General features: G+C 48.1%; 5 protein-coding genes and 2 pseudogenes across 24 annotated transcripts; 4 read left to right on the forward strand and 3 right to left on the reverse strand.

Moving 5' to 3' along the window:
• Nucleotides 1-5,783: 5,783 nt before the first annotated feature.
• LOC308251733 (adrenodoxin-like) lies at nt 5,784-11,833 on the reverse strand (annotated as a pseudogene). The gene is made up of 2 exons: nt 11,793-11,833; nt 5,784-6,413 (listed from the first exon to the last, which is right to left on the reverse strand). The product of its transcript is annotated as an adrenodoxin-like (transcript).
• A 2,536-nt stretch (nt 11,834-14,369) lies between these two features.
• ILF3 (interleukin enhancer binding factor 3) lies at nt 14,370-53,342 on the forward strand. Of its 4 annotated transcripts, XR_013960925.1 has the most exons (21): nt 14,370-14,587; nt 34,297-34,393; nt 35,240-35,469; nt 35,626-35,803; nt 38,621-38,768; nt 40,125-40,216; nt 40,606-40,701; nt 41,327-41,438; nt 41,861-41,958; nt 42,531-42,642; nt 42,745-42,855; nt 43,187-43,386; nt 43,753-43,920; nt 44,373-44,498; nt 44,605-44,781; nt 44,878-45,031; nt 45,175-45,228; nt 45,656-45,716; nt 48,561-48,920; nt 49,576-49,704; nt 50,123-50,773. XR_013960925.1 is itself a non-coding variant. In XM_080674834.1 (20 exons), the coding sequence occupies exons 2-20, from the start codon at nt 34,391-34,393 to the stop codon at nt 50,257-50,259; spliced, it is 2,685 nt and encodes an 894-aa protein (XP_080530960.1). In that variant the 5' UTR covers nt 14,370-14,587; nt 34,297-34,390; the 3' UTR covers nt 50,260-53,342. The 4 variants fall into 4 exon arrangements, 3 of the variants coding, with proteins under 3 accessions (XP_080530960.1, XP_080530961.1, XP_080530962.1); XM_080674834.1 differs by lacking the exon at nt 45,656-45,716 and having other exon boundaries at nt 50,123-53,342; XM_080674835.1 differs by lacking the exon at nt 45,656-45,716 and having other exon boundaries at nt 48,561-48,656.
• A 25,235-nt stretch (nt 53,343-78,577) lies between these two features.
• Nucleotides 78,578-89,989, forward strand: QTRT1 (queuine tRNA-ribosyltransferase catalytic subunit 1). Its single transcript, XM_080674101.1, has 10 exons — nt 78,578-78,858; nt 79,107-79,175; nt 79,272-79,410; nt 86,512-86,590; nt 86,695-86,810; nt 87,963-88,101; nt 88,363-88,438; nt 88,558-88,667; nt 88,754-88,841; nt 88,929-89,989. Exons 1-10 carry the CDS (start codon nt 78,616-78,618, stop codon nt 89,079-89,081), a joined length of 1,212 nt encoding a protein of 403 aa, XP_080530227.1. The 5' UTR covers nt 78,578-78,615; the 3' UTR covers nt 89,082-89,989.
• Nucleotides 84,649-85,195, reverse strand: LOC308250592 (large ribosomal subunit protein bL17m-like; annotated as a pseudogene). The gene has a single exon. The product of its transcript is annotated as a large ribosomal subunit protein bL17m-like (transcript).
• A 1,001-nt stretch (nt 89,990-90,990) lies between the features above and the next one.
• Nucleotides 90,991-178,078, forward strand: DNM2 (dynamin 2). 14 transcript variants are annotated; one of them, XM_080674102.1, is made up of 22 exons: nt 91,032-91,366; nt 121,576-121,649; nt 133,498-133,647; nt 134,831-135,034; nt 135,617-135,715; nt 140,812-140,972; nt 142,580-142,722; nt 145,593-145,728; nt 148,089-148,156; nt 150,144-150,282; nt 151,243-151,329; nt 153,726-153,796; nt 155,377-155,406; nt 157,116-157,167; nt 158,034-158,045; nt 162,738-162,851; nt 168,115-168,224; nt 169,957-170,068; nt 170,570-170,737; nt 174,222-174,454; nt 175,515-175,766; nt 176,312-177,224. In XM_080674102.1, the coding sequence occupies exons 1-22, from the start codon at nt 91,206-91,208 to the stop codon at nt 176,379-176,381; spliced, it is 2,646 nt and encodes an 881-aa protein (XP_080530228.1). In that variant the 5' UTR covers nt 91,032-91,205; the 3' UTR covers nt 176,382-177,224. The 14 variants fall into 14 exon arrangements, with proteins under 14 accessions (XP_080530230.1, XP_080530235.1, XP_080530237.1 ...); XM_080674104.1 differs by lacking the exons at nt 150,144-150,282; nt 155,377-155,406; nt 176,312-177,224 and adding exons at nt 148,785-148,923; nt 177,701-178,078 and having other exon boundaries at nt 90,991-91,366; XM_080674109.1 differs by lacking the exons at nt 150,144-150,282; nt 155,377-155,406 and adding an exon at nt 148,785-148,923 and having other exon boundaries at nt 90,991-91,366.
• Nucleotides 177,841-180,924, reverse strand: TMED1 (transmembrane p24 trafficking protein 1). Of its 2 annotated transcripts, none has more exons than XM_080674116.1 (4): nt 180,604-180,924; nt 179,818-179,915; nt 179,492-179,675; nt 177,841-178,835 (listed from the first exon to the last, which is right to left on the reverse strand). In XM_080674116.1, the coding sequence occupies exons 1-4, from the start codon at nt 180,793-180,795 to the stop codon at nt 178,617-178,619; spliced, it is 693 nt and encodes a 230-aa protein (XP_080530242.1). In that variant the 5' UTR covers nt 180,796-180,924; the 3' UTR covers nt 177,841-178,616. The 2 variants fall into 2 exon arrangements, with proteins under 2 accessions (XP_080530242.1, XP_080530243.1); XM_080674117.1 differs by having other exon boundaries at nt 179,818-179,965; nt 180,604-180,818.
• Nucleotides 180,925-190,846: 9,922 nt separating this feature from the next.
• On the forward strand, nt 190,847-205,273 carry LOC308250326 (protein HIDE1). The gene is made up of 7 exons (XM_080672794.1): nt 190,847-190,960; nt 192,495-192,800; nt 194,848-194,937; nt 197,209-197,236; nt 197,941-197,984; nt 199,143-199,180; nt 204,630-205,273. Exons 1-7 carry the CDS (start codon nt 190,930-190,932, stop codon nt 204,777-204,779), a joined length of 687 nt encoding a protein of 228 aa, XP_080528920.1. The 5' UTR covers nt 190,847-190,929; the 3' UTR covers nt 204,780-205,273.
• The last annotated feature ends 1,831 nt before the right edge of the window (nt 205,274-207,104 follow it).

A 207,104-nucleotide genomic window follows, 5' to 3' on the forward strand; every position in this document is an offset into this window, starting at 1 on the left:
AGTCTTGGTGAGGGTGATGAAAAGCATGCCAGTTTGGGATGTAATTTGAAGATGGAGCTGACCTGATTGATCATATGTGAAATGTGAAAGAAAAAGAGGTGTCAAAGAAACAAGAGTAAGCAGAGCTGTTGGGGAGCAAGCTCAGGCAGAATCCTGCAGAGGGCACCCGTTGCCTGATCCTGCAGGGAGCTCTGGAGGATGTTATACTTTCGAGTTGTCCTACATTGGTAAGTCCTTGACCGAAGGTCACCCAAGGGGAACATTTAAGCTCCCGGGCACTTCTGATTCTCTGAATGTGTAGCAAATGGTCCAGAGCCCAGGGTAGTGCTCCGAGAGTTGCAGGTGCAGGCCATCAGACAAAAGCACACAAAACCCTGGCAATGATGCAAAGAAACAATAAAACAGATCCAAGGGGATCTGGGCAGGACAGTGTTCTGTGTTCTGTACAGGGAGGTTGATTTTGGACCCGCTGAACGTAACATTTCCAAAGGAAGTTGTCACACAGATGGTTGGGTGTGTGTGCCTGACCTTCAGGGGAGAGTTCCAAGGCCGGAGGCATGCAACCAGGAATGCTCAGTGTTTTGATGGTCTTTCAAGTCATCTGGCTTCCTAGGGTCACCTGGGAAGTGAGTGTAGGCCAAGCATGTCAAATGCAAAGCTAACACGGGCCAAATAAACAAGGTTTAAGTTTATGTGGGCCACAAAAAAACAAAAGCTTCAATTTTCATAGAAATGTAGGTTTATTTCGGTAGAGACATGCTGAATACAAAGGGCTGAAGTGAATGAGTAATCGTTAAAATAATAGAACATTTTAATAAAAATTAATATTTTTTCTTGAACATGAACTTACCAGACACTGAATAACTGCACAAATTAATAAACATAACACAAATAAACCTATTTTTCTTGTTCTCCAAAAGCGAAATATTTCCTGTTGTGCAAACCAAACAAGTCAGTACAAGACTAATGACGTGGCAATTGGCTGCTAAAATATTCCCCGCTAGTATTAGTGGAGAGAAATAGTGCATCTGCATGTAAGGTGCATAAGGGAAATGAATGCAACATGATTATAGTAATCAGTCATTAGCAAATGTTGTAGTTCGTTTTTAATAACTGGTAGCCCTGCACACGAACCCCTGCGCCTTAGGTCACTGCTGCCCTCCTGTAGCTCCCCCGCCTCCTCCTCATAGCTTGCTGCCCTGCCCCGTCCGTCCTGTAGCTCTCCTCTGCTGCCCGCTTGTAGTTCGCTGCCCCACTCTCCTGCAGATCCGTGATCCAATCATTACATAGTCGATCATTACGCCTCACGGTGTAATGGATAATTAGCATATTCCTCTCTTATTATATAGGGTTATGTATAATAGGATACTGTAAAAATTAAGTTACGAAATTTTTATTAAAATGTTTCTCACATACTGTTATATTGGCTGGGCCGCAAAAATATTCGTTGTGGACCACATGCAGCCCGCGGGCCTCGAGTTTGACATGCTTGGTGTAGACAGAGGTGAAGTCTGCGCCCTGGGGAGAGAAGAAGAAGAAAAAGTGGATGCAGGGGAGAACCAGAGAGGGGCATCTGGGGCTAAGTGGAAGGTAGGGAATATGGGCACAAGTGCTCCTGGCTACGGTGGCAGAATAATATGGACACAGGGACTGTTTAGTTGGGAAATAGGAAGGAAGGCCATCAGCTGAGTGTGGAGTGTAGGGAGATGTTGGAAGATGTGAGAAGAAAGTATGAGAAATCATCCAGTTGCATGGGAAAGCACCACATAAACGAGGAATGTTAGGGAGGTTGTGTGTGTGTGTGTGGGAGGGGTTCTTTCTTTTCCCCCCCAACTTTCAAGGTGAGAGGTGCAGGCCAAGAGTTGGATTTAGCTGGGGTTGACAGAGATGTGCAGACACTTGCAGGTGTGTGCAAGGGAGGAATGCAGGACAGATCCTATCCTTTCACTGCCCCAAATCCTCCCACAGCTTTCAGTGCACTCAGAGTGAAAGCCACTGTCCGCATGTGGGTCCACAGGACTCTACAAGGACTATCTGAATGTCCTTTCCTCCCCTCCTCCCTCACTTGCCCCACTCCAGCCCCTTGATCCTTCTTGCTGCTGCTTCTATAAGCACAGTCAACCTCTGGGACTTTGCACTGCCTGTTTTCTCTGCCTGGAAGGCTCTTTTCCCAGTAATCTGCTTGCCCTCCATCCCTCAGCTCGCCATAAGGATTTTCCTGTGTGCTGTCTGACTTAAAATTGCACCTACCCCAGCCCAGCCCCTGCCCGGCCTTATTTTTGTCCATTGCTCTTGCCACCAGGGGACATATGATGTACTTATTGTGTATTGCCTGCCCTGCCCCCCAGGTCAGCTCCCTGAGGGCAAGGCCACGTGATGGTTTCTTCACTGTGTCACCCAACAGCTGCCCTCCTGGATGGTCTGTGAGTTACCAACAGACTTTACTCAAGATCTTTTCCGCTGGGATTGGCCAGCATTCATTTCTGTGGTTTGCAACTCTGAGAGGTACAGATCCAGAGTGATCCAGGATGAGGCCAGCAGGAGGGGAATCACTGCCCTTTTAGAAAGGAGGCATGCAGGCAGAGGTGTGCTAACCAGTTACAGGCTGGCCAAATACTCAAAGTGCCCAGAAAACTAACAGACAAAAAAGGCATGCTGTATGTTTCCAATTCTGTAACATTCTAGAACAGGTAAAGCTAATCCTGGTGATGTAAGAAAAGGGCTGGAGCCCGGCTGGCGTGGTTCAGTGGATAGAGCGTCAGCCTGCGGACTGAAGGATCCCAGGTTCGATTCCAGTCAAGGGCACATGCCTGGTTGCAGGCTCGGTCCCCAGTGTGGGGCGTGCAGGAGGCAGCCAATCAATGATTCTCATCATTGATGTTTCTCTCTCTCTCTCCCTTTCCCTTCCTCTCTGAAATCAATAAAAATATATTTTTTTTTTAAAAAAAAGAAAAGGGCTGGAGATTGGCTAGGAAGGAACTTCCTGGGTGGTGACAATGTTCCTTATTTTGATTGGGGTGGTGCTTAACAGATGTATACTATAAAAATATATGCCAAGTGCCGAAACCGGTTTGGCTCAGTGGATAGAGCGTCTGCCTGCGGACTGAAGGGTCCCAGGTTCGATTCCGGTCAAGGGCACATACCTTGGTTGCGGGCACGTACCTTGGTTGCGGGCACGTACCTTGGTTGCGGGCACGTACCTTGGTTGCGGGCACAACCCCAGTGGGGGGTGTGCAGGAGGCAGCTGATCGATGTTTCTCTCTCATCGATGTTTCTAACTCTCTCTCCCTCTCCCTTCCTCTCTGTAAAAAATCAATAAAATATATTAAAAATAAAAAAATATATGCCAAGCTGTACACTTATGATTGTGGATATTATACCTTAATTTTTAAAAAAATGGATTAAGGGCCCTAGCCGGTTTGGCTCAGTGGATAGAGCGCCGACCTGCGAAATGAAAGGTCCTAGGTTCAATTCTGGTCAAGGGCACGTGCCCAGGTTGTGGGCTCAATCCCCAGTGGGGGGCTTGCAGGAGGCAGCCGATCAATGATTCTCTCTCATCATTGATGTTTCTCTCTCCCTCTTCCTTCCTCTCTGAAATCAATAAAATATATTTTAAAAAACCACAAATGTATAATAAAAAAAAGTAGATTAAGGGATGTGGAGAGTTCCCTTTGGCTCATCTCACTGTGAGGCTGGACTGACTTGGGCATAGTGGGGCACAGGTGTCGGGGGAGACCCAGGCATTCCCTCACCTGTTGTTTCGAGCGCTCTAAGCCAGACACTTCACATAGTAGATATACATGAGTGAACAAGGACCTTGTTGCCTGGTCTCAGAGTTTAGCATCTAACAAGGGAGACAGTAACTAAATATGCAATAGGTGATGATAAACACTTTGAAGAAATATACAGCAGGGTAATTGGATAGTGCCCTTTAAGAAATGATGATCAGGACAGGAGAGTTGAGCGCTGAGAGAAGGAGGGAGCTCTGCATATGGAGGGAAGAGTGCTTCAGACTGAGGAAACAGCCAGGGCAAAGGCCCTGAGGTGAGAGGGTGCTTGAATGAACAATTGGAGTAAGGTGTTAAAGGACACATCAAGCTGTGTATCGTGGGCTTACATCCTCCCAGGCCAGTGGCACCAGCAGAAAGAACTTCCAAGTTGATTGGAGGCAAATTCTAGAGCTGCCTCTCCTTTGGCCTGTTTTAGCAAAATGTCATCTCCAAACCAGTCATTGGACCAGGGGAGCCATGGGCTTCTGATGGGCCAGACCCAGGGCGAAGGCAGGCAGGCAGGACAAAGTGGAGGAGAGGTTGCTCCCCAAAGGCAAGTCTCAGGTCTCAGAATGAGGAGGACCAGCAGGCAAAAGTCACACATAGCTGCTCTGTGGGATGAGAGAGCAAGAACTAGGGCAACAGTGAGAATCCTGGCAGGTGAAGATGATGACCATAAGGTGGTTTAGATCCCACACACAGGCCCAATGATAGCATAACTATGTCTGACTATATGTGTATTTTTTCCCACAACTCTCAACATCCTGTAGCTCAAATGATGTGGCCACAACTTAGTTTCACTTTCACTCCATTTTTTATTTTTATTTTTAAAATTGTTATAAAATACACATAAACACACCGTAACAATTTATTTCTTTCGTGTTTTTTTTCTTTTTCACCTTAACCATTTTTAAAAAAATGTTTTTATTGATTTTTTAGAGGGAGAAGGGAGAGATAGAAACATCAATGAGAATCATTGATGGGCTACCTCCTGCCCGCCCCCTACTGGGGATCAATCGGGAAAACAGGGCATGTGCCCTGACCAGGATTCGGACCATGACCTCCTGGTTCATGAGTGGAGACTCAACCACTGAGCCACACCTGCTGGGCTCACCTTAACCATTTTTTGAGTGTACAGTTCAGTGGCATTAAGTACATTCACATTGCTGTGCAATCATCACCACCATCCAGCTCCAGGACTCTTTTAATCTCCCCCAACTAAAACTATGTCCCATTAAACAACTCCTCATTCCCCATCCCCCTGGCACCCATCATTCTCCATCATTCTTTCTGTCTCTGTGAATTTGACTCCTCTAGGGACCTCCTATAAGTGTAATCATACAGTAGTTGTCCTTTTGTGACTGGCTTATTTCACTTAGCATAATGCCTTCAAGGTTCATCCATGTTGTAGCAAGTATCAGAATTTCCTTCCTTTTTAAAATTTTTAAATTTTTTTGAAATATTTATAAGGTTACAACTGTCTTTGAAATTAATCAGTGCACGAAGCAACAGTTTGTTTCATTCACATTCACACTAATTACTACTATAAATAAGGTATTCATAATTTCTCCAGTTTCGATCTAAACATTACATTTGTAGTGACAAGATGCGGGTTCTGGTACAGATTTTCTAATTCACCGTCTGGCCTTAGATAAGGGATCTTGGATCTCTGCCTTCACCCACATCTCACAGAGATAGTACCTTTTTAAATCTACTTTATAGGCAAATAGGCATAGAATTTATATGAAAACATTTTGCTAAAGTTGCTAAACAAACAAGGTAAAATATGTAGCATTTTATCACGTTTTCTAACATTTGATTTGCTTTTTATAGTTTAAACAAAATAAAGATTGCATCCTTTCAGACTACAAAATTCAGTAGTTATACAAGGTGAGTTAAAGTAGTAAAGCGGGTCATCATAGTAAACGCATTCATCCATGCTCTCGTTTAATTAAGAAATAATAATTATAAAAATAGGTAATATTTTGTGAAAATATTCCCATTTATTCTATCTTAGGAGTTCTCGCCCATATTGATGGATTGTCTGGCATTGGACGTGGCATCTGGTACTTGAAGTCATTTTGTCCATAGACTTTGTCAAGCAGATTTGGCAGCCCAGTCGGGATCTGTGTGTTGACCCACACCCGGACCAAGCGTGTCATTCCCATCGGTGATGGCTTCTAATTTCCCATGTATGTGCTTTTCAAAGCTGAGGCGGCAGGTAGAGCAAGCCAAGGCTCCCTCACATGCACCAAAACCATCAATAGCTACTAGTAGATTATTTTCAATCACAACATCTAGCAGAGAGTCACCGGTTTTTCCTTTGGTTGTTACTATTTCACCGTCACGGTTTAAAAAACGTGGACTGTTATTTTACTTCTGAGCTGCAACGCGCTGGGGCCCACAGGCTCAGCAGCCGCTTCCCCGCGCCGCCGCCCAGGCCCGGCTCCCCGGAGGCCGCCGGCTGCCACGCGGGCTTCGGCGACGAGCAGCCCCCGCCGGGCTGCGCCGCCCAGGGCCGCGAAGGAGGCGCGCAGAAGCCGGGCGCCCCCGCCGCGGCCATAGCCGGCGGGCCGGTAACTACCGGATGCGACGCGGGCGCCCGACAGCGAGTGCGAGGCGGGTCCCGAGTGCGGGCGGCAGCTGGGGGCGTCACGCCAGGCCGGGGCCCGGCGGGCTGGGGCCGGAGAGGCAGCTCGGGCGCCGGCTCGCGGCTTCCGGTGCCCTATAATAAACCCGTCCTATTTCCTTCCTTTTTAAAGCTAAATAATACCCTACTGTATTAATTCATCCACTGGTGGACACTTGGATTGCTTCCATTTTTGGCTATTGTGAATAATACTATGAACATGGGTGTGCAAATATCTCTTCCAGCCCCTGCTTTCAATTGCTAGACCACGTGGTAATTCTAGGTTTAATTTTTTGAGGAAACACTATACTGTTTTCTAGCTCCATCTTTTGGCTCAGCTTTCTTCTGGATTGGTTTCATTCTCTGCCAAGTTCTTTCAAGGTACACTCCCAACCCCTTAACCACACCTTATATTTCCTTGGCTTCAACATCAGAGAAATGAAGGCTTCTCTTGCTCCAAAGTCTCAAGACCTGGTGACCACTGGCTCCGGCTGGCCAATTTTGTCACTTACTACTAAACTAATTACTGTGGCTAGGTCATAGGCCTAGTTTTTTTATTTGTTTGTTTTGTTTTTTTAATGTGTTTTGGGGTGTTTTTTTTTTATTACTTTTTAGAGAGAGAGAGAGAAAGGGAGAGGGAGAGATAGAAATATTGATGAGAAACATCGATTGGCAGCCTCCTGCACACTCCCTACTGGGGATTGAGCCCATAACCCCCGGCATCAAACCAGTGACCTCTTGGTTCCTGGGTTGACGCTCAACCACTGAGCTACACCAGCTAGGCTCATGGGCCTAATTTTGAAGTCAGTCAATAGGAATCTGACAATGGAACTACAGATTGAGCTAGGCAGAGGGGTGGTTCCCCATAGCACTGTGGTTAACGCATGTCCACTCTGAGATAGTGGGAAGGCAGCTGGCATGGTTCAAAAGGCTTTCAAGAAGAGTTCTTGGGTATAATCAGGGGAGTTGGTAAGAGAAATCTATGAAGATTGTAAGAAATAAGGCGAGCCCTAGCTGGTTTGGCTCAGTGGATAGAGTGTCGGCCTGCGGCCTGAAAGGTTCCAGGTTCGATTCCAGCCAAAGGCACATGCCTGGGTTGCAGGCTTGATTCCCAGTGGGGGGGCATGCAGGAGGCAGCCAATCAATGATTCTCTCTCATCATTGATGTTTCTCTCTCTCTCCCCCTCTCCCTTCCTCACTGAAATCAATAAAAATAAATATTTTTTTAAAAAGGCGAGCCCCCAAATGCAGGGTCCTAGTAGAACACAAAACATACTTGGGAGCCAGGCAGCAAGGCAAATACTTTACTTCTACGGAGAAGGGTGCGCACGCACTTGGCCTGGAAGCATGCGCGCATCGAGCAGGCGGTCTGCTTGGCTTTATAATCCCTGTCGCCCGTGACCTGTCCCTCACTCTTTTTTTAAAAAAATGTATTTTATTGATTTTTTTTACAGAGAGGAAGGAAGAGGGATAGAGAGTTAGAAACATCGATGAGAGAGAAACATCGATCAACTGCCTCCTGTACACCCCCTACTGGGGATGTGCCCACAACCAAGGTACATGCCCTTGACCAGAATCAAACCTGGGTCCCTTCAGTCTGCAGACCAACGCTCTAGCCACTGAGCCCAACAGGTTAGGGCTGTCCCTCACTCTTGATTGGAACTCAGGTGCACAGTCTTTCCTGATTGGCTAATTCAAAGGGAGGGGCTGGCCTTTGCCGTTTCAAGATGGCAGTCCCCAGGGGTGCTGCAAGCCATGGGGCCAACATGGTGGCTGCCAAGTCACAAAGTCCAAAATGGTGGCTGTCTAAACTGTTCTTTGACAGAGAAGATGACTTGTTTATTCTCACAAGATGAGGAAGACAAATGGATGATGTTCATGAGGACATTAAAGTCCTGAAGATGGCCTGACCAATGTGGCTCAATGGTTGAGCTTTGACCTAGGAACCAGGAGGTCATGATTCAATTCCCAATCAGGGCACATGCCCTGGTTGTGGGCTTGATCCCTTGTAGGGGGCATGCAGGAGACAGCCAATCAATGATTCTCTTTCATCATTGATGTTTCTCTATCTCCCTCTCTGAAATCAATAAAAATATACACTGAGTGGCCAGATTATGATGATCTCTGAACGCATAATAAATAATCTGGCCACTCAGTGTACTTATGTATACGGGAAAGCTTGCAAATCTTGATATGTCAAGGGACCAGGAGATAGTGGCCCCCAGCCTCTGGCTAGTAAGTCCTCTGCTTCTTTCTAACTACCCACAATGCAGTTCTTATACATGGAAAAACCTTATTTTAAAATCCCAACTCTGTGGTGAGTCTACACTGAGTGGCCAGATTATTATGCGTTCAGAGATCATAATAATCTGGCCATTCAGTGTATTAAAAAAAAAAAAAAAAAAGCCCTGAGGATGGCAGACCCTGTTTTGAGGAAGTGCAAGAGGATGCACAAGGGGATGGAGACAGCCCTAACTGGTTTTGCTCAGTGGTTAAAGCATCGGCCTGTGGACTGAAGGGTCCCAAGTTCAGTTCCGGTCAGGGGCATGTGCCTTGGTTGCAGGCACAATCCCAGTAGGAGGGGTGTGCAGGAGGCGGCTGATTGATGTTTCTAACTCTCTATGCCTCTCCCTTCCTCTCTGTAAAAAATCAATAAAATATATATTAAAAAAAAAAAAGAGGATGGAGACAGACCTTAATCTTCAGCCAATGAGGGGAGGGTGTAATGGGGAGAACAGGGGTATAGCCAGATGACAGGGGGTGTCAGTTAAGGCAAGGAAGTAAGAGAATGGTTGTGCATACAGAAATTGTTAACTATGTTGTAATGGAAAGGCAAAGGTAGGAAGCTGGGTTAGGGTGGAAATACAGAAGTAAGAGAAGGAAGATGGCTTCTGGGGTCTCCATCTTGTATGGTAACCAAGTAGAGACCACAGACAAGGAGCATGACAGATGTTAACATGTCAGCGGTTGGGCTGAAAACCTCTCATGCAGCAGCTCCTGGTGGGTGGGGAAGGTGTGGGCCCAGATAAACTAAACTTTTTTTTTTTTTAATATATTTTATTGACTTTTTACAGAGAGGAAGGGAGAGAGAGCTAGAAACATCGATGAGAAACATTGATCAGCTGCCTCTTGCACACCTCCTACTAGGGATGTGCCTGCAACCAAGGTACATGCCCTTGACTGGAATCAAACCTGGGACCCCTGAGTCCGCAGGCCGATGCTCTATCCACTGAGCCAAACCGGTCAGGGCTAAACTAAACTTTTAAGGGCGTTTTAGTTTCCTCTACACCTTCACTGCAGCCCAGTGGATCTTCTCAATTAAAAACACCAAGTTAGCCCTAAGTGGTTTGGCTCAGTAGATGGAGCATCTGCCTGCGGACTGAAGGGTCCCAGGTTCGATTCTGGTCAGGGGCATGTACCTTGGTTGTGTTGCGGGCACATCCCCAGTGGGGGGTGTGCAGGAGGCAGCTGATCGATGTTTCTCTCTCATCGATGTTTCTAACTCTCTATCCCTCTCCTTCCTCTCTGTAAAAATCAATAAAATATTTAAAAAACAAACAAACAAACAAAACAAAAAACCCACCAGGTTGGCCTGGCTGCTGTGGCTCAGTGGTTGAGCATCAACCCAGGAACCGAGAGATCATGGTTCCATTCCCAGTCAGGGCACATCCCCAGGTTGTGGGATCCATCCCCAGGAGGAGGTATGCAGGAGGCAGCTAATCCATGATGTTTCTCTCTCACCAATGTTTCTGTCTCTCTATCCCTCTCCCTGAAAAGCAATAAAAACATTTAAAAATTAAAGGCTCTAGAACAAAACACGACACAACACCAGGTTGAATGGGCACAAATCTAGTAGGTAATAATCACAATCATTAACTGTTTCTTCAGCATCCACTCCAGACTGGCTGCTCCAGCAACCCTTTGAGGTTGAAAAACTCACCAAAGCTGTCCAGGAATCCTCCATAGAGGTGGCTGTTGGAAATCAGGATCCTACCTGCCCACCTTTTGCTTGGGGCCCCTTTGATAGGGGCTGCCTTAGAGGAATAAGAGCCTCAAAAGCAAGTTCTTTAAAAAATGTAACCTTGGGCCCCTCCCAAGAAAGGTCTACAGCAGCAATTTTCAACCTTTTTTATCTCATGGCACACATAAATTACCAAAATTCTGCAGCATACAAAAAAATACATTTTCTGCCCATCGAACAAAAAAATAGGTATAATTTTGATTCATTCACACTGGATGGCTATTGTCCTTTTATTTTTTTATGATTTGAGAGAGAAACATCGATTGGTTGCCTCCTGCATGAACCCCAACCAGGATTAAATTCAAAGCCTGGGTACATGCCCTGACCAGGAATTGAACCCTCCACCCTCCGGTGTATGGGAAGATTCTCCAACCAAGCCACACTACCCAGGGCTGTTGTCATTTTTTTTAATTTGTCAATCTAAGGGAAAAAAGGAAGGTGCCCCTGACTGAACAGTGAGGTATTGCATGTTTTAAAAATTCTTGTGGCATGCCCTAGCTCAGTGGTTGGCAAACTGCGGCTTGTGAGCCGCATGTGGTTCGCGAGCCGCAGTTTGCCGACCACTGCCCTAGCTGGTTTGGCTCAGTGGATGGAGTGTTAGCCTGCAGACTGAAGGGTCCCAGTTTTGGTTCTGGTTAAGGGCACATGCCCAAGTTGTGGGCTCGATCCCCAGTGGGGGGTGTGTGCAGGAGGCAACCGATCGAGGATTCTCTCTCATCATTGATGTTCCTATCTCTTTCCCTCTCCATTCTGCTCTGAAATTAATTTAAAAAATTCTTGTAGCACACCAGATGAAAAATCATTGGTCTGCAGACTTGGGAGTCAGAAAACTAGAAACCTTCCCTGTCCTACCACTTGGTAGCGCTGTTAGCTTAGCCAAATTGCCCTGCTTCAGAGCCAGTTTGTGTGAAGAGACATTGCTGATCTGATCTCTAACTTTAAAGTTAAAGCCAGTTAGTGTTAAAAGCCAGTTATCACCTTCATCATGACCTGGAAAATTCTAAACTTAATCATTTGAATACAGGTGCCATCAATTTTACCAAACTTTTCGTTAATCTCAAGCTCTATTTGTTTATGAAAGGTCTTCAGCCCTGGCTGGGTAGCTCAGTTGGTTAGCTCGCAGTTCAGAGCACATATAAGAATCTATATAAAGAGGTGATATGCTAATTGGTACTAACAGTGTCACAGTCACGACTGCTGAGGAGGCTGCCTGTGCGTGCGCAGCGGGGGCATTACTCCCGGAGATGGGGTGGAAGCCGGGAGACTCCTGGAGGAGGCCCATGCCCGGGAGGGCAGGGGTAAAAGCACATTAGCACCCCTTCACCAGTCCTTCGCCACCCACTGCTCTCACTCAGAGCGCCCTGCCACTCACCTGCCTGGGGAAGCACAGCGCAGCAGGTGGGAGCTTTCCATGCTCTCCTCTGGCACTATGATGAAGTGAAACCACCGCGTTGCTCCAGAGACAGGGCGGAAGTGGGGAGGCACCCAGAGAAGGCGGGACCAGCCTCATGCGACTCGAGGCACTGAGGGCAGGGCTTGAAGTGGCCAGAGAAGGCCAGAGGGGTCAGGGGGCTGTACCAGGTGCCTGGAGCTCTGCGTGGAGAGGTTAGGGTGTCAAGGCAGGGCGGTGGGTGAGTGGGTGGGCGGGCCGTGCGATTTCACACGCTGGGCTCCTAGTAAACCAATAAATTTATAAATAAGTAGAACAATAAATTGATGTTTCCCTCTATAAAATAAATTATCTTTTTTTTTTTTTTAAAGAAAGAAAGGTTTTCAAGTTGGGGGGAGGAAGATGCAGAATGTCTATTATTTATGTGAAAAACAGCAACAGAAATACAATTAAGCATCGTTGGGAGTAAAATATCTGTGTAAAGAGACACAAAAAACTTTACAACAGCTGCTAAGGAGGGTATCTGGGGGAGGAAGGTAGACTTTTTCCTCTCACATCCTCTTGCACATTTTGACATTTTAGATCATGTGAATAGATTCAGTTCAAAATTCTGTGTTAATAAAAAGCAGTAAGGCCCTGCCATTATGGCCCAGTGATTAAGCGTCAACCCATGAACCAAGAGGTTACCAGTTCGATTCCTGATCAGGGCACATGCCCAGGTTGCAGGGTTCAATTCCCAGTGGGGGGTGTGCAGGAGGTAGCAGATTGATGATTCTCATCATTGATGTTTTTATCCTTCTCCCTCTAAAATCAATAAAAAAAAACCTATTTTAAAAAAAGTAGGTACAGCATGCAACCATTTCTGCAATCATATCTTTACACCATTAAAAAAACACACACCTCAGCCAAGGATATGTTTTTTAATTTTTATTTTCTAAAATAATACTTGGGTTCTGGCTAGGAAAGAATTCAGAGCCAAGACCCAAACTATAAGGGAACATTTATTTGGTAAATCACATAGGTAGAATAAGTAATTCCTAGAAGAAATGGGCTTAGGAAACAAGTTATAGAGGTTAAAGGAAGGGCCCTTGGAGCTTGGGAGTGAGGAAGCTAATGGTAACATGCCTGGGGCAGGGAGGAGAGGGAAGGGAAAAGAAAAGGGAAAGCGCGCTCCCTCTGGGAATGTGTTGGGTTTTTTTTGCTTTCAAATAGAGGAAGTTGGGGGTGGGGTGGGGAGGAGAAGCATGGATATGAGAGAGAAACTTTGATGGGTTGCCTCCCAAAGGCACCTCAGTCATGAATTAAACTATAAACCTAGGTATGTGCCCTGATGGGAACCGAACCTGCTACCTTTTGGTGTATGGGAGGAAGTTTCAAGCAACTGAGTAACCCGGCCAGGGCCACCTGACCTTTTTAATAATAGCTATAATTTTGGGGCATTTGCCCTGCACTAAAATTCGCCCAAGTGCTTTTTTATTATTACTATTTTGTAGAAAAGGAAACGAGGGATCGATCAGTCCTTGGTTTTACCGGGGGCCTCAAACCTAGGGCAGGCACTGGACATTGCATCATTTACAAACTAGCTGTGCCGTCCCTACGTTTTTGCAAGGAAGACCCGCTACTAGGCTTTAAGTCTTTAATTTCTCATCTCTTCAGGAAGAAAACCTTTTCAACAACTCATTATTCTGGACCCAGCCTCACCTAACAACGATGCCTGTCGAGCGCCAGTGAGTAGAGCTTAGTTTAGATACAGATTGTACATCAGGGATCTTACACGGCGCTCGGGAGGATTCCTCGACAGGCTTGTAAAGAAAAGGTGCTCGGTCCCCAGGAACTTTATTTATGAGACCCAAACTGGTGGCCCAGCGTCTGAGTCGCGGCACCGGTTCTCCCGTGAACGGGCCGTGAATCCTCAAGTCAGGTCTTTTTTTTTTTTTTGCACTGCCTCAGTGTCTCCATCTGTGAAGGAGATGCGGAAAGATCCGACCAGCTCAGCTCGGCACTTCGGCGGCTCGGGACACTGCAGTCTCACACACGCACCTCGGGTCTTCTCCGCTTCTTGCAGAGATGCGGGGAGTGGATTGGAAGTTCCGCGGGCAGGCCTCCTTTCGAGGAAACACCTCCTCCACAGAGACCCAGCTATTATGAGAACGATAACGGGCCAGATTCCCAGAGGCGTTTCCGCCAACGTACACATGGCGACAGCTTTAAGATGGTGGCCGCGCATGAGCGTAAACTCGAAGCCTCACCTGCTTCTCGCCCTGAATTACGTGAAAAAGCGGCTCAAAACCTTCAATAAAAGAGCGCTGAACGTCGTCACATGATGTAGACCGACCAATACAACAAAGGGAAAGCGAAAAGTCCTCATCACGTGGCCAAGGAGGACTCCGATTTTTGCCACTGTCACATGACCAAGCAAAGGCGTGGAAAGGGGAGGGGAACGTTCCGATGCCACGTGACCAGCTCGCAACGTCTACGCCCTCGTCACGTGACCAGAACCCACCTCCTTCTCTTTTCGTCCCTCCCACTCTCTTAAGCTGGGCCTGCGTCGAACGCAACGCGGCGACGAGGGGGCGGGGCTCCGGGTGGTCACGTGGCTCCGCACCTCCCTGGCGCGCGCCCGCCCGCCCGCTCGCCCCCGGCTCCTCCTCCTCTTCTCGCCATTGCAGTTGGACTCAGCAGCCCGGTGCGCACCGCGTGGCTTTTGCGGGGGAGATCCCGGCGGGTTGTGGCAGGCGGTCGGCTGCGGTTGCGGTCGGGGAAGGGACGCTGACAAGGTAAGCTCCAATGTGGCGGCGGTCAGGCCCGCTCCCGCCTCTGCCCCTCCCCCCGCCCGTCCTCCCACTTAGCGCGGGCCCGGCTGGAGAGTCGCGGTGACAAGGCCAGAGGCGCCCCTTGCTTCCCGCCTCCGCTCGGTCCCCTGTCCCGGCGCCGAGCTCATTCTTCCTGTGCCAGCCGTGCTCCCGCGTTTGGCCGTTACTCTCCCCCATTGTGCCGAGGAAACAAAATGGCGACGTCGGCGGCGAGGGCCCCGTGCGCGCGCACCCGTCCTCCCCCCTCGCGGCCCCTCGTTTGGCGGCAGCGCCTCGCGTGGGGGGTGCGCGCGCACCGGGCTCCTGGCCTCAGCCTCCCCCGGCCCGGGCTTTTGTCTGTTGCGGCGCTCCGCGTGCGCGCACGTGCTGGAAACACACACCCCCCCTCTAGCTTAGAGCATCCGGGTCTGCGGGGCAGGAGCGCCTCTTCTCATCCCCATCCTCATCTCCTCCTCTCCTCCTCTTTGTCCCACTCCCGCCTCGGATTCCAGGAGGGTCCTAGGCTCCAGAGGCGGGAAACGTGGTCTTCTTTGTCCTTACATGGCGCGGAGAGGTGGACCCCCTCCCCGGAACCTCTTCCATGCGCGGATTACAGAGGTCGTCTTTGTGGGATCATGGGGTTCCCAAATCCCTGGTCAGCCAGGCTTCCCACAGATCAGCATCCAAACTTGGGGAAGGCTTTAAGATTTCCATTTCTTTAGTCCAGGTGTTTCATTGATGTTGAATTTTTTTTTTTCCAGATCGTTTAGGGCTTGCATCCTCCCCCAAAATAGTGATCTGGTGCGATGTTTGGGTGCACTGTAATCTGCAAGCTTGGGACCCAAACATGAGTGCTAAAAACTCTTTTCTATCTTATTTCCTCAAGTAGTAAAATGACTTGAGATTCTTAGGGTTGTTCTTGATGTTCTGCCCGGGTTAATGCTCTGCCTGGATGAATTATTTGGAGTGGATTGTGATCAGCATAGTTTTCACCAGCTCAATGCCTAACCTAAACTTGGGAAGAGTAAGCCATCTCTTCTAAGTAATTTCAAATTTGATTGAAAGTTTCTTGGGATTCTGCTTAGAGAACATGATGGGTCAGCAAGGAACCCAACAATTTCTGTGATAAGCCTCCCTTTTCTGGATTCAGATATTTCAGATTGTGAACCTGTGTTTCTGGTGCTTGGGATTCTTCCGTCTTTACAGTGAGTGGTCCACGGGGAAATACAAGGTGCCATCCGAAGGTAGAGCTCAAATTTAGGACTTTAGGCTCTTCCCCAGGTGTCTGTGATTGGGAGCCTCCACGGATTACTCACAGTGCTGCCAATCTGTATGTGATGCTTTGTGTGTGGTCGAGTGGGATGTAGTGACAGCAGCCGCTCATGCTGTGAATGAAGTGTGGGAACCAGAGGTTTATTCACAGCTGGAAAGGGGGGCGGGGAGCATGTAGGGCACTGACAGGTGCTGTTATGTAGTCCTGGGGTCTTTGCCCCTGAGCTGTAATTCTTGTCCTCGTGGTTTGCAAATGGAATCTGTTGCAAATGGAGGCTGGCAATTACTGCCAGGCTTGGCCTTGCCAGCACTGGACATTTGATTTATCAGAGTCTTCCCTACCCTCTAGGAGCTTGGGCAAGCCTTAGAATTGTCTTCTTTCTAAAGTGGAATGGTGCCTAATTGTTGGCAGTTTTGTTTGTTTTTCTTTATTTGAACTCGTTTAGTGCCTTTAGGCAAAAATTTAGTTACTTCTAGTATACTTGATAATTTTATTCCTTGGAGTGAGGAATCTCTAATTTCTAAAAAAAAAACCAAATGCTTGTTATAAAAAAATCCACATTGGCAAGAGCAGCTGCTAATATTCTGATGACACATGGATGGTGCTTGTTTTTGTGCTCCCCTGGTTAAGTTCTTCAGGTAGGCACAGGTGGAGTCCATGATGAGGAAAGAGTCTTCTTCTATGAGTCTATAAGCCACTTCTCTTTGGGTAAACAGTATCTTGTCTTCATTATTTTTTAAATTTTTAAATGTTTTTATTGATTTCAGAGTGAGGAATGAGAGGAAGAGAGATAGGAACATCAGTGATGAGAGAATCATTGATCGGCTACTTCCTGAACACCCCACACTAGGGATTGAGCCCACAACCCAGGCATGTGCCCTGACTAGGAATCGAATCCATGACCTCCTGGTACATAGGTCGATGCTCAACCACTGAGCCACACCTGCCGGCTCTTGTCTGTCTTTAGGCTTCAGCAAGATGTAGGGATTGGAAATGTTCTCACTTATGAAAAAGGCTTTAGATGTTTTCTTTAGGCTGGACATCTGCCTCTTAACCTCTCTCACCACCTTCCCTATTCTTTCTGGTTTCACCTTTTACAGGTCAGAGGTTAGAATGGAAGTGGCGGGGTAGGGGGGAAGGGGGGAGACAGAGAGAATAGTATCAATGTGAGAGAGACACATTGGTTGGTTGCCTCCTGCACATGCCCTAACCAGTCAAGATCAAGCCTGGAACTAGCGAGGTACCTGTCCTTGACCAGAATGGAATCTGCAACCTTTCAATCCTCAAGCTGATGCTCTAACGGTTAGAGCATTGATGTTTCTCTCTTTCTCTCTCAAAAACAATTTAAAAATCTTTTTTAAAAAACTGCACAGCCCTTGCTGGTTGCTCAGTGGTTGCAGTTTTTTAAAAAATATTTTTAAATTGTTTTTGAGAGAGAAAGAGAGAAACATCAATGTGTGAGTAAAACATCCATTGGCTGCCTCCTGCACAACCACAACTAGGAATTGAAGCTGAAACCTTTCGGTGAATGGTAGGGTGCCCAACCAACTGAGCCACTCCAGCCAGGGCAACCTGGTACAGTTTTGAAAGATGTGTAAAATGTCACCATCTGGTATTAGCATATATGGCCCAAAAAGTGGTGACATTTTACTTATTTATATTTTTTATTGATTTCAGAGAGAAAGAGAGAGGAACATAAATGTTGAGAGAGAATCATTGATTGGCTGCCTCCTGCATGCCCCACATTGGGGATTGAGCCCACAACCTGGGCCATGTGCCCTGACCAAGAATCAAACCTATGACTTCTTGGTTCATAGGTTGACACTCAACCACTGAGCAGTGCCGGCCAGGCAAGTGGACATTTTATCCAAATCACTAGAAGCCTGGTGCACAAAATTCCTGCGCGGGGGGGGGGGGGGGGGGGAGGGGGTCCCCTCAGCCTGGCCTGCGCCCTCTCGCAATCTGGGATCCCTTACTCACTGCTCCTTAGTGGAGGCGGGAGAGGCACTCACCAGCCAGCGGTGAGCCTGGCTTCTGGCTGAGCAGCTGCTCCCCCTGGTGGTCAGTGTGCATCATAGTGACCGGTGGTTCCGCTGTAACGGCAGCTTAGGCTTTTTTATATAGATAAATGCTTCAAACTTTCTCAGGAATGAAGATTTTTCTAGGCTTTCTGAATTGGGTGCTTTTTATTTTAGCAGAGTCCTGGGAAAGGAAGGTCTTACTTTTGTTTCCAGGGGAAGGGTTTGGAATTAGAGGCAGATGGTGGATTGACAGGAGTCTACACACAGGTTGTCAGTGAAGTGTGTCCGGGTCCTGAAGGGATGAAGTTGACTTCAGTTTTCTGCTGCAGCATTTGACAGTTTCACCTGAAACAACTAGCTTTCCAATCTGCTTTGTTAGGGTAAGTTGGTGCTGCCTCTTTGAAGTGCTAGCTGTGTGGGCAGGTATTTGTTAGGGAGCCTTGTCAGTGTACTGATTTTTATAACTTGCTTCTCACCATTTTTATGCTCTGTTATACACCTGTGAGGTTTTCCCAATACATCACTTTTTAGGTGATTGCAAATGGAAGTTCAGACACTTTTTATTGGTTGCTTCCCAAACTCACCCCATAGAACCTGAAACCTAGGTATGTGCCCAACCTTTTGATGTATAGGACCTCGCTCCAATCTACTGAGCCACCTGGCCACTGCCAGACATATTTTCAATGCCTGCTTTTTTTCAGGTATTTTAAGAAAGTAGTGTCCAGTTGAAATTTTTTTGTCTTCTCATTGAATGTCAATATAATGAAGAAATTGAAAATGTAGCCACCAGTTTTAACAGGAAAATGAGTTTATTACGGGCCTTTTTTTGTGGGAGCCATATACTATCACCAAGGATCGTTTAGTCAAAAGTGGAATGTATTCCCTGGCCAGTCTGGCTCAGTTGGTTGGAGCTTCTGGTGCCCTGAAGAGTCATCAGTTCAATTCCTGCTCAGTGCATATACCCAAGTTTCCAGTTCGATCACCAGTTGGGGTGCCTACTGGAGGCAACGGATCCAAGTTTCTCAGTTCACCTCTTTCCTTCACTCTCTCCCTCCAACCCCCGTCCTCTCCCTCTAAAATCAGTAAAAATATATTCTCACCCAGCCGGTGTGGCTCAGTGATTGAGTGTCAATCCATGATCCAGGAGGTCAGGGTTTGGTTTCAGGTTTTGGTTTGCACATGCCTGGGTTGCAGGCTCACACACTTCCCCAGTGGGAAGCTTGCAGGAGGCAGTTGAGTGATGATTCTCTCTCATCATTGATGTTTCTATCCCTCTCTCTCTTCCTTTCTGAAATCAATAAAAAAATATTTTTAAAAAACATAAATATGTCCACGTGTGAGAATTTAAAAAAAAAATTCATGCCAAAACCGGTTTGGCTCAGTGGATAGAGCGTCGGCTTGCGGACTGAAAGGTCCCAGGTTCGATTCCGGTCAAGGGCACGCACCTTGGTTGCGGGCACAACCCCAGTAAGGGGTGTGCAGGAGGCAGCTGATCGATGTTTCTCTCTCATCGATGTTTCTAACTCTCTATCCCTCTCCCTTCCTCTCTGTATAAAATCAATAAAATATATTTTAAAAAAAATTTAAAAAAATTTCACGTGCATCCTTTTATTAGACTACATAAATTGGCTCCATATTATTTTTATACTCTTACGTGATTAGTGAAAAATGCTATTGGCAGTTTGAGATCCATGATAGTTTGTTTTTTTTAATGTATTTTACTGATTTTTTAGAGAGGAAGGGAGAGGGATAGAGAGTTGGAAACAACGATGAGAGAGAAACATCGATCAGCTGCCTCCTGCACACCTCCTACTGGGGATGTGCCCGCAACCAAGGTACATGCCCTTGACCTGAATCGAACCTGGGACCCTTTAGTCCTCAGGCTGACGCTCTGTCCACTGAGCCAAACTGGTCAAGGCTCCATGGTAGTTTTTTTAATTTAACTATGTTTTTATTGACTTTAGAGAGAGGAAGAGAGAGTGAGAAACATTAATCTGTTGACTCCTCTATGCACCCCAACTGGGCATGGAGCCAGCGATCTTTTGGTGCACAGGATGACACTCAGCCAGCTTAGCCACACTGGCCAGGGTGGTCCATGATGATTTTTAAAAAATATATATTTTATTGATTTTTTACAGAGAGGAAGGGAGAGGGATAGAGAGTTAGAAACATCGATGAGAGAAAAGCATCGATCAGCTGCCTCCTGCACACCTCCTACTGGGGATGTGCCCACAACCAAGGTACATGCCCTTCACTGGAATCGAACCTGTGATCCTTCAGTCCATAGGCCGACGCTCTATCCACTGAGCCAAACCGGCCAGGGCTCCATGATGATTTTTATTGAACATTCCAAACAGCCTTCCTTTTATTTATTCATTTTATTTGAGAAAGAGAGACTGTTATTCCCCTTATTTATGCATTTATTGGCTGATTCCTGTATGTGCCCTGACCAGGTATTGAACCCGCAACCTAAGTGTTTTGGGATGACACTTGAACCAACAGAGCTATCCAGCCAGGACAGAGTTCCTCCTTTTTAAAATTGTTCCTTTTTAAAGATTTTTTTATTTTTAAATTCTATTTATTTATTGATAGTTAATTCTCACCCAAGGACATTTTTCTATTGATTTTCAGAGAGAGTGGAAGGGAGTGGGAGAGACAGAGCGAGAAACATAGATTTGAGAGAGAAACATCCATTGGTTGCCTCCCACATGCGTCCCAACCAGGGCCAGGGATCAAGCCTGCAACTGAGGTATGTGCCCTTGACTGGAATCAAACCTGGGACCCTTCAGTCCAGGGCAATGCTCTATCCACTAAGCCAAACCAGGGCTTTGTAAAAGACTTTTAAAATTGGTTTTTAGATGGGAGGGCGGGGGAGTAGAGATTGATGTGAGTGTGAAACATAGATCAGCTGTCTCCTGCACGCTCCTACCAGGGATCACGCCAGAATGAAACCGGTAACCTTTTGATGCATGGGATGACATTGAACCAACTGAGCCACACCATCAGGGCCAGTCTTATTTTCAGTAGGACTGTGGTTCAGACTCAAGGATGAGGTCTTATTGGGATAATCTTCCAGGCCACTTGTTTTCCTACTGCTTGCCTTTCAACTAACCTGAGAAGAGTATGTGTGTGTTTAAAAAATGAAACTTTGTAAGTTAGCTTCTCAATAGTACATGTAGTGATTTGCAGGTTGACAGTCCTTTGCATTCATAAATTACCAGCAAAATGTAAAAAAAAAAAAAAAAAAAAGTTTAAAACATCAACAGTCTATACTAAAAAAAAAGGTAATATGCTAATTAGACCGGGACACCTTCCGGACAAAACCATGGTGGCAGGGCCAAGGCAGAAGCGGTTAGGGGCGATCAGGCCAGGAGGGGAGGGCAGTTGGGGGTGAGCAGGTTGGTGGAGGGGGCAATTGGGGTTGAGCAGGCCGGCAGGTGAGCTGTTAGGAGCCAGTAGCCCTGGATTGCCGGTTTAGGCCCAATACCTGTGGGATCGGGCCTAAACTGGCAGTCGGACATCCCCCAAGGGGTCCCAGATTGGAGAGGGTGCGGGCAAGGCTGAGGGACACGTGGCCTGCATGAATTTCGTACACCAGGTCTCTAGTCCTATCTAATAAAATAGTAATATGCAAATTGACAGTGCCTCCGCTACACCCACCAGCCATGCCCACCAGCCAATCAGGAGCGAGTATGCAAATTAACCCGACCAAGATGGCTGCAGCCACTGAACAAGCAGGAGGCTTGGCTCCACTCAAGGCTACAAAGTTTCAATTGTAGAAGATAGATAAATCCCAGATACCAGGGCCTCCACTTGGGTCGCCGGGGGTGTGGCCAGCCTGCAAACCACCACAGGACCCTCGCCCAGGCTGCCCCACTCCCAAGGGAACCCCCACCCTGATCCGGGACACCCTTCAGGGCAAACCAGCTGGCCCCCAACCGTGCACCAGGCCTCTAGCCTATCTAATAAAAGTAATATGCAAATTGACTGTCACCCCAGCACACAAGATGGCTGCCCCCATGTGGTCAAAGATGACTAACCCCATGTGGACACAAGATGGCCAGCAGGGAAGGGCAATTGGGAGGGACCAGGCCTGCAAGGGAGGGCAGTTAGGGGTGACCAGGCCGGCAGAGAAGGGAAGTTGGGGGCGACTGGGCCTGCAGGGGAGGGCAGTTAGGGGCAATCAGGAAGGCAGGCAGGCGAGCAGTTGGGAGCCAGCAGTCCTGGATTGTGAGAGGGATGTCTGACTAAATGGGCAGTCGGACATCCCTCGAGGGGTCCCAGATTAGAGAGGGTGCAGGCTGGGCTGAGGGACACACACACACACACACACACACACACACACACACACACACCCGTACACGAATTTTGTGCACCGGGCCTCTAGTACATATATAAAAAGCTAATATGCTAAGTGTCCCTCCCTCCCTCCACCCTACTGGTTGCTGTGACACGCACTGACCACCAGGGGGCAGATGCTCAACGCAGGAGCTGCGGGGCTGCAGTTACTTGGCAGTGGTTCTCAGGTGACACACCCGAAACCAGAGAGGGGGGAGCCCAATTCCTCACTGGGCCACGCAATTCCACCTTCAGACGTGGGTTATGTCGTTGCTGGGGCACTGTTGTCCCGAATCTGGTTTACTGCACACTTACCCTGTACCACAGCAACTTTGCAGAGTGCCCTCTCACACTCTGGAGCCCCTTGAGGGATGTCAGACTGCCAGTTTCAGCCCTATCCCTGCTGGCCAGGCCAAGGGACCCCACCTGCCTGAGGGACCTCACTCACTCCACAGACACCTTTTGAGCCACAGCGCCACCCCAGGTGTAGCAGGCCAGGGAGGGACTGCAGGAGGTTGGCTCCAGGGCATGTCTGGCCTGTCTTGCTCAGTCCTGCCCCGCTGGCCACCTTCTAATTTAATTTCCTTTCAATGTGCACGAGGACACTCGTATGAAAATAATTGGCCCAGCCCCGTGGCTCATAGTAGCACCTAATAAATATTTTTTCTATGGGCGACATTTGCAGAGAAGGGGAAAATAGTTGCCTGGTAAACGGGGAGATTTATGGGCTGCCCAGTGAGAGCTCACCAGTGACCACAGCTTCAAGAGCAGATGTGACAGGGGTGTAGAAAAGGTGAATTGAGTCAATTTTGGTGAAGTTACTTGAGTTTGTTTTTTATTTTAAGTATATTCATTTATTTCAGAGAGAGGAAGGGAGAAAGATATAGAAACATCAATGATGAGAGAGAATCATTGATGGGCTGCCTCCTGCTCTCCCCCTACTGGGAATGGAGCCTGCAAACCAGGCATGTGCCCTGACCTGATTTAGGGGTCAACGCTCAACCACTGAGCCACACTAGCTGGGCTCGAGTTTGTTTTTTAAAGTGTGAGGTTTCAGCTCTGAAAAACACTTAGGCAGTTTTTCATAAAATTGGCAGGCAACTACCATATGACCCAGCAATTTGACTCTTGTGCATTTATCCCAAAGAAATGAACATATATGTTCACACAAAAATGAATACACAAATGTTCTTAGCTTTATTTGTGATAGCCAAGAACTGGAAACCCCACAGATGTCTTTCAGCTGCTAAATGGTTAAACAAACTAAGTATATCCATACCAAAGAATACTACTTAGCAATAAAAAGCCAACTGTTGATAAATACACAACTTGCATGAATCTTGAGGCAGTTGTGCTGCATGAAACAAGCCAATCCTGAAAGTTTACAGCTCTATAATTTTGTTTATATAAAACATTCTTGGAATGCCAAAATTACAGAAATGGTAAATGAATTAGTTGTTAGGGGTTAGGCATGGGAGCAATTGGAAGGTGAATGTGACTGTACAGGGCAACAGGAGGGATCCTTGTGACAGCAATGATCTATCTATTTTAGTATGGGTATTGTGGTTATGATATTGTACTATATAGTTTGCAAAATGTTACAATTGGAGGAAACTGGATACAGAGTACACTTAATCTCTGTTACTTTTTACAATTTCAGGTGAAGTTACAGTTTTCTGAAAACAGTTTTCATTAAAAATGAATGCACCCCCTTGCCTACTAAAATAATTGGCATTTGAGTGTTAATGTCCTTTGTGAAGCAGTCTTTAAATTTTTTCTTTATTTTATTTAAATGTGTTTTTACTGATTTCAGAGAGAGAAAGGGAGAGAGAAACATCAGTGATGGGAGAGAATCATTGATTGGCTGCCTCCTGCACGTGTCACCACCACCCCTTCACCCCTACTCCCAAATTGAGCCGCAATCTGGGCATGTGCCTTGACCATGAGAATCGAACCAGTGTGGACGCTCAACCACTGAGCCACACCACCAGGCAGGCACTTTTTTTTTTTTTCTTTACTAGTGGGAAAAAAACTTCTGGGAGAAGAAATTAAAATGTATACTACATTTTTAAAAAATCCTCTTATGGCTTCCCCATGGGATAGGTGGGCAAGTTGCATCGGTCCCCCCACCAGGTGTGGAAGATTTCCAAAGCTGTTTTCTCCTATCTCTTTGCTGCTGTGATTTTACATTTCTCTTGGTTCATCCAAGAATAAACTTACTCCCATAATACATTGTATTTGTGGCTTTATAGTTGAAGAGGAATTTTCCCATATTGTCACCTTTAATTCCTACTCTTTGCAACTCTGAGGAAAGTGATTTTCTGGAGGTCCCACAGCTGCCAGGTTGGAGAACTGAGGTGGATACAAACCTGGGGTTTCTGTTTCTAAGTCCTGTGGGCTCTCCAGTGTCAGAGGGTCTGGGGTCCTTCTTCTCACAGACCAGTTGGGATTTCTAGAAATATTTTGAGGAACAAACAACTTGTATTTGCCCACTTTTTTGTTGTTAATCCTCACCTGAGAATATTTTTCCATTGAGAAAAGAAACATGGATGTGAGAGAGATACATCAATGGGCTGCCTCCTGCATGTGCCCTGACCAGAGCTGGGGATCCAGCCTGCAACTGAGGTACATGCCCTTAACTGGAATCCAACCCAAGACCCTTCATTCCACAGGCCGATGCTTTTATCCATTGATCCAAATTGACTAAGGCAGGCCAACTTTTTATTTTTACTAGAAAAATGCCTTTTAACACCATCACCATCTTTTCATAAGAAAAAAGACATTTTAGCACTGAAAATATAGGAAGAAAGTTAGGCATAAAGGATGGCCCTTTACGTTGAAAATCTTTATTCCTAACTTTATACCTTTCTATGGACCAGTAAAAACACTTGCAGACAGAACTCAACTGATTGCACTAGACTTCAGACTTTTGTTGCATTTAATTTCTTGGAGTGATGTCCATGCCACATTTTTTGTGTTTGTTTGTTTACTTATTTATTTTAAATATGCGTTTATTGATTTCTCAGAGAAAGAGGAAGGGAGAGGGAGATAAAATAAAAACATCAATGCTGAGAGAATTATTGATCGGCTGCCTCTTGCATGCTTCCTACTGGGGATTGTGCTTGAAACCCAGGCATGTGCCCTGACCAGGAATTGAACCATGACCTCCTGGTTCATAGGTTGATGCTCAACCACTGAGCCACAGTGGTCAGGCCATGGCCACATTTTAGATTGGCATCTTTTGGGTTGCTTTGTTTAAATTATTTATTTATTGGGGTGACATTGGTTAATAAAACCATAGGTTTCAGGTGTAACAGTTATATAATACATCATCTATATATTATATTGTGTATTCACCACCCCAAGTAAAATTATTTTCCATGTCCTTGATGTGATACTAAACATTTTAAGGAGTTACTAAAGGATAGCACTTCTGTATTATTTAACTTGACACTCCAGGATAGGATACCTCCAGAGGTCAGGAAATCAGGAACTTGCTTGGGTCCTTGTACATTTCAGAATCTAATTCAGTCTCTAGGACCAGCATCTAATTCAGGACAATTTCCCAGAGTCCTTAGGATACCTGCTAGGTTTTGTGAAATAACTGGAGGTGGGGCTCTGGGTCCACTCTGGAAGAAGGATGGGGCCATACCTATTAGGCTGTTGCCACCACACCTACTTATTATACAAACACTAGTGGCCCGGTGCATGAAATTCATGCACATTAAAACGGAATTAGAGGAAATATTTTAATATTGCTATTTGCCCTTTCTCTATAATAGAAGTGTCAAAGATGAAACAAAATTAGTAAAATGTATATGAAAATCTCTTCCTCCTGTCAGAGTCTGGGGCACGCCATGGGACCGAGAGTCAAGTCCCCGCTCACCCGCATGCATCTCAAAATTGCACAAGACCCAGACCTGGCCAGCCCCACCCATCAAGCCCCGCAGCCTGAGGTCCCCCAACCCTGGCCCTACTCGTTACAGCTCATTACAGGAAACCCGCCTCCCCTACGGCCGCAGCCATTTTTTGTTATGGGAACCCTGCCTCAGCTGTGGGCGCAGCCATCTTGTGATGGAGTGAAGGTCAATTTGCATGTTACTTCTTTATTATATACTAGAGGCCCGGTGCACAAAATTCGTGCATGTGGTGGGGGGGTGTCCCTCAGCCCAGCCTGCACCCTTTCCAATCTGGGATCCCTCTCACAATCCAGGACTGCTGGCTCCCAACTGCTCGCCTGCCTGCCTTCCTTCCTGATTGTCCTTAACCGCTTCTGCCTGCCACCCTCTAACGCAGCCGTGGGCAAACTATAGCCCGCGGGCCGGATCCGGCCCGTTTGGCTGTTCTATCCGGCCCGCGGAGCCGAAAGAGCGGAGGGTTCTCTTGCTCTCCCCTCCGCTCCTTAACTTTGAATTTATATTAGTTCACACAAACACTCCATCCATGCTTTTTTTTTTATTAATTTTTTACAGAGAGGAAGAGAGAGGAGAGGGATAGAGAGCTAGAAACATCGATGAGAGAGAAACATCGATCAGCTGCCTCCTGCACACCCCCTACTGGGGATGTGCCCGCAACCAAGGTACGTGCCCTTGACCGGAATCGAACCTGGGACCTTTCAGTCCGCAGGCCGACGCTCTATCCACTGAGCCAAACCGGTTTCGGCTCCATCCATGCTTTTGTTCCGGCCCTCCGGTCCAGTTTAAGAACCCATTGTGGCACTCGAGTCAAAAAGTTTGCCCACCCCTGCCCTAACCACTCTCCTGCCAGCCTGATTGATGTCTAACTGCTCCCCTGCCAGCCTGTTTTCCCCTAACTGCCCTCCCCTGCAGGCCTGGCCGCCCCCAACTTCCCTCCTCTGCCAGCTTGGTCGCCCCTAACTGCCCTCCCCTGCAGGCTTGATTGCTCCCAACTGCCCTCCCTTGCTGGCCATCTTGTGTCCACATGGGGGCAGCCATCTTGTATGTTGGAGTGATGGTCAATCTGCATATTACTCTTTTATTAGATAGTATAGAGGCCTGGTGCACAGGTGGGGGCCAGCTGGTTTGCCCTGAAGGGTGTCCCGGATGAGGGTGGGGGTTCCCTTGGGGCGTGGGGCAGCCTGGGCGAGGGTCCTGTGGTGGTTTGCAGGACGGCCACGCACCCTGGCGACCCAAGCGGAGGCCCTAGTATCTGGGGTTTATTTTCTACAATTGAAACTTTGTAGCCTGGAGTGGAGCCAAGCCTTCTGTGGCGGCAGCCTTTTCTGTTGGGATTTATGTATCTTCTATAATTGAAACTTTGTAGCCTTAAGCGGAGGCCTGGGCGGGCCAGGGTGTGTGGAAAGTTTGGCTTCCTCCATCGCCGGGGGCAACCCCAGCCTCCTGCTCTTTCCAGCTCCGTGGCTGCCGCCATTTCTGTTTGGATTTATGTATCTTCTATCATTGAAACTTTGTAGCCTTGAGTGGAGGCCTAGGCCGGCAAGGGCTGGCGGAAAGCTTGGCTTCCTCCATCGCTGGGGAAACCCAAGCCTCCCTCCTGCTCTCTGTGGCCGTAGCCATCTTGGTTGGGTTTATTTGCATATTTGCTCCTGATTGGCTTGTGGGTGTGGCTTGTGGGTGTAGCAGAGTGATGGTTAATTTGCATATTACTCTTTTATTAGATAGGAGGATTAGTTTATCTTCACTGGCCAGTGATCTCAGTGGTTAGAGCATCATCTCACACACCTAAGGATGGTAGGTTTGATTCCTGGTTGGCGGCGGGTTTGCCTGGGTTGCAGGTTCCATTCCCAGCCCTGCTCTGGGCTTGTGCTGGAGGCAACCATCTAATGTGTCTCTCTCAAATCCATGTCTTTCCCTCCCCCCACCTTCCATTCTTTCTAGATATAGATGGAAAAGATATCCTCAGGTAAGAATTAACAAGAACAACAAAAACATTCGTTGATTCACACATGCTAACTTGGGCAAGTTTCTTTTCCAACAGCAAGTGCCATGAATATAATATTCTAATTAGTGAGAGATCAGAAAGACGATCATCACATTGTAAGCATAATGATTTGTGGTGTAAACTTCTGTAACTGCATGCCATAGGTGGTCTGGTTTCAAGAACAAAAGAAAGAAACCTGATTCTATTGTGTTAAAACATCCCAAACTACAGAGGTCAGGATTAAAATCCTGATTCTTGCTCTAGCTGGTCTGGCTCAGTTGGTTGGAGCATCGTCCCATACACCAAAAGGTGGCAGGTTCAGTTCCTGATGAAGGCACATACCCAGATTTCATGTTTGATCCCCAGTTGGGGTGCATGCAAAAGCAACCCAATGTTCTCTCTCCCTCCCTCCCTCTTTAAAAAAAAAAAAAGATTCTGATTCTCCACTCTTTCCTTCCTTTGGTTTCTTTTTCAGAGAGGCTGAGCTGGTAACAATTAGGCATCACTTTTGCCCAGGTTTGAAACATAAATGAGGTTGCAGGAACAGCTTTGTGTAGCCTTTCACAGCTTTTGTTTAAAGTTAGATTGGTATTGGTAGGGGTCTATGATTTTTTTAAAGGTTTCTGCTCATCCAGAAGATCCCTGTGTCCATTAATGAGATGGATTACCTGCAATTCAAGACCAAAGCAACTGGCTTCTGAGCAGCTAGGTTGGGTGACAGTTCTGGGCTCACACTAAGACAAGCAAGGCCAGTATTTTTTTCCCCCTGCAAAGGAGTGTTGACTCCAGTGTTGTTGTTTTAATATATTTTTATTGATTTTAGAGAGGAAGAGAGATTAAGAAACATCAACGATGAGAGAGAATCACTTATCGGCTGCCTCCTGCACACCCCACCCTGGGGATCGAGCCCTCAACCCACGCATGGGCCCTTGATTGGAATTGAACTTGGGACCCTTCCGTCCACAAGCTGACAATCTATCCACTGAACCAAACCAGCCAGGGTTTCCCTTGTAATAACCAGAGTCCAGTATTTATGTACAGTTCTTTTTTTCTTTTGAAGTAGTGCACAGGAGATAGATAGATAGATAGATAGATATACACACACACATACATATACACACATATATATATGTGTGTATGTGTGTGTGTGTGTGTATAGCCAGCGACCGGAATGCTATAATGACCGTAACAACCGGTCACTGATGCCCACTGCGGCCAGCGAACTGGTCAGATTGGGAGTTGGGGCTGGCCAGCCAACCTCCCGCGGCCCTTCCCTCAGCCGGCCCTGCCCCTTATCGGCCTCTCCCACCCTGATCAAGGGTGATGTGGCTGGCCAACATCGCCCCTGATAGCCCCCTCATCCCAATAGGGCATGGGGCTGGCTGGCCAACCATCTGTGGCCCCTTGCTCCAGCCGGCCCCGCCCCCGAAGGCCCCCCCCCCCCACGACCCTCCCCCTCAGCCAGCTCTGCCCCTGATCAGCCACCCCATCTGGGAGCAGGACCAGCGGCCCACTGCCTACAGCCCCTCCCTACGGCCGGCCCCAACTCCGATCAACCCCCACCACCCTGATAGGCCCGCAGCCTCTCCCCCCAGCCAGCTCCACCCCTGATCGGCCTCCTCCACACCAATCAGGGGTGGGGCTGGATGGCCAACCTCCCCTGGCCCCTCCCCCAGCCATTGACCACCAATCGGCTGCCCCAACCCATTTGGGGGCAGGCCCACCGGCCAATTGCCTAAAGCCCCTCCCTCCAGCTGGCCCAGCCCTGATCAGCCTGATCCAGGCAGGCAGGCCGGCCAACCTCCTGTATCTCCTCCTCCTGACAGGCCCGGCCCCAATCCTCCAATTGGGACTGAGCCGGCTGTATCCCACTGTGCACGAATTCGTGCACTGGGCCTCTAGTATATATATATATATTGATTTCAGAGAGGAAGGGGGAGAGAGAGAGAGAGAGAGAGAGAGAGAGAGAGAGAGAGAGAGAGAGAGAGAGAGAGAAAGAGAAACGTCAGTGATGAGAGAGAATCATTGATCAGCTACCTCCTGCTGGGAATTGAGCCCGCAAGCCAGGCATGTGCCCTGACCGGGAATCGAACCCTGACCTCCTGGTTCATAGGTTGATGCTCAACCACTGATCCATGCCAGACAGGCCACAGGTTTTGAATATACTATTCAGTGAGTCCTGACCACTGCATACACTCAACCCCTACCAAGATACAGACCATGACCAACACACCCAGAAAGCGCCCTTGGGCCCCCTTTCCAGGTGTTCCTTGCCACCATTCCCCAGAAGCAATAGCTGTTAGGAATTTTTTCTCATTTATTAGTATTACCTGTTCTAGAACTTCATATAGGAAACTATTTATTGATACTCAGTTGCCCCAAATGTAGCCAGTCAGAGCCCTCACAAGTCAGCTCCTTGTTCTTTGGACAAGACTACATCAGTCTCTTGAGCACTTTCTGACACTGCAGCTTGACCAAGGCCCACCCAGGAGTTCCTGTATCAGGTACTGAATCGGCCACTTCTCCCAGGAGCTCCTTTTAGTAGGTTTTAGTCAATATCATTCCTACAAAAGCCCTGGTTAAAAAGATCAGCCATCTAGAACCTTGGTTAGAAAACTTTTTTATTTTTTGAAAACTGTTATTTTTAAAGTCTCTACATTTGGTATTTGTGTTGGAGGAGGGATGTGAGATGAGTAGATGGTATAGATATATAGTGAAGTATTTGCTCCTGAGCCTCATCGGGTGTAGAGGGAAGGAGTTTGTCCTTCAGGGTGTGCTAGCTGGCCAAGTTGAAGGGAATGGGACTTTCAGGCCATGTCCAACGCTGTCCTAGCTGCTAGCCTGTGGCCTGGCATGGAGAAGGTGCACACTGAATACATGTTGAACAAATATGCTTTTACTTAAAAAAATTTTTTTTAATGTATTTTTATTGATTTTTTACAGAGAGGAAGGGAGAGGGATAGAGAGTTAGAAACATCGATCAGCTGCCTCCTGTACACCTCCTACTGGGGATGTGCCCACAACCAAGGTACATGCCCTTGACCGGAATCGAACCTCAGTCCACAGGCTGACGCTCTACCCACTGAGCCAACCCAGTTAGAGCTGAACAAATATGCTTTTAAACACCAGCCTTGCCAAAACCGGTTTGGCTCAGTGGGTAGAGTGTCGGCCTGCGGACTGAGGTCCCGGGTCCCGGGTTCGATTCCGGTCAAGGGCATGTACCTTGGTTGCGGGCACATCCCCAGTGGGAGGTGTGCAGGAGGCAGCTGATTGATGTTTCTCTCTCATCAATGTTTCTAGCTCTCTATCCCTCTCCCTTCCTCTCTGTAAAATATCAATAAAATATATTTTTAAAAAAAATAAAAATAGAAGATATCCTGAAGCTTTAAAAACAAAAAAAACACCAGCCTTCTTTATCAGATTGATGAAGTTACAGCAGGGGTGGGCAAACTTTTTGACTCGAGGGCCACAATGGGTTCTTAAACTGGACCGGAGGGCCAGAACAAAAGCATGGATGGAGTGTTTGTGTGAACTAATATAAATTCAAAGTAGAGGAGCGGAGGGGAGAGCAAGAGAACCTTCTGCTCTTTCGGCTCCGCGGGCCGGATAGAACAGCCGAACGGGCTGGATGCGGCCCGTGGGCCGTAGTTTGCCCACGGCTGAGTTACAGCATAGTAATGGCTAGGAGTGGTGGTTTTTTTTAACACGGGTCCTCACCGTTAGGTAAGCTGTGATTTCTCATGGTCTGCTTCTTGGTAGTTTAGAATTGGTTTTCTGAGCTTTGGTTTGATTTTTAGATTACCTTCCATGGCTGCACTTTTGTAAGACTGCTTATGCATTTTTAAAAAAACATGGAAATTTTTTTTCTTTTTCTTTTTTTTAAAATATATTTTATTGATTTTTTTTACAGAGAGGAATAGAGAGAGAGAGAGAGAGAGAGAGAGAGAGAGAGAGAGAGAGAGAGAGAGAGAGAGAGGAGAGAGAGAGAGAGAGAGAGAGTTAGAAACATCGAGAGAGAAACATCGATCAGCTGCCTCCTGCACACCTCCCACTGGGGATGTGCCCGCAACCAAGGTACATGCCCTTGACCGGAATCGAACCTGGGACCTTTCAGTCCACAGGCTAACGCTCTTTCCACTGAGCCAAACCGGTTAGGGCAAAAAAACATGGAAATTTTTAAACATGCACAAATGAATTCCAATATACCCATCCCCTAGCATTAACAGTTGTCAACATTTTGCAATCTTCTTTTATCCTTCTCTGACGCACTGGAGTATTTAAGAGCAAATATCAGGCATGTACTTTCAACCATAAAATTTTCTTAAATGTGTATCTAATAGGTAAAGACATTCTTTTCAAACACAGCCACAATATCATTTGTCCCTAACTGAATAACGATAATTCATTATTACTACAGGATGCAATTTTGCATGCATATCACTCAGCACTAGGCTTCCACAGCAGCCTTTAGTGTAGATCCAGCTTCAGGCTTTCCTTAGGTTGACATCCTCACTTCACAATTCTCCTGCAGAGGGAAAGGAGCTGCTTCCTGTTTGCAGGTATAGAAGGAAGCTCCAAAGAAATTTTAAGACCACACTGGTAGTAGCTGGGCAAGCAGGGTTTCAGGCCCAAGTCTGTGCAGAAGCTCCACTTGGTAATGACCGAGTGGCTCATCAGGGGCCCCAGAGCCAGAAGCTGAGTCCAGGGAGTGGTCATTCACGCCTCCCTTTCCTACTTGTGCCTTATCATGAAGCCTGTGAACCCCACCTGTTACCTGGCCTGGCATTTGCTGCAGGGGCATTTGGCCTCCCGTTTCATCCTTAGATTTTCAAGTTATTTGGAACCTTACATTTTTTTCTTTAGCCCTAGCTGGTTTGGCTCAGTGGATAGAGTGTTGGCCCAGGGACTGAAGGGTCCTGGGTTCAGTTCCAGGCGAGGGAATGTACACCTTGGTTGCAGGCTCAATCCCTGGCCCTGGTTGGGCCATGTGCAGGAGGCAACCAATCAATGTTTCTCTCTCTCTGTCTCTCCCTTCTGCTCTAATAATCAATTAAAAAATATCCTCAGGTGAGAATTAACAAAACAAAACTACAAAACCTACAAATAAATAAATTGAATTTAAAATGATTTAAAATTTTTTTTTCTTTAAATAGTATAAAGTTTGGATTGTATCCTTATTTTTTAAAAAATTGATTTTAGAGATGGAGAGGGAGAAACATCAAGTCGGTTGCCTTCCATACCCTGCAACCTAGGTGTGTGTCCTGACCAGGAATTGAACCTGAAACCCAAATCCTTTGGTGTACTGGACAACGCTCCAACCAACTGAGCCGCAATAGCTAAGGCGTGGAACCTTTATATTTTCAACTTTGTTACTAGGTACTCCTAAAACATTGTGAAAATTCTTGTTTTGGCCAATCATGTTGACATTTATCCTAAAAGTGAGTGCCTTTCCAGGATGAGCCTGCTGCCCTGGCTAGTGACTGGCTTAGAGTGACAGAGCTAGCTGTTAGGGTGGTTGTATGCAATGGGTATATTTATCTGTTCCATGTTGTGCTGACGGGTTTTTGTTGTTTACTCATTTGGGAGATTTCTGTGTGGACCAGAATGTTTACACAGAGTGGGGGTTGAGTAGGTTGTAGTCAAAATTACAATTATAGCTGTGTTTGTCCTGAAGACTTCTGTTGTGCGTTTCAGTTGTCTCAGCCTCTCCAAGGATGAACCCACAGGTGTGTCTTTGTGGTACAGTGTCATATCTACCTGATGTTTCAGAAGGTTCTTGCCTTTCCAGTTTATAGGATCCTTTTAGAGCCCTGTCTCTTGCTGCTTCCATCTTCATTACCCTTAAGGACCAGAATCCCTCTTTTCCTTTATATTTGAAAAATTGGCATACTTTATATAAGTGATGAAAGAAGATAGAAGTAAAAATCATCTGAGTGTGGGGCTGAAGTGAGATTTTGCTTCTAGAAACCAGCTCTTTTAATTTTTAGGGAACTTTGTAATTAATTAGTTGTTTGTACCTTAGCTTTTAGTGGTGGTTACTTGGAAATAAAGATGTGTCCTGCTGTGTTAATGGGGCTTCTTAATGAGTCAGCGCTGCTGTCCTGCTCTAAAATTCATTCATCTATGAAATTTGAAACTAAAAAGATTTTCTGATTTTATAGATAGCTGAAGTATTGATAACACCAAGGAAATCTGTCACAATTTGAAAATATAAGCAAAATTTGATTTCCAGACACTACAGAAAAAGAAGTAAAAATGGTAAGAAACTTTTTCTTTAATCATAGGTACTATTTCTTCATACATGTACAGGTGTTTGTAGTATTGCCTCAATATATTTGATTCTATTTTTCATTTAACTTGAATTCTACTACATAGTGTAACAATTCAAATAATATAGAAATGTAAGTGACCCCTTCCCCCACTGTCTAGAGAAAGAACAACTGTTAAGTTTAGTTGTCCTTTTCCGAGTGTTCATATACAGGGATGGGCAAAAATTGGTTTACAGTTTTATGTGAAACACAGTTTATTCTTGTATTATTATTTATTAATTGTATTACAACTATAAACCTACTTTTGTCCATTCCTGTACAGTAAACTCCCCTATCCGCGCTTTTGCTTTCCGCGGTTTGAGTTACCCCTTGTCAACCGCAGTCCAAATACATGAAAAATTCCAGAAATAATTCAAATTCACCTCACTTCATCTCATCATGTAGGCATTGTGTCATCATCACCTCACAAGAAAACGAGGAAGGGTGAGTACAGTACAATGAGATATTTTCAGAAAGAGAAATAGCACATTTACATAACCTTTATTGTAACATTTTATTCGTTGTTAATCTCTTACTGTGCCAAATTTATAAATTACACTTTATCATAGGTATGTATGCATAGGGAAAAAATAGTATATAGAGGGTTTAGTACTATCCGTAGTTTCAGACATCACTGAGGGTCTTGGAATGTATCCTCCGCGGATAAGGGGGGACTACTATACTCTTATTTTCACACAAATGATAAAGCATCATTTTGAGTTATGCACCCTGAAAGATAAGCAGTGGGTTGCTTGGTCTCTTCACGTTGTTTTTAACTGAATTTTCACATTTCCAGCGTCCATTGCGAATTTTTGTGAATGATGATCGCCACGTGATGGCAAAGCATTCTTCTGTTTATCCAACCCAAGAGGAACTGGAGGCAGTCCAGAACATGGTGTCCCACACAGAGCGGGCTCTCAAAGCTGTGTCTGATTGGATTGATGAGCAGGAGAAAGGCAGCAGTGAACATGCCGAGTCCGAGAACTTGGACGTGCCCCCGGAGGATGAGAACAAAGAAGGGGCCGGGTAAGTTTGAGGTTTTGTTGTGGTTTTTTGTTTTTCTTCTTTCTAGGGAGACTGACTAGTCTAGAGCTGAGCATTTCCTTTCTGAAGAAACTCCAGCCTTTCAGGGTTCTGGCCAGGCTGAATCCCTCACATAGCATGTGTTGATCTGTCCTACAGGGAGCAAAAGACGGAGCATATGACCAGAACCCTGCGGGGTGTAATGCGCGTTGGCCTTGTGGCAAAGGGCCTCCTGCTCAAGGGGGACTTGGATCTGGAGCTGGTGCTGCTATGTAAGGAGAAACCCACAACTGCCCTCCTGGACAAAGTGGCTGACAACCTGGCCATCCAGCTCGCTGTGAGTTTGACCACCTCCACTGGGTGGGGCAGAGGAAGAGATACCCAACTGTGACATGTGCCAAAAGACATACTCTAAACCCACCCTTATACCTGTTGTACTCACACCTTATCCATAGGTAATGGACAGGGTGCCTCAGAGCCACTTAGGATCTGAGGACAATGGCTGGGTGACTGCAGTGGTGCCCAGACACTGTGGCTTCGAGGAAGGACCCAGTACCTACCATATGCTAGGCTGCGCTCTTCTAGGGCTTCAGGGGGCTTGAATTTCACATCCACACTACATTGGATAGGTGGTTGGGGGGATGGATGAATAGATAGTATAATTAACTCTTTCCCTCTGATCTAAACCTGGACATCATTAAAACCCTTTTAAAAACTAGATCCTATTTTTTTCTTAATCCCCACCCCAGGGCATGTTTTTGATTTTTTAGAGAGAAGAAGGGATAGAGACATCAATTGGTTGCCTCCCAAATGGGTCCCTACAGGGGATGGAACCCACAACTTACGAATGATTAGGAAACAAACCCACAATCATTTGGTATAGAAGGTAACACTCCAATCAACCAAGCCACTCCGCCAGGGCCAGACACACATTTTACATGTGTCATTTCATCTTCACAATGCTCCTTGTAGATAGGGCTTTATCAACAAGGTATTTGGGAAGAGTAACAGACACCGGCTGCTGATTTCTGGGGCTTCAGAACTTGCGCACATCACTGCAACCGGCTGCCTCCTGGATTTAGCAAAAACAAAAGTAAAACTCATTCCTTAGAAATACCATTCAGTTTTTTTTTTTTTTTAAGTCCTCACTTGAGGATATGCTTATTGATTTTAAGGGTGGGGATGCACATTGATGTGAGAGGGAACATCAGTTGGTTGCATTCTGTCCCATGTGACTGACAATTTGGAATTCATGAAAAAGGGCAGAATTGAAATGTGGAGCTAATGCAGTACAGTAGGTAATTTTGGGGTGCTATTTAAGATGAAACCCTAGCTTTTCTAGTAGTAAGTAATTTTAAGTTAATTTTATCCTTGTCTATTAAAAGCATATTAATTGAAGAAAATTAAGCTGATGAAAATGTTTCTAAAGGAAGGACTTTTTTTTTTTCTTTAAGATTTCTTACTGATTTTTTTTTTTAGAGAGGGAGAGAGAGAGAGAGAGAGAGAGAGAGAGAGAGAGAGAGAGAGAGATTAATGTGAAAGGGAAACATTGATGTGAACCCAGGCATGTGAACCAGCATTACCTTCAGTGCATGGGACGATGCTCAACCAACTGAGCAGAAGAACAATTTTTTATATATATATAAAGGGTGGGTCTTTAGAGAAAGATAAATAAACTACATTTTTATCTATTTAGATTGGTGGGTTGTAGCTTTTTTGTTTTGTCTTGTTTTTGTATAAAACAACACATAGTTACTATCTTTCAGTTCTGGAGGTCAGAAGTCCTGTATAGGTCTCTGTGGGCCAAAATCAGGCTGTAGAGGAGAAACTGTATCCTGCTCATTCAGGTTGTTGACATAATTCGGTTCCTTGTGGTGTAAGGACTAAGTTTCCTGCCTTCTTGCTGGCTGTGTCAGCTGAGGGTCATTCCCAGCACATACAGGCCACTGCTGTATTCTATGACTGAGGCTTCCTTCATCTTCAAAGCCAGAAACCTTGGTTGGAATCACTTTCATACTTCAAATATGTGCTCCTTCTTCTGTCTCATCTCTAGATGAATGGGTTTTGTTGTTGTTGTTATTTGACTGGGGCAAATTTGCACGCACACTCCCAGGAGATATATGGCAGTTTCTGGGAACAGTTTTGGTTGTCACAGTGTGAAGAGTAGAGTGCTACTGACATCTCTTGGGTAGAGGGTGGCGGTTTGCTGCTCATCACCTTACAATGCATAGGACAGCTCCACTCTCAGAATGATCCGCCCTGAAGGCCAGTAGTGCGGAGGAGCAAAAACCCCAGTTTAGATTTTTGGAAGTACAGTTGTCTTCCCTACATTTGATACTTTAAAAAATTATAAAAGCTTGACTTTCCTTCATCAAGGCATATAAACTGGTATAAAAAAAAAAAGCAGAAGTCAGACTGTTGTGAGTATCCATATAGACACATGCATTTGCAGTGAGTACGTACTTTAATATGCACCACATGACAAACCATTTTATTGCACATTGTTTTCACTCCACACACTGGTGGCTGCTCATCCTGGTGTGTGAATAGTGGTGCCTAGATGCTCACTTTGTGCTGCGTGCTGAGCTTTCCATGCAGAGTCCAGTTTAAGCCTCCTGCAGCCTTGTGGTGTAGGTCATGTCATTAAGCCCATTTTACAAATTAGAAACCACAATGTTTTGGGAGTTTTTTTAAGACTTTTTAATTGATTTTTTAGAGAAAGAAAAACATCAATGTGCCCTGACCCAGGAATCGACTCAACAACCTTTCAGTGCACAGGACAAGGCCCAATCAACAGAACCACATCTGCCAGGGCTAGAAATAAGAGTCATAATTAGATTTAAGTGATTTGTCCACAGTCACGCAACTAACAAATGACAAAATGAGGATTCATGCTCTCGTCTCCTCCCAGACCCTAAACTCTTGCATGTTGCATTATGAAGCTTCCTGTGAAAATCACTTTGTCTATGAAGTACCGGAAAATAGCCATAGACCTTGCCAATTAGAGGGAGGTCCTGAGCCCCCTAGGTGAAGGGCCTGCTGTTCATCATACCCCAAGATGTTGGCCTGTCTTCTGCAATAACCAGTGGGGCTAACTAGAAGTGTTGATTCCCTTGAGGAGAAAGTATTTTGAAAATTGCATTTTTTTTTTTAGGCTGTTACAGAAGATAAGTACGAAATACTCCAATCTGTCGATGATGCTGCGATAGTGATAAAAAACACAAAAGAGCCTCCATTGTCCCTGACTATCCACCTGACATCCCCCGTTGTCAGAGAAGAAATGGAGAAAGTATTAGCTGGAGGTAGGGAGGCTGAGAAGGCCAGCAGGACTTTGGAAACTTGGTGTTCCCTCATTACTCAAATGTGCTATTCAGTTTTAGACTGCGTTGATAAAAGGATACTGGTGTAGCTTTGCCCACTTTTACTCTGAGATCACATCTCCTGTTTGGTACTGGGGAGTTTGATCAAACAGTTGCACTAAAAGTGAGTAGCACTTTTCAGAGGATTGCACCATTTTGGTTTGTCTTAACCTTTGAATGCTGTCATCAGTGTTACAGTTGGTTTTTCTGTTGAGCCATTCTCTTCTATGGCCTTGAAAAAGTATGTCCAAGGTGATGTTACAGTTTTTTAAATTATGGAAGACAACCAAATGGCTTCTGCATAAACATCACGATGGAGTTGTACTAGCAACTTGTGGTGCAGCAGAACAGAAGGCTTCTTCACTGGTCCTCCTTCCATTGGCTGCTTTGATCAGCTCAGTAATTGAAATGCAAAGAGCTGATACAAAGTTAAACAGTTGTGTGGTTTTTCAAAAAATAAAAGCTCAGACACTAATAATGCTTTCACAACTCAGAGTCCTCCCAGGGCTTTCCTCTTGTGTGAATGTTTTTTATCACAAACATCCCACCACAAATAAAGGGAACAGGCCTTATCCAAATCCCTGATACACACAGGGCAGAAACTACAAACACACCAGTTTTGCTGCAGCATGGGCTCACGCTTAGCACCCTTGTTGCTGTTCTTTGATTCCTTTGGTTCTGATACCTGAATCCAACTACCAAAGCCCTTTTAGTTTATCAGTTTAGGGAAGCTGGACCTTTGACCAACAGGACTCTCTCTGTCAAGGGCTGGGGCTAGGGCAGTCCTGCCTGGTGGGTGGAGGTGGCCCCCTTTGCTGCAGATGCCTCGGGATGGCTGTTGTAGGAAGCAGTGAGGGAGTTCATTTTGACTCCCCCTACCACTGTTTCATTTTTTGTAGGTTTTTTTTTTTTTTCTATTGAAAATTTTAATTCAGCTAATTTATTGGGAGGTAACGGGGAGGAAGCATGGTAACAGTCCATTAGAAGATAGGATCCACCTATCTATTCCCTCCCCTATGGGATTATTCCTTGTAGAGTAACTTCCCACTTGTATTTTCTTTTTTTTTTCCTTTTTTCTTTCTTTTTTCTTTTTTTTTTTGGAGGGGCCTCCAATTTTTGCAATTTCCTCTCTAGGCAGAGTTGACATACTCTGGCTTCTCCTTCCCTGGTCCAGGGTAGAGATGACTTGAGATCCTGGGAACCTCCACTACTCTTTAGGAAGCTGCCACATCCCCTTTCCACCTGACAGAAACCCCTTGGTCAAACTGTGCCTTGTCTTCTTATTCCATCCATGAATAGAAACGCTATCAGTCAACGACCCCCCGGACGTCCTGGATAGGCAGAAATGCCTTGCTGCCTTGGCGTCCCTTCGACACGCCAAGTGGTTCCAGGTTTGCATTTTGTTCTTCTATTTGTCTTTTGGTAGAGAATTCCTAAGTTTTAACGTGGCTAACTTGCACTGTAAAGTTTCAGTAATGTTGACCAATGCCGTGCAGAGTTTAGCACCTGCAGGCATGCAGTTGCTAATGCAGCACGCATAAACCAATTGACCATCCCCCAAGGAGGCTTGTGACTGAGTAGGTGGGTTGCTGCTGCTTTGTGCCCAGAGTAACATTATTGTTGTCCATACAGTGTCATCACTGCCAACCACACACTTGATGGTTGTGAATGTTTATCCTTTACCCTGGACAAAGTAGCACCCTGAGACTTGTGTTGTTCATGTTTGCCTTGTGTTCTGGGAGGTGCCTTGGTGTAAAGATCCTGTGCTTTGTTCCTCTAGGCCAGAGCCAATGGGCTGAAGTCTTGTGTTATTGTCATCCGGGTGCTGAGGGACCTGTGCACCCGAGTGCCCACCTGGGGTCCTCTAAGAGGATGGGTAAGGCACCTTCTAGCTATGGCCACCTGGGGATTGTGTACCAGGGACCTTCTTCCATAGCCCAGGAATATCTTCTCGTATCTGGGCTAGAGTGGCCCTTTGGGGTGTGGCTGATATGTCCCCATCCTAGCTGCTTGTTGAGCAACTACTATATGCCACATCCTGGGTGGAAGGTGAAAGTGAGACCAGGACCCCCCATCACTGTTGCCCAGAGAGGGAGCTATCACATACTGTGACATGCTCAGCTCCATGATGAAGCCTTTGTGGCTACTCTTGGCCAGCAGTCAGCAAATAGGCCTACAGGCCAATTCTGGCCAGCTGCCTGTTTTACAGCACATACTTACGGATGTTTTTGTAATTTTGAATTTAAGTATCTACAAAATAGCTTTAACTTGGCCTCCTGGTCAATGTGGCTGAAAAGATTGAATGTCTGACCCTTTAAGGAAAAGTTGCTGAGCCCTGCTCTACGTGTCCTATCTTGGCTTAGCCCTGAAGTGAACTTGAATGGCTATGATTTTCCATGCCAACCCCTCCTCACACATACACAGTGATAGCTCCTCAGCATTGGCCAACCCCCTCCCCCACCCCACCCAGACATGGGCTAACTATCCCTCTTGCCTTTCAGCCCCTTGAGCTTCTCTGTGAAAAGTCCATCGGCACAGCCAACAGACCCATGGGTGCTGGCGAGGCCCTGCGGAGAGTGCTGGAGTGCCTGGCGTCAGGCATCGTGATGCCAGGTTGGGGCCTTGTGCTTTGCAAGTTACAGGAAAAGGACAGGGATCAAGGCCCTGAGGCCACTTCCTGGCGGGTCCCCTGACCGGGTTAGGGCAGCAGCAGCTCCATGTCCCCATAGGGCTAAAGCATGTGACTACCCTCTTGCACCATCATATCCAGCCCTGTGCCGGCTCCGCAGCTGTGACTCAGGGCGGATCCGGGGCACTGGTGACCCACTCCCATGTGAGCTCCTTGCTCTGAGACACATGCGGATTATTTCTCTCATGGGCTGGATGCTGAGTGGGTCACCGAGCTCAGCGTCTTTTCCAGAGCTGGGTGTGGATGGGGCGCGGGGGGTAACGCATCTGGTTCCCTCAGCCAGTACAACTCTTCCGAGACACTAAACGATAATCCTCTGCATATCTTCCTTGTTTCCTGCCTTCAGATGGTTCTGGCATTTATGACCCTTGTGAAAAAGAAGCCACTGATGCTATTGGGCATCTAGACAGACAGCAACGGGAAGATATCACACAGAGTGCGCAGGTATAGTCATCGCCATTGCCACCGTGAGCCCTTACCCAGTCTGTAATCACTGGCTTCTAGTTCCATTACTGGGTATTCTCAGGGTCGCCACTGGACAGTAGGCTCAGGTTGGGACTGAAGGCGAAGGGATTGTGCCTGATACAGGACGCCCCAATCTGGGCTGCTTCTTTCCCCTGGCGCCACGCGTGGTTGTAGCCTGCTCCTCATCCTGCTCCAGTGTTGTTTTCAGACACTGAGTTCAGTGGGGAGATGTATTTGCTACTTAGACTTTTACTGGGGTCCTTCCCTTGCAGGCCCATCACGTGGCTCCGTGTGGCAACCAGTCCCCAGATTGGGGTCTCCTGTATTCCTCTTGAGGCGGGTGGTCACAGGATGGCCTTCCCCCACAGCAAGGCTGGGTCCTGGCAGTCGGGCCCTCTCCTGGCTGTTGGGGGACCCCTTGCTATTGTAGGGGAGACCATTAGCAACCCCTCAGCTCCTCCCCCTTCTAGAAGGCATTAGCAAGCATACACACCTTGGCCAGGCACACAGGATGGCTGAGTCAGGTTCCTGTTCCACTTCCCCTTTTCCAGCATGCTCTGCGACTTGCTGCATTTGGTCAGCTACATAAAGTCCTGGGTATGGACCCTCTGCCTTCTAAGATGCCCAAGAAACCAAAGAATGAAAACCCAGTGGACTACACGGGTAAGTCTGCCAAGGGTTCCAGGTTGGGCAGGGACCTTGTGAGCCCCTCACAGAGCAACAGACTAGACTCTTAGCTGCTTCTGTCCTGATCTCTTCTTTCAGTTCAAATCCCCCCCAGTACCACCTACGCCATTACGCCAATGAAACGCCCAATGGAGGAGGATGGAGAGGAAAAGTCTCCCAGCAAAAAGAAGAAGAAGATTCAGAAGAAAGGTACAGGCATTCGTTCCTCGCCCTTTTTTTATCTTCCATCTGTCTCCATTTAAGGTTAACCACAACGTAGGGAGACACCTGGATTTTTTCAGACATATTTAAGTCATCTTTAAAATGGTTAAGTATATCATATGGGTACAGAACGCAAGTAAGGGGGGATGTGCCCCTACTGGTGACCCCAGCGGTGGCATGTATCTGGGAGCAGCATAGACAAGGCCTTGCAGCTGCCCAATCCATCATAGCCCATTAAGAAAGGCCATATCAGAAGTGATCCCCTCCCCGGTTCAGAACTTACTGATGTTCCAGAGTGATGTTGGTGGTCTTTCTCTAGAGGAGAAGGCAGAGCCTCCCCAGGCTATGAATGCCCTGATGAGGCTGAACCAGCTGAAGCCCGGGCTGCAGTATAAACTGGTTTCCCAGGCGGGGCCAGTCCATGCCCCCATCTTCACCATGTCTGTGGAAGTAGATGGCAGCTCATTTGAGGCCTCCGGACCATCCAAAAAGACTGCCAAGCTGCATGTGGCTGTTAAGGTACGGTAGCTGGTGGCATTATCCAACCCCTGCTTTTCCTTCAGACAGCAAAAACACTTTATTCATCTAGGGTTTTTTCAGAGCTGTCGTCTCCCATTTAAGTCCTAGCGCAAACACTATGAGGCTTAGGGAGGATATACAAACAATGAAATGGTTAGATTTTTCTAATGTTTGTCAAGTCACATATGGCAAGAATGCCTTTGTCAGCATGGCTGATAGGCAGAAGGTGTCCACACATGGTTGGGCATGTGGGGAGCAAAAGGAAACACCCTGAAAATTCTGGGTGCCACCCTAGGAACTGCTGATTCAGAGTGCCCCAGTGCTGAGCCCCATCCCTCACAGGGGTCTTGCGGATCTCCCTCCCAGGTGTTACAGGACATGGGCTTGCCTACTGGTGCTGAAGGCAGAGACTCCAGTAAGGGGGAGGACTCGGCTGAGGAAACTGAGGCCAAGCCAGCTGTCATGGCCCCTCCACCCGTGGTAGAAGCCACTTCGACCCCCACTGCTGCCTTTACTGCGGATCCCACTACCGAGGTGAGCCCATGGCACTGGATAGCCCAACAGGGTAGTGCAGGCAGCCTTGTGTCCTGTGAACCTGGACGGTTGCTGGTCCTCCTCATTTCCTCCCAAAGAAGTCACCTTCCAGTCTAGGAACCTATAGTGGGAACTGGATGTGAGCCTTTGAGCTACTACCCAGAAGGCTTTGCTGATGTTGACCTAGCACTCAGGGATGTACAGGGGTGACCCTCAGTCAATGATAGGCCATTTCCCAGAAGAAGAGGGTGCAGGTGGAGGTCATCCTATTGCTGGGAGGCTCACAGATGATTTTCAGAGGCGAGGGTGGTGTGGGACAGCAGGGTACATAGAGTGGAGGGCTGTGATGCGGTAGAAGCTGTCCACCACGTGTTAGACAGCCCTTCGCTGAGTGTGTTGGGTTTGTTTTTTGTTTTCCCCCTTTTTCTGTTTTCCCTGAGAACATAAAACAGCAGGGGCCGATCCTAACCAAGCATGGCAAGAACCCCGTCATGGAACTTAATGAGAAGAGGCGTGGCCTCAAGTATGAGCTCATCTCAGAGACTGGTGGCAGCCATGACAAGCGCTTTGTCATGGAGGTGAGTGATCCTGCAGTGGTTTCTGTGGAGGCCTGGAGTCTTTGGAGAGTCCCTTTGCCCCAATGGGAGGCTTTGGCTCACCCCTGACACGTGTCTGTTCTTCCAGGTCGAGGTAGATGGACAGAAGTTTCAAGGTGCTGGCTCAAACAAAAAGGTGGCAAAAGCACATGCTGCCCTTGCTGCATTAGAAAAGCTATTCCCTGATGCCCCTCTCTCCCTGGAAGCCAATAAGAAGAAGAGAGCACCTGTGCCTGTCAGAGGTGGACTGAAATTTGCTGCTAAGGTAACTGGCTGCCCCTGCAGTCGCTTAAGCTAGGCGTGAATTCTTCTGTGATCGGAAAATTAGGCAAATTTAACTTGTCTGTCCTTTCCTGTCCAGCCACATAACCCTGGTTTTGGCATGGGAGGCCCCATGCACAACGAAGTGACCCCACCCCCAAACCTTCGAGGGCGGGGAAGAGGAGGGAGCATCCGTGGTCGAGGTAGAGGAAGAGGATTTGGTGGTGCCAACCATGGAAACTACATGAATGCTGGTGAGGAACCTTGTCCTATACCCATGGGCCTGTCTTGCTCTCTGGGGTGTGTGGGGCCCCTACGGTTGAGCTGCGATGCTGGAAGAGGCAGATGCAGAGGAGACCTGCCTCCAGCCCTGATAACCCTGTCGGTTCCTTTCTAGGCGCTGGGTATGGCAGCTATGGGTATGGAGGCAACTCAGCAACAGCTGGCTACAGTAAGTGTGTTATTTCTCTTGGTCTGAGTTTGGGAAGAAGCTGCAGTGTAGCTCCCATGCCTGAGTTAGGTCAGGGTGGCCCACACCCATCCTCAGTGATTAGATCAGGTGGTCCTCAAGGCCCCCACCCTCCCCATCCTGCAAAAGTGTGATTTACTCTGTAAATGTTAACACACACTGTGTGACTTGAAAGTACCTTAAAAGTAAAAAAATTTTAAATTTCTCTGCTTTAAGCCATGTGAACGAAGCACCAGTCCTGTGAATATACTTTTCCTAACAATGCACAGCTCTTGTCTTGAGAAGGAGCCTTCATTGGGGGGTTACAGGAGCAGAGAAATCTAAAACATGAATTTCAAATGTGGCGCTCTGTGCCATTTTTCAAAAGAATTCTAATTTTTTTTCTCTGCTCTGTCTCCCCCTTTTGTAGGTGACTTTTTCACAGACTGCTACGGCTATCATGATTTTGGGTCTTCCTAGAGCATCTAAAAGTATTGCACACAAAATCAACTTTTTACTCCAATTTTCTCGAACTCCAAAACCTAAAGTGTCCGTGCTGTGCCCCTGTGCTTCACTGGGTTTCTCAACCGTGGCTTGTCACCGCAGCTTGTCTGAAACTCTTAGCCTGCAGAATTTAAGACAATGGCAGTTTTTATCGTGATTTGCCTTTGAACTTGGTCATATTGAAGTTCACAATAAGTGGAAAACAATTTTCAGAGAATGCATTTTTTGTGCAGAATTGCACAGAATTCTAGAGCCAGCGTTGGTCAGCATCAAGGCAAAAGCCCACCTTTGCTTTTTATGGAAAGCATTACTTTATTTAAGAGACAGATAATGATGCATTTTAATCTACCTTTGTCTTAATTTACAGCAGGTTTTGTATGAATTTTTAACCTTTTAACAAATTCCCAAATCTGGTTGATGCCTTTGATAGTGCTGAAAACTATTTCACCACATCTGAATCCAGAGCAACCGACTTTTCTTTTTCTTTTTTTTTTTCTTTCTTTTTTTTTTTTTTTTTTTTTAATAAGCATGTAAAACAATGGGAACATTGGGGAATTGTATATTGTGCAAAGTTAACCTTTCCTGCCTCTTGTAAATGCTCTGGTGGGTGATTGGGGATGCGACATTCTGTGGCTTGTTTAGCTAGAGGTGAACTCTCAAAGGTATCAAAACTGTGCTTCCATCATTTAGTGCAAGAAATAGACAGGCTTAAGGGATCAATAATGCAGAATTTTGCAAGTCCTGATTACAGTTGCAAATGAATGGAATTCTAGAATTTTCTTAAATTGAGTTTTAAAAAAATAATCAAGCGGAAAGAGCCTAATATGTAACTCAATTCTCCGGTGAAAATTTTACCTCAGTAGGGCCTGTGCTGCTGGGCGCACAGCTGCCACAGAAGCCCTGGAAGCTTCCACCCTTCTTACCTTAAGGTACAGGCTTGAGGTTGTGGCTTCTCCCTGTGTGGAGAGGCACACAGAGGCCCCCATTTCCTGGTGGGAGTTCCTGGAAACAAATCTGGTTTTATCTCTGGTCAGCAGTTCTTTTTGCAGCAAAGCCTGCTTCTGTGTTGACTTGCAAGATTTTGCATTTATTCAGGCAAAAACTGGTCAAAACGGTTACTGCATAATTTGTTCCCAGAGGTTTGAAGCATTCAGTGAAACTTTTTAAAACTTTGCATGATGTATTTTTTTTTAGAAAGTTATTGTTTGAGAATAATGTCTTTTTATACCAGGAAATAGTTATCCTGAATGACGTTGAAAACTTCCCCTCTCCTTTATTTTTTTTTAAACAATACATGTTAAAGTAACAAGCCCTAACTACTTGGCGTCTTCATTCATTCCCGTGCTTGTGGAGGGGTGAGGAGGCAGGCACTCAGTGTAGGCCAATGTGGCAGAGTTCTAAGAGGGGACTTGAAGAGGCCCTCCTGTCCTGGCCTCCTTGTGTTTGCTCTCTTGCATTGTGGGACACATCCTTGTCCTTGGCTTTGTGATGGGGATGTTGGTATAGGGTGGAGACTGCCCGCCTGAAGAAAAGAAACCCATGGCAGACATCAGTTCTATCCAAATTACTGTTCAAACAACCAAAGGCACACCACTGTGGGGTGCACATCTTCAGTGGGTGGAAGGCTGGTGAGGACTCCCAAATTCACCCAAAAGACGAGGGACCCTTACATGGAACAGGACAGGTTGCGTGGCAGCGTCCCCTCCCTCTCCTACCTACACTGGGCATAGCCAGGCTGACCAACCACCAGCCTCAACCATCTGTGGACAGAGGCACAGCTAACCAGCAAAGGCATGCCCAGGCCTACCTGCTCTAGGAACCCAGGAGCTCCACTATCTCTGCGGGAGCACTGGACACTGCCCAGCCAGGATGGACAGCAATCCATAGGACCCATCTTCTCCCTGTTCCCCACACCTTAGCTGACCCATCTCCCACCGTCCATTTGAGTGTCTTTTGGGAGCAATATCTTGACAAACAGCGTTCGGGGCGGCGGGGTTCCTTACCTAATGACCAAGAAGTGGGGGAGCTCTGTGACATTCTCCGCCCTTGAGCCTGGGGGAATGTGGCGGCTTGCTGCACGCTTGTCAGTCCTGCTGCTCAGTCCTGCTGCTCAGTCCTGCCTGAGCCCAGCAGCTGTGCTGGGAACAACGAGGTGCCCTCTGGGGGACCACTTGGATCATCTGATCCCAGCCTTAGTCTTCTTTCCCCAGAAGGATGTGGAATTGCTCCTTAAGGCATGAGTTTGCATAAATCCCATCAGGGAGGAGTCCCAGACATTTGGCTTAAGAGTCCATTCCTGGTTCTTAACCAGGTCAAGACGAGTTGGTCTTCTAAGAATGACACCAATGTCAGGGACCTCGTTAAAGAGCATTTCCTAGGGTCACCCAAGCCTGTGACTGCCAAGCCTCTTCCCAGCACAGCAGGGGAGGGCTGGTTGCTTCTCTGGGCTTTGCTTTTCCTGTCATCGTTGGGGACATCTGGGTAGCAGTCAGCTAGTTGTGAATGTCATCCTGCACTCGGAGCCCATCTCATTGTAACGTTGACATCCGCTGCAAAAGCTGCTCTCAGCGTGCTGCCGTGCCGCTGCTTGGCAAAGATCCATTGTCATCAGCTAATGGGTGAGTGGAGCTGAAGGCTGGGCCAGCCCAGACCAGGCTGCTTTAGGGACTGGAGCTGCTGCTCCTTGCTCTCCTGCCTCTCACTCTGCCCCCACCTGAGCAGCAGGCTCCTGGGTCAGCCTTCAGGACCCACAGCTTCGACCTTCCCTCCCTACCCCTCTGTTCCCACTCTATTTACCGAGCCTCCACCTGACTGGATGCCTTCCTGTTTAGGTCAGTTCTACAGCAATGGAGGGCATTCTGGGAATGCTGGCAGTGGCGGCGGCGGGGGCGGTGGTGGCTCCTCTGGCTACGGCTCCTACTACCAAGGTGACAACTACAGCTCCCCAGTGCCCCCGAAACATGCTGGGAAGAAACAGCCACATGGGGGCCAGCAGAAACCCTCCTACGGCTCAGGCTACCAGCCCCACCCAGGCCAGCAGCAGTCCTACAACCAGAGCCAGTACAGCAACTATGGCCCCCCACAGGGCAAGCAGAAAGGCTATAGTCACGGCCAAGGCAACTACTACTCCAACTCCTACAGCTCCCCCGGGGGCGGGGGCGGCTCCGACTACAGCTACGAGAGCAAATTCAGTGAGTTGGCATCCAGTCCCCTAGAAACAATACTGTCCCACCTCTGGCTGAGGACTGGAAGGAAGTTGGAGGCATTGGCCTCAGGGTGGGCATTGGGACAAACTTGGAGGCAGATGCCCCCAGGCTAAAGCCCCTGAGGCTGTGGGTTGAGACTGGGGCACAAGGGTGGAGTCTGAGTCTGGGCTAGCCACTTCGAGGTGACCTGTGGAGAAAAGTTGCATCCAGCCCCTATAAGAGCGTGAGTTATTCTGTGCTCCGTCTCTCCCTCCACCTCATGCACAGAACTGGTGGGCTGCACTGTTTTAATGGCCCCACAGGGGAAGGGTAGGAATACCCTTTGGGAATTCGTGATGGGACATCCAGTAGCAGGGCCGGGACTTGGGCTAGCTCTGCAATTCCTGAAATGCTGGGAAGCTTAGGTTAGAGGAGCAAATGGGAAAGTGGGATGGAACTTGGCTTCAGAATGTGGTGATCAGGACAATCCAGGGCATGGATTCCAGACAGCCCAAAGCAGTTTGTGGTGAGACTGACCTGTGCCAAATTTAAGCAGTCAAGACAGGGAAATTTGCAAGGGTCCAGGGTCTTGGCCAAAAGTCTGCCACATCCAGGGCTGCAGCACAAGGCCTTTTAACCACACTGTCTTCTCTTCCCCCAGACTACAGTGGTAGCGGAGGCCGAAGCGGCGGGAACAGCTACGGTTCAGGCGGGTCATCCTACAACCCAGGGTCACATGGGGGCTACGGAGGAGGTTCTGGGGGCGGCTCCTCGTACCAAGGCAAACAAGGTGGGCCTGGAGCACCAGATGGTACAGCATCCAGGCGGCGGCGGGGAGGGGCGGGGTCCCCCAGAGCCACACAAGAGGCAGAGGCAGAGCTATGAGGATGGGTGTGGCCTGGTTTGGGCAGATAGCCTGGGCAGGGCCACAGTGACACCTGCTTTTTGGCTTCTGTGTGGGGCAGGAACAGAAAGCGGGAGACGGGGTATACGGGGCCCTTTGCAAGCACCAACGTAGTCATGCCTTTGGTTTCTTGGCTTTTAGAACCAGAGGTCCAGAAATTGTCATACCCTAAATTTTGCCACCTACATGAAGAAATGCTGGCAATACTGAGAGCCAAATAAGAGCCTAGTGCTTAGCCCCAGTTAGAGCTTCCACTGCTGACACCTCTGTGACTGGGCTGATCCCCACCCCCTTTTTCCCTCAGGAGGCTACTCATCACAATCGAACTACAACTCCCCGGGGTCCAGCCAGAATTACAGCGGCCCTCCCAGCTCTTACCAGTCATCACAGGGAGGCTACGGCAGGAACGCAGACCACAGCATGAACTACCAGTACAGATAAAGCCCTGAGGGTGAAGATTTGTACCTTCTGCACTTACCCCTCCTCGTTGTAAGATTCAGTTTTATGCATCACAGTTAACATGTCTGCGGCCCCTCTGGGTCCTCTTGCCCTACCCTGTCCACGTTGCTGTGTTGTGAGGTGCAGCTGGTCACTCTGTGACCCGTTCTGTGACCCATATTTAGCCGTGTTTGGGACTCCACGTCTTCAGTGGTTTGTTAGTTGCCATTACAACTTTGTCCGAGTAGAGTTTTCTGAGTTCTTACAGTTCAGTATCCCTCTGTCTATTTACAATTGGTGTTAGTGTTAACTCAGTTTGTCTTGAAATAGTTACAGAAGGGATACCTCATCTGTTAATGCTTTTGTGAAGTGAGTTAAACAAGCTTTCTGTATTTTAATGCTTTAGTGTTTCAGTTTTATAAGTGAAGATTTTATTTTAAAAAACAGTGGGAAAGAGTGGGGTTTTTGTATGTCTGGATCATTCAGGCAGTACATTTGAATTCAGCTGAATGTAGACAAATAAAAAAAAGAAAAAAACTGTGCCGTCATAGGCCTGGATGTCTGACCCTCCAGGAGTGCAATGGACAGGTTCCTCCACTCTGTTTCCAGCACTGGAAAGTGGGGCACATGTGGCAGGATGGTCCCTTTCACCAGAGAGGGTATAGTGGCTACCTCCAGGCTTATAGACATCTTGACTGAGTTGGTCAGGGCCAGCAACCAGTTACCTGGAATCTTGTAGCCCCTATGTCACAGCGAGCTCCACAGCCCCTAGTGTCTGCACAGCAGCCTAGTGGCCCATGCTCCCACAATTCAGCATGCTTTGTTTTATGCTCCATTAATTCTAGATGTAGTATAAGTGCAATTTGAAGTCACCATGGATTAAGTTTGGTACATAGAACCTAATTTGAAAAAGCCTGGTTGAAATCTGGCTGAGGCACTCCCAGATGGGATCATCTATGTTGGGGTGGCGCTCTGTGGTACCTCTACCAAGAATTTCTTTGCAGTGGGTTTCTCTGTAGCACTGTTTCTCAATCCCAGGCAATTTTGTAGTGCTTAGGAGACATTGTCGCATAGTGGATAGAAGCCAATGCTGCAGAACATCTTACACTTACACATCAGCAGTGTGGAGGTGGACAAACCCTCCCCCGAGCAGCCCTTCTCAACTCAGGGGGTCGCCTGTCTGGGAAGAGCCCTGTGGGCAGACAAGGCCTGGACTGCCCTCTGCAGGGACTCCTGTCGACTTGCTGCCTCTTCACCCTCTCAGACCCAGGCACTGTTCACAGCCTAAGCTCTTTGTCCTCCCGTGCTTGTTAATCATGGGTACTGGGAGAAGTGCAAACCATTCTTGATGCAGGATCACTCAGCTGAGGCAGAAACTCCAGTGTGCCTTCAAAAGATGAAGACTTGTTTTCTTGGAGAGGTGAAAAAAGATACTCTGCACTAAAAAAGAAAACATTGGAAAACGTTCGCTCTCTGCTGCAGCAGAGGAGGTCCTAAATACCAAGTGGTCCAGGTCAGGGAGAGGGGCCCTGTGAAGTCCAGTCAAGAGGTGGCTAACAGTGTGAACATTGTGGTCACCCTGAAGTGCCTTGGGATCCCTCAAGTATGTGTTCAAGTGGAGAGAGGAGACAGACCTGAGGGTGGATATTCACCCCAACTCCTCTCCCAGACATGTGCAGGGGCTGGGAAAAAGACCCATGCGACATCATTGGGACCTTGTGTTTGTGATGACAGGATACGGGCTTTGGACAGAGCCTGCATCACTCAGAAATCCACAGGGAGGAAGCCCCTGGCCCCACTTGGCAAATGCCTTCAAACTCTGGACCTTTCTTGTTGACACAAGTCTCCTCACATCAGTGTCCCAAACAATTAGTGCCCACTCTAATCCAGGATGAGTTCATTTCAAGATCCTTATTTCTATCTACAGAGACCCTATAAGTACAGTCACATTCACAGGCATCAGCAGTTAGGACGTGGACATATCTTTTGGGAGACACTGTTCAGCCCACTATAGGGTTAGGTGAAAGTTTCACCCACTGGGCTGCTGGCACAACCCTGGGAGTTTCAGCCACAGCCAGGATCACCATGGTCAGGTCTGGACAACACGGAGGCTGCAGCATCTGCAGTACAGTGGGTATCTGTCCTGAGGGGACAGCTCATGAGCCCAGATCCCTTGGCACTTTAATACTACTTGGGGACCTCATTGGTACTGATGGCCTGGTGATGCATGAGGCCAACTGCAATATCCCAGCCCTCAGGACCTGCTACTCCAGGAGGCTGGGCTCAGGAAGATGTAACCAACCTTGAGCATGAAGGCCTTGTTGCTGGTGCATCACCCACTCAAAGCTGACCAAGGCCTTCCCAAGCCTGTTGCCCAGGAAGCCAGCCTGGAGAAGGGCCTCACTGAGCTGCTTCAACTCATCGGCCAGGCCATATTGGGCAACAGAGCTGGCCTATGGTGGAGATGCTTAGTCCCATATACTGCTGGAGGACAGTGTCATGCATCTTTCAGTCACCAGCAAAGATCACCAGGAACATGAGCAGGAAGGACCAGCGGCCCACATGCTTACTCAGCGAGTTGATCAGATAGGGTGCTTGATGAATAGGCCGGGTGCTGGCGGGGGTTGTCAGTGCTCTGGGACTGGAGACAACACTCCAGAGGGCTCAGGAAAGGAGACCAAACCACTGATGGGAATGCTGGACACGGGTATGGTGGGTCAGCGTGTCTTCTGAGGGAGGGGCAGGGCCTTTCCAGAAATTTGGACTGATAGCATGGGGGTTGTTGGGGATTGGTGACAGGACTAAAGGGGACTTCTGAGCAGTAATAGGATACAGATCCAGGATTTCCACGTCTAGATTGGCAGTCACTGGGCCTCATGTCCTTCTGGGCTAGGTTCCAGTCTGACCTGAAAGGTACCACCTAGCTGCCCTGCCCCTGAGGCCTTGCCCTGTACAGCTGGGCTGTCAGCTGAGATTCAGTCTCCAGATGTGAGCCCCATGCTGGCTGTGTGCTCTTTGCTGCAAGCCTTTTTGGCCCAGATGCTCATTCTAACCCATTTTGGAATAAATGGAAACTTCTGTGTTCATTGTTTGATTCACTCAACACGTATTTATTGGATGTTGGTTTATGTATCATTCCTGCACTGGGTGCTGGAACTTTGGTAGCAGAGTTGGTCCCTTCCCTCATGGTGCTTCTAGGCACCAAGAGGACACTTTTCCATATGGGCAGGAAGGGTCAGGGAAGGCGTTTTGTGTTTCAAGTAAGACAGGATGCTTGAACTGAGACCAGGGGGGTATTGGGGAGGGAAAGAAAGGTATGCCATGCAGAGGCAACAAAATTTCAGTTGGGTGGGAATAGACTTAAAGGAGCTGAACTCTGGTGGGTGAAGCTTTTTGATTGCAAAAAGAAATGTTGCTGGGTCAGCGAGGGGCACCCAGTGCAATCCGTTGGCAGCCAGCCAGAGGAATTCTAACCTTTATCCTGATAATAATTGGGAGCTATGGAAGGTTCTGACCTGGGAAGACCCCAGATTAAGTCAAGCTTCAGAACAGTCCAGAGAATAGGTGTGTGGGAGAGGTGAGAATGAGGGCAACAGACCAGGAATGAGGCTTGAGTTCTGGAAATTCCAAGCAGTGAGGTTCAGGGGGACTTAGTTGGCAGAGTCCACTGGACTTGGTAAAGAAAGCTCACAGACCCAAGATAGGTCAAAACAATGTCCCAGACCAGCAGACTGGCCTAGCAAGGGGCATTGCCTTGCCTCAGGATATAAGGAAGGGAGGAGCCCAGGCTCACAGTTCTTCCCCTCACTGTGTGTGGGTGTGTGTGTGGAGGGGGCGGGGCGAGAGACACAAGCAGGAATGGCTAGGGAGTGGCCATGAGGTCATTACCCAAAGGTTCCAAGTCCTGTCCATGGTCTTCTCATTGTCTCCCAAGAAGCTGACACCTAAATTCAGCCTCTTGGCAACTGGGCTTGGGGAAGGGGAGGGGCAAAAATAACAGTTGTAACCCCCGACCCCCAGATGGATAAACCTGGGACCCCTATTTCAATGTTAGAGGTATCTGAAAAGCCCACTTCAGAGTTCAGGGATTCCCCATTCCGTGCCCAGAAATCCATGTCCTGCACTTATAAGTACTGGGACATCAAAGTATCAGCTTCTTAAGGCCAACCACCTAATACCCAATTTGAGGGACTCCTCTGGTAAGAAATTGAGGGATCTGAGCGCCCCTGAATCTGGTTATGCATCTGTGATGATGCGCAGGCCTCCACTTGGGCGCAGAAACCGGCCATAGCCCCACTCCTGCAAACAGCCCTTTCAAAACCACCCCTAGACCCACCTGGTACCCGCCACCCACCTTTTCCATGCCCTATCAACAGCCCCAGTCCCAATAGAAGCCTTTCACAGGCCCTGCCCAGTGACGCCCCCTCGCTTTTTGTGATCACAAGCAATTCTAATAGGATCTTTCATAGGCCCCGCCCCTGCCACGTTCCCATAGGGTGCTCACAGCGCGCCGCTTCTGTTTTTTTTTAAACTGTTTTCCTAAAATGTTGCAAATCGGTTACGGAACAAAACAGCGACCAAGGAAAACTCACTCTGGACTCCTTTTGACCACAGCAGCTATATGGACGCAGCTGCAGCTTCCAAAAGAGCCATGAGCGCAGCTTCTAATAGGGCGCCTTTGCAAGCTCCACCCCCATCTAGGCCGCTTCCCTGATCTCCAGGCAACGTTCAGGCGCTGTCCAGCGTACTGAAGCCTCCTTCCCAGCACTTCCTCAAAGGGAGACCTCATGGCGCCCCTAACCCTCCCTACTGAATGGCACAGAAACCTCAATGTCACTGAACCTAGTTTATACCCCACTTCCACACCCTACTTTACCACTTGGTGATAGAAAGAGATCGCCTCGCTCCATATCCCACCCATCTAGCTCAGATAAAAGCCAGTTCTCAACGCAACTAGAGGACTTGAGGGACCTCTCTTTTGACCTCCAGCTCCTCCTCTTCTGCTCCTTCCCTCATTCCCTCCAGCCACACTGACCTACCCGATGCGCCACAAACAATCCAGGCACATTCCCATCTCGGGAACTTTGCTCTCAATATTTTCACTGCATGAAATGCTCTCAGTTCCCATCATGGATCCTCTCTCATGTCCTTCAGGCCTTATATCAAATTTCACCATTTCAGTGAGTCTGATCCTGACCATCCTATTTATCTTAAGAAATTTTTAAAATTATTTTTTATTGCCATAGCTGGTTTGCTTACTGGTTAGAGCATCCTGGGTTCGATTCTAATTCGTGCACAGGGGTGTGTGTCCCTCAACCCAGCCTGTACCCTCTCCAATCTGAGAGGGCCTAATCGGGCAGTCGGACATCCCTCTCACAATCTAGGACTGCTGGCTCCCAACCGCTAGCTTGCCTGCCTGCCTGATTGCCCTTAACCACTTCTGCCTGCCAGCCTGATCACCCCCTAATGACTCCCCTGCCAGCCTGATTGATGCCTAACTGCTCCCCAGCCAGCTTGTTTTCCCCTAACTGCCCTCCCCTGTTGGCCTGGTCGCCCCTAACTGTCCTCCCCTGCAGGCCTGATTGCCCCCAACTGCTCTCCCCTGCAGGCCTGGTCCCCCCCATCTGCCCACCCCTGCAGGCCTGGTCTCCCCCAACTGCCCTCCTCTGCCGGCCTGGTCACCTCTAACTGCCCTCCCTTGCAGGCCTGGTCCCTCTCAACTGCCCTCCCCTGCCAGCCATCTTGTGGCAGCCATTTTGTGTCCACATGGGGGCAGCCATCTTTGAGCACATGGGGGTGGCCATCTTGTGTGTTGGACATCCTGTCAATTTGCATATTACTCTTTTATTAGATAGGATATGATCCCACTTCTAGGAATATATCCCAAGAAACTAAAAACACGAATCAGAAAGGATATATGCACCCCTATGTTCATAGCAACACAATTCACCATAGCTAAGATTTGGAAACAGCCTAAGTGCCCATCAGCAGATGAGTGGATTAAAAAACTGTGGTACATCTACACAATGGAATACTATGCTGCGGTAAAAAAGAAGGAGTTCTTACCATCTGCAACAACATGGATGGAGCTGGAGAGCATTATGCTAAGTGAAATAAGCCATACAGAGAAAGATAAATATCACATGATCTCACTCATTTATGGAAAATAATGAACAACATAAACTGATGAACAAAAACAGATCCAGAGACAGAGAAACATCAATCAGAATGTCAAACCTGCCCTGACCGGTTTGGCTCAGTGGATAGAGCGTTGGCCTGTGGACTAAAAGGTCCCAGGTTCGATTCCGGTCAAAGGGCATGTACCTTGGTTGTGGGCACATCCCCAACAGGAGGTGTGCAGGAGGCAGCTGATCAATGTTTCTCTCTCATCGGTGTTTCTAGCTCTCTTTTCCTCTCCCTTCCTCTCTGTAAAAAAAATCAATAAAATATATTTAAAAAAAAAAAAAAAAGCATGTCAAACCTAGGGAAGGTAGGGGAGGATGGGGGTAAGGGGGAGAGATCAACCAAAGGCCTTATATGCATGTATATGAGCCTAACAAATGGACACAGACAACAGGGGCGTAAGGGCATGAATGGGGGTATTGAGGGGGGGTGTAATGGGGGAATAAGGACACATGTAATACCTTAATAAAGAAATAAAAAATAAAAATTATTTTTATTGATTTCAGAGAGCTAGAGAGAGAGAGATAGAAATGATCAATGATGAGAGAGAATCATTGATTGGCTGCCTCCTGCACACCCCCTACTGGGGATTGAGCCCCAAACTCAGGCATGTGCCCTGACGGGGAATTGGTTCATAGGTCAATGTTTAACCACTGAGCCATGCTAGCCAGGCCGACCCTATTTAAATTCACCTTCCAACTCCTTCTCTCCTTCCTGCTCTCTATTCTTCAGCATTCTTCACCACCTAAGACAGTGGTCGGCAAACTACGGCTCGTGAGCCACATACAGCTCGTGAGCCATGGTTTGCCGCTCTGTTGACTAATGAGTTTGCCGACCACTGTCATATACTACCCTTTACCTCTTTGCACACAATATGCCACAATTGCCTAATCCTTACAGCTTCCAACTACACGGTAACATTTAGTCTAGTCCAGTGGTCGGCAAACTCATTAGTCAACAGAGCGGCAAACCACAGCTCGCTAGCCACATGTGGCTCGTGAGCCGCAGTTTGCCGACCACTGACCTAAGACATGATATGCATTAATAATTTTTTTGTTTGTCTCTCCTGGGCATGGATAATATATATATACTAGGAGCCCAGTGCATAAATTTGTGCACCTTGAAAGGAACTGTGGGCCGCAAGGCTGTGGTAAGCACAGGGGCGGGTCTCGATCCATCCTCTGTGCCCCTGCCTGGCCTCTCCTGCCACGGCCCCCAGTCCCCTGTCTGCCAGCAGCCCTGCTCCTGCTGCTGCCGCTCCCACACGCTGATGGCGCTGGCCCCACTTGCACTCGTTGATGGCGTGGAGTGATTGGGGCCAGCACCAGCAGTGGGCACAAGTGGAGCCAACCCCATCAGCGGGTGCGAGTGGCGGCTGCTGCCCCGATTGCCCCTCAGGAGCAGGGAGAGGTGGAGAAGCCCTCTGGGGCGATTGGGCCAGCAGCCATCTCTTGCACCCACTGATGGCACTGAGTGATCAGGACCAGCAGTGGTGCGAGCGGTGGCTCCAGCGCCGGCTGCGGGTACAAATGCTGGGCGGGACTGCGGCACGGGAGCAAAGAATTTTTAGTAACCACCAAGGGCTCACCCTGATGACAGCAACCGGCACCCTGCCTTGGTCTGGAGACCCCATTCACCTGCTCCACCATCCTGCCACGGCCTACACCTGCCATGTTCTGCACATGCCCCCTGGTGGTCAGCGCATATCATAGAAACCGGTTGTTCAGTTCTCATTGTTCCGCCGTTCAGTCTATTTGCATATTAGCCTTTTATTATATGAGATAATTTTTATTTCTGAACCATGACTTCCTGGTTCATAGGTCGATGCTCAACCATTGAGCAATAAGTACCAGCTGGGTCAGAGCACGAATTTTTGTCTGCTTGTTCACTGCTGTGCTGCCAGCAGTAAGAACAGTGTCTGACACAGAGTGAATGCTCCATAATATTTATTGCATATATATTCATGCATATATTTGGGCATTTACTGTATGCCAAGCCCTACTTACTTCATAATGACCCCTCTGCCCCTCCTTTCTTTCTTAAACCTCATCCAAGGATATTTTTCCATTGATTTTTAGAGGGAGTGGAAGGGAGGGGGAAAGACAGAGAGAATCATCAATGTGAGAGACACATCAATTGGTCGCTTCCCACACATTCCCCCACCAGGGCTAAGGATCGAGCCTGCAATCAAGGTACATGACCTTGACTAAAATTGAAACCAAGACCCTTCAGTCTGCAGAGCAACACTCTTATCTACTGAGCAAAACTGGCCAGGCCTCTCTCCCCATTTAAAGATGAAGAAACAAACTCAAGTGGAAATCACCAGACTAAAGTCCCCTGACTTCTGCCAAAACCGGTTTGGCTCAGTGGATAGAGCGTCGGCCTGCAGACTGAAGGGTCCTGGGTTCGATTCCGGTCAAGGGCATGTACCTTAGTTGCGGGCACATCCCCAGTGGGAGGTGTGCAGGAGGCAGCTGATCGATGTTTCTCTCTCATCGATGTTTCTAGCTCTCTATCCCTCTTCCTTCCTCTCTGTAAAATATCAATAAAATATATTTAAAAATAAAATAAAGTCCCCTGACTTCTGAGTGTCAGACCCTGAATCCTCCCTCTCAGGTTGTCCTGGCTGTATCCTTTGCACCCCTTCTCTGTTCTACAATCCCTAACCCTGCCTTCTCCTACAGAAAAAGAAGTTGTATAAGAGGGTGACTTCACAGGGCTCACACAGGACTAGATTTCAATTCCTGTTCCTTGATTACTGGCCATGTGACCATGAGCAAGCCAGTAAATGACTCTGCCTCATTTTCTTTATTCATAAAATGGGGATGAAAATAATACCCACCTCATTGTACTGAGGTCAAATGATGCAATGACAGGGTAGAGCTTACCAGACACCTGCACACACTGGCACCTGCTCCATTAGTGTTGGTTGTTAATCATCATCGTATTATTATTATTATTTGTATGAACTAAAACTAACTTTTGAAAATTAGGAGAATGAGACCAAAAAGCATTAGGAAGACAGGCTTTCAAGAAGATAGGAGTGGCCCTGGTCAGTGTGGCTCAGTTGGTTGGGCTTTGTCCCATGCACAAAAGATTGTCCGTTTGATGGGTTTCGGGCTCCATCCCTGGTAGGGGGTGTGCAGGAGGCAGCTATCTCACGTCAGTGTTTCTCTCATTCTCTCTCTCTCTCTAAAAATCAAGTTTAAAATATATTTTTTAAAAAGGTGGGAATGAAGAATAGATGCCAAACTTCACTGAGAACCCAAACTTCACTAGGAATAAGAGAAATGCACATTAAGAATTACATGGAGCCCTAGCTTGTTTGGCTCAGTGGATAGAGCATCGGCCTGTGGACAGAAGGATCCCCAGGTTCAATTCCAGTCAAGGGCATATGCCCCGGTTGCGGGCTTGATCCCCAGTAGGGGGAATGTGAGAGGCAGCTGATCAATGATTCTCTCTCATCATTGATGTTTCTATCTCTCTCCCTCTTCCTTCCTCTCTGAAATCAATAAAACATATTTTTTTAAAAAAAAGAATTACATGGAGCCCTGGCTGGTTTGGCTCAGTAGATAGAGCATCGGCCTGCAGACTGAAGGGTCCCGGGTTCGATTCCAGCCAAGGGCAAATGCCCGGGTGGGGAGCATGCAGGGGGCAGCCAATCAATGATTCTCTCTCATCATTGATATTTCTATCTCTCTCCCTCTTCCTTCCTCTCTGAAATTAATAAAAGATATATTAGCGCTAACTGGTTTGGCTTAGTGGATAGAGTGTCGGCCTGAGAACTGAAAGGTCCCAGGTTCGATTCCTGTTAAGGGCATGTACCTTGGTTGCGGGCACATCCCCAGTAGGAGGTGTGCAGGAGGCAGCTGATTGATGTTTCTCTCTCATCGATGTTTCTAACTATCTCTCTCCCTTCCTCTCTGTAAAAAATCAATAAAATATATATTAAAAAATATATATATATAAAAAAAAAAGAACAAGGAGACTATGTACTAACAGGATGGTCTCCAAATTATAGACCAACAGCAAGGTGCAACCTACCAGTGTAATTAGCAAGCCTTTTGTGTAAAAAAGAGATAAGTATTTAGCTTCCTATTTGCTTCAATTTGCATGAAGAAATGCTGGAAAGACAGGAATGTAATAAAACATGTTACTAGGAAAGGCTGAGATGGAAAGTGGGTGGGTGTGGGATGAGGTGGGAGGGCATTTGTTTCCTTTTACACTTTCTGAATTTTTAATACATTTGAAACTTTGAAATATTACACATGAAGAAAAGTGCCTAAAACATAAAAGTGCAGTTCAATGAAGACTCCAGTAGTTACAACCTCCAAAGACTCTTGTATTTTTGTGGAAGAGATATGTGTGTGTGTGTGTGTGTGTGTGTGTGTGTGTGTGTGTGTGTATGTGTATACAGAAAACACTGAATTAAAAATGTGCTCACCTCTGGCCAGTGTTGCTCAGTTGGGTGGGCATTGTCCCGTCAGGGAACATGCCCTGGTTGAGGGCTCAATCCCTGGCAGGGGGTGTGCAAGAGGCAACCCATGGGTATTTCACTCTTACCTTGATGTTTCTCTTTCTGTCCCCTTCTCCCTTCCTCTCTCTCTAAAAATCAATTTATTTTTCTAAAATATATTTTATTGATTTTTTTTACAGAAAGGAAGGGGGAAGGATAGAGAGTTAGAAACATCGATGAAAGAGAAACATCAATCAGCTGCCTCCTGCACATGTCCTACTGGGGATGTGCCCGAAACCAAGGTACATGCCCTTGACCAGAATCAAACCTGGGACCCTTCAGTCCACAGGTCAATGCTCTATCCACTGAGCCAAAACGGTTAGGGCTAAAAATCAATTATTTATATGCTCAGCAGCTTGGCCAGATTGAATTCTGCTGCCAAATCACCTAAGCTGAGTAATGAAAGATGTTGGAAAATGGCACCAACATCTGAAAAGATGTTCAAGCCCTAGCTGGTTTGTCTCAGTGGTTAGAGCTTTTCTGCAGACTAAAAGGTCCCAGGTTCAATTCCAGTCAAGTGCACATGCTTGAATTATGGGCTCGGTTCTCAGTAGGAGGCAGCCAATCAATGATTCTCTCTCATCATTGATGTTTCTATCTCTCTCCCTCTCCCTTCCTCTCTAAAATGTATAAAAATATATTCAAAAATAAATAAAATAAATATGAAAAGATGTTCAATCTCAGTAGGAATCATGGAAATGCAAATTAAAACCTCAATGAGCACTAGCTGGTTTGGCTCAATGGATAGAGAGTTGGCCTGCGGACTGAGGGTCTCAGGTTTGATTCCGGCCAAGGGCACATGCCTGGGTTGTAGGCTTGATCCCCAGGAGGGGGCATGCAAGGGGCAGCCAATCAATGACTTTCTCTCATTATTGATGTTTCTATCTCTCTCTCTCCCTTCCTCTCTAAAATCAATAAAATAGCCCTACCAGGTTTGGCTCAGTGGATAGAGCATCGGCCTGCGGATTGAAGGGTCCCAGGTTCAATCCCGGTCAAGGGCATGTGCCTTGGCTGTGGGCACATCCCCACTGGGAGGTGTGCAGGAGGCAGCTGATGGATGTTTCTTTCTCATCGATATTTCTAACTCTCTCTCCCTCTCCCTTCCTCTCTGCAAAAAATCAATAAAATATGTTAAAAAATAAAAAATAAATAAAAAAGGGGGTTCCCACATCTGGCACCCAACATGGGGCACCTGGAGGAGATGATATTTTTCGCCTAAGAGCGAAGGAAGGAAAAAATACACTGAGAAAAGGTGTGGAAAATTCACCGAAAAAAAGGTGAGGGAAATTCACCGCACGCAAAACCCATGGCCAGCTACAGAAACCGGATCCGTAAGTAGGGTGGGAACATCTTTTTCAGCCAGGCTAATGGGGAAGAATTAAGTTATAAAATAATGTGGTTTCTTGTTCAAATTAAAATCTTAATTGGTATTTGGAATTTAAAATCTGTAATAAGAAATGAAACTCCACTGCTGAAACCACCTCTGGTGCGGAGAAATTCAAAGGTGGCAGGAGAGGGCAGGGCTATCTGCTCTCCCGAAATGAGATTACTTAAGGTTTCCTTTAAAAATTATAAAAGAACTCCCAGGGAAATGCAAATCTTGGCCAAATTGGGTGCTAGTTGTTACTTCGGAAAGTGAAAAAGAAAGAAAAAATTTAAGATCTGTCTAACTTTTAAGCATGAAAAGAAATTCAGCCATATCTGTTGTTGAAACTTCCCCCGAAGTAAGCAGGATGTTGTTATTAATCTAGGGACTGCTAAATGTTTGACTTGCCAGCTTTAAAAGTTCAAAGTGCAAATTAAATTGGGAGAAATTATATAGTTGTGGTAATTAAAATCATATATGGATATATATATATTTGATGGTTTTTTTCCATGTTAAAATTTCAAGGCTTTAACAGAGATGATTTTTGGAAAGCTCCAAGGGCCCGGAGTAATACAAGAAATCTATTCTCTCTTCTTAAAGAAAATCTTTTTAAATTTAACAGATCTAATATACTTGAAATTGCATGGAAAGCTTTATCAAATAAAAATTAATAACTATATTTTAAATGTTATGAAGGTTTTGGCCTCTAAGAAGGACAAAATGATTAATAAAAAGGAGAAATTTGAAAATTTTGAAATCTCTTTCACTGGTATTTATAGGATAAACTGAGGATTGTTATAAAATATTAAATCTAATCCGTACTAGTGGTCACCATAACCTTAAGAGAAATTGTTTCATGTGACAAAGATTTTTAAATGAAACTCTGTAGCCTGAAAATTATTTTGGAAGGAAATAAAGAGGTTTCCTTCAAATATCGTAAGGATTGTAATAGATAACCAATGCATTAGGCCTCAGAAGGTGGAGATAAGAAAAGATTGTCTTAAAACTTTAAATGACTTTCAGAAATTATTAGGGGACATTAACTGGTTAAGACCTTATCTGAAGATCTCTACAGGAGAAACGCAAAACAGGTTAATTAATCATTACCTAGCTGCTTTTGCCGTCATGGGAGTTCCCAAAATTATTAAAACTGATAATGGGCCTGCTTACACAAGCTGTCAATTCCAGGAATTTTGTAAAAGGTGGAAAATTCAGCACATTACAGGAATACCATATAATTCCCAAGGAACAGGCTATTATTGAACAACAGCATCAGAAGCTAAAATCCCAACTTGAAAAACAAAAAGGGGGATGATGGAGAAATCACCTGTGGGTAGGCTGCACCAAGCCTTAATTTGTTTAAATTTTTTCACTTGTGATGCTGATGGAAAGACACCTATGGAGCTGCATTGGCGTCAGAATAAAACAAAAGAAAATGGTCTAGTTAAATGGAAAGATCCCGAATCTGGTTTATGGAAGGGACCCGATCCATTATTAACCTTTGGCAGAGGGTATGCTTGTATATTTCCCGAGAATTTTTCCAAGCCCTTGTGGATTCCTGCTAGAAATATTAAACTGCAACAGGGATCCAAGAGAGAAACTAGCCAGACTAATGAGGACCTTGCGCCTGGAGCCACACCATGCAGCTGCAGACAATCAACTACCTCAGCCACAGAGAGCAGCGACTCCAAGCAATCCACTGAAGATGAGGAGCAGGAGGAGGATGAGCTGGACAACAAACAGCCTGGAGACCACCTGGAGCATGGTAAAGAAGACGGTACAGATGCCTGAGAAGGTCTTTCTTGCCATGCTAGCAGTAATCAGCTGTACGGTAATAGTACCTGGGGCAAATGGGGAAGTATTTTGGACTTATGTTCCTAACCCTTCATGGGTAGGAACCCTTACATGGGCTGATCCCCTGCCTAATGTAGTCACCAATAATACCAAACACCTTGGTCATCCAGTAGGAACATGGGTGGGGCAAGGAAGTATAATTACACAGGTGTCACCACCCAGTTTCCCCTTTGTATGACACAAAATCAAACCACTGCTCCTGTGTGTGTAAAATTAAAGAGAGGTTTCTGGCTTGCATGGACACCAAAGGAGGGGAGGCAAAAGCAAAAATACCTCTATTATCACTACTTGCTCCTGGGAGAGGTGCAGAAAATGTAACTAAGACCTTGTCTATACAAAAAGAAATTGCCAGCCAGTTTGAAATTGAATTGCCATGACCTAGAGCAGTGGTAGGCAAACTGTGGCTCGAGAGCCACATGCGGCTCTTTGTCCCCTTGAGTGTGGCTCTTCCACAAAATACCACGGCCTGGGCGAGTCTATTTTGAAGAAGTGGCGTTAGAAGAAGTTTAGGTTTAAAAAATTTGGCTCTCAAAAGAAATTTCAATCGTTGTACTGTTGATATTCGGCTCTGTTGACTGATGAGTTTGCTGGCCACTGACCTAGAGCAAAGAATATCCTTACATGATATTATTCTACAATGTCATTATAATTTTTGATATTTTACAACAGCATATTGTACAATTATCCCAAACAAACTTACAAACTAATTCTTTGCATGTTTGGCAGCATTTTAAAAAAGGACATGAAAGGATTTAATCCCTTCCAGAAGGAATTAAGGCACTGGGAAGGCACTTGAACATTCTATATTGGCCCCTCTTACCCTTTGTGCCAAGAGGGATCCTCTTCTCACAATCCAATTACCCACAGCTATTGCCTGAGCTTTCTGTTCATGCTGAAGTTGAAGCCTTATGGTGGCTGGTACCATGGATCTGTCTCTCGCCCAATGGCATGAGCTGGGCCCTCTCTGGAGAAGAAACCTGGGTTCCCCAAAATATGTGATCAATGCCGGGGCCCCACCAGCAGGCCAGGGGATCCCAAGGCAGGTGCTGGGTGTGGAGCCCACGGGGGCATAGGCTACCAAGGAGACAGAACTGAACCTCACATCACCCTGCTTGGCCCCGGAGGATGGCTGGTTAGCCAGAGAAGGGTAAGATTCCTCAGGGAAGGAACAACCTAAGACAGGCACAGTCGCAGAGGGGGCCATCAGGAGAGAACTTGGGGGTCAACAGAGGTGGGGCACAGACCCTCACCCCCCCAACATTGCAGGGGCTTGAGCCCTAGCCCCTTCTGAGGGAGGTCTCCTGCCCCCATGGCTGCTTCACGCTTCCCACACCCAGCTCAGATTGGGACCCAGACAACAGACAGAGACTTGGCCGACAGCAGCTGCCCTATATCTAAATCCATCCTAGCACCAGGAATGCTCAAAGCCTACTCAAGGATGCAAATAATCCTTTCCACTAATATTTACAGGGTCAACTAAGATTGTTGTTAGAGCATTAAATTTGACAGTAAAATAGTAGTTAAGTTTTCAGATTAATTTAAATTGGCTAAATAAGTGAATATTCAAGAAAATTTAATTGTACTGGACAAAAAACTGTTCCTAAAGTATTAACTAAAATTTCTATTGGTAGTTAATCTCATGGTAAAATTGCTTAACATGCAATGAACCTAAAGCAGTCATATTTTTGTGCAAAAAATTAAAATTTAAAGTTATCAAGACTGCATTATAAAAATTTCCAAAAGCCTCCATTAATCAAAAAAAGGGAGGATAGTGGAGTAATATTATGTAAGGAAAAAAATCCTCTAAGTAAATTACATCTAGAAAATTTTTACTTTAAAAAATTAATTTTCATTTGTAATGCTAACAGCAAGACACCAATGAAAAACACACATATGTCAAAATAGGCCAAAGGAAAATTGTTTGGGCAAAAAATAAAAAGGATCCCAAGTCAAATTTATAGAAAAGATTCCTTTATTAACTTTTGGTCGAGAATATGTTTGTATATTTTCAGAAAACAACTCCAAGACCATGTGGATTTCTGCAACAGAGAGGAATTGACAGGAATGCTCCAGCCATGAAGACAAGAGGGGAAACAGTCCAGAGATGGAAGACGCTGACAACACCTTGCCATACTAGCAGTCAGCAGCTGTGCGTTGTTGCAAGTTGCCCAGGACCAAACCAGAGAGGGTCAGACCTGCATTACCACCATTTGTCCACCATCCAGATATCATTGATGACATGTATACATAAGGCAGTGTTTGACACTGAAACTGGGACTCAGAACTGTTTGACACTGAAACTGGGACTCAGAACTGTTTGACACTGAAACTGGGACTCAGAACTGTTTGACACTGAAACTGGGACTCAGAACTGTTTGACACTGAAACTGGGACTCAGAACTGTTGGACATTGAAATTGGGACTCAAACATTTTTGTTCTTATGTGTTTATTTCTGGTCTGCAGATGCAAGATTTTTTTTTTAAGTAAAGAAAAGGGGGAGATGCCAGAAACCGATCATTGTCCCACTAATAGAGAGATGTGGAAAGGGAATCCCGAAGGCTAGTCAACCTTAATTGCTCTGAAAGGTCGGAGCTAATCACTCATTGTTTAGTTGAGATATTGGTAGTTGAAGCAGCCTCCACCTGTTACTCTTATGTAAATTCTTGCTGATTGGCTATTATTGGAATTTCCTGCCTAAAGGATATGAGTGTATCCCACAACCTTAATAAAAGGGATAGCAAAGCCAGAGCAGGGTTTAGTCCTCCCACTAGAGGTGGGCTCCCACCTGGCCCCCAATATTCCCAAATTAATGCTTTTCTAGTCTCTTTTCATTTGTGTGCGGCCTTCTCCAGAACCCGAACCCTGAACCACGCGGGACATTAAAGGGGTTCCCACAATCAATAATTTTTTTAAGTTCTGAAAATACAAGAGTCTGAAAGGACCAACGTGACACAAGGGAGCTCCTACACTGCTTGTGTGGGTGTCAGTTGGTGTACTTGCTTGAAAATAATTGGTCCTGCCTTGTAAAGTTGACTCTCCACACATTCTAGGGTCCTGAAATTCCGTTCCTAGAATTTTTGCAGCAGTATAGAAGGAGATGTGTACACAAATGCTCACAGCAACACTGTTAATAATGATAAAAACAAACTAAAAAAAAACAAAACACACACTGAAAAGTCCACAAGTCTATTGACTGGAGAATGAATAAGTACACTGAGTTTATACCAATATGTATGGTACATTGATTCGCAGAAGAAATGAATAAATCACAACTACATAAAACATAAATGTATCTTAAAAGCACAAATGTACAGAACATAAAGCAAATCACAGGGAATAGGTGTGGTATAATTTTATTAGTGTAATAAGTGTTGGGGACAACCAGAAGTTTCTCCAATACCTCCTTTTTGCTATTGAATTTTTTTTTATATATATTTTATTGATATTTTACAGAGAGGAAGGGAGAGGGATAGAGAGCTAGAAACATCGATGAGAGAGAAACATCGATCAGCTGCCTCCTGCACACCTCCCACTGGGGATGTGCCCGCAACCAAGGTACATGCCCTTGACTGGAATCAAACCCGGGACCCTTCAGTCCGCAGGCCGACGCTCTATCCACTGAGCCAAACCGGTTTCGGCGCTATTGAATTTTTTAAAAAACTATTATAGCCCTGGCTGGTTTGGCTCAGTGGATAGAGTATCGGCCTGTGGATTGAAGGGTCCCGGGTTCGATTCCAGTCAAGGGCATGTACCTTGGTTGTGGGCACATCCCCAGTGGGGGGTATGCAGGAGACAGCTGATCGATGTATGTTTCTCTCTCATTGATGTTTCTTTTTTAAAAAAAATTTTATTGACTTTTTACAGAGAGGAAGGGAGAGGGATAGAGAGTTAGAAACATCAATCAGCTGCCTCTTGCACACCCGCTACTGGGGATGTGCCCGCAACCAAGGTGCATGCCCTTGACTAGAATCGAACCTGGGACCCTTCAGTCCGCAGGCCAACGCTCTATCCACTGAGCCAAACCAGCTAGGACTGTGTGTGTGTTTTTAAATTTTTGACTTTTAGAGAGAGAGAAAGGGAGAGGGATAGCAAGAAACATCAATGAGAAAGAGGAAAATCATCAGTCTGCTGCCTTCTGCAGTCCCCTACTGGGGATTGAGCCCAGAACTCGGGCCTGTGCCCTGATCAGGAATTGAACCAGAGACCTCATACTTCCTGGGTTGACACCCAACCACTGAGCTACACTGGCTAGGCTAAACTCCTTTTTTCAAATTTTTCTTTGTTTTTGACTTTTTTGTTAGTGTACATGTTTTTATTCATTAATATATATTTTTGTACTGTACTAAGATATATAAAAATGTAAATGTCATCTTCTAATCTTCTTTCATATTACTGAGAGATTTCTCTCCTCTCCATTTTTATTGAAATACTAGTGCCCTGGTGCATGGATTCATGCACATTGAAAGGAAATTAATTAGAAGGTGGCTGGTGGGGCGGGACTGGGTGAGATGGGCCGGACAAGCCCTGGAGCCAACCTCTCGGCGGTCCATCCCTGGCTGGCTGCACCTGGAGCAGCACTGGGGCTCGAAGGTCATCTGCAGAGTGAGTGGGGTCCCTCTGGCAGGTGGGGTCCCTTGGCCTGGCTTGTGGTGATTGGGCCGAAACAGGCTCTCTGACATTCCCCGAGGGGTCCTGGATTGTGAGAGGGTAGTTCTCAGGTGATGACCCCCAGAATCGGGCTCCCTCCTCTCTTGTTCCGGGTATGTCACCTGAGAACCACAGCTGTGAAGTCACCGCAGCCTGGCAGTTCCTGCATTGAGCGTATGCCCCCTGGTGGTCAGTGCACATCATAGCTACTGATTGGATGGTCGGTTGGACAGTCACTTAGGCTTTTATATATATACTAGAGGCCCGGTGCATGAAATTCGTGCATAGCGGTGGGTGTCCCTCAGCCCAGTCTGCACCCTCTCCAATCTGGGACCCCTCAAGGGATGTCCGACTGCCCATTTAGCCAACAAAAGTACCTACTGGGATCGGGCCTAAATGGGCAGTCAGACATCCCTCTCACAATCCAGGACTGCTGGCTCCCAACTGCTCGCCTGCCTGCCTTCCTGATTGCCCCTAACCACTTCTGCCTGCCAGCCTGATCACCCCCTAATCCAGGGGTGGGCAAACTTTTTGACTCGAGGGCCACAATTCTTAAACTGGACCAGAGGGCTGGAACAAAAGCATGGATGGAGTGTTTGTGTGAACTAATATAAATTCAAAGTAAAGGAGCGGAGGGGAGAGCAAGAGAACCGGATAGAACAGCTGGATCCGGCCCGCGGGCCGTAGTTTGCCCAAGGCTGCCCTAACCACTCCCCTGCCAGCCTGATTGATGTCTAACTGCTCCCCTGCCAGCCTGTTTGCCCCCAACTTCCCTCTTCTGCTGGCCTGGTCACCCCTAACTGCCCTCCCCTGCAGGCTTGATCGCCCCCAACTGCCCTCCCTTGCAGGCCTGGTCCCTCCCAACAGCCCTCCCCTGCCATCTTGTGGTGGCCGTCTTGTGTCCACATGGGGGCAGGATCTTTGACCACATGGGGGCAGGATCTTTGACCACATGGGGGCAGGATCTTTGACCACATGTGGGCAGCCATCTTGTGTGTTGGAGTGATGGTCAATCTGCATATTATTCTTTTATTAGATAGGATAGAGGCCTGGTGCACAGGTGGGGGCCAGCTGGTTTGCCCTGAAGGGTGTCCCGGATCAGGGTGGGGGTTCCCTTGGGACATGGGGCGGCCTGGGTGAGGGGCCTGTGGTGGTTTGCAGGCTGGCCATGCCCCCTGGCGACCCAAGCAGAGGCTCTGGTATCTGGTATTTATTTATCTTCTATAATTGAAACTTTGTAGCCTGGAGCAGAGGCCTGGGCCTGCCAGGGTGTGGGGAAAGCTTGGCTTCCTCCATCGCCTGGGAAACCGAAGCCTCCCTCCTGCTCTCTCCGTGGCTGCAGCCATCTTGGTTGGGGTTAATTTGCATACTTGTTCCTGATTGGTTTGTGGGTGTGGCTTGTGGGTGTAGTGGAGCGATGGTTAATTTGCATATTACTCTTTTATTAGATAGGATAGACTAGAGGCCTGGTGCACAAAATTCGTGCACTCGGAGGGGGTGTTCCCTTAGCCCAGACTGTGCCCTCTCGCAGTCTGGGAGCCCTCAGGGGATGTCCGACTGATGGCTTAGGAGCAAACGGGGAGCAGGCCTAAGCCGTCAGTCAGACATTCTTAGCACTGCTGCGAAGGTGGGAGAGGCTCCTGCCACCACTGTGCTCGCCAGTCATAAGCCCGGCTTCTGACTGAGTGGCACTCCCTGTGGGAGCGCACTGATCACCAGGGGGCAGCTCCTGCATTGAGCGTTTGCCTCCTGGTGGTCAGTGTGCGTCATAGCAACCAGTTGTTCCGCCCTTCAGTCGATTTGCAATTAGCCTTTTATTATATAGGATAATTGACAGGTAACATTATATTAGTTTTAGGTGTACAACATAATGATTTGATATGTGCATACACTGCAAATGTATTTTGTATTTTCAATGGGAAATAACATAAAAAAGTATTAACAAGCACCCTGGCTGGGTGACTCAGTTGTCCCATGCACCAGAAGGTTTCAGATTGGATTCCTGGTCATGGTATATACCTAAGTTGTGGGTTCAATTCCAGATGGAGGCAAGCACGGGAAGCAACTGATAGATGTTTCTCTCTTCTCTCATCTCTCTCTCCCCCTTCTTCTCTCTAAAATTCAATATACATATCCTCAGGTGACAATTAAAATAAATAAAGTCTCTGAAAATAGTCCTAAGGCCATATAGCCAATAAGGAAACATCTATTCAAGAAAATCTATGAGAAAATTTGGTAAGAACAGTGAGTATCGGTGGTATTTGATATCGTCTACCTCCCTTCTACCAGTTCAGTGAGCTGGAAAATCCACTCCAGACTGGTGCAATAGGGTTTGCTCTCCCCAGCAATTGGAGGGCTATCTTCTCAAGAGGGGCAGCAAGCCAGCATTTCTCTTTTTTTTTTTTTTTTTTAAATTAATCTTTATTCAGATTATTACAATTATTTCTCCTTTTTTCCCCCATATTTCCCCTCCAGCCATTTCCCACCCCACCTTCTGCCCTTACCTACCCCCCACTGTCCTCATCCATAGGTGTATGATTTTTGTCCAGTCTCTTTATGAACCCCCCCATACCCCTTTCCCCCTGAGAATTATCAGTCCACTCCCTTTCTATGCCCCTGATTCTATTGTATTCACCAGATTATTCTGTTCCTCAGGTTTTTAATTCACTTGATTTTTAGGTTCACTTGTTGATAGATATGTATTTGTTGTTCATAATTTTTATCTTTCCTTTTTTCTTCTTCCTCTTCTTTAAGAATACCTTTCAGCATTTCATATAATACTGGTTTGGTGGTGATGAACTCCTTTAGCTTTTTCTTGTCTGTGAAACTCTTTATCTGCCCTTCAATTCTGAATGATAGCTTTGCTGGGTAGAGTAATCTTGGTTGTAGGTTCTTGCTATTCATCACATTGAAAATTTCTTGCCACTCCCGTCTGGCCTGCATAGTTTCCGTTGAAAAGTCAGCTGACAGTCGTATGGGTGCTCCCCTGTAGGTAACTAACTGTTTTTCTCTTGCTGCTTTTAATATTCTCTCTTTGTCTTTTGCTCTTGGCATTTTAATTATGATGTGTCTTGGTGTAGTCCTCTTTGGATTCCTTTTGTTTGGGGTTCTGTGGGCTTCCTGGACTTGTAAGTCTATTTCTTTCACCAGGTGGGGGAAGTTTTCGGTCATTATTTCTTCAAATAGGTTTTCAGTATTTTGCTCTCTCTCTTCTTCTGGCACCCCCATAATTCTGATGTTGGTACGCTTGAAGTTGTCCCAGAGTCTTCTTACATTATCTTCAACTTTTTGGATTTTTTTTTTTGCTTTTTGCTTTTTCGGTTGAGTGTTTTTTGCTTCTTTGTATTTCAATTCTTTGACTTGATTTTTGTGTTCCTCTTGTCTGTTTTTGGGTCTCTGTATAATATTTTTTATTTCAGTCAGTGTATGTTTAATTTCTAGTTGGTCCTTTTTCATCTCTTCGAGGGTCTCGTTATATTTATCGGCCTTTTCTAGGATATTCTTAAAAAGCCTTATAACCGTGGTTTTGAATTCTATATCCAGTCGTTTGTTTTCCTCCATTTCTTTCGTTTGTGATCTGATTCTTAGACGCCGCATTTTCACTGCTTCCCTGAGTTGGTAGATTTGTGTGCTAGGTTTCCAATTTGGCCCAGTGGGTCTGCCTCCCCAGTTAACCTGGGGTGGACACTCTTGGTGTACCCCTTTGTGGACTGTGTGTACAGCCTTGTTGTAATTAAGTCTTTATTGTTGTTGGTATCACTGGGAAGAATTGACCTCCAGGCCAGTTGGCTGTAAGGATCAGCTGTGTCTATGCTGGGAGAAGTCCGGTGCTGGAGACAGCCTTATAGGATTAGACTTGCCAAATTGCAATAGCCTCTGTGCTCTGCTTGGATGGGGTGGAGTCTCAGTCTTGGCTTCCCATCAGCCTTGCCCTTGCTAGCACGTGTGTGCCTTCAGTCCTCTGCCTTCCCGGCTCCCGATTCTCTGCCCGAGAGTCCAGACTCCCCCCACAAGAGCGTGGGTCTCCGGGGGCTCGCCTGGAACTGGGGTTCACTGCAGTCAGAACTGGGGCTCACTTCAGTCAGAACTGGTGTTCGGTGCCGTCAGGAGCCTCTCACTCCCTTCCGCTAGGGAAAGCCTGTGGCAGCCTCCCGCAGCCTTTGTGCGCACTGGCGCGAGCGGACTTTCAGTCTTCCGCCTTCCCCGGCTCCCGAGTCTCCGCCCGAGAGTCCAGACTCCCCCCACAAGAGCGTGGGTCCCCGGGGGCTCGCCTGGAACTGGGGTTCGCTGCAGTCAGAACTGGGGCTCACTTCAGTCAGAACTGGGGTTTTGTGCCGTCAGGAGCCTCTCACTCCCGTCAGGAGCCTCTCACTCCCTTCCGCTAGGGAAAGCCTGTGGCAGCCTCCCGCAGCCTTTGTGCGCACTGGCGCGAGCGGACTTTCAGTCTTCCGCCTTCCCCGGCTCCCGAGTCTCCGCCCGAGAGTCCAGACTCCCCCCACAAGAGCGTGGGTCCCCGGGGGTTCGCCTGGAACTGGGGTTCGCTGCAGTCAGAACTGGGGCTCACTTCAGTCAGAACTGGGGTTTTGTGCCATCAGGAGCCTCTCACTCCCTTCCGCTAGGGAAAGCCTGTGGCAGCCTCCCGCAGCCTTTGTGCGCACTGGCGCGAGCGGACTTTCAGTCTTCCGCCTTCCCCGGCTCCCGAGTCTCCGCCCGAGAGTCCAGACTCCCCCCACAAGAGCGTGGGTCCCCGGGGGCTCGCCTGGAACTGGGGTTCGCTGCAGTCAGAACTGGGGCTCACTTCAGTCAGAACTGGGGTTTTGTGCCGTCAGGAGCCTCTCACTCCCTTCCGCTAGGGAAAGCCTGTGGCAGCCTCCCGCAGCCTTTGTGCGCACTGGCGCGAGCGGACTTTCAGTCTTCCGCCTTCCCCGGCTCCCGAGTCTCCGCCCGAGAGTCCAGACTCCCCCCACAAGAGCGTGGGTCCCCAGGGGCTCGCCCGGAATAGGTGTTCAGTGCAGTCAGAACTGGGGTTCAATGCGGTCGGGGGCTCCCTTCCCCCTTCCGCCAGAGAAAGCCAGCCAGGCACTCCGCCGCCCTTCCTCTCTGCGCGCACAAAGACCCTTTGCCGTACCTCCAATTCTCTGTGAGCTTTTCTCCTTCCTTCTAGTTGTAGAATTTTCACTCAGTCAGCTTTCCTGCGGTTCTGGATGGTGTCCGTTCTGTCTTTTAGTTGTAGTTTTGAAATTGTTGTGCGAGGCAGCAGTTTAGGTGTTTACCTATGCCGCCATCTTGGTTTCTCTCTAAGCCAGCATTTCTCATCATGCACTCAGCTACGTATGAGGCTAAGTTGCAGGTAAGTGGAGCACTTCAAAGAGAGAAGAACAGAATTTTTCAAAATTATGGAAAGATTCCAGTAATCAGATACAAGAATTTTAGGGAATCCAAGACAGGATAAATTAAAAGAAATCCACAATTAGACATGGCCTGTGAAATTTTGCAAACTGGCAAAAAATTTAAAAAAAAAAAGACTTTTTAAAGACACTAGAAAAACAAAAACAGATAACAAGAAATAGCACTCAGATTGAGATTTTACTTTTTTAAAACATATTTTTATTGATTTCAGAGAGGAAGGGAGAGGGAGAGAGGGATAGGAACATCAATGATGAGAGAGATTGGCTGCCTCCTGCATGCCCGACAGACACTGGGGATCTAGCCCGAAACCCGGGCAACATGCCCTGACTGGGAATCGAACCATGATCTCCAGGTTCCTAGGTCAACACTCAACCACTGAGCCATACCAGCCGGGCAGATTTTACTTCTTACTAGTGACCATGGAAGCCACAAATGTTATATGTTCAGTGTGCCAAGAGAAAATAATTATCAACCTAGCATTGTATACCCAATGAAACTATCTGTCAAGAGCTAGGGCAGCCCTGGCTGGGTAGCTCAGTTAGTTAGAGCATTGTCCCATATGCCTGGGCTGCTGGTGGATCCCCAGTCGGTGCACATACATGAAGCAACCAATGAATGCATAAGTAAGTGGAACAACAAATAGATGTTTCTCTCTTCCTCTAAAACCAATAAAGGAGGGGGAAAAAAGGGACTTAAGTCAATAGTTGAGAATATCCCTACAAGGAAAACAGTATAAGCAAATGGACTTACAAGTAAGGTCAATAAAACATTAAAGAAACAGGTAATTCCAATGTTGCACAATTTCTTCCTCAATATATTAAGAGTGGGAAAACTCCTTAATTTATTTGATGAAGTTAGCAGAAAATTTGAACACCAAACTTGGGCAAGACAGTACATAAGCAAGGAAAATCATAGACCAATATACACTGAGTGGCCAGATTATTATGATCTCTGAACTCATAATAATCTGGCCACTCAGTGTGTGTGTGTGTGTGTGTGTGTGTGTGTGTGTGTGTGTGTATATATATAATTAGAGGCCCGGTGCATGAATTCGTGCATGGGTGGGGTCCGGCCAACCTGGCCAGGGGGAGGGGACATGGGCAGTTGGCCGGCATGCTACTGGTCAAACTCCTGGTTGAGGGGACAATTTGCATATTAGCCTTTTATTATATAGGATAGACACTGAGTGGCCAGATTATTATGCATTCAGAGATCATAATAATCTGGCCACTCAGTGTAATTTATAACTGAGATGCAAAAATTATAAATAAAATATTAATTAAAATATTAATAAAATGCCACAATCTAAAAAATACCATGAACAAGCTGGGTTTATCTCAGGAACAGAAATAAAATTTATTAATAAATTAGAAAAGAACCCTGGCTGTTTGGGCTCAGTGGATAGAGTGTCAATCTGCAGACTGAAGGGTCCCAGCTTTGATTCAGGTCAAGGGCACATGCCCGGGTTGTGGGCTCAGTTCCCAGTGGGGGTTGTGGAGGAGGCAGCCAATCAATGATTCTCTCTCATCATTGATGTTTCTATCTCTCTCCCTCTCCCTTCCTCTCTGAAATCAATAAAAATATATTTTAAAAAAAGAAAAGAAAATTTATGTCATTGGGCATTTTAAATTAAATGAGACAAATTATATCGTTATCTCAATAGATACAGAAAAGTGTATGATAAACATTTCTTTATAATAAAAAATCTGTGAGTGAACTAGGGCTTTCTTTACTTAATATGCTGCATTTTCAAAAAACATACAGCAGACAACTTACATAATGGTGAATTGTTGAAATCATTTGTTTGAAAATGCCTTCAGGTATATAGCATAAGGAGTCAAGGACAGAGCTGAAACAGTGAGGAGATGACTACAATTATCCTGGTGGTGTCTGGACCAGGGTGAAAGCTATCTATGGAGGAGGGGAATGTGAAGTGGTTGATGCTAGCTAGATTTTGAAAAAAAGGCAGCCAGGATTTGCTGATAAATCAGATGTAGGGAGTAAGAGACAGTGAGAGCTCAAGGATCATCCTGAAGTTTATATCGGAGCTCCTGGAAGGTTTGATCTGCTATTACTTGAGAAGGGGAAGGTGGAAGGGGATAGGCAAGCTTGGATTGGGCGACAATCAGGAGCCCTGCTTTGTTTGTTTGTTTATTTGTTTATCTATTTATTAATTACTAGGGCCCAATGCACGAAATTCGTGCCAAGAGTAGGCCTTCCTTCCCCTGGCTTCCCTCTGGCTCCTGGGACCTGGGCTTCCCTCCGGCTGCCAGCACTCAGGACCTGCTTCGCTGGCAGAGCAAGGCCCCCCCCCTACCCTCTCCCATGCCCTCCCCCCTCCTCCCACAGCCAGCTGGTTGGTGGCCTGGGCCTCCTTCTGTGGGGTGACCATGGGGCAATGGTCAGGGCCTCCAACCAATCGCATTGCATCTGCCTGGCTGGCCTGGCATTTATGGGTGTCATAGCGTGGTCCCGGATGGTCGTTCAGCTGTTCGGCCATTGGGTCGATTTGCATATTGCACTTTTATTATATAGGATTATTTTTAGGAGCCCTGCTTTGGACAGGTAGAGTTTGGATGCCTATAGACACCCAATGGAGATGTCAAGGAGGCATCCGTTGGGAGATGGGAATACAGGTGATAGGAATAAAAATTGGGGCATTGTCAGTGAATAGAGGTTTTAAAAAGCATATGAGTTACAGGCCATGTAACATAGAGTGTTGGGGGTGAGGGGTTCTTAAATTTGGGGAATTAGGAACAACAGACTGAAAATATGGAAAATCAGAAGAGTGTTGCAGACAATGGCAAAAGCAAAGTGGGCCTCCTGGGTGGGTGTTACCCAGATGTGGCCTCAGTGAGGACTCTTCACCACCTGAGGAACTAGCATCATTAGCCCAAGGCTGCTAGAGGATTGGATTCTTGCTCAGGTCAGCCCAGTTAGGCCAGTGATCTTGTAAGAGGGATTCTGGTGTAATTGCGCCCTCTGCTGGCCAGGACAGATATCAGCCCCATTTCCAACAACAATAATGGTCATTATTATATACAGTATTTTATTTTATTTTTTATTTTTTTTAATATATTTTATTGATTTTTTACAGAGAGGAAGGGAGAGGGATAGAGAGTTAGAAACATCAATGGGAGAGAAACATCGATCAGCTGCCTCCTGCACACCTCCTACTGGGGATGTGCCCACAACCAAGGTACATGCCCTTGACCGGAATCGAACCTGGGACCTTTCAGTCCGCAGGCCAACGCTCTATCTACTGAGCCAAACCGGTTAGGGCAGTATTTTATTTTTTAAAATATATTTTTATAGGCTTTTTCAGAGAGAGAGGAAGGGAGAGGGAGACAGAAACATCGATGTGTTGCCTCCTGCACGTCCCCCCACCCCCCACTGGGGATGGAGGTCCAAACCTGGGGATGTGCCCTGATGGGGAGTGGAACCAGTGACCTCTTGGTGCATGGGTTGACGCTCAACCACTGAGCACACCAGCCAGGCTACAGTATTTTATATTGCTACTAGAGGCTGATGCACAAAATCGTGCACAGGTGGGGTCCCTCAGGGTGGTCTGTGGGGGTTGGGCCCCAGCTCATGCCCCCAGCCAGGCAGTGGCCTGGTGCTGCCCCCTCACCTGCTCCACTATCCTGCTGTGGTCCAGCTCTCCGCGGGGCCCATTGGGACCGCAGCGCCTCCACTGCCGCCTGCTGCCAGCGAGCCGCAATGCCCGCCATGTTCTGTGCCGCCCCCTGGTGGTCAGCGCACGTCATAGTGAGTGGTCGAACTCCTGGTCAAACAATTTGTATATTAGGCTTTTATTATATAGGATTATTATTAGAACACAGCCAGTGCTTAATAAATCCGTGACCCAGCCTCTTTTATCCCTGTGCAGCATGGAGGCTGGCACTAATGGGGATGTATATGTAGGTGTACATCCAATGAATGAATGAGTGAATGATGTGGCCAGATTCTGCATCTTAGGCTCCCCTTCTGTAAATATGGGATTCCTTCTTTCACTGAATACACTAACATTGACTTTATTGATTGAGAGAGAGAAAGAGAAAGAGAAACATTGATAATCTATTGCCTCCCCCGGGGATTGAAACCGCAACCTAGGTATGTGCCCTGACCAAGAATGGGACCCGCAACCTTTTGGTGGAAGGGCGGACGCTCCAACCAACTGCCCAACCGGCCAGGGCACAAGACAGCAAAGCGCTGCTGTTGGAGCGAACCCCAGGCGCTGAGAGGTCCGGTGGGCAGGGTGTCCGTTGCCATGGTCCCCTTGACGCTCTCCCAGGGCTTCCACGAACCTTACGCCTCACGTGACGCTACCCAATATGGCGCGGCCCAGGGTGTCTCACTGTCCACGTGGTTCTGGCAGGCAAGATGGCGGCGGCATCCAACCCGACTTCCATGGAGTCAGCTCCGCGGATCTTGCGACTGGTGGCCGAGTGCAGCCGCTCCAGGGCCCGAGCAGGCGAGCTGCGGCTGCCGCACGGGCCGGTGGCCACTCCAGTATTCATGCCAGTGGGCACGCAGGCCACCATGAAGGGCATCACTGCGGAGCAGCTGGACGCGCTGGGCTGCCGTATCTGCCTGGGCAACACCTACCATCTGGGTCTGAGGCCGGTGGGTGGGCTGTGCCAGTACGGGGTGGTGGCGGAGCTTGGGGAGCCCTGGGGTACCCCCTAGGTACGGGTATGCCTCCAAAAGTCAACCGACAAACGCCTATTAAGCGCCCCCAGAGGCCCAGGCCTGGTGCTGTGATTGAGGGAGCGGCGGGGTCCCAATTTGGCCATCCCTGTCCCCCAAATGAGCTCCCAGCGTGGCGCTCACCCCTTACAGGTCTCTTCGTCCCCTCACCCCCCCCAACCCAGGGCCCGGAGCTGATCCAGAAAGCCCAAGGTCTGCACGGCTTCATGAATTGGCCACATAATCTGCTGACGGTGAGGTGGGATCGGGGAGGGGGGTGCGAGGACGCTCCTTAGAAGTGAATCTCGCTTAGCACCTCTCCTGACTGCCCCGCGGTGGGTTTCCCCCAGGACAGCGGTGGCTTCCAGATGGTGTCCCTGGTGTCCCTGTCCGAGGTGACGGAGGAGGGCGTCCGCTTCCGCTCCCCCTACGACGGCGACGAGACCCTTCTGAGCCCGGAGAGGTCTGTGGAGATCCAGAACGCGCTGGGTGAGCAGATCGCGGGGAGCGGCCCCTTCCCTGCCTTTCCAGGGTAGAGGCGAGGTGGGCCGGTCCCTATAGGTTGTGTGCCTTTGGGCAAGTCATTCCCCTTCCCTGAGCTTCAGTTGGGTCAACTCAAATGCAGATAGTTCGCAAGATTCATGATGGAATGTCGGTAAATCTCTGCACAGGGCCTGGCATGTTGTTTCTTTTATTGCTCTTATTGCTGTTATTACTCTTAAACTGTAAATTAATTGGGCAAAGATATGTTGAAATCATGGCAACAACAGAGGGTTGAGGAGGCTTTAGGCCCCTACCATCTACATGAATATCCCCCATTCCTTGATGAGGATAATGAGCATTTTCTCCATCCTGTAAAGTGCTATGGAAACACGGGTTCAAACCTTCCCATCTTCCAACCAAATGGCGCTTTCAAGTCCCTCCATCTATACAGGTCCTTTAGCTCCTATGCATAGTCATAGGGCTGGGTGTCACCTCATCCATGGAACTTAGTCTACAGGGAGACAGGCATTAGTGAGAATATCATAATTAGGGGAAAAAAAAGTGTAGGTAGAATGTGTTGTATGAAAAAACAAAACCAAAGAAAACACATCTTTCCCCTTAAATCCTTCCCTGAGGATATGTTTTTATTGATTTTTAGAGAGGAAGGTAGAGAGAGAGAAAGATCTATTTTTTAAAAAATATATTTTATTGATGTTTTACAGAGAGGAAGGGAGAGGGATAGAGAGCTAGAAACATCGATGAGAGAGAAACATCGACCAGCTGCCTCCTGCACACCTCCCACTGGGGATGTGCCCGCAACCAAGGTACATGCCCTTGACCGGAATCGAACCCGGGACCCTTCAGTCCACAGGCCGACGCTCCATCCACCGAGCCAAACCGGTTTTGGCAAGAAACATCTATTTGAGAGAAACATTGAGGGGTTACCACTCTGAAGTGCCCCTAATGGGGATCAAACCCCCAACCTTTTGGTGTACAGGAGGACACTCCAACCAACTGAGCCACCTGGCTAGGGCTCTGTTTTACTTTTTAAAATTTTGGGGTACTTTGAACATTTGGAATCGTGTATTGTTTCTTTCAAATGAGTTATTTAAAATTTTCTTGAAGGCACATATCTATATATATAAAAGCCTAAGCGATTGTCGCAACCGAAACAACCGAATGGATGGCTGTGTGGGGCGACCAGGCCGGCAGGGGGGTTAGTGAGGGCTGACCAAACGACTGAGCAGCTGGCTGCGTGGGGCAACTAGGCCTGCAGGGGGTTAGAGAGGGCTGATCAAATGACTGAGCAGCGGGCTGCATGGGGCAGCCAGGCTGGCAGGGGGGACAGTGAGGGGCGACCAAATGACTGAACAGCATGCTGTGTGGGGCGACCAGGCTGGCAGGGGGGGCAGTTGGGGGCGACCAGGCCGGCAGTGGGGAGGGGGAAGTTAGGAGTGACCAGGCCGGCAGGGGAGGCAGTTGGGGGTGACCAGGCCAGCAGAGGGGGCAGTTAGGGGCAATCAGACAGGCAGGCAGTTGAGCAGTTAGGAGCCAGTGGTCCCGGACATCCCCTGAGGGGTCCCAGATTGGAGAGGGTGCAGGCTGGGCTGAGGGGACCCCCCCTAATGCACGAATTTCGTGCACTGGGCCTCTAGTCTATATATATAAAAGCCTAAGCTAGATTGTCGGACCGGTAGCTATGACACACACTGACCATCATGGGGCAGATGCTCAACGCAGAAGCTGCTGAGTGACAATAACTTTGCAGAGTGCCCTCTCGCTCTTCGGGACTTCTCGGGGAATGTAGGACTGCTGATTCTGGTCTGATTCCTGCAGGCCAGGCCAAGGGAACCCACCTGCTGGAGGGACCCCACTCACTTTGCAGACGTCCTTGAGCCCAGGTGCAGCCAGTGGAGAGGGACCGCAGGAGGTTGGCTCCAGGGTGTGTCCTGCCTGTCTCGCCCAGTCCCGCCCCACCAGTCACCTTCTAATTAATTTCCTTTCAATGTGTACGAATCTGTGCACCAGGCCTCTATTGTAAATATAAATTTGGGACTGTGACCATGGAGGCCAAGTACATGGCCTCAGTCTCAAGGAGGGCTGCCCTAGGCCTAAAACCTGTGGATGAAAAGAAATAAACTAGATGTCCAAAGGATGCAACCAGTGCAAAGGACCCGAGGCAGGACTAAGATTGGCATGTTGGAAGAGTGTAAGGAGATGTGTCTCACTGGAGCATGGAAGGGGAGAGTGGGAGGTGAGGACAGGGAGGTGACTTGAGCAGGTCCTGCAGGGCCTCCTGAGTTTTGATTGGTTCTTTAAAGAAAAAAAAATTGAACAAGAATACATTTTGTATAAATTTCTATATAAAAATGTGTACAGAAAACAGTGCTCTTCCCACGCCTGTCCTCTATCCATCTCCTTTACTCCCACAGGCTACCACTGTTTCTAGTTTCTTGAATATTCTCCTTGAGTTTATGTAGATACAAGCAAGTTCAAATCTGTTCTAATTTTTTCTCATTATGAGAGCATGCTATTTATGGTACATTCTTTCTGTACCTTGCAATAAAACATTTTTAGCCTGGCCAGTGTAGCTCAGTGGTTGAGCATCAATCCATGAACTAGGAGATTACGGTTCGATTATCGGTGAGGGCAGATGCCTGGGTTTTTTGTTTTTGTTTTTTTAAAATATATTTTATTTTATTTTATTTTTTAATATATTTTATTGATATTTTACAGAGAGGAAGGGAGAGGGATAGAGAGCTAGAAACATCGATGAGAGAGAAACATCGATCAGCTGCCTCCTGCACACCTCCCACTGGGGATGTGCCCACAACCAAGGTACATGCCCCTGACGGGAATCGAACCCGGGACCCTTCAGTCCGCAGGCCGACACTCTATCCACTGAGCCAAACCGGTTTCGGCGGATGCCTGGGTTTTGTGTTTGATCCCCAGTAGTGGGTGTGCTGGAGGCAGCCAGTCAATGATTCTCTCTCATCATTGATGTTTCTGTCTCTCCCTCTCCCTTTCTCTCTTTGAAATCCAAAAAACAAACAAACAAAAATATACAGCCCTGGCTGGTTTGGCTTTAATGGAGAGAGCGTCAGCCTGTGGACTGAAGGGTCCCAGGTTCGATTCTGGTCAAGGGCATGTATCTTGGTTGCAGGCTTCTCCCAGCCCGGGCCCTGATCGGGGCTTGTGCAGGAGGCAACCAATCTATGTGGTTCTATCACATAAATGTTTCTCTCTTTCTTTCCCTCTTTCTTCCACTCTTCCTAAAAATCATTGGAAAAATATCCTCGGGCAAGGTTTAACAAAAGAACAAAAAGAAAACATTTTTTTAAAGATGTATCTTATTTTAAAATTTCATTTATTGATTTGAGAGAGAGAGAGAGAGAAACATTAATTTGTTGTTCCACTTATTTATGCATTCACTGGTTGATTCTTGTGTGTGCCCTAACCAGGATGGAACCTGCAACCCAGGTGTATCCGGGCAACGCTTTATCCAACTCAGCTGCCCGGCTAGGGCTCTTGCATTTAAAAAGAAATTACACAAACTTTTAAGTATATGCCAAATTAGATACAACAACATCCACCTGTCACCCAGTTTCAACAATCATCACGTCGTGGCCATTATGTTAAATATTTCATAAAATTCTGCTGTAAAGCCTCCTGAGCTTGGAGGGTTTTGTTTGTTTTTGTGGGTTTTGACAATGAATTCAATTTAACATGTTGATAGGGCTATTCAGATTTTGTGTTTTGTCTTGGATCAGATTTGGTAAGTTGGATTTTTCAAGGAATTTGGCCATTTCTTGAACTTTATTTCAACTTCCTTGGCATAAAGTTAATCATTATATTCTCTTATCTTTTTTAAAAAAATATTTTTATTTCAAGAGAGGAAGGGAGAGGGAGAGATAGAAACATCAATGATGAGAGAGAATCATTGATCGGCTGCCTCCTGCACGCCCCCTACTGGGGATCCAGCCCGAAACCTGGGCATGTGCCCTTGACGAGAATCGAACCCAGGCCCCTTCAGTCCGCAGGCTGATGCTCTATCCATTGAGCCAAACTGGCTAGGGCAAGAAACTGGTTTCTTTGCCTGGTAGTGTTACTCTGATCACTTCCCTGTGGTATTGAGTAACAGTTTTTTTCTGTCACCTACATTTTCTGTAGGTTGGTTCTTGGATCTAGAGGTTTGAACCAGATTCAAATTGTTCCTTTTAGCAAGACAGCTTCACCATGTGTATTTCTGTTAGGGGGTGCCTGATGTCTTCCCTGCTCTCCCATGAACCATCCATGCTTCTGGCTTGTGTCTATTACGTCACTAGGAGTTGCAAAATGGTGATGTTCTAATTCTGTCATTCATTTTAATTTACTATCCAGATTACTTGTGTAAAGAGAACCATCTCTAATCTACTCCTGGGAGGCCAAATAGTTTAGTTCCTGTAGGAAACTTGGGATTCATTCTTTTTCCTTATTTACCAGTTTTCATTGGTTGATTACTTAGCATCATCTAGTAGGGGCAAACCAATGTTTAGATTTTTAGAATCACCATGAACTCATGGGTTTAAATGTATTTGATGTGTCTTAATCCATGGCAATTGGATCAATCCTTATTGATTGTCAAGTTGCCCATCTTTGGCTAGTGTAGTATACTGTGCTTTTTACTATAATAATACCTGAGACTTGAGCTTTTCTAACATATAATATAGAAATCGAGAGTCCCTAATCTGAAATTCTTGGGGCCAAGCATTTTCACATTTTAGAAAGATAAGAAGCCCCATGTATTTTATTTACTGATTGATTTTTTAGAGAGAGAGGAAGGGAGAGAGAGAAAAATATTGATTTGTTGTTCTACTCATTGATGCATTCATTGGTTGATTCTTGTATGTGCCCTGACTGGGGATGGAACCTGAAACCTTGGCGTAAGGGGATGATACTCTAACCAACGGAGCTACCAGGCCAGGGCCAGCAAGCCCCATTTATTGCACACACAGCATCTCAGTGGTGTCTGGGGCAGTACCCTGTGTAATTACACTTCAATTATTTTTTTAATTAAAACAAATTACTACTATTTCTTTTCATACAAGGAATTTTATCTATTGTGCAAAGACAGGGTTATCTGGCTCCCCAGATGGTTCTATTCTCCATTAAAACTCTATTTCTAGCTCTAGTTCTTAGAGATTAAGGGATTCAAAGGCCTGTGATCATGGGCACTGATGAGGACTACAAAACATTTGGCTGCAGTTAAATCCCTGGTGTTTGAGGTATGTGGGAGCTGTGGATGCTTGCTTCTTGGTCCTGTTACAGCCCTGAAGTAGCTGGTTTAGGAGAATAAGGCTGCTGTCTCTGCAAGGCAGGGGCAGGGGTGGGAGACAATTCCCCTTCTACCCGATCACTGCCATCTTGGCCTGATCCTGCTTATTCCCATTTGGGATCTGCAGCATTCTCTGTAGTCTATTCCGACCTTGGTACTGAGGGGCCAGTACTTGAAACAACTTTGGGATCAAGTCTTTCTCTGTGAGTGAGAGAAAGGCATGGCTTGTTCGTTGGTGTTTCCCAGCTTCCCACCATCGATGAGCTTCTCAGTGTAGCCCCTCATCTCATCCACATGCGCCCATGATGCCTGATGTGTTAGTGTCACACTAGTGCTGTAAGCAAGTTCCATAATAGGTGGGTGCAGACCTGGGGCCAACGCCCAGGCGGTGCAATATGCGGCATGGGAGATGGTTGCAGTGACATACAGCTGCCTGTTCCTTGCTTCGCCCAGCCTCCATGAGGCTGGAATTCCCATCTTAACCATTTTTAAGTGTCCAGTTGTATGGCATTAAGTACCTTCACATTGTTGTGCAAACATCCATACCATCCAACTCCAGAATTCTTTTCATCTTGCAAAACTGAGACTCTGTCCTTATCTATCTATATAAAAGCCTAATATGCAAATTGTCCCCTCAGGAGTTCAACTGGGAGACTGGGAGTTTGATTGCTCTCTATGATGTTGCTGACCACTAGGGGTCGGCACGGAATGAAGGAAGGCCCCAGCCGGCAGCAGGGGAAGGGAGGCCCCGGCTGGTAGCTGGAAGGCCCCGATCAGCCCTGATCGCCGGCCAGGCCTAGGGACCCTTTCTGTGCACGAATTTCATGCACCGGGCCTCTAGTTTAACAATAACTCTACATTCTTCTCTCTCTCTGCCTCTGGCACTACTCTGAGAATTGGACTACTCTAGGGATCGCATATAAGTGAACACATACAGTATTTGTCTTTTTCTGACTGGCTTATTTCACTTAGCAAAATATCCTCAAGGTTCATCCATGCTGTTGTAGGATGTGTTGGAATTTCCTTTCCAAGGCTTTATAATATTCCATTGTATGTCTGTATCACCTTTTGTTTATCTGTTCATCTGTCAATGGACACTTGGGTTGCTTTCACCTTTTAGCTCTTGTGAATAATGCTATGAATATGGCTGCCCAAATATCTCTTTAAGACCCTGCTTTTAATTCTTGTGAGCATATATCCAGAAGCGGAATTACTAGACCATAGGGTATACACTTCACTTTTATTGGATTAACATTTTATGTGAATCTTTATGCTACATTGGATTTTTGAAAGGATTATAACCATCTTGGGTTTTGCTACCAAATGAGTGTATCATAAAAGTAAGAAAAAGCCTTTGATTTTGAGAGTGTCTGGATTTGTGAATGGTGGGGAAGGTATGTGGGAGCTGTGGATGCTTGCCCTTTGTTAAGGACTGGACCATGGTTTATTAACCAGGTCCCTGCTCATGGACACTTGGGTTCCCATCTTGCTGTTGTTTGCCATACATCACTTTGTATGCACAATGTTTTGTTCTTTAAGGGTAAATTTGCAAAAGTGGGATTTTAATTCTATATTCCAGGGAAGGGGTTAATTGGGGCTGGGGTTAGCTGGGGGAGGCAAGAACAGATAAGGCATTTTGGAAGCTCCCTCTAGCTGCTGTATAAACAGGTTGGGGTATTAAGTGGGAGTCAGCAAGACCCAAGGAGGGACTTTTGGTGTCCAGTTTTCCTCCAACAGGTTGGGGCTTTCCTAGTGACAGTATTCCATTTTCCAACCCCTCCACCCCCACCCAGGCTCAGATATCATCATGCAGTTAGATGACGTGGTCAGCAGCACTGTGACGGGGCCACGTGTGGAAGAGGCCATGTACAGGTGTGTGTGTGAGCACAGACACATTAGGGGAGGGGTTCCTAATCCTGCAGCCATGGTCTCCCTAGCCTTCACCAGGCCCAAATGGCTGGTTGATCCTGTTGCAGATCAATCCGCTGGCTAGACCGGTGCATTGCAGCCCATCGGAGGCAAGACAAGCAGAATCTCTTTGCTATCATCCAGGGTGGGCTGGACGCGGATCTCCGGGCTGCCTGCCTCGAAGGTAGAGCCGTGTTCAGTGGGACCGGGTTTGTCACATCGCCGAGGGCCCCACACGGGCCTGGCATGCTCAGGCAGTGGTTATTAATGGGTGAGAGGGTTCTCCAAGCGGAAGGAATGGCTTAAGCAAAGGCTCAGGAGCAGAATGGAGTAGAATGTTTGTAGAATAATAGCAATTCCAATAGCCATCAATTTTTGTGTGTTCACCTTCCACTATGCCAAGTGCTGGTCATGGATTGACCCATTGAGGTTTTTTTGTTGTTAATCCTCACCTGAGGATGTTTTTTCCATTAAGGGAGGGAAGGGGGAGAGAGAGTGATTGATGTGAGAGACATCGATTGGTTTGTCTCCTGCATGCCCTGGACCAGGACTGGGATCAAACCTGCAACCTCCGTACGTGCCCTTGACTGGGAATGGAACCTCCAACCCTTTGGTGTGGGGGCTGGTGCTCTAACCACTGAGCAACACTGACTGGCCAGGGTGACTCATTGAGTTTTTCTTTTTTTACTATATTTTTATTGATTTCAGAGAGCAAGGAAGAGGGAGAGAGAGATAGAAACATAAATTTTGATGAGAGAATCATTGATCAGCTGCCTCCAGCACACCCCCTACCGGGGATCAAGGCTGCAACCTGGGCATGTGCCCTGATAGGGAATCGCACTGTGACCTCCTGGTTTATAGGTCGAGGCTGGGCAACCCATTGAGTTTTCATAACCATCCTATAAGGTGGGAACTACCGGTTCCTGAGGTTGCAGAAGGGAAAACTAAGGCAGAGAGCTCTTAAGTCACTTACCCAAAGCTAGACAGTTTGGATATTATGGAGCTGGGGTTTGGACCAGGCCTTGAGCTCTAGGACCTACAGCATTCATTAATTGATACACTGAGATGCTAGGAAGTCATGGAGGGATGTTGAGTGGGAGAGTGACAAGAACCAATGGGGAACCAAGGAAAACTGGTAGACAGGATGCAGAGGCCCATGAGGAAGCTGGAGTAGTTGCCTAGGGAAAGGGTGACTGAGGCCTAAAGCCGAGGCTGTGGCCAAAGAGATGAAGAGGAAGAAGAAATGGGGGCAGAGAGGATGAGGGTGAAGAGGAAGAAGAGGAGGAGCAGTACTCCCTTTTGCCTGGTTGCCCCTCACCTTGCCCTGTACCCCCAGAGATGACCAAGAGGGACGTGCCTGGCTTTGCCATCGGGGGACTGAGCGGGGGTGAGAGCAAGGACCAGTTCTGGAAGATGGTGGCACTGAGCACTTCAAGGCTGCCTAAGGACAAGCCCCGATACCTGATGGGGGTTGGGTATGTCCAAAAGCAGCGAAACAGCTGTACCTGTGGGATTGTGGATTTCTGGCGACCCTGAAACCCCTCCTCCCCCAGTGTGTGTTAGGGGAAAGGACACAGCCCTGCCTGGGAGGGGACTAAGGACACGGCCCTCTGCTGGGGACTGTTGTGAAGGTCCCAGTCTAGGAGGAGTCTGAGGGTCCAGAAGCGGGTCTGGTTGTATGACCAGGGTTTGAGAGATTCTCTGCTCCCCTCCACCCCCCATGGCCCCACCCCCAGCTATGCCACTGATCTGGTGGTCTGCGTGGCTCTTGGATGCGACATGTTCGACTGCGTTTTCCCCACGAGGACAGCGGTGAGGCCTTGGGCAGTGGGTAGTCGGGGTGGGCCTGTTGATGGGCCAGGGTTGGGGTGGGGCCAGAAAAGGTGAAGACCTGGTGGTTGACCTGCCTTCCCCACCCTTTCCTCCCTCAGCGCTTTGGCTCTGCCCTGGTGCCTACGGGGAACCTGCAGCTGAAGAAGAAGCAGTTCCAGAAGGACTTCCGCCCCATAGACCCTAAGTGTGCCTGTCCCACTTGCCAGAAGTAGGGAAGGATGGGGCTGGAGGCTGGGGGAAGGAGTGGAGGGGTGCAGGACCCTACACTGCTCAGCCTTGACTTCCTGTCCCCAGGCACAGCCGTGCCTTCCTGCATGTACTACTTCACAGCGACAACACTGCAGCCCTGCACCACCTCACTGTTCACAACATCGCCTACCAGGTGGGCCCATGGTCTGGGTGGACAAGCCGGGGTGGGAGTGAGGTCTCCTGGGTGCAGGTGGCTGACACTGACACTTCCACCCCATAGCTGCAGCTGATGGGCGCCCTGCGTGCCAGCATCATGGAGAAACGCTTTCCTGAGTTTGTGCGGGACTTCATGGACACCATGTATGGGGACCCCACCCTCTATCCCACCTGGGCCACTGAAGCCCTGGCCTCTGTGGGAATCTCATTGAGTTGACCCAGCTTAGGGGAGGGCGGGAGGGGATGGGAGATATTGAAGGGTTGGATTTTTTATTATAATTTAGAGTGTGTCTGTTCCTTCTTGGGGCAGTGGCCTGTCTTGGTCCCCTTCTTTGTCTGAGTGTCCCTGCGGTCAATGTCCCTCATCTCACATTGATTGTAATAACTAGTAACCATAGCAGCAGCTGGTATCTAGAAATCACCTCTCAGCCCAGCATGTAGGGAGTACCCCAGAGGGGGAGCTGCATTCCTTTTCCTGTGGCCCAGGCCTCCTAACTCCTGGGGGGGTTAGCACTCCTGTCCTCCCCCTTTTTATAGGTCAGTAAACAGGCCCACAGAGAGGAAGTAGCTTACCCAAGGTCACCACCGAGGAAGTAGTAGCCTGGCTCCAGGGCTCATGCCCTTAGCCTTGACTCTTCAAACATGTGGCATAATCTTGCTGTCAGTAAACACAATGATAATGATAATAGGTGTGATCTAGCAGGTGCTTACACTGTGCCTGGACCTGTTCTAAATGGTTGTAATGTGCATTTAATTCTTACTACTTTATGATGCGTGAATAGCGACTGTCCCCATTTTACAGATGAGGAAACTGAGTTTCAGGGAAATGAAGTCCCTTGGTCACCCAGCAAATAAACAGGCCCAGGATTTAACGCTGATATGGCCAATCTGGTGTTCTTAGAAGATAAGGGATTTTAAATTGAAAAAGTAATACATGTGTAGGACCACCATTCAAATAGCATAAAAATTCAACTGATCAGTTTGTGTATTTTTTCAGAAACTTTCCATGTGTACATATTTTTCATGAATGTCGATGTCCTTTACATGCAGTTTTGTACCTTGCTTTTTTTCTCAGTATATTTCAAATTGTTTACATGTCAATATATGATACTTCCTTATCTCTTTTACAGCTGCCACATAGTATTTATTTAGCTCCAGGGAAACACCCTAACTGGGTGTTTCCAGGTTTCTGCTACTCTGGTCAAGGCAGAAACCTGTTCCTGCCTCCTTACTGGGTTGCTTCAGCATTCTTTCAACTCCGCAGTTTCTCTCTGGCCCATCTATGCCCAGAGGAATCAAATTACTTCTTTTCTTAACGTGTCTTTTTATGGGCAGAGGATCAGTTGAGTTTCATTAGGTACTCAAAAAGATCATGATATGCTAAATTTGAAGAGTCATGTAGTTAGCCTCATCAAGACAGGACGTGAAGGGAAGGTATTTTTAGGAGAGGGCACAACATTTGCAAAGGCATGGTGGTGTGACTTTATATAGGAATATGGGTGGGAAACAATGCCGTTTCCTAGGAATCCTTAACATCACCGGACTCTCACCTTCAAAGCATATTGAAACCCCGCGCAGAGAGCTGGTTTGCAAGCCCGGTACCGAGATGCATTCTGGGACCTGTAGTTTTCGTTAGAGCCCAGAAACTCGTCATGATCACCACTGGAACTCATAATAGACAAAAAATAATTACGAGTAAGAACGGGAGGTTGATTGACAGATACAGTTCTCAATCAGAGTTAAGATTCGGAGATTATGGTATTTATATGAACCAATGGGAAATTTTTAGGGAACTAGGTAGCGTCAAATGACAAACCGGTGTCTTAAAAAATCGATCTTTAACATCATTGGCTAGCGTTGTTGATTGGAGGGTTTCTCTGCCAATAAAACGCGATTTTCCTGCTATCTGGGTAGGCGGAGCCAACATGTCTTTTCCGAAACACCACCTACCGGTTTTGACGTGTCGCTACCCGCTGGTATTGGCCCAAGCCTAACAGCGACAGTTCTTAACGTCCAATGAACCCGCGAGGAAATCCCCAGGGGGAAGGGTCCCTCCGCCTTAAGTCAGTGCCTCATTTTCATAGACTGGTTTACATGAGTGGCAGCGCAGTTGGCCAATCAGGGGTGGCGCGAGGGTTTTGGGACCGGGCGGGAGGTCGCTCGGGTCGGGTGTCGCCTGAGAACCGGATGAAGTGGCGACCGTGAGGCCGAGCCGGGAGCGGGCGTCGCGCCGAGGCCCGGGCGGGCGGGGAGCAACGGCCGCAGACGCCGCGGGACCGCATCGTTGAGGGACGGGGGCAGCCGGGGAGCGCTGGGCGCTCGGGCCGGGGCCGCCGGCGCCATGGGCAATCGCGGGATGGAAGAGCTGATCCCGCTGGTCAACAAGCTACAGGATGCCTTCAGCTCCATCGGTCAGAGTTGTCACCTGGACTTGCCTCAGATCGCTGTGGTGGGCGGCCAGAGCGCGGGCAAGAGCTCGGTGCTCGAGAACTTCGTGGGCCGGTGAGCGAACACGGTGGCGACGGTCGGCGGGCGGTGGCCCAGGGCGCGGAGGGCGGACGCGGAATGGCGCGCCCTGCGCCTCCAGCGTAACTGCGGCGCTTGCGTGCCCGTGACGGGGTCAGGGGCAGGGAGGCGGGCCCTGTGGGACACTGTGAGCTTAGGGCTCCTTGAAGGGGCTGGGGAGCCGGCACCGGCCCAAGGGGAGTCTTACAGGCTGGGAGGCGTGGGCTGGGATGTGCGGTGGATCCCTGTTGACTCTCTGGTCCCCAGGTTTAGTGGGTGAATTCTACCATCTGGTTGCTAGTGGGGCTGGAGGAGGTCTCCCATCTCTGTACGAAACGTGCCACCTAGATTATCTGCTGGGCCGACCCCTGTCGTCTGGCTGGCTGTTCATTTATCTGGAGCAGTCACTGCCGTCTGCTTGGCTGATTCTAACCTGGATAGGCCTCCCTGCTACCACCATTTGGCTGTCCATCTGTCCAGTTCTGCAGGGCAGCTCCCTGCTGTTTAGCTAGCTGTCCAGGGTCACCTGTGCGATCTGGCCGCCCATCCATGCCCCTCACAGACTAACAGCCATCCCGCGGTTGGGTTACCCCAGCTGACCTCTGTGTCTGACTGGTTGTTTGGACCCTAGGGAACCCTGTTGTCTGGCTCTCGGACTGACTCTTCAGCTTGGTCCCTGGAAAACACTAGCTCCTCTCTTCCAAGTTCATCTTTTTGTCTGTCCTCCTAGTCTGCCTAAGTGCCCTAACAGCCCCTGAGTGTCTGGTTCAACCTCTGTGGCAGGGGATGATGGGAGCATAGGAAGAGAAGGGTGCTGAAGTATGAGACTTGAACTACTCTCAGTTGGAAGTAGGACCCCAGGGGGAACTTTCTACAGGATTCTTTCCTGGACCATGTCAGGATTTCCAGGGCCCTGGAAAACGGGGACCAGCCCCCAAGCTAAAGCCTGCCAATTGTGGGCTCTCTTGGAGCCTGGGAAGGGACTTTTTTCTTCTTCTTCTTTTCCTTTTTGTCACTAATCCTCATCAGAGGATATTTTTTCCATTGAATTTTAGAGAGAGTGGAAGGGAAGGAAGGAGGGAGAGGGAGGGAGAGAGAGAGAGAGAGAGGTGAGAGAAACACATTGGTTGCTTCCTGAACCCTCCCCTACTGCACCGAGGATTGAGCCCACTAGGCAGGTACATGCCCTTGACCGGGAATCAAACCTGTGACCCTTTGGTGCACTGGCCGATGCTCCCACCATTGAGCCATACTGGCCAGGACAAAAGGTACTTCTTCTCTGATCAGGCCCTCATTGCAAGAGCTCATATAAGGTCTTCCTTGGGTAGCCCTGAGAAGCATCAGTTTGCCCATCTGTCTAGTGGGCAAATTCTACTTTCTGGGCTGTTTCAGGGGTTCAGGAAGCTAATGAATGAGAAACGGTCCTGAGGTCATTAAAGGCAGTTGAATCTCCCCTCTCTTTCTTCTTTAGCCTCTTGCTTTTCTGCCTCCCAGATGGGTGGCCACATTTCCATTCCAGGAAGGACTCCATTTGTGACTGTGGTTGCCAAATGATATCATAGTTGTTATTATTGCTGTTATTATTGTTATCAGTGTTAGGAAGTAATGTTCATTCATTCAGCAGGTGCCAGGTTGACTTCTTTCTTGATTCAGCATCTTGATTCCCATGATGAGCAAGTAGAGTGGAGGTTCTCTTATCCCCACTTAAGAGATGAGCAGGGAGGCTCAGAAAGGACTTTCTGTTTGCTCAAGGCCACCAAGCTGGCTGGAACCCAGCTGGGTGCCCGACTGCCCTTTCCTTCCCAGAAGCTTGGGGTTTTGCTCCCAGCATTTCCTCCTCCTCCTCCTTTTTTCTAATGTTTATATTGATTTCTTTTTTTTTTCTATAGAGAGAGAGGAAGGGGGAGGGATAGAGAGATAGAAACATCAATGATGAGAGAGAATCATTGATTGGCTGCTTCCTGCACGCCCACACTGGGGATGGAGCCCGCAACCCAGGCATGTGCCCTGACTGGAATCAAACCATGACCTCCTGGTTCATAGGTCCATGCTCAACCTCTGAGCCAGGCAGTTGGGTGAGGATATTTTTTCCATTGATTTTTTTTTTTTTTTTTTTTTTTTTAGAGAGAGTGGAAAGGAGGGAGGGGGGAGAGAGAAATATGAATGTGAGAGAGACACATTGATTGGTCGTTTCCCCCACACGCCCTGACTAAGGCTGGTGATTGAACCCATAACCCAGGCAAGGGGCCCATGGCTGGGAATCAAACCCTCGACCCTTTGATGAATGAGCCAGTGCTCCAACCACTGAGCATACTGGCCAGGGCCAGAATTTCCTTTTTTTGTCTCTGGCGCTTTACTTTCTGTCCACTGTGGCGGAAAGGTGTTGGTTTTGGGTCAGCTAGGCTTGGGCTGTAGGCCCCTCTGCATGGCCATCTCCCTGATTGCCCAGGCTTCCGGTGGGTATCTACAGAGCTCGATCCATTTCATTTACCTTTGCCTTTGAACAGGTTTTTGACCTCTTCAAGCCTCGGTTTCCCCTACTAGACATGGGGTGATTGTCCCTCAAGACTATTGCAAGGATATAGTGACTTAGTGTGTTGGAAGTGCTTACTTATCGCAGTGCCTGGCACACAATAGTTCTATATGGCCATTATTTATTGATCTAGCTCCTCTCATATAGACAGCAAAAGTTAATCAGAATTAAAGTGCTCTCAAATTTCACACTGGACTTCATTTAAGCCTTATGAGGGTGGAACTGCTATGATGTCATTTTACAGAGTAGAAAACAGGCTCTTGTTTGAGGTTGTTCAGTGAGGAATCGGGGGCTCTGGGTTGGTGGAGGCCCGAGTCTCTCTTTCCTCTCTACCTTTTTTCTGTCCCTCTGCCCCTTGCCTTTCTCTGCCGCCCACCCTGCCATATGGTGATTGCCGACTACTACTGAGCTGGCTCCTGTGGCAACCTCCTCCCCAAGCCTGCAATGTGATATCCTATGTTAAGAGCATTAATTCAGGGCCTGAGAACCCAAGTTGTAAAAAGCCTTTCTTTGGTTAAGGGGTGCTCTAACAGAACTAATTTGTTTTTATTTCTGGAATGTGGAGAAGGCCCCTCAGCTACAAAGCCCTGTTCTAAAAGGATAGCAGGCGGGCCTTATTTTGAATTCTATTCCCTACTTCTTTTTGTGAATTTGGTCAAACTATTTTTTCCCATGTACGGAGGACTTGTACAGTGAATATCCCTGTTGGTTTCAAGGAACAAACAAGAGTGTGTCGAGGTCCTGTGCCTGGGGGTCAGCACAAGCTGCTGTTTCATTGTCTCCTCCTTGTGGGTTTTCTAAGAATGTGGTCCAAGTGGGAATGACCCAGTTAACTTAGCCCTGTACCAGGGGTTGCTCATTGGTGGCCTTGAGGCCCAAGACCTGCTTGCTGGAACTTTTGTTTCATTTGCCTGGTGTTTAAAATGTTTTGTTTTTAATTAGCTGTCAATATCTAACAGGGGTCCTCAAACTTTTTAAACAGGGGGCCAGTTACTGTCCCTGAGACTGTTGGAGGGCCGGACTATAGTTTAAAAAAAAAAACTATGAACAAATTCCTATGCACACTGCAGGCCCGGGACGAGTCGGCTGCTAAGCAGGACAGGCAGCGGCACCCGGCGGGCCGGATAAATGTCCTCGGCGGGCCGCAGCTTGAGGATGCCTGAATTCTAAGATATTTAGAGGTTAAGGCTCCACCATGCTTGGCTATACCCATGTACCCATGGCTGCTGCTGTTATAATCATCGTTTTCTAATCTCCCTGTTCCATCTCACTTGGTGCCAACTGCCTGGATCTCAGAATCAGCAGCCACTTGCTGCCTGGTCAAACTGGGACTGGCCACTAGAGCTGCCACAGTCCCCACCACTCCCTAATGTTGCCCAGGCCCATTTCACATTTGCCTTCTGTCTCTGTAAACCTTTGAGTTTAAGACCCCTGGCTTTCCCTGGCTGGTTTGGCTCAGTCGATAGAGCATCAGCCTGTGAACTGAAGGGTCCTCGGTTTGATTCCGGTCAAGGGCACCTTGGTTGCAAGCTCAGTCCCAGGCCCTGGTCAGGGCTTGTGTGGGAGGCAGCCAATTGATGTGTCCATCTCACATCTCTCTCTCCTTTTCTCCCTCTCCCTTCCACTCTCTCTAAAAATCAATGGAAAAATATCCTCGGGTGAGGATTAAAAACAACAAAAAGACCTCTGGCTCTGCACCAGTAGATAGACCTGTGGCCCTAAGGAGAGGGAGGGTATTGGGAAATTTTTCCTTTGGAAAACAGCAGGAGGAGGCCAGCAGGAGGAGGCTACCGTTGAAGCCTCCAACCCCTGAGGCCTGGGCTTGATTCTGTGAGCCTTTCCTCACTGAGCCTCTGTTTACTCCACAGGCCTCCAGGTTGGGTGTGTTTCACTTCTTAGGGCAGATAAAGTCACCTGGTGCCCCTCAATGAGAGTGGAGTGAGGATTAAATGAGATTGTTTAGACGCAGCGGTCGCCAGCCTTTCGGACTTCACGGACCACCAGTTGGCGACCGGTGGTTTAGAGTGCTTGGGAGCATCTAGCACAGGAAAAGTGCTTAAAATGCTTTGCATTTTTCATTCCTTCATTGAAACATGTTTGGTCCCTGTTCTAGGCCCTGGGCAAGATACCAAAACCATTGTCTTGCGGGTGGGAGGTGGGGGTTGGCTTTCCAGCAGGGGGCAGATAAAGAAGAAACTCTTAGAAGGTGGTAACTTATGGAAAAAAGAGCAGGAATAAGGAGAGTGAATGGGGGAGGGGGAAGTTTATGGTTTTAAATGGGGGAGGGGTCAGGGAAGGGAACATTTGATCAAAGACTTAAGGAGCTGAAGGAGGAGCCTCCAGTGGAGGTCTGCTGGAAGAGCATCCCAGGCTGTGGGAACGGCTAGTGCAAAGGCACCGAGGTAGGGCTGTGCTCGTATAAGGGGAGGAGATGAAGTTAGGGAGGTATCTCAGTCTTGGTGGGTGTAGGCCTTGCAGAGGGGCTAAGGAGGGCTCTGAGTAGAGGAAAGCTGCTGCTGGTGCCCTTACTATCTTCTTGGACATGGTCCTGGGCAAGCTGAGGCTTTCACCTTTGATTTGTTAACGTAAAAAACCATTGAAACCTGTAAATTTTTTTTAAAAAATATATTTTATTGATTTTTTACAGAGAGGAAGGAAGAGGGATAGATAGTCAGAAACATCTATGAGAGAGAAACATCGATCAGCTGCCTCTTGCACACCTCCTACTGGGGATGTGCCCGCAACCAAGTTACATGCCCTTGACCGGAATCGAACCTGGGACCTTTCAGTCCGCAGGCTGACGCGCTCTATCCACTGAGCCAAACCGGTTTTGGCCTGTAAAGAATTTTTGTGAGTTTATTTGAGCCAAACTGTCGACATATGTTGGGATGCAGAACCTCAATGAATTGAGCTAATGCTCCAGAGAATGGTGGGTTACATCTGTATCTATACATTGCAATCAAAGGAAAGGGACGTAGGTGGGTTACATGAAATCCATTGGTGATAGACTAGAGAGGCGGGAGAAAGCAAAGTGGGGAAACCTGTGGGATTGGATAAAAAGTAAAATGATAAACACATACTTAGGTGGGTACAGGAACAATTAACATGATAATGAAGGAATCTGTGGTATCTGTCTTGGCGCCCAGCACATTAGGTTGTGCCTCTAGGGGTCCAGGAAAAGGGAAATTACAAATACCCAGACATTTCAAGGGTATGTTATTATAGGTGCAAAAAGACAGATAGGCTCAGTTAAGGTAAAGGTTGACCTTGGCAGTGAAGATACAGCCCTAGGACCGTGGTCAGCAAACTGCGGCTCGCAAGCCACATGCGGCTCTTTGGCCCCTTGAGTGTGGCTCTTCCACAAAATACCACAGCCTGGGCGAGTCTATTTTGAAGAAGTGGCATTAGAAGAAGTTTAAGTTTAAAAAATTTGGCTCTCAAAAGAAATTTCAGTCGTTGTACTGTTGATATTTGGCTCTGTTGACTAATGAGTTTGCCGACCACTGGCCTAGGATATAACTACCCACCATAACTGCTTTTAGTTAAAGTTTCATTTCAGACCATCCTTTGTGGTTACTTTAGGTCTCTGAGTTTGCAAGACCTCCATTGAGGCCTTCCCTGAGCTTGTGGCCCCTTTTGTTCACAGATTTTTAGCTTTACTTTGATTTTCTCAGTGAGCAGATCCCTCCAATGCATGTAAGGGCCTGGTGCCATTTTTCTTTTAACGAGAAACAGCTGTCCATGGGACTCTACCATCTCCAACTGCATTTCCATTTGGTCTTTGGTGCTGTGTTCCTTCAGGGACACATGGCTGCTGCCTGGCACACAGTGGGTGTCTGACAAATGCAGGATGACTGTTGGCTCATGTCCCTGCCAGACATGGGCATGCGGTCTGCCCCTTGGGCTGGTTTGTCCCTTAATGGATCTTAAGTGGGTGAAGCCACTTAGCAATGATGGCTGCTCTTCCATTTCCCTCCCTCCCTCCCTCTCTTCCTTCCTTCCTTCCTTCCTTCCTTCCTTCCTTCCTTCCTTCCTTCCTTCCTTCCTTCTTTCCTTCCCTCCCTCCCTCCCTCCCTCGCTCCCTCCCTCCCTCCCTCCTTCTTTCCTTAAGTTAATTTAAATTTATTATTATTTTTAAAATATATTTTTATTGATTTCAGAGAGGAAGGGAGAGGGAGAATAGAAACATAAATGATAAAGAGAATGATTGATTGGCTGCCTCCTGCATGCCCCCTACTGGGGATCGAGCCCACAACCTGGGATTGTGCCCTTGATGGAAATCGAACCCAGGACCCTTCAGTCCACAGGCTGATGCTCTATCCACTGAGCCAAACTGGCTGGGGCTTCTTTATTAATTTTAGAGAGGAAGAGGGGGAGAGAGAGAAATACCAATTTGAAAAAATGATCAGTTGCCTCCTGCACGTGCCCCGACCAGGAATGGAACCTGTCAACTTTTGGTGTATGGGACAATGCTCCAACCAACTGAGCTCCACTGCCAGGTCTTCATTATCCTTTCTTTTGGGCAAAACTGAATTGCCTTTGCCTGTGTGGCCTATAGTACAAGGGCCAGTCATAATGGAAGAAGTTACAGGTACCTATGGGAATGTGGCCTTCCCCTTCTCTGGGCCTCAGTTTTCTCCTCTGGATAATGGGATTGCAATGGTCTTTTTCTCCTGGGAGTGTGTTAAGGATCAAATGAAGTAATCCTTGTGAAACATTAGACCTATGCATTTTCCATAGCCCTGGGTTAGGAGTCTGATGATCGGTTGTTAATTTCTTTTTCCTTAAAGAAAAGGAATTCATAATTACTTTATTAATATAAGTAACACTGCATTTTAGCACAAATACTAATTGAGTGCCTGGCAGTGCAAGCCAGAACCAGCTGGGGAACCACATTCCTGCCTGTTCCCCAGGTTGTGAAATGCTAGCAGGATCCTGTTCCTGGTTTGTTTCTATGTGGGAACGGTGGCTGCAAACAAATATTTGGTCGTGAAAATAATTTTTGCTCATTTCATTTATGGTGGGAAATTGGGAGCAAAAATGCCTAACAAGCCCTAGGTGGTCTGGCTCAGTGGATGGAGCATCGGCCTGTGTACTCAAGGGTCTTGGATACGATTCTGGTCAGGGGCGCATGCCCTGGTTGTGGGTTCAGTCCCCAGTGCAGTGCGTGCAGGAGGCAGCCAATCAATGATTCTCTCATCACCCTTCCTTTCTGGTGTTTCTCTCTCTCTCTCCTCTCCCTTCCTTTCTGAAATCAATAAAAATATATTAAAAAAAAAAAAAAAAAAAAAGCTTAACAGCCCTGGTCGGTGTTTCTAAATGGTTGGAGCACTGGCCAGAGGAGTGAAGGATCTCGGGTTCGATTCCTGGTCAAGGGCACGTACCTGGGTTGCAGGTTCAATCCCTGGCCCCAGTCAGGGCTCCTGTGGGAGGCAACCAATCAATGTTTCTCTTTCTCTCTCATTCTCTCTTTCTCTCTCCTCCCTCCTGCCCTCCTTCCTCCCTCCTTTCCTTCCTTCTACTCTCTCTAAAAATCAATGGAAAAAATATCCTCTGGTGAGGATTACCAAAATAAATAAATAAATGCCTCACAGTAGGGAATTCTAGACAAACAATGTGTCCAGACATCCTACTGAAATAGCTACGCGAGTGATCTAGAAGAGGATTTAATGACCCAGAAAGTCATGTAAGACCTGCTAAGTCCCAAACCGCATGGATGATATGAATCCTATCTTGTTCAAATAGTTTTATTTGTATAGTAAAAAGCCTGGAAAAATGTGTGTTCCCCCAAACCTCACATGTGGGTTGTCTCTCCACATGATTCTTGGTTTTTGCTCATTTTGTGATTTATAACCAGAAAGATAAATTTCTCCAAAGCTCAGAATTATTTGTCTAGGGATAATCGTCCTCGTTAGGTACACAGATTGAAATTCCCTGCTAATAAGCCAGGTTATTTCTGGGTGAGGGCAAAGGACTGGCTTATGGAAAGTTCTAGAGTGGAGTTTTCTTTTTTTTCTTTAAGAGATTTCAAAGACAGAGCGGGAAGAAGGGGCTGGTCTTGTAATGGAATCCGGTGCCTCTCCTGGTGTTTGCATTTGGCTCAGAATCACAAATGCCAAGTTTTGGCCCTATTTGAATGAAAATGCTAAAATTATAGGCCCCTGTACTGCAGAAAAAAGTGGGAACATCAGCTAACCCTTAATTTACTGGGGTTGCTAAGTGCATGCTGTAATTAAGCCCTTATTGTGTTAAAGCTTTGGAAAAATGCAAGCCAATAATGAGATATTTATAGGGTCTTAGCTACAACCTGAGTAAAAGAAAATAGTTGCTCTACCTTGGTAATGGATATCAAAGCTATTTCCAGTCATTAAGTCCCAAAGAATAGAAGCAGAATGGCACTGAAGAGGAAAGACTCCTGCTTCTGGGTGCATTTGGGTTTCTGTTAATATTGGCAATGAGGCCCCTGCTGGGTACTGAGGTGTTTCCTCCTTGGAGTCTCTTCCGGCTTGAACAGGATGCTCGGTGCCCTTCTGGTTTCACCTGCTGTTGGGTGTTTATGACATTAACAATAAGAGCTGATGTTTGTGTAGAATCACCCTGTGCCATGTCTAAAATCTGACCACAAAGTCCCAGAGCCCTGGGAAACAGGTGCTGCTCTTAGCATCCCTGCTTTAGAGGTGGGGAAACGGAGACCAGACCAGACTGGGGGACTGGTTTGAAGTTACACAGGAGGAGCACAGGAGCCAAGGCCTGAGCTGGGCCTTACTCACCCAGAGACAGACACCCAGGCACAGTGGGGATGGGAAGATGTGGCTGGCCATGGCTTTCATGAGTGGTGTAAACAGTGGACCATGGCACTTGTGTCTGAGGATGGGGTTGAGGTCGCAGATTGGGCGACTTCTGGCTTTTAGAATAAGTTGATTAACTGTGTATACCTTAAATCAGGCATCCTCAAACTACGGCCCGCGGGCCACATGCGACCCACCGAGGACATTTATCCGGCCCGCCAGGTGCCACTGCCTGTCCTGCTTAGCAGCCGACTTGTCCCGGGCCCGCAGTGCGCATAGGAATTTTTTTTTTTTTAAATATATTTTATTGATTTTTTACAGAGAGGAAGGAAGAGGGATAGAGAGTTAGAAACATCGATGAGAGAGAAACATCGATCAGCTGCCTCTTGCACACCCCCTACTGGGGATGTGCCCGCAACCAAGTTACGTGCCCTTGACCGGAATCGAACCTGGGACCTTTCAGTCCACAGGCCGACGCTCTATCCACTGAGCCAAACCGGTTTTGGCAGGAATTTGTTCATAGTTTTTTTTTTAAACTATAGTCCGGCCCTCCAACGGTCTGAGGGACAGTGAACTGGCCCCCTGTTTAAAAAGTTTGAGGACCCTTGCAATAGCACCTACCTTGAGCCAGGTGCTGGGGATCCAGCGGGGACTGAGATCAGGTGAATGGTTACATGAGCAAGAACATTCTGAAGTTCAAGAAATGCAGTGAAAATAGAGGAGCAGGTGAGAGAGTGGCTGGGTAAGGGGCTGCTTCAGAAGAGGAGGTCTGGGTGGGTGTCCTGCAATGGTATCAGTCCCTCAGAAACCCCAGAGAAGAGCATCCCAGGCAGAGGGAACAGTAGGAACAGAGGGCTCTGCGCACCTGGCCTGCCTGGTGCCTGCTGCACATGTGGAAAAGGCCCGAGATGGAAGCAAGAATCAGCAGGCATGTGAGGGTCAGGAAACTGCTCATCGGAGGCTGATTTTTCATAAATTTTAATTACGCAAGTAAAACACTGGTAACAGTGTTGTTGTAAAAAGGGAAACCATGATACATGAGGAAGAACACATGGCCCACCCTGTCCATTCCTCCCAGCTCTACATGCCAGTTTAGGGTATACCCTGCCAGGCGCCTCTTATGTATTTATGTACATATGTATGTGCTGGTATCTGTAGAAATATACAGCACTTTTAGGGGTGGGCTGTTTTTCAGTATGTCTTCTTTCCAGAACTGGGACCAACCCAAGTTTGGCAACTTGTTTTCCATCCACTCAACACATCCTAGAGGTCTTTATGTGTTGTTTGTAACTACTACTTAGAGCTTCATGATTGTCCCAGAGGGGTGAGGAATGGAGGCAGGGGGCTAGCAAAGTCACTGTGGCTGTCCAGATGAGTGATGACAGCACTCTCTGTGTGCCATGATTCACGCTTGAGGCCAGTGCTTGATCCCCATTTACTGACCAGGAAACTGAGTCACAGAGGTTTGCCCAACGATGCTGGGGTTTCAGGTGGCCAGATTTGAACCCAGAGCCTTGGCCAGCCTGGTAGGCCTACACCACAGTTCTGCTGGCCTGCATGTGGAATAGCACCCTCACCCCTGGCTTCGTCACATCTTCCAACTTCCTTTTCCCCTTGGTCTGGCTTCATGGGGGCTGGTTTTCACTCTTCCAGCACTCTGTCTTTGTGCCTCAGCATGGCCTCAGTAGTTTCTGGAACAAGGCAAGGTGTCAAGGAGTAATACAAACCCTGTGGAATCTTTGTGGTGCCCACTGAAGTGCCCAATGCTATGCTTCACTTGCTTGATTTGCCTCCTTCATTGGTGACCAGGATGTGGCTCTGGTCTTCCACCCTGAATGGGCTTTTCATGTCTTTGAGGCACTTGCTATGTGCCAGGCACTGAGTACTGTCTGTACGTCATCTTGGGTCAGCCCCATTTCCCTGATGAGGCAGTTGAGGGGCAGAATTGGTCAGGCGGGTGGGGGCCTCTGAGCCCTCATACTTACCCACTTGTCCACTCAACCAGTATGTCCCTGGTGGAGAAAGGCACCTCCATACCAAGTGACAGAGGATATGTTCGCATGGGGATGTCATGGTGAGTGAGGCTCAAGAGGGCCTTACCCTCTCAGGTGGCACATTCCAGTGCGAAGTGAGAGGAGGCATGTGGAAGATGAGGAGGCTCTGCTATGGATCCTTGGGATGGGAATGGTTGTCAGGGAGTGCTTCTTGAAGGAGGCATTAGGTCTTTCAGCTGAGGCGAGGAGGACAGGCAGGAGCTGGCTAGAAGCAGATAGATGACTGCTGAACTCGTTGTACCTTTGTACCCATCTTGCCTGGCTGTGGGCCCCAGCTCATGGTGCTCATGACCTTTTATCCATAGCGCACTTTCTTTTCTTTTTCACAGCTGTGTAGTACTTCACAATACAAAGACACCTTTATTTACGAGCTCTTGGTAATGGATATCAAAGCTATTTCCAGTCATTCAGTCCCAGGATTTGCACCAGACAGGGTATACCTGTGTAGAATGTGGAGGAAGAGGACATTGGGAGGTTGATGGCCAGCACTGGGTATGTGGCCATCACTACCTGGGTGTGATCTCTAGGACACCACCAAGTAACTGCTTCACTGGGGTTCAGTGAGCAGATTTGGAACTGGTCATCATGTCCTCACCATGCTTCACCCCTTCTCACCTCTTTACACTCTGGACCAGTGCAATCACCTCTACCCTGGTCCCCCAGCTCCTATCCTCACTCCCCACAGCATCCACCCATCTCCTGTGAACACCTGAGTCAGGACACATTCCTTCCCACCTGTAAGATGATGCCCCTTTCCCACGCCCTGCACCAGTCAGATGCCCCTCCACTCTTGTTTCTGTCTGGGTGCCAGGTGGTCCAGGCAGGAGAGGACACCACTCTTCCCGGGCACTCTAGCACTCTCAAAACAGGGACGGGAAGTTTGAAGTCAGCTCCTACTTCCCCCCTGCGTACTCAAGTGCCCACGTGGACCAAGAACCAAGGCAAAGAAGCCTTGGGGGTTGTCACTTCAGCCCTGGTAGCGTGTTGGTATCCACCATGGGGAGATGCCATAAAATACCAGATCCCAGTTCTAGACCCCTCCCCAGACCAACTTAAACCCCTGGGGAAGTGCTTACAGTTCTTTTTTAATTTGTCCAGGAGGTCTTGCAGCTTTTATTGGAAGGCCCTAGAACAAAACAAAACAAAACAAAACAAAACAAAACAAAGAACCCTGGGGATATTCCAGGCATATGCTACAGCTTGGAGAACCGCTGCTCTCTTTGTCATGGGAGACCCATAGGGCTGTGGACAAGCAGACAGCAGAGCTGTCCAGATCCCCGGTGACACTCTTACGTCCAGACGTAGGAGGAGGCTCCCTGGAGACTCTGCCACATGACATTTTCCCAGAGATAAAAGTGTTTTGGGGCTGGCATGCTGGCAGGCAAGTGGAGCAGGCAGGAACAGTCCCAGCTGGGGTTACACCCGCCTGCTGGGTGATACACCCTGGCACAGCCAGGCCAGCCCCCTGTTGTGGGTCAGGGACACAGCCCTGTCTGTCCCAGGCCATGGAGCCTTTGTCTTCGGTGCTGATGGGCAGGGTCCTTCTTGAGGGTCACAGCTTCTTCGCCCAGGAGGCCCCCAGCTGGCCCTGCAGTGGGGGAGTTAGGGCTTTGAGGTTGATGCCTTGAGAAATTTTTACCTGGCAATGGAATGCCCGGGATCTAGAAATCAAGACAGGGTCCTGTAACCGGAGGCCAGGAGCCACCCACTCAGCTGGAGGGAGCCTTCCTGTGGTTTGGGTTGGCATGGCTTATCTTGCCACACGGAGTTCCCCTCGTCTGGGCGGAAGCCCTTTTGACGGAAGCTTGGCTTCTTCAGCGTCTGCCCTGGTGGCATCTCCTGTTGCACTATCTGGCACAGGTTGCTGGGGAGCTCAGGGTGGCTGCTTTCTGAGGTGGGGAGGCCCTACCTGGAATATACTTCAGCACTAAGTGAGAAACAACTCCTAGCGTGATTTTTTCAACTCTCTTTTTTAATTAAAAGAATTATTCGACTCTTTATTCATTGTGAAATAAAATTCACTCCTTTAGGATGTGTACAGAGTAAGGCAGAGTTTCCTATCACCATTTGCATGGGAACCACCTCCATCAGTGTATGGCTCTTGTCAGGTCCTTTTTCTAGATTCCTATGTGTAACTGTCCCCTGTCCCCCTCCCCCCAGTGCCACTATGAGTTCATCTCTGACAGTCCCAAGTCTTGCCAGAATGTGACCACCTCATGCCATGTCCCTGCTATTTAGTGCCTTGAGGAGTTCTTACCTGTGTTTTAATAAACTTTTTATTTGTGAATAAGTCTTAGATTTATGAAAAATAAGTAAGCTTTACATTTACAAAAAGTTCCAAAGATACATAGAACTCCCATATACCATTCATCCATCTATCCTTAATGTTAACATTTTACCTTAATATGGTACATTTCTCACAACTAAGAGGTTAACTTTAGTATATTATCATCATTGACGAATGCCAGGCGTTATTCAGATTTCCCCAGTTTCCCTCACTTTTTCCCTTTTCTGTCCCAGGGCCCCATCTAGGATCTCACATTGCATTTCATTGTCACATCTCCTGAGTCTCGGCTGGTCTGTGACAGCACCAGTCTTTTCTTGTTTTTTTTCACAACCTTGGTATTTTATAGAATGTCCTTCAATTTGGGTTTCTCTTACGTTTTCTCATGATTATACTAGGGCTTTGGATTTGGGGGAGGAAGACCACAGAGGTGAGGTGCCCTTCTCTCTGCATCCTGTCATGGGTCCTTGATAACAATGAGGCTTAACACAAGCAATGTTGACCTTGATCTCTTGGTTAAGGTAGTGTCTGTCAGCTTTCCCCACTGCAGAGTAGTACTCTTTTTTTATACACTATTATGAAGCATTGAGGGTTCGAATAGGTAATATGTCCAACACAGCCTCAAGTTCAAGACCATCATAAAGGATGGAGAGAGGCCTTCCTGTCCTCCTCCTAGCATAGCTAACCACCCTTTCCAGTCTCCTGTGTGTCCTTCCAGTTTCTCAGTGCAAATAGAAGCAAATATGAATGTATTTTTATTCTCCCCCATACACGGCTTTACACCCTGTTCTGAACAGTGAGATTGTTACTTAACAGTATTTCTTGGTGATTTTAGTATATTAGCACATAGAGTGCATGCTCATTTGTTTTATTTTTTCTTCTCCCTCGAGGTATAATTTGACCCTAGTAAACCTCCACTCATTTTTAGTGTGGAGCTCTAAGAGTTTTGACAAATGCAAAGAGTTGTGTAACCACCGCAATCAACACATAGAACACTTGTGTCACTCCCCAAAACCCCCCTGTGCCCTTTTGTAGTCACCCCTCCCTACCCCTCATATCTGACTCCTACTGATGGGTTCTCTACTCTGGTTTTGCCTTTTCTAGAATGTCATATAAAAGGGCTTGTGCAGCCCTTTGAATCTGGCTTGTTTCCCTCTGCATGATACATTTGAGAGCCATCTAGGTTATGTGCATCAGTAGTTGGGTCCTTTTTTAAATATATATATTTTTTTATTGATTTCAGAGAGGAAGGGAGAGGGATAGAGAGTTAGAAACATCGATGAGAGAGAAACATTGATCAGCTGCCTCCTGCACACCTCCTACTTGGAATGTACCCACAACCAAGGTACATGCCCCTGACCGGAATCGAACGTGAGACCTTTCAGTCCACAGGCCGACGCTCTATCCACTGAGCCAAACCGGCTAGGGCCACATTTCTATATTACTGTAGCTTTATAGTAAGTCTTGAATCAGGCTGGGAGAGTTTTCTTTGTTTATCTTTTCCAAAATTGTTTTGGCCAGTCAAGTTCCTTTGCCTTTACATATAAATTTTATAATCAGCTTGTTGATTTCTTAAAAAATGATCTTTGTATATCAGTACATGGAAAGCTTCGCTATTTTTATAATTGTATTATTCCATCCAACATCACCACTCTCTTGTACCTTCTAGCCTAACCTCCCCAAATAAATAGTCATTTAAAAAATATTTGTATTGATTTTAGAAAGGAAGGGAGAGGGCGAGAGAGATAGAAACATCAATGATGAAAGAGAATCATTGGTCAGCTGCCTCCTGCACGCCCCACACTGGGATTGAGCCTGCAACCTGGGTATATGCCCTGACTGGGAATTGAACCGTGACTTCCTGGTTCATAGGTCGATGCTCAACCACCGAGCCACCTTGGCTGGGCTAGAGATGTTTTTTTTAAAAATATATATATTTTATTGATTTTAGAGAAGAAGGAAGAGGGAGAGAGAGATAGAAGCATCAATGATGAGAATCATTGATTGGCTGCCTCCTGCACGCCCCCTACTGGGGACTGAGCCCACAACCCAGGCATGTGCCCTTGGCTGGAATTGAACCTGGGACTCTTCAGTCCGCAGGCTGACGCTCTATCCATTGAGCCAAATCAGCTAGGGCTAGAGATGGGTTTTATTGTAGAGATGGATTGATAGACCTGTTCCCTTGTTGGTCCATGGATTGCTCTTTTGCTTTTGGATTATTTGTCTTTTTATAGTTGGTTTGTAAAAGTTATTTAAATCTGTTATCAAGACTAGTCCTTTATGAGATGAATGATGTGTAAATATAATCATGTGTTGCATAATGACATTGTGGTCATCCTATGTATAGGACGGTGTCCCATAAGATTATAATGGACCTGAAAAATTTCTGTCCTCTAGTGACATCATAGCTGTTGTAACATTATAGTGCAACACATTGTTCACGTGTTTGTGGTGATGCTGGTGTAAACAATCCGATTGCGTTGCCAGTCCTTTAAAAATATAATACAAAATACTATGTAGAATACATTATACTTGATAATAATAAACAACTATGTTACAGGTTCTGTATTTACTATACTATACTTTCTATCATTTTAAAATATACTCTTTCTACTTATTAAAATAATTTTTGCTATAGAACAGTATGCCATTGTACACCCACAGCAGCCTCATACATCTCATTTTTACTGCTTCTCTTGATTGCATCGTTTCTCTGCACTTGATTTAATCGTGTATTGTTTTATATAGTAGGCTATTTAGGTTTGTGGCCTTTGAGAAATAGGCTATATCACATAGCCTAGTTGTGTAGCAAGCTCTACCATCTAGGTTTGTGTCTGTATACTCATGATGTTCGCACAACAATGACATTGTTTAATGATGCATTTCTCAGTTATTAAGCAGTGCATGACAGTATTTTCTCCCATTATGTGTGAACATATGGCATCCTTTGAAGCAGAAAAGTTTGAAATTTTGATGAAGTACCATTTATCTTTTTTTTTTGTCATTTATGTTTTTAGTGTCATATCCAAGAAACCACTGCCCAATCCGTAAAGGTCATGATGATTTACTCTTATATATTTTTTTACATGTTTTATAGTTTTAGCTATTACATTTAGGTCTCGGATCCATTTGAATTCATTTTTACATATAGTGTAAGATAGCATTCCAGCTTCCTTCTTTTACATGTGGCTTATCCAGTTGTCCTAGCACTATTTGTTGAAAAGACTATTTTTTCCCCTCATTGAATGGTCATGGCACTCTTGGTTGAAAAGCAGTTGGCAATAAATGCAAGAGTATGTTTCTGGATTCTCAAATCTATTCCCTTGATCTTTATGTCTATCCTAATGCCAATACCAGAGTCTTCATTACTGTACCTTTGTAATAAGTTGTGAAATTGGGAAATGTGATTTCTTCAATTTTGTTCTTTTTCCCCCCCAAGCTTGTTTTGGCCATTCTTCATCCCTTGCATTTCCATATGAATTTTAGGATCAACTTACAAATTACTGCAAAAAAAATGCTTTTTGGGATTTTGGTAGGGGCTGCATTGAATCTGTAGATCTATGAATGCAAGCTGTCTTTTCATTCATTTAGGTTTTTTATTTATTTCTTTAGTTTTTAGTGTAAATGTTTGTACTTCTTTTTTTTAAAGAAAAATTGTATTTAATTAAGGGAAGGGATATACAAATGGAAGGACTGAGCCAAGGGGATATTGAGTTGATGATGGCAGCACCCAGGAGCTGGAGTTTCATCTTTATATGTAGTCACTGGTGGGAAGCTCTTGTCAGTGGGTCTTGGGGCTTAGAATGTGAATGGAAAGCGAATGTGCAATCAGGTGTTTTTAGGATAGTTTTAATTCCTTATGTGGTCTGATTCCTGGTGCCCAGTAAGTTTTTCTGCTTTGTTCTCCTGTGGTGGGAAGCTTATAAATGGCTGTTAAGGATTATATTGTCCTATAGTCCTAATAGACAGGCAAGCAGATTTAAGGGTACACACCTGAGGTCTAATGCAGGTGGCCCAGACTCGGGACACTATTCTCCCATCAGGCTTCCATATTCTGGGCTATTCAGATGGTTGGTGTAGCTGCTACTATTGTCAGAGGAAGATGCCAGTGTGGATGGAAAGGGGCCACATGCTAACCTGACTAACTTAGGGAAGGTCTGCATGGCGGCCTTGCAAACTCAAGAGACCTCTCCTCTTTTGATTATCTTAACTAATAAAAGGGTAATATGCTAATTAGACTGGATAGACTGACGTCTTCCGGACGTCCTTCTGGACAAAGCCACAGTGGCAGGGGCCGAGGCAGAGTGGTTAGGGGCCATCAGGCTGGCAGGGGAGAGTGGTTAGGGGCGATCAGGCCAGCAGGGAAGAGCGGTTAGGGGCGATCAGGCCAGCAGGGGAGGGCGGTTAGGGGCCATCAGGCCATCAGGCAGAGGGGTTAGGGTCGATCAGGCAGGTGAGCGGTTAGGAGCCAGCGGTCCCGGATTGCGAGAGGGATGTCTGATTGATAGTTTAGGCCCGATCCCTGCAGTTGGACATCCCCTGAGGTGTCCCAGATTGGAGAGGGTGCAGGCCAGGCTGAGGGACCCCGCAACACCCATGCCCAAATTTCATGCACTGGGTCTCTAGTCTATATATATAAAAACTTAAGCACTGACCACCAGGGGACAGATGCTCAATTCACAGTATTGGGCTCCCTCCTGACTGGATTGGGCCTGCGGGGATCGGGCTCCCTCCTGTCTGGATTGGGCCTGTGGGGATCGGGCTGAAACCAGCTATCTGACATCCCCTGAGGGGTCCAGGATTGCAAGAGGGTGCAGGCCAGGCTGAGGGACCCCACTGGTGCACAGATTCGTGCACCAGGCCTCTAGTAATGTATAAAAAACAAGGTGCAAAACTGTCATTCTCTGCAGCATTATCTCAGTCCATTGGGATTCTGCTTCCCTGTGTGGTTTGTGTACTAGGCAGTGAGTTGAGCTCTGGATGATGACTCTGACCGAGGGTGTGGGGTTGTGTGTTGTGTTGGAGGGTGGGGAGAGGTCAGCAGGGGACTGCTGTGGCTAGAGAAGCTCACTCTTGGTGCTGGCTCTCTCAGCAACTAAGTTTGTATTTCTTTTGTTGAATTTATTCCCAAGTATTCTTTTTTATTTATTTTTTAATCCTCACCTGAGGATATTTTTCCATTGATTTTTAGAGAGAGTGGAAGAGAGAAGGAAAGACAGAGAGAAATATCGATGTGACAGAGACACATATATTGGTTGCCTCCTGCACATGTCCTGACCAGGGCCCGGGCCGGGAAGGAACCTGCCCTTGACTGGAATGGAACCTGGGACCCTTCAGTCCGCAGGCAGGCCGAGGCTCTACCCACTGAGCCAAACGTCCCAAGTATTTTATTCTTTTTGATGCTGTTGTAAATAGAATTGTTTCCTTAGTTTCATTTTCAGATTAACTGCTACTGTACAATAATATAACTGATTTTTGTATATTGATCTTACATTCTGCGACCTTGCTGAACTTACTGTCTCTGATAGTTTATTATTTTTATTTTTTTTGGGGGGGGGTAGGTAGATTCCTAAACATTGTCTATTGACATGATCATGTTATCTGTGAATAGTTTTCCTCCTTCCTTTGTCTTTACCTCTTTTTCTTACTCAGTTGCCCTGGCTAGAAACCTCCAGTGCAGTGTTGAATAGAAGTGTGAGTGGACATCCTTATTTTATTCCTGATCCTAGAGGGCAAGCTTTCAGTGTTTCACCATGAAGTATTGTTAGCTGTGGGTTTGTGTAGATGTCCATTATCAGGTTGAGGATTTCCCTTCTATTCCTAGTTTGTTGAGTGTTTTTTTATCATGGAATGGTGTTGGATTTTGTCTAATGCTTTTTCTTTTCTTTTTCTTTCTTTTTTTTTTTAAATAAATCTTTATTGTTCAGATTATTGCAGGTGTTCCTCTTTTTTCCCCCCCATAGCTCCCCTCCACCTGATTCCCCACCCCACCCCATGCCCTTACCCCCCGCCACTGTCTTCATCCATAGGTGTAAGATTTTTGTCCAATCTCTTCCTGCACCCCTCACACCCCCTTCCTCCTGAGAATTGTTATTCGCCAGTCCATTCTGTTCTTCAGATTTTTTATTCACTTGATTTTTAGATTCACTTGTTGGTAGGTATGTATTTGATGTCATTTTGTTGTTCATAATTTTTATCTTTACCTTTTTCTTCTTCCTCTTCTTAAAGAATACCCTTCAGCATTTCATGTAATCCTGGTTTAGTGGTGATGAACTCCTTTAACTTTTTCTTGTCTATGAAGCTCTTTATCTGACCTTCAACTCTGAATGATAGCTTTGCTGGGTAGAGTAGTCTTGGTTGTAGGTTCTTGCTATTCATCACTTTGAATATTTCTTGCCACTCCCTTCTGGCCTGCATAGTTTCTGCTGAGAAATCAGCTGATAGTCGTATGGGTGCTCCCTTGTAGGTAACTAACCGTTTTTCTCTTGCTGCTTTCAAGATTTTCTCTTTGTCTTTTGCTTTGGGCATTTTAATTATGATGTGTCTTGGTGTGGTCCTCTTTGGATTCCTCTTGTATGGGGTTCTGTGTGCTTCCTGAACTTGTGAGTCTATTTCTTTCACCAGGTAGGGAAAGTTTTCTGTCATTATTTTTTCTAATAAGTTTTCAATATTTTGCTCTCTCTCTTCTTCTGGCACCCCAAAAATTCAGATGTTGGTACGCTTAAAGTTGTCCCAGAGGCTCCTTACACTATCTTCATATTTTTGGATTCTTTTTTCTTTTTGTTTCCTCATGTTTCAGATCTTTGGTTTGATTCTTGGGGTATGTTGACCTACAGTTGAGTTTCTGTATATTCTTTATTTCAGACAGTGTATGCTTAATTTCTGACTGGTCCTTTTCCATTTTTTTGGCATTCTCATTAAGATCCTTAAAGGTCTCACTAAGTTCCTCAGCGGTTTTTAGAAGATTCTTGAGTAACCTTATAAATGTGGTTTTGAACTCTATGTCATCCAGTAGTTTGCTTTCCTCCATTTCTTTCATTCGTGACATGTTTTTTTGTCTCCGTATTTTGCTGCTTCCCTGTGTTGATGGAGTGACTTTGTGTGGTAGGTGACCTATAGGGGCCAGTAGCTTAGCCTCCCCAATCACCTGAGGTGGACGCCTTTGGTACACCCCTTTGTGGGCTGAGTGCAAAGTCTTGGTGTAGTTAAGCCTTGATTGCTGTTGGTACACTGGGAGGAATTGACCTCCAGGCCAATTGGCTGTGAGGACCCGCTATGTCTATAATGGAAGAACTGCTGTGCTGGAGACACGCTTATGGTGCAGGACTTGTTTCAGTGGGGCTTTGGTGCTCACTGAGTCTGCCTCTTGAATGTGTCTCTTATGGATGTGAGGAGTTGAAATCTGGTGTCTCACACTGACCACTAGGTACACTGGCTTCTGGATCTCCAATGGGGTGCAGGTCAGCTACTGTCTGAGGCCACCCAGCAGGAGCTACAGCGAGAACTACAGTTTTCTCCTCTTTGCTTGGGGTTTGGAGGTTTTGGAGCTGTCTGATGGGGGCTGCAAGTTTGCTAGGTTAAGCTGCGATAGGGCAGGTCATTCATATGCTAAAGCCGCTGCTTGGAGCTTGGGTGGGTTTGTAGATTGTGCAGGGCAGGGTCTCAGGGCGTCACTAGGCTAGGGCGTGGCAAACAGCGATGGCTGCCAGTAAGCCGGCTCTGCTTCTCTGACCGTGTCCCCCGCATCCTGGTCCCAGCACAGTAAATAATTATTCCTGTGTGCAGCCCTGCAAGCAAGCCTCCCTCACTTTCCGACCCCACGGCAGACAGTCCAGCTTCTCTCCCCGTAGGAGTTTGGGTCCCTTGCATCTCCCCAGAAACTGGAGTTTGGAGTAATCGAGAGCTTGTCTCCCTTCGGGTTGAAAAAAGCAGCGCTCCCAGTCGCCCGTCGCCAGCCCGATTCGCGCGCCTCCGTACCTCAGCTTTTCAGCGCTTGTGCACCTCTTAATGCTGTTTGCTCTTTCCTTCTAGTTGTAGAACTTCCACTCAGCCAGCTTTCCCGTGGTTCTGGGTGATACACGTTCTGTCTTTTAGTTGTAGTTTTGAAATTGTTGTGCGAGGCAGCAGTTTAGGTGTTTACCTACGCCGCCATCTTGGATCCTCTAATTCTTTTTCTTCATCTATTGATAATTTTGTGATTTACTCTGTTCACATAATGTACTGTGTTGATTGATTTTGACATTTTTGGGCCACCGTTGCATTTCTGGGATAAATCCCACTTGGCTATGGTGCATAATTCTTTTTATATGTTGCTATATTTGTACTAGTATTTTGTTGAGGATTTTTTGTGTGTGTCTATATTCATAAGAAATATCAGTCTGTAGTTTTCTTAAATATCTGTTAGAATTCACCAAACTTTCTTTAAAAAAAAAGCTTTATTGGGTTATAATTGATATACAGAAAATTACAATCTTTCATTTTCTTTGAGATACATGTTTACATTTATACATTTCCCTGTGCATGTTGCTTTAGCTGTATCCTACAGGTTTTCCTATGTTGTGTTTTCAATTTTCATTCATCTCAAAGAGTTTTCTAATTTCCTTGTGATTTTTTTTCTCTATCTCATTGGTTATTTAGGAACCTGTTGTTTAATTTGCACATAGTAGTGAATTGCCCAAGATTTCCTTCTTTTGTTTTCTAACTTCATTCCATTGTGGCCAGATAGCATACTTTGTAAGATTTCAGCCCTTTTATATGCCTTCCTAGAGAATGCTCCATGTGCCATTGATAAGAATGTGTAGACAGTCCTTGGGTTACGTCGCCATCTCCCATTTATTTAAATAAAAAAAAGTTCCGTCATTTCGACGTATGTACATATGTGCTTTATGTTTTTTTATTATTTATTGTATTTACAAGTAAAGGTCAGGAATTGTTATCTTCCTTTTAATTTTTTTTTCTACTGTTTCACTTCATTACTGCTGTGCATGTGCTCCATGTGAGTGACGTAGGTGGTTATGTAGGTGGGTTCCGACTTACGGCGAAAATCGCCTTACGTCGGTAACCTGAGGACCTAGTGTATTCTGTTGCTGTATAGTGGATTGTTCTATACATGTCTGTTAGCTCTTGTCCCCTGACACCTTTGTGAACTGTCCTATGGAATAGAGTCTTACACTTGCCATGCACTGGGTTACTGTGACTCATCCTAATTCTGCTGACAGCTTGACGGGGTTGGCACTGTTATTATCCCCATTTTACAGATTGAACAACAAGCTTAGGAAAGTGACAACACTTGTCCAGGTCACATGGTTAGGCTGTGACTGAGCTATTCAGCTTTGGGGCTTCTCAGTACAACTGAAAAGTTACAAATTAATATTTGCTTGGTATAAAAGTTATAAAATGGTCTTAAAAGACAGAAACGCAGATCACATTGGAGGCTATAAAATAGAAAGGTTTCCATTTTCACTCCACAGGCAACCTACATCCAGGTTTGGTTATCTTCTCCAAGCTTGTTGTCCCTACTTAGGCCGGAAACATACACAAACATTTAAAAAAAGGGCAAAATTGGAGGACACTATCAATTCGGTCCATCTCATTTGGTTTTCAGCACTGTAGCCTGAATTGCTTCCTGGGCCAGTTCCAAGGCCAATTTAGCCAATTTCCTGCTGATGGACATCAAAGTGGTTAATGGGTTTCATTCTGGAAAGCACTGCCACAGGGAGTGGCCATCCTTGCAAACCCACTTAGGAGAGCAGAGTGGTCAGTAGGGGCAGTCAGAGGTGACATCTGTGTTGAGAGGAAGCCAGGATGTGGAAAGGCTTGAGGAGACATTCCAGGCAAGGAATCAGCATTTGCAAAGGCCCTGAAGCAAGAATAGGTTTGACTTTCTCTTGACCACTAGGTTTGACTGGAATTAATGAGTAGGTGGAGGTGGGGGCTAAGAGCAGGAAGGTTATAGGGCAATTGCTTAGGGCCTTGAAGGCCATAGGAACACTTTGGAGCAGAGGAGAGATGTGATCCTGACTCATTGTAAGTTTTCCTTTGATTTTATAGGGCAAACATTCTTTTGGGCACCACAATAAGAACTTTTTTTTTTTTTTTTTTTTTCACAATAAGAACTTTTCAAACCCTTCTAATTACCCTCTCTGACATGACATTATTCCCACTTACCAAATGAGGAAACTGAGGCACAAAGAGGTGACCTGCCTTGCCCATATTGTCCAGAAAGGAGAGGGCAGTGCCTGGATCTCAGCTGGGCTCTGAGAAGCCCAGAGCCAGGGCAGCTACTTGCCATGGGCCACTTCCTGCTTTTGCTCTTGGCCTGGCCGTCAGTTGAGACCCTGGAGCAGGTGACACTAGGGCTGAGTGCCAAGGGCGGGCCTGGCTCTGGAAGCTGCAGAATTCCTGAGCAGGGTGCAACCTGCTGGGAATTTTGTGCAGGGGTGGTGTCTAGAGTGGGATGGTAAAAGCCAATAAGATGTCTTTCCACCCCACTGCCTTCTCATTTGTGCAATGGCAGGTTTGGTTTTTCACCCCATAAGCACTGCTCATCTGCCTTGTGCCTGGCTCTGTGTTGGGAGCTGGGGAGAGGCCTGAGAACGTGCCAGGCAGAGAACCCTGCCCCCATGAGGCTACCACTATACTGAGTGGATGGCTGGGAAGGGGCAGATCACAGTCAGGTAAACAAATCAGTAAACTGGAGGTTGCCAGTTATGAGTAGAATTGAGAATTGATCAGGAAGGTGTGTGACAGAAGGAAGCTGCTTCATATTAGGGGTGAGGGTAGGGAGGAGACAGTTTGGCTAGGAGTTGCCTGCTGGCCAGGTGAAGGCTGCAGGGAGAGGGTCCAGACCCAGGAGCAGACAGTACAAATCTCTTGAGGCAGGAGCTTGCATGGTGTTTTGGGGGAACATTGAGGAGGCCAGGATCCAAGCGAGCGAGTAGGAGGCTAGGAGGAGGTGAGGACAGGGAGGTGGCTGGGCAGATCATGTAGGGCCTTGTGGGCTGTGGAGAGAGAGGTGGAAGCCTGGGAGGGTTCTGAACAGATGGGGCACATGCCACAACTTGGCATCCAAAGGTGTCCTATGGCCACTCGGGAGAAAATAGTGTGTGGGGGTGAGGGTGGGCAGCCTGAGGGTGCGACTGCACTGTTCCAGGCAAGCACTGATGGGCCAGACCTGTGGTCGGCAAACTGCGGCTCTCAAGCCACATGCGGCTCTTTGGCCCCTTGAGTGTGGCTCTTCCACAAAATACCACAGCCTGGGCGAGTCTATTTTGAAGTGGCGTTAGAAGAAGTTTAAGTTTAAAAAATTTGGCTCTCAAAAGAAATTTCAGTCGTTGTACTGTTGTTATTTGGCTCTGTTGACTAATGAGTTTGCTGACCACTGGGCCAGACCAATGGCCTTGGATATGGAGAGAATTGGCTACATTTGAAGGTGGAGCCATCAGGACTTAATGCTGGGTGGGGTGGAGTGAGTTGGGGGTGAGAGGTGGGAGGAGCCCAGGTTTTTGATCTGAGTGAGGAGTGTAACCTTGACCCTTGGGGTGACCACAATGAAACAGTGGCACCTGCCTGGAGACACTGAGTGTGGGCTGGGCTCTGGGTGATCAATGGTTACTGTTGGATAGTCAACTATTGGGCACAGATGAGGCAGGGACCATGGCAGGGTGTGCACAGGCTGGATGTTGAGGCTCTGGAGACTGATAAGCTGTACTCTGTTCTAGCAAAACCACAAAGGAAACCCCCTTGGAGATAGGGGTGACTGGGGTGTCTCCCTCATTGGGTCCCACCTGTGTTCCCATCCTGCTTTGCTTCTTCTGGCTGAGTGGCTTGGGCAAGTCCTAATACTCCGAGCCTTAGTCTATCCATTTGTGAAATGGGTGTATTGACCCTGGCCTCATTCCTTCAGTGTCGCTAGAGGGTTTGCTGAGATGTTGCCCATGGTGGCCAGTGGTCCTTGTGGGGTGGTCATGACTGAGGCCCCGGAGCATGAGGACCCTGCTGACATTGTGCTAAGGTCTCACGGCCACACTGAGGCTTTGAGTGACTCCAGAAGGGTGTGGTGATAAGGAAGGGATCCCAGCCCAGGGCCCTTGCTGGGTGCCTCTATTACCAGGTTGGTCAGGCGAGGGGTGGCCTGGGTAATCACTGGATCTGGGTTGTGCTTGTTGCTGACTCATCCTCTGCTGTCTTATCTGTTTATTTTCCCTTCCCTGGGAAGGCCTGACCACCTGCCAGCCTGGGGTGTTGGCCTCCATTGTTCCCCCATGCAGGAGTTCCCATGCTCTTGTTGGCTGGAAGTCAAAGGGCTCCTGTTGGGGCCTTGTGCTCTGTTCAGGGGACATTCCCTGAGCCCTCATCACCTTCCAGAGAGAGGTGGCCCATTTTAGAGTTGGTAAACTAAGGCTTCACAGGGGTGAAGTGACTCATGCCAGGTCACACAGCCAGCCGGGCCCTCTTTGGTGGTTGGGTGGCATCCTCCCATCCCACAGGTAGCTGAGCCAGTGTTCAGAGAGGGTGGAGACCTGTCCAGGTCTTGTGGAGGCAAAGCTGACCTTTGAACCCAGGCTGTCTGGCTCCAGAGTCCGTGGACTAGACCTCCCCTGGAGGCTGTATTGGTGTGTGGAGGATGTACATTTGGGAGGAAGGTGTACATTTTACTGCATCTGTCCATAGGTGAATGAGCAGGGCCTGTGGGGAAGGATTTCTTGGCAGAGGGTACAGTCCTGTTTGCTGATACCCAGCTGTCCTCTGAGGTGGGTGGCGTCACACACCCCTCCATCCCCTTACTGACCAGGAAACCAGACCAAGAAGCAGGGAAGCCAGCCCCAGGTCATACAGCCTGGGTGCATGGTGGCCCTTGTAGCAGTGGGGAAGAGAGAGGAGGGAGGTGGAACCTTTGAGCCACAGTGAGGGATGTGGTGACCCCTGGAACATGGGTGGGGTCAGGGAGGAGGAAGCAGATGACTGAAGCTTGAAAGTCACCTCCAGATAAATGGACAGTCAGAGCTGTCCCAGCAGAGCTGCTTGGGGGAGGTTTTCTTCCACCACGCTGCCGTGAAGGCCCCAAGAGTGTCCCTGCTGCTGTGTGCCAGGAATGCTGTGGGGGGCGTTAGGGCACAACTGGACAGGCCCCTCTTCACCGAGCCCCTTGGAAATTTCTGGGGGCTGCTTTTTGGGGGCTGTCCAGGCCGAGAGTGGGTATTGCTGCTCTCTTTACTCAGCAGTCCAGGAGCTTCTAGAAATGCAATTAGATGAGTCCTAGGGCTCCTGGCTTGTGAGGACCCCCCTGCCTGCCCATCCTCGTCCTTCAGGCTTCTCCCCAATGGGCTCTGCCTTCTTCACCCAGGCTGTGTCCTCCACTCATACTTCCTGCTTACCATGAAGTCCCAGCCACAGAAAGCCACCTTCCCCTGTGTGTGCCCAGAGCTGTCTGGTTTCTCTCGGGCATCATGCTAGCCCTCGTGTTCTCAGGCTCTCATTGTCCAGTCCATGTCTGTGGTGTCACCATTGTGCTCACGGTGCTGACCCCACCGTGCCCCCCCTCCCCAAGACATGTCCAGAGTAGTCACAGAGGACAACACATACCAACATCTGTGGCAGAAGGCCTGGCCCTGGCTGGGGAGACGCTGGCGGCTTCTGTGTTAGATGTTTGGGCCCAGAGGCCTGATGACCTGGTGGTCAGAGGCTCAGACCCATGGGTTACAGTCATGCTCACACCACTCCTGATCACTAGGTGACCTTGCAGAGCTGCCTGTCCTCTGTCTGGGTCTAGTTGCAGACTCATCTTTGTGGTTCTCGTCATGGGTAAGAAGGTAAAAGTAGGTAAATCCATGGAAAGTTCTCAGTTCCTGGTATACAGTGAGCACTCGACAACAGTTAACTACATTTTTTAAAAAGTAATTTTTTGGCCGAAACCGGTTTGGCTCAGTGGATAGAGCGTCGGCCTGCGGACTGAAGGGTCCTGGGTTCGATCCCGGTCAAGGGCATGTACCTTGGTTGCGGGCACATCTCCCGTGGGAGGTGTGTAGGAGGCAGCTGATCGATGTTTCTCTCTCATCGATGTTTCTAACTCTCTATCCCTCTCCCTTCCTCTCTGTAAAAAATCAATAAAATAAATTTTTTTTAAAAAAGTAATTTTTTTGGAGTCAGTAATTCATATGGTTGATAATGCACAATTCAAAGATGTTCTAGAACATGCAATGATTTTTCCCTCTCAGCAGGCCCCAGCTTCCATGGGCTCCATTTTGTTGTTGTTTTTTCCTTTAGTTGCAGAACACACAAATACATTTCTGCATCTTTTGTTTTCCTCAGTATATCCAGATGGAAGTCAGGAGATAAAAAGCTTGTGTGTGTGTGTGTGTGTGTGTGTGTGTGTGTGTGTGTGGCTCCACAAGAGTGTGAATGGGCCCTAATTTATTTAATTAGACCCCCACCCCCATAGGCTTTAAAGTTCTTTAGATCTGAGCTATTTTTACTGGGAAACTAACATGATTGTAATGATTTTGTGGGAAAATTTTAATGGGCTGTTCTCTCTGTACTTCCTGAGGTTTATTTTATTTTTTTATTGATTGATTTTTAGAGAGAGAAAGGAAGGGAAAGGGAGAAAGGGAGGGAGTGGGAAGAGGAAGAGGAGGAGGAGGAGGAAGAGGGGAGAGAAACATCGATTTGTTGTTCCACTTATTTATGCATTCATTTTTTGCTTCTTGTATGTGCCCTGACTGGGGATTGAATCCTCAACCTTGGTGTATCAGACGACGCTCTAATCAGCTGAGCTCCCTGGCCAGGGCCTCTACTTTCCTGAGTCATGAGCATGTCCTCTTGGACTTATTTATACGTATGAACTTTTATTGAGATTTAACTTAGATACAGGAGCTTGCCCAATCTTAAGTGTATACTTTGATTTTTAAAACAAATGCATGCCCACCCAAATAATCACTGGACAGATCACGACAGAGGGTGCTGTCATCCCAGAAAGTTCCCTCATGCGCAGTCAGTTACCCCAGAAGGAAACAACTGCTCCGATTTCTGTCAGCAGAGACTAGTTTTGCCTGTTCAACTTCAAGTCTACTATGTGCCTCAGCAGGTGAAACAAGGGCATATGTCAACAAAAGGCATGAGTGAGAATGTTCATAGCAGCTTTATTATGGACCTGAACTTGGAAAGACCCCCCCAGATATCCCATCACCTAGTGAATGGGTGAACAAACTGTGGTCCATTCATGCAATGGAATATGGGTCAGCAGTGAAAAGGAACTGCCTCCTCTGGCACTCTCTAGGGTCCCAACAGGGCTCCCCAACACAAATAGGGTGCCCCTGAGACACTATAGTTGTCACAGTATTGGGGAGCAAGGTGGCACCAATGGCACTAGGCTGGGAACTCAGGACCACTGTTGTCTTGCCATATGAGGCACACCTGCACACCTGTCCATCCCCACTTGCCCTATGTCCTGCACAGATTTCAGATAATCCAAATGTTTATCTTAGTACAAACCTTGTTTGAAATTCCCTGAGTCTAGATAGAACCTTTCTCCATTTTACATGAAACAAGAGTCCTTTGCAGGCTTTAAAAGTCTCAAAATGTCCTGACTGGTTTGGCTCAATGGATAGAGCATCGGCCTGCGGACTGAGAGGTCCCAGGTTTGATTCCAGTCAAGGGCATGTACCTTGGTTGCAGGCATTATCCCCAGTAGGAGGTGTGCAGGAGGCAGCTGGTCTATGTTTCTCTCTCATCGATGTTTCTAACTCTCTATCCCTCTTCCTTCCTCTCTGTAAAAAATCAACAAAATATATTAAAAACAAGAAAGGCTCAAAATGCCACTTCTACTTCAGTGCCTGCTTAGCCTTCTGCTCCTTTGCTTTCCTTCCTTAATGGTCCAGGGTGGCTTCCAGTCTTCCCACTCTGCATGAATCCACGTGTAATAGTGTGAGTCGGTGCAGGTAGTGCCTGAGTATTTCTGTAGTTAAATACATGGCATATATATTTTTTATTAAACAGCTGCACTGAGGAATCATTTACATGCTAGGAAAGTCATTCATTGCAAATGCAGTGATTTTTTCATCATCCCCGAAAGCTCCCTCCTCTCCATTTTCCACCCCTGGGCAATCACTGATCCACTTCCTGCCTCTATCTGTTTGTCCTTTTGGAATATGAAACATCATATTTTGTCACCAGCTACTTTCCTTTTAGTCTTTATATCATACATATGGCATTATATTAATTTAAAACATGTATGTAGGAAATGTACTGATCTCTTTGGGTCTGGGAGAGATGGTTCAAATACTTGTTAAGGAAAGCGCCTTTTGGCATGCTGTGGCTGGAGCAGCTAGCCAGAGGGAAGTGGTTCCATTTGTTACCAGCCTTCTGTCATATGCCTCCCTCCTGCCTCAGGATCCTCCAAGGCCAGAGCATTCCCCAGTGCCCCGTTGGGGTTGGTGTCTTTGCTGAGGTCACCCAAAATGCAAGAGGGGATTGCGCCACCACGTGTGGTCACACTTCCTGTCCTGTAAACTGGCCTCATGAGTAATTTCTGTTCCTTTCTCCTCCCACAGGGACTTCCTTCCCCGAGGTTCAGGAATTGTCACCCGGCGGCCTCTCATTCTGCAGCTCATCTTCTCAAAAACAGGTATAGTGGGATGAGTCAAAGCTTTATCAGGAAGTGAATGGGGGGGGGGGTGGTCACTGTGTCCTGCAGGAGCCAGGGGTCTTATGATGGAGTCTCTGATGTTTGGGTTTGAGTTCATGTTTTCCATGTGTGCAGGGAAGTTGAAGCACAGTTCACTGAACACATACACCCACCCCAGCGCCCTCAGCTATTACCAGGCTGCTGGGTACCATATGTGCTTGCTGTATTGTAGATAACATGTTTTTGCTGAATGCTTTCAAAATCAGTAGCAGACATTGTGACACTTAACCCTAAATGCTTCAGTGCCCCATCCCTTGCAATTGGGCCATTTTGCAGTCAGACCACACCAAGAAAAGTAATCAGTCCTGCATGTTATTTAATGTACAGTCCATACAGGTTGCCAGTTGTCCCCAAATATCCTCCCTGGCTGATTTACAGCTGCTCTGATCAATCCCATGCTACACTCCATTGTTATGTTTCCTGTTTGCATTACAGCAGCATCCCTGCCATTTCTTCTTTAATCACAACATTGGCTTTTGGGAGAGACCCGCAGAAGGAATTCCTTTTTTTCCTTTCTTTTGAATTTCAGTTGCTTGAGTTGAATAAAGAATCTTCCACATGTAGATTTTTTTCTATACTCCCCAGGGTGACCTCAAGTTAATCACAACATTAACTTTCTGTTCTTCTTGTGCAAGTCTGACATGACATGGGCATGTCTCACAGCTTGAAACCCATTCAGGCCTCTCTCAAAAGCATCTCAGTTCAGAAGGTGGACTAGGTGAGGGGAATATTTGGGGTGGGTCCTCTTTTCTCTCTAGAGCCCCTAGGGGTCTCAGTGCAGAGTCTCTCTGTTGCTTCCCCACTGACCTGGAGTGTCAGCCCTGGCCAGTTCAGCACTGGAAAGGCAATAACAACATCCATTTTACAGACGGAAACTGAGGCCTAGCCAAATTACTTGCCGTCCTAGTGGGCTCCAGATCTGAAATTTGAGGTTAGAGCTCAGACCAGGCTCTCAGCTGTGCCCTAGTCTCACCCTACCCATTTGCCATGGGAGGGCGTGACTCTGATGAGAGGCTGCATTAGATTGGCCCAGCTCCTCTTTCTGAGGGTAAGCCAATGGGCTGCCTCCTCTGGGTTCAGCTGGCCAATCAGCTGTGCCAGGACAGGCAGCTGCAGAGCAGAGTGTTTCAGAGTTCACATGGATTAGTCACAGAGGGCTTGGCCTACTGGGTTTCTGCTTCCCATTTTGCAGCTTGTTGAGGTAGAAGGGTGATAATCTGCATTTTAATGAGTTTCCAGGGTAGTGCTGATGCTTTTGGCCCTGGCCATACTGGAAAATCCTCTGACCCTGTAGATGGGAGCTGGGAGCTAAGACTGCCCAGGTTCAGATCCTGGCCCTGCAGCTTACTGTCTGTCTGTCCCTGGGGAGGGACTGCTGCTCACAGCCATGTTTCCTGCCTGAACAGTGGAGATAATAATAGCACCTCTTTGTTGTGGTGAAGACCATGTTATTCAGTCTAAGTACATCCTAGAACAGCACTGAGTAGTGCTGACCCAACAGCTGCAGTTTTGTGCTTGCTGCCAGCCTGTTTGGGGACAGCTTGCTGGGAGAACAGGTGGGCGGGCTCCCTGCACTGGAAGGTCAGGGCCATGTCATGGTGGAAGGGCTCTCTCATCACTTCCACAGTGGCTGTCATCCTTGGTGTACTGACCATGTACCATGTACCACAGGCTGGTCCAGGGCTGGGGCACCCAGGTAAGCAGGATCAGGACCTACCACCTGCTCTCCTGGTACTCCCATTAGTGGTGGGGGACAGATGAGGAAGACTTGTGTGGAGGGACAAAGAGTGAGACACAGGCCTGGCCTTTATCAGATGGGAACAAGTATGGTGGGGGGAGGGTGGGGACATCACGGGACTATCATGAACTTTTCCAAAGAATTAATGTGTGAGTTGAGGCTGACAAGTGCGGTAGGTATGTGGGGGAAGGGGGAGCTCTCCTTCCCAGCAGAGCGTATGTGTGAGGATCATGAGATCCCAGTGCCCAGAGTGGCCTATTGGAGGAACTGAAATTCCTTCTGTGGGGAAGGAGAAGCATATGATGAGCAGTGCCCTAGTGGGAGCACCAAGGGCAGGAACTTGACCCAGATTATCTGCCTAGTGCCTGATGCAGATTAACATTGAAATCTTCATTCCTGTCATCCCCACTTCCTAGAGGACTGAACTGAGGCCTCTGAGCTGAAACCACTTTCCTGAGGGCACGATGGAGGGTTATCTTGAAAGCCCCATCTTAAATTCACTCTTGGGAAGTGTGGCCGTAAACCAAGGTGTGACTTGACCAGATCCTGTAGCTGCTTGTGGAGAAGAGACCACAGGGACCTGCTCAGGGGCAGGGGATCCAAGAGGAGGTGGGAGCAGGTGCCCTGGGACAGGTAGGGACAGGGTTGCAGCCATGGAGATGGAGATGGAGATGTACTTGGATCCTGTTGGGTTGGGGTGTGGGAGAGGAGTCCTGGTGTCCCACATGGGAGTGGCCTTTGCTGTATCCCAGTTCCCATACTCCCCTCCCCCACCTGACCATGGCATTTTAGGTCTCTTAATGACCCAAGTAGATGTGTGGCTACTTTGTGCTGGACCTGGTTCAGACACCAGCGAGGCACTGTGAGTCCTCTGAGAGTCCTGGTGCTCCCTGAGCCCAACCAGGCTGAGAGGGGAAAGCAACAGAGCATTGGGGATAGTATACTGGGCACGGGTTCTACATTGGCCCAGAGGCTCAGAGGGAACACTCTAGGCAGGGCCAACAATGTGTGTGAAGCTGTGAGATGAGTCTGGGGAGGGACCAGGAAGCAGGTGGCACAGCCTGTCGGGGGCGGTGAAGGATTCAGGCAGTGGGAGCCTGAATGGCACTCAGGGTGGGGAGAGCAGCTCAGCCCACTGGCTTTGTCGAGGAGGGACAGGCAGGAACAAGAGCATGGGCTGGGTCCTAGCCGGTTTGGCTCAGTGGCTAGAGCGTCGGTTTGCGGACTGCAGGGTCCCAGGTTCGATTCTGGTCGGGGGCATATGCTGGGGTTGCAGGCTCAAGACAGCTGATCAATGATTCTCTCTCATCATTGATGTTTCTCTCTCTCTCTGTCTCTCCCTTCCTCTCTGAAATTAATAAAAAAATATTTTTTAAAAAAAGAGTATGGGCTGGGAGGCCAGGGAGAGGTTAGCCTGGCAAGAAGTGATGGGGCCTGGCCCAAGGTGGTGCCTCGGGTGTGAAGGGCAATCTAGAGTGACCTCAAGGTGGGGAGGCCACCAAGATACCAAACAGCAGAGGCCCTGGGATTGGGGTAGGCAGGTGGGAGGTGGGATACCCCACTAATATGAGGGAGGAAGCTCAGTGCAGTGTGGGACGAAGTGATGGCTAGGGGTTACGTGCCTAGGGGCTGTGTTGTTCCTAGAGATTGAACTTTTGTCTGGCTGGGTCTCTGGGACATGACTTTAGAGCCAGGCTGCCACCCTGTACTAATGGGGTGAGAGTGCACCCCATGTGGCTGTGGTGTGGCCCTGAGACTGGGCCTCATTCCTCCCCTCTGACTCCTGTGACACCCAGTGGTGCCCAGCTTCTCCTTGTCCAGACTGGTCTCAGTGAGCCATTACTTTTAATCAGCTTAGGTTGAAAATTACCTCAGACTGCAGCTTACCAGGGTTTGGTGGCTCCTGAGTGAACCCTGCTCCTCCTTAGGCTCCACCCCTGGGCCTTGTAAACATTAAGTGCTGGGACTGTTCTTGTGTGGAATGTGGATGACTAGGGCCTCCTGAGCCTCCCTTCCTGTACTTGACCTTGGCTGGGCACACAGGAACCAGAGAGGGGATGTCAGGACTCGGTTCCTAGCCTCCCTCTCATGGCTTTGAGGTCCTGACGGGGCCCTGTTGGCTTCTGGGACCTTACCTCCTCTTGGTTACCAGCTGCAGCCACAATCTCCTCATCCTCAAGCTCAGCTCATTTGTTTCTGTCTCAGGCTCACTGTGCTCCCTGCCTGAAACACCATGCACCATCCCCCCCTCCTGCTCCCCTAGGGGAGCCCTACTCCACTCCATCCTCCAGTCAGTGCTGCCATATTTCCTCTGCATCCCATGTTATGTGACATCATCCTGTTCTTTTCTTAATGGTCTCTCTCTGGCCTTGCTCCAGCACCAGTGGCACAAGAGCAGGGATGCTGATCTGCGTTGTCCATTGCTTCCTTCCCGTGCCCCCGTGCCCAGCACAGGGCCTGGCACCCAGTAGGTGCTCCATCAGCATTGGCCAGGTGCCTAAGCATGCTCTAAGGGCTGCTGCTGTGCCCCTTCTCTTCCGTGGGCGGTATTATCAACAACTGTGCTGTACCTTCTCCCTTGAGCCAGGCTCTGTCAGGGCTCTTTCTATAAAGCCTGTAGACTCTGCAGCAGTTGGGTGTGTACCTTGTGTCTCCATGAGGAAACTAAGCTGGGAGCTGGTGAGGGTTTGCCTAGGGCAGCCGTGGGCAAACTACGGCCCGCGGGCCGGATTCAGCCCGTTCGGCTATTCTATCTGGCCCGCGGAGCCGAAAGAGTGGAGGGTTCTCTTGCTCTCCCCTCCGCTCCTTTACTTTGAATTTATATTAGTTCACACAAACACTCCATCCATGCTTTTGTTCCGGTCCTCCGGTCCAGTTTAAGAACCCATTGTGGCCCTCGAGTCAAAAAGTTTGCCCACCCCTGGCCTACGGGCTGGCTGGGATGCCAGCCAGGGCTGTCACCTTCTCCAATGTGTGTTCTTCTCCTCTATCACCAAGCAGTTCTCCCAAGTTTAGTGGACACTTCTCAGGTATCCTGCAATTTAGCTCAGTCTGATACTACCTACCTTCAAATCCCACAGGTTAAAGGCTCAGTCCCACAAGACTGTACCTCTCCCACCCTCCGTAGACACTAATTACAAGTCCAGATTGTCATCTGTGCTTTTGACTGATTGGCTATAGAGCAGAGGTTCCAGACCCCCTCCTTAAGTTTCTAGAGTGGCTCACAGAACTCAGAGAAACATCTTACTCACTAGATTTTCAGTTTATTAGAAGAATATATAACTCAGGAATAGCCAGATGGAAGACATGCACAGGGCAAGGTATGGGGAAGTGGCTTGGAGCTCCCAGGTACTCTATCAACACCTCCATGTGTTCACTAACCCAGAAGCTCTCCAAATCTGTTCTTTCGGGTTTTTGTGGGAGCTTCATCATGTAGATGTGAATGATGAAATCATTCCTTATTGGTGGTTGATTCAACCTCTAGCCTGTACCCTTCTAGAGGTCACAGGGTGGGACTGAAAGTTCCAATTCTCTAATCACTATGTTGATTCCCTTTGACATAAACTCAGGTGTGGTTGAAAGGGGCTTGTTATGAATAGAGACTCCTTTATGGCTCTTACCACTTAGGACTTTCTAAGGATTTTAGGAGCTCTGTGCCAGGAATGGAGAGAAGACCAAATATATTGCTTACTATGAATCACAGTATCGAAGCTTCCCAGTGGCAATGTGTCCTAGACTGGGAGATGTTCTCAGCTTGTCTCAAGTCAGAGGGAGCTTGAGGACCAAACAAACTTGGGAGATACCATGTGCTTTGTCCCTTCTTGGTCAGCTAAAGGCTCTGAAAAGTCCCTGGAGATCAGATCCAAGTCCCTGGAAATTGTATCTGTTAGATCCTGTAGTATTCAGGGTCTCCCAAGTATGTTTGAGCCCCATGTCATTCCTCCTGGGCCATGTCAACAGGACCAGCATGCCTGTTGGTGCCTGGTATGGAGAAGGCAGACCCCATCTCTTGCTGCCAGAAAGTCAGCCTCGTGGTTCTGCTCTTTGCTGGGTTCAGAATGGACAAGATATGAGATCTAGGCACGAAAATTATGGCAGAGCCCCTCCGCATAGAGCACTGAGATTCCCAACAACTTTGCAAGTGCCCCTAATCCGGCAACTGAGCTATTTGTGTGTTCCCATGGGCCCAGCACTGTGGATTTCATTGCTTTCTCTCATTGTCCCAGCACTGGGTTTTATGTTGTTTCTTTTCATTGTTCGGAAACTGAGGTCTTGTTAGATGGGTGAGGCTAGGTAGTCCTACCTCCCTATCTTCCTCCTGTCATCTCCCCAAATCATGTGATACCTGACTCACTTTTCCAGGCCTGAGAAGCAGGTTGTTCTAGCACGATATTTCGCAATTCTTAAGAAATACAAAAAACAAACAAGCAAACAAAAAAGGAGAAAAGAAAGAGAGAGAGAGAAAAAAAAAGAAAAACAAAAAAGTGAAAGAGCCCTGGCTAGTGTCCTCAATGGTTAGAGCATCGGCCCACGCAGTGAAGGATCTTGGGTTCAATTCCAAGTCAAGGGCACATACCTGGATTGTGGGTTTGATCCCCAGGCCCTGGTTGGGGCGCGTGCAGGAGGCAACCAATCCATATGTCTCTCTCACATCCATGTTGTTTCTCTCTCTCTCTCTCTCTCTCTCCCCCAACCCCTGCTTCTTCCCTTCCTTCCATTTTCTCTAAAAGACAATGGAAAAAATATCCTGGGGTGAGGATTAACAAAAAAGAAACAAACAAAAAGAAATGCCAGCAGTGACCTGCTTTGCCTTTGGGGTAGGGAACGTGATCTTTTTTAAAAAATATATTTCTTTATTGATCTCAGAGAGGAAGGAAGAATGAGAGAGAGAGAGAGAATCACTGATCGGCTGCTTCCTGCACACCCCCCACTGGAGATTGAGCCTGCAACCCAGGCATGTGCCCTTGGCCAGAATCGAACCTGGGACTTTTCAGTCCACAGGTTAATGCTCTATCCACTGAGCCAAGCCAGCTAGGGCAGGAATGTGATCTTATGACCTTGCTTTCATGGGCTGATGTCCTCCCAGGCTACAGTACCTAATGCTTTGTAATAGGCTTCTCAGTAAGGTTTTATTAAGCAGCTATTCTGTACCAGGCACCAGGGAGAGTATGGCCAAAACCAAGTCCTTCACAGTCCCTCTCTTGAAACTCAAACTCTAGTAGGGAACATGCGAGCATATGGTGTGCAGTGTGAGGAGTGCCGTGGAGGAGGAGAGAAAGGGACAGACGGGTGCTGCTGGCATAGGATGGTCAGATTGGGTCTCCCTGTGTAGGGTGTTTAGAGCTGAGAGGCAGGGACCAAGTTCGGGGTGGGGGGAAGACATGGGGGGCGAGGGAGGGAGGAGTTTGAGCAGAACCTCTTTCTAGAAAAGTACTGCAAGTGCATTCATTGACCCCACAGTTAGGACGAGGCGGGAAGCCCTGTGGTGGACGATGTGGCTGGCTCCTCTGGGTTGGCAGCTCCTCTGCTGGACAAGGGCCCACTTTATTCCTTTATTCCTGCTGTGCTCCAGGCTCTGGACTGGGTCCCGTGGAGCCCCAAGGCCTGATTACACATGCTGACCCTCCTCCCAGGGAAGCACACTTGGCTAATAGTGTAGGGGTGTTTGTGTGGCTGTTGAAATACTGTGGCAGGGGCTGGGAACCGGAGGGACTGGCTTTGTTATCTGCGCATGAGGAAGAGGTTTGAAAATGCAGCAGCTGGGCTGGGGATGGGCGAAGCTCTGCAGTGGGGCCTGTGGCAGGTAGACTGGGCAGTAGCTCAGCGTTGGCTGCTGGGAACGAGTTGAGAGGGAGCTCTTCAGGAATTACAAGTGATGAGCTCAACCCTAAATTGGACCATGGATAGTTAAATCATCTCTAGCATTTGAACACATACAGGGTTCTGGAGGCCTTTGCTAATAACCCTTGTCTATTTCTTTGTTTATATTTTCCTCATGGGGAAACCAAGGTACAGAGAGTAAGCCTGGACAGTAGGCAGGCCCCTCCCTCCCTTGTAGTCTCCTTCAGTGAGATGGTGCAGGCACAGGCTCTCTGCCTACCCCTTCCCTTGCCTGCCTCCATCACATGGACTGGGGTTGGAGTCAGGCAGGCCATCCCTCCCAGTTCCTAGTATGTTGGGCCTCTGTCAGATCTGCTGTGACATGCTTATGCAGTGTCCATCTTCCCCGTCAGACCAGGAGCCTGGCTTGGGGCTGGACCTATGTCGCCCCATGTCGTTAAGTAGTGCTTTGGGAAGGAGGGAGGGAGGGGAAGACAACAGATGGCCCTGCCAGACCCTTCCCTGTCTAGACGCCCATATACCCAGCTTGGTGGCTTTGGGGGTACTCGGCCACCCCCAAGAAGCTGAATCAGGAGCCTTATTCTAGCTGAGTGATTCGGTCATGCATAAAATTATTGAGCACAAACTGTGTGCCCAGAAGGAGCCCCGAGGACATAGTGCACAACAAGAATCAGTTCCCTGCCCTGTGGGGTGGACCTTCCAGCTGGGAACCAGAGAAAATACACAGGATGAGAAGGTAAATGGTATTGGAGTGCTTGGAGGATGATAAGGATAAGGCACTGAAGGGGGAAAGAGACTGGGGAGGTCTGTCATCTCAGGTGCGGGCCAAGGCAGGCCTCCAGAGAAAGTAACGTCTGAATGAAGAGAGGGAGGGAGCCCTGAGTGTGCCTGCAGGCAGACAGAAGAGCCCTGAGGTAGGAGCAGGCCTGGAGTTGTGAGCAGGGAAGCTAGCATGACTGGAGAAGGAGTGAGTGGAGGTCAGAAATTGGGGGGAAGGAAAATTTGTAGGGCCTTGTAGGTTGTGGTAAAGACTGGTTTTTACTTGGATGAGGTGGGAGACATGGAGGGTTCCCAGGAGAGGAAGGCCGAGGTTTGGCTTTAAAAGGGTCAGTGCCAAGGGGAGAAAGCAGGCTTGGTAAAAGCTTTTTAATGTTGGTATGACCCTGGAATCTAGCACACGGTTCCGAAGTGGCAAGGAGCCCAGTAAAGAAGGCAGGTGGTGAGGCCCAGCTGGCTGGCTCAGTTAGTTGGAGTGTCGTCCCTTACACCAAAAGGTTGCAGGTTTGAATCCCAGTCAGGGCACATGCCTAGGTTGCAGATTAAATCCAGGGTGCGTGGAGGTGAAGGCAGCTGGTGAGAGAACCTTCCTGCTGCCCACTGATATGCTGGGGAAGAAGCGGGGGCTTTCCAGCACAGTCTCCTGCATATCCTTGACCCACACAGACTAGAGACTGCCAGCACATGCAGGGCCCTGGGGGACCACAGCTGACAGGTCCTGGTCCCATAAACATGATCCACAGTGACCTGGCTCTGCTGGGGGAAGAGACCCAAGATGCAGGATGGAATGCCTGGTGACATGGATTCAGGAAAAGCTCCCTAGAAGAAGTGACAGGCAGGTAGACCCTGGAAAAGGAGGAGGTGGGGCCAGGCCTTCTAGGTACTAGGCTTGGCTGGGCAGAGGTTCCATGCCACCAACACTTGCAGGGGACCTTTCTCATCCCACATGCCCCTGTACTCATCCTTGAAGGGAGATTGTCTCTAGCAGGTGCTGAGCCCAGAGCCTTGAGCCGGAAAAGAAATGAGGTTTGCTGTGGGGGTTGGAGAACTGTTCCATTTTTGGGTGGCTGCTGCAGGAAGAGCAGCCGAGTGTTTCCTCCTGTCCTTGTGGAGAGCTGGAGCGTGACTGTCCTTGGGAACTGGGTCAGCTGATGGGGGTGGGGTGGGTGATCCTGAATCCTCCAGCTGGTGTCCTCATTGCCCCTGCTCTGAGTGGCCAGTGCCCATGCTGGACAAGGTCCTCAGTGATCTGAGCTCATGGTGTCCCCCTGACCCTACAGAGCTTCAGAGCGGAATTGCCTGTAGGTGGCTTCACAATGGCCATGTGACTTGAGAGCCACTGCCTGGAGATAGATTATCTGAACTCCAAATCTTAGCTCCACTGCTGAACTTGAGCCAAGTCACTTCACCTCTCTGGGCCTCAGTTTTCTTATCTGTAGTACAGGCATTACAGAGATGACTACCTGCTGAGGTGTTCACTTGTGAGGAGCAGACTATGGCCAACACAAAACAAGGGCTGAATGTTGGTCATAGTTTGTTAGGTTACTGTAATGGGAAGGCGAAATGAGTTCCTTGAACTCATTTTTTTTCTCTCTCGTAACCTGTGGGTAGAAATTCTAGACATGCTTCTCTCTCTCTCTCTCTCTCTCTCTCTCTCTCTCTCTCTCTCTCTCTCTGTCTCTCTCTCTCTCTCTCTTCTTTTGGTTAATTCTCACCTGAGGATATTTTTCCCATTATTTTTTTTTAAGAGAAAGAGAGAGAGTGGATGGAAGGGAGGGAGGAAGTGGAGGGGGAGAGAAAGAGAGAAACATTGATGTGAAAGAGACATCAATTGGTTGCCTCCCACATGGGCCCCAACTGGGGCTGGAGATTCAACTTGCAACCCTGGTACGTGCGTGCCCTTGACTGGGAATCCAACCCGAGATCCTTCAGTGCCTGTGCTGACACTCTAACCACTGGTGCACCACTGGCCAGGCCTCCATCCTTTCTTTTGAGGCAGCTACTAGTAATGATATGTCTGTGCTGCAGTTTATGTAGCCATGTCTCTTCCTGGTGGACATGGAAGTACTTTCTAGTTTTTTACTTTGTGAAAGCACTGTAGAACACATTTTGGCATCTCTGTAGTGGTCCAGTTCTTTAGGCTGTTTGCTGTGTGACTTTTTCCCTGTTTTTAGCATCTCTTTTTGGCAGGAGCCGTGATCTCTTAGCCTTGTTCCCAACATTTACTATGAAAATTCAAACATAAGGAAAAGTTGAGGGATTATTTGGTAAAAATACCTGTAAACTCAGTAAATTCCTATGTCCTACAATGAATATTTTTTATTCTTTATTTCATACCTGGATTTGGATTTCTCTAGCTTGATGACAGGGCCAGCACTGCCTTGTTAGTTACTTATTTTCCTCCCCTCTGTATCAGTGTCAATATGGCTTTCAGACACCCTTGGCTCAGAAGGCATGCAGTGGCCTCTTACATCCACTTGAGGCCCTGCCCAGAAAGCATTTCTTTTGAAGCGTTCATGTCTAGGTGGGGGACCCCTTGAATAGCCAGGAGGGGAGGAGGGACATTGAGACAGGCTTTGGTGAGGCAAACAGTAATGCTCTATTCCTCATACCGTGTGGGTGCCTTGGGGAAAGACAAATGGATCCCAGGGACATGTGCCAGCTGGCAAGTGTTGGTGGCATGGAAACACAATGGGACAACAGATTTGCATCTCTTTTGACTATGACCCACGGTGAGGGCAGTTCTGCATCCTGACCCAGGACTCAGTTTCATGTATGACACCATAGCAGAAGTTTCATCAACTTCTGATTGCTCAGTGGTTGAGTATCGGCCTATGAACCAGGAGGTCACTGATTCCTGGTCAGGGCACATACCTGGGTTGTGGGCTCAATCCCTAGTAGGTGGCTTGCAGGAGGCAGCCGATCAATGATTCTCTCTCATCAATGTTTCTATCTTTCTCCCTCTCTCTTCCTCTCTGAAATCATTAAAAAATATATTTTTAAAAATATATATAACCTATGATCTGACTGATATGTCATATTTCCTCTTTTATTCTGTTCATCCAAAAAGAATAAATGTGGTCACATCCATCCGTTGATTTTTTTTTAAATTCATAATATGTCACTGTGTGTATGTAGTTTTGCAAAATGCTTCATGAGACTGTCCATTCCATGGGGATGAGATCTTTGCCAGTTTTGCTCCTTGTGTAATCCCTGAGGTCTGGAAGGGGGCTTGGTCTATAGGAGCTCCCCACCCCCCAATAAATACTTGTCACAAGGATGAATCTATTGCTCTCTGGATTCCTAAAATGATTGTGATTGAGTCTTCACTTTCTCTGCTTGCAAAGCACCTGTTTCACAAGGCCGTCTCCTTCCTACACACTATAAGACTGCTTCTCTTTCTCATTTTGAACATCTTTCTTCCCTTTGCAGAATATGCTGAATTTTTGCACTGCAAGTCCAAAAAGTTTACAGACTTTGATGAAGTCCGACAGGAGATTGAAGCGGAGACCGACAGGGTCACGGGGACCAACAAAGGCATCTCCCCAGTGCCCATCAACTTGCGGGTCTATTCGCCGCACGGTAGGCAGAATGAGCGTGTAACTATCCCGGGGGCAGAGGAGAGCTGACTCTCTGCCGGTCACAGGTTGGGTTGGCTTTACTGTCACAAAGAATATGTCCCCTCCCATTTTTCTCACACACACCCAGCCCTCTTGATCTGTAGCTTCCCACTTTTGATAGAAAGGTGTTACTGAGAAACTGATCTCAGCTCTAAGAAAAACAGCTGCCAGGAAGACTGTCGGGAGTGGTGGGGAATGGGGCAAATTGTAGCTATATGCTCCTTTTACTTCTTTATATATTTATTTTTAATTGAAAGAAAATTTTAATTAAAGTTGACATTCAGTATTTTAAAAATATATATATTTTATTGATATTTTACAGAGAGGAAGGGAGAGGGATAGAGAGTTAGAAACATCGATGAGAGAGAAATATCGATCAGCTGCCTCCTGCACACCTCCTACTGGGATGTGCCCGCAACCAAGGTACATGCCCTTGACCGCAACCAAGGTACATGCCCTAACACTCTGTGTCATAAAGAGAGCAGCCTATGGTCATACACAGCCTCTGGCCCAGAGCACAGATTGCTAACTTAGATAGCATTTGGGAAATATTCCAGCAGACTCTTAACTCCTCATTATGAGATGCTTGTGATGAGTTTTAAAATTTATTTTTGAATAAATTATGCCTGTTGGCGGCTCATATTAAAAAATTACAAAAGAAAATACAGTAAATACCCACCCTGGCCCCCAATATTACAAATATATTTAATGTTCTTCAAATGATAATGCATATTTAAGCATTCATGAATATATGCATGTGTGTATTTACTCAAATTATAGCATTATTTAAAAATCATTTATGCCTCTTTTTTGTGTGAATGCATCTCGGAGTGTGTTTCTTCTTATTAGAGTATCATCTTTTTGTTTTTAATGTTTCCTTAGTATTGGCTGAATCTTTGGGTTGAAATTTATTTAGCCATTAGAACATGCAAAACAGATGTTCTCATTTAAAACTATATCACCGAAATGGAGTAGATACAGGGTGTCTGTAGGATAAGATCCTAGAAGAGAAGTTACTGGATCAAAAGTGACCCAATTGAGGCCTGACACCTGGTATTTGGGGAAATGAGCTGAGTGGCTGAAGTGGCTGTGTGTGCTTCCCCTCCCTCAGCTCTGATGACCTTTCCTTCTGGTTTCCCTTCCAGTGTTGAACTTGACCCTCATAGACCTCCCAGGCATCACCAAGGTACCTGTGGGGGACCAACCCCCAGACATCGAGTACCAAATCAAGGACATGATCCTGCAGTTCATCAGCCGGGAGAGCAGCCTCATCCTAGCCGTGACCCCTGCCAACATGGACCTGGCCAACTCAGATGCCCTCAAGCTGGCCAAGGAGGTCGACCCGCAAGGTAGCCACCGAATCCTATAGCAGCAGCTCCCTCTTTCAGGTTCCCCTGAGCATTGCAACTTGCCCAGCATCCTTAATTTCAGCCAAGTCACTAATGTTCTCTTTGATGGTGGCCAGTGTTTGTTTGTTTTTAATTGATTTCAGAGAGGAAGGGAGAGGAAGAGAGAGAGAGAAATATCAATGATGAGAGAGGATCATTGATAGGTTGCCTCTTACAGGCCCCTCACGGGGGGTCGAGCCTGCAACCCAGGCATATGCCCCGACTGAGAATTGAACTGTGACCTCCTGGTTTATAGGTCGACACTCAACCACTGAGCCACGCTGGCCGGGTGGCCAGTGTTTATTGATTGAACATTTGCCACGCACAAGGTTTATTCTTATGGCCAACTCCTGGGATTGGTGCTCTGGCTGTGTTAATTTCACATGAGGGAAACTGGAGCCTGGGTAGGTGACACTGTGGCTTGTCCCAGTTTGTACTGCATATGGCGGGGGTGGGGAGGGAGATGGGAGGGAGGAGGCTGTTGGACCTTTGGTGGCCTGGGGCTTCTTCCTAACAGTGTCCTTCACCTCTGGGCTCTTTTAGGCCTGCGGACCATTGGCGTCATCACCAAGCTTGACCTGATGGACGAGGGCACCGATGCCAGGGATGTCCTAGAGAACAAGCTGCTCCCCTTGAGAAGAGGTGTGGCTGTGTGGGAGGCTGGGGGCCCTGGGGTGGGACAGCGGGAGGCCATAGGGCCAGGGGAGGAAGACCTGGAGGGCCACAGGGCCAGGGGATGGCAGGAAAAATAGGTGGGGTGGAGCTAGAGAGCCCGTGCACCTCTGCTTTTTTAAAACAAAGTTTGTTTTTGTTGTTCTCATTACTGAAACCTCAGCAGATGCTCCCAGATACATTTTCCAATCACCCTTTTCCCCACTGCCTAGAAGTCACTGCTTTTCTGTACCATTGCAAACCCTTCTAACTTCTTTTTTTCCAAGTGAACTTATGTATCTTTTTCTTCTCTTTGTATACATTCATTTTGCAATTATGCATTTACCACCCGTTCATTTGAGGAACATGAGAAAACAAATACCCTTGAACAACACGGATTTGAACTGTGTAGATCCAGTATACTGTATATGGATTTTTACACTGATCCGCACAGTTCAAACCCGTGTTGTTCAAGGGTCCACTCCCGTTGGGAACCCGAATATGTGGAGAGCTGGCTATAGTTAATATGTGGATTTTCAACTGCACTGGACGTAGGCTCCCCTAACCCCTCCATTGTTCAAGTGTCAACTGTATGTAGAAAGAAGAAACTAAAATCATCCACAGCCTAATTCCCCTAGATAGCCACTAGTCAACACTTTGTGGCTATACTTCCAAAATGTTCACAAGAATTTGTAACTTCTATTAATTTTCATGCTTCCTGTTATGAGAATTTTCAAACATTCTTGAAAGTAGAATGGACCCAGCCTCGGTGATTATCAACATACAACTAATCTTGAATCTTTCGCATGTTCTTGTCTCCTGTTGTCATTTTCTTCCTGGGAGTTTATAAAGCAAATCCCAGGCATCGTATCATTTTACACATAAATACCTAACGTTCTGCTTGAACAGCTCCCCCCTGCACCCCTGCCCCAACCCCTTTGTTTTTTTCTGTAACATTTATTTGTGGAAGAAGTCAGATCACATCCCACACTCGGGATTTGGCCAATGGTAGTTCCCTATAAACTGGTAATTAAATCTAGACAGAAGCCTGATTAGGCACAGTTTTAGGTTCAGATCTTCTGATAGGAGTAACCTAAGTATTTATTTATTTATTTATTTATTTATTTATTGAGAGAGTGGAAGGGAGAGGAATAGAGAGAGAAATATCGATGAGAGAGAAGCATCATCAATTGACTGCCTCCTACACGCCCCCTACTGGGGATCAAGCCTGTAACCCAGGCATGGGCCTTGACTGGGAATCAAACCCGTGACCTCTTGGTTCATGGTTTGATGCTCAACCACTGAGCCACACCAGCCGGTCCTAAGTATTTCTATTTCCAAAAAATGAGTAGCAAACATTTATTAAGTATCTGATATGTACCAGGCATTGTTCTAAGCTCTTGATATGTAGGAGCCCACTTAATTCTGATAAGAACCAACATGGGCTGAAACCGGTTTGGCTCAGTGGATAGAGCGTCGGCCTGTGGACTGAAGGGTCCCAGGTTCGATTCCGGTCAAGGGCACGTACCTTGGTTGCGGGCACATCCCCAGTAGGAGGTGTGCAGGAGGCAACTGATCGATGTTTCTCTCTCATCGATGTTTCTAACTCTCTATCCCTCTCCCTTCCTCTTTGTAAAATATCAATAAAATATATTAAAAAAAAAAAAAAAGAACCAACATGGTAGATCTATTCTCATCCCCACTTTATGGATGAAGAAACTGAGGCATAGTCTAAATCCCTTACCCCAGCTCACACAGCTAGCAAGTGGTGGAGCAGTTTTTTGTCTGTTTTTGTTGTTGTTAATCCTCACCTGAGGATATTTTTTCCATTCCTTTTCAGAGAGAGTGAGAGGGAGGGAGGGAGAGGGGAGAGAAAGAAAGAGAAACATCGATGTGTGTCATGGACTGGTTGCCTCCCACTGGGGGTGGGGAGTGAACCCGCAACCCAGGCATGTGCTCTTGATTGGGAATCAAACCCGAGACCCTTCAGTACACAGGCTGATACTCTAACCACTGAGCACACCTGCCAGGGCAGTGGAGCTGGTTTTGAATCCCAGCCCTCCAGTGCCATGCTGCTTTGTAACCTGGTTTTCCATTTCACATAGCAAAATAGCAGAACATTTCCTCACAACAGGCAAATATTCTTTAAGATTGCTTCAAAACGTCCTGTGGAGTTCCTTATATGGGAGTGTGTGGGCCGTTTGTTACTCATTCCCCATTTGTTGAACACTTAGGTTGCTTCTGGTTTTTCCCTGTGGCCTGGTGCTGACTATCCATCGAGGGTTTTTTTATTCTTTAAGGCCATTTCTTCCCTAATTATTTTGCTGCCTTTTCCATTCCTTCCCTCTGGCTCTTGCACCTTGCCTGTACCATTTCGATCTTGTGTTTTGCTCCCGGGGTTTCCCTCCTTGATATCTGGGATAGCCATTGAGGGGAAACATTCCTACCTTGATTTCCACCTTCCCCCAGCACTGCTGAGGCATTGATGAGAGGTGGCCCCAGATCAGGACAGAGCGTGGTCAGGAGCACAACCTAAAACCCTGTTTTGCTGTGAGGATCAGAGGCTGAAGAACAAATCCATGTCAGAGGTTTAGGAAGGAAGGGTCAGTGCTGCATAGGGAAGCAGACCCCATTGTCCCTGTGCTCTCCACCAGCAACTCAACCCCACACTCCTTTGCACATGTCTGACCACCATCTTACACTCCGAGGGACACTAGCTGTGCTCAGCAACGCTGCCTGGTGGCTGATGACGTGCACTCTTCACCTTCCTCCCTCCCCACTCACTGTTTATCTGTCTCCCCTCCTCTGCCTTCCTGTCTGTTTCCAAGAAAGGGACTCTTCCTGTCTCCACTCACTTATACACTTGCTTCCGACTTGAGACCTCAGGTGCTCAGTTTTCTCCTCTTGCTCCGTGGCTTTCAGAATCCCTCCAAATGGATCCTTTTTCTTGGCCTATGAAAGACTCAGAACCACGGCACACTTAGAGGAACCCAAACCTAAGCCAGACTCCTCTCTCTGCCCTCTACTGTATCCTTTTGCTCATGATGATAGGGATGACAGAGCCTGTGGGCTTCCCATGGACCTGGGCTCAGATATGGGTTCTCCTTGTGATCCTTGCTGAGACCTTTGCAAGTGATCTCACTTTGGCCTGCCTTCGTTCCCTCATCTATAAAATGAACATAATGACAGATATGGAGTGGACAAAAAGCAAGTCTCCTTAAGACTTAGCAGGTGCCATTCCCCTTCTCCCCAAGAGAAGCGTTAAAAGACCCCCACTGTCAAGGGAATGGGGATAAATATATACGTTTGTCACTTCAGGTCTTTGGTCACCTATTTGCATTCCACTTTTCCAACTTTAATTATATTAATAGCAATGAATAACTGCCTCTGTTTATTAAGCACCTACCATTTGTTGGTCAATAAGCTAAGTTCTTTTATTTTTTAATAAATATGTTTTTATTGATTTTAGATAGAGGGGAAGAGTGGCGGGGGAAGAGAGAGATTGATGAGAGAAACATCAATTGGCTGCCTCCTGCACACCTCCTACTGGGGATCAAGCCCGCAACCAGGCCTGTGCCCTGACTGGTAATTGAACTGGCAACCTCTCAGTGCACAGGATGATGCTCAACCAGCTGAGACACACCAGCCAGGCCCACTAAGTTCTTTATTTCTCACAATGCCATTTGTATACCTATATTGCTTGGTGCCTTGTGTCCATGCTCAAAGGCTCCTGGATGTTCTATCTTTTTTTAAAAATGTATTTTTATTGATTTCAGAGAGGAAGGGAGAAGAAGAAAGAGATAGAAATATCCATGGTGAGAGAGAATCATTGATTGGCTGCCTCTTGTACACCCCACATTGGGGATCAAGCTTGAAACATGGGCATGTACCTGACTGGGAATCGAACTGAGACCTCCTGGTTCATATGTTGATGCTCAACCACTGAGCCACACCAGCTGGGCTGTTTTGACTTTTTGACCACCATCCCTTTTCCCTTCTCTATTTTGTCCTCTTCTTTATGTTTTTATCTACTCTTTATTTCTAAATATTGCAAATCTTTTCTTCACACTTGCATTTTTATTCTAAAAATGGTTTCTCACATTTGGAAAAAATATTCCAAAATGGAACTGAAGGCTCTTAATTAAAGAGACTGTTTCTCAACCCCCTCCCCCAAATCCCATTTCTCATGTACTCACAGTTGACTGTTTCTTAGGTTTCATTCAGCAAATTTTAATATAAATATATTCATTTTTGAAACTCACTCATGTTTTTTTAAGTACTTCTGTAGTTTCATATTCTATGTGTAAATTAGTGATCCCTCAAGAATTAATTTTGGTAGGTACCCAACTTGGCCAACAGCGACCATTGAATAACTCAGCTTTCTTCCCACTGAATTTGAAGAGTTAGCTGTTAGTTTTCACCTGCTACTTGGTATGGTTTAGGGCAGTGGTTGGCAAACTGCAGCTCACGAGCCGCGGTTTGCCGCTCTGTTGACTAATGAGTTTGCCGACCACTGGGATAGGAGCTTAATCACAAGGAACAACAACAGCCTGTAATTATTGGAATTGAGAGTCTAGGTCAGTGGTCGGCAAACTCATTAGTCAACAGAGCCGCAGTTTGCTGACCACTGGGTTAGGGCTTTCTATTGCACTCATCTCTCTGGACATACATGCCCCAATATACCCAACCTTTTCCAATATAATAGCTTTAAAATAGGTTTTAATTTCTGGCAAGATTAGCTGTCTCTGAATTGTCCTCCTTTTTGGGATTTTTTTCTTACCTGTCTTCAAAGCTCAGCTTCTGGATTTCACCTTTATTAAAGCTTGTTTCCATCCACCCCCTTTACACCAAGCTGGATGTACTCTCCTTCTTCCAAACACTTGTGTTGCTTCTCAAAACTTCACTCTGTATTTGCATTCTTCGTGTTTCTAAGTAATGTGTACAGCTTGTAACCCAGTGACTCATAGGACAGAATCCAGGTATTCACCTGCACCTTGCTTAGCTCTGTGCCTGCTTGGGCTGCAATGGGCACCTGGGCACTTTGGTTCGCCTGGCAGTGGCCCTGCCCTAACCCTCTCTCCCCACAGGCTACATTGGTGTGGTGAACCGAAGCCAGAAGGACATCGAGGGCAAGAAAGACATTCGTGCGGCACTGGCGGCTGAGAGGAAGTTCTTTCTCTCTCACCCAGCCTACCGGCACATGGCTGATCGCATGGGCACCCCACACCTGCAGAAGACTCTGAATCAGGTGTGTCAGTGGTTTTGTGCAGTTGCACTTGCGTAATCAAGTGTTAGGTAGTAATGAGGGCCAGGAAGAGACTGGGAGGCAGAGACAACAGCTCAGGGGAGCAAAGAGGGAAGGAAGTGTCCAAAGGAAGGGGCCCTCCAAGAAAGGAAATGAGTCTGCCTGGGCAGAGGGCTGGAGGATCAGGAAGGGAAGTAAAACTACCCTGCAAGCTGCGAGGGCCTCCTGAGAGCCAGCAGCCCAGCTGGCCTCCTGAGGTCTTGGCTGCACATCAGATGCTTCCTGGGGCGGCGGTCCCCCTGCCCCTCTACTTCCCCAAGAGTTACATGGAACCGCTCTAATACTTCAGGATGCTTTCTGAGACTGGAGGGATCTGCAGAGCACGTAGTCCACCTTTAGAAATCTGTAGCTCCCACAGAGGGCCCCTGGGCACAGAGGACTTTGGGGTGGCCCAGGTTCATACCACAGAGTATGATGCTCCTTTACGCCTTGTGTCTACTTGATGGACATCTTGTAACTTCTTTTCTATTGCAGGACAGATGGAACAAAACACCACTTTTCAGTTTTGGGGTGTTAGCTGATTTTATGGCTTTTGTTTTGCCCTTCCTCCCAATCAACCTCCCCGCATCTCTTCCTCCCTTCCTTCCCTTCTCCCCTCTCCTGCCCTTCCTTTCTCTCTTTTATCTCTGTTCTCCTCCCTCCCTTATAATAGTAAACAAAACAAAACAAAAAGTCCTATAGACCAAATATAGTGAAGGTCCCATTTCCTCCCATCCCATGAGGAGGTTGCCAGGGTCATCATTTCCTGACCTTCCTTCTAGAGACACACAGGGCCTAAAGGGACAATATGTCTATTTCACCCCCTCCCCTTTTTCCCTCCTTCCTGCCTCTCTTTACCATTCCTTCCCTTTTTTTTCTCCCCTCTCCCCCACCTTGAACAGTAAGATATTTACCCACTACTTCATCTGGCTTTTTCTCTAACAACACATTTGCACTGCTGTCTCCTTTTAAAATTTATGAATAATGAACAAATCCACATGATGCAAAAGCAGAACAGTAGAGGGAAAAGGGGGCTTCGGTGAAAGGTCTCCTTCCTGCCTACCTGCCCCATTCTGCCCATTTCTTTCACATTTGTTTCTTGTTGAGTATTCCTTTTCTCAGTTCCTGCAAATAAAAACATGTTCATACTTTCTCCCTGTCTTTCACAGAAGGGAGCACTTAATGCATATGTTTCGTACCTTTCTTTTTTAGGGTACATCCCCCATGTCTGTATATCTGCCCAGTGTCACCCATCCATCCGTCATTCAGTCCATGGTCCTGTGATGGCCTCTTGGGCTTTTCACTGAGCAGCACTTGTGGGAGGTTGTTCTGGGTCAGCACACATGCCCTGGCATGTAATTGTATATACTCCATGGTAAACACTCAATCGATCTGTCCTACAAAGGCCCATGGGCTTTTCTCAGCCTCTTTGCTCAGTGCACAAGTGTGACTCTAGCTGATATTTTGTTGCTTTCTCTTGAGGTTGGAGGGTGTGGTGGGCCCAGGCGCCATCATACATGGCTCTTTCTCATGCTTGCACTGATCTGTCATTTCTGGCTTCTCTCTTGCAGCAACTGACCAACCACATCCGGGAGTCACTGCCAACCTTGCGCAGCAAGCTGCAGAGCCAGTTGCTGTCCCTGGAGAAGGAGGTGGAGGAATACAAGAACTTCCGGCCTGACGACCCCACACGTAAAACCAAAGCCCTGTTGCAGTACGTTTGTCCTCTCCCAACTTAGCTCACTGGGGCCTCCACCCAGCCACAGGGTTCCAGGACTAGGCTGGGCACCAATCCTCATTCATCCATCTGTTCATTCAACAAACATCTCTCAAGGGCCACCTGTGTGCCAGGCCCTGTCCTGAGCACTGAGGTCACCTCAGTGAATGGGGCAGACACTCATTCCTGCCCCATGTGATCAGAAAGGGGAGATGGGGAAGGATGAGACAAAATAAGTAAATAAAATGTATAGTGTGTGAAATGTCAAAAATATTAAAGTGGGTAAGGGGCTAGCGAGTACCAGTGTGGGCATAGGGTGCCATTGAAAATAGAGTGGTCGGGCCCAGCTGGCATGGTTCAATGGTTGAGCATTGACCTATGAACCAGGAGGTCACAGTTCATTTCTCAGTCAGGGCACATGCCTGGGTTGTGGGCTCAATCCCCAGTGGGGAGCGTGCAGGAGGCAGCCAATGATTCCCTCTCATCATTGATGTTTCTATCTCTCTCTTCCTCTCCCTCCTCTCCGAAATCAATAAAAACATATTTTAAAAAAAGAAACTAGCGTGGTCAAGAAGGCCTCTCTGAGTCCATGGGAGTCAGGCAAAAACCTGAAGAGGTGAGGGAGGAAGCCACATAGAGCCCTGGATGGGGCCCAGCCAATGTAAAAGTCTTGAGACAGGACTGTGTCCAGCATGTTGGAGGTCCATGTGGCTGGAGCAGAGTGAGTGAGGGAGAGTGGGAAGAGGTGAGGGCAGAGTGTGCAGGGCCTTGCTGAACATGGGGAGGACTTTGGCTCTTGCTCTAGGGGTGGTGGGAGCCATGCTTGATTTTGAGCAGAGAATGGGGATGACCTGACTCGGGTGCTCACAGGCGCCCTCTGGCTGCTGCAGGGAGGACAGACCTGGAGGAGGTTGGGACCAGACCCTGTGTTAGCTGCTTCAGCTTGATATCTTTGAATCCTCACCCTGACTATTGAGTCCAGCTCAGAACTGTAGGAGACTCCCTGCAGCTGTGCAGCTGAGAGGCAGGGGAGTGGGTGTCCCCACCATCCCAGGTTCTTACTTGGGGTTCTTCCTGCCCCTGTATTCTCAGTTTCTGCCCTGCCAGGGACCATAAGTGCTGCAAGGACTTGGTTAGAGTGAGTTCCAGAAACTCCCTGGCAGCTCATGAGGCAGATGGTGGCATGCACAAGACTCCTCCTACAGGCATACCAGAGGGGCACTGCCCCCATGACCATCTTAGGTCTGACGTCCCCTCCCTCTCAGCCATTGGGCAGTGCATGGTGGTGGGATCGGGATGAGAATGCTTTTATGCTCAGTCAAGCTCAACTGCATTCTGCAAAGCTTTTTTTGAAAAAATATATTTTTATTGACTTCAGAGAGGAAGGGAGAGGGAGAGAGAGAGAGAAACATCAATGATGAAAGAGAATCATTGATCGGCTGTCCTCTGCACACCACACATTGAGCCAAACTGGCTAGGGCCGCAAAGCTTTCTACAGAGCAAATGCTGATCCTTTGTAGACTTGAAGAGGAGATTTAGTCTAGCATGTGCTGGAGCCTGGGGGTAAGCCTGGGTCTGCTGGGCTTTCCCTGGCTGGTGACCATGCCTCTCTGAACCTTGTATTCCTTACCCCTAAATGAAGGTATGAAAGGGAAACATCAAACAGTTGCCTCCTGTGTATGCCACAACTGGGGATTCCCACAACCTAGGTATGTGTTCTGACTAGGAATTGAACCCGCCACCTTTTGGTGTACAGGATGACGCTCCAACCAACTGAGCTATCCAGCCGGGGCAAAGTGTTTTTTAATTGAGGCATGTACGTGTTTTTTTTAAACATAATGTTATTGGAACTCTTAGTAGACTGCAGTATAGTGTAAAAGTAACATATATGCATGGGAAACAAAAAATTTCATATCACTGGCTTTATTTGCTTTATTGCAGTTATCTGGAACTGAACCTGCAATATCTCCGAAGTCTGTCAATGCTTGAGTAGACCAAGAATTTGGGAGGCAGAGATGAGGAAATGACTAAGGCAGACAGTGTAAGGGACTGGGGGGAGCAATTAGAAATGCCAAGGAAAATCAAGACACTAGTAAATATCTTAGATCTTTACTGCTCACATTGTCACAGCACTAATTAGCAACACTTACACACTTTGTAAGGGCTAGGCTGGGTTCTAAGGGGCCAGTCGTGGTATTAGCACATTTTGTCAATTATGTGACATTTTGACTTCTCTGAATTCAGAAGTTTTAGGTGAATTACCGTGATTTGACAGCATTTTTTATTTTTTTGTGGGAGTATAGACTAGGATTGCATTTTAGGATTAGTGACTTCTTGGGAGTTGATGAAATCTAGAAACTTTTTGAATCCTCACAGTGACCTTGTGTGAAGGTGCTGCTATGATCAACCCACTTTCCAGATGAAGGAACTGAGGCTCAGAGGGACAAAGGCCTCAGCCTATAGTAGTGGAGTGCCGACCCACGTGCTGGGAGGTGGCAGAAGCCACCTGAACTATGTGAAGGAACTACCATTTCACTCTATGATCCTGTTGGATTAGTCCAAACCTCAGGGCAGAGGTGAGGTTGCTAAGTTGTGACCCTCACACCTTACTCTTGTCATCTGCAAAATGGAGTATTAACTGCACCTCCTTCAGTTCAGTGAATGATTGTAACAGGCATATAGAATGGGCCTGGCATGTAGCGAGTGCTTGCCACCTGCAGCTCCTGAATTTTGTTTGTTTTGATATACACATAGATTTTGTTCCTAAAAACGAAAAGAGGGAACCGAACCATGGCTTGACCCAGGACATAACACCAGAGCTTTGTTGAAACCTCTGCTTAATGTTCATGTTTTCTTTTTCCTCGTAGGATGGTCCAGCAATTTGGGGTGGACTTTGAAAAGCGAATAGAGGGCTCTGGAGACCAAGTGGACACACTGGAGCTCTCCGGGGGCGCCCGAATCAATCGCATTTTCCATGAGCGGTTTCCCTTCGAGCTGGTGAAGGTAGTGCGGCAAGGGCTGGGCCTTCCTGTCTCTGGTCAGGCACCTGTCTGCTTGGCCTTGAGCCCATCCTCCTTCCAGAGCTTTCCGTCTTGAACTCTGGCCTTCATGCCTGAGCCTGCCCTGGGTAGAGTATGGCCTGAGGCAGTGTCTTCTATGGGTTTCCTTCCCTGAGCAGGCAGCTTACAACTTTCCAGCAGAGATGTACAAAAGGTTTCATTTTTTTCCCTCTGACAAAAGCCAATATAATGTATTTCCTTTGCAAAATACATAGAAAATAGGGGAAATTCACATGTCCTTAGCTGGTTGAAAAAAGAAAAAGCAGGTTATGGACCCAACATGTGCAGCATAACACATAGACAATATTTATAATACCCTTCCATATGAAATTATACCTGTGTGTTTTGATGTGTGTATTTGCATAGATCTGTAAGGATGTTCTTACAGTTCTCGGACCTGGAATTTGAGATTTTTAAAAACAATTTGCTTGAACTTTTTTAAAAATTTATTTTATGGATTTTAGGGAGAGGAAGGAAGGAAGAGAGAGAAACATCTATCATCGATTGGTTGCCTTCCGCATGCATCCGGACAGGGAATCAAACTCGCAACGTGGGTTTGACCAGAAATTGAAACCACCACCTTTTGGTTTATGAGACGAAGCTCAAACCACGTTGGCCAGGGTGTAAAACATTTGCTTGAACTTTTTTTTTAAATATATTTTTATTGTTTTCAGAGAGGAAGGGAGAGGGAGAAAGAGATAGAAACATCAATGATAAGAATCATTGATTGGCTGCCTCCTGCACACCCCCTATTGGGGATCAAGCCAGCAACCTGGGCATGTGCCCTTGACCAGAATCGAACCTGGGACCCTTCAGTCCACAGGCCTATGCTCTATCCACTGAGCCAATCCAGCTAGGGCTCTAATTCTTGAACTTTTACTTTTTACTGTGATCACTTATTTTTATGAAAGTCAGTTAAGTTTTTTTTTTTTTCAATTAAAGAATAAGTTAAAAGCAGGAACACTCCCATAATCCTAACACCCACAGACAACTCCTGTTAGCACCTGGATGTGTGTCCTTTAAGAATTATTTCTATGCAAGTAGAAAGCCTTCCTTATGCTCGCTTTGGCAGCACAGACTCTAAAATTGGACTGACACAGAGAAGATTGGCATGGCCCCTGCTCAAGGATGACACGCAAATTCGTGAACCATTCCCTATAAAAAAAAAAGCCACCCTTGAATACACAAACATAGCACATATATTCATCCATACTTATGTGCACATATATATTTTTAAAAATTTATGTCTTTATATCATGCTTTTTTATGTGGTGGCCATCTTTCAAAACTAATCATAAACATTTCATGCATCCTCAATAACAAAGCAATTCATTATTTTATGTATGTCCCAGCATGCATTTAGCAGTCTCCCTTTGTGGACATTTAGTCTCCTCCAACACACACACACACACACATTTTTTAGTATTATGAATAGTTTTGTAAATGTAGCTAGTTCTTTTTTTTAATTTTTTTAAATGTATTTTTATTGATTTTAGAGCGGGAGGAAGAGAGAGAGATAGAAGCATCAATGACGAGAGAGAATCATTGATCAGATATCTCCTGCATGCCCCCTACTGGGGATCGAGCCCCAAACCCGGGAATGTGCCCTGACCAGGAGCCGAACCATGACCTCTTGGTTCATAGGTCAACGCTCAACCATTGAGCCACACTGCTGGGAATGTAGCTAATTCTTTTATATATATATATATATATATATATATATATATATATATATATATATATGTATTTATTGATTTCAGAGAGGAAGGGAAAGGGAGAGAGAGAGATAGAAACATCACTGATGCGAGAGAATCATTGATCGGCTGCCTCCTGCATGCCCCCTACTGGGGACCAAGCCCGCAACCTGGGCACGTGCCCTTGACAGGAATCGAACCCGGGACCCCTCAGTCCGCAGGCCAGTGCTCTATCCACTGAGCCAGTCCAGCTAGGGCGCTAATTCATTAATTCCTCATGATAAATTTCTAGAGCTTTAAAAATTACCAGGTGACATTATAGGTATATATTTTTTATTTTTAGGTATATTTTTGGAGGTTCTTAATTTGTAGTGCAAGTGGCCCAAAAAAAGTTTTTATATGAATTCATGTTTTCTCTAAGAGAGCAAGAGTGTTAGTTTCACAGCATCCTTGCTGATACTATGTTTTAATATTTTTAAAATTTTTGACCAATTTAATATTCTGCCAAGTGAATACAGATGCACACAGGAAATAACATTCTCCAAATAAACACCTGTTCTGAAGGAGCGCCAGGTACATCCTTGCTAGTGTTTGGTTTCTCTGTTCTCAGATGGAGTTTGATGAGAAAGACTTAAGACGGGAGATCAGCTACGCCATTAAGAACATTCATGGTGTCAGGCAAGTTCCACAGGGAGCACTGCCATTGTTCCCTTTACCTTTGTGGTGCCATTCTCTAGTCAGTTTGTCCCCCCAAACCTCTGGGTGCCCTGATTGTGAGGTCTTAACAGGGTTCCTGGGTGGTTGTCAGTAGCTATAACTCTCTGCAAGGGCACTCGAGGGTGGATGGGCTCAGTCCTGTGTGAGTATGTCATGGGTCACAGGACTGTCTGCTGCCCTTGGTTTAAACATTTTGTTAAACGCCCCCAGTCAGTTAGCATGAGCCCTAGTTACTGTAGTCATCCAAGAAGGCTCGCTGCATATTTACCCTGGGGGTGGGCGTGGGGAGCCAGATCTGAGTCATGATTGCAAGAATCCAGTGTTTGAACCCATCCTGGGTTCCCTGTGGGCCTCCTGGGTCCCCTCTGTATTCCAACAAAAATAGTCATTCCAGTCATCCAGTCTCATATCACCATGGGGTCCTCAGGTTGCCCTGGGGTTTCCAGGTAGTGGACACAGGCATCTGACCCCTAGACTTGCCATTACCTTGGTTCTTTCGTGGGAACCCAGCCCCTACCTGTGAGATTGCTGACCATGCTTTGTTTTTCTCTGACTTATCTCCCCTGCCCCTGGGTTTGGATGGTTTTAGGACCGGGCTCTTCACCCCGGACCTGGCATTCGAGGCCATTGTGAAAAAGCAGGTCGTCAAGCTGAAAGAGCCCTGTCTGAAATGTGTCGACCTGGTTATCCAGGAACTAATCAATACAGTTAGGCAGTGTACCAGTAAGGTATTGGCCCCTCGGCAGGGGACTCCTGGCCGCGTGGAAATGGGGGTTCAGGGCTTTGGTATCAGGCTCCCAGTGCTGCTTCAGCCGTTGCCCCATGGTGCCTTCCCCCTGCCTACAGATTGCCTTGGTTTCCAAGAATGTGGCATCTTCCCAGAGGCTGGGGCAGGGGCATGTCGGCCTAGGTGCAGCTGGTGGGGGGGACGGGGGAGGTATCAGGCCTCCAGAACTGGCCATACTGGTGGGCAGGGCTCTCTGGGACCCTGATACCAAGCCTAGCATGTGTCTGATGGAATTGGGCTGTCGCTTTGCTGCCTTCTGAGAAACAGAGAGGGACCCCGTGTCAGCTGCTGGAGGCATGGCTCCCCTGAACCTCCCTGGCTGTCACTCCTCCTTGAGTGACACCCTTGGGCTTCCCTGGAGCCAGTCATGTTTCTGTCCCCCGGGTGCCAAGAAAGGCCCAAATGCTAATGTATGAGTGCTCGCGTCCCAAAGTTGGCTTGGCTCCTAACTGCCTCCTCTAGTTCCCTTGCCTTCTCCAGGAGCAGTGCTGTTCCTCCAGGTAGCCAGTCCTCAGATCCACTAGGTCACAAGTGCCTATGTGCTTGGGCCACTGCCTCCCCCCAGCAAGACATGCTGGGTTCCCCCGTGGGCCTGGCTCCCAGGGCAGCATGCTTTGGCCAAGCAGCTGAAGCGCTTCTCGATGGGCAGTTTGTGCTTGCACGTCCACGATGGCCATAGAGCTCTGGGTCGGCCTTCCTAGGCAGGGGATTTCTGCTTGAGCCTTCTGTTCTCAGTCTGGAAAAGCCCACATTTGCTTCTTAAGCTTCTTCGATTGGAAAAGGAAGGGGAAAGAAACCCAGATGGTTTGGAGATTGTCATCCTGGAGCCCGTTGTCGCAGATAATGAAAACACAAAGCGTCCCCACACCCATAGCCATCTGCACGAAGACACTGACCCTTAGCACTTCCGTAATTAAACCAAGACCAAGTCCACCCCTGGGACCCAGGATGCCTCTTTGATCCGAAGCAGCTTCCGGGGCAAATGCGGGCACAGACTCCTCCATGCATGTCACTAACCAACTGACTCTCGTTTCTCTCTCTCTCTCTCTTTCTCTCTCTCTTTCTCTCTCTCTTTCTTCTCCTCCCCACCCCCATCCCGGGTGTGTGGCCTGCACTGTCCCTGGGTGTCTTTCTACTGGTCCCACCCTTCGCATGACCCAGGACGGGGCTCTTCACCCCTGATATGGCCTTTGAAGCCATTGTGAAAAAACAGATTGTAAAACTCAAAGAGCCGAGTTTGAAGTGTGTTGATCTCGTGGTCTCAGAACTGGCCACGGTCATTAAAAAGTGTGCCGAGAAGGTAATAGAAGGTTTTGTTATTATCACCTACGCATCTGTCCCCCATCTTCTCCCTCTGTTGTTAGTCTTAACCCGTGCATCTGGGAGACTCTGCCTCAGATGGACCCCCTCTCCATAGGCCAGTTGTCACTTAATGACATCTCAATTTGCATTGGCAGACAAAATCGGGCGAGCTGCATCGCACGTGTGTGCCACCTTTGCAGTTTGGGCTACTGAAGGGGCTGGGAAGCCTTTGATGTTGCCAAAGCATTTACTCAGCAGGCAGTGAGGATGAGAGTCAATGCCCGTTCCTGAGACCTGAGAGAAAGGGGGTTTCCAAACTGTCACCATGTGCAGACCTTCGTGTTCTTATGTCACGGGACATTTAGTGAGTTTTCATCAGGTGATTTTGACTGTCCAACTCAAATTTCTTCAAAATTGAGCTTAACCCAAACTGCAGAAGGTGGCTCTTCATGTGCTTGGCTGGAGCTCTGGGGGTGATAGAGGAGTGGGTTCCAGAGATGAGATGATGAGGAACAGTTTTCTAGAAGGGGATCCCTCTGAGATAGATGACCCAGATGCCAACCCACCATCTTAGAACAGTCGCTACGCGCTCACGAGCTGGGCAAGGGCACTCATCCCAGTGACTGGTGGCTTTAATTATAATCAGTGTCCTGGCTCCCACCTAGTGCTGGGCGGGAGGGGATGGCTGTCACCCACATTCTCTGCCACTTTCTAATTCTAAATTGCATTCTCAAAAAGCATCTTTGCTTGTGCATGGGGACCCTGTCACTCTCTCTGGCCCACCTTCCCCCCACTGTCCCCTTGTCTACCAGCTGGAGCAGCTATGAGACAGGAGTGGAGTGGGGATGCGGTGGGCCCACCTCATGTCACCCACCTCCCCCCGTGTTTTCTGTGTGGTTCACATTGCTTCCCATGCCATGAGAACCCAGCCAGCTCTGCCACTCTGCTTTCCCCTCAGCTCAGCTCTTACCCCCGGTTGAGAGAGGAAACAGAGCGAATTGTCACCACTTACATCCGAGAACGGGAAGGGAGAACCAAGGACCAGGTATTGGCTTTTTGTTTTAATTTTCAGGTATAATTTACTTGCAATAAATCTTGAGTGTACAGTATTTTGAGTTTTGACAAATGCATGCAGTAACCCCCACCTCAATCACAATATAGAACGGTTTTATCACCCCTCCAAAACTCTCATCCTTTGCCCTTTTGCCGTCAACCCCTCACTGACCCCCAGGTCCTGGCAATCACTTGGCTGCTTCCTGTTCCTATGGTTTTGCCCTTTTTTCCAGAATGTTCTGTGAATGGTCTCCTGTACTACGTAGCCTTTTGATTCTGACTTCCTTCTCTCAGCATAATATATTTGGGATTCATCCCTGTTGTTTGTGGTATATCTGAAGTTTGTTTTTTTTATCCTTACCCGGGGATATGTTTTTTTATTGATTTTAGAGAGAGAGGAACGGTGCGGGGAGAGAGAGAAACATCGGTGTGAAAGAGAAACTTCATTCGGTTGCTTCTCATACCCCCGTAGCCTAGGTATGTGCCCTGACCAGGAATCGAACCCGTAGCCCTTTGGTATACAGGATAACACTCCAGCCATCTGAGCCACCGACCGGGCTGAAGTTTGTTACTTTTGATCGCTGAATGTGTGGACCACAGCTTGTTTATCTATTTGCCTGCCAGAGGACATTAGGGTGCTTTTTGTGGTTTAGTTTTCCTGTGGAGACCATCCAAGCACACACAAAGGCAGAGAGTGGGTTCCTCCAAGCAGTCATAGTGGGAGTCTCACCTGTTCCCTGCTATGTGAGCTAAGGGCCTTCATTCCTCCTTCATATGCCCCAACACCTGGTCTTAGTCACTTTCCCTCAGTTGTCTGCTGTGGTCTCTTGGCAGCTGTTTGTTTAAGCCAGAACCAAAACAAGCCGACGTGTTGTATTTGGTTGTGATGTCACCTGTATAGAATGGTTCTTCTCCCCTTGACCTTGATGGAGAAAACTGGCTCATTTGTCCGTCAGAGGATCCCCCAGTACGTGCCCTCTGTGCCTGTTTCCTCAGAGCTTCTGTAGCCTAGAAGCTATATCAAAAGCTTGAGAGATTCCAGTTTGTTTTGTTGTCATTGCTGTCAAGGATGCTGCTGTCCCTTCCGTGCACACCACAGCCCCTGGTTGCCTCCCTGTCGACACTGCTAGGCTTGATGCACTGGCTCCGGGATAGTGGGATTCAGGCTTTATAAAACTAGCAACAGTGGAGCACCCCAGACTTTTCCAACAACCCCATAAGGTCTGCCTACTGCCTGGCCTGTTTTATGCTTGAGGGCTTGGAGCCACAGTGAGGTGATAGGAAGGGGCAGGGTACTGTGTAAGGGCCTATCCCTTATCTTTGATGACATCCCCACTGGTGTGTGTGTGTGTGTGTGTGTGTGTGTGTGTGTGTGTGTGTGTGTGTGTTCATTTTAATGTCCTCACCTGGCCAGATTATCTTTGCTGTTTAAATGTAGCACTTATGAAATGCAGGTGCTAGCTAAAGACTTTACATATTGTGAGTGATTTAACTCTTTGAAGTGGGCCTCTTGTGCCCCTATTCCACAACTTGGTAACATGGGGCCCAGGGTCACACAGCCAGACAGTGGCTGAGCCAAGCCTGCAGCCCAGGTAGTCAGCCCCAGAGGCTATGCCTGTGACCATGACTGCCTCTCTGTTTGGTTGGCTCAAACTTACTTAGTTGCGAGTTCCTGGCGTCTGGAAGCACCTGTGTTCCCTTCCCCCTACAGATGTACCCCAGGTGTATTTTGGGGGGGGGGCGAGAAGTGCCCCCCTTCTTGTGCCCGAGAAGCAGCACGGTTCTGCACCCGCACCCTACCCCTTTGTGAAAAGTGCTTTGTCCGCTGCCCCTGCCTGCCATCCTGGGCTCTATACAGATGCTCCTCAGATTACAATGAGTTTATCAGGATGTAACGGTGAGGTTACATCCTGATAACCTCATGATAAGTTGAAAATAAAGTAAGCTGCAAATGCATTTAATTCACCTAACCTTTTGAACATTATAGCTTGGCCTAACCTACCATAAACGTGTTCAGAACACTTAAATGAGCCTACAGTTGGGCAAAATCATCTAATACAGTGAATGCACTGTAGAGCAAGCATGTCAAACTTGTGGCCCGTGGGCCACATGCCTTGTTTATTTGGCCGTGTTAGCCTTTGAGTTTGACATGCTTGCTGTAGAGTATCAATTGTTGACCCTCAGGATTGTTTGCCTGACTGGGAATTAGGTCTTGCTGCCCAGCATCATGAGAGAGTATCATGTTACATATCACTAGCCCAGGAAAAGATCAAAATCAAAATCCAAAGTATGGTTTCTACTGAATGCTTACCACTTTCACACTGTTATAAAGTCAGAAAGTCATGTCGGGGACCGTGTGTACTCACAGAGACTTCTGCTTTCCCTCAGATTCTTCTTCTCATTGACATTGAGCAGTCCTACATCAACACAAACCACGAGGACTTCATTGGATTTGCCAAGTATGTACTGTTGGGTACAGCAGCTGATGGGCTGGCACCAGTCCACCCTCAGTTGGGATTCCCTCTGAGAGCTGGAGCGTGAGGGTCTCTGTGTCAGGGCTCCTGGGGTGGGAGTGTCTGGAAGGTTGCCTGGACCATCCCCATTGTCCCCACTGCATCTCCTATGAGGGCACCAGAGGTTTAAGGAAGAAAGTGCAGTCCTGGGGTCAAATTCACGAGGAAAGGACAAGGCTGGCTAGCGTCCAGTGCTTCCTTGCCTGAGGCCCTTCTCAGAGCCTTTCATTGGCTCCTGTGCAACTTTCCCAGACTCCATGTGCACTTGGCCCTTTCATAGAGTCTCATGGGTCAGGGCTGCCCTGCATTGCCACAGCTTCCATTTATTTTTTATTTTTTATTTATATTTAATCCTCACCTGAGGATATTTTTCCATTGATTTTTAGAGAGAGGGAAAGACACAGAGAAAGACCGATGTGAGGGAAACACATTGATTGGTTGCCTCCTGCATAAGCCTGACCAGGGCCCAGGCTGGGAGGAGCCTACAACTGAGGTACGTGCCCTTGACCAGAATCGAACCTGGGACCCTTCCATCCACAGGCCCGGTGCTTTATCCACTGAGCCAAACCGGTTAAGACTCCATTTATACACTGTAGGTTTAAAACCAGAACCTTCCATGGAACCTAGATAAGGGGCTCTGATTTCAGCAAGATGTAGATATAAATGTTGGTGGTTTCAGGCATCTCCCACTGACTCCTTCAGCCCTTGTACCCCTCTCAGTAAGCTTGGGTGTCATATGGATTGTTCTGGTGGCTCACAAAGGTTTTGTTGCCTGAGCCAAATAGCATAGCAGACCATTGGTAGCCAACTCCCTTGTATCATTTAGCAAATATTGTCTCTCTGTGCCAGGCCCTATGACACAGCATTGAGCAAGCATAGGCCCAGGTCCCCACCCTCAAAAGAAGGTCCCATGCCAGGGACAGACATGCACCTGGACAGTTAAGATACAGTCTGGTCAGTGCTGGGGCGGGGACTGTATAGGGCCCATGGGAGTTCAGTGGGCGGCCTTCTGGCCTGACCTTCGGGGGTGCAGGGAGGCATCTTTGAGGAGGGGCCTGCTAGAGCCTAACCTTGGGCTAGAGGGCTGCAGCAAGAGGGTCTTTCTGTCGGGGGATTCTCTGTTGTGCTAAGTAGTTACCAGGTAATATTTATCAATGCACTCAACACATATTCTGTGCTGGGCACATGGTAGGTGAGTAGAATGAATGAATAAGGGCATAATCACAAACTTCAGGCCCCAGCTGAGTAGTCCCTGCTGGGAGTGGGCTGGGGGGCACAGGCCATGGGCCACCCCTCAGGTGTTTCTCGGAGCCTGGGGAACAGACGCTCCTGCTCTTATCCCCAGCAGCCAGTTGTATGTAGGCTGAAAACACTGGTCCTCCCTGTTCGGTTTGCTGCTGTTTTTCTCACCTTGATATCTCTGCTTCTCACACTTCATCCACAGTTCCTTCTCACAATTTCTCCTGTTTTTCCTTTGACCACTCCACTCTTTCCTCTGGATTCCTGCGCCTTCCCACCTCTCCCAGCTGTTACTATACTGAGCAGCTGGTGACCTGGTGGGTATTGCCTGCTGTGTGCCTTTTCCCTGGTGTGTGAACAGCTGGGGGCGGGGCCCAGGGTGCCAGGCTCCGCCCAGCCTAGGTATAAACCAGGGCCCAGTCCTAGGTGGGATATCCCAGGGTCCCACTGAACAACCATGGAGCACTGTTTCAGGGCCTTTGGACTAGGACAGTGAATAAGCCAGACTTGGCACTTGCCCCTTCAGAGCCCACAGGCTGGGGACACATTGTCATTGAGCAAATTGTCACAGAGAAAATAAAAGTTGGAAAGGAAGGTGAGGGGTTGTGGGAAAGGGGACCAACGGATGCGTCCTGGAGAGACCTTCCCAATGAAGTCCTGACAGCCAGGTGACAGGCGGGGTACGCCAGAGAGCGTTAGAGACAGAAGGCCGAGAAGCCAGGAGCATGGGAGACCAACGCAAAGTGAAGGTGAGAGGCCAGGCCCCATCACCAGGAGGGCCCTGCAGGCTGCGGGGGAGGTCTCTTATTGGGGGCAGGCAAGGGAAAGGTGCAGCCGTGTGGGCTGCCAGGAAAGGCAGGGAGCCAGGAAGTCCATAGGAAGTAGCATATCTGGGACCTCTCTAGCACCCAGGCCCTGCCATGAGTGGCTTAGCTCAGTCCTGTCTTCTTCAGACACTTTTGGTCTAACTTCTTTGCTTGGATGTTCTGGGCTGCTTTCCCATGGCCCTCTCCACACTAAAACCCAAAGCAAATGCCCTGTAATAAACTCATTGAACATTAGGAAAATTATTGGGTAAAATTCCACCTCCGTTCTTAATATTTTAATTTTTACTGATCAGGGAACAGAAATTTATTCCCTTTTTGCGTGTGTACACACACACACACACACACACACACACACACACATTCAATTTATCCAACAGCCAACTTGAACTTTAATATAAAACCCCAGAGGCAGTGAGTAAAAGAATGAAACAGGATGGTTTGCCTTTTCATACTGTTCTGAAAGTTCCAGCTAAAGCAATACAATAAGATATGACATTAGGACAAACAAGTGAGCTAAGTAGGTGCGAGATACGTGACCTTCATCTGCACTCATCATTTCCTAGCATGCACTAGCCAGGAAACAGGGTAGATTAAGAAAAGCTATCTGGGACTGTAGATAAATAAGGGACCTTATAGAAACATGCCCTATGGACCTTGACTGTCCTCTGGTTTGGGGCAGGAGCCATTCAAGATGAGTGATGTTTATTGATAAGCAGCTGTCCCACGGTCTGATCTCCCAGGTCTGTCAACACTGTGGTCAGAGCTACTTAGGACTTACTGCTAGGGGTAGGGGTAGGAATTGAGAGCAGGAGCAAGCCTCAGGTGTTTGACCCCTAAGCACTCAGATTACTCTGAAGCCATCATGGCTAACTTTGAGCCACCTGGGAATCCAGCTCTTCATGCCCATTCTTGGAGGCTCCAGTACCCAGTCACTTTGGAAATAGCTGGTGCTCTTGGGAGTGACAGAGATCAGGCCCTAGAAGCCTCAGTTTAACTCCATACATTTCCTCTTTCCACGAACCTGAGCTCTTTCCCTTAGGCAGCCCTTTGTGTGCAAGGCAGTTTCTCTCTGACTCTGCCCTTAACTGGTCACTGGCCCCCTCATGTGGTAAAGAACCCCACCTGGGCCATGAGGGCCTCTTGCTCCCTGTCCCTCCCAGCTTCTCACCTGCATGAGCCTCTCTGTGCTTTGGTTTCAGCGCCCAGCAGAGGAGTACACAGCTGAACAAGAAGAGAGCCATTCCTAACCAGGTAACCACCCTTCTAGGGCCCGAGCTCTACCCTCAGGGGAGGGGGCGGGAGGGCACTAAGGGACCACTGAGCCTTGCAGTTGCACCTGGTGTGTGCATGCCCCACCAGATCCTCACCCTGCAGCCTCTTAAGTCCACTTAGGTTTTGATGCTTCGGGAAACTGGTCTGAGAACCAAAGCTCTGGCAGGGCCAAGGCAGATTTTATACACCTATGAGTCCCTGTCTGAACATCCAAGGCCATGGTTAGAACTTGACCCTCAGGGCAGCACAATCACCAATGGTGTCTGTGGCCACATTGGGTTCTCGGCCCCAAGGACTAGGAGCCTATGGGAGGCTGCATTGTGAAAAGAGTTCTGGGGAGGTTTGACCCCACCCGTGGAAAAACCATAAATCACACACAGGGTTTTTTACCTTGATGATGTACCCCCGCCAGAAGCCGTGAAATAAGAACAGCTTTATATTTACCACTATTAGTTTTATGGGTTTTTGAGAAAATCATCATCTTTCTGCCCATGTCCCCTGCTTCTCCACATCATACAGGGATGAGGGTGGGGACTCTGCTATTTATCTTGCACGATTATCAAGCCCTCTGGAAAAGAAGGGTGTAACCACTGCATGATTTTTTTTGTGCTTGTTGATACGTATGTTGTTGCTTTTTTGTTTCAGGAGATGATAATGAATTAAATATTAACACCATGAATATAATTAATAGCATGTAATTTTTTTTCTTTTGCTGTTTTTTTTCTCTGCTCTTCTCTCTTCCCATTTGTGTGCCTTTTCTGCTTTTTCTCTGTCCCCTCATGTCCCTTACGTCTCTTTTTCTCTGCCTGCTCTTCTTTGATTTACCTAACTTTGCATTTTCAAAGGGGGAGATCTTGGTAAGTACCCACTTAGTGTGGTAGCAAACATTAGAGAATGTCGTGGTGGTGGAGACCCCCCCCCCCCACTCCTTAACATTCCCTTCCCCTCAAAATAAAAAAACTACTAACAATCAAGCTAACCTAAACCTCCCTGCCACAGCCTATGTCTGATGTCATGTTGCCCTGGGCATAAGTGGACTTACACAGACTAACCTGACCACTGCCCTGGTGGAAGGCCCCCCTCCAGCCCATTCCTAACATGTGGACCTGGTTTCCTGTAGATCAGCGATGGCAAATACTTGACTAATACCCCTCCCTCCCTTTCCTCTATCACATCCTTCTCAGAAGATTTTGCTCAAGCTCTGCTGGAACTTGCCACTGCCACCACTTTGTCCCCAGTGCAGACATCACCGTGGGGAAAATTTCCCCTTCCTGTGCTCATGGCAGACATTACTAATTGATCTAGCACTCTTTCCCTTGTGCCTCTCCCCTGTCATGTGCCCATGGAAGACCCTGCTAACCATTCCTGGCACTCTTTCCTAAGCATGCCACCACTCCCCATTCTATGGCAGATGTGATTAACTGGCTGGGGAATTTATTTCCCATATGATAGCTTTGTATGTGACACAGTTCATGACAGGCATGACTAATGGACCAGGGAACTCACTCCTGAATGCTGCCACTATCCTGCCTCCATGGCAGATACACAATGGATTGGGCTCTTCTGTGCCACTTGCCCCATCCCTTATCCTTTGCCTGTGGCAGGCACCACTTGTTAACCCTAGCATTCTTTCCCATTGCACCTAGAATTCTTACCACAGCACTTCAGGCAGCTCCTACTCGTTGATGGGTATGGCCCCCACATAAGTGGTATTTGCCATCCCTGTTACACTTCCTCTCCTTGTGTGGCCCAGCCCAGTGGGTAGCAGGTGCTGCTTAAGTCTGAGAGTTGAGTTCTTTTCAAGGTGCCTGCCTCTGGGCAACTGGCTCAGCCCCAGCTCTCCACCTTGGAGAGCAAGGCCTGGGCCCCCAGCCCTAACAACAGCCTCCTTCTCCGGTATGGTCTCCCACCACCAGCCAGAGGCACTGGGTCCCACTGCCCTCTAGCATGGATCTTCGACCCCAGGATCTTTCCAGTAGCTGAGCTGATACTATGCCAGGGCCTCACTTGTGCCCAGGGCCTAGAATTCTCTCAGAGGATACAGAAAGAGCCAGAGCTTGGGGGCGGAGGGAGCAAGAGGAATGGATTTTCTTTGGCTCCTGATTCCCACGTCACCTCCAACCCCTTTGGAATTTGAATGATTTCTTGCCTCTAAACAGTCCAGGGGCCTGCTTCTTTCCACACCCTGAGAGGTTTAGTCATTCTTTTCCTGCTGGATTCCAGACCCCTGCCCTCAAAGCCCAGCCCTGCCGTGTGCATGGCTGGTCCCTGGGTCTCCCAGCTGTGGTTGCTATCCCTACCTGGGCAACTGGGGCTGGAACCCTCACCTGGGAGGAGGCTGGCCCACCCTGCTGGTGGGCACCAGTTGTGTCGCTTCTTGCCTGCTGCCCATGCTATCCCTGTGGTCCTTTCTTCTACCCTGGCATGCCTATTGCTGTGTACCCTGGAGCCCCGCCTGCCTCTTCTGTCTCTCCTGCCCATCCTGCTCCCATCCCCCATTGTTTTTAAGCCCAGTCCCCCTGGGCACAAATCTGGCTTTTGGATGAGGGTGCCCAGGTACTCCTTTTTCTTTAGGCTCAGTGCCTGTGTCTGCCACCCACAGCTTGCATCTTTCCATGGTGGGGTTCTGTTTCTAACCCCAGCTGGATTCACATGAAGGCAGCTCTCTGGATGGCTTGAGGGAGAAGGGACCTCGGGGGCTTCTACAGGTCTGATTAGCAGCCTCCTGCCCTGAGACTCAGATGTACCATTCCTGGCGTGATCCCCATCTCATGCCACATGGCCTGTAGGCAAGTGAGGCCACCAAAGGGTGGTTGGGGCACAGGCTGGGCCCATGAGTGCAGAGGCCTCATGGGAGGATTTATCTGGGGAACACTGATACCCCCTCTTCCTCCCTCGGCTGTCAATGAATGACTGAATTGAAGGTTAGAAACACCCACTCTGTGGGCCTGGACTAACCCAGAGTAGGCCCTACTTACCCCTGGGGAGCAGAGGAGCAGGCATGAGCAGAGCCCCTAAGCTTGGGAGCTGGATGTGGTGGCCAGATACAGGGGCTGCTTCCCGGGTCCCAAGCAGGAAGGCCTTGGGCCTGAGTCTGGAGACCAGCCTTGCCCTCAGTGTGACCTACTTTCCTGCTTTACCTGAGACTCGAGACTTTAGTGCTAAACTGGGGTGAGTTGGTCATCCTGCTGCAAGGGAGGATACCATGACCTTGTTGGAGCTGATGGCCTCTGCCCCCTTGCCAACCAGGCAGCCTATGGCTGGGCAGGTGTTAGAGGTCACTGCCTGCTTCCTAATGGCCAAAAGATTCCAAAATGCTGTCTCATCATCCAAGGGAGGGAGAAGTCTGTGCCCTTGGCCTTAACAAGGGCTTCCAGCTGGCATATCATGCCATCTCCAGCCTGGGCAGGGGCTTCTGCATGGTGCAGGGGTCTCTGAGCGCTCTGTGGCCACCTCCATCTTTATGTTCCAAGGCTCAGAGCCGTAAGTCTAGCCCCAAGAGGAGTAGGGGTTGGGGGTTGGCCTCCCTGATAAGATTTGGTAAGCCTGGGGTCAGGTCAGGGTAGGCAGAATGCAGCCAATCCTGATACCCACCCACTAGGAAGGTATATGGGCCCTAGAAGCACCCCCAAGTCCCCATGTAGGGTGCTTCTGCCCCACCCCAATCCTGGAGTCCCACCACCAGCTCTTCTCAGCTATTTGTGGCCGCTTACAGCCTACTCTCTGCAGGTAGGCATAGTCTGTTGCTGCCTTGGCCCCAGGCAGCCCTGCTTGTGCCTCCACATGCTTCCTGCTGCCCTGGGGTCCCCAGTCCAGATTGGTGGGGGACTCTGGCCCACACATCCCTCCATGGCCCAGGGAACATGAGAGCATTGCCCCCCAGGCTGCCTGTGTATAGCTATCAGGTGAGTCCCCTGTACCAGCCTAGGTTCTGCCTCTCACTCAAATGACAGCCACTGCCTGATGACCCCCATCCAGGAGGTCTCTCAGCCCATTGTGTCAGACAGAGAAAAGTGGGACGACGGGGCATATTCCCTGCAGGTCCCCTGGCTCAAACCTATGCGCCCAGGGCTCTGGATGAAGACATCCCTTCATCCTCATGCCCTGAAAGGGAGCTCCAGGGTGGAGGCTGTCAAAGCAGGTACCTGTGCCCGCTGAGCACCTGCCCTGGTTTGCTGTCAGATGAGCCAACAAAGTAGGCAGCAGAGTCAAGGCTGAGTTGAGCCTCTGCCACTTGGCTCCTGAAAGGAAAAAAGAAATGTTTCATTGTGGGGGTGTCTCCTCCAGTCCTCCATTGACCTTCCTGAGGGGATGAGGGGCATCCCTCATGCTCATGTCTCATTAAGATAATTATGATTCATCCACTGTCACATTCTGTGTGGCTGCACACACTAGCCTGGATCCCTCCTCTGGGCCCCTTTCAGCAGGCATAACTTTCGCCACCTTTGCTAACTCATCCTAACCCCAGGCATGTGAGTGAATCAGTGACTGTCCACCCAAGTGCCCCACAGAGGTTTCCAGTGGAAAGTGCTTGGGGCAAGATGAAGTTGGGTTGGCTGTTTGTTTTTTTTATATATATAAATTTTTTTATTTAATTAATTTTAAAGAGGAAGGGAGAGACATCAGTTTGTTGTTCTACTTTTTATGCATTGACTGATTGGTTTTTTAAAATATGTTTTTATTTATTTCAGAGAGAGGAAAGGAGGGGGAGAGAGAGCTAGAAACATCTATGAGAGAATCATGGATCAGCTTCCTCCTGAACGTCCCCTACTGGGGATCATGCCTTGACTGGAAACAAACCATGACCTCCTGGTTCATGGGTCAACACTCAACCACTGAGCCACATCAGCTGGGCTATTTGATTTTTTAAATATCTTTTTTAAAAATTGATTTGAAAGAGAGGGAGAGAGAAATATTGATTTATTGTTCCACTTATTTATGCATTAATTGGTTGATTCTTGTATGTGCCATGGCCAGGGATCGAACCCACAACCTTGGCATATTGAGATGTTACTCTAGCCAACTGAGCTACCCGGACAGGGCCTCACTGGTAGATTCTTTAAAAAAAAAAAAAAAATACATATATATATATATATATATATATATATATATATATTGATTTCAGACAGGAAGGGAGAGGGAGAGAGAGAGAGAGAGAGAAACATCAGTAATGAGAGAGAATCATTGATTGGCTGCCTCCTACACGCCCCCTACTGGGGATCAGGCCCGGGCATGTGCCCTTGACTGGAATCAAACCTGGGACCCTTGAGTCCACTGGCCGATGCTCTATCCACTGAGCTAAGCCAGCTCGGGCAGTAGATTCTTGCATGTGTCCTGATGGGATCGAACCCACAACCTTGGTGTATTGGGCCAACGCTCTAACCAACTGAGCTACCCAGCCAGGGCGGGTTGGCTGTCTTTGTGTTGGAGGTATCTCTGTCTTGGTCCCTGGCTTCCTGTCTTGCTGGGGGCAAGGGCTCTGGCTGCTGTGCTGGGGGTGGGCTGGGCTGGGCGGTGGGTCCTCCACTGAGCTGTGCCCTTCTCTCCAGGTGATCCGCAAGGGCTGGCTGACCATCAACAACATCAGCCTCATGAAGGGCGGCTCCAAGGAGTATTGGTTTGTGCTGACGGCGGAATCTCTGTCCTGGTACAAGGATGAGGAGGTGAGTGGCTGGCAGAGCTGGAGCCAAAGGGCAAGAGTAGTGGCCCCTCACTTGTCACTTACTCACTTATTCATTCATTTGTTTATTCATTCACTGACTTGTTCATTCAATAAATGTTTCCTGAGTACCATTGTGCCTCAGAGGTCACCATTAGGATGGTAACAGCCAAGGCTGGAGGGTGTCCCTGGCATCACACATTATGTCCCAGCCCCCATTGCCCCTGTGGGGTCCAGCCTGATGGAGGAAAGGAAGATGGGGGAGGGAGCCACTGGTGGGCTGGAAACAGACCCCAGCTTCCAAAGGCGTAGCAAGGGGAAGTTCTGGCTCTCAGAGGGAACACAGCCTGGGATCAGGGACTCAGGCTTACAGCCAGGCTGCTAGAGTATTGGGATTCCATGAGATACAACCTATATGGGCTCAACCAAGCCCTTAGCCTCTCTAGGCCTCAGTTTCCTCATCTATGAAGTGGAAAGAATGGTCCCTACCTGTGAGGTTCTAAGCCATAGTGTCGTCTTTAGAACATTACACACATTCTTGTCCTGATCAGAAGGACAGAGGGAGGCCTCATGGAATAGCACCAGGAACTGTTGTGAGCACCTCAGGGAGCAGTATTGTACGCTGTTTAAGCTGCTGTCTCCATGAACAGGGGAGCAGGGGGCGGGGAATGGGGGTGGGGGCGAGAGGGAGGCACTGCTGTTCAGGTCCATCTTCTATCTGTGCTCTAGCCCATTTTCTCATCCTGAGTGGCCAATTTCTTTACTTATTATCCTAATGGAACAACGTAACTGTGGCTTAGTGGCCTGGGAGTGAAGCCACTCCTACGGGTCCTATTGCCACTGTCCTGGGCCAAGGGGTCTCCAGCAAGGAGCGCTGTGTCTCTGTCATTTTCCTGGGTTGCCTTCTAAGAGCCCCATAGGCTCTCTCTGTTGGCCAGGGCAGTATTGTGTGTCTGTGACAGGCCCCAAATGAAGGCACTTACCGAAATAGAAGTCTGCTTCTCGTACTTGTCCCTGGTGAGTTCAGTGGCTCTGTGCTGCAGGCTGACCAGGGCGTAGGCTTCTCTTTTCCCGTTGCCGCCTTAACACAGGGCTCCCCTCACTGTCCAAGATGGCTGCCCCATGCCCATCATCACATAGCCTCCAGCAGCCCCAACAAAGGAAATAAGGGCCTAACGAAGAATGTGCACACATCACACTGCTCACGTGTTCCTGACCAGAATCTAGTTATATGGCCACTGTGTGTCCTGCTTATCTGGGATGGCATAGCCCCCAGCCCAGCCCAGGTACCCTCAGAGGAGAAGTTAGCCCTGGAGCCTCCCCTTGGGAATTGGGGAGGACCCCCTTTAGAAGTGGTCCAAATAGGAGGCCTCATTGGCAGATGACCCCATTCCAAGACAGCCAGGCCTGGGCCAAACTGCATATTTCCACCCAGGTTCAGAGACGAGGCAGGTAGAGCTCTGTTGGGGGTCCTGGATGGCTCTTATTTATGATGCCCACTGAGGCCACACGTGGAGAGTATCCTCCTCTCAGGAAATCCTCACACTTTGTCAGTGAGGAAGCAGCTTCCAGCTAGTGACTTGCCCCATGTCACAGAGCAGAGAAGGGGCCCCATGGGTGGGTAGAGGGCACAAACTCCTGACCTGAGAGACACCTCAGCCCCAGCCTGGACCACTGCCCCACAGCCCAGGCCGGATATGGATTCCTCCAAGGGAGCGTGTTTGGAGTGAAATCATCCCACCCCACACAAGTCCAGACACTCACCCTGGAATGTTCTGGAAACCTCAGGAGCTCTGAGTACCCTGAAGGGAGGGACCCTGTCTAGGTGGCTGTTTTTAAACAAAGGTGGGGGGTTGTTCAGGACCCCACAGCTTCATAGGGTTTGGATGTGGGGGGAGGGTGAGACCAGGCATTCCTCAAGGAACCCTGGTGGCCACATCAGCTCTCTAAAATGGCTGGGTGAGGGGTGGGGTGTCGCTTTCACATTTTTTCCCTCTCCGCTCCCATAGTCTGAAACTCAGCCTGCTCTGTGGTTCGTCAGCTGTCAGGCAAGCTCAGGGCTGGTCCCCGCCTTTGGGCTCGGGGGTCCCAGGGCCTGGTGCCGGCCTTGGGCAGTTATAAAGGTGCTTCTGGGCCCAACGCCTAGCCTGGTTTACTGCTCGGCACCATTGCAAGTCCAGTTTTCAGAGATTCTCTTCTTGAACTTCGTTTACCTCTCACCTGGGGGTTGAAAGCAGGAGCCCCAGACTCTCCCTTGGGGCCCCAGACCAGAGGCAGGGGAAGTGTTGGGAGGAGGGTCAAATGCCCGCCGGTGGTAATGAGAACCAGCAGGCCTGTGAAAGGGCCTTGTGTGTGCCCCAGACACAAAGCGGGCTCCGATCGGGAGGGGCAGGAGCGAAATCCTGTGCCTCCGCCCAAGTTAGAATTCCAGCCGGGACCCTCAGAGTCACACATGGTGGCCACCCCCAGCGCCAGGCTCCTTAGAGACGCCTCAGAGAGGGGCAATACATTTGTATTTCTTTATTTAAAAAAATAGACAAGAGGTGGTTACTGCAAGAGGTGGGTGTAGGGGGATGGTTCAGCCAGGGCCCCCCAACCTTATGACCGGCATCGGGGCTCCCTCTGCCTTTCCCTGGAGCCTTTTCTCCCACCCAAACCCTATTTCTGGACTCCAGAACCTTCCATCTGAGTCTCCACCCCAGTGGAAAACAGGGTGGTGGGCAATAATACTCACCTCCAGGTCTGCCTCTCTGTGGGGGAGGCAGGAAGTTTGGGGGGGGCCCAGTCCCGACGTGCTGCTGGCCCAAGCCCAGCCTAACCAATGTGCAGACTACTGTACACATTCAGAGCCCCCTGAACAGGTAGTCTGAACACTGGGCTGGCGGGGCTGGCTGTCCATCCTGTGGGCCCCCCACGCAGCAACAGGGCCACTACGCCTCGGCACCTCTGAGCAGGCGAGGAAGCCACTGCTCCGCCCGTGACAATCCGCTCTAGCTTTTCTGACGTGGCAAGGCTGGGCTGGCTTGCATCTGGAGAAAGTTGTGGGTTTTCAGGAAATCCTAAGGAGGGGGTGGGTGGGAAGGAGGGTTTGGGTCCGTGGCCTCTGCGTGCGGGAGACGCTTTCCTTGGGGGTCGGGATAGGGGCGGGCACACACAGTGTGTGTGTGTGTGTGTGTGTGTGTGTGTGTGTGTGTGTGTGTGTACGTACATGCTCCGGCAGCATCAGGAAGGCAGCCGCTGTGCTCTGGGTGGAATCACACTATAAACAGTTCCAGATGTGGCGTCTCGCTCGGGGTCCAAAAGGACTGTGACTCAGTTACTTGGCCTGGCTAGCTGACTGGAAGCTTCCTGCCTCATGACACAGCAGGGTGGGGGCAGTAAAGGCCTTTCCACAAACTTCCAGTCAGGGAACTCCTGCCCTGTTCTCTTCTAAAGCCCCCAAAACTTCCTGGGACAACGGGTACACCCTGTCTTCACCACACTCCCCCTTGGGCTCTAAGTCTGGAGCCTGAAACGTATGTGTGTGTGTGTGTGTGTGTATGTCCCATCTTCCTGGGCACTGGGCCCCTCTTCCTGCCTCACTGCAGCGTGGCCTGGAGAAGCGCTGTCTCTTTCCTCCCTGCCCAGAGCCTAAGTAGGCTGACCGTGGAGCATGAGAGACACAGACAAAAGAAAACCCTGGTGTCTTGTAAGCACTGGCTCTGGGTTGGCACATGATCAGTACTTTCTCACAAAGTATCAATTCTCACCTCAAACAAGGAGGGCAAGATTCCTGTCTTCCTTTGATAGAGGGGAAGTGGCTTGCTCAGGGACACATGGTCAGGGAGGGGCAGAGGTCTGAGCTCCTAGTGCCCAAAGACAGCCCATGCTTGGCACCAAGCTGGCCACTAGCTCATGCCTCCCTGTCTGTAGTCTTGAAACTCTGAGCCAACCCTGGCCCTCCAGGGAGCCCTGGCCCCCTTCCCCTCCGTCACTGGTTGCTCTTGAATTTGGAAGCAGCAGCCATGTTGGGCTTTGTTCTGGGGCCTTGTGGCAGACAGGGACAAGAGAGGTGGAAAGAAGTGAATTGATGAGTGAGGAGACAGGTTTCCTCCAAAGTCTCCAGGAGGTGAATGGCCGGGAGAATGGTGAAGAGAGCGTGGTCTGGGGGCACACGTCCCTGTGTGACCCTGGGCAGCCAGCTTCCCTCCCCGAGCATGATGCTTCCCTGGCAGGTATGGTGGAAGGTTTCATGAGCTGATGGAGGAGCAGCACTTCACATTGGTCCTTGAGAGTTGCTATGGGTCATGTGGGCATGGGAGCTGGGGAACCCTGACACCATGTTCTGGTTTCCTTGTGTGAAAACCCAGTTAATGTGTGCCAGTGCATGCGCACACATGGCTACTGTGAAAACTAACAATGATGCGCTGGCCCTGTAGATGCTTTGCCGACAATGGTGGGGAGCATTGGGCTCTAGGGCTGTTCCCCAACGGCACTTCCTAAATGGGGCTGCCCTTAGGAACCAAGTGACACTTCTGTGGCTTTGGAGCTCAGGCATCAATCAGTTCAGTGGGGCCTTGCTTTCCAGCTCCTGGATCATCTGAAATCCCAGCCCTGCCACTGATTCCCTGCCTGCCCTTCTCAGTGCCTCTGTCTCCTTCCCCTCTGTAAATGGGAGCATAATGGTAACTCACTTCCAGGCTTATTGTGAGGCTGTAGCTGAGTTAATAGTTCATTCCCTCAGCCTGAAGGGGAGAAGTGGATTCTGGGTGGAGTCAGAGCATCCAGTGTGTGTCAGCAGTGACCAAATAGACAGGAGTCCCTGCCCTCCAGGAACTGAGGAGTCAGTCCGGTGACAGACAGCAGCCCAAATCAATAGCAAGATATATAGTTGTGTTGTGAGGGGAAGCATCAAGGGGAAAGAAGTTGGGATCTGAGGGAGGTTGGGGTGGGGTTAGGGCAGGTGTTGCCAAGGTCTCCTCTGCACAAAGACCCGAAGGCGGCAAGGAGGGAGCCACAGACGTGGAGTGTTCCTGGCAGAGGTCCCAGATGTGCAAAGGGTCCTGGGTGGGCACTTGCCCAGGATGTTCAGGGAGTGTCAAGGAGGCCAGCATGGCTGGGGCAGGGTGAACAAGGGGGCAGCAGTAGTGGATGAGTTAATCTGAGTAATGTGACTGAAATGAGAAGCGTCAAGTGTTGGCAGTGGTCCTTGCAGTAGAGCCCAGCCCTGGGCATTCTCAGGTCTTCAGTTAAACAGCATAGGCTGACCCCTGCCCTTCCACCCTCAGGAGAAAGAGAAGAAATACATGCTGCCTTTGGACAACCTCAAAATCCGTGACGTGGAGAAGGGCTTCATGTCCAACAAGCATGTCTTTGCCATCTTCAACACGGAGCAGAGGTGAGTGCCCATGGGGTCCCAGGGTGGAGACCTCCTTCAGTCATTCAGCAGCATCCACTGAGCACTGATGAATATAGTCCCTACCCTGGCATATCACATTCTAGAAAGAAAGTCCATTGAAAAAAATGCCATGGGTGGTCAGGAAGGACCCTCTGGGCAGAGACAGATGAAATGATGCAGGAGCCTTGGCGGGTTCTGAACAGGAATAGGACCTGATCAGGTGCTCACAGGCGCCCTCTCGTGGCCATGGGAGACAGACATGGGAGTGTGGCGGGAGCCCAGGGCACATGGACCAAGAGACTGTGCTGGTCCAGGTGGGAGACAATGGGGCTGGACTTGGGTGGTGCTTAGGGACATAGAGGAGGAGCTGGCCAAACTTCTGGTGGGTATGGAGAGAAAGGCATTGCTGGTGACCCTGAGCTTCTGCAGGGAGGGAGCTGCCAGCAACCATGATGGGGAGGTGGAGACAGGGTAAGCTGGAGACATTCAGGAGCCATGAAGAGGCCTGTGGGGTTTTGGGAGGTGGCTGGGTAGATATAAGAGTGTGGCATTTAGGAACAAGCCCCAGGAAGGGATGTGAATTGGGAAATTGTGATTGCATGGTGATATTTAAAGTCAGACAGAATGGGATCCCTGAGTGAGTGCAGATGGAGAAGGGACCAGGAGGCCCTCAGTAAATCTGTCCCATAGTGTGTTGGGAGACGTTAGCACAAGAAAAGGCACTTTTCTCAACTCAGGAAGGGAGGGGAGGGCCACTCCCTAAGACACACACACACCCTCATCCAGGAACCAGGGACCACCTGAGCCAGCTGGCAGGTGATTAACATCCTCCCAGCTGGCCCCAGGGCCACCACCACATTGCTTGTCTGCACACCAATTCCAGCTGAGCCCCTGTTTTGTGTAAGAAAAACTCTATCCTTCTTTTTTCTGGACTGCCTTTAAGACCTACTTTGACCATCAGCTGGCTCCAAAAATCTTTATAGCTCTGAGAGGCTCACCTACCTCCCCTGCCCAAGAATCCCTAGGCGGGGTACATGGGAGAACCTGGGCTCTCCAGGGGGACCTGTTGGGGAGCTTTTCCTGGCTGAGTGACACTGGGCAACTGTCCCACCACCCTGGCCCTGTGTCCCCATGTGCAGGGGGTTGGAGATATTACCTGATATATTGTTTAGGAGTTTAGAAAACCCAGAATAATAGTAACAGAAACAAGATAGATGTTTCGTTTTTTTATATAAATCAAGTTAAGACTTTACCATCCAGGGCAAGTGGGGCAGCTCCACAGGTATCTGGGTGCAGGTCCTCCTTATCCCTCAGCCTTCCTCCTCATTGTCCAAGGCGGCTGCCCAAGCTGCAGCCAGCCTGATGATGACACAGGCATCAGGGAAGAGTAGGAGGAGCAATCAAGGCGTGCCCCTCCCTTCACAACTCCTCCCATAAGTCTCTCCAGGCTGCCACTCACTAACCACCAGTTGGCCAGAGCTCCATCACGGGACAATGCCCCACCTCAAACCCAAATCTCACGCAGAGACTTTGGGGCAGCTTGGCCATCTCAGCCATGCCTGCCTTGTGGGACAGGATAGGGTACAGAAGCTGCTACCATCCTGGGGTCTCTGGTCATGAGTGCCTGGGTCACGTTTGAACCCCAGTCACTCAGACCCTAGAGCTCATTACACCCAATCTGGGCCCATAGTCAAGGTCAATCATGTGCCTCTCTCTCTTCTTCCCATCACAGGAATGTCTATAAGGACCTGCGGCAGATCGAGCTGGCCTGTGAGTCCCAGGAGGAAGTGGACAGCTGGAAGGCCTCGTTCCTCCGAGCTGGTGTCTACCCTGAGAAGGACCAGGTAAGGAGCTCCATGTCCTGCCTGGCCAGCACACTTCTGACTGAGCTGACCCCGCCTGGGGAGGAAGGAGGATCTCAATAGGATGAGTCATCTCCAGGCTGCATTTACCACAACTCTCTGAAGACATGTAGCCCATAACCTTGAGCAAACAAAGCAGAGAAGTGGAGGAGGATTTTGTCCTCAGGGCCCAGAAGGTTCTCCAACTGAAGCCAAGGTTAGGGATAGATAGGGACTAGGACCCCATCTGCTTTGTTCTCTCTTAACATTGGTTTCAATCCCCAAGTAAGAAGATCTAACCCGCTTTGGGCCATGGTCACCTCAGGTCCAGGCAGCTCAGTCCAGGGGCAGGCAGGGCCACAGGCTAACATGACCATCAGGGGCCAGCCCTGGAGGGTTGGTTGATTGTGGGTGGGACAGGGCAAGCAATTTTCAGAGAAGGGGGGCTCCCTATGCTCTCCTTAGACCTCAGTCACCCTTCACCACCTCTCTCCCACCTTGCAGGCAGAAAACGAGGATGGTGGAGTGCAGGAGAACACCTTCTCCATGGACCCGCAGCTAGAGCGCCAGGTGGAGACCATTCGCAACCTGGTAGACTCCTACGTGGCCATCATCAACAAGTCCATCCGCGACCTCATGCCAAAGACCATCATGCACCTCATGATCAACAATGTAAGTGTCTAGCCCTGCAGGGCCTCAGTCACAGGGACGGGCCAGTGGTGGCCATAGCCAGATTTGGCCTAAACACTGTATAAAATAAAAAATGTAGTTACTACCTTTTATTTTTTTTTTAATTTAATAAATCTTTATTGTTCAGATTATTACAGTTCCTCTTTTTTCCCCCCATAGCTCCCCTCCAGCCGGTTCCCACCCCACCCTCTGCCCTTACCTCCCCCGCACTGTCCTCATCCATAGGTGTACGATTTTTGTCCAGTCTCTTCCCGCACCCCCCACACCCCTTTCCCCCCAAGAATTGTCAGTCCACTCCCTTTCTATGCCCCTGATCCTATTATATTCACCAGTTTATTCTGTTCATCAGATTTATTCCCTTGATTTTTAGATTCACTTGTTGATAGATATCTATTTGTAGTTTGTAATTTTTATCTTTACCTTTTTCTTCTTCTTCCTCTTCTTAAAGAGTACCTTTCAGCATTTCATATAATACTGGTTTGGTATTGATGAACTCCTTTAGCTTTTTCTTATCTGTGAAGCTCTTTATCTGCCCTTCAATTCTGAATGATAGCTTTGCTGGGTAGAGTAATCTTGGTTGTAGGTTCTTGCTATTCATCACTTTGAATATTTCTTGCCACTCCATCTGGCCCGCATAGTTTCTGTTGAGAAATCAGCTGACAATCGTATGGGTGTTCCCTTGTAGGTAATTAACTGTTTTTCTCTTGCTGCTTTTAATATTCTCTCTTTGTCTTTTGCTCTTGGCATTTTAATTATGATGTGTCTTGGTGTGGTCCTCTTTGGATTCCTTTTGTTTGGGGTTCTGTGCGCTTCCTGGACTTGTAAGTGTATTTCTTTCACCAGGTGGGGGAAGTTTTTGGTCATTATTTCTTCAAATAGGTTTTCAGTATCTTGTTCTCTCTCTTCTTCTGGCACCCCCATAATTCTGATGTTGGTATGCTTGAAGTTGTCCCAGAGGCTCCTTACACTATCTTCAAATTTTTGGATTCTTTTTTCTTTTTGCTTTTCTGGTTGAGTGTTTTTTGCTTCTTTGTATTTCACATCTTTGACTTGATTCTTGTGTTCCTCTAGTCTGCTGTTAAGTCTCTGTATAGTATTTTTTATTTCAGTCAGTGTATGTTTAATTTCTAGTTGGTCCTTTTTCATATCCTCGAGGGTCTCGCTAAATTTATTGGCCTTTTCTAGGAAATTCTTGAAAAACCTTATAACCATGGTTTTGAACTCTATATCCAGTCGTTTGCTTTCCTCCATTTCTTTCGTTTGTGATCTGTTTCTTTGTCTCCACATTTTCGCTGCTTCCCTGAGTTGGTAGAGTAGCTTTGTGTGCTAGGTGTCCTATATGGCCCAGTGGCTCAGCCTCACCAGTTACCTGAGGTGGACACTCTTGGTGCACCCCTTTGTGGACTGTGTGTACAGCCTTATTGTAGTTAAGTCTTGATTGTTGTTGGTATCACTGGGAGGAATTGACCTCCAGGCCAATTGGCTGTGAGGATCAGCTGTGTCTACACCGGGAGAACTTCTGTGCTGGAGACAGCCTTATGAGACAAGACTTGCAAAATTGCAAAAGCTGTCCTGACCGGTTTGGCTCAATGGATAGAGCGTTGGCCTGCGGACTGAAGGGTCCCGGGTTCGATTCTGGTCAAGGGCATGTACCTGGGTTGCAGGCACATCCCCAGTGGGAGGTGTGCAGGAGGCAGCTGATCGATGTTTCTCTCTCATCGATGTTTCTAACTATCCTCTCCCTTTCCTCTCTGTAAGAAATTAATAAAATATATTTTAAAAAAAAATTGCAAAAGCCTCTGTGCTCAGCTTGGATGGGGCGGAGTGTCAGGGCTGAGCAGACAGCCTTGTCTTCCCGTCAGCCCTGCCCTATGAGGCCCCTGGGTCTCAGTGTCCCTCGGTAATCGTTGCAAGCACCTCTGAGAGAAAACTGCCCTCGAGTTTCGCCCGCTGCCAGACAGTCCAGTTTCTCCCCCAATGAATCTGGATTCCCAGATTCTCGCCCGGAACTGGAGTTCAGCGCAGTTGGGAGCTTCCATCTCTCCCACCCTCCCCACCCCCCACCTCCGTTAGAGAAAGCCAGCAGCACACTCAGCAGTCAGTCCTCTCTGCATGCACTTGTGCGCGCACCTCCAGACCTGTCTTTCGTGGATCCCCTGAGTTTCCGTGCGCTCCTCTCTTTTCCTGACAGTCCAGACTCCCCCTGTATGAGTCTGGGACCCCAGGGTCTGGCCCAGAACTGGGGTTCAATGCAGTCGGAACTGGGGTTCAGTGCCGTCGGGAGCTTCCTTCTCTCTCCCGCTAGAGAAAGCTAGCCAGGCACTCAGCCGCCCGTCCTCTCCATGCGCGTGTCTCCGTACCTCAGCCTTTTGCAGCTCCTCTCAGTCTCCGTGTGCCCCTATCTTTCCTTCTAGTTGTAGAATTTCCACTCAGCCAGCTTTCCTGTGGTTCTGGATGATATCCGTTTTGTCTTTTAGTTGTAGTTTTGAAATTGTTGTGCGAGGCAGCAGTTTAGGTGTTCACCTATGCCGCCATCTTGGTTTCTCCGTAGTTACTACCTTTTAAATATCAAAATTAGCCCTGACCGGTTCGGCTCAGTGGATAGAGCGTCGACCTGCGGACTGAAGGGTCCCGGGTTCGATTCCGGTTAAGGGCATGTACCTGGGTTGCGGGCACATCCCCAGTGGGAGGTGTGCAGGAGGCAGCTGATCGATGTTTCTCTCTCATCGATGTTTCTAACTATCTTCTCCCTTTCCTCTCTGTAAGAAATCAATAAAATATTTAAAAAATAAAATAAAATAAAAAAATAAAAGCGTATATGGGCCCAACCAGCGTGGCTCAGTGGTTGAGCATCTAACCTATGAATCAGAAGGCCACGTTCGATACCTGGGTTTAGGGCTTGTTCCCCAGTGGGGAGCATGCAGGAGACAGCCAGTCAGTGTTTCTTTTCTCATTGTTGATGTTTCTCTCTCTCCCCCTCCCTTCCTCTCTGAAATCAGTAAAAATCTTTTTAAATCTTTATTGTTGCAAGTATTATATATGTTCCCTTTTTTCCCCCATTGACCCCTTCTAGTCCACCCCTGCCTTCACCATCCTGTTGTCCGTCTGCCCTCCTTCCAGTCTCAATGTGCTTTCTTCTTTACTTCTTTAGTTTTAGGACTTTCATTCAGCCAGATTTCAGGCGGTTCTGAATGATGGTTGGTTGTTCTGCATTTTAGTTGTAATTTGGATGTGGTTGTGGGAGGCTGCTAGTACTGGCCGGTGTTTACCTACACCGCCATCTTGGTTCTCTCCTTCTTGGTTCCCTTTGAACCGCTCACCTGTTTTAAACATTGTACATGTTCTACGATAAAGACAAAGAAAGCCCTTCCTATTGTGGTGAATGCTTCTCTAGCCAGTCTCAGTGGTCAGCTAAGTGCATGGTCGGTTGGTGGGAAGTTCTGACCACTCTGATCCTTGTCCCCAGACGAAGGCCTTCATCCACCACGAACTGCTGGCCTACCTATACTCATCGGCAGACCAGACCAGCCTCATGGAGGAGTCAGCTGAGCAGGCCCAGCGGCGAGACGACATGCTGCGCATGTACCACGCACTGAAGGAAGCGCTCAACATAATAGGGGACATCAGCACCAGCACTGTGTCCACACCCGTGCCTCCACCCGTTGATGACACCTGGCTCCAGAGCACCAGCAACCACAGGTCTGTAAGGTCTGGTCACCCGCTTGCTGCAGAGGCGTCTGCCTGCAGGTTCCTAGCTCCTCTCCGAGCCCACGAGTGCGCAGGGTAAAGGGGCCCAATCCGGATGGCATAGCACCCAGGGCTAGTCACAGTGGGAGCCATTAGCCCACCTCAGCCTGAAGGGACCGGGAGAGAGAAGGGTTAAAGGCCAGACTCTCTCTTGATGCCTTCCATTGCTTCAGCCTAAATGGAAGCCAGAGAGGGGAAGAGGCCCACGTGACACTGGCCAAGGGAGTCAGCCTCCTCAGGCACAGAGCTCGGCCAAGAATAGTGGGTGGAACAGGATCTAGAGGGGCAGAGAGGCATAACCAGCAAATCTCCCCTCTGACCACCCCTGAGCTGTGGATGAAAATGAGACTCTGGTGTGGGTGGGTAATTCAGAGCATCAGGCAGGGAAACCTAATCAGTAAAAGGTCAGGCAAGTGGTGGGAGGAGAGAGGGTAGGTCAAGGAAATCTCATAGGAAGTGTCAGCTCTGTCGAGACCTCAGGGAACCACAGTTATTTAGGGAGAGGACACAGCATCCAGCAGGGGGGAGCAGCTGGTGCTCCGGCCCTGTGATAGCCTGTGGGGCACCTGGGGCGGGGACTTGGCCTCTGGAAGCATTTGATCTTGATTTACAGGGCAGAGCTAAGCTCTGGTAGGATTTGCAACTATGGAGGGTGGATTGGAAGAAGCACGGAGGTGGGGATGCCCGAGCAGGGCCACTGAGAGGGAAGAGACTGTGGAAGTGAGGTCAGGGAAATAGGAACCCTTAGCCAAGGACAGGTAGGTTTGGGGTGGCAGGATGGCCATTTCTAGCAGTTTTGGGGGGTGAGCAAAAAATCCCAGTGGACCTGCACTGCCCCTTGTCCAGGACCAGGCGTTCACTCATATCTCTCTGAGTCGTAGATTGTCCCAGCCCATTACAGAGGAGGCCACTGTGGTCAGCAGCCCCAGCCCACCTCTGGCTTCTGTGGCTACATGGGCATGGCTGGTGTTCCTGCCCACTATTTCCAGCTCACACCCTCTTTCTTCCACAGCCCCACTCCGCAGCGGCGACCTGTGTCCAGCGTGCACCCCCCAGGAAGGCCCCCAGCAGTGAGGGGCCCCACCCCAGGGCCTCCCCTGATGCCTGTGCCGGTGGGGCCAGCAGCCTCCTTCTCAGCGCCTCCCATCCCATCCCGGCCCATACCCCAGAGCGTGTTTGCCAATAATGACCCCTTCTTGGCCCCACCTCAGATCCCGTCTCGGCCCGCTCGGATTCCACCCGGCATCCCCCCTGGAGTGCCCAGGTAAGGCTGGCCCCCTAGTTGCCTACATCTAGAGCCACTGGCCTGAACCCTGCAGGGAGTAGAGGAGTCACTGGCATCTTCATTTGACTGGTGGGGAAACTGAGGCCCTTAGAGGCCAAGTCAACTGCCCAAAGTTCCGGAGTCAGGTGATTCCAAGGCTCCAGGCCTGTCTTCTGCCACACAGCTTGGGACCCTTACACGGGGCCTCTTCCCCTGGCCTTTGCTTCTTTACTGAGGAGACACATCAGTCATGGCATAACCCTACCCTGCCTCTCCCCATCTTGCAGGCCAAGCTCTCTTTTCCCCACTTGTCCTGTGAGGAACATGAGGTCCAGGGCGGGTGGGGGACTTGCCCAGGGTCACACAGCAAGTGAGTGATTGCAGGCTACCAATGCCTAGGCTTGACAGACTCATGCCTGGCAGCCTTCAGAGCATCTAGCAAAGGGCAGCAATCTGGGAGGGGATGGTGGGGCCTGGGTCCTCATGATCACCCTGCTTCCAGCCTCACTGCCATCTCCCCCTCCCTGTCTTTATTCTCTTTGCAGCAGAAGACCCCCGGCTGCGCCCAGCCGGCCCACCATTATCCGCCCAGCCGAGCCATCCCTGCTCGACTAGGCTGCAGGGGCATTTTCTCAAGGGTTCCTTGTGCACCCTCAGTGCAGGAGCTTTGTTGATCTGGGCCCCTCTGCCGCCCCTGGCCCTCTCATCCCCATGCCAGGCCCAGGCTCCCTGAGTCTCCTAACCCTGGCCTGGTCAGGGGCAGGCCTGACCTATCCCCAGCTGGACATAGCACTGAACAAAGGGGCCCTGGATCCTCAGTATGGGGGGAACTTAGGTGTTGCACTTTGGGGGATGAGGCCTGAGGTAGCAGAGGAGGAAACTGGACCCTGAGCACCATCTTGAATGAGGGATCCTGGCTGGTATAATAGGGACTCACCCAGGGGCTTCTCAGGCCTAGAAAGCCCGAGTAGACCAGGCCTTCTGGAATCTGGGCACCAAAGGTGCCTGTACCCTTAGTCCTTGCTGGGGTGCAAGGAGTGTGTCCACTTCTCAGCAGTGGGAGCTCCTGGTGGCAAGCCAGGAGCCGGTCCAGTGCTGCCCACCCTGCCCACATTGTACATATTCCTTTCTTGGCCGTATTAACCGCACGGCCCAGCCTTGGCTGCCAGAGGTGCCTTTGCCAGGTCTGGAACCCTCAGCTCCGCTGGCCTCGCTCTCTCCTCCCCTCCTGCCACCCCTCCTCCTTCTGGGTCCCCAGAGTGGCCTGGGTTGAGGGCTGAGTGGATTGGGAGGCTTTGGGGGCCCCTTGGCTCCTACCCAGGCTTCCTACATGGGGCGGGCCCCAGGTGGCCACTCTCTGAGCAGACCTTGCTCACTGTTCGCTCGGGTTGACCACTGTAAGTGCCTGCACTCTGTATCCTATTAATAAACTAAAATAAAGGGAAGAAGCTTCTGGTGGCTGCTGTGTGGGCCTTTTGTGTTGGCGTTCAGGCTGAGGATGTGGACTGCTTGCCTTCCCCCAAGAAGGCCTCCAATGAGGATCCCACCCTTTCCACCACAGCCTCCCCCACACCTTACTCATGGGGGAGCTGCTCTTGTGGGGAGGATTCATTCCAGAGGAATTCATGCTCTAGAGGGGAGAGCTTTTACTACCCATAACACCTCAGGAGTGGAGGCAAATATTCCCCACCCCACCCCCCACTACAGCCACTCTGAGGCCTGGGGCGGGCATCAAGATCCCTGATGGGAGAAGGAATCCTGGTCCTCCACCCCAAACTGTGCCGTGGTCAGGCCCTCTCTTTGCCCTGAAGTCCTGAGCACTTCCCCACCCCCCCCCCCCCAGGTCCCCTCTTCCCCTTCTTGGGGCCCCAGGCCTTCTGGCCCAGCCGGGGACACAGTTAAACTTTGCTTTCTGATTTTTCTCTTATGCCCAGGCGACCACCTCCATCGGCTCCCGCCAGACCCTTCTTCTGAGCTTCGTGAGAGACCCCTCCCGCCTGCCTGGCTGCCCTCTTGGGGGCAGGTCTGTCCTGGCTAGTGTCCCTGAGCCCCAGTCACCAGGCTCTGTGATTTTCTGATCATAATTTATTGGCTCCAGTCCCCAGACCAAACCACCCTTTGTTCTGTGAGGCTCCTGTATGGGCTTCGGCCAGGCTACCCCTCAGCCCTGTCTAGGGCCCCTGCAGGGAGAGCAGGAGGGGCAGAAGGACTTGGCAAGCCCCTCTCCTGGAATTCTGTAACCAGACCTCACACCTAGCCCCTGCTGGGCCAAGGGGCCGGCTCCTTCCTGTTAATAAAGCGACTGTCCTGGCAAGAACACTGCAGCTGAGTCTCCTTCCCAGCTCCGGCATGAGCAGTCCGCTCTCAGCAGCAGCAACAGGCCCCAGGTGGAGCGACAAGAAGGGGAAGGAAGGCATGGGGTTCCATGAGCAGCAAGCTTCTTCCCTCCATGTCCTGGCTCATAGGGCCAGTGGGGAAGGGAAGAAAAAGTTTGCTTCCTGGATCCCATTCTGCACCAGGCAGTAGTGGTGCAACTGGAAGGCTCAGGCTAAGGCACATTTAGGGGACAGGTGGGGCCAGAAAATCCCAGGGTTGCATTCAAATGCTGCAGTGCCCCCATGCACAATTTCCAGGGAAGCAGATGCAATCACTGAGCTACCCCTTCTGGATGCCCAGACCTGCAAGCCAGCCAGTATTCTGGCCTGGAAGGGAAGACACAGGGGCCACACCTCAGGCCCAGAATGAACAGCCTCGCTTCTCATAGAAAACTAAGTTGATGAAGGGACCCCCTAAGTCACACACATATATGCACCCTGCTGCCGTTCCTTTTCCCTGTTCTTCAGGGATGGGCTACGTAGGCACAGGGCGCTTATCCTGGAAGAAGCGCTTGAGTGTGCAGACCTGTAGCACAGCCACTAGCAGCAGCACGGCCACGTTCACAGCCGACCAGAAGTTGACCCGTTCTAGGTTGCCCTCCTGCAGGTTGCGGTCACGTGCTTCAAAGGCTCGCAGCAGTGTCAGCATCTGGATGCTGCGCTCCAGACGTGTCCTCATGGTCTCGATAGACTCCTATGGGGCAAGGGAGGAGCAGGGTCAGGCCTCTGTCCTTTGGGGAGCAGAGACTGATAAAATGGGGAAATGGGGTGAGAGTCTGTTGGTGGAGGAGAGAGCTGAGAGCACAGACTGACCAGGCTGCCTGCTTGAATCTAAACCCTCATTCTGCCATTCACTGGCTGTGAAACTATGAGCAAGTTAATTAACTCTCTAGGCCTCAAGTGCCTCAAAATTGTTGTGAGAACTGAATGCTTACGTAAGTGTAAAGAATGTATTTTTTTTAAATGAATGTATTTACTAGTGGATAACAGCACAGTTTGCTGAAGCCAGCTTCAAATATTGGCTCTGCCAGTTGCTAGCTGTGTGGCCTTAGAACAGTTACTTAGCCATCCTGTGCCTCAGTAAAACTGGGGATGATTTGAACACACTGCCTAATTCATAAGGTGGTTATGGAGATTGAATGAGTTATTTAAGCCCTTAAAATCAGGGTTTACACCTAGAAATGTGCTATTATTTTTAACTGAGCTGCTACTGTTAATTAAGTTGGGGGCGTCACTGGTAGGAAAGTCTGGGCCAGGCCAAGGAGGACCCCAGCCAAGGTTGGAGGGCAGGGGCACACAGCCCAATGCCAGAGATCTGGGAGGAGTGACCCCAGCTCAACCTGGGCACACCTTGATGTCCTCCATTTTGACATCCAGCATCTCCTCAGGCTCCACGACCTCTGCCCAGCCTTCGACCTCCTCATCATCCTGCAGGCTGTCAAAGATGAGTTCAAAGAACACCAGCTTCTCGGAGATTGTGCTGAAGGAGTTGTCAAAGCACAGCTTGTAGTCCCCAGCTTCCGTGGGTTCTACCCTGGGCAGATAGGCAGACACACAGACATGACCCTGAATGGCCGCCAGCCGGACTTTGAAAAACAGGCAGGATGGTAACCGGAGGCCAATGGGGAGGGGCAGGGCTGTAATCGAACCCCAGCAGGCAGCAGGACTTAACTCACGTGTGCACCCCATCTGCCTTGCGGGACTCACTGACCAGCAGCACACCCTGAGGGCTCTCCAACGTGAAATCCACATCCAGCCCAGCACCTGCGATCACCTGGGGGGCAGGTAAGAGCAGGTGGAGGGCTAGGAGTAGGCCAAGAACACCTGCCAGAGAAGGCCAGGGCTGGACCACCGAGCAGATCCATACTGACCACTAAGAGCCTACCTGAGCGATGGCACCTACACCTGCAACCAGGTCCTGCCCTACCAGTCCTTCAGGCCACGCCCATTGCCTTGGCTCTGCCCACCTTGATATGACAGCTTTGGGATCAGCTCTTTTCTCTGGTAACGCCCCCGCCCCCGTGGGAAGTATTTCATCGGCCAAGTCTGGCCACGCCCCTGACTTAATCATGCCCCAAATGAGACCACCCAGTTCAGCCTTTAGTCCAAGCCCCCAAAAAATGTAGATCACGCCCTTTCTCGAAGCGCATCCTAGTCACGCCCACCAACCTCTTCAATTCGCCACAACACTTTGGTCACGCCCACGGGGATCTGACTCTCTGAAGGGCGCTATTCTTCCCAACTGCCCGCCTCCAGGCTGTCGTCCTCTAGCCCCGCCTTCGTCCATTACTCCCACCCCTTCCGCTCCCACGCGCTGTGCCCGTCCCCTTCGTAAGATCCCGCCCCCACGCTCTTACGCACAGGCTCCCGCCCCATTCCTCTTTAAGGCAAGCCTTGCTGTAGCTGCTTGGCCACGCCCTCTCCCCTTGGCTCCGCTCGCTCTCCGGCCCAGGTCCCTCTACCTGGTACTCTGTCTCGAGGCTTGCGTTGGCCGGCGCGGACTGGTAGAAACATTGCTTTCTCCCCGCAGGCAGCAGGAATGTGAACTCGCCGTCCTGTATCGGTGGGGGCCCGGCCCCTCTCACCCCCACTGATGGCAGTAGGAGCCCCAGGGCCAAGGCTAGGGCCGCGCTAGCCGCCATCATCTGGATCATCCTATGGTCTCCTAACGGGTCGTGGCTCCTTTAAGAGCTAGCCCTGCCCCTTCTGCTACTCAGCGGAGCTCATTGGCAGCCGCTTCTGCCTGTTGTCCGAAACCAGCGGAGTTGGGAGTGAAGGACCCCCTGAAGGTGTAGCTGCCGAAATGAATGCCTGGTGTGCCCGAAAACATTTAACCTTCTAGAGGCTTTTTTTCTAAAAGGCCCCCATTTTTCGTTTCAATTGCTGGTGAACGAAAATGACAAAAAATAAGTAACATAATATTGCGTTCTTCTCAGGCAAACATTAAGACAACTAAGATGGAGGCGGCCGGGTCCTTCTAAGCCTGCCTTGTGGTTTTCCCAGAGTAGGCCACGCGTGAAGACCGTGGGACCATCTTGTCTGGCTAGAACGGGGCCAAAATAGAGGGCGGGCGTGGCCCTGCAAGGGACCCGTAGGGCTGGCATATAAAAAGGCTCGGCTGTGGTGGGGGGCTGGGGGCGCAGAGAATCTTTCGTATTAACGAGGGTATCGTATTATCCCTGGTCTCTGAACAAAGCCTCAGCTTCGAAGCCCGACTCCTCATTCCTTTTGTGCCTTAGAACCGTCACTCTTATCAGTTTCCTCATCTGTAAGTTGCGGGTAATGAGAATTGAGTGAGGTGAAGCCCTGGTCCGTAGTGAGCGAGCGCTCGGTTTTCCTTGCATAGAGTTAATAGTGAAACTTGGCCCCAATGGGCACCCCAAGGATCTCAAACTTAGGGGCCAGCGGGTAAGCAGAGTGATTCAGGTGGCCCATTTTAAGAAAGACGCAGCCATGGTGGTTAGAGTCCACAGAGCAGAGGGGGTGAAGGGAGCGAGGGCCTGGGAGCCTGTTTGCCTAGTAACCACGCCCCACCCTTTGCTTGAGGCCGTCACCCTACTGGTCCTCAATTTCCTCAACTGTAAAGTGGGGATGGTACTAGGCCTACCTCATTGGACTCTTGTGAAGATGAAGTTAGATAATGCTTGTTTAGTGCTTGGTATATCATAGGTCCACATGAATATCTTATATTCTAGGTTTATCATCCAACCATTTACTCTCTTCCTCAGTCTGGCTTAGAGGATTTGGAGATGACCTCCTTCTGGGAAGCAGACAGATAAGCAAAGAAGTCATTGGAGAAATGGATTCTGCTTAGTGATTCCATCTAAACATTAGAAAATTTGTTTAGATGGAAAATTTGACTTTTATTTATTGATTTTAAAGAGGGAGAGAGAGAGAAACATTGATTTGTTGTTCCACTTATTTATGCATTCATTGGTTGGTTCTTGTATGTGCCCTGATTGGGCATTGAATTCCCCACCCCCCATCCCCGCCACCAGCTCCCTCTCCTTGGTATATGGGGATGATGCTCTAACCAACTGAGCTATCCAGCCAGGGCTGAAATTTTAAATATAAATACAGGGCTGGGAGAGGTTGGCAGATAGTGACAATTACTCTTCAAATACAGCTACTGGCTGTCAGCGCCTTCCTGCACTTGAAGAACTTCAGGAAGTAATACCACTATGTAATGTCATAGTTTATGAACAGTTGTTTGTTTCACTAGTTTTTCTATCATTCAGACTCTGCTTGAACATTTTGAAGTAATTGTGGAGAATGGATGATTCCTTTTCCCTTTTCTATGTTGAGAGTACCTTTATTAAAGCTGGAGACTGAAACAAAGGAAGGACTTAGAAGAAGCAACAGGAGAGAGCCCAGGCAGTGCTGTTTTGGCCCTCTAGAAACGTCACAGGAAAGAAGCCAGTCACGGGGCTGCGGACTCACTGAGAAGTAAAACTCACTGTGACACAGTGGGCCAAGGTGGGACTGCTTTTAGCTCACTGAAAAGTCAGAGAAAAGGTGGCTTTAGAGACAGGTTCAGTGGGGTTAGCCTAGGACAAGCTGCAGCTGCCCATTGCTCCCCTGGTTGCAAGTCTCATGGGGGCCTTTAGAGTTTAGGAGAAAGAGAGCAAAAGTGCAGGCCCTGAGAAAAGGAGGGGTGCAGGTGTGCTCCAAGGAGAGCATGCTGATTCCTTTTTTAATGGATTTTGTAATGAGGTGAAATTCACATTACATAAAATAAATCATTTTACAGGGAATAACTCAGTGACATTTAGTACATCCATTATGTTGTACAACCTCCACTTGTACCTACTTCCAAAACATCAGCCCAAAGGAAACCCTGTACCCATTAAGCAGTTACTCCTCATTTCCCCATTCACCCCAGCTTCTGGCAATTGTTAATCTGCCTGTATGAATTTATAGATTCTGGATTTTTCATATAAGTGGAATATGTGGCCATTTGGCTAATTTCACCTGGCATAATGTTTTCAAGTTCATCTTTATAGCATGTATCAGTATGTAATTCCCTTTATGACTGAACTAGAGGCCTGGTACATGAGATTCGTGCACTCGGGGGATCCCTCAGCCCAGCCTGCCCCCTCTGGCAGTCCGGGAGCCCTTGGGGGATGTCCGACTGACAGCTTAGGCCCACTCCCCGAGGCCTAACCCGTCAGTTGGACATCCTTAGCATTGCCGCGGAGGTGGGAGAGGCTCCCACCATAGCCGCTGCGCTCACCAGCCAGCCATGAGCCTGGCTCAGGGCTTCTGGCTGAGCGGTGCTCCCCCTGTGGGAGTGCACTGCCTACCAGGCGGCAGCTCCTGCACTGAGTGTCTGCCCCCTGATGGTAAGTGCACATCATAGTGACCCATCATTCAGTCAATATGCATATTAGCCTTTTATTATATAGGAAGCCTTTTATTATATATATAGGATAGTATCCCATTATATGGATTACTACAATTGGTTAACCATTCATCTGCTGAAGGACATTTTAGATATTATGGACAATGCTGCTGTGAATATATGTTTATATATATTTGTTTTAAGTATCTGCTTTCAATTCTTTGGGGTATACACCTAGGAGTGGAATTGTTGGATCATATGGTAATTCCACATTTAACTTTTTTGAGGAACTTTCGAACTCTTCCACAATGTCTGCACCATTTTAATTCCCACCAACCATGTATGAAGGTTCCAGTTTCTCCACATCCTCTACACGTTATTTTCTATTTTATTTTTATTATAGCCATCCTAATGGGTGTGAAGATGTATCTCAATGTTGTTTTGATTTACATTTCCCTAGTGATGTTGAGCATCTTTTCATGTGCTTGTTGGCCATTTGTGTATCTTCTTTGGTGAAATGTGTATTCAAGTCTTTGCCCATTTTTAAATTGAGTTTTTTGTCTTTTTGTTGTTAGGAATTTTTTATATATTGTGAGAGAAAATGGAAGAAGAAAAACCTCTTTCACTCTACAGATCTATGGAGTTTTAATGCTTCACCAGGATATTTCCAGTTCTGCCTTAGCCCTCACTTCCTGTTTGTGCTGAACCCAGAGATCAGCCAGAAGTGAAAGCTTGCCTTTTCAGTTCTCTTCTAAGCATTTTCCTGCCTTGGGGATGCACAATGCTTTCTAAATTCCCCAGTGTATATAAATCAGCCTTGGGCAAACTACGGCCCGCGGGCCGGATCCGGCTGTTCTATCCAGTTCTCTTGCTCTCCCCTCCGCTCCTTTACTTTGAATTTATATTAGTTCACACAAACACTCCATCCATGCTTTTGTTCCAGCCCTCCGGTCCAGTTTAAGAACCCATTGTGGCCCTCGAGTCAAAAAGTTTGCCAACCCCTGATATAGATGCTTTTGAATGCTCTAATTACCCAAAGAAACTTTCACCCCAGCTTTTCCTCATAGCTGTTAGCATGTCTATCATTGTTCTCAGTTGTAATCTTTTGCCCTAGGTGGCTGTGGGTCTTCCTTTGCCTTACACCAGTGATTTGCACCTTTTTCATCTTTTGTTGTTTTATTTTATTTTAAATTCTTTATTATTGAAAGTATTACATATGTCTCTTTTCCCCCCCGCCTCCCCCCCCCCCGCCATTGACCTCTCCCTGGCCACTCCCAGCCCCCAGCACGTGTCCACAGCATCTTTTTCATCTTATGTCACACATAAACTAATTACTAAAGTTATGTAGCACACCAAAAAATATACTTTTTGCAAATCCAACAGAAAAGTAGGTGTAATTTTTATTCATTCACACAGGTGGCTATTTTTTTTTTAGACCTAATTGTCTTTATTAAATGATTCACAAATCAGGCAGCAACCCATCTAGTAACCAGAAGGGTACTTCCCAGATGGCTATTCTTGTCTTGTGTTGGCTGTTGTCATTTTTTTTTTCTTTGACACTCTAAGGGAAAAGAGGTTAGTGCCCCTGACTAAATAGTCAGGCATTGCGTATTTAAAAATTCTTGCAGCACACCGGTTGAAAATCGATGCCTTACACTGTTTTCTAGGAGTACATTCTGAATTAAACAGACAAGTGTCTGGAGTTAGTCTTCAGGTAGCCCCCAGACATGTCAGAACAGACAAACACAGTACTGTGAGAATGAGGGCTGCTCTGCTGCCTCCGGAACTGGGACACAGGCTGCTGTCTTCAGGACCTGCCATGTGGGGAAGGGCAGGGAACACACAAGGCTTTCCTGCCACATTCACATCTCCTTTTTCCTGACTGAGTATTGGCTTGGTTGGCATATATCTTGAGCTCTTTTCCAGAGGTTGGATAAAGTTGATTCTGACTATCTTTGCTCGATTTGTCAATTTTTCTGGAGGGACAGGCCCTTCGAGCTACTGATTCCTCTTATTTTCACTGGCATCTGGGGTCTGAATGGGTGATTCTTATTTTCCTTGATTAAACAAAAACAAAAACTTCCTCCTCCCCTATTATTCCACAAGTATTTACTGAGAGTCTGAGGCTGTGAATAAAACAGGAACTGTCAAGAGCTACAATGGAGTCAAGACAGTCTCTTCAATAAATAATGCTGGGAAATTTAGTCAGATAATGCAAAAAAGTGAAACTAGATCACCAACTTAACACCATACACAAAAACAAACTCAAAATGGCTAAAGGACTTAAATTTAAGACGGGAAACAATAAAAATCCTCCAAGACTCCATAGGCAGCGAAATAGCAGACATATGTCGTAGCAATATCTTTACAGACACAGCTCCTAGAGCAATGGAAACCAAGGAGAAAATAAACAAATGGGACTACATCAAAATAAAAAGCTTCTGCCCAGCAAAAGAAAGCATCAACAAAACAACAAAAAAGCCCACTGAATGGGATAACATATTTGCCAATGCTATTTCAGATAAGGTTTAATCTCCAAAATATACAGAGAACTCATACATCTTAACAAAAGGAAGATAAACGATCCAATAAAAAAGTGGGCAAAAGACATAAATAGACACTTTTTGAAAGAGGACATACAGAAGGCTGAGAGACATATGAAAACATGCTCAAAGTCACTAATCATACGAGGGATGCAAATCAAAACGACAACGAGATACCATCTCACACCTGTCAGAATGGATATCATCAACAAATCAACAAAGGACAAGTGCTGGCGAGGATGTGGAGAAAAAGGAACCCTCGTGCACTGCTGGTGGGAATGCAGACTGTGAAGAACAGTATGGAGTTTCCTCAAAAAGTTAAAAATAGAACTCCCATTTGACCCAGTAATACCACTTCTAGGAATATATCCCAAGAAGCTAGAAACATCAATTAGAAAGGATATATGCACCCCTATGTTCATAGCACAATTTACCATAGCTAAGATTTGGAAACAGCCTAAGTGCCCATCAGCAGATGAGTGGATTAAAAAACTGTGGTGCATCTACACAATGGAATACTACGTCGCTATAAAAAAGAAGGAACTTTTACCATTTGCAACAGCATGGATGGTCCTGGAGAGCATTATGCTAAGCGAAATAAGCCAGTTGGAGAAAGATAAATATCACATGATCTCACTCATATGTGGGATAGAATGATCAACATAATTTGATGAACAAGAATAGATCCAGAGACAAATGGCAGGGGAGGGGGTGGTTAGAGAGCAACCAAAGGACTTGTATGCATGCATATTAGCATAACCAGTGGACACAGATACTGGGGCGGTGGGGGCTTGCTCGGGGTGGGAGTGGCTGGGGGGATGGTCAAGCGGGGAAAAAGGAGACATATGTAAAACTTTAGATAATATTTTTTTTAAAAAAACCCTTATTGGAGATAATATTGGCAAAAATAAACAACAAAAACAAACTGTTTATGTCCTTGTGGAGTTGTCATCCTACTGTTGCTCCACTAAGATGATTTTAGGTAGTCATAGGTGCTAAGAAGTAAATGCTAGGCTGTAGGTGGTATGGCCCATTTAGCCTGGGTGGAGTCAGGGAGGGCTTCCCTGAGGAGGTGGCATTGAAGCTCAGACTGGAAGTAGAAGGGACAGGAGGAGACAAACAGAGAGAACAGTGCCCCACATCAGGGGGAAAGCACTCAGGGTTCAAGAGGCAGAAAGGAGGTGATGGGGTGAGAGGAGTAACCAGAGAAGAGATGGAAGCAGTCAGAGCAAGCCACATCTTGTAGAGGCACTCTTCCCTTTGTAGTGTTGGCCTAGAATCTTAGCCTGAGGTCATTACAACCATGGGGAGTTGGCAGACTGGTTTCTGGAGATCAGGGATCCCCCAAAATTATAACCAAAAGATTCTAAGAATATGCTGGGCAATCTTTGTGCCCCGCCCCACCAGAGCTGTTCTTCACCTTTCCCTACACCACTCTGTACCCTGGAAGGCTGATCTCTATACACTGGATCAATCTGGCTACTTGAGTTTGGCCCTGGCAGGAAATCTGAGACCTGGAGAGGAGGAAAGCCTAGATATATATCCCCTGGCTCCCACCCTGTTGGTCTGTATCTCTCTACCAAAGCCTGCAACTACAGTTCTCTCCAAATTTCAGGATCACTTCCTTCCCAGCAACTTCAGATCTGGGCTGGTAACAGCTCCTGACCCCAGGAGTCACCATTCCTTGTTGATTTCTCTTCATCCTGTCTATGACTCCTCAGTGGTGCCTCTTAAGTACAACAGCTGTGTGACAGGTGACCAATACAGGCACGTTTTGCTGTTTTTCTGAACTCAATTCCAGGTTATAGATTTCTGCACCATATTAAATGCTCCCAGGATGAAGTCCTTACATTCAAGTTCCTTCACACACGTTATTCCCTCTACCTAGCATGCCCTTCCCCCTTCTCAAGACTTTCGGAGTCAGATATCTGGAAGAAATCTCAATTCTGTCTCCTATACATCAAAGCCAAGAATCTCTTAACTCTCTGTACACACAGGATAGAGCCACAAAAATAGATCGAATGAATATATTTTGGCTTCCAGACCAGACAGTCAAATATTTATGGCTCACTAGATGCCGAGCACTGCGGTAGGCTTAGGAAAACTGCAGCAGACAACAAGGACTCTCCCTGCACCTCTGGAGGAAGAGAACTGGATGGATTCAGTAAATTCAAGCATGTTCTGTGAACCACCTTGACCTAATCTAATTGACATTTACAAGATATATCAAACAACTGCAGAGTGTTGTTTATATATTTTAAGGGCCAATAGAATGTGGAGCAAGATATGCTGGGCCATTAAACATTAATAAATTTCTGTCCTAGCTGGTTTGGCTCAGCTATTAAGTGTCAGCCTGGGGACTGAAGGGTCCCCAGGTTAGATTCCAGTCAAGGGCCTATGCCTGGGTTGTGGGCTCGATCCCCAGTAGGGGGTTTGCAGGAGGCAGCCAATCAATGATTCTCTCTCATCATTGATGTTTCTATCTCTCTCTCCCTCTCCCTTCCTCTCTGAAATCAATAAAAAGATATTTTAAAAAATTAATAAATTTCAGAGGATTGAAATTATATGGAGTATATTATCTGACCACAAAGGAATTAAATTAAAGATCACTAATAGTAAGTTATTTAAAAAGCCCAAATACTTATAAATTAAGGAACACCTAAATAAACTATGGTTCATAGAAAAACTTCACAGGGAAAAAAGATATTATTTCTAACAATGATAGTGAATCACAATATATTAAAATGTGTGAGATGTAGTTAAAGCAGTGCATAGCCGAAACCGGTTTGGCTCAGTGGCTAGAGCGTCGGCCTGCGGACTGAAGGGTCCCGGGTTCGATTCCGGTCAGGGGCATGTACCTTGGTTGCGGGCACATCCCCAGTGGGAGGTGTGCAGGAGGCGGCTGATCGATGTTTCTCTCTCATCGATGTTTCTGGCTCTCTATCCCTCTTCCTTCCTCTCTGTAAAAAACCAATAAAATATATTTAAAAAAAAAAAAAAGAAAAAGCAGTGCATAGAGGGAAATGTATAGCTTTAAATGCTTATATTAGAAGATAAAGGTTTTAAATCAATGATCTGCCCTGGTCAGGCTGCTCAGTTGATTGGAACATCATTCTGTACACCAAAAGTTTGGGGGTTAGATTCCTGGTCAGGGCACAAACCTAGGTTTCGGGTTCAGTCCCCGGTCTAGGCGCATATGGGGGGCAACTGAACGATGTTTGTCTCTCACATCAATGTTTCCCTCTCTCTTTCAAATCAATAAAAACATATCCTTGGGTGAAGATTAATATAAATGCTGAAAAAATAAATGATCTAAGTTTCCATCTTAAGAAGCTAATAAAAGAAGAGCTGATTAGACACAAGGTAAATAGAAGAAAGAAAAGGTAAAGATAAGACCAGAAAGCAAAGAAATAGAAAACAGAAATTAGAGAAAAATAACAAAGTAAAAAGTACTTTGAGCCAAAACCGGTTTGGCTCAGTGGATAGAGCGTCGGCCTGCGGACTGAAGGGTCCCGGGTTCGATTCCGGTCAAGGGCATGTACCTTGGTTGCAGGCACATCCCCAGTGGGAGGTGTGCAGGAGGCAGCTGATCGATGTCTCTCTCTCATCGATGTTTCTAGCTCTCTATCCCTCTCCCTTCCTCTCTGTAAAATATCAATAAAATATATTTAAAAAAAAAAAGTACTTTGAAAAGAGTAATAAAACTTTAATTTCTGGCAAGACTAATCAAGGAAAAAAAAAACACACACAAATTACGTTGCCAATGGGACATCACCACAGACCCTACAGACATTAAAAGGATAATGAGAAAACATTAACAGTTTATACTACTAAGTTCTACAACTTAGATGAAATGGACAGATTCCTTGGAAACAACAAGCATACTAATTGCAATAAAAGAAAATTACAAGGCACTATGGGAGAATTCAGCAAAGAGGTTTTTCTAAGGCCAGAGGGCTCTGGATGGGTTTCACAGAAGTGATATTTAAGCTGAGACCTGAAGAAGTGGGATTTGACCAGAGTGATAGAATTATGCCCTGATGTTGAAATGAGGGTTGTGTGTCCAAAGAAAAAAAAGTCTAGTGGTCCTTTTTGGTGTTTGTGTACACATGTTTATGTCCTTCCTGGGTGTAAACCTCCAGGTGGACCCACTTTTTGAACAGAAATGTTTAGAGAGTAAAGCAAACCTACTTGTCAAACAAATCTTTGGAAGTTTCTGAGCTGGAGCTGGAAGGCAATTTATTCTGCTAAGTATATCATTGCCTCAGTTCCAGAGCTAGTGTTTCACCTGGCTTGCGAAGCTCCTGAAGCTTTTCTTCTCTGTGGCTTCACGTTGGAAATGCGCACACCCCTCGTGGCATTGGGCCTCATATCATGAGTTCTTTGGATCTCTGTCTGCTCCTCTGAGCCGCATTCTACAGAGCAAGATGAGGCTTCAAAGGAGAACCATGCCTTGCCTGAGGTCACAGAGGCCAAGCCCTACCCACCCTCCACCTGACATGTACATCAACTTTGGCGCTGGTTGGGCTGTGGTATATGTCTTGGGCATGGATTTCCCAAACAGCCCACAGTCCTTACCCTTCCTCATGCCCAGGAGTCCTTTCAGGGGTAGAAAAAAGAAATACATCCTGACCATCTTATTTGTCCCTCACATCTTCAGAACTATGGCCACCAAGGCTCCGAGAGGTGCTAGGGTCTGATGTGCACCAATGGAAGGGGTGGGGAGAGGAGAAAGAGTCTTTCAGTAACTCAAGTATATATGCAACTTCCTGCCAGTGAGGAAATACTCGGCTAGAAACAGCCCAGCTTCTTCTTTCCCTGCTCTGGCCGCACTGAAGGAGTTGTGGTGAACTGTGGGCCACACTGGCCTCAGCCAGATTGCCTGGCCAGTCGCTGGAGAAGCAATGCCCTGGATTGTCCTGCTCTTTGCAGCTGGTGAGCCTGACACCCCTGCACTCCCCCCGAGCCACTCCCCATGCCTGCCCACCTTACCTCTGCTCTGGGGGCAGGAACCTATACCTGGGGCTGCCCTCCCCAGGTGCTGGAGAAAGCTGAGCCCTGACAGATTTGTCCCAGAGCCTTGGAAATGTCCCAGGAGCATGGCTTTCTTTTATTGGGCTCCTCGTTATCCCCACATCATGGTTATCAGAAATGCCACCCTGCTGAGAGCGGTGCCCACACCCCATGACTCAGCCCTGTTGGCCTCTGAGGCTCCCACTTCCAGGGCCAGAGCAGCAGATTTGCTGGGGGACAACGGAAGGCTTGTGTAGACCTCACCTAAGCCAGATCCACACTGTGCGCAGGAGCCTGGGGGCAGCTGGGGAGACACTGGTCCCTTCTGTAGGAAACTGAACCCCGAAATCTATATTCCTCACCACAGCCTGGGAAGCAAGCTAGAACCTTTCAGCCCTCCCCTCCTCCTGCTCTCCCTGTCCCTCATGCCCTCTAGCCAGCCTCCTTGAATACCCCTCACCCCTCCCAGCCTCGAAGCCTTTGCCCATGCTGTTCCTCTGCCTGAAATGCTTTCTCTCAGCTCTTCCTGTGTCATTTCTTCAGGGAACGTGGCCATCCCAGCTACTGCAGCCTTCTCATTACTCTCATGTGCTGCACAGCATTTCTTATCTCCTTGAGAACATCAGCTCCCTGAGGCAGGCATGTCTGTCTGTCTGTCTATCTCATTCATTGCTCTGTCCCCAGTACCAAAGCAGGTCCTGGTGCATAGTCAGTACTGTTAATTGAAGTAATGAGAATGTAAATTGCATTGCTGTGTAATAACTACTGCTATCATTAAAAAAAAAAAAAAAAAAAAAAAAAAGACTCAAACGTAGTGACCCCTGACCATGTACAAGGCACTTGATTCCCAACATTGCAGTGGGGGGCGGGGATGACTAGCCTCCAGTTGTACATAAAAATCAAGGCCCACAGACATTTATCAACCTGTTTGAATCTATCTTTTTTTTTTTAATACATTTTATTGATTTTTTACAGAGAGGAAGGGAGAGGGATAGAGAGTTAGAAACATCGATGAGAGAGAAACATCGATCAGCTGCCTTCTGCACACCCCCTACTGGGGATGTGCCCGCAACCAAGGTACATGCCCTTGACCAGAATCGAACCTGGGACCTTTCAGTCCGCAGTCCTATGCTCTATCCACTGAGCCAAACTGGTTAGGGCTGTTTGAATCTATCTTGATTTGAATGTCTTCTAGAATGTATAAAAGTAAAGATGTATCTTCCATTCTACATGTATAATAAGAACTTCTATTAATTGTATATATGCCTTTGATGTATTTCCCCGTCCAAATTATCAGCTGTGTACTAGTATTTGACAAGTGAAAAATAAATCTGTAATCAGTTGGGGGAGGGAGGAACAAGGTCCAGAGAGTGTGAGCCACTTGCCCTAAGCCACACAGCCAGGTTGGCCCCTGCTCTAATCACCATTCACCCAACCTCCCTTTTCTGCATTGTAGGCTCCATGGCGATACCAGCGCCATCCATCCTGCTGGTGCCCCCACACCCCAGCAGTCAAGAGGACCCCATCTACATTGAATGCATGGCCCCCTGGGGCTTCCCAGGGGCCAATTTCACGCTGTATCAAGGGGAGAAGGTGGTCCAGTTCCTGCAGGCGCCTGCAGACCAGCTCGGGGTCACCTTCAACCTGAGTGGCGGCTGGGAGGCTGCAGGGGGAATGTTTCAGTGCCAGTATGGCGTGTTAGGCGAGCACAGGCAGCCGCAGCTATCAGACCTCAGTGAACCTGTGCACGTGTCCTTCCCAGGTAAGGCCCTCACTGCCGGGCTCCGTTTTCTCACTACCAAGCCTTTCCAAGTGCTGTTCGCTCTGCGTGGAAATTGTCATGGGACGAGCCAGGCTTCCAACTTGCCAGGATTTACTCACTTTTCCTTGTTTAATCCTCACAGTCATCAGGTGCGGTGGGTATAGTGATTCTCCCCATTTTGCAGATAAGGAAACCAAGGCACAAGAGATGAAGGGACTTGCCCAAGTCACATAGCGAGCAGGCAGCAGAGCTGGGACTCCACTGGTCTCCAAAGCCCAGGCATTAAATGTGCATGCTCTGCTGCCCCCTCCCCTCCTGGCCATGGAACATCTTAGAGCACCTGCCACGCACCATGAACGAGTAGTCTAAGAAGTATTCCATCTGCCAGTGGGGGCAAATAAAATGCAAGAATGAAATACAGCCTGGTGAAGGGTGTCATTTTATTTTTTTAAATATATTTTTCTTGATTTCAGAGAGGAAGCGAGAGGGAGAGATAGAAACATCAACGATGAGAGAGAATCGGCTGCCTCCTGCACGCCCACTACTGGGGACTGAGCCCGCAACCCAGGCATGTGCCCTTAACTGGAATCAAACACAGGACCCTTCAGTCCGCAGGCCGACACTCTACCCACTGAGCCAAACGAGCTAGAGCTAAAGGGTGTCATTTTAAATACAGAGGACAGTGGTCAGGGAACACTTCTCTGAGGAGGGAGTATTTGAGAACAGACCTGAATGATACGGAGCCAGCCATGAATGTGTCGGGCAAGAAGGTTCCAGGTAGAAGGAGCAGGCTGTGCAAAGGTCCTGAGGCTGGAGTGTACCTGGTGTGTTTGAGCAACATGGAGGCACCCTTGATTGAAGCCTAATGAGCAAGGAGGAAAGTGGGGAGAGACGAGAGCAGGAAGGTAGCAAAAAGGATCTTGTAGGGCCTTGTGGCTGCAGGAAGGACTCTGGCTTTTTGGGTGAGTGGGACAGAAGTTCGGGAGGGCTGCTGATCTTTTCAAGGGTGTGGGTGTGGACTCTGGATCAAGGAGCGGAGAGAGGGAGGAGCCTCCAGGTGGAGCCTCTGTGTCAGCATCCATCAGAACTTTCCAGCTGCAAATAGAACTTTGTTGCTAGCAGAGGCTCACACATTGTGATGACAGAACAGTCTCTATGTCCTTCCCGGCCTCAAGCTCTACTCTCAAAGGCCCTCTTCTCTTAGCTTGGTCCTGTGGTCTCAGAGTGGGGAGGTGACAAACCTTACCCCCCAAACCCCGGATGAATGAATGAACAAGGCTAACACTGTGAGAACACCAAGTGTGCATTTCTCCTTCACCCTCCTGGCTTAGCTCCTGATCTCCACTGGGGTCAGGGCATCTGCTCCAGGCTCCCCTGAGAGATCCCTTCTCTCTCCAGGGAGGGGCAGCCAAATCCTTTGCAGACAAAACTCTGGAGCTGGGGTTTCAGCTTCTGTGGCTGACCTCTGTGTAGGCCTTGTGGTCCACACATGGCTGGGGTGGGGATTTGTCCTCTGATCCCCTGGTACCCATGCTGAAACCAGCAGGAATCTTCAGGCTGCAAGTAACTGAAAACTTGACTCAAACTGGCTTCAGCAACAAAAAGGGATTTGTTGATTTGCTGAACTGAAGTCAGATCACAGTTCTGACTTCAGGCATGGCTGAATCCAGGTGCCCAAAGGTGTCAGGAATCATTTGCCACCTCTCAGTTCAGCTTTCTTCTGCGTCTTATTCTCAGGCAAGCCCACCCCCACATGGTGGCAAAATTCTACCCAGCAGCTCCAGATGTATATCCTACCAGTTCTGTAATATTGGGTAGAGGAATAAACCTCTCTTCCCAGCAGAGGCCTATCCAAAGTCTCAGAATTAATTCTCATTGGCTAGATATAAGGTTTGCTGGGTCCCTAGTGTCCAGTTACACTCAAGCCACATAGTTGGGGGGTAAGGGGGAAAAGCTAACTCTCCCAGGATGACAGTTGTCCTACTTCCTCCCTGTGCCTCCACAACTCCATGACCTGCCCACTCTCTCTTTTCCCATTTTCCTCTAGTACCCACTTGGATCCTGGCACTCTCCTTGAGCCTGGCTGGAGCCCTCCTCCTTGCTGGGCTGGTGACTGTTGCTGTGGTGATCAGGAAAGGTAACAGCAGGCAAAGAAAGCCTCACCAGAGGATATGTTCATTGATTTAGGGAGAGAAAGGGAGAGAGAGAGAAAAAGAAACATCCATGTGAAAGAGAAACATCGATGGGTCGATATGTCGCCTCCTCCCACATACACCCTGACCAGGGATCAAATGCGCATGCAACCCAGGTATGTGCCCTGACTGGGAATTGAACCCGCAACCTTTTGGTGCACAGGATGAGGCTCTAACTGAGCCAGCCAGCCTGGGCTCCAGGATTCTTTCGTCTTCTCAAACAGAAACTTTGTCCCTATTAAACATTAATTCCCCATCCCCCTCCATCCAACCCCTGGCATCTACTGAAATTAATTTTTTTAAAAATCTTCGCCCAAGGATATGTTTTTTAAAAATACAGAGTGGCCAGATTATTATGATCTCTGAACGCATAATAATCTGGCCACTCAGTGTGTGTGTGTGTGTGTGTGTGTGTGTGTGTGTGTGTGTGTATATATGAGGCCCGGTGCATGAATTCGTGCATGGGTGGGGTCCGGCCAGCCTGGCCAGGGGGAGGGGACATGGGCAGTTGGCCGGCCTGCCTGCTGGTTGAACTCCTGGTCGAGAGGACAATTTGCATATTAGCCTTTTATTATATAGGATATACACTGAGTGGCCAGATTATTATGCATTCAGAGATCATAATAATCTGGCCACTCAGTGTATGTTTTTATTGATTTTTTTTTTTTTTAGAGAGAGGACAGGAGAGGGATAGAGACATAGAAACATCCACAAGAGAGAAATATCATTGATTGGCTGCCTCCTGCACACCCCCAACAAGGGATCAAACCCGGGGCATGTGCCCTGACCAGGAATCAAACCAGTGATTTCTTGGTTCCTGGGTCGAAGCTCAACTGTTGAGCTACACCATCCGGGCTGAAGGAAATGTTTTTATTGATTTTAGGTAGAGAGGGAAGGACGAGAGAAAGAGGGAGAAACATCAGTGGGTCAATCAGTCACCTCCCATATGTGCCTTAACTGGGGATCAAACCCAAAACTTAGGTATGTGCCCTAATGGGGAGTTGAACCCACAACCTTTTGGTGTATGGGACAACGCTGCAACCAACTGAGCCACCAGGCCAGGGCCAGACAATCTTTTTTTTAAATTATAAGGTGTTATTTATTTATTTTATTTTAATCCTCACCTGAGAATATTTTCCCATTGATTTTTAGAGAGAGTGGAAAAGAGAGGGAAAAACAGTGAAATATCGATGTGAGAGAATCACATCAATTGGTTGCCTCCTGCACGGGCCCTACCAGGGCTCTGGGCTGGGGAGGAGCCTGCAACCGAGGTACATGCCCTTGACTGGAATCGAACCCGGGACCCTTCAGTCCGCAGACCAACGCTCTATCCACTGAGCCAAACCAGCTAGGGCCAGACAGACTTTTATTTTTTATTTATTTATTTTTTTTTTAAAAAAAATATATTTTATTGATATTTCACAGAGAGGAAGGGAGAGGGATAGAGAGTTAGAAACATTGATGAGAGAGAAACATCGATCAGCTGCCTCCTGCACACCCCCCACTGGGGACGTGCCCGCAACCAAGGCACATGCCCCTGACCGGAATCGAACCCGGGACCCTTCAGTCCGCAGGCCGACGCTCTATCCACTGAGCCAAACCGGTTTCGGCCAGACAGACTTTTAATATCTCTGTTTTTCAGATGTCTTGAGACAGTGATGTCCAGTTGAAATTTTTTCCTCTTCTCATTTAATGTCTATCTATTGAAGAAATTGAGAATGTAGTCACCCATTTTAACAGGAAAATGAGTTTACTATCCAAGGGCCATCTTTTGTGTGGGCCATATATGATCACCAAGGATTATTTGGTCAAAAGTTGAATGTATGCCGTGGGGTGGCTCAGTGGGTTGGAGCGTTGTCCCGTGCACTAGAAGGGTAAGTTCCATTCCGGTCAGGGTACATACCTAGGTTGTGAGTTTGATCCCTGGTTGGGTGTGTGCGGGAGGCAGCCTCTCTCGCTCGCTCTCTCTTTCTAAAACAAAACAAAAAACAATTAAACGTGCTTGTACTTTGTTTGAAGTTTTTACCAACACACATTACTCATGTACTTGGGGAAAATAAATGTTTGCAGTAGTTCTCCTGTTGAGTGGCAAATTTGCTAGGGGAGAAGGCAAATGTCTGAGGGGTGCTTTTGGCTTTTTAGCTTTCAGAAACTTGCAACCAGGATGCACCCAGGACCAAAATCTAACAAATGCTTGTTTATTTTTTGTTCCCCAGTTAAAGTAAAAAAAATGCAGAAGAAAAGGTGAGACCATCCCTGGAGACCCTTAGTGTGTGTGGGGGGGTGGGTGTTGGGCGAAAGAAATATTCAGTCCCAGGGCATGAGTTGCTGGTGGGTGTTAGGGGCTCTAAGAGCTGGCCAGGTTCTGGGAACAGAAGGGCACTTCCCTGGCTGTGTGGGCTCTACTGCAAACAGCATCGAATGATGGGAGGGCCGCTTCATAGGAACAGGTGTGCGGGGCACTGTGCTCGGAGCTAGGAGACTGAAGCTGGAGCTCCTGTTAGCCTCATAGCGGCTCTGGAAGCAGGCACTATAAATAGCCCCATTTTACAGACCAGGAGATTGAGGCACAGGGAACTAGCGGCTGAGCCTTCCTCAGTCTTTTTAATACCAGCTGCCAAAAATGTTCTAATCACCCTAGAAATCCACAATGGGAGGAGGTGAGTGGCATCCCCCTGGGCTTGTGCAGTGCCCAACTTGATGCCCTGGTCCCTGGGCATCAGGATGTTCCAACTAGTCCGGGCCTTCGTTTCTCCCTCTGAGAGGGGTGGCAGACAGCTAGCAGAAGCCCTGGGATGGAATCCTGGCTTCATCTGGCTGGTGGGGCTCTTACAAGAGAATTTCCATATGAGAGGATTCAGGATGGGTGGGGAACTAAGGTCAAGTTTGGGGCCTGGAAAAAGCCTCCTGCCGGAGATGGCATCACTGTCTTCCCAATCCCTTTGCAGAGAGCGGGAATCCTGCTGGGCCCAGGGTAACTTCACCACCACAGGTTTGTGCTTCCTCCTTGATCCTGTCCCTACCCCCTCTCCCAGGCAAGGTTCACTGCCTCAAAACACTATGGGACTCACTACTCACTACTGAACCTCTTTTGGGGCTGATCACTTCCCTTGGGGCAAGAATACACTCTCTCCCCTTTCCAACTCCCCTCCACCCCATGTTTCACCTCTCACCTTCTCTCCTTGCCCTATGCCTGGGCCTTTCATGCACACTGCCCTCTGCCTAGAGTACTCTTCTTCCCTCTGATCTCAGTCTGAAGGTAACCTCCTCCAGGAAGCCTTCCTTGATTTTCTAGACAGGGTCTGTGCTTTCTACTTACATGATCCCAACAGGCACCCTGTCATTCTTCTTGCCCCTTAGTAGAAACACATTCAAGTAATCTTGCCTGTTGGGTATGTAATATTTGCCTCCACCGCTGGACGGTCAGCTCCACGGGGGACGCACTGTGTCTGTCTTGTCCACTGGAGCACCCTGGTGCTTTCACGGTTATCTGTCACCGTCCTCAAATGGAGCTCCATTTGTGGTCCAAACGTGTCGTTCTGCCGGCTCCCACCAGGGGGCGAGGGGTAGCCAGTCTGTGTGCATGATGCTCAGGAAGGGGCCCCCAAAGGGAGACACTCCATTCTTGTACTTTTTTCACTGTCTCATGCATTTGTTGAGCACCTACTATGTATTGAAGTCTATGGGCTCCCTCGATGACCAAGACAGAGGTGGTCTCTGACCACAAGCTCACATTCCAGGGCGGGAAACAGCTGATGTTGGCCCAGATCTGTGGGGGCTAGGAGGGCTGTTCCCCAAAGAAGTGATATTTAAGCAGAGACCTGAAGAAGGTGCTTCCAGGAGAACCTGGGGCAGTGGAGGAGCTGAGAGGTTCTCCCGAAAGCGGGAGTTGAGATGAGGAACCCATTTTCCAGAGGGTAGCGAGAGGCTGCTGAAGGAGGGCTCGGAGCAGAAGAGGGACATGATACAATTTGCGACTGTGAATGGCTCACCCTGTAGAATGGGCTGGAAGGGAGCAGAGAGGATGCCCTGAGACGGATCCCACCCCTCTCCTCAGGCTCTACATTGGGTGTGTGGGCTTGGGGGAAATGGGTGAATAAGGAATTGAAACTGGCCCCAGTTTTGGTTTCCCTTTCTCTTTCTTTTTCAGACATGTCCTTCGATAATTCCTTGTTTGCTATCTCAACGGTAAGTTGTTTCATTTCTTGGTCCCTGGCTTACTGTCCTAATGCCAGAAAGGCAGGGGCCACCACCAGGCTGGGTTGACCTATTGTTTCTGAGCTTAGGGGTGGGGGGGTGGGGGGAGGATGCTGGGAAAAGCTCAGAATCACTGAGCAGGGATTTGTTTGTGAGCTGAGAGTTGGCTCTGAGACATCCCGGGGGATTGGAGGTGGCCACATCCAGGCCATTGTGTGGCAATGGGCAGGCCCCTGGGGGTGCTTGCTCTTGGGGTCAGCACGGTCTTTGCATTCAGTTGGGTTGACCCCTTAGAATGGTGACAGAGGGGACTCAGGAGGACCTGGTGGCTTTTGGGGGATCATGGAGCCTTGTGACAATTTGATGCACACTGTAGCCCCCTCCTGGTATAAAGAACAGCCTACTTTGTGCTCAGTTTCTGGGACTTCAGCTTAAATGTTCCTGTTGTACATTTTCCCTTTTAGTGGGGAGGGTCTCACTATACACAGCCCTCCTCATCAAGGGGTGTGGCTCTCCTAGATCATACGTGTCCGAGCTGGGATTTGAACCCCTCTGCACAACTGCATCTTGGGGTGGCCTTGGTGTTTATACTTTACTAGAGGCCCGGTACATGAAATTCGTGCACAGGGCGGGGGGTGTGTCCCTCAGCCCAGCCTGCACCCTCTCCAATCTGGGACCCCTCCAGGGATGTCCGACTGCCCGTTTAGCCCCGATCCTAAACAGGCAGTCGGACATCCCTCTCACAATCCAGGACTGCTGGCTCCCAACTGCTCACCTGCCTGCCTTCCTGATTGCCCCTAACTGCTTCTGCCTGCCAGCCTGATCACCCCCTAACCACTCCCCTGCCAGCCTGTTTGCCCCTAACTGCCCTCCCCTGCAGGCCTGGTCACTCCTAACTGCTCTCCCCTGCAGGCTTGGTCACCCCTAACTGCCCTCCCCTGCAGGCCTGGGTCACCCCCAACTGCCCTCCCTTGCAGGCCTGGTCCCTCCAAATTGCCCTCCCCTGCTGACCTGATCGCCCACAACTGCCCTCCCTTGCAGGCCTGGTCCCTCCCAATTGCCCTCCCATGCTGGCCATCTTGTGCTGGCCATCTTGTGTCCACATGGGGGCAGCCATCTTTGACCACATGGGGGCAGCCATCTTGTGTGTTGGAGTGATGGTCAATTTGCATATTACTCTTTTATTATATAGGATCCCTTTTTTTTCTCTAAGTTAGAGAAGGCTGAGCCATGGACACCATAGATAAAGAAAATGTTCAGCTGCTCCTCTTCATACAGAGAGGAGTACAGGTCTGAGGTGAGGGTGGCCCCACTTGAGGTGGCCTCCAATGTCCCATTTGGACAAGCAGACACTGTGGGACTGCTGTTAGGGCACCTGGGGCAGAGTCCTCTGCTTGAAGCACTCAGAGGGGGACTGGGGTGAGGGGGGGTGAGAGTATTGGATTGGTCATCACACCCTTCCTGGGCATCTGGACAAGGACAGAATGAGGCCCTCCCTCCCTCAGAGCTTCTTGTGTGTGTGGTGTTTTTTTTTTAATGGAAGGTTTATGTGTGTGTGTGTGTGTGTGTGTATTTTCCCGAGAGGAAGGGAGAGGGAGAGAGAGATAGAAACATCAATGATGAGAGAGAACCATTGATCAGCTGCTCCTGCATGACCCCTACTGGTGACGGAGCCCACAACCCAGGCATGTCCCCTGACCACGAATCGAACCGTGACCTCCTGGTTCATAGGTCAACGTTCAACCACTGAGCCACACCAGCCGGATCCCTCAGAGTTTCTTAATTCTATGGGGGGAGATAGACGATGCCACATGGGGGGAGTGACCAGGAAACTCGCTTCTCACTTACATAGGGAATCCAAGGCATCTCAGAGATGAGCAGGACGTAGCTGTGGGAGATTGATCCAGGCTCAGGACTCCTTGGCACAGCACATATAACTGGGAAGAGGAGAGTGAGGAGCTGACGGGCCATGTGGAGAACTTGGACTTTGACCCCAAGTGGGATGGGAGCCATGAAGGTTTCAGAGCAGAGAAGGGACGTAACCAGATTCAGGTGCTCATAGGCTGGGGGGACGACAGACTTGGAGGGTGTGAATGGACTGGCACCCAAAGTGGTCTGGTCCAGCGGGTGGGCAACAGAGGTGGAAGAAGCAAACAGATGCAGGTCAGGTAGATTCAGCAGATGGGAAACATGGCACTGCTTTTTTTTTTAAAATCCTCGGGTCCAAGGATATGTTTATTGATTTTAGAGAGAGAGGAAGGAAGAGAGAAAAAAACATTGATATGAGAAAGTTGCCTTTTGTATCTGCCCAACTGGGAATCGAACCCACAACCTTTTGGTGCTTGGGACTATGCTCCAACCAACTGAGCCACTTGGCCAGGGCATGGCGCTGATTTTGTATAGATGAGGGCTGAAGGAGGAGGAGGCTTGGGGTGTCTTGGGGAGGGACGGCTTGGAGGGAAAAGGGACAGACCACCTCATTCCGTTATGCCCAAGAGCAGACGACATGAGTCTGGAATTCCAGAGAGAGGAGCAGGGAAGTTTAAACCGGTTCCCAGTCCCTAGTATACAGATAGTGGCAAGGAAGGGGCTTGGCGCCAGGCTGTTCAGCCCTCTGAGGTCTTAGCTCTGGAAACAAATCCTGAGTTGTTAAGAAATGCCACAGGCAGGGCAAATTCTAAAACTTTCCGTGAGAAGCCACAGGCTCAAGGCACAAGCCTGGTGATTTTTCCTTTTAAAAAGACATTTAGCCCTAGCGGTTTGGCTCAGCGGATAGAGCGTCAGCCCTGGGACTGAAGGGTCCTGGGTTTGATTCCGGTCAAGGGCACATACCTCGGACTTCGGTTGCAGGCTCAATCCTCAGCCCTGCCCTGGTCAGGGTGTGTGAGGAAGGCAACAAATCAGTGTGTCTCACATCGATGTTTCTCTCTCTCTATCTTTCCCCCTCCCTTCCACTCTCTCTAATAGTCAAAGCAAAAAAGAAATCCTCAGGTGAGGATTAATAACAATAACAAAAAAGACATTTAAAATGAAACTATGGAAAAACAGAGAAACAACTTATTTCTCAGTATCTTAGCCCTGGTGACTATATACTTATTTATTGCTATATTTTTAAATTAAAATTTTTGAATATAAAACACACCCATATGTCAAAATTATACATATAGTAGTGTTTTTTTCTATCACTTAACCCTTCTCAACCCATTGGTCTCTCTCTCTACAGACATAGAAGTAACCACTGTTAGGAGCTTCTTGCAAAATGCAAGCAAAGGTTAAAATAGCAAATCTATATCCTTACCTTTTTATTTTATTGTAGAGATTTTTTATTGATTTTTTTTTTAGAGAGAGAGGAAGGGAAAGGGAGAGAGAGAGAGAGAGAGAGAGCAAAACATGGATCGGCTGCCTCCTGCAACCCAGGCATGTGCTCTGACCAGAGTTGAACAGGCAAACTTTGGTGTATGGGATGACGCCCAACCAACCCATATTGGCCAGGATTATCCTCACTCCTTTAAACATAAATGATAGCATGACACCTACATTGTTATGTATGGTGCTTCTTTTCCTTAATAGTAAATTCTAGTGATCTTTTCTAGTTTATTTTTTTTCAAATTGTAGTAAAATATACATAATAAAATGTACCTTTTAACCATTTTTAAAAATTTTATTGATTTTAAAGAGAGAGAAACATTGAGTTGTTGTTCCACTTATTTATGGCATTCGTTGGTTAATTTTTTAAAAATATATTTTATTGATTTTTTACAGAGAAGAAGGGATAGGGCGAGAAAGTTAGAAACATTGATGAGAGAGAAACATCAATCAGCTGCCTCCTGCACACCTCCTACTGGGGCTGTGCCCGCAACCAAGGTACATGCCCTTGACCGGAATCGAACCTGGGACCTTTGAGTCTGCAGGCTGATGCTCTATCCACTGAGCCAAACCGGTCAGGGCCGTTGGTTAATTTTTTTATGTGCCCTGACTGGGGTAAACTCACAACCTTGATGTATCAGGTTGATACTCTAACCAACTGAGCTATCCAGCTGGGATGCCATTGTAACCATTTTTAAGCAGTGCAGTTCTTTGGCATTAAGTACATGTACATCGTTGTGCAAACATCACCATCTTTCATTTATAGACTTGTCCTGGAAAACTGAAACTCTGTTCCCACTATACAGTAACTCCTCAGTATTGGCAACCACCCAACTCTTGGCAACCACCATTCTACTTTCTGTTTCTGCAGACTTGCCTTTGTTTGTTTGCTTGCTTGCTTGTTTGTTTTAGAGAGAGAGGAAGGGAGAGGGAGAGAGAGAGAAAAAAAATCAATGTGAGAGAGAAACAGCAATCATCTGCCTCCTTCATGCCCCCTTACTGGGGATTGAGCCTGTCCAGGCATGTGCCCTGCCTGACCAGGATTTGAACCATCAACCTTGTGGTGCATGGAACAACATTCAAGCAACTGAGCTACACCGGCCAGGGCATGTAGATTTGCCCTTTTTTGGACATTTTATATAGAAGTGCGTCTATACAAAGTTCATCCTTTTGTGTTTGGCTTATTTCACTTAGCATAATGTTTTCAAGGCTCACTCATGTTGTAACATGTCAGAATTTCCTTCCTTTTTAAGGTTGAATAATATTCCATTGTGTGTGTATACCACATTTTGTTTACCCAATCACCCACTGATAGACACTTGAGTTGCTTCCATCTTTTGGCTATTGTGAATAATGCTGCCATGAACACATGAACATGGGTGTGCAAGTATCTGCGTCCCTGCTTTCAATTCTAGTTTCTTTTTGAAGCATTAGAAATCTGTGCTGTTGGCTGAAATGAAAATGAAGCAGCTGACCACTTATCATCTGAAGCTGGTTATGTGCCTTACTGGGGTCACCAAGCTATCATTTATGGTTAAGTACATGTACATTACTCGCTGCACTTACCTGCCAGGCTTCAGGTTCATCTCTTCTTGGCTGGCATTTGGAGCAGGAGCCTGCAGGGCAGAGGAGAGGGTAGACTTTTGAGGAAGCCCAGAATGGAAAGAGAGGAGATAATAGTAATAGCTTTGTTCACTTAATACTTAGTACTTACAATGTGATGTGCCAGGTGCTTTAATTCCTTTATGCTTCTTCATAGCAACCCTAGGAGGGGGGTATTAGTACTCTCCCTGTTGTGCAAAAGGGGAAACTGAGCACAGAGGAATTAAGTTATTCGACTGAGGTCACACCACTAGGAAGTACTAGAGCTGGAATCTGGACCCAGGATGCTTGGTTCCCTATTCAGCAGAGAGGAAGGCAGGAGGACAGAAGGCAGATCAGGGCCCTGAAGCTGTGAAGTATGTGGGTGTGTGGGTGAGATGAGACCTGGTGGACTGCGGAGTCTCAGACTCAGAACATGGGGAAACCCTGAAGCCCCAAATCACCCAGTCCTATTTTTCTTCCACGGACAAAGAAAATTACTTCAGAAGGAGACACAGCCACCCTGGATGCTTGCTCAGGTTCTGCAGCAACCCATGAAAACTCCAGGCCCCGGAAGAGGCCCACCTCCACATCATCCTCACCTGAACCCCCTGAATTCAGCACCTTCCGGGCCTGCCAGTGAGGCTGAGAATTGGGGCCCTTGTCTCTCTGTCCATGCACTCTGCCCTCCATTCAGTACTCTCACTTGAGCTGGTGGGGCTGAGTGGGGCCTGAGGTCCCTCCAGCTACTTTGGGGGGCTCTAGCTGCTGCTTTCTCAGGGAATTGAACAGAGACAAAAGGGATGCCTGGCCTTGGGACCTTCCTCACAGAGGAGCAGGAGTAGAAGAGGGGGAGCAGGCACTGGCTGGGAGGCTGGACAGAAAGCAGGAAGTCTCTCTTTGGAATCTCAGCTTCTCAGGCCACCGGGGAAGTTGTTATGATCCCGTCTGGTCCCCAGCTGGGCCTAAGAGGTCAGAGCTTTCTGCACACCCCTCCTGTTTCCTCTTTCCTTGCCACACCTGACGTGGACAACCCAAATGGGCTTTGGGAGCATAGGGCACCTGGGGGTATGTTTTGAGTGTCTGCCTTGCTGGTATGCCTAAGTTATTAATTATAGTACATGTTGAGCTGTCCCCAAGACCTCTGTGGAGTGTAATTCTTCAAGCCTGGGACTTCTGGGACCAATCACTGGATGCCTGGTGTGTGGGGGGAGTACCCCTCAACTGCATGCAGACAAGGGTGTTTATAGGGAGGCCCAGGACGATGCTGGGAGGGGACAATGCCTCAGAGAATCTCTGCTAAAGTCCTGGTATTGGTGGGTAGAGGAGGTGGAATGATGCGGGGACGGGGCAGAGGAATATTGAGGAGAATGAATAGTACATGACAAGGTACAGGGAAGGGTGGGAGCTGGGGAACATGATAAGTGGCCACAAAACTCTTTGGGTCCCCCCAAAAGCAGCCCTGGAACAGTGGAAGGGAGGGACTTGAAAGGAAGATGTGTGTGTGTGTGTGTGTGTGAAAAGGTGCACTTCTCCATGTTCACCTGGACTCACCAGCCAGCCATCATTGAGTGAAGGCAAAGTAACTAGGGGCTAAAGGAGGGTCCAGAGGGAGAGGTCCAAGAATTTTTTGTGCGGGAGGAGACAGTGAAGGTCTGAGCATGGAGGAGGGGGCGCCGTGGGACTGGAATGGAGATGATGGAGAAGAGAGAAGGAACGTCTGAATGTTGCAGGAGAGGGGTTTAGGTTGGGTGTAGAGCAAGCATGTCAAACTCAAAGGCTAACATGGGCCAAATAAACAAGGTTTAAGTTTCTGTGGGCCGCAAAAAAGCAAAAGCTTCAATTTTCATAGAAACGTAGGTTTATTTCGATGGAGACATGCTAAATACAAAGGGCTGAAATAAATGAGTAATCGTTAACATAAAATAATATTTTAATAAAAATTAATATTTTTTCTTGAGCCTTAACTTACCAGACACTGAATAACTGCACAAATTAATAAGCGTAATGCAAATAAACCTATTTTTCTTGTTCTCTGAAAGCGAAATATTTCCTGTTGCGCACACCAAACAAGTCAGTACAAGACTGATGACGTGGCAATCAGCTGCTAAAATATTCACTGCTAGTATTAGTGGAGAGAAATGGTGCACCTGTGTGGTAAGGCGTGTAAGGGAAATTAATGCTACATGATTATAGTAATCAGCCATTAGCGAACGTTGTGGTTCGTTATTAATGATGTATAACAGGATATTGTAAAAGTTAAGTTACAAAATTTTTATTAAAACATTTCTTGCATACCATTTTATTGGCTGGGCCACAAAAATATTTCTTGTGTGGTTCCCCGCGTGCTCCCTCCCCGCGCCCAGGGCCGCCGGCAGGGGGCGCTGCGCCCGGGCGCGGCCGCCAGTTTGACATGCTTGTAGGAGGGTGACTCCCACCTAAAACTGCTTTTTCAGACTAGTGGACTGAGGGAATGGGGCCACAACCCGGAGTGTGCCCCAAGTGCCACATGCCTCAAAAGTGAGGCCCAGCCCTAGCCAGTTTGGCTCAGTGGATAACGCATTGGCCTGCGGACTAAAGGGTCCTGGGTTCAATTCCAGTCAAGGGCACATGCTAGGGTTGCAGGCTCTATCCCCAGTAGGGGACTTGCAGGAGGCAGCACATCAGTGACTCATTTTTTTTTTTTTTTGGCGGGTGCCAGGACCAACGATTACCAGCTGCCCAAGTGCCAAAAAATTATGCTTCCGAAATCTCTTGATATTGATTCCCCACGTAGAGCAATAAGGCTGCTCTATGTGTACCACTCACCACAGAAGCCCTTTTTTTCTCTCTCTCCCTCTCCAAAAAAAAAAAAAAAAAAAGGGGAGGACCAGTGGAGGGAGCAGAGCCAGCATGGAGGCGGGCCCATCGCAGCTGAACTCTGCCCCTCCTCACGCCGCCTCACACAACCTGGCAGGGAGGGGGCGGG

The sequence above is a fragment of the Plecotus auritus genome (assembly GCF_963455305.1).
Source record: "Plecotus auritus genome assembly, chromosome: 6".
Classification (NCBI taxonomy): domain Eukaryota; kingdom Metazoa; phylum Chordata; class Mammalia; order Chiroptera; family Vespertilionidae; genus Plecotus; species Plecotus auritus.

What these genes read in the sequence shown, in the direction of transcription:
- ILF3 (XM_080674834.1), top strand. An exon ending in ACCTGGCCATCCAGCTCGCT is followed by an intron (nt 35,804 to 38,620) that starts GTGAGTTTGACC and finishes TTTTTTTTTTAG; the next exon opens with GCTGTTACAGAAGATAAGTA. An exon ending in ACAAGCGCTTTGTCATGGAG is followed by an intron (nt 44,499 to 44,604) that starts GTGAGTGATCCT and finishes CTGTTCTTCCAG; the next exon opens with GTCGAGGTAGATGGACAGAA.
- QTRT1 (XM_080674101.1), top strand. Translation starts at nt 78,616, where the DNA reads ATGGCGGCGGCATCCAACCCGACTTCCATGGAGTCAGCTCCGCGGATC. An exon ending in ACCATCTGGGTCTGAGGCCG is followed by an intron (nt 78,859 to 79,106) that starts GTGGGTGGGCTG and finishes CCCCCAACCCAG; the next exon opens with GGCCCGGAGCTGATCCAGAA. An exon ending in GCCTGTCCCACTTGCCAGAA is followed by an intron (nt 88,668 to 88,753) that starts GTAGGGAAGGAT and finishes TCCTGTCCCCAG; the next exon opens with GCACAGCCGTGCCTTCCTGC.
- DNM2 (XM_080674102.1), top strand. Translation starts at nt 91,206, where the DNA reads ATGGGCAATCGCGGGATGGAAGAGCTGATCCCGCTGGTCAACAAGCTA. An exon ending in AAGAACATTCATGGTGTCAG is followed by an intron (nt 148,157 to 150,143) that starts GCAAGTTCCACA and finishes CGCATGACCCAG; the next exon opens with GACGGGGCTCTTCACCCCTG. An exon ending in ACTGAGCAGCTGGTGACCTG is followed by an intron (nt 155,407 to 157,115) that starts GTGGGTATTGCC and finishes CTTTGGTTTCAG; the next exon opens with CGCCCAGCAGAGGAGTACAC.
- TMED1 (XM_080674116.1), bottom strand. Translation starts at nt 180,795, where the DNA reads ATGATCCAGATGATGGCGGCTAGCGCGGCCCTAGCCTTGGCCCTGGGG. An exon ending in GCCTCGAGACAGAGTACCAG is followed by an intron (nt 179,916 to 180,603) that starts GTAGAGGGACCT and finishes CCTGCCCCCCAG; the next exon opens with GTGATCGCAGGTGCTGGGCT. An exon ending in AAGGCAGATGGGGTGCACAC is followed by an intron (nt 179,676 to 179,817) that starts GTGAGTTAAGTC and finishes CTATCTGCCCAG; the next exon opens with GGTAGAACCCACGGAAGCTG.
- LOC308250326 (XM_080672794.1), top strand. Translation starts at nt 190,930, where the DNA reads ATGCCCTGGATTGTCCTGCTCTTTGCAGCTG. An exon ending in TGCTGTGGTGATCAGGAAAG is followed by an intron (nt 194,938 to 197,208) that starts GTAACAGCAGGC and finishes TTTGTTCCCCAG; the next exon opens with TTAAAGTAAAAAAAATGCAG. An exon ending in GGGTAACTTCACCACCACAG is followed by an intron (nt 197,985 to 199,142) that starts GTTTGTGCTTCC and finishes TTTCTTTTTCAG; the next exon opens with ACATGTCCTTCGATAATTCC.